The following is a 288,358-nucleotide window of genomic DNA, read 5'->3' as shown; positions in this document are numbered from 1 at the left end:
CAAGTGCGCACGACCAGTCTGCAGCAGCAGTGCTCCGCAGACCGCCTGCCAGGCATCTGGCTTGCTCTGCGTTTATTTCTGGAGGCGCTACTTTTTGCACAATCACCCCCCAACAGGTGGATAAGTCGAGTGGGTGAAAACATCGGTGAAAAAACACCCCGCAGTAAAACTGGGCGCGTTGCTGAACCAACTGTAAACCCTCGGAGGAAACTTCGTCCTCGTTTATTTTCGTCTCCTGGATTTTTAAAGCGCGGCGTGCGCCAGGGACCATGTTCGCCTTCCCAATAGTCCAAATGGAAGTCGTGATGAAGACTAACCGAATATGGATTTACAGTCGGATGACTGTAAAGTCTGCAGAAATGAGAGGGGAGAATGCAGACTAGACTGAAAACCAAGGAAAAAGACGGACTGGCTGAGGAAGGAACTAACACAAACAAGCAGGGTCTTCACACACACACACTCACACTGCAGTCCCACATCTTGGAGGATGCTTCATTCAAGTTGAGGATTTTTTTTTTTTGGAACATCTGTTTTATCGGTCCTCACGTGCCCTCGGGATACCTTCCAAAGAAGGAAGAGTAATCTTCATGTTCCAGTGCCCACCAAACCAAAGGTTAGTTTCTTTGATTGATTGATTGATTTTTTCAATTAATTAATTTGTAAATTATTGTGTTTTGACTCAAAAAGGTTCTCAACGTTAAACAGAAGTAGACTGTAAAGATGAAAAATGTAACTTGGCGCCTCCAGGGTCCCCTCAGCATGGAACTGGAGGACCCCAGTGACGGAGAGGTGTTTTCTCATTTTCACAACCATTTACATTTATTCTGTTTCCTGGAACGTTTCCTGCACACAAACAACGAAATAAAAACGTCAGAATCTCATCTCTAAGTGTTTACAGGCTCCGTTTGAGACAAATGCCACATGCAGACCTGTTGTCGTGAATTAGTTTGGGCTGACAATTTTATGATTGTGTTACTGTCCTTGTAAACACATGGCAGGGTTCTCTAACTGGACTGCACTGTCTGCTGGAGAGCACAGCGATGGTTGGTGCGTATTTGTGCCTTCTATTCAATGAAACTTTGAGAACAAGAAACGTTCTGATCAACATATATTCCATCTGCTGCACCTTTTGTGCACTAAAGCTGCTCAGATTTGACATTACAAAATCATGTAAATTGCTTCCATGATAAAGAAAAACTCTACAGAGGTGATGACAATATGTGTGCACATTTAAAAACAGCACATCAAGCAGAGCATCCACAAACCCTCTGTGCTGCTGTTTCTCAATATTGGTTATCCATACTTTACCATTTGTGTGTTGTGATTGGCCAGATTTCACTTTAAAAAATCAGCAGTGTGTTTTTTTATTTGAAAGTTTCAGTTATAGTAAACCATTAAAAGCTAAGACTAAACACCTAAAATATAATATCACCCGAGCACCACCAGCCTTCAGAAAAGACAAATTAAAAAGAATGTATACAGACCCTTACTAGCTGTGGGAAACATGTTGAGCATACCTCATGCACTGGCACCATGGTCTCCTGTCTGTGTCCTTATGTGTGCACATTTAAAAACAGCACATAGAGCATCCACAAACCCTGTTGTGCTGCTGTTTCTCAATATTGGTTATCCATACTTTATCATTTCTGTATGTTGTGATTGGCCAGATTTCCCTCTCGAAAATCAGCAGTGTTTTTTTATTTGAAAGTTTCAGCTGTAGTGAACCATTAAAGCTAAGACTAAACACCCATAAACCAGAGTTTGAAATATAATATCACCTGAGCACCAGCAGCCTTCAGAAAAGACACATTAAAAAGAACGTATACAGACCATTAGTAGCTGTGGGAAACATGTTGAGCATACCTCAAGCACTGGCACAATGGTGTCCTGTCTGTGTCCTCCTACTGAAGCAGTTATTTCTCTGCTTTTCATCCCCACAGTGACTGCAGGGTACCTGTGTGGCTAGTTCAGAAGTATTTTGTTTCAAAGTGAAACTGTTCCATAAAGGGCAATATCAATATCAAACTAAAGCCTGGGTCTCAAATGAGGTGTGAAAATGTGCTGCCAAAGAAGCCCTCAAGTTGGAAAAGTTCTCACTAGAGCAAATCTCTCTCTCTCCCTTCATGATGGTTTTTGAAGTTATTTTCTTTTATAGAGGGGAAATGAGACTGCATTAGGGAACAGCAAGGGGCAACTTGGCTGTAAGCAGAAATGACAGGTGACATAATGTAACAGCAGCCAACAGTGTCGCCTTCATTCCCCTCCACTTTGTGCTTAACTTGCGATTCAGCCGTCTTAAATCCCTCCTCCTGCAGGACATCAGGCTGTGGGATCATAGAGAGCGTCCAGTTTGAAATCTGGACATATTGATTGCCACCTGCAGCCGCTGTGAGGTTACCAGGCAACCAGTGGTGACTCCGGGATGTCACAGCTCATGCTAAGAAATAACAAAGCACACACAAGCCATGGAATCACACCATGGTGTTCTACTTCTTGTATGAACCAAGCAAATTATCCCAACATGTTGATAACAATTAGAAGTAGGATGTCTGAAAGTGGTAATTTACAGGATAATATTTAAATTTGACTCATTTAAAGGTGAGAAACAGATTTTAACACAGCTAAACATGGAATACCTGAGTTAGCAGGTTAACAATGATCAATTGGTTTTCCTATTGTGACCAGTGACTGGTTTTGGAATGGACAACTTGCCTTCATTTCTGCCTATTGTGAGATGCAAAGCCAAAAACACCTTAATAGGTGCTGACATATTGAGCCGGTGCAGCCAAGGCATGTGCAAGAGTTGCAGGACTGATGTCACACTCTTTCCACTAACCAAAACATGCATTTAACATACAGATAAGATGAAGATCCCTCAGGTGGGTATACAGTCCACAGAAGAACAGAGTATAGTGTTGATTTGAAGGAGACACTTGTTATGAATATTGAAAGTTGGATGATTCTTATGCATTTTCTCTGCAGCGAGAAAGTGAATCGGTGCAGTTTCTAAAATGTTTCCCAAAAGTGAGAAGCCTTTTTGTCCTATTAGTCTTACATAAATGAATCTCTTAAGCCTCTCATTATTCTTTGAGTAGACAAACAAAAAGATCCTGAGAGACGGGGATACACAAGATTTGTTGGAACATCTTACTTTTTCCACTTTGTGTAATGTGCCTGGTGTTGTGCAGCACATTTTTCATGCTTTCTTAGTCCTCCTTGGATTAGGATCTTCAGAGGATCATTAAAAAACAGCAGATCCTTGTGTTTATATTCACTTTTTATGCAAACTTTAATCTTAGAATAAATAAAGAGACCGTTGAATCCTTAAAGGTTGAGTAAGGTTCATATTTAGTTTTACATCCTCTGCTTATTTCTAGTACAAATTGATCCCTGGGTATTTGTAGACCACACCACCAGTAGGCTCTAGAGCAACAAGACATCTTGACCGTCACCTTGTTAGCAGAACATTTCTCACTAATGTCACTGTGTCACTGTGAAGTCTTGTTTCTGTGAGACTGCACATCCAAAGTTGCTGGAAGCGTCAATTTGCTTGCTGTCACTAGGCAACCACCAAGTCAGCTGCTGTCTGTCATTAGCAGACAGCCTTAATGACATTATCTTGAGCTTAAAGTAACTCAAGATTCAAACACCTTCAACTCATTAAGCTGCGACACTTAACACCTGAAGCATTCTCCTGAGCGACCACTGCCAGCTTTTTGTACCTTACTCTGTTCACTTCAGGTATACCTGACAGGAAAACAGCAAACAACACAATGCTGTGAAATGTTCCCTGTTTATCAAGAAGCAGTCACTGCGTGTGAGAAATTTTAGACAGCTGGCAATCAAAAGAAGTGCACCTAATTTCTTAAATCACTGGATAGTGGATACCTCACTGCTGGAGCCAAATTGTGTTTTTCAATCCTGCTCTTATTTAATGGATGAATGAGACGAGGTAACACAGTGTTATGTGTATGAATACAATTCTGACACCTATAACACTGGGTCCCTCCTTGCCTAATGGGATACTTAAAGCCAAGGCTCCAGGTGACTGCAGCCTGGAGGCCACCAAGTTTTTTGACCATGTCACTGCTTAGAGTGTCTCTGAATTTGGTATTTGGTTTGTTGGCTTTATGTTTTATTTTGGATTGGTTTTCTTTCTGGGCGGCAGTAGCTCAGTCCATAGGGAATTGGCTTGGGAACCGAAGGGTCGCAGGTTTGAGTCTGAGTATGGATGAAGTTTGGCAAGTGGACTGGTGGCTGGAGAGGTGCTGGGTCACTTGCCTGGGCACTGCAGAGGTGCCCTTGAGCAAGGCACGAACCCCCAACTGCTCAGGGTGCGCTGGTTGACGGCAGTATCCTCACTCTGACACCTCTCCTAAAGCATGTTCACTGCATGTGTGTGCATTTGTATGTTTATACCAAAATGTGTAGCATGTCCAAAAATAGCATGAGTGAAAAAATTGAATTTCCCCCCTGGGGATCAATAAAGTACCTTTCCTCTTTCTTCTCTCTCTCTTTAGTATTCCATTCACCCAAACTCCAAAAAGAGCCCAAAGAATGTCAGCTAGTAAGGGATAATGTATGGTTAGCAGGTAGTTATGGGATTAGAATCCCAACAAGGTGAGGTGGAGGGGTCTTGTTCACCCTGTAGGAGTTATATTTCCCATAACTACCTGCTAACCATACATTATCCTACTTATTATCAGACTTCCATCTTAAAATACAAACATGTTGTTTAAAAAACCTTGATTAAAAGATTATCTTATTGATTCAAAATGATTTATGTATACAGTTTTAAAAAAAAATAGTCCCAGTGATGAAGTGACGAGTGATTGTGCCTGTTGCGGACGATTTAGGGGGCGTGTCCACTGCCAGCGTTTTTGGCACCAGTTTTCTATTCAAACTCAATGTGATTCAGCTCAAAAGCGCTCTCAGCGTCAGCCGATTTTTGTTGCAGCACTCTGAGTGCTCTCAGTGGAACGTAGTTCAACTTTTGGAACAGCAGCACCCACATCAATGTCACTTCTTGATCACTGACCAATCAGAATCAAGAAGGGGCGGGGCTTCTACAATCATCTTTGTCAACACAATGGCAGAGGTCTGTGCAGAGGGATAAAAGTCATCACATTTGTTTTGTCGAGATATAATTTTCCTGGTTTAGAACTGCTGCTGATGCTCTGACACGATTTCTATCAATGCTTTTACAGTTTCATGTTAAAATGCTGTTGAATGAAAGCATGTATGAAGCATACAGAGCGTTTTAAAACAGATCTAACGGGACGCAGAAGGGACTTTTTCTTAACATTCATTACCTAGTAACAGTAAACGCTGGTGATAATGCTCTGAAACTGAGGTTATAGGCGCTCCCAGTGCAAAAAACGGCGGGAGTGGACACGCCACTTAACATGAAACTGTTGTCATTCAGTTCTCCTTCTTCTCTGAGCTCTGCGGTTCAAACTGCTTTAAAAATAAGAGAGGCCAATGTCACAACTTTGAACCCTGCTGCTATCATCACCACCGCTCATGGTTTGAGTTTCTTTGTAGAGATCGGTAACTAAAAGTTGCTCTCACCTGATCTGTTGCCATTGTTGCTGGACAGGATCCAAGACGAAATTGTCTGTAGCCTGCCGATTTAACATGCTAACAGAAACAAGTGTTTTAGCCACATTGTTGCAATCGGAAGCTAACGGTTTAACCTCACCTTACGGTCTATGGTGTCAACAAGCAGAAGCAAAATGTGCTGGAACTCTTTTCAGCGGATTGATTTGACGTAAAGTGCGATCAACTTGCCTCTTGTGTTGCTCATGTTAGTGAAAGTTAATAACCGTTGTCAAGGGGTTATGACCAATCAGAGTCAAGCATCTTACACAACCAGAAGATCAGTAAGAAAGCCGGGTAATAAAGTTATCTAAGAACGTATTAACAGTAGACATGAGTTTTCAAGGGTCTTGGTTAAAGCAGACTTTCTTCCCACCTATTCTTCTTGAAACAGTGCGTCAAGACTTCACACAGTAGCGCTTGAATAAACACATTTTTGGATGGACAGTGAGTATTGACCTGTTTCCTCTCACCTCTCTCCCCTCTGTCTTCTTTTCTTTTCATCTGTTCTTACTTGTGAAAAATCAATGCCAAGTGTCTTCTTCTTATCACACCTCTGTCCCCTCTAGTGTGAAGTCCCCCAGCCTGGCAGCAGCTGTAGCAGCGTTAGCAGGGTGCTGGTAAGCTGAAGCCTGGGGAGATGTCACAACTGTACTACCGGCGGACTGACAGCTCCTCTTACCGGGACCGCATCCCGCTGAGAATTGTGCGGGCCGAGTCGGAGCTGTCGCCTTTGGAGAAAGCTTACCTTGGAGCTGTGGAGAAGGGGGACTATGCTAGTGTCAAGCAGGCTCTGGAGGTGTGTGTTTGTATTAATGTATGGAATAAATTTCATTGGATAGGGAAATGGATGAGTGAACACAGCTGCTGAATTTTTGAATGGATTATTCAATGGATGGTAAAAGCCGACCTAATTGGACTGATTTGGAAAGATTAGAAGATTTATGAGGAACATCTGCAGCTCTGATTACCCTCTCCTCATTTCCAATAACATCTGCGGCCTTTAGTCACCCTGACAAGTGTCAGGCCTTGAGTAGATACAAAATATTGCAACAGACCAGCTGCTCAATGGTCTAGTACCTGGGATGCCTATTATAAAAACCCCAAACAGAGGGCTTGTCACATTGCAGTGCAGCTTACAAAACAGAGCAGTGAGGAACCACAAATAAACAAACACATAACCTCTAGAAAGGCTTTATCTCAGTTATTTTATCAGTATCAAATCTCTGTTTTTAGTTAATGGCCCATATATCTTTATAATGGTGACAATGTGACAGAGGCATACTGTGTTAGGCACATCTGTTTCAATGAAAACATTGCAAAACAACAAAATTAGTGGACCTGTTAACTAGGCCAGTGCTTAAAAACTGTTAGAGTCCAAATACCAATAAAGTATACAGGCTTTTTTATAACACGTACCTAAATACAGACACTGAGGTCTTAAAAGCAGAATAAATGTCCTCCACAACTGGTGCAGACGCCTGTAGTGCTCCCAGTGCCCCAGCAGAAAGAACACAGCACTCAGTGATAAGCAGCATCTTCTTATTGTCGTTCTTCCTCTCCTCCCTAAGCTGAACTTAAAGCTAACCATTGCCATTTTGAAGCTGTAGCACCACCACCGTCTTTCTCCTTCTCCTAAATGGACCTTGCCACCAGCATTGTGGAGCTGTGTTTGGCTTGCAGATGCTTTTACAAATTTAAGGTAGAGTTCTTAGCAGCTGACAGGCACAGCTTACGTTTCAGCGTCATGATCTTCCAAGAACTATATGCTCACCGCCCTGCCATCCCAATCAAGCACTAGCTGAATTAGCTGGCTAAGCATGAGCACTGACACAACTGTAAATTTATACCGCTGGAACTTAGCTACCTGCTATAAATTGGGAAGGAAACAGAAATAATGTAAATGTTTTGGGATTTTCCGTTTTGTGGTGACAAAAGAAAAAGAAAGCATTTTTTTCATTAATGGATTACTTTAACTGATAACTTAAATACAGAAATGATGTGTTATATTACTTGTTTTGGCAAAAAAGTAATCTGAGTACTGAGTAGATGTAATGGATTACTTTATAATGCGTTACCATCAAGACTGCACCTGAGATATACTGTAACTCAAGCCAACAACTCAATCTGAGATTCAGATATGTTGTGCTAGTCGCGGCTAACAAAGCATCAAGCTGCAAGCCTAACGTAAAGATGAGGAAAAGGCTACAGAGTTTGCATAGTTCACTTTTAAACATGTGATCTTAAGTCATTAATTAAAGCTGTGCAGCTGAATTAGGCTTTCTACAACTTTTAATCATGTCCTTTTGTTTAAGGCAGGCATGTCCAAAGTACAGCCCGGGGGCCAATTGCGACCCAAGGTCCATTTATTTATGGCCCCAAGCTTCCATCTTAAAATGTGTTATTTATAGCAAAGAAATTAATAACCTTCTGAATCATCTGTACATTTGCAGTTTCTTTCAAGCGCACAAACAAAACTAAAGTCAATCCAGAAATGTCTCAAAAAGCTTCATATGGACATAAAAAATGTTCAGAACTCAGGAAAATTATTATTTTGTTCTTAAAATGTTGTCTGCTGGTCAGAAAAGTCTTTAAAACAACATGAAAAAGAAATGTGATGAAATCCAGATCTTGATCCTGCCAAAGGAAAATAATGATACAATATAAGATAAAGTTTTCTAATGTTTCCATGGCTTGTGGAAAACTGAGGACTTCCGAGTTACTTTTTTATTGAGAAAAAAATTTAAATAATTGTTATTAAATAGATATTTCATTACTTTTAGGATTCCAAAGGCTCAGCAGGAGCCACTGGCCCTGAGGTATTCTGACAACATCATATGTGGCCCTCTTTGAAAAAAAGTTTGGACACCCCTGGTTTAAGGGATGTCCTATTTTAATTTGCAGGTCCAGTTCTTGTGAATGTGATATTTCTCTAACACCTTGAAGGAATATCTTCAAATTCACACACAAACATCAACTTGGATTCAAGGGTGTAACTAATCAGACTTTCTTAGTTAAAGGTCAATGATAATGTGATTTATCTTTGAATGTTTTCAACCATAACCATAGATCAAAAATGAATTTGCAAAAGTGATGCACTTAATACGATTTGCACACAATGGTTTCAAAGGACAAAATGTTAATGCGACATGGTAATCACCGGAATATCTTCATGTCTGGCACAAATGTCTGCAGGGACTCCAAAATACAGTTGTGCGCACAAGTTTACACACCCTGAGAGAATCTGTGATTTTTTTTGGCCATTTTTCAGAGAATATGAATGATGACAGAAAAATGTTTTTTTCACTCATGGTTAGTGGTTGGGTGAAGCCATTTATTGTCAAACAACTGTGTTTACTCTTTTTATATCATAATGACAACAGAAACAACCCAAGAAATCATCAATTCTGCAAGGGTATGTAAACTTATGAGCACAACTGTATCTTGACTAATTCACTGGAACTGATGTCTGTCCTATTCTTGAGAATACAAGATTAGATCAGCAACTTCAGGAGAAAATGATCTACTCACAATCTCACAATCACGTACTATGAGAACGAGAACAAGAGAGTGATTGTTGTGTGACCTATCCAGCCTGTTATGTTATTTAAACAGTTCTGTGTTATTAATATTCTTAATGTGTATATGTCTCACCTTTCCCCCTGAACTACTTGACTTGATGGTCGATGAATTCAACCACTGGGTAGTTATTCTGGTGTCACATATAGAGTCGCTCTCCCTTAGAACTGCAGGTAGACTGTCATACATACTTAGTATTCAGTGCAGTTCTCTGTTACCTTCCACAAATATCAGTATGTCTGTCAGATTTGTAAGGTGTTGAAAATATGATTCAGTTTCAAAATTGAATACACATCTGTATTTTCCTTTCGAATCAACATGTTTCTTTCAAATCAAGTCCCACAGTAGCACTTGAGACAAACCTCTGACTCTCAATCACAACCTTATTTTGTCAGGAGGCAGAGATCTACTTCAAGATCAACATCAACTGCATCGACCCCCTCGGCCGCACAGCTCTGTTGATTGCCATCGAGAACGAGAACCTGGAAATCATCGAGCTCTTACTGGGCTTCAACGTCTACGTCGGCGATGCCCTGCTGCACGCCATCCGCAAGGAGGTGGTGGGAGCTGTGGAGCTGCTGCTGAACCACAAGAAGCCGAGTGGAGGAATGCAGGTGAGGAGGGGACTGAGGGGGGGTTGAAGGAGTTTCAGATCATGAGTGCTTTACTGAAGGAGGATACGGTCAGTGCACAGACAGTGAGCAGCTCACCAGGTGACTAAACCAGAAAGTATTATCTTTGATGTTTGCTTTCTCTCAGGATTAAATGCACTTTTAGTTTTTCATGCAACCACATTTCTAACTATGTTCTGATTATGCCAGCTCTTTTTTTAAAGGTGACATATCATGCAAAATCGACTTTTTGATGGTTTTCTAACTGAAATATGTTTCCCTGGCATGTCTACAAATCCCCCAAAAATGAAAAAAATCCATTCTGCCCCTGTTCTGATTTCTCCACCTTTCTGTAAATGTGCTGAAACATGTGTTTCAGTTTACAGTGTTTTTCATACGTCATAACGCCATCCGGTCTGTAAAGGAAGTCAGAGCTCGGAGCTTGTTCAGCCCATAGACTGTATAAAATACAACTCAACTCCTCCTCCATTTTTCATTACCTGCACACATGTGTGCTAACAAGGAGCTTAGGAGGGAGGCATGCTAGTTGTAGGCTGTCTTCATAAACACAAAGGTCGGTTTTACTCCCCACGTCTGCAGATTTGAAGATCTAGTGGATGATTTTAATTTATCATGGATAAGTGCTAGCGCTGGTTAGCATAGCCACATAGCTACATCTTCGTAGCTGTGTACCAAGACACGCGTCAACATACTGACAAATAAAACAACAAGAAACACTAAATCTGACCAATCGTTCAGAAAGGTCCTGCTGCAGGCGCCTCTCCGTGAGGATCATATTCTGGATCAAATTCAGAGGGAGTAACGCGGGTCTGTGAGCAGCCAACATGTAAACATTAGATCAATGTGCTGGAGAGCTGAGGCCACATCCACTTCCTGAGGGGGCGTGGTCAGAGAGCTCATTCTCATTTAAAGGCACAGACACAGAAAACAGCCTTTTCTGAGCAGGGCTGAAAAAGAGGGGTTTACAGGCAGACCAAAATCTGATTTCAAAGTGTTTTTTGAGCAATAAACTTTAAAGACATGTTTTGGGGACCTCTTAGACCAATATGTTTTGATGAAAAAGAGCGTAATATGTTACCTTTAAGAGGTTGAGAAATTGTGCTTTGTTTCATCCACTTTTAGTTCGAGAGTCCTGTGCCTATTTTTCTGTGAAATGCAGTATATCATTTCACCTTGCTCTAATGCACAGCCCAGATCCACATGTATTATATGGCATATCTTATATAACACACATTTTCTATAACAGTCCTCCACATCTCTGCAGTGTTTCAAACCAATGAGAGCAAATCAACCAAAATGAGCCTAAAGGAGATATACAGCAGGGTGGTCCACATGCCAAATTACACGGGGGGATTTCAGATCTTACAGAGTGCTACATTGCAGTGTCAGCTATTTGAATGCTGTTATTCACTGTGTAGCCCCTAAGCTGCATGCAGTTGCCGGGAGGCTTTTATTCCATTTAAAATAATTGACCATGTATTGTTGGCATCTACAAAAAGCTGACACTTCAAAAAGCTGTCTTCATGAGTCTTTTCTCTGTCTTTATGAAAAGAAACAGGACTTATTGAAGGAGATTTACTGAGTAAGCTCTTTGAGGGAGGATGTGTTGTGCATTTTGTCCAGAAATAGAGTATCCATATGTTTTTTTTTTGTTTTTAATCTCAGGGTTTCAGCTAGATTGAGAAGTCTAAACTGCAAACTGCTGTGAAACAAACTTCTACAAGGCGAAGGGAACAGTTTAGAGGTTTAATCACTGTGATTAAACAAACAAATACTGTCTAATTATGTCAGATTGGTGGGTCTGTACACTGATTGCTCTCCACTCAAGGAGTGTTTTCTTGTTCTTGTTCCTGACACACATGGACGGCACTGGAACAAACACAAACATTTGTCACATGCGTTCTTGCCCTTTTAAGGGAGATGTTACTGCTGCTCTTTCAACTTTAGGAGATGGGTGTGGAATAGAGGGGAAAAGGGGGAGTAGAGGAAAGGTAAACAAAAAATACATTAAGGAAGAGACAGGAAAACGGCGAGCGGGCAGAGAGATAGCTTAGGCATGTTAAATGGGTGAAGAGCCACTGAGATAAAGAGGGCGAAGATTTCCTGTCCTATAATCCTTCAGCTGTAGCACCTATCAGCTGCCACATTTCCCCCATATCTTAATGCGTCCTCACATCACATGCATAGGTTGAGAAAACAGACCTCTAAGTTTCTCTAAGAGAAGCTCATTGATTATATTAAAAGGCTGTCTGGGAAAAGAGCATCCTATCTGTTGTCTGTGTCTCCTCTGGGATTTATTAATAAGGAGTTTCATTTGAATGCTTTGCGGGAATCGTCTGCATTTGTCTTCTATTTTGCAGGCTGTCTGAATGATGTGTTTGCAATAATGTGGCATATTTGTTTTCCTGTCGAGGAGTGCATCTCATATCAGGGTTTTAAGCACTGTCATGTATTATCCTCTGAGTGCAGACATGCCTCTGTGGCAAACACAAAAACTGGAGCATGCTGTTTTTTAATTATAAGAGCCTTCGGCGCTGTTGTTTTTTTGTTTTAGCCTGTTCATTATCCATGTTTCAGGCACTGTTTGCCTCAGTGCAGATTGAACTGAGGCACATTTCCCTATTTGAACACAAAGATAGAATCATAAGGGAATTCCTCCTCTGCCTACATGCAACACAATGCATGATGCAAAATGTGCATCACCCTGGAGACTTGAGCTCATTTTCTGCAGTGTCATTCAGAAACCAAAGCTGCTCTGTGTCCCATTTATGCCTGCTTTGTCAAGAGTGTTTGTTGTGATTTGGAGAGACAGATCAAAAATAGAGAGGTGGATCTTAAAAAGGAGCACAGTGAAATAACCAGAGCATACCGTGATAATGTTACATCTTTAACAAATGCGCTGACAGCGGGTGATTCTCTCTTATGTTGGTAACAAATTCATATTACATGGACAAGTGGGCTATAATTTGAATCAATTTTTCCACTATTATCATCGCTTCACATCTACCTGCCTGATCCCTCCAGCTCTATGCTTGGGCACAGGCCGAGCGTGTTTAATATGAATTATTTGATGTCCCTCCTCCTCCCACGTTGAGCATTCAGCTTATTAGATGTCCTCACTCTGTAAAATATGACGACTCTTGGATGTGGATGTGCTGATCTCGCTGCAATCTGACTCCTCTGAGAGTGAAATACACTCATAATTGAATAATGTAATGAGTTTTCAGTGCAGTATGGATGATGCAACATATTCAAAAGATGAAGCAACAATTTACTATACTTCTTTTTACTAGGAGGACAATGAAATAACAAAGTTTCACTGATAATATTTCTGCTTCTATGATAGATTTACAGCACAGCACATCTCTTAAACATGACCTTTGCAGTCACATTTACTGTTATTGTTTGCCATTCTTTGCAGTCAGATTGAATCTACATTTTGAACCATGTGGAATATAATCATTGCTGTAACAAACCAGACACAACCCAACCTAATGGTCATGAAAGATCAGTTTAGATGGCAATGTAATCTACACTGATTGGTTGATCATTTCACCCCTGGGCTGGATTATTTGAATAACTATTGGGTGGATTTCCATGGAATTAGGGGACAAAGTTCATAGTCTTTAGTAGATGAAGCCTAACAACTTTGATTAAAGCTTACCCCTTCTTCTGGGTGAAGTGGTACACGCAGGATGAATCTCATTAGCTCTGTTTATACCCTGACTTTCCCTTTAGTGCAACCATGACATCACAATTCTGATGTTAAATGAAATTCCTCAGCTACTTTTGGATACACTCCAAAAATTGGCCGGAGACAATCATGTAATCCTGGATATTACTTATTATGCTTGGTGATCCTTAAGGTTTTACTGGAGTCAACAATTGATTTATCCAAAAAGTTGGTTGACCAATTCCTCCGGAAGCATGCACACTAACACACTAAGCTAACATGTAGCTCATTATAGGTATGTTAAAAAAGGCTGAACTTATGTAGGCCTACAGCTTCCTGCTAGCAGAGAAATCTATAGATGGAATAGCATATATATTTATGAATTAATTTCAAAGAAGTAACCTATTAGTGGATTACGAAAAACTACTTTAAATCACCTTAGTGATCAAGAAAGCAAAATACACCTTTTTGTATGCCCCTGCTTTGTTTAAGATAAGAACAACAATTCCTTATGTCTTCTTAGTCATAGAACTATGACTTGTGAAAAGCCTCCTGTTGCGAGCACATTGTTTGTACTATCAAATGAGAACATTTGGTTCTGAAAGTTAAATATTAACTTATTTTGACAGTGTTTTTTGCAATTTGTATACCCCCTGAAATAGCCTACAGTATCACATTCAGTTAAAGATTTAGGTCCACACCAACCCTTAGCCTTTGTATCAAGACAATATTTTAATTACATATGTGATTGATTTACTGTATGAGCCTAATGTTGCCCTACAGAGTCAAGTCTTAGTTTGCTAGCTAAGGTAAAATTGCATCCACATAACTGATTCTAAAGACTTAACTGCAGTGTTTTACTTTTGGCTAGCTTAATCAAGCAGGTGAACTAGCCCCAGCTAGCAATAGCTAAACCCAATTAAACCTTTTTTTTCTCTGTATATTGTTTTAGTTGTTTAAATTTTTTAAGGCATTCATTTTGAAGCTTTAACATCTTGGTGATTGCATTTGATATACCACCAAAACAGTGGCTGAATCTCGTGTTGAGGATTAAAAAAGCAGATGAACAGGTAGGCTGCTACTAACCTAGCTTAGCAGGGTTTGATTTTCCATATTGGGATTTAGTGATTTCAACTATGTCCATATGAATTCAGATTATTAATCAATTTTTGCACCCATAGTTGAATAAAGTTCGTAGACATGGAGGCATAAATTAAGGTTTTAACCTTATCTAGTAAGAAACCATCAAAATCTGTTTTAAAGCCCTACTACTCGTTCTAAAGCGGCTTCATATCTTCCCTCTGTCTTCTGTAAGTTTCTAAATAGCTCCTAACTGACCAAATGTTTTTCCTCCAGACATTTTCGGACTATCTCTACTCATTTTACACCAGAATCAGATTACAATCCTTTAGTGGAAAGAAGAGCGAAGAGGCCGGGCTTACTCCATGCAGCCTGCAGCCGAGTATTTCCACTGAATGGTCTGGGAATAGCATGGAGTTGGTGATAAGAGGATGGGTGGAATGAGATTCGTTCTGAGCGTAATGATTCCCTCTGACATGTTTGAAATACTGATGGTTTTTTTTTCTTTTTTAACAACACTGTTGCCTAACCTTGTGCTGAGGGCTTGATATGCATGGATGGGTTGCTGCCTGTTTGAAGAGTTTTCTCTGCAGCTGTCAATAGACATAACGCCTTCTGCTTATCTAGTACAAAAAAAAAGAACAGGACTCCGAGGTTACACAAATACCTTTCAAACTCTTTCAAACCAATGACCTCTCTTGCACATAGAGCCTGTCTGTTTAACTCACAGAAAATAACAGACCATGAGGCTTCATACTTGGTAGATCACGTAACGCCAAAGCCAAATGTGTTGCTTTGAGAGAACTCATAAAAAAAAGATCATATGGTTTAAGTGTCTTTCCTCTCCTTCCCTTTAAAGGTTCCACCTATTCTCCTGGACAAGCAGTTCTCTGACTTCACCCCCGACATCACTCCCATCATCCTTGCTGCACACACCAACAACTATGAAATTATTAAGCTCCTGGTGCAGAAAGGCGTGTCCATGCCACAGCCACATGAGGTTAGTTAATTTGCAGTGTGCACTAGATTTCACTTTTTATCAGAATCACAAAAGGACATTTCTCTGAAATGTCAACAACGAGAGTTAGCTGAAGTCTTTGGTGAAGCTCAGTTCAAGTCTTTCTGACTTATTGTAAGATACAATCAAATAACAGACAGCATTAAGGTCCGTGTACCTTCCGTTCATTCTATCTCCAATTCTGAAACACAAATGGGAAAAGAAAAGAACAGACATTTTCCTTTTTTCAATATACAGTATGTTGCAGATTTTAAAACAAACAAACAAAAGCCGTTTCCATTAAAATACAGCAATAAAATTGGATTTTGTGTTGGTTTCCTATTATGGATTTTTCTATTCCCTGATAAACATGAAGAATCCAACCTATGTTAATCCAAAATCCCAAAATGCAGGGATATCTGTATGATTACATGGTGAAGTTGGGTAAAGTTAGAAAGATATTCACAGATTCGACCTTCTCGGATCAATAACTTGCTTACGAAAGGTGGTAAAAACACAAACTATACCTCTTTCCCATCAGCGTAAGACAGAGAACAAGCTACAATGTAAATTTCATCAATATAGGCCATCTCTGGCGTTGGGAAATAACATTGGTCTCTATGCACTGCTGGTGGTGAGGCGAGTTGGCAGGGACCGTCTACAAGGTGTACTGCTGAAAAGATACGCTACTAAAAAAAAATCAATGACATCACTCCTAAGCAGTGCAGTGTCCTGAAAGTCCCTGCAAACCTTAAACATGTCCTTCTGATTCTGAAAAATACCTGTTCTTTTGTTTTCCGATTTGCGTTTCAGAATTGGAAATAGAATGAACAGAAGGTACACGGACCCATCAAAGACTTAGAATGATGCTGTCAAAGATTTGTTAACATAGGCACTATAATAGGAAATTTTTAATAAGATTGTAGTTAAAAACCAAATGCTTTTATTTTGATTGTAGAATAAAATATCAAATATACTGAAACACACTTATTGTGCTTTTAAAGTCGACCCCGGCATGGCCCTGCATAGGTGTTATACTAGATAGTGTTTGTGTTGCCTGACAGGAACATGATCATTGCTAATGAATCCTCTTTGAAATGTGTCCGCACTTTGTTTGATGCCGCAGGTGCGCTGTAACTGTGTGGAGTGTGTGTCCAGTTCAGATGTGGACAGCCTGCGGCACTCACGCTCACGCCTCAACATCTACAAAGCGCTGTCGAGCCCCTCGCTGATCGCGCTGTCCAGCGAGGACCCCTTCCTCACCGCGTTCAGGCTCAGCTGGGAGCTACAGGAGCTCAGCAAGGTAAGGAAAGAGAACATGGGTGAAGCAGTGAAGCAGAAACATCATATTTATAGAATTTTAAAGAAGTGCAATGTCGGCTGTATGTTGCATTAATTAACCTTTTACATGCCCTTTCTTGATACTGTCATGTTACATTGGATTCCCTGTCGTTTTATTAGCCAAGTGTAAAAATAATTGGTATTGATGACATTTGATAAAAAGTGTGAAATGCTCCAGGGTGAACAATGAAAATTCACAGATATAATAATGAAAACTAAATCCTTGCCTGTTTTAGTTCATGATATTTTCAGATTAACTAGAAGTTGGCTGCCGTGATTCTTTAGTAGAGCTATGAAGAACACTAAAATAAGAGATTGACTCAAATCCCTCTGCACAGATCTCAGCTCGTTTGATGTTAATTGAGAAAAATTGATTGCAGTTTTCAAGCTTTTTCACTCTAATTTAAACATGTGTGAACCGAGTAGTTTAAGTAATTGGATAAAACAAACTCAGAGTGTAAAATAAAAGAAATCAATAAAAACCTCAAAGAGAAAGCGCATCTAGTAAACACCTTCAAACATCTGGAAGAGACAAAGTCCTCAGAGGTAGGGTTTGATTTGGAAATACCACTTTGCAGACTTTCCTTTGAATGTTGTTGACTCAGATCTCTGCTGCAGCAGTCTTTATGTTAACAAGTATCTGTATCCTGTATGCAACGATTTTTCAAGGTGGAGAATGAATTCAAATCAGAGTATGAGGAGCTGTCTCAGCAGTGCAAACAGTTCGCCAAGGACCTCCTGGACCAGACCAGGAGCTCCAGAGAGCTGGAGATGATCCTCAACTACAGAGATGACATCAACTTATTAGAGGAGGACGGCAACAATGAGCTGGCGAGACTCAAACTGGCTATCAAGTACCACCAGAAAGAGGTAAGCAGGCGACATTAAAATCAGTCATAGCTGAGTAAGTGGTTCAGATGGTAGAAACTGTGAAACTGTGAGAGGCAGCGGGAGACAGAGCTTTTGTTATTAATTTGATTCTCAGTCTGTTATTCAGCACAATGGGACACAGTAGTCTTTGTAGGGCAAACACAGAGAAAGAAAGTCTAAGTTTCAGCCTTTTATACTGTCAGAAATCACATCTCCTAGGTTCCATTTTCCCTTTGCTTTCTCCCTTTCGTCTCTCTATTTCCTTCTTGCCAGCTCTGCACCGTGTTAGGTTTCAATCCTAAATGCCCAAGGCAACATTCACTGTGTCTGTTGCTTTGGAGAGGCTGCCAGTCCTTGAGTTTCAGCTGCACTCAGCCAAAGTCTCCTCACAGGTGTTGCTGCCATTCAGGATAAACTGATGTAATGATGTAAGATTAGCCTGAGGTTGTTTTTGATGGTTCCAGATGCTGCTTTGGGCGCGGTTTTATCTGTTCTCCCTCTGGTATCTCTCACAGATGATGATAGGCAAAGCTTAGATTCTGCAACTAAAGCCACATGCAACATGGTGTCATAGAGAACTTAAGTGTATCTGTAGATTTGCAGATCTGGAGGGATGTTTGCTTCCTAAAAGAAGCTTGTACAGCTGCCCAAAAGAGGTTCATTTGATTGGTTGTTGTCTATTTAAAGCAGAGTATGTATATTTATAATTGGGAAACTGTTGATAATTAAGCATTGATTTGTTTGAGCGTCCTGCGAGCAGAAAGTTAATTGGCCTGTTTTTTTCAGCTTCTTAAGGACATGATTTGCATTTTGAACACATTCATGGATAATTAAATGGGAAATGATTTAAACACTTTAACTTTATGGCTATATCTTATTACCCTCAAGTGGTTTCATGCTTTTTTTCTAAGGTGTGATACATGTTTTGTCTCACTGGGAACAGCTGGATACAACTAGTGTATGAAAAGTAAATGGTAAATGGACTTGTACTTATATAGCACTTTTCTAGTCTTTCTGACCACTCAAAGCGCTTTTACACTACTCGTCACATTCACCCATTCATACCCATTCACTCACTGATCGTAGAGGCTGCTATGTAGTGAGGGACCATCAGTTTTAGCCAATCTCATTCGTAAGCATTCACACACCTCTGAACAACAGAGGGAGCAATTTGGGGTTCATTGTCTTGCTCAGGGACACTTCGGCATGTGACTGCCGGAGCTGGGATCGAACCACCAACCTTCCGATTGATAGACGACCCACTCTACCCACTGAGCCACAGCCGCCCTATAAGAAGTCATTTATTGTTCTAATAGTTTTTAAGTTATATTTTTGGGGCTTCTACAACTTTTTTATTAGAGAGGAGAGGACAGTGGAAAGAGTGGGAAACTGGGAGAGAGAGTGGGAGAATGACATGCGGGAGAGTGGCCACAGGCTGGAGTCAAACCTGGGCCGCCTGCTACATGGGCGTGGTATTTAACCATTAGGCTAAAACTCTGCCCAGAAGAAGCTATTTTATGTTGTGTACCATTAAAGAGTTTACAGCTGTACAAAGTGAGTGTAAAAAGACAGAGACTGGGGCGCTGGTGGGCTAGCGGTCTAGGCGCCCCACGTAGAGGCTGTAGTCCTCGTCGCAGAGGTCACTGGCTCGACTCCCGGCCAGTCAGCCATTTACTGCATGTCTTCCCCCAGTCTCTACTCCCCACATTTCCTGTCTCTCTTCAGCTGTCCTGTCAATAATGGCAAAAAAAGCCCAAAAATATAAATAAAAAAAAAAGGGAAAAAAAGGCAGAGACTGTTTTAAAAGCAGCCTGCCACAAACTACCTACAAATGCAGTACGTACTGTATATTGCATAGTGCATACTGGGTCTGAAGGTAGTATGTAGTGTGACTGTTCTGTTGGATCTGTTCTGCAGTATGCTGGGTCAGGCGTAGCTGGATTTCGGTTTCAGAAAGCGGAAGTAAACAACAGCCAAGCTGACAGATAAACTGCTTCTTTAGCATCCACTTCTGATTTAAAAAATTAAGAAATGGTTTATAAATGGAATTTTATCATTTTCACCACACCTAAAAACATAGTGCCCCCCCGTCATATACTGAGGAAAGAAGAAGCAAAACATTAGCACGGTGCATTGTGGGAAACAGTACGCGAGGGAGACCGGTACGCTGCATACTGAGAAATTTTCCTGAATCAGCACGACATCCAGGTAGTTTTGGCATACAGCAGATTTTGCTCTTGCATACTGAATACTGAATTTTGTCAAATAAGCAATTCTAGTATAGTAGGGGGTTTCAAAAAAGCCAAAATCTCTTAACTGTATTCCATTTTTCCTTCTAACTTAGGTAGCACACACATATTAATACTACCCCTTTATGTATAATGTATGAACTGAGAATACTAGCAGTGTTTGAGATAATTCATCCACATACTGGTTCTGTTATTAAATTGCACCTGTAAGCACTTTACTTGCTTTTGCTGGATGTTAAACAGCATGTTAAAAGCTTACTTCTCTTATTGAGTACAACACAGTACCAGAAAAGGATATAACTCATGCATCAGCTTTGTTTGCCTGGCTTTAATGGAGGCTTGGTGTCGATATTGTCTCTAAAATACGGGATGCCTGAAGGCACTCCGAGGCAGCAGAGAGGTTTTATAGATGTTGCTCTGCAGAATTGTTATTTGGAATGTACAGGTGAGGCAGTGAGCTCTAAAGCTATCTCAGCAGGCACACTTCCTGAGCTCTTGTTTCCTCCTTCATTCATCCATTTGTTTAGCAGTCAAGACGCAGATTGGCAGACAAACATGTTGAGCCAAATAAAGGTCAATTGGGAGTCGTGAGTACACTGGTGGACACGATGATGGACTGTCCTCTGCCATCTCTGTCACTGGCAGAACATCTATCATCACATACACTGAAAACAAACATCTCCTCCTGCCGTGTGACCTGACAGCTCTCCCATACATCTCCTCTCCCAGGAGTGTTTTAATTACCTGATGCCGTCCCACTTGTCTTCTCCTGCATATTATCAATGACAGACTTCGATTGCACGGCAGGTTTGATGGAGGACAGAGTCTCATGATGTGGGGGTAACAACCACCCAGCTGCCCTTTTCAGATGATAGATTTCCCAGCTACTTAGAATGGATTGTAGAAATTTCAGTATGAAGTTAACCGGCTGGAAATGCTCATTCTGTGAGTGTGTGCATATGTATGCTTGTATTTGTTGTAAGAGTACAACAGGTCTCTTGGACAGTTTGATGTGGAAAAAAACTTCTCATGAATAACACTTCCTTGAAATGTTTTTGGTACAGTCAGATTTTTCTATGAATATCTCTGTTGCAGCATTTTTAACTCGTATCATCTGAAAGCATATTGCATGCTCTTGGGAAAAAACTGTTCATCTGAATCAACAGTATGATTATCTCAGAATTATATGAGAAGTTTTTATGAAAAAACACAAATTAGCTTCATTCTTCTGAATTAATGAGATACTGGTACTTGTCCAAATCCCAATGGAAGGGTGGTACACAGTCAAAAAATGAAGATATCATATTATCTCCACAAGCTTCAGTCAATATGTATTGAGGTTTCTATCAGAGAAAACCATAGGAGAAAACTCATTCCTTCTCCTCATCATCTGACAGCTCAATACTTTTCACAAAAGCAGTAAAGGGTCCCCATATTTTTTCAAACACGTCACTTTTTCCTTTTTTAATATATGTCACTTTTTCCAAAAGATCGGGGCGGCGTCTGCAGTGATGCGGGCGCTGTACCGGTCTGTCGTGGTGAAGAGAGAGCTGAGCCAGAAGGCGAAGCTCTCAATTTACCGGTCAATCTACGTTCCGACCCTCACCTATGGTCACGAGCTGTGGGTAGTGACTGAAAGAACAAGATCGCGAATACAAGCGGCCGAAATGGGCTTTCTCCGCAGGGTGGCTGGGCTCAGCCTTAGGGATAGGGTCAGGAGCTCAGACATCCGGGAGAGGCTCAAAGTAGAGCCGCTGCTCCTCCGGATCGAGAGGAGCCAGATGAGGTGGTTCGGGCATCTGGTTAGGATGCCTCCCGGGCGTCTCCCTGGGGATGTGTTTCGGGCATGTCCGACTGGGAGGAGGCCACGGGGAAGGCCCAGGACACGCTGGCGAGACTATGTCTCTCAGCTGGCCTGGGAGCGCCTCGGTATCCTCCCGGAAGAGCTGGTGGAAGTGGCCGGGGAGAGGAGTGTCTGGGCTTCCCTGCTGAGACTGCTGCCCCCGCGACCCGGACCCGGATAAGCGGAAGAAGATGGATGGATGGATGGATGGATTTTTCCAAAAGAAGGGTTACGAGCATTTGTCTTACCCAGTATGATATACTTGGTCTGTTTATATTTCTCCAAAACATTGTGATGGATTTTTTGGGGTGCAAAAGACAGATCTATCATTATCTGGTCATTTTTAGTGAACTTGTGATTATTCGGGTAAAGTCCTAAAATAAAAAGCCTGGGATCCATTGGAATATCTTTTTTTTTTTTTAATTCTATAGTCTTTTTTTATCTCTTCCCAGAACATTTTAATCTTAGTACACTGCCAAACACAATGAAACAATGTCCTCTTCTCCTTAGAACAAATACAATAAAAAAGCACACTACTTAAAAAGACTATCTTGTCTTCTTTTCCAGGCTTTTGATACAAAATTATCTAGTTTGAACATGTCAAAATTAAACAACCAATTTAGTTTTTGTACATCAGTCCACCACAATATGAACTGCAGGACTTAGTAGCAGTGCTTCTTCTGGATCAGCTGATCTTACATGGCATGCTTCACAGACATGAGATGATGCATATGAAGCAAATTCAACCCGGCTATGTGGTGACTACAGACTCAATCATGCAATTGTTGAAAAGGAAGTTCAAACGAGGCTCAGGATCTTATTCATTCAGAAAACAGAGCAGATTTAATTTCCCTTATTAGCTTTATCTCATAATTCAGAGATAATTGTGTTTATTCAGAAAAACAAAGAAACTTTTTGTTCTCTGATGAATGCAATATCCTTCTGTTATACCATTATGTGTTTGCAAATTAGTTTCTCTAATATCAAGTTAAATCTCTTTCTTGTGTATGAGGCAATGTGCCTGAATAAGTCTTGTGTCTGATCTAAAAGAATTAGTTCTCTTTTTCAAAAGAGTAACATTAGGAGCTATCTAGTCACCAGTTTTGGTCCTAAATGTAGAGGGAAATGATTTGTTTTGTTGTGTTCGTTTGTTTGTTTTTAGGGTGAATATAATAAATCTTTAAAGCACATAAAGAAAATAAAGTAATTTGGAAAAAATACTTCTTTAAAGGCCCTGTGAGGAGTTTTGAACTGGCTGATAAACAGACTGGAAATGATACTGATGCCTCTTTATGACCTTCAATAGCAAACAAGACCATCAGCGAAAACACTGACACCTTCTCTGTTGTCATTTTTAATGCCTGAAACCGCCCTGAGGGGGTAGGTGTCAGACCAGATGATGGATGTCTCTCTTCAGAAACAGCCTTTATTCGACTGCTTTCATGGAAAATAATCACATAGCCTGATAAAGTTGACTGTTAAAAGACAACAGGGTGAGGTTTTTGTTGAAAACACTACTTTTGCATGAATAGGACAAGAGATAAGAGGTATCACTTTGTCCACAAGGGGGCACCAGAACCGATACAAAACAAAAGTTCCTCACAGCAGCTTTAAGTTTAATCATTTTAATAAATACTAAATTCCAACACTTTTCAACACACGTGTGTTGGTCAGCACACACTGCCACCAACTTTTTGCGATATAACAGGCATTTTCTTGTGAAATGTGCATTGATTTGGAGAGAGGACACTGGAAGCATTGAAGCGTTAAAGCATTAAAGCTTTTGTTTGTTTGTTAGTTTGTTTGTTTTTATCTCAGACTCCCTTCTTGAATGAGAGTAGACATAGAAATTGCTCCGCTCACTGCAGAACTGGCGATAACGGTTCCTGCTGCAGTCTCCTGAGGAGGGAAAATGATATCTGTACAGAGTAAATGCACTAACAGAAAACAGGCACACACTCACAGACAGAGACAGACATGCACACACACAGATGCATTTACTGTGATTGCTTTGTTCCTGTGACAGAAGATCTTTAAGCCAGACAGAGCTTTGCCCCCTGTGAGGCATCGTGGGTTAAGTGGGCCCTCAGTTGGACTGGAAAGGCTTTGACATTATTTTTTACTGGGAGTTGTTATTGTTTCAGAGCATTTCGTCTGCAGTGTGATCACCACTCATCTTCTTTCAGCAATTTATACGACAAACACTCCAGCTCTTATAATTGGCATGACATTAAGCCTGAATGTGTGATTATTTTTCTTTGGATTTCATAGTTCTGGTTGTTGATTAGAGGATGCAGTGAGTCATGACGAGCATGCTTTTGACCTTCAACTCAGCAAACTGAAGGATAGTTCTCCTCTTAACCCTCTGTGTGTAATGTTGTTTGTGCATTTTGTAGTTATCCTTGCATCTGTGTGTGTTTTTCGGCTTTGCTGCTGCTGTGCTCCCAGGGTTTTGAAAGCCAATTTATAATGGTCTGAAGAGAAAACTCCACAGGCCTTCCGTCTGGAGAAAGGAGCAAACAGAGCGAGCTGTGCTTTGATGCAGCAGGGGGCCAAATCAGATAAATATGATCAGTAACACATAGGCATTAAAGAGACGATTATACACTTAACTCCCTGAGGGTTTTCACACCCGATTACACTCATTCGTACAGATATACTCGTGAGTATAGGTGAGTTCATTGAAGATTCACAGTGTGAACTGAAACAGGCTCTTGAATATTGCAAATTCTCACAGGCGCCAGAGGAAAGTTATCAATTTTACCTGCTGTAGTTAGATGTTGCCCCCTGGTGATGTCCCATAAAAACTGCAATTCAGTGTCTCAAAGATGTTTTCTAATGTCTCCATTAAATGGTGGTAAAATAATAACAAGGATAACTGTTTTTACTGAAGGCCCAGTCGTGCTCAGGTGTTGCAGCTGTTCACTGACACAAATACCTTCCTTTACAAGTTGATCTCATGTGTTCAGGTGTTGCTGTTTGTGTCCTATGCAGAGAAAAATCATCATTTGTTGTTACTCAGAGAATGCAGATTAAATAAGATGTTATTTGTAACATGAATGAGTCCAGTCTAGTGCAGTGTTCTCAGAAAGATGTGCTGTTGGCATGTAATTTTATATGTATTGTAGTAGGCCTACTCAGTTTAAGTTAAAAATGTAAACTCATTTACATGCCTGCTTTAGGGGCACCATTGGCCTAGCGGTTTAAGTGTGCACCCCATATTCAGAGGCTGTAGTCCTCGTTGCAGCACTTGTGTTTCGATCCCCCACTCTCTGCTCCCCACGTTTTCTGTCTCTCTTCAGCTGTCCTGTCAAATAAAGGCAAAAATGCTTAAGAATAAAAAAAGAAGGCACACTTTAAGTACCCCTGTAGCAGTATGTGGTTTTTTGGCTGTGTTATGAAAACCCTGCGATCATGAGAAAAGCATTTTTTATTTTCATCTCTCCAAACACAAAAAGGATGGAGAGTTAAGGTCTTTCTCATCATGTCGGGATTCTAATATGCATAATTTGCAGCATTTGCCGTATACTTTTGCATCACCACCCATTCATTATGTGTATAGTGTATGGGTGGATATGCAAATTGAAAATGGCAGCTGAAAAATATGCAGGAAAAAGTTGACTCAGAATATTGATTGAAAGATGATTTTACTGACCTGAAAATGATTTACATATACAGCTAAAAACAAAAAAAGTAGTCCCTCGAATTCAACAGGCTTTGACACCTACTGGCAACAGATTCCACTCAGCCTCCCTTGAGTTATACATTAACAATAAACAGAACATCTCAAATTATGGTCAAGTTTAAACATTAGCCCTCTAATTTGTCATAATTCAAATTAAACTGAACCTTTCCACTGAAGGTAACGTGAGACAAGGCTGAGGTGAAATGTGCCAGAACTTATTCCCGTGGATTGATTTAATGTAATGTGTGTGACCCTGAATGAATCACTGTTCTTTTGACCAATCAGAACCCAGTATTTAACACCTGCCTGGTAATAAGTAAGAAAGCTGGGTGGTAAAATGGACACAGTTTTGTAGTATCTATAGAAGTTGATTTTAAATAAGTTGTTATACTTATGAGTGAAAGGAGGAAGACTGCAAAGAAAAATCCTGACTGTGGCTTTATTCAGTGATTATAAATTGATTCTTCACATAATGAGTTCTCCTTCTTTATATGCAAAACAAGATGATCAAATTATGTAGATCCTCTTTGCATTTTTCATTAAGACACACCGTCAACCACATGTTTGTTCGTCCACACAAAAACACCTGAAACCATCAGAATACGTTCTTCACGCCTACCTTTAACTTTAAATTTACCAATAAAGAGAAGCTAAGAAATAACCAGCTGCAAGTTTTCTGCTTGTCAGTATGAGTCTGTGAGACTTTCAGCAGAGCTTTCATGTCGTTAATGCTGCAGGCGAACCTGTTTTCACTGAGCTGGAAAGCCCCCTCACTTGTCCCCACACACACTGAGAAGCACTTTGTTGGTACTTTTGACAGTTTACTGTGGGGGACGGGGAAAGAAACTTTCACAACCGTAACGTAGACCCGAAGAAATCCTTTTTGAGCTTATGTGAACGAGCCAACTAAAATATGACACCTTACTATGGCTAAGTTTTTGGAAGAGATCGTGACGGAGAGAGGGAGGAGGGAGGGAGGAAATGAGGATGCTGTAACCCAGTTTGACATGTTTGGAGCTTTGTGGCTCAGGAAAAGGATTCTTTATTATATTTCTCCAAACTAAATCAGTGTTAACAGAATACGGGATAGCAATTTTTCATTGTATCTTTATCTTGTTGAATTATCTCCTTGAACGCAGGATGTGATTAGGTTTTAGAGAGTTATTCATTTGAGTGTTACTGTTACAGCTCCTGTTCTAAGACACATATTGGCATGGAAATATCCCCCAATTATAAAGTTAATTAGCTCAATTTGTTACATCATTAGCATCACTGTTGGTGCTCAAAATATCACACTGACTCAGGCAAAACATCAAACAGCTTAGTTTTGTCTTGTTAACTTATTTATTAGGTGTAACAAAATGCCAAAATGACTTTATTTTTATTTATGTATTTATGTATTTATGTATTTATGTATTTATGTATTTATTTATTAATGAAAAGGACCATGCATATTAATGAACACTACTGTAAATTTGCCAGAGTTAGCCAAAAGGCTCATTTACATCTGTAGTCCCTTGCCAGATGTTAAAAAGACCCTAAAAAGATCAAGATTAAACAAAGATAAATAGAGTAAAATCAAATCAAAATAAGAAGGTAGAGGAGAAACCAAAACACGAACAAACAAACAAACAAAAAAGAGAAGAAAAGAAAATTAAAAATGACTAAAAGCTACATAAGGACATGATGTGACCGTGTTTGAGAAAGTGTCCATGGACATGAAATACATGGAGCAAGACAATCAAGCAGCAATGAGGAAATGTTAAAGAAGACACATGCAGACACAACAGGACAGCATTTAACAGTGCTGTACATATTTGCATCAGGCAGTGACTATCAATCATTAAACTAGCTGCATGCAATTCAAATGAGGCAACGTATAGACTGAGCAACAGATGCACACAACGAATAGACAACACAAGTAAGCAACAGTGAGTTAAAAAACACAGGACAATATCACAGAGGGCCGTCACAAGTAACCTGTATGAACGGACCAATTACCTGAAAATGTGCACATTCCCAACAACTCTGTGTATTCATGAAGCATGATTTAAAAGAACAGCTCAATTTTCAAGTTATTATAGTCCATGCAATTCATTGATATACACAGCCTGCACCCATGGGTCTGCTTTAGACTTTGTTTGCAGCTCAATGAGGTTAGCTGTTTCTTTCTATAACGAGGTTCACGCTCAAATGTGCCGTATGAATCAAGGAACTGAAGCAAACAGGCTTTTTGGCTCTCTTTTTCTCATGCCATCACTAGAATATGTTGATGTATTGGTGCCTCAAATGTAAGATGCTGTATCAGTGATTACTAGTTCCATTATCTCTCTCTCTCTCTCTCTCTCTCTCTCTCTCTCTCTCTCTCTCTCTCTCTCTCTCTCTCTCTCTCTCTCTCTCATTCGAAAAAGAGACTTGTTGTTTTTCTCCAATCATCCATGAAACTCATTTCCTCATTTATGCCCTCTCTGTATTTCCTCTCAACTTTTGTGTTGATGCTGTAGTTAAAGAATGGAAATATGAGCCATTTCGACTCCAGACCCGTCACAGATAGGGATCTCTGGTTCCCATGGTAACAAGGCTGCAGAGTTGGTGAATTGGCACCTAACGGCGCTAGTTGACGATGTGACTCTTATAGAGAAGCTCAGCATGGTATATCACCACGTTGTGTTTGTGCTTGTGTGAGTGTGTTGCCGTGTTGGTGTGTGCACATGCTGTGAAACTCATTGATAGGATAATTCAACATGAGTTTGTTTTTTGTTTTTTTTTCGTATCAGGAATGTTTCCCAAACATCTGCAGATCATCTGCAGATGCTGATGAAGCTTCAGTCCATTTGGCCGAGGCAGACTCAAGCACATCTGCAGTTTTGATACAATGCTATTTTGGCTTCACTAATATGAAACCTGTACTCAGTTATGGGAGTATGACATTGTCTGAGTCAAAATTTCCTTTGTCATTCTTTTCACTTTTTAGTTACACGAGGATTTGATCTCACAGAAACACGAAACATAAAGCCAACCAAACGAAAATAAAATAAATGAAAATATGTCCCACATGTTGATTTGTGTTCAAAAGATTTTCATTCATTCCTGTTGGTGCTAGAGACATAAATCACTTGTCTGCTTTACATGGTGCCCAATCAATTCTGACATCTTAGGAAGGAGAACTTGGTTTTTATCTTAAAAAAACAGCTGAAAATGTTTTTCAGTCATTTTCAATTTGGGCTCTAATAACATGATGACTGTGAACTTACATCACTGCAAGTGTATTGTTACGATGAACCTTTCTTTCCTCCCTCTAAACCTTTAAATCATTCATCTTACCTGCAAAGCTTTCAAAGGTTAAGCACTAAAATGTCTCAAAGAGCTCATGATGTCCCCCTACATCTTTTCGCCTGCAGATTGTTGTCACAGAAGTCTTTAAAAGTAGTATGGGAGGCAGGGCCTTCAACTATCAGACCCCTTCCCTTTGAGTGTTCTCAAGCTTTGGTCTAGGGAGCAGATGACCTCTCTGCTTTTAAGAGTAAACTGAAAATGTTCCCTTTTGAAAAAGCAGTCACACCTGCCTCAAGCTTAGACAAACCCCTAGTTTACTGCTATAGGCTCAGTCTGACAGTTCACTTTGATTGTTTGTACAAGATTTCTGCAATTACATTTTGGTGTTGTTCAAAAAGTCTTTAAAATACAAACTTTCTCTTTTAAGAGTAAGCTGAGCTCCATCTGCTCCTCATATAGCCTATAACTAGGCTTAGAGCAGCCCCTAGTTATACTGCTATAGGCTCAGTCTGACAGTTCACTCTGATTGCTTGTACAAGACTTCTACAAGTACTTTTGGTATTGTTCAATAAGTCTTTAAAAAACAAACTTTCGCTTTTCATAAAGCTTAGCTACATCTGCCTATAGCTGGGCTTAGAGCAGCCCCTACTTATACTGCTATAGACTTAGACTGACATTTCACTCCAATTGCTTGTACAAGACTTCTGCAATTACTTTGGTATTGTTCAATAAGTCTTTAAAAATAAACTCTCTCTTCTGATAAAGCTTAGTTACACCTGCCTCAGTCTTAGACAAACCCCTAGTTATACTGCTATAGGCTCAGTCTGCCAGTTCACTCTGATTGCTTGTACAAGACTTCTGCAATTACTTTTGGTATTGTTCAATAAGTCTTTAAAAACAAATTTTCTCTTTAAATAGTAATCTGACTTACATCTGCTCAGCCTGTTGCCTATAACTAGGCTTAGAGCAGCCCCTAGTTATACTGCTATAGACTTAGACTGACAGTTCACTTCAATTGCATGTACAATATTTCTGCAATTATTTTTTGTATTGCTCAATAAGTCTTTAAAAATAAACTCTCTCTTCTAATAAAGCTTATAGTTACATCTGCCTCAGTCTTAGACACACCCCTAGTTATACTGCTATAGGCTCAGACTGACAGTTCACTCTGATTGCTTGTACAAGACTTCTGCAATTACTTTCAGTATTGTTCAATAAGTCTGCATTATGAGCTTCTATTTTTGTTTCAGTTAGTACTCTTTCAGTGTTGTAGTTGAGTCACCAAACCTCAAATCCGAGTTGAGTCTTTAGTCTTTAGTGTTCAAGTCAGGTTTGAGTACAAGTCACCAGAGAAGAATCCGAGTTGACTATCTGAGTCCGTGTTGAGTCCTTATTATTTATATATTTATTCATTATTTAAAGGACTGTTGTTTGACTCCAAACTCTCCACCTGTATGAAGCTAGACTTACTGTGTGGGATCTGTCAGATGTATAGAACACTTTAATATTAGATTCTGATTGATCCTGTCAGAATCTATACAGGTTTAAATTATCGATGAAGTTATAGCACCGTGCTTCTCTTAATGGGGAGACGTGCCAATCCATTCTGCTTTGGTGAAATCGCTGCAGGTATTAAATAATAAGATACCTGCAACCTGACTGTTAATAATTTAGAATTTTAACTAAACAAACATCTCGGACCGAGTGGTTGAAGCTAACATGCAACATGAGACTGGGTCAGCAAGGACCACACAGCCTTCACATGAGCTCTTCTTTACTTTTCTACATACATTAAGCTCAACACAAACATACTTCCAGTTACAGACGCTCAAACTTAAATCTTCTCGGTCCTGTCTTGCTCATTCGGCTCTCTCCCAGGTTCACCATGCTAGTGCAGAGCTGAGGAGAGCAATCAGTCAACAGTTTACACCTGTGTTAATTAACTCCAGCACTGCTCCCACAAACCTCTTCCACATATCTCTCCCCTGCAGCTGAGCGTACACCATGCCCCACCATTTCAATTGTCATTAACTTGCTAACACTGATGTTATTAATAGTCCAAGTAGAAATATTTTAGCATCTCATTTACTTTTCTGGGTGCTTCTTGGATAGATGTCTTTTAAAAGTTTGAGGTTGTCCTCGTTTTCATCTGATTTTCCTTTATTATTAATCTATATTGCTCATGTTGTGCTGCTTAAGCTGATTTTACAGTTAAATCTTGGAAAGAAAAACACCCAGTTTACGGCAGCTCAAGCTGTTGCTGAACAAGACGGATCGTGAACATGCATGCAGGTGACAGCCCTTGCTTGAAACTGAATAAATTACTAGGGCATATTAAATAAAAATGAGCGCTTGAGTCTAAGTCGAGTCTTTGGAAATCAGGACTTGATTGGACTTAAGTCCAAGTTCTAGACTTGAGCACTGCAGCACTTCACCCCTCCCTGTCTGTAGAGGCCAAGCCAAAGCTTCAAGCCACTGATGCGCTGCACCTGGAATACCTAATGGACGCACTGTGATTTACTGTGCTTCTTGAATGAAAATCCAGGCCATATTTGCATGTTGATCTCTCTTTATTTTCGTGATATGAGCTCCAAAGTGTCCAAAACATTTCACAAACGAATATCCACACATAACTCCAAGCAGCACCATGCTCCTTCAGCGGTCTGTTTCACCTTTCTGGGCGGACCACCTGACGACACAACAAAGGTTCCTACCTTGAAAAAGGGAAATGACTGCCAATAACCCCGTACGACCTTAAATACGGACACAGCTCACATACTCATATTGATTCATAATCTGCCTTTACACTGTCAATTAATCTATCTATATATCTCTTTATCTCTTTACATCTCCCTCTTTTAATCTCTAACTCCACCCCACTTTGGTAGCAGATGACTGTTCACCAAGGATTTTTGTTCTCACAGAAGATTTTCCTTACTATGTGCCACATGCATGCCAATGGTTTTTTGGGGGGTCTTTGCAAATAATAAAACAGTCTGATCTATGCTTGCTCTATATGTTGAACAAATAACTAAATAACTTTGTTGAACAACTGATTGAATATGATGAAGTGCTGATGATTACTTACAAGTTTTCAGCCCCCCTAACACCTGCTCTCCAAGGTTTGAATGCTCTGAGCTGGAACTTGCTGCAGGTACAAACTTTGGCATCAACGGTGCCTCTGTGTTCCCTCTGTAAATTCTCCCAATTGCCTCAGGTTGAGATGCTGTGTCCCAGCAGGCTTACATGCACCAATGATTTCTGAAGTTAGTAAAGATATTGTGAGGCCATTTTTATCCCTGTAAATCAAACAGATGAAAAGAGCAATTCTCCATCCTTTGTTCTTTTTTCTCTTAAAGTTTGTCGCTCAGCCAAACTGCCAGCAGCTTTTGGCATCCCGCTGGTACGACGAGTTCCCCGGCTGGAGACGTCGCCACTGGGCTGGAAAGTTCATCACATGTGTCTTCATTGGCCTCCTCTACCCTCTGTTTGCCTTCTGCTACCTCATCGCTCCCAAGAGTCGCTATGGCCTCTTCATTCGCAAACCCTTCATCAAGTTTATCTGCCACACAGCATCCTACCTGACCTTTCTGTTCCTGTTGCTCCTCGCCTCCCAGCACATCGTCACCACAGAGCAGGGTAGGCAGGACAGACAGGGCCCCGCACCCACCACTGTGGAGTGGATGATACTGCCCTGGGTGCTGGGTGAGTAAAATGGATGGGATCTTGAAAAGGTGTTGTTATTCTTGTGATTTTGCAGACTGTTTTTTTTTAAGAACATGGTGACGTATGCAACTGCACTAAAAACTGTGAGTCATTGTTGGCTTCTCTCGCTCTGTTTATTCACACAAGTGATGAGGCTGATGATTAGCCACTTTTTTTAGACTGAAAAATGTCAACAATTCTTATGTTGATTATAAATGTTGAGCGTGAGTGTGAGCTGTGTTTGGTACAGATTTTTTAAATGTGGTTTTACAATGTTTTAGCATGATGTGTTTTCTCCACGAGTCTGTTTGTCTCTAAAGACACTGCCAAGGTATAGCAACACATTTGTAACACCATTAGTTACCCTTGGACAACAGCTATAGCAGTCAGTTACCTTTGAGCTATTGTTTCCAAGAAAATGACTGAAAGCTAACAATTGACCATGCTGTTAAGATTCCTTGCTGACTCAAGTGTTGTTAAAAGAACATAGATGTTAACTCTTAGCTGTTGTCTTAACCCTCCTGTTATGTTTGTTTCTCTGGAACAGCAATAATGTTCCTGGGTCAATTTGACCCAGGGCATATTCAATTATCCAAAAGTGTCAGAACCCCCAAAAAATCCCAATACACATTTATTTAAATCTAATTTTTAACTCCATTACTAACCATTTAAATCAAGACTTAGTTCATTGGTGTTCTTTAATCCTCACAGATCATGGTTCAATGATAACTCACTCGTTGTTCATTGAAATTAATGTTAAAACTTTTTTTAGAGTACATTGGAAAGCCCTAAATATAAATACAATAGTTTTACATGACATACATTTTTGTTCATTTTATTTTAAATTTACATTTTTTTATGAAGTGATGTTGATAAGTTAACACAACACCTGTTCTGTCACATGCTGCCCAGATTTTTTATGCTGCATTTAGCTGGTTTGGAGACATATATTCCCTAAAATAGACTTTAGAAAGGGTCAATTTGACCCGCAACATAACAGGAGGGTTAAAGTAGCGAACAGGCTGTCAAATATGTTGTTTTACCTTGAAATGTGTCACGTTGTCACTGTAGAGTTGCACTCTCTATTAATTTTTAAGTTGTTGATCAATCAACAAGCGGTAAAGTGATCATTTAGTAAATCTTTTTTTTCTTAGGTTTCATCTGGGCAGAGATCAAACAAATGTGGGATGGTGGATTTCAAGACTATGTCCATGATTGGTGGAACCTGATGGACTTTGTCATGAACTCACTTTACCTGGCGACCATCTCCCTGAAGATTGTAGCCTACACAAAGGTAACTAATGATCCATGAACAGCTGTATAACAGACAGCTCAGTCAGGACCACTGTCCCCAAAAGGTTTAATTATTTGCATGCAATACATTACATTTTGCAGTATGGCTCTGTTCTTGGAGCTCCCTGCCCTTCCATGTGCCTAAGTGGAATGCCAATGCCTGAGGTGGGTAGAGCACACTTCCCCTTTCTATTTAAAGTCACTGGGCACCCGCATTTTAGCTGCAAATATTCAACACTCCGTTCAATCGCTAACACCTGCTGCATGACTGTTTACCTTCCCCTCACACGCCCCCCCCTCTTCTTCTCCGCCGCCACCCCAAACCACCTGTCTGCGCGAGAGCTCCCCCTACCCGCCCCCTGTGTCATTACCCCCATCCACAACAACAGTTCATCCTATTCACACCATCACTACAAAAAGGCTTCCCTGCCCAAAAACCGGTATTAAATCCGTAAACAAGCAAAACCTCATCTACATCCAGCCCAGTCACCCCTCACAGTGCCAGATCATTTATAATTTCACATCCCCTAACTCTATCCCATCCATTTGGACAACACGCCGTTCCATTCCCATTTCTGCACCTCATCCCCACATCAAAAAGCACGTCAACACAGCCAACCTCCGCTCTCTCCCTAAGTCCTCCCACCAAATCAGTTCACATCATCTGAAAGTCGCTCTGTTCAACACCCGGTCATTAAATAACAAGAGTCTCATCATTAACGAATTCATCACCGACAATAAACTGGATATCCTCTGTCTCACTGAAACCTGGCAACAACCACTGGACTACTACACCCTGAACCAAGCCACCCCCCCTGGATACTGTTATCTCGCCAAGCCACGCCCTGACAGCCGTGGCGGTGGAATAGCTGCTGTCCTCCGCCAACAATCAAAAACATCCCTCACCACTATCCTTTCTCCTCCATCATTTGAACATCTGTCATTCAAACTCTCTGGTCCAAAACCCCTAACCATTGCAATAATCTACCGCCCTCCCAAACATAACCCATCTTTTCTCTCTGACATCTCTGAATTCCTCACCCAACTCTGCGCCGTCTCACCCTCCATCCTCCTCCTTGGAGACTTCAACCTACACATTGACTCCACCCACTGCAAAACCGCAAGAGAATTTCTGGACATTCTGCAATGTTTTAACTTCACCCAACACATCAACTTCCCCACCCATAACCATGGACACACTTTGGACCTGGTCTGCTCCACTGGCATCACCATCAATCACATCTCCAGCTCCGACCTCAACATCTCTGACCACCTAGCCATCCTCATAGACCTAGCCACCCCCATCGCTCAACCCAAACAGAAGCGCACCATTACCTTCCGCAACATCAAGTCCATCTGTCCCTCTTCCCTGTCAGCCCGCCTCACAATAAAATTATCCACTCACCCTCCCTCAAACCTCTCCCCCTCTGACCTGGTCAACCTCTACAATGATACACTCTCCTCCTGCCTCGATCAGCTTGCCCCTCTGAAAACCCGATCTGTTTCCTTCACCCACTCTGCCCCCTGGTACACCCCCAAACTCCGTCAGATGAAATCAAAGAAACGCCAACTCGAACGCCTCGCCAGACGAACATCCCTCACCATACACACCCTGGCATACAAGGACTTTCTCCACCACTACAATGACGCCCTCCATTCCGCCCGGTCCACTTACTACTCCAACCTCATCCACTCCAGCTCTACCAACCCAAAGCACCTGTTCTCAACAATAAACAAGCTTCTCAAACCCATGGACAATCTCTCCTACTCATTCACAACAGACAAATGCAACTCTTTCCTGTCATTCTTTCAAGAAAAAACCGAAAACATCCACACCGAACTGCTTACTTCTGCCCTCCCCACCCATAGCCACACTCCCATCAGCCCCCCCCAACAACCCAGTCTCTCTCTCAGTTTTGCCAAATCTCCCCCCTGGATCTCAATAAATCACTCTCCGGCATGAAGCCATCAACCTGCATCCTGGACCCCCTCCCCTCCTCACTGACCAAAGCTTGTCTCCCTGCCCTTCAACCCCTTATCCTCTCCATAATCAACTCCTCCCTGTCCACTGGTTCTGTCCCTCCCGCCCTCAAACTCGCCTGTCACACCCATCCTCAAAAAACCCGGACTCGACCAGAACAGCCCCAACAATTTCCGCCCCATCTCCAACCTCCCGTTCCTGTCAAAGATCCTCGAACGCACTGTCGCCACCCAGCTCAAAGCCTATCTTCACTCCAATCAACTGTACGAACCATTTCAATCCGGATTCAGAACTCATCACAGCACAGAAACAGCCCTTCTCAAAATCACCAACGACCTCCTCCTCTCATCCGATAACAACTCCCTCAGCATCCTCCTCCTCCTGGACATTAGTGCAGCTTTCGACACCCTCAATCACTCCATCCTCCTCACCCGCCTTCAATCTTCCTTCGGTATCACTGGCACCGCCCTCTCCTGGTTCAAATCCTACCTCTCTGACCGCCATCAGTTTATCAGCATCAACAACCTCAAGTCACGCACAGCCCCCCTCTCTCATGGTGTCCCCCAGGGTTCGGTGCTTGGTCCCCTCCTCTTCATCATCTACATGCTCCCCCTTGGTCACATCATACGCCGCCACGGCCTCCATTTCCACTGTTATGCCGACGACATCCAGCTTTACATTTCAACCACATCCATCACCGCTGCTTCCCACACCACCCTCACAAACTGCCTCACTGAAATAAACTCCTCGATGCAAACAAACTTTCTCAAACTCAATTGTAATAAATCCGAAATTCTCATCATAGGCCCAAAATCCCTCACTTCCACCTGCCCAGACTTCTCACTCACTATTGATAAATCCACTGTTTCAGCATCCACCCACATCCGTAACCTTGGTATCATTTTTGATCAGTCACTTAACTTTCAACAACACATTAACAATATTTCAAAAACTGCTTTCTTCCACCTCAAAAACATCGCCCGTCTCCGCCCCTCCCTTTCCTTCACAGCAGCTGAAACTCTCATCCACGCCTTCATCACCTCAAGACTCGATTACTGCAATAGCATCCTCTACAGTACACCCAACACCCTCCTCAACAAATTACAATACATACAAAACTCAGCTGCACGCCTCCTCACTCATACCCGCTCCAGAGACCACATCACCCCAGTCCTCCAGAACCTCCATTGGCTTCCCATCCCCTTCAGAATACAGTACAAGATCCTACTCATCACCTATAAAGCCCTCCATAACCTAGCTCCCTCCTACCTCACTGACCTTCTGCAGCCATATAATCCCTCCCGCAACCTCCGCTCCACCAACGCCAACCTCCTCACCCCTCTCACCAAACCCAAGCACCGAACCTGGGAGGACAGGGCCTTCTCTGTCGCTGCCCCCACCCTCTGGAACTCTCTCCCCCAACACCTCAGACTCTCTCCCTCACTCACCAAATTCAAGTCCGGACTCAAAACACACCTATTTAGAAAGGCTTTTAAACTATAATTGATTGATTTTTTTTCTTGTTTTGTTTTATTTTGCTGCCTTGCTTTTCTTTGCTTTTTTGTTTTCCTTTTGCTTTCCTATTGTATAATTGTATTTTCCTGTAAAGCGCTTGGAGAACCTTTTAAAGCGCTTTTATAAATAAAATGTATTATTATTATTATTAATGTGCATACATGAAAAGCCAAGGCAGAGAGAGCAGCAACAAAGACACCCTAGGGCAGGGGTTCCCAAAGTGGGGGTCCGGATCCCCTGGGGGGGTCACAAGACAAAAATGGGGGGGTCTTCCACATTTTTTTTTTTTTAAGTTATCCTAAAATTGGACATTATATTAAAAAATATCTACAAAAATAGTAGCTAAACTTGATATAAAACATTGAAAATATAAAATGTAATGAGTTTTCTGCCTTTCTTTTCACCAGATGACTCCTAAGGGTTAGTGAACAGTTAATTATCAAAAGCATCAGTAGCAGCAGGTTAATTCATAACAGCACAGGAAACACAGCCACATGCTCATATAGGTAGGCTAATTTTCTGCAGACCAGCTAAATGAAGCCACATTAAATCACTTTGAGGGACAGTGGGGGTCGCGGGCTGAAAAGTTCGGTAACCCCTGCCCTAGGTTACAGAACAGAGCTGGCATCAGTGGCAATACATATGACACTAGTAAAATCAGACACAGCGTAAAAGATGGTGCTGGGATGGAGTTGGATTGGAGCTTGACTTTGTGGCCTGCTTGAACTATGCTCAATGTGTGGTGAAACTCCAACATGTTCTCATTCTGTCTGTCACCTTCTTTCCTCCTCTTCAGTACAGCGGTAGTAAACCCAGGAACCAGTGGGAGATGTGGCACCCGACGCTAGTAGCCGAGGCAGTGTTTGCCATCGCCAACATTTTCAGTTCCCTGCGCCTCATCTCGCTCTTCACAGCCAACTCTCACCTGGGGCCGCTGCAGATCTCTCTGGGGAGAATGCTGCTGGACATCCTGAAGTTCCTCTTCATCTACTGTCTGGTAAACACAGAACACTTTGCCTACAGGGATATAAACATGCAAACACTTCAAAGTGAGGCACAATGCAGCGTGAGAAAGAAAAACATGGGTTCACAGAAACAATCTTCCTCTGCCTCAGGTCCTTCTGGCTTTTGCTAATGGACTGAACCAGCTGTACTTTTACTACGAGACGAAGGCTTCAGACGAGAAAGGGAAATGCAAAGGGATCCGCTGTGTGGAGCAGAACAACGCTTTCTCCACGTGAGTCCTAACCTGTTTGCATACTGAAGATGTGTTATTGTTGTTAAAGTGTCAGGAAGAAAGAAAGAGGAATTCTTTGCATGTTGCTGTTACTGGCTGAGAAATGTGCGAAAGCTCTTAAAGCTTTCAGTTGCTCAGAGAAAATGCTGTTAGCTGAATTGTGAATCCTCAACTTGTGAAATGTGTAATATAGTTAAGTTTATTCATTTGTTTTACAGTTAAAAAATAAAAACTCGTGACAGAAAAAATTAAAAAAGGAGTATGGTCTAGTTGAAATGAATAAAAATTGTAGAATTAACATTTAGTTTAACATTTGAAGCATTCAATTATCATTTTTAGTCCACAAGAAAACACCCCCAAAGTTTTAGCGAAATATCCACCTGATTTCTAAAGAAGTTTAACATTTTATACATTTCTACCCTCTTTTTTCTGTCATCTTTTAAGATGAGATAAGATATTACTTCAGTTGTTACAGCAACCCAGACATAAGTACAATCAAGAAGAAGTTTCAATAAGTAAAATAAAATAAAATAAGGTAAGGTAAGTAAAATTTAAAATAGATAAATAAAGCTAGAATACAATTTAGATATATACAATGTTACAAATGGAATTTAGATTAAATAGAAGTAATTACAGGCAGTATTAAAAGTGTTTCAGTAGTGACAGGTTGACACGGTGTGATTATGGTTGGTAATGACAGATTAAGCAATAAATAAAAATAAATATGGGTAGTTAAATTTTTTATTTAACCTTTATTTAACCAGGTGAGTTAATTGAGAACCAATTCTCATTTGCAATAACGACCTGGGCGAGGAGGCAACACAGGTGGCATGACAATAAATAAAAGACAAAACAAGAAACAGAGAGGGCATACATAGAAACCTAGAGACAGAACAATACAATACAAAAATATGACAGCAGTGAACATCTTAAAAGCAATTTAATAGCAAGTGCAGTGATGTTGAGTTATGGGGTCTATTAGTTTTTTGAAAGTGGCGAGTGGAATGAGAGAGGTCAGCTTTAGGGATTGTTGAAGGTGATTCCAGTCATTTGCAGCGGAAAACTGGAAGGAGGTGCGACCAAATGAGGTCCGGGCTTTGGGTGGGATGAGTTTGATAAGGCTACTTGAGCGCAGGCTACGGTTTGTGCTGTGAAGTTTGATTAGTGACTGTAGATATAACAGGGTTTTACCAGTGAGGGATTTGTAAATGAATAGAAACCAGTGTTTTTGTCTGCGAGAGTGGAGTGAAGGCCAGTTCAGCTGAGAGTACAGGTGACAGTGGTGAGTGGTGAATGGGGCTCCAGTGACAAAACGGATAGCAGCGTGGTAAATGACATTCAGTTTGTGACATTTAATATGACATTGAGTTGTAGTAAACAATAATAATGTAATGTAACATAATATAATATGGCAAAGATAATTATATAATATAATATATTATACATTATAATGCCAGCAGCAGCCGAGAGAGTCAGTGCAGGATCAGATGATGGAGTGTGACAGACAATACAGGGATGGTATCTGATGGCGGTGTTGAATATTTCATGTTGACGTTTTCTTTATTTCCAATTTCATCATTAAAAGTTTGGTTATAAACTTTCTTTGTATGAACTGTAAACCTACAAACAGATGAAATTATTTATTAAAATCATGTAAATAAAATAAAAAAAGGAAATAGTTAAAAATATTTATATCCTTCCAACAGAGACAACTTAGAATATTAATCTGAGACCATAAATCTTTTCTTGCAGATTGTTTGAGACCTTGCAGTCCCTCTTCTGGTCAATCTTTGGTCTGATCAGTCTTTACGTCACCAACGTGGACGCGGACCATCAGTTCACCGAATTCGTCGGCGCCACCATGTTCGGCACCTACAACATCATCTCCCTGGTGGTGCTCCTCAACATGCTCATAGCCATGATGAACAACTCCTACCAGCACATTGCTGTGAGCACGCATCAAAGGAGAACACGACGCAGCATCAACCAACGTGTGTGCTGACAGAGCCTCTCATGCATCTCTGGTCTCTGTTTCAGGATCATGCAGACATCGAGTGGAAGTTTGCCAGGACGAAGCTCTGGATGAGTTACTTTGAGGAAGGGGCGACTCTGCCAGCTCCTTTTAACATCGTGCCCAGCCCCAAATCATTCTGGTACCTCGTCTGCTGGTTCAAGAGACAGGTGTGCAAAAGGACGAGATCCAAGCGGCCTGGAAACTTTGGAACTATTGGAGTGAGTCACAAACATTGGTTTTAGAGAAGTTAGAATAAAAAGGGAAGAGCGAACTTTAGAAAGAGTAGACTGGCAAGACTTATCACACAGTACAGACACAGTTTACTGTTTTTCTGAGCTGATTTAGTGCTTAGAATTAATCTATATTACAAGTCAGTGTTGTTGCAGCTCTGAAGACTTGAACATATTTTTTCACTGACCAGAAATCTGATGTAAAAGTATTTTGTCTTGAAACACTCTTAGACCAAACACAGTTACAACCACAGGCATCAGAGTTCAATATGGATTTTTTATTTACTGAAAGGAAAAACTAAATACACTTTCTCTCTGTCCTCTCTGACTCCTTCTCTGCCCCTGACATCGGATGTGTGCAGAGGCGAGCAGCAGAAAACCTGAGGATAAACCACCAGTATCAGGTAAATGTAGCCTTTTATCTAAAGGAAGCTGGAATTGATTTCTGCACCGCAGAGAGTGACAGATCACACTTTCCGCTCTTTCACTGCCTGTCTTCACTTTCCATTTCCATCTGTCAACAGAAAGCTTTTACTTTGTCTCCTACAATAGCTCTAGCTATTAAGCCCAGTGGGATGTTCATCATTTTTCTCTGTGGAGGATTTTCACTTAGTGAACACCCACAGGTGGTGGCTGTTGTATTTTTATGATGGACTTAACTTGAAATGTCTTTTCTTTTGTAAGAACACATTTGTCATTTTGTGCTTGACTGATTGATTGTGATGCGTGTGGAAGTTGAGTGCTCGATCAGTGTCAGAAGACTGTGTTGTGTTCACTTTCACTGACGCAGGAGGTGCTGAGGAACTTGGTGAAACGATACGTGGCTGCCATGATCAGAGACGCCAAAACAGAGGGAGGTCTGACGGAGGAGAACTTCAAGGTAGGAATACTTCCAGAGGATATCATACACCTCAAAGCAGGTATCATAAATATTTCTGTATTTTATATTAGATTGCATAGCTACATGTATTTGAGTCTAGTTGCTAAGAGAAGCCACACAGAGTTTTCTCTTGGATGTTGTAGTTTGAGTTCAAGGGTTAGGTCTTCCAGTTCACAGCTAATTAGGTTCACTCTCCTCCAAATCAAGCATATCATTTGATCTTTAGGAATTAGCTGTTGTTAGTTGAAAAGCTTTCAAAAATCACATAAAGATGTTTGTGTGGACCCCTGAAGTCTCATGAGGTGATCATTTTTATCTTGTTTGCTTGTGCCCAACAGCTATCTCTCTTTTATTTTGATCTTTTTATATATACTTTATTTCATTTTTTTCAGAAACATTGTAAGGATACAAAACAGCTCTGTTACACAATATTGTTATAAGTAAAGGAAAGAAAAGAGTAAAAACTCAAAATAAAACAATTTAAATGAAATCAAATTAAATAAATAAATGTCAAGTAATAGTAATAATTATAATAACAATAACAATAACAAGAAGAAGAAGAAGAATACAAATAATGAATTAAAAGGAAGTAGTTACAGTTGCATGTCATATGTCTACAGATCACAGAGGAACAAAAACAACAACAGTAAGTTATCTTGTGCACCAAAGCAAATAATGTGTGCACAAGATAAATAACTTGTGATCACAGGTTAATAAACCTCTGCACACAAGTTGTTCACCTGTGGAAATGTAGCAGTGATAATGATTCCACTTGCTATTTATACCATCAGTTGTCATTAATGTTATTTTTGTCATTAAACCCTGTGATGTAGCAACACTATCACACAGTTAGCTTATTACTTCTAATCTAAAACATAAAATGCTAGACCAACTCAGTCAAGGCAGATGTGTGTCTAACATGAGTCTGGTTCTGCTCAAGGTTTCTTCCTGTTAAAAGGAAGTTTTTCCTTGCCGCTGTAACTTGCTAAATACTGTGAGGTGCAATGCTTATGGTGGATTAAGATGAGATCAGACTGAGTCCTGTCAGTGAGAGGGGGACTGACATTAGAGCAAAAAGTGCCTGGTTCATCATCACACATGTCAAAAGACACCGTACACAACCGCTCCTGAAACAACTAATTATCTTACAAGCTAATAGCTAGTGTGCACCAGAAAATTATTATCGCACAGGATGATTTTCATAAGTGCACAAGATCATTACTTGTGTGCACCACATGATAATTGTCACCTATGCTGAACTACAGGGGCTCTAAATGGCAAATAGTTGGTAATAGGCATAGCTATTTTTTTCTGATCCAAAATGATAGTTCATGTTGTTATTGCTAGTTTGGATATGGATCTACATGACATTTATTGTATGCTATTTGAGATGAAGAAGGTGGTACATTGTAATTATTTAAAGGATGACTCTTGATTCACTTTGCATCGACTAACTTGAAATGGAATCGATGCTCTCCTGAGTGCTGTGCAGATACTTATGATGGGTATTCTTTGAGGAAAGCATGGTGAGCTCTCATTTTCCTTTCCTCTCCCAGGAGCTGAAACAGGACATCTCCAGTTTCCGTTATGAGGTGATGGGCATGATGAAGACGGGGAAGCCGGCTCTACCGGCTCTACAGGCGGCGATGGCCAGTGGCAGCTCAGCAGAATCCAGTCTCGCTTACCCCAACTCCTCCCTCAAGGTTTCTGTCAGTCCTCAGAGCAGCCAGCCCAAAAGCAAACTCAACCGGTTCAAGATGACCGCATCCATCCTCAAAAACTGCAGCTCTATAGCAGCACCCAGGCCGCCAGAAGCCTCCAACGGCCTGCCGAATGGACTCCTGTCTTTGACCGCTGATGGAGAAAAGTCCGGTCAGAGGAGAAATTTTCCCAAAGATATGGCAGACTTTGGTTTGTTTCAAAAACGCCACAGAGGGGTCAGTGAGGACGCATCCGGTGCAGGAGAGATTTCAAGGAATATGTACTCTTTGTCAGAGGAAGCAGGGGATGCAGAAGCAGAGGTAAAAGAAACAGGTAAGGATGAGAAAGGACTCCTGAAGACAGTCAAGGAGGTAAAAGATGCAGCAGAGGAACCCAAGAATGAAAAGAGTGAAGGTTCAAACAACACCAACAGCTCGGATGTAGGCGAAGAGAAAGAAACAGAGGAAAAGGACAAAGAAAGTTTGCCTAAAAGTGACTCAGCAGCTGATGGATGTTTATCAGAGTCATCCAGAGAATGAAACAACATGATACATGATTCAACTACAGGCCATAATGTTGGACTGAAGACTGACAGACTGACAATCAATGTGAGCTTAAAGTACGGATGTAATGTGTTCCACAAAGAGTCTGACTTTTCCTGTTTATCAAAAGTGATGATCAGCTGTGATCTTTGGAGACTCAGGGAGGACTTTGGTTTAAGTATTTTAGATGCAGTTGCATTAGCAGCGGAGATGCAGCAAAGGTAAACGAAGCTCTGTGTGAGCATTGATTGTATGATAATGTCATCTTATCCCATCCTTTACAGGTGATTTGGAAAGTGATTAAATCTCTCCTTTGTTCTAATCCTACGGTGGCTGACAAGGGTCAAAGCTGCAACCACTGCAGGGATCCATTTGGAGAAAGTAACTAACTAGCTTACAGTGTCTAGACTTAGTAGGAGATCTTCAGCTAAGCTACTGGCAGCTTTTACTCCCTTAAATTTGATCCAGTGTGACCGGGATGTTGCAGTATTTTTGCTCCTGTCAGCCAACAAGCATCCTCTTTCTTACACATTCCCTCCTTTTCCATCGTTTACTCCCCTGTATCATCTTCTCTCTACCTCTTTCCCTTTATCTCTACACTGCTTATCTCTCTGCATCCTTATCTCTCTAGAGCAATAGATGTGTTTAGTTTTAGACCCAACTCTCTGCCTTACTCGGTCTGTTTCTGCACTTTATACACTTTAGCATTCGGTATCTCAAAGATGTGTCGAGCTCTGATCGTGCAGCAACAACTCCGTCTATGTTTTTTCTATGCAAAAAAAAACAACAACTGAGATTGTGGTTCTCGTCATTGTGAGGAGGATCACTGTACTTTTAACAGGCGACTAATTCATGATAAACATTCTAATATGGGAGGTGCAGCGAGCCGACTGTCAGTCAAAGGATCACGAGATACAATATGAAAAACGCAACCCGACAACCTTTAAAAGCAACATATTATTCATGTTTTATCAATCCTACAAAGATTAACTTTTATTTTGAAAAAAAAAAATGCTGTTTTTAACTCGTACCTTTAGATGTAATGTTGGTTTGAATGAATACTGTTATAGAGATTATAAAACATAGATCTAAAATAAAAGAAGTTAAACACATGGTCTTTTTTTTTTTTATTGTGGTCTCAGAATACATTAGCTGCTAGAAGTCAAGGTTTACAGTGTGTTCACCAAGTCCTTTGTCACTCTGATCCACCTTTTGAAGGTGTATTGATTCCAAAGAAAACACAAGGCATTCAAAAGAAATTGATCTTGTTTTCAAATCAAAGACATGTTTATGTTCTCTGAAAAGTACTTTTCTTTTACAGGAATGAAAGCATTTTTACATACAACCACAACCTGATCGCTAGACCAAGACACTGACATGATGCAGTCACACACAGTCATGGTTTTATTGTAACTGAGAAGTAGCTCCCACATTTGTATCTGTTCGGCTAGTAGACAATCAATAAACTAGAGTACCAAAGATTTCATTATTGATTGACTATGGTCTTGATCAATAGAGCTGACATACAAAAAGGTCATATCACCTCAGGGGATAATATTTAAAACCACTAATCATCAAAGTGTGTCTGCAATTTTTCTATAGAATATTGGGTACAAGATGATTATTGATTAAAGTCTCTATGATCACACGGCTCAGTTACGTGACTGTCCATCAAACCAGATATACTATATTTAAAGATATACACCAGTTATTTCCAAACGAGCAATCTGATTGGACAAGAGACATCCGATGAGTGTTAATATAGACCACAGGGTCCCAAACCTCAATATAGGTGCACAAGATTTGCAACCCAACTGTCCCTCAAAGTGAAATAAAGTAAATGTTGCTTCATACTTAATTTCATACTGCAGAAAATGAGTCTACCTACATGCACATGAGGCTGAGTTTCCTGTGCTGCACTGTAAATTAACCCTAACCTTAGGAGTCATCTGGCTATTTGCAAGGATACATTTGAAATTGAACTAGTAATTTTATCCTTATTTTTACTATTATGGGTGTACTATAAAATGCAGTTTTAGATTACTTTTTTTTTTTAATCTGAAAGACATCTCATGACCCCCCAGGTGATCCTGACCCACTGACATAGACCACAATGCCCCTGGGACTTACTGTGTATCACTACCTCTCAGCATACAGCCACATCACAGCAATGCCTCTCTCTCATGTGATATGGCCTCGATATTCAGTGGTCATTTATTAGAATAGATATGATTTGATTCTGCCATCATTGCAAAGTGTCCCCTACACTGACATTAACCTCATCTGGTCTTGAATAAGGTTCTTTTTAAGATGTGTGAACAACAGGGGTGTCAGAGTGTCATGTCCTCAATACATTAGTGAAACATTTGTCCTGAAACAGTTTAAGTCCTATAAAGAGAACGTCTTTATAAACTTAAGTTTAGCACTCTGTGAAGAGTTTTCTTGTTCAGGGAGCAAGTGTTGTAACCTCCAACTACTTGTGTTAATGAGCTGCAGCATTGATGTACTCGGGCTGTTTGAGGGACATCGCACCAGGACACAGAATGTTGTGATTAATGAAGATTTGCCTCAAGTGGCCTTTTGAAGGTAATTATGTAAGTGCTTCAGTTTTCTGTCTCTCATAAGGTGCTTACCAGAAAAATAAGGGTGGGATGTGTTACGTTTTCAGTGGGTAACTCGGAATCAGGGGTCTGGCGGTCCTACCTCAGGAAATTTTGAGCATCTAACACATAATTCCCTGCTTTCTGGTAGAAATATTTCCCCTTCATTTTTTTTCCCTAATGGCCCTAACCCTCATCTGTTCACATTTCAGTGACATTCAATCTGTTCTTTTTCAGAGTGCAATTTAAAACTGAGTAGTTTAATGTCAATCTCTCTGTTTGTACTTTGAAGATAAGTCACGGTTCATTTGAGCGGCATGTGAACTGATCCATCAGATAGCCAAGCCATGTCTGGCTTTCAGCAGAAAGAGCTGATCTTTATCTACTTTAAATGCATGCTGAGCATATAAAGAGGATCATCATACTTCCCTATTGTTTACAGCAGAAGCCATACTGTATGAACAAAGTGATGTGTGACTTCACTTCACTGTTTCCTTTGAACTGATTTCTGTTGCTTTTTTTCTTTCTATCCGTACAGCTCGATGGTCTGTAGTTTCTACCAGCGAACGAGGGACAGAGCCGGCGACAAAGAGCTGAAATATTCAGCAGATGATGAAACTGTGCTCCAAGCAAGATCAAAAGGCCGAGCTTGGATTCTGGTGGGTTTGTGATGGATTTTCCAAATGTGGTGAACCAGACTGTCACAGCTGCAGAGCTAAACCTACATACAGTGCACAAACTAGCATATTCACTGTACACTCATACATACTGTATTTTATATACTCAAACTTATTCAGTGAAAATATATTTGGAAATTATACATAAGTAGGTTTAAAATAAATGAAATACATTGCAATGTCCTGCTAATTATTATTTGGCATATAAGGTCATAAATGTAAATGTATTTTTTAAAGGAATATATATTGAGAACTCTCTTTATGTTTGCTAGAATTAAGTAATTCAATCAAAGATTTCTACTTAAAAACAAGTTTTTATAATTTAAGCATTTCTGTGTTTTGGTCTCAAGAGTCTTGCAACTCATGACCTGAATGACTCCATATAAAGACCTCTGTGACCATAGAAGAAGAACTCAGTGAGCTACTTTTTCTAAAGAGCTTCTGTGTGAGGACCTTGAATCTAAATAAAAACAGTGTCAGTTTTATTCAAGAGTAAAGGACAGAAAAGTGGGCTGCTCGGTTGTGCAGTGGGTAGCGCTGTTGCCTCACAGCGAGAAGGTTCCTGTTTTGAGTCCCCGATTGGGCAGGTGCCTATATGTGTGGAGTTTGCATGTTCTCCCTGTGCATGCGTGGGTTCTCTCCGGGTACTCCAGCTTCCTCCCACAGTCCAAAAACATGCTCACCAGGTTAATTGGTGACTCTAAATTGCCCGTAGGTGTGAGTGTGTGCGTGTCTGTCTTTCCATGTTTGCCCTGTGATAGGTTGGCGACCTGTCCAGGATGTACCCTGCCTTCCGCCCGAAGTCAGCTGGGATTGGCTCCAGCCCCCCGTGACCCCACACGGGATAAGCGGTCAAAATAATGGATGGATGGGTGGATGGATGGACAGAAAAGTGAATGCTATGTGATTGACATGAAAGCTCCAACAGGCCTGACACAAGCCTGCACTGATCAGCCTTCTCCACCAGAGGGAGGTGTTATTTAAAGATTACCTACAATCTCTGCTCACATCTCTGATCCAAAATATCCACCTGTTACCTGGAGAGGACTGCGCTGCCTTCCTGTGGGATGCGACACACAGCTCTCCAGGTGTATGCTTGTGTGCTCGTGTATGTGTGTGCATGAATTAGGATCTTGTGCAAGCTCTAAAGGGGAAAGAGAAAGAGAAAGAGAAAGAAATTGTTTGCTGGTAAGGTTTAGATTACAGTGAATCACTGTCATTTCTGAAGAACTCTGTCCTCAGTCTGTAAAAATGTTTGATTTCCTCTGAAATACTCTGAAAGCTTCAGAGGCAGGAGGTGGTCTCAGAAGGGAGGAGGCCTGTTGGAGATGGTTCAGGCTGCTGCATGCTGCTGTCCCCGCCGGGATCTGAGAGGTCGCACGAGTTCATACAGAGTGAGATAATCCAAGATGTCTGTTTGTACATGTGCCTTCAGTTAAATAAGGTTCTTTCAACTGCTGATATCATACTTTTAATCCATCATTTAAGCAAGAATTATCCCTCTATCTCATCATTACTGGATCATGTGCATTACTTTTTAAAGGAACCAAAGATATAACTGCACCATGGGCCAATCTGAAATAGAGTATATCATGAGATTAATCCCATAACTCAGGGACTTATCATGAAGGGAGTGCAGACTCTGATGTCTAAAGTGTAGAAGCATACCTGCTCACGAGTCAAGACCGTACATGATGACATACAGAGCCTGTTTTCATGATGGATCATTACCTTTGAAGCTCTATCAGATCTGGCTTCAACTCAGAAGACAGAGAGAGCAGTAGACAAAAAAAAAGAGGATAGTTGGGACCGGCGAGGAGTCGAAGTGATGAACGACGAACATGACAGCAGGGATGATGAAGGAGGAAAAGAAGAAGAGCTGGAGTAAAAACAGGAGTTCAGGGGAGGAAAGGCTGGAGGGGATGATGAATCCCTGTCGTAAAGTTAACAAGGAGGAAAGTGGGGATAAAAATACAGTCAGGATTCTGTCAGGAAGAGTGTAAACGGATCATCCACACCGATTCATCACCATTTGTCTCTTTGGGTTTGATTTACAGGCTGATTTTTAAGCCTTTTCACACATGTTGTTGCCAAAAAAACACAGCTGAGTTGGATGTTTATAGCCTGCGTGTGTGTGTTTAGGAGTGGATATGAAATACACAGACAAAGACATGTCCTTAACATGACACTTCATTTTTATATTCAATCCTCATGTATTTTTACTATGTCTGTGTGCCACTGCCTTTAATTGTTCGATTAAGTCTTGTTACTTGTTGAGTTTCTTATATTTATGCACCCAGGGATACCAGGCACTAAAAGAAAGACTAATGAGGACTTTAGTTTTATTCCTTCATGAGGATTTACTTGCTTTTTTGAGCATCTTCCAGCTTTCATGGAATAACAAAGCGCCCCCCACATTCAAGATCATATAATACATTTTGCTGACACTTCATGGTCAGGTGTGAATCTGTCAACAAAGAGCAAAACACAGTGAACTCTGAGTTACTGGGAGTCCTCGGTGCTCTGGGATGGGATGGTGGTAAAGAAACTCATGTGAAAAAACGTGAGGAGAGAGGGAGCAGCCAGAGCTAGAGGGAGGATTTTGGCAAAAGAGAGGGGTGTGTGTGTGAGTGTGTGTGTGTGTGTCTGAATGTGTGTGTGGGTGTCAGAGCAGGACGTAATGGTATGGAAAAGACAGTGAGGGAGAGTGGGTGGGTACGGGTGTGTGTTGGTATAAAAGCTCCTTCTCTCACTCGCACTCCCCATATCTCCTGTGTCATTTTTTTTGTAGGGGGGGTTTGCCATAGTGTGTGTGTATGAGTGTGTGTGTCTGTGTGTGTGTTTAAAAAGACCAGAGGAGTGTGTGTTTTGTGGCCTTACAGGACAGTGGACTGATAAATCTCAGAGGATGCATCGGCTTACAGTGGTGACCTTGGTGCTGGTGGCTCTGTGCTCCGTGGGGAGCGTGGATTCTTCGGCGTACGACAAGATTGTCACCCACAGCCGCATACGAGCCCGGAAGGAAGGGTAAGGAGAGGAGAGGAGGGGGTGGAGGGGATTTTGAGGAATAGAGGGATGTGTGAGGGAAGATAGCTCAAGCATACCTGGAGAACAGACCTACTGTTTTTGACTTAGTTCCTTTTTAACTTTGTGACAATTGCACCAATTTAAACGAATATCTTTGCACTTTTTGAACATTTCAAACATTAATTGCATTATAATTAAAAAGCTGATAGTCATGTAAAGGCCTGCATATGTCAGATTTGATATCTGTGCTATCTTTTAATCCTGTATCTAATTAAAGAGCTGTCTATCGTGATTTTAAAAACAGGTCAGGCACACTGATGAAAATATTGATTTTTAACCATAATGGAAAATTCAATATGTCTGCCACATTCTCCCCTTTTCTGCTGAAATCAATGCCCCAAATTTAACATTTGAAATGATTGGGAATTTAAGCTTTTTGTTCAAGCTGAAGGATGTTCAAGACTTCTTTTATCCAGCACAACTTTGTGGTTCAAAGAATAATCTAAGAGGTAGACTTAGCTGTGCATAAATGATGTTTTTATACACCTGAATGCACCACTCCCCGCATTACTCAACATCCCTCACCTCTTTTTCTGTCACCTAATCTCTCTTTCTTATTCACCTGTCTCCCTCCCTCCCTCCTCTTCCCCCACATTCTACCTCACCTGCCAATCCTACATCTCCTCCTCCTCTTCCTCCTCCTCTTCTCAGGCCCAATGTGTGCGCTCTGCAGCAGGTCCAGGGGTCCAACAAGAAGTACTTCAGCACATGTAGGAACTGGTACAAAGGAGCCATCTGTGGCAAGAAGGCGTAAGTCTTTCCTCAAAAACACTGATTCATTTCATTCTTTCTCCTTGGATTTGATTTGCACGGAAACCAAAGTGCAAACAGCTCCCTGCGTTTGCACACCATGCACAATGACAACACAGAAATTCCTTCAGTTTCACTCTTCATCTTTGAGCCCTTCTGTCGCTATTTATCATGTTCCACACTGCAGCTGTCGCCTCTTTATGACCACAGTTTCAGCCCCCTTGAGCCATCTATGTCTCACCTGAGCTCATAGTTGTCTCACTTTCTCCTCCTACATTTACACTTAAAGTGCACAGTATTCATTGTAATGCGGTTAATGATCAAACATTTAACTTTCACACATTTTCAAGATGATCCTTTGAGTTTTTTGAGGGATTTCATAAGCACATGTAAAGATTAAGGACGCCCAAGCTGCAGCATATAGTCCAAGCTCTTTCACACAACATACAAACATGTGTTAAACATCAACAAATAGATTTCACAATCAGTTTCCTCCACATGAAATCACTGCATATAAAGTATAACTCACTCTTTGTCCTCATCAACCCCCATCCCCCATGCCCCCTTCCTCCTCTCCTGTCTGGGCATGCTGTGCAGCCTGCGGGGCCAGGGGTTCACTCCATTGTGGACCTGTACATGTTGTAAACTCCTCTCAGGACTGATTGATGCTCTGTTTCCTCAGGTGCTCAGGAATAATCCATCCTAAATGCTTTTGGTCTTTGCATTCAGCCTAAACAGAGGATCTGTTGCATCCCTTGTTTCACAGTGATTTGAGTTCTTGGCAGGCAGTGGAGACTTAATTTGTGTGACTGTGTTAAATTAGTTATTCTTTATGTTCAGGCGGGTCATATCTCTTGTGAGCTGTAAAAATCTCACAGTTCTCATAATTCTTAGTGCAGGGTTAAGCAGAGGTTTATGTGGTGCACTATGAAAGTCAGTTCTTCACAGTATAAGACACCAAAATGTTGAGTCTCAACCTGAGCTGAAAGTGCCTGAGCTCTATTAAACGCTCTGACTTCCTTTAAAGTACCAGAGTCGTGCTACTGATGGATTCAAGTTACTTTAGTTTCTTGTGACATACAGCTGCAGATACGTTGATGGAGTGTAAGGCTCGGATGGAGTGTAAGGCTCGGCTGGAGCTGTTTCGCTGTCTGTGTGTGAGGTGTTGCTGGCGATTGAAAAAAAGCATGCACGCTGTATATCAGTTACTCACATGCACATACATAGACACACTTTCACACACACTACTGAAAATTTCCAGCCAGTACCACCTCTGAATTTTGGAATAAAAAGGAAAGTGGTGGATGGATTCAGGATTTAAAAATGAAAGACAATGGCATTTGATCACAGGAGGTTTTTAAGATTCTGTAAGCGCCTTTAGGGTTCCTGACATATTTTGTATTTTATTGAGTGACTTCAGAAAATAACTCACAAACAAATAAATCAGCTGTTAAAAGAACAGAACATGAATTACTCTGCTTTTTACACATTTTTAACTAAACTGACAGTGAATTAAGATCCCTTATGGGACAGTTCTGGTAATCAATTACACCTCAAAGTGAAGAAAAGGCTTCGCACATCTACTTTATAGGACAGGTGCACAGGAGTGAAGTGAGAACAAGCTCACAAAATTGGAGTTGCAAGAATCCTGCATCCCGTATAAGATGACAAAAGATTCGAAAAATAGTGGGACTGGTATGGACTGGACTGGTACTTATATAGCGCTGGGGAGTAAAGCCTTTGGATCTTTTACTTCACTACATTGGGTGATAAGTTATTAAGTTCCTACTTTTTACCCTTTTTTAATTGATAAACTCATGTTTTCGTTTATTCAAATTGTTAAATTTACACTCTTTTGCTTGATTGTTTGTCTTTCTTAGTTGTTATCTTTTCCATTAGTTAAAAGCTCACCCCTTTTTTCCTATTTGGTTGATTTGCCCACACCTGATGCAGTTATACTGATTAGGCACTGACTGGTAGGCACACCCTTTTTAAGTTGTTCTGCCTGTCTTTGCTAAATGTTTGCCTGATGAATGTCTCGTACCAAAACGCTGCCATTCAACTATTTATTTGCAAATTGGACAGTGTGCAGGATTCTTGCAACTCGAATCAATTACACCTAAAATAATTTCTCTTTATTTAAACTTGAAAATCATTGAAAGCAAAGCCCTCATTAACAATGACGTCGAGCATATAAAAGAAACATTAAAATGCATGACAAGCAAATAAAAGATAAAACCTTAGAAGGATTATGATCAATTAAGAACAGACAACAATTAAAAGGTAATGTTAAAACCATTAAAAAGACAAATGCAGTTAAAAAAAGGTACAATCAGAGGTTAAAAAGTTTAAAACTAATGATTTAAAAAGACTGAAAGAAACCTGTGCATTCATTTTTAAAGTTGCATGCACTGAAATCAGCAAATGTGCAGAAAAAATCGTATTCATCGTGTTCAAAGTCTCCACCAGCATGTCGATAAAATTGCATATCAGATAAAGAAGAGTGAGGAAAACTGGGTAAGGCCGTAAAACTCCCAGATCTCCTTGGCTCTCTGCGGTCACAGTCGGGACATTGTTCAGCAGCAGTGAAGGAAATCCAGCCAGCTGTGGTTATGTCTCGGTGGGATTAGGTGTTGATGAGAGATTAGGAAAGGCTGTTTGAGTCTACAGTATTTACATTCAGACTTCAATGTTCACCGCAGGCTGCTTTGCAAACACGCTGGTGTTTAAACATGCTTAGGGTGCAGCAGCAGCTGAAGTCATACCTGGACTCAGTCTCTCAGAGAGCGCTACAACTTGGAGCAAATGATGTTGGTATGAATCCAATCCACATGGTGTTCTTTTAATTATCTACTCTGGAGGTAATTGACTCCTTGGGGATTTTTTTCTTTAATGCCTCTGTTTGCACAAAGACGTCTTGAGTTTAGTCGCTGGAGGTTCAGGTGGAAGTGATTTTCTTCAAAGTGATGTGCTGTCAGTGACGGGCACATCATGCAGCAGAGGACAAGTGCTAAAAAACATTTGTAGTCGAACCAAAGCTTCAGGCATGTTAATTTACACTCCAAACCCATGCATTTAAAAAAAAAAAACATGAAAACTATGTCGCAAAGATGCAACACAGATGTTTGATTGATTGACTCATAACAAGAAAATACTGTAATGTTTCTATCTGACGCCAGAACACCCCACTATTTGTGTGCATATGTCTGCAGTGTTTGCACATGTGCTCATCTGGATGCCACATTGTTCTGTTTCATGCAGTGACAGTTCCAGAGGTCTGGCTGCACTTTGCATTGGTTAGGTCTGTCTCTGGTCCATTCTGCATCCATTATCCTGTCAGAGCTCAGCCGGAGAGCAATGACTTCATACCCTCCTGACAGCGCCTGTGCATGGATATTTATGTGTTTTACATTACAACAATTACTGTCAAATTAAAAAAGATGATGTATAAATGACATGACCGTGTGCACAAAAATAGCAAAAAACATCGCACACGTTTCCATTAATGTTAAAATACAGATTCAAGTGGTTTAGAGGTGTTTGCCAGAGCATGTGAGTCATTAAAGGGAGTAGCAGGGAGAAAGTGAGGGATCTGTGTATGTGTGGAGTTTAATGAGCGCTCTGAAGGGAGTGATTTCTTTCATAATATATCACAACTTCTAACTCTAAAAGGAAAGCAAACAGTATTTTGTTTCGGATGTAAAGCCTGTAGAGGAAACACGAGGTTCATAAAGAAATGCAATAATTTTACGTGAAAACAGAACGCAGGAAATTGTAAAACCTCTCCTCGCCTCCCCTCTATGTGAAAAACCTCCTCAAGCAAACACACCAAAAGTCCAACTGGAAACCATAAAGAGCTCTGGGTTAAACCCCAATTAAACTTCTTTCAGCATCCAAAAACTGTAAGGCTGTTCCTCTGATGGAGCGTCCAATGTTGACTCACTGCTGGTTTGTTTACATCCTGGAGGATTTATACTAGCTTGGGTGAGTCCCATTAAAAAGTCTGCTTTGATTACCATTAAGGGCTCATTCTCAGAAGAAGTCAACACGAAAAACAAAAATGATTCCTCCATTAAACTGTAATTTTACACAACGCTGACTTGTGGCTTGTACTGTCTGTCACAGCGCCGTCTGTCATTTATAACACTGCAATAAAACGCAACTTGATCTGCTTTAAACTGTACGACACGTTTAGAAAATGGATAGACTGTGCAGCTCCCTCATGTGAAAAGTGTTAGCAGTTCCTTTCAGCACACCAGGATGTTTTTTCTCCTTTCAGCTTTTTTTCCCCAAACATTCATGAGTGATTTCCTATATACCAAAATCTGAATATACACATTAAGTCGATTACATATCAAGATTTGTTGTCTTAAACTCTGTAGGGAAGATTAATGACTGAGAGGAATTCAGGACAGTCTGAATTCATAAACTACTTTGCTCTGATTTCCTTCATGATGTTTCAGCCGTGAGTTTCCATAATGTTTCTCAGTATATGCGGTTTGATTCGTATAAAAAGAAGGCGCTTAAAGAAGTCCTGTACATATTTTACTTAACAAAACTTTGAAGACAGAGAACAAAGAACTGAAGACTTCTTTTTTTTTCTCTGTTGCATGAGATATTGGATTAGATGTTGGCTGGCTTTCTTAAAGTGTCTCAGGCTCGTCTTTCTTTCTGAGTCCAGTCCAGATTTGCTCTGTGATTGGCCTGCTGGGAGTTTTTGAATCTCTGCCATTGTTCTTAGGGAAGCGTTGGAGGAACCACTTTCGTGTTAAAGCTGTTTCCTTGTCTTCTATAATTAGCCTTGACTTGATTGCTTTTTAGTGGATGTTTTCTCACATCATTACTTCTTCCGTGTGGACTTTAATGTGTGTTGAGCCAATTTTTTTATTTGAGTAGGAATTTTCCTTCTTTTGGCACCGTTGTTGGTCTCCTGCATCAAATATCTTCATTATTTCCTGTTCAGGTGCTTGTCATTTTATCCCATTACTCCCACAGATGTGTCAGCGCCTAATTTAGTAGTTATCATAAAAAATGGCTAGTCATCATGATGTTTACCACTCTGGTTTCGAAGGTTCTATACCTCAATTTTAAAAATCGATTTTATGGAAAGCTAATCTCTCATTCTCTTCATCTCCCTCTATCCCTCTTTCCAAACCCAACTCAGTTGATACAGATGTGTGTCTAACACGAGTCTGGTCCTGCTGGAGGTTTCTGCCTGTTAAAGGAAGTTTGTCCTCACCGCTGTGACTTGCTAAATGCTGCAAAGTGCTCTGCTCATGGTGGATTAAGATGAGATCAGACTGAGTCCTGTCTGTAAGATTGGACTGGATCGTATCCTGTCTTGATGTTGGGTCTTTGTTGATGATATAACATAGAGTACAGTCTAGATCTGCTCTGTTTGGAAAGAGTCTTCAGATAACATTTGTTGTGATATGGCGCCATATAATATCTGTGCTTTTTTTATAGGAAAGTCCTCTATGAGTGCTGTCCTGGGTACATGAAGCTGGATGGCATGAAAGGATGCCCTGCAGGTACGTGGATCTCTCCACACCACCTGTCTAGTCTAATGATGAGATAATCATCTTATGTTGATTCAAAGTTCCTTTCTATTTCTTTATTGCATTTCTAAACACAATCATCTCTCCTGTTTCCCCCCTTAGTGGCTCCCATTGACCATGTGTACGGTACTCTGGGACTCGTGAAAGCTACGACCACTCAGCAGTACGCTGACATGTCCAAGCTTAGAGAGGAAATTGAAGGCAGAGGCTCCTTCACCATGTTCGCACCCAGCAATGAAGCCTGGGATCAGCTTGCACCTGTGAGTACTGTTGGTTTGCAACTTTCATCATGAGTGAGTGACTGCATCAACCAAGCCAACACTTACCTTAACCTTGATTAATGTTGTGTTTTCTTCTTTCAGGAAATGCGTTCAGCACTGGTGAGCAACGTGAACATCGAGCTGTACAACGCTCTTCACTTCCACATGGTGAACCGCCGATTTTTAACCAAAGACCTGAAGAACGACATGACACTCATCTCCATGTACAACGACCTGGGGCTCTACATCAACCACTACCCAAATGGAGTAAGTTCATGCAGCACGTTCACAAGCACAAGAAAACATAACCAACTTTAAAAAGCAAATGTTGATCCTGGATTGATGTGACACTTCCTCTCTTTGAAGGTTGTGACGGTAAACTGTGCCAGGATCATCCATGGTAACCAGATTGCAACCAACGGTGTGGTGCACGTCATTGATCGGGTTATTGGCTTTGTCAGTAACACCATCAAGGGCGTTCTGGATGTGGACGATGACCTCTCCTCTTTCAGTGTGAGTAAAGAAAGCAATACACTGAGCTGATCCCTGAAAACTGCAAACTCATTTTAAATATTGGTATCTAATGGAAAATCAATTCTTTGTTGTTGTTTTTTTAAGTTGTATTTTTGGGGCATTTTTGCCTTTATGGATAGGACAGCTAAAGAGAGACAGGAAATGTGGGGAGTAGGGAGAGGGGGAGGATATGCAGCAAATGGTCAAGGCTGTAATCGAACCTGCGACCTCTGTGATGAGAACTATAGCCTCTATGTTGGGCGCTTAGACCGCTAGGCCACCAGCACCCCAACATCAGTGCTTCTTAAAACGGTTTGATCCAACACAAAAAGGGCACTTAGTCACACATATTTACAATAATTATTTTCCCTGCCTAAATAAATACACCTTTTCTCCCATTGTTTTTCCTCCAGTTCTTTTTGGAGCCGTATAGAATAGGTCATTTTCTGTAAAAGATAGCAATAGCAATAGCAATTTTATTATAAAGCACAATTCATTACATGTAAGTTCAATGTGCTTTACATTGGGAATTAAAAACATAGACATTTTTCCAAATAGAATAAATAGAAACAGAAAAACAATAGATACACCCAACATACATCAGACACAGCAATCAAACAAACAGCAAGTGTTGCTGCACATGCATCCAGTCACAACACTCATCAAACCATTCATACACTTCAGAAAATAAATTTGTTTTGAGTCTTTTTTTAAAAAGTGGAGACAGTTGTTATGGACCTGAGGTCAACAGGCAGTTTGTTCCAAAAAGATGGACCACAGTAACTAAAGGCCCCTTCACCGGACCTAGATTTCACCCCGGGTACATTTAAAAGACCTCCACCTGCTGACCTAAGGATCCTGGTCGGGTTATACACAGTGAGCATGTAGTTGTTTTACAATATTAATAAAGATACCAGCAGTAGGGCACTTCCTCTGAAGCCAAAGTTTTGTAATGGCCTTTTTATTTGATGCCAGCAAAATCTTTAGGAGGTAGGCATCGCATGTACTCAGTCCGTCAGGGATATGTCCGAGGTAAAGCGAGATGAATGTTGGACTAATCTTGAAAGTTTTTGAAAAAAATGTTTGATCTCGTTTTTGTAAGGTTTCAAAGAATGTTTCATGTGTGGCACTGTTTTTTATAACCAGGCTGCACTGTTGGCATCTGGTATGATGGACAAGCTGGACCAGCCAGGACACTACACTCTGTTTGCCCCGACTGATGAGGCCTTTGCAAAGCTGGCCCCGGGCCACCTGGAGAGAATCATGGGCAACAAGGCTGTTATTGCAGGTAATAAGTGGATCAATTACCATATAAAGATAACCTCAAAAGGAAATTACCCATACAAGCATACCCACAAACCACACCATAACATTTTTTTTTGCTGAGTCACCACCGGCCAGACACATTTGTGAGCATAAGTTTTTGTTTCAGATACATTCTCAGACACTTACCAAACCATATTAGAAAAGCCTCCAAAGAAAAGATGATGTGGAGCCGCGTGCCTTGTTTAAATAAGGCAATGTTTGGGCCAGGGAGTACTTTTGCTCGCAGTAAGACACTGACTGTGTTTGAGTTTGTTTGGGTTTGGAGAGGTTGTCCAGTTTGTTATTGCAGGCCTGTTCTGCATACTGAGTTTGACAGTTGGACTTAGTTGGAGGTGTAACCCCATCTCTTGATGTAGACAGGAGTGGCTAAGTACTTCTCAAAGAGCTGAAGACTTCAAACCTTGGTTTCAGTCTCCGGATTGTCAAAAAATAACAACAATCAACCCTCCAAGTCTGTGAAAGTGAGTCTGTTTCTCTTCCTCCATGACTCTAACATTTTATCAAACCTTCTCAGCCCTGGTGAACTACCACCTGATCAACAGCGTCCAGTGCTCTGAGGCAATCATGAGCGGGTCAATATACGAGACGGCAGAGGGCAGCACCATCGAGATCGGCTGTGATGGTGACAGTCTGACTGTTAATGGCATCAAGATGGTGCTGAAGAAGGACATCGTCACCACCAATGGCGTCATCCATCTCATCGATGACGTGCTCATCCCTGATTCAGGTGACACGCAGCTTTATTTCAAATCCAACACATCCCACACAATGATTGTCCCAGCTCACATCATTGTTTTATTGTCTTTGTCCCCATCTTTTATGTTTCACACCAGCCAAGGAAGTGCAGGAGCTCTTGGGAGAATCTCAGAGCACTTTCGGTGGACTTGTGACTGATTTGGGCTTAGCTTCCGCCTTGGGTGCAAAGACTGAGTACACGCTCCTTGCTCCTCTCAACACTGCATTCACAAGTGAGTTAAAACATAAAGACGGTATTTTTTTAATGTACAGTATGTTCTCTGACTTACATTGAAAAGCACAGTGAAGAAATATCCTGCTTTCATTGTGAAATTCAGAGAAAGAGCCACAGGGAAGGGGAGTGTTGGAGTCAAGAAAAGTGTGCATACGTTTGCGTGTCAGTCTTACTAATCTTATGTAGATCTTTTTACAGTACACTCAAAAGAAAAGGCATGGGTTAAAAATATGGCTAACTGCATGTCTATGGAAAAAATTACATACATACTCAGAGGAAAACTGATATTATATGAAAAGATGTGGGAACCCTTTGTGCATTTTTTGGAATGCAGTGATTTGTGCAATGGGCTTGCTGATTAGCTGTAAATTGAACTTTGACTTTGTCTAAATACATGAAATACCTCTTCTCTTTTTATATATGTGTTTGTATATACGTGCATGTGTGTGTATATATGTATAAATATGTATATATGTGTATATATATATGTATGTATTTGTATATATATATGTATATATGTAGATAGACTTTTCTTACTAATTTATTTTTTTATTTTATTTTATCAAGTCTTCTTTTTAACTATATCATGAAGGTTAGGGGCTGCTTATCCCTTCATAAAATGTTATGCTTTATTTATTGTAAAAAAGATACACAGGAAATATGAAATTTGCAGTTGTATGAACACTGTCTTTTTTGGCCTATCTTTTTTGTTCCTCTATTCTTTTGCCTGTTTTTTATAATAATAATAATAATGCATTTTATTTATAGGTGCCTTTCTTGGCACTCAAGGTCACCTTACAACATTAAAAACAAACAGAGTTTAAATAACAAACAGAGTTTAAAGAACAAACAGTAAATAAAACACAATTTAAAAAGTTTTAAGTGAATGGACAGAGGAGTTGTGGTCAGATGGAGTAAGCCAGTTTAAACAGATGGGTTTTGAGTTTGGATTTAAAATGTGGGAGTGAGGCAGTGTTATGGAGGTCAGGTGGGAGAGAGTTCCAGAGCTGGGGAGCAGAGCCTTGGTAACAAGGCAAGCAGGGGGGACAGTGAGGTGGATGCAAGGGGAGGATCTGAGGGTGCGGACGGGTGTGGCAGTATGGAGGAGGTCGGAGAGATATGGGGGGGCGAGGTTGTGTATGGATTTGAAGGTGAGGAGAAGTATTTTGTAGTTGATCCGGTGTGTGATGGGGAGCCAGTTGAGCTGTTGCAGGATGGGTGTGATGTGGTGGATGGAGGTGGTGCGTGTGATGATACGGGCGGCTGAATTTTGAGCCAGTTGTAGTTTATGCAGGGTTTTGTGTGGGAGACCAAACAGAAGGGAGTTGCAATAGTCCAAACGGGAGGTGACGAGGCTGTGAACAAGAATGGCAGTGGAGTGGGGAGTGAGTGAAGGACGGAGATGGTTAATATTACGGAGGTGAAAGTAGGCAGACCGGGTTACGTGGTTGATATGGGAGGTGAAGGAGACCCAGACTCTTAACCTGAGGGGAGGGGAAGAGGGGTGAGTTGTCGATGGGAATAGAGAAGTTATGGAGTTTGTTTAATGTAGATTTTGTGCCAATTAGAAGAAGTTCAGTTTTATTGCTGTTTAATTTGAGGAAGTTTGAGGTGAACCAAGATTTCATTTCAAGGAGACAATCAGTTAGGGAAGAAGGTGGAAGTGAGGAGTCAGGTTTAGTGGAGAGGTAGAGCTGGGTGTCATCCGCGTAGCAGTGGAAGTGAATATGATGTTTACGGAAGATGTGACCAAGGGGGAGGAGATAGGTGATGAACAGCAGGGGCCCCAGGACAGAGCCCTGGGGCACACCTGTGGTTTTGGGGGGGTTTGGTATTCTTTAACCTTATTTATGTGCGAAGAGATGTAGGTGGTGGGGGGTTAAAGGAAAGTAAAAAGTGGGTTTTTTAGTGAAAGTTTTGCACTCAAAAAGAAAACAAAAAAAATAATACTGAAAAAAATAATAATAATTCACCCTGACTGGCTTCTCGTAATTTTAATCCGTCTTTTTAAATCTGTTATTTTCTCTGTGTTCGTCAGAGGAGATGCTGAAACCAGACCGGCGGCTGATATCTATTTTGGAAAACCACATGCTGAAGCTGAAAGTCACACTGAGTGAGCTCTACAACGGACAGCTGCTGGAAACACTGGCTGGCAAGCTGCTCCGAGTCTTCATTTACCGCACTGTGAGGATTTGATCTTTCTTTTTTTAGTTTTGCACCAGAGAAATGAGAAGTGATAGAGAGACAATGGAGAACACTGGCTTCCATTTTGGAAGTCTGACATCCATTACGAGGTCCTCTCTCCATGTGTTAACATGATTTATCAGTCTTTTGACTGTAAACAAAAGGGATAAAATAGGTAATTAGTTGAGCTCTTGGCAGATGAAGTGTGTTTCTCTTCTGGTGGTTCAGATATCAGAAACAGCTGCTTTTATTACGTCACAGAATCTCATGAATGCTTCTCTTTGACTGATTGAAAAGAACTGGATCAACAACAGTAACGAGGTGTCTTTAGTCTCTTTCTGATTCTGAACCAGGCTCTCTTACTTTGTTTTTTTTTTCATTGACAGGCTGTGTGTGTAGAAAATGCATGTATGACACGTGGTGGGAAAGAAGGAAGTAATGGTGCGCTACATGTGATGAAGTCTATCATCAAACCTGCTGAGAAAACCATGTATGAGCTTCTGGTCGCTGATGGACGCTTCAAGTAAGAATCTTATTTTACTTTATTATGTACTTTGATTTAGTTTCATTATTCTAAATTCTAGTTTACATTTATTTTTTACATGACAAACATAACCACTGATTTATTCCTGTTCTATATATTGTAAAGGATTGGTTCTATGGTGTTCGCTAGGGTTAGTTATTAATTAGTTATGAAGAACGTTACAAAACGTTCTGCTTAAAGATGTTACGGGACGACACTGGTATGACTTGCATGAGCTTTATTGAGAACTTCACTGGCTACTGTGGGCTGTAGCCAACGCAAAACAACAACACTGGAAACTCCAAACCTGTCCCTGCTTCATTCATTCATCAGTTTCCCTCCATCTCTCTCTCTCCTCCCACACACAAACACACACACAGACACACACACACACACACACACACACACACACACACACACACACACACACACAGACACATCTCCTGCCTCTATTCTCCCTCACCCAATCATCACTGGTCAACACATTCACTGACGTTAAGGAAATCTTAGTACTGAACATCAACTAACTAACTAACTAACTAACTACTTCATAACTAACTCTAGCAAACACCATAGAACCAATCCGTTACAATATATTTACTTTCCCATGTTTTAAACAAGGTGTGACATTTGAAAGGTTTAAGAGAGAGACTGTCATGATTTGTGACCTCTTACAACTCATGAGCATTATAACCAAGCTGCAACCTGTGGAAGTGTTAAAAAACTGCAGTTCCTCAAGTGTCCACTTGAGGCTGGCTCCAGAAGTACCAGAAACCACATACACACATATTGAAAAAAGCTGATCTTTGCAGCAGAAATAAACATGTTTACAGCATGTTTAGCTCACTTCCTCAAGACTCGATTACTGCAATAGCATCCTCTACGGTACACCCAACACCCTCCTCAACAAATTACAATACATACAAAACTCAGCTGCACGCCTCCTCACTCATACCCGCTCCAGAGACCACATCACCCCAGTCCTCCAGAACCTCCATTGGTTTCCCATCCCCTTCAGAATACAGTACAAGATCCTACTCATCACCTATAAAGCCCTCCATAACCTAGCTCCCTCCTACCTCACCGACCTTCTGCAGCCATATAATCCCTCCCGCAACCTCCGCTCCACCAACGCCAACCTCCTCACCCCTCTCACCAAACCCAAGCACCGAACCTGGGGGGACAGGGCCTTCTCTGTCGCTGCCCCCACCCTCTGGAACTCTCTCCCCCAACACCTCAGATTCTCTCCCTCACTCACCAAATTCAAATCCGGACTCAAAACACACCTATTTACAAAGGCTTTTAAACTATAATTGATTGATTTTTTTTCTTGTTTTGTTTTATTTTGCTGCCTTGCTTTTCTTTGCTTTTTTTGCACTGTTTTCCTTTTGCTTTCCTATTGTATAATTGTATTTTCCTGTAAAGCGCTTGGAGAATCTTTTAAAGCGCTTTTATAAATAAAATGTATTATTATTATTATTATTTCTCTTTCGGCACACACAATGATCAGGTGATGCGGAAGCTGCACTCACGGCTGTCATTCATTAGTCATGATTCCAAACAATTTTCAACATTGCCTCACGTAGTTTTTTGACTTATTTGTAGTGGCAGATCTCTTGATTCAGTTTGAAATGTCACTTGGTTAGTTGGAGAACTACTTTCTGACGCGTGTCCACCGTCATTCATAAAAGAAAAGGAATCAATTTACTCACAGGTCCGCAGTTCAATCTCAGTTTATTCCTTTAGAGTTTTTCCAATTTCTTCTACTGAAAACTACTCAAACACAGGCTCAAAATAGGTCACGGTCAAAAAACATTACTCGTAACGCTCCAACCAACCCAAACAAAAAGAATGCATACACACACCTGTGCCTTCTGCCTTGTATAATTGCTGGCCCCGCCCATTACCAAAATCCAGCAGGTAAGGTCCCAACCTAAGTAAAAAATGTCTTCTACAGGGGGGAAAAATTTTGTCAAACGCAGCAGTTTGAAAGATATTAAGATTATGAGTTTTCCATTATGAGAGGCACAGCTGACTTGATTCACAGGCGGGAACACTGTAGCTGTTGGCGAGGAGGCCCAAAGTCTGCCGCTTTACCTCTCACTACCTTGACAGAAGTTAGGTTGCGTTCAACATTTCCTATATGGCACCCGCCGATTATTGGCTTCACAACAGAGCTTCAGAAACAGATGGGTGACGTCACAGATACTACGTCCATTTATTACACAGTCTATGATAATGACTCAAGCCAAAGCATGCTGAAGTTTTGAGCTGCATGCTTACTTGATTCGCCATCATTTGCTCGTGTACAACCAGTAACTTCCTTAGCCTATTTAACAACTAATCACACACTATAGAACAAAGACTTAGTAATGACTCTTCTACTTGTCCAGAGGATAGAAACTTCAGTGGTGAGCATACAAAACTCCCTACAGAACCAGTAGGGAATTGATCTGTAATGTAAGAAATACATTAGTGTCCTCAAAATATATCTAACAAACATTAAGGGCAATACCCGACCACAGAAGAGTAATATGTTCTGACTCTATGGCAGCTCTGGCAACAGAGATGCAGATGATTAATAACTGAGGAGGCAGATGTTAGTTTAATAAGACCACACAAGCCCATAAGACTCACACAAATCCCATTCTGAGCCCCATCATTTTTCTTTGCCATAACCATAATCCTCCTGTCTTTAATGAGCAGCACACTGCTGCTTCGCTGTCCAATTGTGACGTAAAGCGAAATCTGGTCTCATAAATAAAAAAAAAAACATTTATTGAGCTCCTAATGTCTGAGTTTTACTTCTCCTGGTGAAGAAAAATAAAGTTATTTAGTCGTAAATGGCAGAGTTTGAGAAGTTTATTGTGATGAAAAACAGAATTTTGGTTGAATAAATGGGGCTGCACCAATTCAAAGACTGGATACACTTTTTGTGTGCAAAGGAGGAAGAGTCTGAACCACTGACTTATTTTAAAGATGGATGACATCGCCTCGCTATATGTATTATGGTCTCTGGCCTAGCATCCAATAACTAATCCAAACTAAACTTCTCAGAAGGATGAAGACTTGGGCATAAATTATCATAATAAAAACTAACTTTTATGATAAAAACATTTCTAAGAAAAATGTGTTTCACTTATATTTTGATATTCTAGTTTAACCCATGTTTCATCTGCTGTAATGTAGGAGGCGGGCTTTAAGACTTAGGGCCAAATTCCACCAGATCAGTGTTTAGTCTGTCTACATCACTGCACTCATCACTGCACTGGAGTTAATATGTTTCTATTCTAGTCAATGTGTTGACTTCCACTGGTTCCACTCCGGATTAGAGACTTCTATATTTGCCGGATGCCAGAGCACGACGCATCAATCTTAGCAGAGCAGATCGAGTGGGACAGGAAGTCAGGCACCAAAACAAAAATAAAGCATCCGGTTAATTTTCAAAATAAAACACTGTGTTATCACCCGATCATATTTCACTTAACTACAACAACAAACCACCATGATGAGCGGAGCCAGGCCTGAAGTCAACAGATCAGAGGTTTTTAGAGGCCGTATGTTGCTAACACAGACAAAACCTGGTCTCCTGACCCCAGTTGTCCAGCGGTCCTGCTCCGTGCTGTGCTTTGTGAATGTTGACGGACGAGAGAGCAGGGAGCAGGACTGTAGTGGATCGGAGACGCACCAGACATGGATCTGGTGAAAGTCCAATGCCAGCCAGTCTGTGGAGGGAACTCTAGATGATTGGCTTCACTTTCAGGGAGCTGTTATTCCGTCCGTCTTATTATTTGGTCTATAGTCTGAACTTATTAAAGTTGCCTCAGAGCCCATTTACAAGATTCTCCTGATCTAAACACCAACATTCACATTCAGGCAATATTTCTATAATTAACATAATCACTCCTATGCAACCACAATTTTTGCAACCAGAATGCTGGTCTGGTTAAATCTTGACTCTCTGTTATCCTCTCTTCTGTTTGATTTGAATGATTGAAGAATTTTCCTGGCACTGATGGAGACAGCAGATCTGACTGATCTGATGAAGCAGGAGGGCTCCTACACCATCTTTGCACCCACTGACGATGCTTTTGACGGCCTCAGCAAAGAAGACATGGCTCTGCTCAAAAGTAAAGATCGCTTTAAAGCTAGACTGTCACAAACTGCATAGATATAATATATGTACTATATACTGTGAAGTGTGTTTTAATGTTTGCCTTGTGTTGTCACTGACAGGTGATCTGAACGCTCTGAGGGTCATTCTGTTGTACCACTTCAGTAACGGCGTCTTTATCAATGGAGGATTGGAGGGAGGAGTCACCAATCTGCTGAAAACCCTGCAGGGCAACAATCTGCAAGTTATGTCAGTACGTACAACCAGAGATTAGAAACAGAGATGCTGAGGGCATGAGGCCACTGATGGTGTTTCGATGTCAGAGCTTTTCTCACCAGCACTTTCTAAGTAGTCCTCCGGCACTTCTGCTTCCCTTAGAAATGACCTTCAAGGTTATTTTAAACTGCTCTGTGTGGTTCATATTTCCTGTTATTCAATGTCACCATACAAAGAAACTGTCAAAAGAATTGATAGAGATTGTTTTTGTAGCATTAGCAGCTCTACACCTAGACGTTGGCCCCTCGAAAAAATGAGAGTAAGTGTCTCCTATCTTGTTCAGTACTGTCTTCAGGCATTACTGTTGACAAAGTTAAAATCAGAATTCCCTCTTCTCCTAGATTTTGATTTGTTGGTGATGAAGAAATTAAATTTACAAATGTGGCAGTGTTCTAAAAGTTGAAACATACTCAACTGAGGATGATGTGAGTGCAGCAACAAATAAGAGCTGACACTTGGGCGCCATTGGCGAGCCGCATATACAGAGGCTGTTTTCGAAACCGCCTGCTATACTAGCAGTACATACTGATTTGGCCAGAATTCAGTAAGTAGTATATGAACAAGAGCAAAATCTGCAGTATGCCAAAACTCCCCGGATGTCTACTGATTCAGGAAAATTTCATAGTATGCATCGGACCAGTCTCCCTCGCGTACTGTGCATTGTCCCACAATGCACAGCGCTCGTTCCACTTTTTCTTTTCTCTTATTTTTTTGACGGGGGGACTCAGTTTTTAGGGGCTGGGAAAATTATTAAATTCCAAATAAACCACTTCCTAACTTTTTAAATCATTAGTGGATGCTAACAAAGCAGTTTCGCTATCAGCTTGGCCGTTGTTTCCTTCCGCTTTCCGAAACCGGAAATCCAGTGACATCTGTTGAACACTTTTTTTGGTTGACTTCACAGAAAACTCAGACAATGTTCTCTGGAGGAGATCTTTATTTCCTGTCTCTCTTCATTGAAGGCTCCTTTTTTTTTTACTGTGGATGCTGAGCACAAGAAATCAATCAATCAATCAATCAATCAATCAATCAATCAATCTTTATTTGTATAGCGCCAAATCACAACAAACGTTACCTCAAGATGCTTTTACAAACATAGGAGGTCTAGACCACTCATGCCAAATTATGAACAGAGACCCAACTTCAAGACAGGATAAGACTCAGTCTTACCCCACCTTAATCCATCATGAGCGTTGCACATCACAGTTTTTAGCTAGTTACAGTGGCGAGGAAAAACTTCCTTTTAACAGGCAGAAACCTCGAGCAGAACCAGACTCATGTTAGACAGCCATCATGCCTCGACCGAGTTGGGTCTTGAAAGAGGGATTGAGGATAGTAAGAGAGAGAGGTGATAGTGATGAGACGAGTAGTAGAGCCCTGAGCTGCACTGGTTTCTTGTGGAAAATAGGCATTGACAGCAAAACAGAAGGCTGTGGAAACAGGCCCTAATGCATCAAAACATACGATATAAAATCCAGAAATGTGCATACAGACTAAGATGTAGCCACAATTAGCCTAAACTTTAAATTTGGCCTAACTTTTGCAAAAATGCGTTCTGTGATACGTGGGAAACTGAGTATAGAGACAGGAGTAGATGAGTCAGTATCCAAGGGTTGATCCTTCCTCTAAAAGAACATTAGTATTGTACCATCAAGTTTTTAACGTCAGCACATGAACCCTGTCTTTCCCCACATTCTCATTTAAACAATAGCATCAAAGAGCCAGCGCTAATCCGTGACATCAAAGCTGGTTATCTCTGGAGAAAGTCCAAAAGTAATAAAGCCAGGCTTCCTCTCATTTCCATCAACGCCCACTAGGCTATTCACCCGCCTGTCTCCACCTCCTCTCCTGACGTCCTCCAATTTGTCTCTGTCTGCCTGGCTCCTTTTTTTATCAGTCTTCAAGTCAGCTTTATCATCATTCCCCCATTACATACACTTTGCCCTCCCTCTCTCTCTCTCTCTCTCTCTCTCTCCCTCTCTCTCTCTCCCTCTCTCTCCATCATGCGCTGTGGCAGATATATCAGGTTATCAGCCAAGGTCCACAATCAGGTCTACCGGACTTCCTTTATGGACACAGAATAGCTTGTTTGAGATATTTTACTGTCAGGAAAGTGGGTGGTTCAAGCCTCGGGCATAAAAGAAAAGGAGAGGGAACGATTTCTTCTTGCCTTTACAGACAAATTGTGGTTGTAGGTTGTAAGCTTTAATCCAGAGGTTGAAACTATCCCATTGTTATTCTGCATGTCCACCTTCAGTTACTCCTCCACAGAGACATCAAATTGCAGGATTTTAATCATGAATTGATTTCCCAGATCTCATCCAGAGCACATTGTCTGAGTTTTCTATTAAGTCAACCACAAGAAGTGTTCATTTATTCTGTGGGAGAATAAAGATTGCAATAAATGTATTGGACCATTTTTTTCTTGAACAATGCGTACATTATTTTTGTTCTGTTTTTCTTAGGTAAACAACTCCATCCACGTCAACTCTGTGGGTGTTCCAGACAGCGACCTGATGGCTACGAATGGTGTGATCCATGTAGTGAAGAATGTTCTCTATCCTGCGGGTGAGAACAGCGTTCCTTATTATACATGCAAGCATTCTGAATCTGTGCTGGGATGCATTAAGTCATCTCCCTTGTTTCTTTTTTCTTGTTTTTTTGGATGATGCATATTACTTACAGACCTTCCTGTGGGCCGCCAGGACATCCTGGTTCTCCTGAAGAAGCTGATTAAGTACATCCAGATTAAGGTGGACTGAGAGAAATACACATACACCTGAATATCTAAAAAATCACTGAAAACTTTTGTATAATTTATCCTTTTTATCATCCATTCTTTTTTGTGTTTGTCTTTAGTTTGTTTCCGGGTATTCTTATTCTGAGATCCCACTCACCTTTATCAGTAAGTATCTTTTGCACAAATGTCAATGCATGTGTTCTAAATAGTTCTGTATCTGCAACAACTTAACTCTACTTGTTCTTCTTCACAGAGAGGACCATCACTACTTATGTGGAAACAGGTAAGACCATTATGACAAATGTCTGCATTTGAAACCACTTCATGTTCTTTGTTCAACCCTCCTGTTATGTTTGTTTCTCTTGAACAGCAATAATGTTCCTGGGTCAATTTGACCCGGGGCATATTCAATTATCCAAAAGTGTCAGAACCCCAAATAAATCCCAATACACATTTTTTTTAATCTAATTTTTAACTCCATTACTAACCAGTTAAATCCAGATTCAGTCCATTGGTGTTCTTTAATTCTCACAGATCATGGTTCAATGAGGATAACTCACTCTTTTTTCATGAAAATTCATGTTAAAACTTTTTTTTAATGTACATTGAAAAGCCCTAAATATAAATACAATTGTTTTACATGACATAGATTTGTATTTATTTTATTTTATATATATATATTTTATGAAGTGATGTTGATAAATTAACACAACACCTCTTCTGTCACATGCTGCCCAGATTTTTATGCTGCATTTAGCTGGTTTGGAGACATATATTGCCTAAAATAGACTTTAAAAAGGGTCAATTTGACCCGCAACATAACAGGAGGGTTAAAATAAGCATCTGTTTTTAATACTAAATCCAACCTGCAGCCACATGCATGTTTCATGCATTTCAACGCTTCATTCATTGTTCTCTTCTTTGTCCCCCTGATTAATTCTGCTTTTCCTTAAGTCCACTTGGACCTGCTGGTATGTTTAATCAGCTCTTTATGGGATAAGGTAATCAGGCTTCCAGAGCATGAAAGGCTTAGAGATGAGGACCTTCAGATTTATTCATTGATTTGGGCTCAGTCCAATGCACTTCCACACAGAGGATTCCTTAAAGTATCAGGTAACATAGGAGCACTAAACTCTGATTCTTCAAAGTAATGAGTCGCATTACATGAAGGTCCAAAGCCCTGCAGGACTGGTGTATGAAGAGTTATACATTTGTGGTGGTGCAAATATTTCACTCAACACAGATTTAATTTATATTTCTGCACATTTTTGGGGCATTGTGTTAGTAGTTCTTTATGCATAGATAATGAAATGGAAAAATCCTTCTTCACTTGATGTAGACTTGACTTTGTGTTCTGAGTTCAAAAGACTTGCCGCCGCATGAGGGACCATTTACAGTTTTAATGAAAGAGGCGCAGGAAAAAGAAGGACTGACAAAGATACAAAGGCCAGCTTCAGTCTTTTCAAACATCATCAATTATTAATATCTTTAAGAAGTTTAGTTTTACAACAAAAGTTACATGTAGCTATGTAAAGAGTTACATGTGTGTGGCTCATCCTTGTTCAGAAAACAAACCTTGTCTTCTGTTGACATACTGAATAGGTAAAAGGTTTCAAACAAATATGGCATTGAAATCTAAAAGTTGTAGTTTTGGTCTCAAAGCTAAAACCTGTAAATGTGTTACAACTAACAGACAAGTGCAAATGCTCACATAATTATTGATTACATCGACATTGTTTGAAAGCAGACATGAATCTGGCTCTTGTAATCGAAGTAGGCCATGTATCAGGGGACCCTCAGGCCTGAGAAGCGCTTTCATACAAACACATGTCAGCTTTCATCTCTTTGTAGCTCATAAAAACACTGTCACATTAAAAATTCATCACCAGGGTTCAGAGAAAATAAAAGACATGAAAGTATGCTGGCTGAGGTTTTCTGTAGCAGCTGGAGGGTTTCACAGATATATGGCCCCTGGTGGGAATTCACCAACTGAAGAAAAATGTGCTAAGGGCTTATGTAACATGTTGCATTTTCTTCTTTGTTTTATTTTCAAATAAGCACACAACATGCTTAGAACACTAAACCATTGACTGCATATAAAGATGGACGACACATCCACTTCCCCCTGTTGGACAGAAGTGAAACCAAAATACCCTTAGGCTGACATGTTGCTGGATTTCTGGAGTCCATGCAGTAAAACCAGCTGGAGCCACAATTTTGATATCTAACTAAAACACACATTTACCTTAACAAAATAACAGCGAAGATTTATTCGGTCGGTAAAGTTTTTATCGTAAAAGCTTCTTGTGTCAGATTGAAGAGAAGTTTCACAGTTATGCAAAGTTCAATGACTCTTGTCTCAGTGTTTGTTATGTTTCCTTTCACCATTTCACCTCTAATCTGCTAATCCAGCGCACAGAACGGCACATTGTCAGCTATCGTGGTAGTTTTTAAAGCATCAAGTAACTTTGGTTATTGTATCTCAACTTCTCAAAAAAAAAACATTCGGACCAAACTAAATACGACAAGGATGAATTGTCATGACTGAAACCATAGTTGAGAAAAGTTTATTTGACATATAGTCAGTCCCAATCAACAGTCCCAGTCCAAATTCAACCAATCAGCACGATTTTGCGCAGCCTTGCAATTTTATATAATCACAACTTTCCCGCAAATTTGACCAATTAACTTAATCTCAGCCCCTGTACGTCATCTCATCAATTTAAAGGTGACATATTACGCTCTTTTTCATCGAAATATATTGGTCTAAGAGGTCCCCAAAACATGTCTTTAAAGTTTATGCTTAAAAAAACACTTTGAAATCAGATTTTGGCATGCCTGAAAAACCCTCTTTTTCAGCCCTGTTCAGAACAGTCTGTTTTCCCTCTGACCACGCCCCCTCAGGAAGTGGATGTGGCCTCGGCTCTCCAGCACGTTGATCTAATGTTTACATGTTGGCTGAATATACACGGCTGCTCACAGACCCACGTTACTTCAACCCTCTGAATCTGATCCAGAATCTGATCCTGACGTAGAGGCGCCTGCAGCAGGACCTTTCTGAAGGATTGGTCACAGATTCTGTGTTTCTTGTTGTTTTATTTGTCAGTATGTCGACGTGTGTCTTGGTACACAGCTACTAACATGTAGCTATGTGGCTATGCTAATTAGCGCTAGCACTTATCCGTGATAAATAAAAATCATCCACTAGATCTTCAAATCTGCAGACGTGGGGAGTAAAACCGACCTTTGTGTTATTAAGACAGCATGCCTCCCTCCTAAGCTCCTTGTTAGCACACATGTGTGCAGGGAATGAAAAACAGAGGAGGAGTTGAGTTGTATTTTATACAGTCTATGGGCTGAACAAGCTCCGAGCTCTGACTTCCGTTACAGACCAGATGGCGTTGTGACGCAACAAAAACAGGGAAATTTGAAACGGCTCGTTTCAGCACACATTTACAAAAAGGTGGAGAAATCAGAACAGGGGCAGAATGGATTTTTTTCATTTTCGGGGAGTTTGTAGACATGCCAGGGAAACATATTTCAGGTAGAGAACCATTAAAAAGTCGATTTTGCATGATATGTCACCTTTAACTTCTTTGGAACATAAACATAAGTCCTCACTTGATCGGCACTTTTCAACAGCAAAACACGCACGGAGAACGGGTGAAGAGCGAGGACAGCAGGCAGGACAAGTGACGATGACAACGTTGTTATTTATACATACTAGAGTTATTATCTGAGGGGCGCAGTGTTCGCTTGATCTCTACCTGCAGCAGGTGTGCTTTATGAACCAGCTCTCCCGCCTCCATGCATCTTTCTCATTGATTTTTTTTACCCTCCAGTGTGCGTTAGTGACAAAGACACAACCGGGGGACGTCTGTTTAATATTTGAGGTTTGACGTTGGTGCCGCCTCTACAGCTTGATTTAATCCAGTTTGGTGATACATCAGACACATTTAGTAAGTTTTGATCCACTCCTCGTTGAAAGATGCAGATGCATTTCAGAGTGCCGGGAACTGACAGTCTGCCCTGCGTGCCTGTTACTGCGAGGTGCATTCAGGGACCGTCGTAAATGTGCAATACAGTCCTTTCATGGCATTTTTCTGTGAATCAAGAGAATCAAAATACAGTCAGAGTGGCCACATCAATAATGTTTTCTAAAAACAACTGTAAATTAGCGTATTTATTTGCCCCTGAGATGTTATTGGGGAAAAAATAAATTAAAAATCACAACTTTCACCGCAATTGTTTTCAAAAAGCTGTCGCAAAATCAGGCTTTTTAGTCCGCAACAATCACAAAAAAAAACCTGCGAAATCCTGGAGGGACTGTATAGTGTGATTTTTTTGTTTGGTCCATGTTCCATCTGTTTACATGGAGGAGGTGGACCTTTACTGAAGCCAGTCAATAGGGGAACTCTGATTGTATTGGCTTCACTTTTGGACAGCTGTTTTGTCATTCATCTTTTTATACAGTCTTTCTTCTTGATTGTTGTATAAAATACATACAACCTCATCTCTATCACTCTGACTCTCTACCTCTCTGTAGTCCCCGATACAGCAAAGGTGGTCAGAGTCATCCCAGGAAAACCATCAACGACCCACAAGGTCACACGAGTGATTGAGACTGAACCAGCAGTGAACAAGGTCGTTGTGACGGGGGATTCGGTGATCACCAAAGTTACAAGAGTGATCGAGACTGAACCAACGGGGACTAAGCTGGTCGTGGATGGAGAACCGGTGGTCACTAAAGTAACCAGGATCGTGGAGGGAGATCCAACCTACACCAAAGTTACCCGGGTCATGACGGGAGATCCGGGCTTCACCAAAGTAACCGGGGCCGTGGAGGGAGACCCGACCTTCACCAAAGTTACCCGGGTCGTGACGGGAGATCCGGGCTTCACCAAAGTTACCCGGGTCGTCGCGGGAGATCCGACCTACACCAAAGTTACCAGGGTCATCGAGGGCGAGGCTTCACAAACTTCAGTTACCAGGGTCATCGAGGGCGAGGCTTCACAAACTTCAGTAACCAGAGTCATTGATGGAAAGCCCTCTATTACTAAAGTTACAAGAGTCATCGATGGTCAGTTACTGTACATATGTCGTAACTTGTGTGAAAAATGACATCATAGATTGCTAAATGTTGACTGATTTGATGAGACCACACATTTTATTCAACACAGGTGGAAGTGGAAATGCAAATGCGGATGGAAAGAGAGGCTCAGGTCAGTTTCATTCACTTCTTCTTGGGGCATGATAGATGTAGATCTGAGATTTTTCATGCATCTTCTAACAGCTCGTTTAACAAACGCACCCAGCGTCCTGTTGACTGACGGTGACATTGAATTGTGTGTGTGCTTGTTGATCTCGAACTAAAACTACAGACATGTCATTCTCATGGTAAGCTATATCTTAGCGTTTATTTAAAGGGATATTGCAGGTTTTTTTAAGTGGGGTCGTATGAGTCACAGTACACTATTGCTCCTGGTAGCCACAATGCTTGCCGGTGAGCTCTTCCCCTTTAATGAGGACCAAAGGGCCGGCCGACAAGCTAGGCTAAAATTCTCTGCGGACGGGGGCCTCCTATTTCGCGTAACTTCGCTAAAGTCGAGAATATGTTTGTCCAGGCACTCATCACGGTGCAAATGCATGAACCAGTAAGAAAAATTGGAGTTATTCAGTTTGCCATCAGAAACCCCCTTTGTTTTGGAACTATTTTCGGACTTTAGCGAAATTACGCGGAATAGGAGGCCCCGTCCACAGAGAATTTTAGCCTAGCTTTTCTGCCGGTCCTCTGGGAATTTTCTCATTAAAGGGGAAGAGCTCACCGGCACGCATTGTTGCTAGCAGGAGCACTAGTGTACTGTAGCTCATATGACCCCACTTCAAAAAAACTGCAATATCCCTTTAAGCCGTTACATTTTGAGTAGATTGTAAAACGTGTTTGGAACTCAAAGCCATGTAGTCCATGTTTATCAGAGATGTCAGTGCTGTTTTGCAAAGTCTTAAATGGTGGCTTGCTTGTTTTGGCTGCCGTTGGTTTGCGGCTATTTCTTTCAAAGAGCGTTCATAAAGCCTGATGGTTTCTGTCCTCCATGCGGTGGCTGGGTGCCAGACTGATTTTCTGTTGCTGCCTGTCCTTTCAATATCTCAACTTCTCAATCAGCTTTTAGTATTGGCTCATTATTTTCACCACAGAGTTATGTGACCTTTTATACAGTGTGAAACATCATGAAGGAAAACAGCTCATTAAGATACCCATTACAGTCCTATATTACATAATGACTCTTCACTGTGAACCTCATAAAATAGGCCAGTTAGGAGAATAACAGTGCTTATCAATGTTAGATATTCTGAGCAGAGACACAGTTTCCTCACTGCTGTAATGTTGTATTAGAATAACAAATTATACATATGACAAAGTCTTACTATAATGGAGCCAGATATGTTCCAACACACGTTTGAACACTTTGTTCCTCTGGATTGTTTTCCATAGTATGACAAGCTTTGGCCTGCCACCATTAAAAACAGTTCATTCTGCTTTACGATGTTTGCATGGGCTAAGCAATGCTGCTGTGATGGAAGGAGGTTTATTTTGACTCGCCATCTCTTGGTTATTCAGACATACAGTATGTAGAGCCAAGTTTTTTTTTACATGCTATTCTTCTACAAATGGTGCGCCATGGTTTGGATGTCTGTCGCTTCACCACTTAACCATCGGGTTTCTTGTCTCTCAGGCAAGAATCCCATTGTTACTCACTCTCTGGCTAATGCAGCTGTGAAGCATAAGTGTGAGCAGTGTGCAAATTAGGATGCAGAACATTGTCCAGTTTGGCCAAAGGAGAGGCTTAAACAAGAAGACAAATTTGCTCTATCTATGCTAAGTGGCACCTGCACACCTATTCTTCACATCCTGTGCAAAAGTGTGTGTTCAAAAATGCTGCACATGTGTGCTTGACGCTGTGTTGGCGGTGGCGGAGGAGGTGTTTCACGGGGTTTAAGTGCCTGTCAGTGTGTCTGTCTGTCAGTCAGTACAGTTGCTAAGTCGTTAAATGACTTTCAACACCCTTCTCCGCTGCCCGTCTGAAGGTGGAACCAGAATCACCGCAGGGAATCAGCCTCAGATCATTGAGGGTAGGGTCCTTTCACACAAACTCTTTATTACAAACAGGAGAAGTTATGCGTTTTGTATATTGAGGCAGATTGTCCCCCTCTTCTGGATCTAACAATTTTGTTTTGAATATTCAGTGCCGGACTTCACAGGGATCACCACCATCCATGGAAACCCAAATCTGATCGAAGAGGAATCAGAGAGAATCAGCAAAATCATTAAAGGTAAATACTCAAAACTGCAGATCTGCACAGATTATGTGTAATGCTAACATGTGCACGTATACAAACTAAGCAATTGACTTTGCCATCACTTCATTTTGCAGAGGGAGGTAAATTTGCTGCTGCCAGGAAAGCTCCAGGTAAGAGCACAGTCACCCAGTTATTAACATCAACATTGTAGGGGGTCAAAGTTGGATTTAAACCATGAAAATTATGCAGAAGTCAACTTCTATCTTCAAAGTGCATGTTTTTCCCTTCATATTTATCTCCCACTCCCTTCATATATGCTTCACCTGTCTCATACCTTCTCTCATTGACTTGTATACTCATGAACTTTGACTCTCCTCTTATTTCACAGCTGGAATGAGAAGGAGAGCAAGGCTGGTCAGGCGCCACCACAGGCCAAGGCAGATTAACCAACAGTGAGAAAACACCTTCGGGCTCACCGCAGAGACTGAATGCAGCTCCAGTGCTCCTGGTCGAGCGCTGGAGGATTGAAAAACTGTGGACTGATAAAAGGCGATCAAATCAATCTGGCTATTTCTCGTTCTGAACCAAACAATAAGACTGTTTACTGTTGCATCTGGAATACGTTGTTTGTGATAGGCATGGTGTGTTATAGTACTGCAATGATATTAGAAAAACTTCATATGTAAGTAACGTAGGTCTGCAAAGGGAAATCTGACATTTTTTCATGGGGCAGATGGTGTGAGATATATTTTACCAACTCTTTTGTAGAATGTGTGCTTTTCTTTGTTAACTGATGGATCTGGAGGGTTTTTGTATGCTTTCTTATGGTGCTCACATTCTGTGTGATGGATGCATTTTCATGATTATGACAAATGATACAGTGTCATTGTTTTGCTACCATCTGATGCTGTACTGAATCTTTGTAAATAATGTCATGGTAATTAAAAAGACAGTGAATTTTTACAAAGTTGTCAGCCATTTCTTTTACAATTTCCTTGACTTATTTGACTCCATAAAACCAAATGTTTTATGCTCTTAGATATGAGTTTGACTTGGGTATGTGAGGGGCATTCAGTTTTGCCACTCTAAGTTTTATGAACCGATCAGCACAGTGCAGGGTCAGGTGTGTGTGCCTGATTGCCCTGATCTGGAGCAGGTGAGGGACGCTTATATAAACTGTACTCCTGAGCTCCAGTTCTCTATGCTGACTCATTAGCTCTCCCTCTGAGGATCTCTCGCATGTTCTCTGCATTGTGTTTGTTGTCAAAGCATCACAAAACCTCTCCAGAATTTTGCCCCTGCTATCTTGTTCTTATAAGGAGTTTGTTCTCATTTACCCCAGTCTTTTTCTTTTTTTTCTAAGGCATCTCTAGCAGCCCTTTTACTTTTGTTTAAAGGTTTTATTTGGTCTCCCTCATTTCCTGGTACCAGTCAGTTGATCTGCAGCGGTAGTTTAGGGTTTAGTTTCTCTATTATCATATTAACACCTTGGTTAGGTTTTGGAGTCTCTTGGCTTCAGCCTTCTTTATTTTGGATTTCCCCTCTCCCTCTGATGGCTTGTGATTTTTAAGGTTATTCCTTTATTGGATTAACTTTAAGAAACCCTGTGGTCTGCACCCCCTTCATCCTGACAGGTATATCTTTTTCCCACAAGGCTTCATGATCAAATATTTGTTTTCAGACAGATGCGTGAATAAATCCACCACTGTCAAAGTCTGAGTGGTGTGGCTTGAAGTTGAGGTAGAGGTTGGGGAATGAAGCTGAGGCACTGGAGGGAAGAGAATAGCAATAGCAATTTTATTAAGAAAGCACATTTCATTACAGGTAAGCACAATGTGCTATACATGGAGGATAAAATCAATAGATACACCCGAAATACATCCGACACAGCAAACGGCAATCAAACCAGTCACATCAGTCATCATGTTTACATGCACACAGTGTAACTATTCATACGCTCTGAAAAAATAAATACTTTTTGAGTTTAGATTTGAATGAAGAGACAGTTGTGATGGACCGCAGTAGCTAAAGGCCCCTACACCCGATTTTGATCTGACTCTGGGAATGGTTTTAAACTCTTCCACCTGATGACCTAAGGGGCTGGGTTGGGTTATAGCTAGTGAGCAAGCCAGAAATATTGAGGAGTGCTTTATGGACTAATAACAGGATTTTCATAATGAACAGGAAGCCAATTAAGTTTTTCGAGAACCGGGGTGAAATGTTCAAATTGTCTTGTGCGTGTCCGGACTCTGGTCTGCCGCGTTCTGGATGAGCTGGAGTAGACAAGCAAATTAGAAAAACAGCATCAAAAATGGCACTAGCAAAAAGTTCTCACAGCAAAGTCACTGGAGTAGCCAACTATACCACGTGAAGAGTGGAGACAATCTGGCAGCATGGGAAGGAAACACATGAGTTCTTGAGCAACTACTAACAAGTGAAAATTAAGAGCAGGTGAGCGAATTAGGAGCTCCAGCACCAGAGGCCACGCTCTGGTGTTACATACTGAGACATGTCTTCAGTGATGAATCAGTGTCCAAGGGTGTATCAGGTCTTCGGCTCTCAACTCCTGACTTGTTCCAAAGTAGAGCAGTCATCCATGGTTCATGGCCTCTCGAATCCACAACCACAGCCTTTTCTGTAGCCTCCAGGGTTTTCTGGTGGATCTTCTAAGTTGCAGTACTTACTGTCCAAAAACTTTAAATGCCCCAGCACCAAACAACCAAACACCAACATTTTGTTGTCTCTTACAAAATCTGCAGAGTGGCCTCTCTCCTCTAGTTGACCTCTTTAATTCATCCCTAGGGATAGTAAGTGTCAGCAATACCACTTGCTTTGAGGACTGGGATGTTAACACAGACCAGAGTGATTGCAATATTTTCAGGGATTTTGAGAAGGGAGGCAGACTTGGGGAAAAGGGTACTGAGTATACAGGGCCCTCGTGTGAGAGGGCCCATAAAGATAAAATAATGAATAGCTGCTGGTGCTGATAGGAACCCATGAAGAAGGCTTTTGTTTGTGGCCAATATTTTTGTGAAATTCCCCTGAACTTGAGCTGCATTCCTTCAATTTGAGTCACAGGCGGCGGTGAGAAGCCCTTCAGAGGAGCTCAACTGCTGCTATGCCTTTTCCCCAGCTTTGGCAAAGGTGATTGGTCAATAGAACCCAGCCATGGCCACAACATTACCACATTTCCCCAAGGGGCCATGAGGAACAGTTAAAGGTATGCTACTTGGTGCCCCGCTTCTTTATAGTCGGCGTGCCTTAGTGTCCAGTGTCCATCCTGTCCCAGATATGCAGATTGGCTTTTCTTGGGAAGATGTCAGAAACTGATTGATTGAGGAGCTTAATAGACAGGGTCAATAATCCAGGTTGATGAGGAACTGGCAATCCACTGTTTGTTAATCTGGCAGGGTAGTCCATTCTGGCAAGGAACTGGCATGGGCTGGACTGCATGCTCCATCTCGAACAGCTCAGACACGTAAAATTAAATTCCTAGCTTTGATGTTATTAACAGTTCCTTGCAGTGGTCGAGGTCTTATTCTCTCATGGTGTCAGTCAGGATGCTACAGGGAAAGAGATTGTTCACCTCTAGTGGCCGAGTAAGATAGCCACCATACTTCTGTTCCCATAGGCTCTTGGTGAAGTCTAAGGAAAGGATAATGGATGCACTACACTGCCAGACCTTCTTCTTACCTTTTATATCTTCAGCTTCTACAAAGCAGTTCATCATTAGAAGGTTTGTATCCAAATCTAAAGATCCCTTTGTTGTCTTGTTTATATATTTACCAACTGTGTTGAATTGTGCTCAAAGTTATGCAGAGACATTCAAAACATTATAGTGTTTAATAAAACCTCTGTATTTATCCACTTATTTGAACTCAGCCCTTCATCTTGTTCTGTTCTGCACTGATTATCTTCCACATAATTTAAACTGAATGTATTCCAAAGAAACACAATGTACTTGTGCTCTAATGAAAGGATAAGAGCTCAACGAAGAAACCCATCCCATTATACCCTCACCCCAACATTTATGTTCTACCCTCTAGCCCCAAATGCCTCCCCAACACTGAAGCATGTTAGGCATAAGAGCCAGCACATCACCAGGGTTATGAAGTGGGCACCAACCTTCAAGTGATGCTATAAAGCAAAGTTTCAAGAGCAGGACTACACCTCAATCACGCCTCTTCCGGCACTCTTTTAAGTTCAAATCTTTCCTTCTCCTCACCTTTTGTTCTCAGATTCCTCACCCTGCCCTCCCACCCCTTTTCTTCCTATTTCTTTCTTTCCTTCTATACATCGGGCTCTTGGGAGTTTGTCATGCCCGGGAGCTATGACGGATCCCCTAATTGGTTTCCCCAAACCAGTAGCAGCAAGAAATCCACAATGAGTATTCCAATTAAATCATTAAATCATTGTCAAATGACATCCTGTTGATGGTGTGGTCCTTGCTGCTGAGCCATGTTTCGTTGAGTCAGGCCCACGGCACCTCAGGAGGCTCAACAGTTAGCTGAAGATCTGTGCACATCTAATTCCCCCTACTCCCCCATTTGCGTTGGAGAAGAGAGACAAAACAGGGAGAGGACTTTGTGAAGAAATTACTAAAGATCTATAAATGATTTCCTCATGAGGATGCATCAAGGAGTAAGAGCTCTCCAAAATCCTTTGCATGAACTTCTGCAACTACTTCATTGCTCCAAAACAGCCACCTGTGAAACTGTCTTAGCTCATCTGTCACATAATAATGTCATCTCAAAACCATTCACGTCATCCCCTGCTGTGCTGCTGTATCTCAAACAGGTGTCTGCATGATGAGAAAACATATATAGATGAATATATGATTGCGTAATAATTACACCATGCACTTTTTACTGCGGCACATGTCGGCCAGCCGCTAAATTACACAATAACTAATATATTGGAATCGTATTTTCCTGCAATATATCATATTTTCCTTCTGAGAAGAAGACGAAGAAGAAAAACATGGGATACTGAATTAGAGATTTTGAAATAGTTCTCCATGTGAAGTGCAGCTCTTTTGCAACATCATTAAAAAAGATCCAGGACAGCTCACCATGGCAGCAGCAGCAGCAGCAGCAGGGAGGGTTAAACTTTCCATAACTGCAGCTGAGTGCTCTCACAGAGTGCTGATAACAAGGTGATGAAAAGAGGTTGTGCTTGAATGTAAGCTCGGTGTTCATATCAGAGAATCTATGAAACTTTGCATTTTTCAATAGTAAATAACAGAGAATGAAAAAGAAGGGGTTTGATATTTAGTTTTGACAAAGATACATCTGTGTGCCTTGTTGTCAGAACAAACATCAAACAATTTAGAAAGCACAGATGTGAGGGATACCACTGTGTCCTGCTTCTCTCTGATCCAAAATCTATTTATTATATAATATGATTTTGATCATGACCTAACATGATCGGATAATCACATGCTTTTGTTTTATATCCTCTCCAGACCTTTTGGCTCGAGCTAAAAGTAATGATCTAGGCTTTTTTCCTCAGAAGTTTATGATTTACTGTAGCAGAACTGAGGTAGGAAAACAGCTTTACCACAGAGGAGCAATCAAAAGCCAATCTCATAACCAATCAACTATGGTCCTACGACAATATAATCTCTGTGTGCGCCAGCAATTAGCGGTAAACACCTGCCAGCCAAGATTTCCTTTGTGTGCGCTGCATTGTTTATAGTCTAATTAACAACCTAAGAGGGGGCCATGTGTTCACATCAAAAGCAAAGTGAAACTCAGCTCTCCAGATAAATCTGCAGAATAAATGCTGTCATGTCTTGGTTCATTACAAACCTCAAAGGAGCACCTGATCAGCATTTTCTAATGAGTCTCAGTTTCACTGTAAAACGTTCTTATACAGAGGCTTCGCTCTGGTTTATGTCTGCTGTATGGATCCAAAAAAGAAACAGCTTTCCTTGTGAATTACTTGCTATCAATGGGTTTTATGGTTTCTGGAATAACAACATCATGATGCAGATTGATGGAATCAGATGGAAATCTGATTGGCTATCACAACACAGGGTCAAACAGGTTTGTTGAGATTTATGCTCCAGAAATGATGGTTAGTGTCAGGGAATTTTCATATTCTTATATATATGTATGTGATAGTGTTTATCTCTTGTATTCTTTCAGTCTTAGTGTCAAGGGCAGAGTAACTTTACCTATTTCAGCTGTGGCTACTGGGTGATAGGCGAGACGGGGTCAGTGTAGTAATCAAGGTCTCTCCCCCTGCTCCTGTCTTTATCTGTGTGTTGTGACCGACTTACTGTCTCCAGACTAGAGCACAGCTCTTCTTCCCAATTGTTTTGTTCCCTATTGTCCAAATATGGGTATCTAACTGTAGTGTCGTCTTTGGGGGAATAAAGGTACATGCCTGAGGGATTGTCTGACAGAACTGACTTGGCATTGCACTGCACTCTCCTGCCTGTGTACTGTTGTGTTATTTCTCCTCGATCAAGTTCTACATAAACTATTTCAACGTAAGCCGTCAGAGTCTCCTGAGTCTTCTGTGTCCAGTGTCCAGGTTGTTGCTGAATTCCATCACACTTAGCTGCACTTTCATGCAGAAAGATAAACAAACTGTCATTCAATATTTTGCTACTTATAATCATTATAATAACTCAAGATCAAATGGTTACCATAAATGTATTTCATGTGTGGGAAACCTCTTTGATATGAAGCAGCGGGCTCGCCAGGTGTCAAACTAGACAATATTTAAGACTTAACAACTGCTGCCATGGGTGACAGAAACAGAATCCTTGGTTGTTTCCTTTGACTGTTTATCTCTTTACCTCTTATTATTATATGTGTGGAGAAATACCAAAAAGGTCATAAGATATAACTGTTTATCTTATGTTTTTAACTATTTTTAGTGCTATTTTTAGTGCTGTCTTTATCTCTAACTCTTTATCTTTACCCTTTTTTTATTTTATTATTTAAACTATTTATATTCCTGTTTTATTTTGATGCTTCAACTTATTTTTTACTCATTGTATCTTATTGTTTTAATCACATATATTCCATTGCTATTGTCTGTCTACTTCAAAATCACATTTTTTTCACAATATCGTCCAGGTTTTGTCATTTTTTATATATTTGTTTTATTTTAATATTTCTCTTTTTTATTTATTCTATTATTTTCTTGTTTTCAACTGCTGTAAAGCATTAATTTAATCTGATTTGTATGAAAGCTGCTTTATAAAGCTTGATTGATTCATTGAAGGTTGGTCCTTTTCTCAGACTCCCCTTACATTTTTCAGTGATATCAACATCACATGAGAAGTGTTCAAATTCTTCCAGCTGAGAGTGAAATGTTGAAATCGTTCCCCCTCTATGGATATCCTGTGAGTTTCACTTAATGACCCGAATGTTTATTTTCCTCACGGGTGAATAAAACTGCTGGATGAATCTCACAAAGACACATTCAATCAGGATAAAATTGACATGACTTAGATCATAGCATCTCTCTCCAGAAACTTCTATCTGCCAAGTATGAACTAACTGTCCTCCACAGCTTTATGCAATAATACAGGAGAAAAATAACTGAGCACAACAGGATGAAAATCAGGACAGAGACGTCTGTTATTATCCAATTATAAATGAGTTCTGATCGCTTCCAGTATGCTGAAACATGTCATTTCAATCTTATACCTTTGCTGTAATACTAAATTTAACCCATATGTTTAAGTAAATTAAACCAAAACTGGCTACATGTGATGTGAATTGTTTGTTTATGTAGCAGTTTCACAAAATTTAATCAGTTTACCACCCAATAAAACATTTTTAGGAAGTGCCTTCATAGCAGAATCTAAAAACTCAGAACATCTGGGCTTGTAAAATTTGTCTTATGTCATCTTAGGGTTAATTCATTCCATTTCTCAATAACTTAGGTGTTGTTGTGTTGATATAAAGAGCCAATTAATAAAAAACAAAATGTTCTTTTTGCTTAGAAGTAATATGATGCGTCAATTTGTCATGCATAAACACTGTCTCGAAAAATATGGTAATCAAGGGTCTTCTGAGGAACTTTGGGTTTGTGTGGATATTTGCTACCCATCAACCTTTTCATGTACCTGCACATGTAATGTTTCTTAACAGTCATACCCTGCTGTCTTTTACAATCAAGTATCTCATGAAATGTAAAAATCTGCTGTGGAAAATGTTAAAATAGGCTGTTTGTTTTAGAGGAAATCAACACATCTTACCTGAGGCAGCAGTTACAGGTGTTACAAATTACTATATGGAAATATCCAGTCTTGTCCCGTTGGTTTGCAAGTTAACATTTTCACAATGTTATGCTACTGTTATTTCAGTATGACAACTCAAGTTCACTTAAGATAAAGTTTATTGCAGCATACGGTATTGTGTTTGGCGTATGGGCTCCGAACCTCATTACTCAGCATACATTATTTAAATGCAGACATTTAGGAGCAATGAGATAGGACTAACCACCCTCGGAGCCCTCAGGTGGATGCCGGGGAGGAGGTGGGTACAAAGTTTGCACACAGCACTGAGCAGGACAGCAGGAGCACTTGCAAAGCAGAGGCAGAGACAGAGACGGGGAAACATGCAGTTTAAATAGACAGCCAAATGAGGATGTTGAGAAAAGCTGATAGGGAAGATGATGACATGTCAGTATGACTGAGCGCAGCTCGAGTTGTCTGCCTGAACTAGCTTGCAGGCGGCGCTCCATTTTATGCATGTGTTAAGAACACAAACAGAAAAACATTTGTGTTCATTTTAACATTTAAGCACGGTAATTTTCAGACTTAAACATGAATGATATGTTTCAGATTACTTTTAGCTGCATAAATAAATCATTTAAAATCAATTAAATCATCTTTAAATCAATATTTTGAGTCAACTTGTTTGCATATTTAGTTGGCAGCTGGATAGTAGGCACAATATTATATAGTGACTATAATCACAATACATTGTCCCTTACTTATACTGATTGTACAATAGTAATTTGGCCAATAGTCATACTCTTGATTGTATGAAGGTAATGAACAACTTGTTCCTGTACTTCTAAAACTACCCCAGATAAAATCACATCTGGACTAATTTTACTGAAGTTTCACTGGATCCCCTCTCTGGGTTTGACCCAGAGGCTTACCACAATCTTCTGCTGCAGGCTCACAGCCAGACAGCCCTGTTGTCTATCCTCCAATTCTAAATCAACAGCAGCTGACCGTAACTACGGACCTGAATTTAACGGAGCTCAAGGGTGTCGTCTGCAGAGACGAGAGTAAAGTGGCATCCAGGATTCACTCCATGATCGATGGACTGTGGCAGAGGGCTTTCAAATGAGTCACTTCTGCTGATGTCAGATTGTGTATAATGCTTTCTTGTGATATATGGCAGAAGGATGTAATGATGTACGATAGTGTTTACAGTTTTATCTGCAGGATATGCTTGGTTTTTGAGAATTGGTCAAACTAGTGTCAGATATAGTTACACATGACAAGACAACGGAGGTAGCCACTTAAAAACACAAGATATACTAGCAGAGGAAGGAAGACGAGGGACAGCAAGATACAGGGAAGGATGTTTCAACACATAAGAAACTGAGTGAAAGAGACGTCCAACACATTGAAGAAAACAAACACACAACAACCACAAAATGACACACGGGATGGGCTTCGGCTGTGTTACAGGACTGGTTAAGTGAGAACAACATGCTGACTGAAAGATACAGGGAAGATGACCTTAGACAGGTGCTGCTGTGATTTTCTGCTGTTTAAAAAAGGCTGTTGTTTTGACTTTACTGTGAATGAAAATGTTAACTTTAATGTTAGTAATCCATATGTCGGCTAATATGAATTACGTTGCCAACTGTGGGAACTGAAGGACTATTTTTGAAAGCCATATAAATAAATCATATATAAAACATTTAAATCATCTTTTGATCAATCAATCAATCAATCAATCTTTATTTGTATAGCGCCAAATCACAACAAATGTTATCTCAAGATGCTTTTACAAACATAGGAGGTCTAGACCACTCTATGTCAAATTATGAACAGAGACCCAACTTCAAAACAGGGTAAGACTCAGTCTGACCCTACCTTAATCCATCATGAGCATTGCAGATCGCAGTATTTAGCTAGTTACAGCGGCAAGGAAAAACTTCTTTTTAACAGGCAGAACCAGACTCATGTTAGACAGCCATCATGCCTCGACCAAGTTGGGTCTTGAAAGAGGGGGAGTAAGAGAGAGAGGTGATAGTGATCAATACTTAAGGCTGATTTATCCTTCTGCATTGAATCGACTGCGTAGCCTACGCCGGAGGTCCGAGTAGCTCCTCTACCTACGCAGAGGCCTACACACGTGGCTGATATGCATTTCCTCCAAAATGTAGCTTCCTGTAGAATCGATGCGGACCGCAAGCCCTGTGATTGGTCCACTCGGCGGCATTGTATATCCCGCATTTACAGCAATTCTGGCATCCCCGCTCGTTGGCCGCACATCGGCCGTGTATTCCACCTCCTCCTCTCTATTCTTCATGTAATCATGTCTGTATGATGAACAGCAACATGTATCAGCTGTAGATTAACATAACACGCTCTGAATCGCTGTGGAAAAGTAAACAGAGATCATAACGGGGCCGGAAACAGGCGACCGGCTATCAGAGAGACCGCACTGCCCTCAAGCGTTTTGGCGGAGAATAGCTGCGAGACACCGACACATCGACGCACAAGTATTTAGTGCTCATGTCCGCGTCAGCCCCTGCAGTGTAGGTGAGACACAGAAGTATATATCAGCCTTTAGTGTGAACCTGTTTTTATGTTTAGTTGGTAGCCAGGTTGTGAGCAGGATAATTTATAGATAGCAGGTAAATAGAATGCCTTCAGGGTTGACAAGACTCCCCCTCCTCACATCAAGGTTTTGTCTCACCCAGTCTGGATTCTATTTGGCACAATCACCTGCTGACTATACATTATTCCTTACTTAGTATTTACACTTTACACTGTCCAAAAATTAAGAGTAGTCTTCAGGCACAAGTTAGGAAATACATTAATATTTAATGAAGTGCTAATGTATTTTGTATTTCATGTATAATTCTGATATGTAGACTGTATACTTGTCAAAGCAAAACATAACAGAGAAGAGTCAAAGGGAATACTGACTGAAAAACAGAGCAATCAGCCACAGTATGTATTATTAAACCTTGTGAATAAATCACACTTAGCCCTTTTTAAATGTAAGCTCTTTTTAACACATATTTTTGAATGAGTGCTTGTATTGTCAATCACCACAGTGCCTGAGGGACCTTCAGATATTTTAAGTCTACATTTTGCACATTTTCTACATGATGCCTTCCTTTGCGTTCACTTTTCAACGCAGTAACAGTCAGTCCTGTGAAATTATTATTATGTTTGATACTACAGTAATAGAAAAAGAAAAGGCATGTCACATAGCTGAAGTATGACGATGACTTCTGAGACACAACAGACGCTACACGTGCAAACACCCACCCAAAGCAGAGCAGATTCTTCTGTGTGGATATCAGGACGTGTTTGTGCTCCTAGCCAGTAGTAACTCCTTAGAGAGACATATTTATGTGAACTATATGTCTGTGGAGAGAATGATGTCATGCCCTGCCAATGCCCGATGGGAGCAGGAGTCTGATAGGTTGTATTTTGTGTGTGTGTGTGTGTGTGTGTGTGTGTGTGTGTGTGCTTTTTGTGACAGTTTGAATTTGTTATGGTGGTGTTATGAGTGATGATAGAGGGGTGAGTGAATACACAAATGATGCAAAGACAAAAACATGCAAGAGTTTAAAAGAAAAGCAAAGGATGAATGCTGCAAAGTGGTAAAGTTTGATATCAGGAAGTAACATCAAAATTACTTAAGTTAGAGGATTTGAAGAGAGTCTGACCTGGACTCTGACACAGGTAATAGCGAAAACATGGTGGGGATGAAGGAGGACTGAAAGAGGTGTCAAGCGTCCTCTTCTCATCATCTTGGGAGACCTCAGCAGGGGTTGTCTAGGATGCCTGAAGCTAGTGAAGTATCTCATAATGTAACTTCTAACACAAAAGAATGTGTTATTTTAAAAGGACTCCAGGAGACTTTGGTTATTTGTAGAATGGCTCCAGGAGGATTCAGGAATTGCTAAAAAGAAGAACACCTTGCTAATAAGCTAATAATTATGATTGACTGTGACAGTTGGCATCTTTGACATGGTCACTTCAAGGTCTTCAGAGATGGAGTCCAATAATAGCTAATGTTCAACTGGGGTTGAAGAGTCCATATGCGTGTGTTTTGAGGACACCTTCATCCTATTTAAGAAGGAGCATGGAAACATTCGACAGGACGCTTCATCTGACCAAGTCGTCCTCCACGAGCATCCGCGGTGCTTGTTTGATACTGATGCTGTTTTGATTGTAATAAACCTAATTACTATCCAAGCAAGTCATTGTCACGAGGTTCCTTCTACATCTGCACATCATGGGCTGTTAAGATACAACCCTAGCGCTAACAGCACAGCTAACATTGCTTTGTAGCCAGCATGCACATGTTCTCAGAGCTTGACCCAGGGTAGAATCTGCTAATTGTACCACTTACTGCGTGTTCTAACTGAAGTCCGTAGCTGGAGGAAACTGCACTCCACAGTGGGGTGAAATTCTTGCCAGGTTTTGCCTGTTTTCTCATTGATTCATCTTCCAGTGCTTTGGTTTTGGCCTCTGCTTTGGTTAAAGTCATTGCATTGGTCTTGGTGATCGCTTGGGTCTTAAGTTGTTGCTTTGCTTTGGTTGTTGCTTTATCATTTGGCACTTGTCTAGCTCTCATTTTGACATCATTGTGTAATATCTTGTAGAAGGTTAGCCATACTTAACTGCAGCAATTAATCATAAGAGGGGATCTGCTTTTCCTGCACTCACAGCCAGGCCTTGACAAGTTTTTAACACAGAACATGCACAGTGACATCATTCAATACCCACCACGATCACAGGAAGGATTTTCCAAGTGAACAGGGTCGGCAATATCAGAGAAGAAAGCTGGCAGGGTGAGAGAGACGAAAAGAGCCAGACCTGAAAACAGATCCAGGGAGGGATGTAAGGACACAAAGGGAGGAATGCCAAGTGCTCAATGTCACAGTTACTGATAGGAGTGACTAGTCAGAGACATGCACAGCACCTGTTTTATGTATGCACTTTTTCAACAGCAGATGTAAAGGTGCCTGACCCTACACATCTGGACTTGTGGAGCCATTCCTCAGGGTACGATATGGTGGAGAAGTACATACAGGAGCTTTTCATTGAGCAAGACCTCAGTTAGACGGATCATAAAGCTTTAAAAGTTGGCTCTATTTCATTCTTGTCATGAAACTCAGACAAATATTCAACAAGACCTGCTCAGGTCTTCAAAGACTAAATCAGTTTGTGTTTGTTTAAAGCTCCAGAGAGGCACTATCTGTTAGTGTTGATTTTGGCGCCCCCTGTGGTCAAAGAGCGACCTCTTACCTCTTTGCTGATTTTGTGCTGTACTTGTGTAAGCAGTGTTTTTTATTAATAATCTTATACTGCTTTCTTTTAAAAGTATAATGTATCAGTCATTCAGAATGTTATCAGTAGGAAATGTGAAGAACAGGCGTTCCATAAATCACCTCGGCTGACACCAACCCCCACAGCCGGGATTTCAGGCATTACTAATTACAAAAAATAAATAAATCTTGTCTGATTGACATGTTTGCTTTAGCAGGTCACAAGAGGCATCAATATCCATTCCAGTCTGTCCCACCACTAGTAAAAAAAAAACTTTTAACAGGAGCTTCAAATAAAACAGACTGATTTCCATTCATTGGTTTGGCTTGTTTCAACGCATCATTAAAATGTGATCAGTACTTCTTCCATTTTATTCCTTCACTCAGAGCACTGTTTTGTGTCCACAGTCCTTTTCAACAGTCTTTACAGCAGGGCTTCATCAATGTGCTTGGTGCTAAAAACTGCAGTTCCTAAAGTGACCACTTGAAGCTGGTTCTAAAAGCTCAAGAGACCCAATTAACACACATATAAAAATATTTGTTTTTACAGCAGTAATTAACATGTTAACAGTCTGCTGCAAACAAGTATTTTTGGTCTGATTAGCTCATTTTTTTAATGTGCACATGCTGACATTTTTTTGTAACTCTGGTTTTAGGGGCACTCTGAGCTTGGTGAGGTAATCATCACAGTGCAGGGTCAGGTGTGTGTGCTTGATTATCCCTGATTTGGAGCAGGTGTGGGAAGCTTTTATCTACTCTTGGGCTCCAGCTCCCTGCACTGACTCATTAGATCACTGTCTGCGGTAGTGAGAGGTTGCTCTAGTGTTCTCAGCATGGTGTGTCTGCATAAGCACCACATTATTCTTCAGTGTGTCTGGCTTGTTATTTCCAGTTTTCTCTAGAAAATAGTTTAATCCCGAGAGACAAGTTAGTGAAGTAAAAATAATATTTTTTTTTTATGAAGTTACGGTGATGTTGAATTTATGAGGTTGCATTAGATGCCAAAATTTGTTCATGATTTATTGTCAGAGTTTCTTTGGCGCTTGAACTCTACAGGGTGATTGAAGGGTGTCTGACCTGAGCGGCAGCAAAACCTATCCCCCTGTGGAGTTCAGACTCTGGTGGTGGATTTGTTGCCCATGAAGATGTCTTAAGTTGCTGACATGAGTTGATGGAAACTGCAAAAACTTGTTGGTAATGGTGAGATGGTTGATGAAGTCATCTAGGGCTGATGATGCTGAAGGACTGGGTCTCACGCATCAAATGAATGAAAGACTGAAGGAAGAGAGAGCCATATTTGAAATGGGCATGAGGGCAATGAGGGTGTGTTGCAGTGCTATTGAAAAGATTTGACCAGGTGAAGAGAACAGCTGATGACCACATATGATCATAATCACACTCTCTCTCTCTCTCTCTCTCTCTCTCTCTCTCTCTCTCTCTCTCTCTCTCTCTCTCTCTCTCTCTCTCTCTCTCTCTCTCTTATTCTCCTATCAATTCAATTCCATTCAATTCAATTCAACTTGCTTTATTGGCATGAACAAAGAGATGTTGTTGCCAAAGCACATAAGATTTATACACATGCATTACATACGTCTGTGAAGGTTCTCAGTCACCCAGGTCATGGTAATCCAAAGCTTGATCAAGAATTTCTACCAGTCCAGTTGCCTTACGGATCAAGCTTTGGAATACATTACATATATATTCATTCCTCTATCCCTCTTTCCAACCCCAACTCAGTCTCAGTAGATGTGTGTCTAACATGAGTCTGGTCCTGCTGGAGGTTTCTGCCTGTTAAAGGAAGTTTGTCCTTGCCACTGTAACTTGCTAAATGCTGCAAAGTGTTCTGCTCATGGTGGATTAAAATGAGATCAGACTGAGTCCTATCAGTATGATGTTGGGTCTTTGTTAATAATATAACAGAGCACGGTCTAGACCTGCTCTGTTTGTAAAAGTGTCTTGAGGTGACGTTTGTTGTGATTTGGCGCTATACAAATAAAGATTGATTCATTGATAATGAATGAACAATGAAAGCACGCAGGGTATAGACTTCCTGACTGATCTTATGCTAGAGCTTAATTTGTTGTCACTTAGCCTCTTTTCAAGCCCCTTTGTGTTATCTTTGATGGTATCCCTGGCCACCTTTATGTTTCGTATAAAGAGTGAGTTTTAGATGGTTAAAGTCCCCTAGCTGGTCGAGAATAGCACTTATAGTCAGATTGGATACATGTTGGTTACAGTGAAATGGAAAGAGAGGAATCAAAATGTCAAACAAAACATCTGCTGATTAATCCACTCCTTCTTTCTATATGCATTATATGTGGCAACCCTATAAGGCAACATCTGACAAAGAGCTACATTTATTTGCAAGAAAAAAAATGGCCCCTGAAAAACTAAAAAAATATGGTATTTAAAAAAAATCTGACCTTAGGTGAATCACACTGTATCTGAGTCAGAGTGAATCTGGATGATCTTATGGAAATAACGTCAAATCTAATATGAAAAACATCACACTGACAGATCATAATGGTTTATCTACGTCATGCCTATTATTTACCTAATACGTGGAATGTGAATTGGTAGAGAAAATAATTACATATCTACACTAAAATGCTACACATGCTCTTTGACTCACACGAGTCCAGGTGTAAGATTTCCTTTTTGGGATAACTAGATGTTGAAATCACAGCTGACTGTAAAAACATACCACACAGGTTTATGCAAACCTACGCACACTCCTACTCTCCCTTGTGTCTTTCTTCATCTGTGTGTTAGTTCAAATGTTTCCTTTCATGTGTTTCCAGGCCTCATAAATCAACTCACCGCCTCAGAACATTTTCACACATTGGCTTCCCACATCAGTAAACTGTGGAGTTTTAAACAATGTGTCTGCAGGGGTAATGAGTGAAATGTGATTCGGCGTGTAGTGGGATTTATCAAGACCTGCACTCTTCTCACCAACCAAAACAGTGTAAGCTTGAGCTTTATCAAAGCGAGTCTCCTGTCCAGCATGTGATTGTTTCAAGGCATCTGTTTTTGGAGAAGGGAACTATTTAGATCCAGTCTGTTTTCTGGAATTACAGGATTTCACACACTGATTTCTGTCATCTCGTTGGCATTGAATTCAGTTCAACAGATGATGTAAGTCATGTTGATTGGTATAAAGACAAAGACTCACAACTGGGACACATCCATCTTCAAGTTCTACATAAAACAGATGGCCTGGAGTTGTAGACCTTTCACATGAGCTACATGTGTTCTTGATATGGAGATTATCTTTTCTGTTTTGCATCCTATCTTCTGCCACGGGCCTGTCACGGAAAACACTGCATTGTCTTTGCAACACACAACAACAGGCTATTTATTGTGCGCAGCTGCATCTGTTTCTCTGAGGGTTTTGATTCTTTTGCCACCACAATTGTATTAATGCTATTAATCTTCATGAATCTAAAATCAGAAACAGCTCTTTAACTAAGAACAGACAAAAAGTAAGAAACTGCAGAAAGATTTGCCCCTCTGGTCCAGTGGAAATTTGGCCTCAGCCTCAGCACAAGCAGCAGCTGTTCTGTCTAGCATATAGTGTGAGCACATTTTACATGTCTTGGATATGGATGGGGACTTCTGCTGGAATGTAGCTGTATGCATCCAAGAAATCTGTTATGGTTACATCCCCCAAAAAAAAAAGTCTGCAGAGAACTGTGGAAAGATGTCAACTTGTACTTTGAGTGAGTAAATTAAGTTATGAAGATCAGTGTCCAACATATGAGTACTACCGTGACACAACAAACAAAATAAATCTTTACCCAAATAAAAGCTTTGCTGTCAGTTATTGTTTGGTCGGGTACGTTCAGTTCTGTTCAGTTTTTGTTTTGGAAACATATTCTGTGTTATTTGCTATATCTGAAAGGCCTCAAACTAAATCACGTATTTGTTTAAACGCTTTGTTTTCTGGTAATTTAAACAATCTTTCTGAAAAACTGCCTGTGACCTCATCCATGCCAGCTCCACACCTCCAATTGGCAAAGAAGCAAGGCAGATAATTCAGAATGTTGATGATCTGGACTTTCAGTTTTGTCACATCCAAGTTGCTTAAGTATGAAAGAGGCTCTATGACTTTCATTTTAGTTAGATAAGAGAATTTAGGACTTGTTATTTTATTTTATGTTATCTCAGCCATTAACAAGTTAATCATGATCCAATTAAGGTTGAACTTTGACCCTTTTCTTTATTGTGTGCAATTTTGTCCCTTTCAGCACACTGTAGATAAGCCACCACAGCGTATTCCTGTCTAATGCTACAGCCATAATTAAAAATAATGACACCACTACACAGTTGAGTGTCATATATCACTTTAAAATTCTCACAGGATGAAAATATCACTGCAGTGCTTTGAGTTTAAGCTTCCAACTCGGATGTAAGTATGCAGGTGCAGCTTAAAGGGCTGATGTTAGTAGCAAACCACGTCTTACAAGCCAACAGAGCTGTATTTAAGAATGAATCACCACAGAGCTGATGAGGTTGTAAATTGTTTTGCATGTACCTCTGCATATTTCTTAATGTGCCACAGTGTTATCTCTTAAAATCAATTATAATACAATAAACATTGTATTTTCGCGATTAAGCACATTGAAGCTGTCTCCAACCTCTCGGTCATGGTTTCGGATCACACTGGTGTAGCAGCTGCTGCTTTTCTTTGAGTAATCAATCTGAAAGTCAAGATCATAAACTAAATTTTATTGCATTTATTTGATTCCCAAATTAAGACACTGGTAAGAATTGCTTTATGATGTTAAAACAGAATTAAAAACTATTGTGAAATGCAAAATAATAATGTATGTTGTACATCGTTGATTTTGATGTATTCTTGAGTCTTTTCCTGGATGCAATGTGTTAGTAGATTTTCCTTTTGATTTCATCTAGATAATTACTTTGGTTTTTTGTTTTTTTTCATTTCATTGTTCACTAATTACATCAAGCCGCACCTGAAATTGTTGTAATGTCATAGTTTCATCTGGACAGATTGTTATTTTTTTGCTGCAGGCTAATAAGCTGTGAGATGATTAACCAGTGTTAATGTTGACAATTTTAACAAATGAGATTTGAATCCCCAGGAAAGAGAACTTTAAACCAAGCAGGCTAACAATCAAACCACACTGAGCAGCCTCCCAATGGACACAGCTGAACTGGGAGTAACAGTTTGATGATAGCAAATACAGCACCAAGGTGTTTTATAACAACTGTGGAAATAACTTACACCATGGATTATATAAGGTATAATAATCACTGTACTTTATTCAAAAAGAACACAAACAAACGATAATAACTCTGGCTGGAGTTGGACTATAATGGCTGGGATCACGCTCTGTGGCCGACCAGTAAAGCTTAAAAGTTTCATAATTCATTAGAAGAAAGTTACAGAATCACGTGTACTGTATAATCAGACAATATCACCGATGATTGCTGGGTATTTAAAATCTATCAAGCAATCAGTTCAATGCCATATTACTCCACAAAAACAAAAAAATAATATGCTTAAGGGAAAACATTTGCTGTGTTTCCATGGACCACTAATAATCGGAACAATCGCTTCATGTAACTCTATTGGAGTAGACTGATCCGAACCTGTCATTAGGAAAGCATTTTTATTCCAATCAGAAAGGAGAGTGTGTGCTGATCTAACTCAAACTCTTGATCCAATCATTTTCTCCTGGTTGTGGTGAATTACTTCTCACCGTGCATATCTGTCCCATGTGACGCAACATGAAGGTTTCTCTGCACTCTCTTGGTATGTACCCACTGCATGCAACCTATTCGCCTATAAACTTGTCTCTTTAGGAGTCGCTTCAATCCAAAAAGCTTCACTGAAGAGTTTTCCGATCAACAGCATACCTCTAAGAGTAAATTACAAAGTTGCTTGGTTGGCATCGATATGTATCCCAGCATGCAAATCAGCTGCTTGCATTACAAAGTGAATTATTGTGAAATACATAGGGATAAAAACCAAAACTATTCTTTTCAGTACATGAAAAAGGTCAATTCTGGACAAATAAAAGGTAGAATAAATATAAAACAGACATCCAAAGTCACAGACTCGAGAGACAAGTAGCATGAAATGTATGAGGTACAGCAAGGGGCGAGTAATATCTGGAAGAGCCAAGAAATAGTGTTCATTAATGACGCATGCTGCAGGAACAGCTTCTTCCTCTTCTGCTAGATTAAACTGGTTTGATAACTCTGCAAAAATCAAAATGGTTTTATTCTGATTAAATGCTTAAAGCACGTCTCAATTGGATAATTTGATATAGCATCCATGTAAACAGAGAAGTGGTATCTCATCAGAGTGATTATAGTTGGGTTAAAGAAACATCCAAATCAGTGTTGTTTGGCTTTAGACTTTCTTCGATGTCTGCAGCACAAGAACCTAAAAACTGCAAACGTAGAGTACAGCAGCACAGCTACTGCAGCCATCAACACAAGCAGCACATCTAAAGAGTGGTATGAGTACCACGGCATCTTATAGGCTTCTGTGCGGAGGTGACGAGCCCCTTTATGGCGCATCACATACTCCACCCAGAACACAGCCTGTTCCATGGGCGCCATTGGCTGGTCTCTGTGCAGATGTGACATCCTCTGAATGTTCTGTCGGTAGCTGTCCTGATGAAGCACTTCATTCAGGGCTAGCTCAAAACTGCGGGCGTTGGCGTAAGCTAGCTCAAGGATCTTCCCCGCTCCCCTGTCCTGCAGACGCAGAAGGTTGTCAAACTGGTCGAAGAACAGCGGTATGCCGAGCACAGGGACGCCGTGGTAGATGGCCTCCTGGACTCCATTGGTGCCTCCGTGAGCTACAAAGGCTTTAATCTGTGGGTGGCCCAGGAGGTCCTTCTGCGGCATCCACTCCACTATGAGGGTGTTATTGCCCAAAGTAGAGGGTCGCTTTCCTTTGTGCTTCCATATCACCTGATCAGAAAATCAAACATTACAGATTTAGTCAGACGCACAATATCATGATGCTGATGCTGCAACATGTGTCCAATTGTAGATTACTGAATAAAGGCATTAACTATGATATCTGTCATATAACTTTCATAAACTGTAGAATAAATGGACGTAGTATCCGTGACGTCACCTATCTGTTTCTGAAGCGCTGTTTTGAAGCCTATCATTGGTGGGTGCCATATTGGAAATGCTGAACTCAACTTAACTTCGTCTGAGCTAGTGTGCAGTAAAGAGGCGGGCTTTGAGCCTCCTTGCTTAAAGTTAGTGTCCCTGCCTGTCAATCAAGTCAGCTGTGCCTCTCATTCTGGAAAACTCTTAATCTTAATATCTTCTAAACTGCTGCAATTGGAAAAATTCACTTCCAGTAAAATGTGTGCCGTTAGAGAAATTAGCTATTCAGACTACACTCATTTTTTGCACCAGGCTGTAAACATTTTTATTTCTGCTATTAAGATCAGCTTTTTTCAATGTGTGTGTATGTGGTTTCCGGTACATCTGGAGCCAGCCTCAAGTGGACACTCGAGGAACTGCAGTTTTTAACACTTCCACATTGCCTTTAATTTTCGCGCCCAGAGGTCGGCGCTTGATAACTTTATACTGGGATTTAAATTATGATATTTGTATGAACACCTGTAATGATCAAAAATGCTTTACATGCATGTAATGAACCCTGAGAAATTACAACAACAGAGAGAAGGACAAAGTTCTAACAAGGTGATTTTTGTCAACTCTGAGTCCTTGATTTACAGCATCCACCCTATTGGTTGTTTACTTCTTCTTAAATTCAGTCGATCGTTCAGACTTCCCGGCAGGTCACCAGTCTGAGAGGTCTGACACACACAATCATCATGCAATCATCTAAATGTCATGGTGGGATGTCAGCTCAAACTGTACAAGTGAACTGTTCATGATGCACAACCAGTTATGTGCTCACGCCTGAGGGGAAGCTCCTCAAAACCTTAATTTGTGGTTTGAATTAGATTGCACAGGTCATCGTGTTATGGCTGATGTGGTGTATATCTAACAGCAGTCCACATGTCGTGTCGCCATGCTGCTTTCTACAATGGCAACATGCCATTTTGTGCAGGCACTATCAGGGAAAATAAAAGCCCTGAAGCTGGGGGATCGACTCTTGGCTCTGCTTCCACTGTGTGAGAGTGTACTGTGAGCACATGCCAGAAATTCATCTGACCTGTAGGAGCAGCTGACCGAGCTGTGATCAACCCTCCTAACCCCCTGTGCACTGCATGGCAAACAATGCAGGATTGAGCACATTTTTGGCGCAAATTCAAAATCAGTTGTGCAATATAATGGGGTCAAAATCAGTCTGAATTAGTACAGTGTATGTCTGGCTCACACAAGGCTAATAATCTTATATTGTTATGTTTTTTTGTGGATCAGTTGACACATTACTATCTCCTCTGAGTCAAACACACAGCACTTAAAACTGCATCACTGATCACATCTTACCTTCTGTGGCATCTTGGCAAACACGCTGGCAAATTCATCTGCAAGGTCTTCGGGCAAAGCATTCACCAAAGTTCCCAGAGTCATGATGATCACTCCGTGCTCCCCGGCACTCTGAACAAAATCCTCCAGGTCTGCTGGCAAAGGCTGTGCTGGTTTGCACTGAAACCCTCCTATGTAGACGACATTGGGCATCGTGGGCCGGGGAAAGTCAAACACGAAATCTGACCTGAAAAGCCAAATGTCTGCTTCCTGAAGAAGCGAGATGATGGTGCATCCACCCTCAATATATTTATCACAGAGGGGATTATATGCTGGCTCTGCCATAGTTCTTATCTGGTACTCAGCGACACTGTGGAAAAGTACGTTCTTGACCCTCTGGATGAAGTCCATTTTGTCCGTTAGACCTGATCCTGGTGCTGGGATATAAGAGAAGGGTGTGGGGGCAATTAAATAGTGGCCTTCCCCTGCAGGGATCCAGCGGACATTGAGGACCAAGGGAAGTTTGAGAAACTTGGCAAGTACGACACCTGATGCAATGGCTGGGTCAGTGAGTACAACATCATATTTGGCATCCAGTAACCTTTTGACCATATTTTCATCATCAAAGATTCGAGCGACAACATCCACCCACATTCTATGGACTTCTGTGACCATCACAAGAAAATCCTTGATGAGCTTGAGGACAGTAAGCGATGAAGCTCCCTCCCTTTGCACCTGTGAAAAAATGTTGAAAAGCAGCAGTGAAAAAAAGGTTCAGTTGGTGAATTAATGACCAAAGATTCAAAATGACTTACCCTTATATTCTCCTTTACAAAGACTTCAAAAAAGTCCTCCATACCCACATCCATCTCAAAGCTGATGGATGTGTAGAGGGGAGACTTTTCTGCAATGTACCAGCTGTTGGCAGCTCTGATCACTGTCAGGTTGTGTCCCTTGGCATGGAGCTCCTCTAACAGGATCTTCATGTTGATCCAGTGGCTCCCATCTACAGGAAACACCAGAATGTTCCCTCCATCGCAAGGTGGAGTGAATGACATCAGACACACGCTGAGGAGTACTACTACTCCACACACGCGCTGAAACGGCATGGCCCCTAAAACAAGAAAAGACAGAAAAATTACTCAAATTTACTCCATTAAATTGCAGAAATGTGCTCTACAAGTGTTTTTAAAGTCACTCACCCATGATCAGGAGTTGCTGCAGCAGCCGTCTAACCCACAGTCTGATGGTTGATCCTAAGATGCCTCATATGTTTGAGGTCAAACTCCGCTGCCAGACGGTCAGTCCCTTCACAGGTAAATGAGTTACCATGTGTCACATAAGCTATGACGCTGCAATTTATGCTCTACAACTAATAAACACTGATTGGTTCCTCTTTATCCTGCAGTTAAAGTCTTGTTAGTGCATTTAGTGATGTTGTTAGCTCACTGGTAGTAAACCTGTGAAGTGGTTTGGTGAATGTGTTTCTCTCCGTCAAGCAGGAACAATGCTCGCCTCAGAAGAACCTGTGACCTCTTTCATAAGATTATTAGAGGGACTTATGCAATAATAACACACGGCTGCTGTTTTGAGATGTCGTGCAGCTTTTCTCCAGGTTTCTGAGCAGGAGGTTTACTTTCTACAAGTTCAGTCAACTATAGCTGCCAGATGAATGTAGGTTGCAGGTCGCAGGCATGAACTCAGTTGATCTGAGGCATGTAGTTCTTATGTCAGCAGACATGAGCTGTCCAGACCATTTGCTGGAACCTACACTAACTGCAGACACTATCATTGCTATACTGTTACATGCTTTCTATTTCTTTCGCATTAATGTACATTTCTAACACTTGTGCATTAAGAAGCATGTGCATGTTATTTTAACACATTAATATGACTGGGTTTTATCAACATGCTCCTCAAACTAGCCGCTTTACATGTCCTTTTAGAACAGTACTAGGAAAAACAGCTTTCTCTTATTCTGAGCCTGACTCCTGGAAAAAGTTCTTGAAGTCAGTGCTCTTTTTGCCTTTTGGACATTTTAGAAAGTTTGTTTTCAAACCTCCAAATTTCTGTTTTTAATAGTTGTCCATTTATATGAAGTATTTTAATCATTAAACCCTGTTAACATTTTCAGTATATTCTAAGCTTTATCTTATTCCCCGGGTTGTATTCTAACTTTGAAATGTTTCTACTTTCACGTCAAGATATATCCCTCGGTTGACAATTTCAATACACTTTTATTTCTGTGATAAAAATTGAAAATTCTTTACTTTAACCCTCCTGTTATGTTCGTTTCTCTGGAACAGCAATAATGTTCCTGGGTCAATTTGACCCGGGGCATATTCAATTATCAAAAAGTGTCAGAACCCCAAAAAATCCCAATACACATTTTTTTTAATCTAATTTTTAGCTCCATTACTAACCATTTAAATCAAGATTTAGTGCATTGGTGTTTTTTAATTCTCACAGATCATGGTTCAATGAGGATAACTCACTCATTTTTCATTAAAATGAATTTTAAAACTTTTCAATGTACATTGGAATCCCTAATTATAAATACAATAGTTTTACATGACATAGATTTTTGTTTATTTTATTTTACATTTGGATTTTGGGGATTTTTTATGAAGTGATGTTGATAAATTAACACGACACCTCTTCTGTCACATGCTGCCCAGATTTTTATGCTGCATTTAGCTGGTTTGGAAGGCATGTATTGCCTAAAATAGTCTTTAAAAAGGGTCAATTTGACCCGCAACATAACAGGAGGTTTAAGTTTTTCTAATTCCTTGTACTTGTGCAGTCTTATACGAATTGTACAATACATCCTGTAAGATTGTGGAAACTTCACAAAGAGAAAAAGCAGTTGATGCAGCATGTGGACAACACACAGTAGTATCCAGGCTACAGTCCTGTTTTGGGAGACCTATAAATACAAGTTACAATAGTCACTCCAGTTTGAGAAACAGAGAATGATAAACAAGTCGCGGATTATTGTGTCAAATAGCTGGCGTTTTTGGAACTTTAAGTTCACAAATGAGAAAGATCAGCTGCGTCCGCATATGTAGGCACATCATTACATTTTTCTTGTGCTAAACAAAGGACAGCACTGAAGTATGTCTGCACCACATTCTTGTGATTAGTTACACAGCATGCATGTATTTATGCAATTCTCGGTGTTGTGATACCATGCTGCTATATACTGTATTTTAGTTCCCACATTACCATGACTCTCTTGTCCTGAGGCCACTTTTGCTTCTTGTGTTTTCACTAGTTTCCTCAAACAGACTGAGGAGGAAAACAATCCCTCTCTTTCCTTAAGGCGGTAAAAACAAAGCACACATTGGGTGGCGTCTCTGCTGGGTCCTAATGCTCGCCCTTTTCTGGGTACCCCTCATTCTTCACGGGATACATAAACCTGAAGGGGTAGAGGAAAAAGATCTCTAATAGCAGGTGCACAGAGACCTATAAAATTGCAGTGTTAGCTATTTTGCAAGGAAGTTAGCCTGAAGGAGGGAACATTCAATAGTTATCTGCTTCACAGACCGTCTGCTTTAAAATCCATCACTCTCTACACGGAACAATCCGAGCAGCAGGCCAGTGTTTAGTCTGTGCTAAATTGGATGATGGAAACCAAATTTTTAACAATATATCATCATATGAGCTGGAGTATGTTTCCATATGGAGATACGATGTGCAGTGTTTCAACCATAAACATTTCTCCCCGACTCACAGGTTTTATTTAACAACCTGCCACCCTTAACATCCACACTTGGGTGGGGAAAGTGTAGGTCACTGCCAAAGTGTCAGGATGGGGATAGTTTAATACGACTTTTCCACATTCATGACTCAACAAGTGAAAAACACAAAGTCACAAAGTTGACAGGAACACAGATGTGAAGTTCCTAACAGTCAGAGACAGAAAAGCAGTTGGTGCATGTGAGATATGGAATAAGCAATTTCCGAGCCTCAATCTAACATACAGTTTTTGGCAAATCATGCAACTGTTTTGTTCCGGTTACATCAGGCTTTTTAAAGCTGCAGCAGAAAATCCATTTCATCATCCGACTGTAAAAAGCTTCTCCCATGTATGATTCAAAGAAGTGGTTGCAAATTGTCTGGAGCAGGAAGAAATCCAGGGACATTTTCTTCCACAACAAAAGTCCATCATCTGTTAGTTTGTCGGAGGTGGAAACAGGGCTCTTAAATCTCCCATCCCACACCCAGTGGTGGTTCTGGGGAGGGGCCAACAGGGGCCAGTGCCCCTGCAAAACTGAACCTGGACCCCCCTGTGGCTCACCCTCCACACCGAACAAATATTATACAATAAAAAAGCTTCGGTATCGCGCCGATGTTACAGGCGGAACACATACGTGGTGCACTTGGTTCCAGTCCCTTAGAGTGCTAAGGGACTCATGTTGAGTGTAAACAGCCAAACAGCTGCTGTCAGTCTGCATTTTGATATAGTACACAGTATTATATATGTCTAGTATAAAGGGATGCACTGATGTTTTGCCAGTTTGTTCTCAGCCGGTCCTCGCCCTTCTCAGTCTCTTTTGTCAGGGTTGAATGTGTCCCTCTGACAACACCCTTGGCCCCAGCCTGCCCCAGTAAAATTGGTCTAGAACTGCCACTGCCCACACAACAAGAGCTAGACTCTATAAGGGTCATTTTCCCCTCCATGAAAACACTTGTTACTTCAGCTGGTGGATGCAGCATTTAGCTTCTGCACTGGATGTTTTAACGCTTAAATGCAAGGCTGTCAACACCTCTTCTATTACAAACGACATGCTTCATAGGACTTTAATATAGCTCATAATCACTTCGTGCAAACTGATGTTTAATTCCCCCCCTGCAGCAAAGAGCAGACACCACAGGAAACTGCTCCCCATCAGCTTTCATAGTGTGCGTGTGCCTTATTTTTCCAGGTGTTTCCTTGATTTAAGCTGTCTATCTTAGACCATCTCAAGGAAGGAAAACACACCCAGTACAGCAGACAATGATATGTCACACAGTAGGTGTTAAACACTCTGTTCATCATCAGCTGTCAAATAATTTATATGAAGTATCTGCTTCAAAATGATTAACAGCCCAGTGTACACAACCATACAGGCATTAAAGCGCAAACCTGCTCAGCCGTGCAAGAGTCTGACGTGTCGTATATCTTCTGTAACAGCCGAAGTCTGAATAAATAAAAGTTGCCATTGCAATATAAAGAGTTATTTTTTTAGATACACTCTGCACAAGCCATTCTCATTTGTCAGCAAGGTTCTGGACAGGATAATGGCCATGTGGAAACCCCGGGATGTCTGACTCATGCATCACAGAGGGGTCTCTGCAGCCCCACACGAGAAGAATGAGACAATGGATGGAAACACGGAGAGCAGAGATCATGAGAGCAGATGGAATCAGAAGAAGTTTCCCACCTCGTGTGTGTGTGTGTTTTCATGTCATTCATTCACTGTCCTGTTTTACTGTATTTCTGCTTTTCCGTTCGAGACTGCATTGGCAAAGCCTTTTGTTATAAAAACAAGTTTTATCGCAGTTAAATCAACATGTTGAGACTTGTTGCTCCAAGACTTTAAAGTAGAATTCACTCTTTGGAAATACTGTATAATCAAACTCATGTAACAGAGTCAGTACCATTACTGATAAAAAAAATACAGAAAACAAAGATGCACAGTTGTGAGCTGCTCAATTTCATGTTCATTGTAAGATTTGTGAAATGGATGGATGGATGGATGGATGGATGGATGGATGGATGGATGGATGGATGGATGGATGGATGGATGGATGGATGGATGGATGGATAAGTTGATGGATGGATGGATGGATGGATGGATGGATGGTTGGTTGGTTGGTTGGTTGGTTGGTTGGTTGGTTGGTTGGGTGGGTGGGTGGATGGTTGGTTGGGTGGAGGGATGGATGGATGGATGGATGGATGGATGGATGGATGGATGGATGGATGGATGGATGGATGGATGGATAAGTGGATGGATAAGTGGATAAGTGGATAAGTGGATGGAAAAGTGGATAGATAAGTGAATAGATAGATCCAATGTATGGATAAGTAGATGGATCCATAAATGAATGGATGAATAAGTGGATGGATGGTTTCAAAGAACTTGTATGATCAAAATATACCTTAACAATAACAAGATGACCTGTAAGGCAGGGTTTTTACTTTACTGAGGTTAAAGTAATTACTGATAGAGATGTTTTATTCAAAGAAGCTTTCATTAAATTGACAAGCCTCAAGTTCTACCTCAATCTGAATAGTTCACAAAGAGCAACCCAAAGAGAGAGCCCTGCCTAAATCATGTTGGAGTGAGTGAATGGAGGGGATGAGGTTTGATGCATTTTAAGAGTTGTTGTTGTGTTTGGCAGGGAATGATAACTTTTTTTTAGAAACCCCACCTGAAAACAACAAAAGTGTCAAGAGGTTCCTCTGATTCCAGAGGCCTGGGAGGGCAGAAACACTCTGGCAACGTCAAGTGGAAAAGATGTGCAACTTTACCAAAAGTTAAGCCAGGATTTTTATCAATTAATTCAAACTGTCTGTTTGACAAATGGCATCGCTAAAGGCAAAAACAAACACAGTAAGTACTCACAGGTCATAAAAGAGTCAGTCTAATCCATAAATATTACTGTTACCTCAGAAAGACGGTATCTGGTTGTGTGCTTTCTGCAGAATTAAACACAATTTGATCAAACAAATTAAGTCAAAAGGAACCGTGTTTCTCTAAGGTCTTTACAAGTTTAAAGCTGCAGCAGAAAAAGGCATTGTAGACGGTAAAAGGTCTTTGGATTAACACTACATTTCTCATCTGATAAGAAGAAAGTGGGTGTATTTCAAAATGTTAGACTTGATTAATCATCACTTGAATCACTGTTGTAGGGTATTTTTAACTGGAATTCACCTAGTTCCTTTGTAAAACACCAAATATGGACACATCAATCTGGCCAGACATGTAGAACCTCAATCAGTGTCACCTCAGTTGAACGATCTCTCACACATTCCTCTGTTCACTTCTTTTCCCATATATCTGATGAATAGAGAGCAGGTATACACTTGCCAAATGACTCGCCCATTACAGTGACATTTGGTGTGTGTGTGCTGAGCTCTTCAAGTTTCCTTGAGGTGGAGACGGTGATGATCTCAGTGTCTTACAGCAGCTGACAGATGAAAACTTTAAAAACAAACACTGCTCCAAGATACACCGGGATGGAGTTTCTCTCTCATGTGCCAACCTGCTCAAAGAAGACGAGTAGAGCAAAGACACCCTTCGTGTTTCACTGATGGATGGTGTGCTTGGAAAAATGTCAAAGTCTCTGCTCATGGAAGACAAAACTTTCTTTAAGAGTGGAGAGTAACCTCGGTGTGACATTGGTGTGGTTACTTATAGATAACACACAAGTTTGTTAATGTGACTTAACAAACATGCAGGCTACAGACCTTTCATTATTCAAGCTTCCTTTTTACCATCAAAATTAAAGGATACATCTCAGTCGCATAATAGAAAGCTGATTACAGCCTCCTTCTTGAAAAAATCTCTTTGATTTTGCCACTTTATGTTTGAGGAAATTGTTTCCAAAACAATCAAACTTGTCTTATAAGTACAACTTTTTTACTCTAAAATCACAAGGGATCATTCAAACTCGCCACAAGAATGAAATCCCATCTGTCACTGTTCACAGAAAATGACAAGACAGAGAGCATATTGCATGAGGTATGAAATGCAGTTTCCCTGTTATTGATTTGCAACCTGTTCAACAGAAAGTAAATAGACTACCAACAGACTATTTCCAAATGTGAAATTGCTGATCTTTAGTTTTATTTTAATCCTGGATAGCTGGGGAACAAAAAAAGGTTCCTTTAGATACATGAACACACTTCAGTCAGCTGGTTTTGTTCACTTCTAATTGAAGTTGATTTTATCAACATTCTCGCTTGCAAAGATGTTATTGTAGGAAGCACAGATTGTTTAAAATCCCTCTTTTAGTTCTCTCTCTCTCTCAACTGTTTCAAAACTCTGACATTTCTTTTGTATTGAAATTAAAGCTACTTTTTGTATGATGTTTCCTTTCAAGTGTTTTCTTCCAAAAACTGACAAAACTGAAAAAAAACACTCAAAATCTATAAAATGTACGTACACGTTTTTTATTTGATTTTAACTTCAGCAAAGTATTGTACTGTAAACTGTACTTGTAGAAAGTTCCATACATTTCTTGCCATAAAACCTTGACACATGGCCTACTTTATGGTAACATTTTATCTCTAACTGATAACATGCCTATAATATGTGGATCCATAAAAGTGGACCGAGGAAACTGCATGTCAAAGCATGACTAATGCAGAAAACAAATGTTACTCGTTACCAGCAGATCTCAAATTTTCTCTCAGCATCTCCTCTTGACAATTGTCACAATATACTTGTAACTTCTCTCACACAGTCATTCATGTCCAACAGCCTGTGGTGCAATCCCCATTAAAGTAATTCCTATAAACAACAGTATGGCCTTTTGGACTGTTTATGTAGAGACCCTACACAGTGCTGGAGCCGGCTGCATCATTTATAAAGCCAATGTTGTGTTGCTTTTGGCTCCCTAACTGACAGGTGCAGAATATTTGATGGTTAAAGAATTAAATCTATTTAAGTCACAAATAAAGGCAGAAGAGAAAAAGTCATCAAGCAGCAGAAGCTAAACTATGCATCACAAACACGTCATTCTCAACATTGGTTTACAGCTCAGGAGTTTACCTCTGCCTTACTCTCTGCAGCATGGAGTCAGTGTATTCATCTGATAAAGATCTGACTACTCAAGATTTGTGATTGCATTCTCCTCTTGCATGTGTGCACATATGCAAAGTAACTTGCACATTTGAACTTGGTAATCATTTTGCCTCCAAGGTTCAATCTGTCAACTCAGGACATGGAAAGCATTCCTGTAACAGCACTGAGAGGGTGTAGATTTCATGTCTTAATATTCAATATTTAATCAACAAATCTCTCTCTGGAGTATACTCCACGTTGTAGTAGATGTTGCGCTCTGCCAGTGATCAAAAGTAGGAAATAGAGAGTTACTACTACTAGAGTTATTCCTCTTTCTCCCCAAAGGTGCTCTATACTCAATCAATCAATCAATCTTTATTTGTATAGCGCCAAATCACAACAAACGTTATCTCAAGACGCTTTTACAAACATAGGAGGTCTAGACCACTCTATGTCAAATTATGAACAGAGACCCAACTTCAAGACAGGGTAAGACTCAGTCTGACACCACTTTAATCCATCATGAGCATTGCACATCGCAATGTTCAGTGTCAAATGTGTCAACTAGAGCCATATTAATACCCAACTAAACTCCCTTTGCTGATGCTAAACACCTGCCACTGAAAATATCCGAAATGGCCCTCACCAGTCAAAAACAGTTCAGACACTCCCAGATTAAGTCCCAGCTAACAGCTTAATAAGTGCTCTATGATTCTATGATTCCTCCACACAGTTAGTTGTGCACCTTTGGGGACAAAAATCAGAGCTTAAGCACACCCTTCATTGCATGCTTATAATCTATTTAGGATCTGAGTTTCCACTGGATTTACAGGTGACTAATGACTCGTTTCCACCAAGCAGTCTGGTATGGATTAGTACAGTTTGGTACGGGTCGGATCGGTAACGCCTGATCCTGTTTGCGTTCCCACAGCCAACCGTGCCCTACTTAGTGGGCAGTGTGTAAGCCGGATGCCGATAGCTGCGTCAGCTACGTTAAAGCGTGACGTCATGGCAGCGCAACACAGTGTACCCCGCTAATAAATGCAACAAAGAAGAAAAACATGAGGAAAGTCTGCACCTCCACGGTCGACCATAGAAAGCTGTTTTTCTTGGCGCCATTTTCCAAACAAAAGAAGTAATCTTCCCAAAGTCCATTGGAGATTTCAACATGGCGGGCTTATGTGATGTTCGTTATTACCGCTGTCACACGGGAAGTGACGATTCTTTCAACCAATCAACGGACTGCAATGTTTCTATCTCCACCTTCTGGGGTCGGATCGGTATGTCTGGCACCCCAAGAGAAGGGTACCAAAAAGTGGGACGGTACAGCTCGGTAATTTGGGGACTTGTCCCGGTTCTAGTCAATGGAAACGCCACAAAATGCATGCTACACCGAGACGAACCGAACTGAACCGCTTGGTGGAAACAGGGCTTTAACCTTTTTTAAAGAGCAGCTTTGTCTGCCTCATTCACATGCACACACACAAAAAAGTGTGTCTGTGTGAAAAATGACCTTTTGTTTTTTTAAATCACCAAGCTGATCAGACAAAAGACCTTCTCAATTCCCACTAAAAGAAAGCATTGTGTGCAGCTGTGCAGGTTGTTATTTGTTCCATAATCTTCACAGACAACACTGGACTCCACAGCCGGTACTCGCTGGCTAACACAGAGCATACAGGGGAAGAGGAAAAGGGCACGTCTGGCATGCATCATCCCACATGGGAATATCTTTTTCTTGTACCGGTAAAAACTCTGTTCTGTTGAAACACTTTAATCACTTAGCTGTGTCCGTTTGGAGCGTACCAGAGCCCACATTTGAAACTCTGCAGCGCTCCAGCTGTCACACCTGATCAAACCATACGTTTCGCATTATGCAATAAAGTTAATGGTGTGGTATATGGCTTCTTATACATTTTCTTCCACTGTATGAGGACAAATGTGATGGTTCAATTGTCCATGACTTGATCTTTAACACACCAGTTTATCCTCAGTGGTCTTTCACGTGCTGTGGGAGCTCTTTGAATACAGTATTTTTTTACTGACATGTCAGACTTTGGTGCTGTTAAGAGTTTGACAGAGTGTGTGTGAGGTCCGGCACTCATATCTTAAGATACCTGATATCCACTTTGTGTTTATGACCTGAAGAAAGACTGATTATATTTGATTTACTGTGTGAAAGTTACTCAGAGAGATTTATAGCCCCATAAACATGCATTAAGGATCCAAACTAAACAATAATGGACTTTGTCTCATGGGAATCTATATGCAACACATCAAATGAACATGTGTGGTCATGTGTGAGCATGTGTTTAGTCACCCAAGGGTCAGTTCGGTTTAAAAAATCCAAAGTTATAGACAGAAGTGCTTTTCATGACATAGGCCTGTGTTTAGAAACGAGGACGTCATGCAGAGAAAAGAATAGTAAAGTCCCTGCGTGTTCAAAGATCTCTTAACGTTTATACTGGTGAGCCTTTTGTAAATACCCATAAACAGTGAGAAGGTTAAGGCCACAGCGTGATGTAAGCAGTGGAGGAATGAACTCATGATGGCTAAACCATCACCACACACCAACAAAACCACCACCACTGCCTCACACAGGACAGCAAAACCACGTCTTTTAAAACGTTACGTTAACAAACATTTTAATCCAATATTTAAAAAGTGACCCAGTGAAAATAAGCAGAAAGTGACCACTTCATGATGACTACAATCTTTCCCTTACTTTAAAACAGTAATTTAAACAGGTACTGGACATAAATAATCCAAAGCTTGATCCGTAAGGCAACTAGACCGGCAACCTCTCCTCCGAAAGGCTTCTTCAGTTCTCACCAGACTGGGGAAGACCTCGAAGATATAAGCCACTAACAGTCGTGGGTGTGTCCAGGAGTCACAAAGGGTCCTAAGTAGGGTCGTTAGTCTAGTTCCTGACAGTCGTTGGGGAGATGGGTCAGCTGTGAGTCGTTAGAGTCACATGGTCTCTGGTGTGAGTATGGTCTTACTTGTTTTGATAGAGAATTCAAAACCGCATTGTATGTAGGAGACAAATGGTGTCTTAGTCCACCACCTCTGGAAAGAGAAGGGTGTTCAAGCTTAACATAGATGGCTTCCTTGACCCCTCTTTCATACCAAAGCTCTTCTCTGTCCAGGATCTGAACCTTGCTGTCCTCAAAGGAGTGTCCCTTGTCCTTGAGGTGCAGCTGTATGGCTGAAGGCTGATTTATACTTCTGCGTTGAATCAACGGCGTACCCTACGCCGGGGGTCCGCATAGCTCCCGTACCAACGCCGAGGCCTACGCACGTAGCTGACGTGCACCTCCTCCAAAATGTAACTCCACGTAGAGCCGACACGGACCGCAAGCCCTGTGATTGGTCCGCTCGGCGGCTTTGTCTTTCCCGCATTTACAGCACTTCCGGGATCCCGGACATCGGCCGCACATCGGGCGTGTATTTCATCTCCTCTCTATTCTTCATGTAAATATGTCTGTATGATAAACAGCAACATGTATCAGCTGTAGATTAACATAACACGCTCTGAATTGCTGTGGAAAAGTAAACAGAGATCGTAGCGGGACCGGAAGCAGGCGGCCGGCTATCAGAGAGACCACACTGCCCTCAGGCGTTTCGGCGGAGAATTGCTGCGCGACACAGACACACCGACGCACAAGTATGTGGGGCTGATGTCCGCGTCAGCCCCTGCTGCGTAGGGGAGACGCAGAAGTATAAATCAGCCTTAACAGTCGTGGGTGTGTCCAAGAGTCACAAAGGGTCCTAAGTAGGGTCGTTAGTCTAGTTCCTGACAGACGTTAGGGTGATGGGTCAGCTGTGAGTCGTTAGAGTCACATGGTCTCTGGTGTGAGTATGGTCTTACTTGTTTTGATAGAGAATTCAAAACAGCATTGTATGTAGGAGACAAATGGTGTATTAGTCCACCACCTACGTTAAGAGAAGGATGTTCAAGCTTAACATAGATGGCTTCCTTGACCCCTCTTTCATACCAACGCTCTTCTCTGTCCGGGATCTGAACCTTCCTGTCCTCAAAGGAGTGTCCCTTGTCCTTGAGGTGCAGATGTACGGCTGAGTCCTGGCCTGAGGAACTGGCTCTTCTGTTTTGGGCCATGCGTCTATGGAGAGGTTGTTTAGTTTCACCAGTGTACCGTTCCCTGCAATCTTCGTAACACTGTATGGCATAAAATACATTACTCCGTTTGGACATGGTACTTTGATGAAACCATCGTTGCTGCTGTTAATATTGACATTTCTTACAAAGCTTATACTGTTTAAAAAGCCATCACACTCCTACTCTCTAATATTTGGAGTCCTCTTTGTAAGGCTAACACTGACATAGAGTTGAAAAGTTTGGGCTTTTTTACCCAATAAAACTTATATCAATATAAATGTGATACCTTTTAGTCTGTATCCCTGACAAACTTCCACCTCTAGTACTTATGCCATCTAATGACAAGATGGAGATAGCATATGTACTGTAGCTGTGTACATTCACTCAACCCTCTAGAACACTAGGCTCCCTAAAGTTTCTATATGTACTATGGGAGGTCGAGCCTTCAGTTATCAGGCATCTCTGCTTTGGAATCATCTACCAGTCAGGATCTGGGAGGCAAACACCCTCTCTACTTTTAAGAGTAGGCTTAAAACTTTCCTTTTAAATGAAGCTTATATCTAGGGCTGACTCAGGCTTGGACCCGCTCATAGTTATGCTGCTATAGGCTTAGACTGTCTGAGGAACTGACACACCGGGACCCCCTCTCTCCCTTGCATAAAACCACTTTTTGTTCTCCCACTTTGAAACGGTAGTGTAATAAAGTGGTAATAACGTCTAAAATAGCCAGTCAGCCATAGCCTACGATAATGTATAAGTCTCCTCTTATATTTAATATGTAATAACACATGATTGTGTCCACATGTAATGAAATCTTACTTTATCAAATTTAGTTAATACAGCTCTCAGAGTCAAAACATAAAGATCTCCTTTAAACCTTTAAAGCCACTTGTATGTGAACCACTACGCCCTCAAAAAAAAGCCTCAAATGAGAAGAGGGAGCAGAGGGATTGTGCATTTCTCACTACATTGACATTCCACAAAAACTGTGAACTAAGCTGCGATATGGAATTACATCAGTCCATATCAGCCCAGGGAGGTATGAGCACCACAGAGGGCGCCAGGAGCACTGCCTCCGTGCTGATAACCATGATAACCAGTCGGGCTGTGAAGACAGAGCACAGTGATCATTTCAGCGCCTTATATTTTCTCCATTTGCCATGAGCAATTAAAGAAAGGGAATCCACTGTCACCATGTCCCTGCGGTGTACCCTCTCCCCAATTAATCTCATTACCTGCAGCGACCTCACAGCTGCTGAAACAGGTGTGAGTCTCAGCTTGTGCAATTACACAGGAAGCACATGGAGCAGTCATCACCCAGATGAACCCGGAGCTCCGTCACAGTCTAACAATATTTATTTCAGAAGCTAAAAGTCTAATTCTGTAATCTCTGGAGAGTGTCCTGTCAAGTTTATAGCTTTCAGTTTTGCTGCTAAACTGTGCCATTTTTATGCACATGCAGTACTGAGGCTTTTTTTATGTTGAAGTTCTACATTTTATATTAAGCCTATTTACAGCAAAGCCTCTCTAAACACTAATGACATGAGCTGCTGAGTAGTTTAACACAGCACCAGTTTGAGAAACATAAACTGCACTGTGCTTTGTACACACCCACCTTGAAATCCCACTCAGGAGAAGTTACTACATCCCCAGGCCCCAGACTCAGAGCTGTGCCTCCCACCCCCAGTGTCTGATGTACTGTATCATGGCCTGGACCCCGGTCAAACACCTTATAACTTTCCAGCAAAAGACCAGAGCCAAATATGTGTCTCCCACTCGAAAGGAGTCTGAACTCCTTCCTCACTGCTTTGGAACACTCCCGTAATCACAGACCAAATACATCAAATGCAATTTTCTAACAGATATCGATGTTCTTGAATTATTTTCCAGACAGCAAAAACAGCCTCCTACACCGGCCTACACATTCACAAAAAAGAACCAGTGTACTCTTTATTCCTCTTTTAGACATGTTTAGGTGAGGGTGGGTGGGTTAGTAGGTTTTCTTTATTTCTTGGCCACTCAGTCAGTCTGAACTTCTGCTTTCATCTTTGTTATCTAACAAAGAGTCTTCATTGTTTTCTATGAATTAAAAGTTTTTTTAGTCTTTCTAGGAAAAACTGGTCGGTTTAAAAGGCGCAGGACAATTTGCTACATGAAAGCTTCAGTGAATGCTGGTCTGCCTCTCAAATAAACAAATGGTTTCTGCCCTGAAGACAAAAAGAGGTCAAACCGCTGCTGTTGTTCTGGGATCTTTGAAATGGAAAAGAACTGTAAGAACCTTTCTACCTTTCTTTATGTTTGTGTAAGAACTGGTGCATTCATTCATGCCATTGTTTTTCTGAAGCACACATGGTTCAATGTGTGACCGTTGTTTTGCTGAAGGTCAGCGGACGGAGACGTGACTGAGAAAAGAAAACAAGTTATATTACGAAACTAGATCAGAAGTTAACAGGGTTTATGACATAAACTAGAGACTTATGACTACAAGAAACAGTCTAATTCAGCTGCTCCAATGCTTGTTCAAACACATGTGGACTGACCAATCATCATGTTAGGCCTAAAATTGTGCGAGCCCCACTCTCATCAGTTCATGGCCAAAACCTGACCTAACCAGATGTGGACTCCTCTAAAGGTGAGCTGTGGTTTGGCACCAAGACGTCACCAACAGATCCATTTGTGATGCTGTATAGCAAAGCTACAGGAGCAGGATAGAAGAATAGAAACTGTATTTGTCAACTGTGTGGAAAATTGTCTTCGGCTTCACACAGACAAACAAACAATACAACATTCATAAACGGGAACCAAGAGAGCGCTTGGGGTTCTTCCTATCATTACGGTCATGGCCAGAAGGATTCACCAGGACCACACCTCAACCACGCCTCTTCCTGAACTCTTATAAGTTCAAACCTATCCCTCTCCTCCTTTCGCTCTGAGATTCCACACCCTGTCCACCCTCCCCTTTTCTTCCTATTTCTTTCTTTCCTACTATACATAAGGCTCTTGAGGGGGGGGGGGTCATCATGCCTGGAAATACAGCAGATCACCTAATAAGCTTCCCCAAACCAGTAACAGCAAGAAGTTCAACGTCAAATTCAGAATCACTATTCCAATTAAAGCGATAATTCACTGTCAAATTATACCCTATTGACGGTGTGTTCCTTGCCCGTGAAAGTCCATTGATTGAACTTGTTTGTCCAGCACACCCCACAAAGTCTCATGTGGGTTGAGGTCAAGTCAACTCCTTTAAGTCCTTTAAGGACTCCTTACAAGTCAGGAATGATGGGATCTTCATGTTGGCCTTCTTTATGGCCGTCCTGTTCAACTGGATCGGGTTCTGCTTGTCCTTCTGTCTGACCAACACCATCACCGGACGATAAGGAGCCATCTGCGGCTTCAGCCTTTCCCTCATCAAGTGGATCCTTATCGTCAGGTTCTGGGACTACCTAACCGGCTACTTCACCGGCTACTTCAACGGTCAATACGGGCTCTCCTTGGATGGCAGTCTGCTTGGGTGTTGTACTTCCTTGGGCCACTTTTGTTAGGCAAGCACTACAGGTTGGTCAGGGTTAGGCATGAGATCCGTAGCTTTGGAGACATCCTGGCCCATTTGTCTGACCATCACATTTGACCCTTTATTAAAGTCGCTCACATCCTTACAATCTGCCATATTTCCCAGTTTCAGCTCATCAACTTTGAGGAAAAAATATTAACTTGCTGCCTAACAAATCCCACCCCCTGACAGGTGCCATTGTAAAGCGTTAATCACTTCCCCTGTGAGTGCTCATGATGAAATGGCTGATCATATACGTGTATATGCTCATAATGCAACACTAGCATTGTTTGTAATTTAATTTTGAAATCTTTTTATTGGAATTTTTTCCTTTTTTTTTCATACATTAATTCACACATCACAACATGTATCAACCCAAAAAAAAAGACATTAACAAACAGCAAAAACAACTTAACAAGGCAAACAAACAAACATAGAAAAAAATATATACAGAGTACAACAACATAAGTATTTTAGGCAGGACAAAACAAAACAAGACAGCAGATGAAGAAGGGAATGACAAAAAGAGAAAATAAACTCTGAGTTTAGGGGGAGGAGGTTACAATGTTCACTGTTTAGAGGTTAAATTTTGTTCAAAGTAAGAGAGGAATTGTGTGTAATAACCACGTGATTTTAGGTTCAAACAACTCACTGAGTCTCACAGACAAAGACGTTTGCTGACTCTATTTTCACAAGTGCTTTTTTAGGACCAGACTTCTTCCTTGACAGAGACCAGAGGAACTGTCCGCTTATCTTATCCACACTCAGTTTAACCTCTCTTACACAACTTAAAAACAAGTTGCAACAACATAACTAATAAGGAAGCAGAGATTTTCCTCTTCTGGAAACACTAATCTCTCTTTGTTTCCAATAAGTGTTCCTTCTGTACAAACAAGTTAACAAGTCTCTGAGTGGAAACACACACTCTAAACAATATCTCCAAGGCTGCTATAACCTCTCATCAACAACTTTTACTTTATTCTCACTTTTTCTATTGAATGGCAGCCAGGAAGTAGACAGGCCCATTGTTCAAACACATTGGCATCCAAGAGAACATGATCCCAAATTTCCAAGACAGGTTTATGTGGTTGATCAGGCTGAACTTGTAGCCAACAGACTGCAACTTGTATGAATGTTTCTGGATTATTATTCCATCTGCAGACAGCACAATCAGACATAGACTCTCCATTCGAACAGACATCCCCCAGTGATGTCACTGAACAGATGCGCACACGCGATTATGGACAACCCTCCTTTTGTTCTCTCTCTTGTGTGACTTATCCTCGCTCTCAGTTTTTCCAGCACCCGGTGTACCTGACAGTTCTGCTGAGTGGTATAAAGGTAAGGAATTCACCATTAATCCCCCTCATCAGTGCAGGAGAGTTGGATTGACAGCTCCTCAGGTTTCTCCAGAGGGCTGTTTTGAAACATCTGAAGCATGCTGAACGTCCAAATCACTCCCAAAAAAAATCTGGAGAGCAGAATCAGTGTACAACCACACCCACACTCATGCCGTCCTCTGAGATAATCCAAAAAGCAACAAGAGCGTGTGTCGCTCTCAACGTATCCATATCCATTTGACAGTTGTGCATTTTCCTTCCTTTTTTTTTCACTACACCGTCAAACTGTCACTCTACCTCTGGTAAGGTGCCAGCTGGCTACTATCCAACACACAGCACATCCCCTGCTCCTGCTGCTGTGCTGACAGACACATTAGTGCTCATCACAGGACTGTGTTTGAAGAGACACTGACAGATCCTTCTTTTTTTTTTACTGTTCCTGTGGATGGTGGATGACATTGATGTTGCATGAATCAAAACAATTGTTGCAGACATGGAGCACATCCAGAAACAGATCTATGCAGGGTTTTTATTATCTTTTCAATCACTGACACTTTACCAATGTTTGTACTGACCGGAGAGTGAGAATCTTAAGGTTTCATTCCTTGTGTATAAGGTACATTACATCACTCAACAATGATGCGATCCACAAGCTCTGTCTCTTTCTGTACACTGTCAGCGGGGTCAGGTCAGTGACCACAATAATGAAACACGTATAAACCTCACGCACCTTGGCAAATGTTTTGATGTGTTTCAATACTGGACTCAATCTCTTAAAAGAAACTTCAACAGGTGGTACATGAATTGAGATCATAAATCTTCGGTGTTATATCTTTAGGGCACCATGGAGTTCTGTTTGGGGGTTTGTATTGTAGTGTTGTAGTACTCGAGACCGGTCTTGGCCTCGAGACCGGCTTATTTCAGGTCTCTGTCTTGTCTCGGAATCGGAAGCACTTTTACTCGGTCTTGTCTCGGTCTCGGTCTCGGTCTCGGACTGGGTGGACTCCGTATTTTATATCAAGACCAGTCGGGACCACCACTGATGCACTCTGTGTCCCTGAAAAATAAACTTAAGGAGTCAAAAGAAAGGCAACAAAGACAAAACCAAACCTTGTTTGTTGCTGTCAATTGTACTCAAAGGAAACTTAAATAAAACAAACAGAAGTCTTTTATTTTGATAACTCTCTTGATGAGTTTTCATTGATATATATGGTCTTGGTCTTGTCTCAGTCTTGCCCTGCCTTGGTCTTGGTCTTGGTCTTGACTTGGTCTTGGTGCACTCTGGTCTCAGTTAATGTGGTCTTGACTACAACTCTACTGGATTGATAATAGAAGGTGGAAATGTCAGTTTCTTATGGTATCAAATATTCATTATATACATTGAATATGAAAAATTAAGTTATTCATTGTCATACATTTCTCTCTTCACATGTTACACTCATTTACAGTTAGCACACACAGTAAGGGATGAAAATAATTGTGTGTCTCAATGTATTTTAATAGGAGTTGCAAAATCTGTGTTGACAGAGAGAATGAGAGATGACGTCCATCTCTCCAGAAAAGACTATAAAAAACACATTTTATATTCAGGATTGAGTCATGGATTCCATCAGACAGGCCACATGATTTTATTTCAGTTTTGGGTATACAGCTGTGTGTCTGTCTTTAAAACAAGTGCATTTAAAAAAAAAAGAAAATGTGTTTTCTCCTATATTTCTTACAAAGATTGTAAAAACTGACGATATTTAAAGGACTCATTCCCTTTTTACTCTTTAGGGATGTGTAAGAAGTGCCTTTCATTTCATCACACATCACACAGAAAAGTAGGTCTACATGAAACATTTATAAAATAACATTTCATTCTATTAGCTCTCAATGATTCGCGTGAAAACTCAACCCTAAACCTTTTGACCCGAAAAGATCCGTATTCACATCTGTGCTCAGACTGACTGCACCAAACACAGAATTAAAGACTCCTCCCTTACAGCACATGTTGTATTGCACTAAATAACTCAGTTTGATTAGTAACTTAGGTCTGTTGCAGTTGTCCAAAATATCTGATAACCCTTGTGATTCTTAAAATTGCATCCACACTGTTTAGTTCCTGGTGGTCTTCAAGTTTTAACATCACACTTGAGTGAGTTTGCACACTGAGCCAAACTGGTTCTGATCCAGGGACCCCAACTTTGTATCCAGGGTTGAATGACTGATGTGGAATCATGACATGGAACAATCTATCTATCTATCATACTGATTTAAATCTGCAGGTTCTTACCTCATTAACTGATAGATTTGTTCCACATATAGCCAGATTGTCTTCTCTGTTTCTCAGTTTGGCCTTAAACTGCTCAGCTCCCCTCATAAAACCCTAAACCAGAATGTTTAGCCAGGTTTTTTTGGGGGGGTGGAGGAATTGAATCCCCTGCCCCTATGGATATCGTCCGAAGTGAACTCAGCTCATCGACAAGATGGATAGACGTGCACATTAATCTGGGATTTCAGGCAAGCACAGAGAGACTTTCCACTTGGCAGATGAATGTTGAAACAGTCTTGGAGTGTGAAGCTCATACATCATTCTATATAATGAAGATCAACTTGAAGTAACAATAAGCAATACATCAACATTTCACCTCTTCTCTCTGCTAATTACCCCCCTGAAATGAGCATAGGATCCCGGCATCAAGTTTTACTCTACATGAAGAAACACTCCATTGTGGTGGCTTCTCTTACACACTGTTGTGCAACTTTATATTGCCTTCCACATGCCATTTCTTGTTTCCAGTGACAATGGGACTACAGCCTGCTGGTTGTTTGAAGCTCACATTGGATGCAGTTGTGAGTGGTTATATAAAGCAGAAGAAGGGGGGGGGCAGAACAGACTGGCTAAGACCAGACTTCAATTGTTGGGCCCGCTCAGCATCATTACTCAGACTCTGGATGAAGGAGCAGAATGGGGAACCATATAAGACTTCATCTGGACAACAACCAGAGCCTGCAGCCAGATCTGATGTTATATTCTCAGTGTTCACGTTACTGATTTGAGTGTGCAGTTTAAAAGGGTGGTTACACAGAGTGGTCCTGGTGGTAAGAATACCCATGTTAAATTACTTCTGTGGAGAAAGTGACAGATGGCTTTTAAATGACTCACATCATGAGCTTTACAATATGAGGGATTTGGTGAAAGCTTCTGTTTCTCAGTGTTAAGACTTGAGGAGGCACATTCTAGAAAAACACCAGCTGAGATGACTTCATTAAAGAGAACTTAATCAATCAAGCATTAAATCAACTTTCATCTTTTATCGCATAGTGCCATATCATCAAAAAGGCATCCCGTGGCATTTCACGCATTGGGCAGGACAAGACCATCCTTTTTTTTATGACGCCCTCAAAGGCCTACCGTTCATCCAAGACAAGCAAGCACTTGGCAACGATGGCAAGAAAAACATCGTTTTATCAGGGAGAAACTTTTATCTGTAAGCTTGATCAAAAACAGAGTGAAAGAGACAGGAGCTCCACGTATCAAGTCCCCCGCCATTTAAAGCCTATAGCAACATAGAGGCTGTTCCAAGGTCAAATGAGCCAGCTCTTACTGTAAGCTTCATCAAAAAGAAAGTTTGAAGCAGACTCTTGATGTAGAGAGGAAGTTTGCTTCCAAGATTCAATCTGTAAGATGATCCACAAGAGAGGGGCCCGATCATTGTATGCCCTGCCTTCCATACTACTTTTGGAGAGGTTACTGAAAACTGTCCCAAACATCTTAGACTAAACATGCTGAATAAAGTGAGATCAATGGGTTATTTTACAATTGCACAAAGAAAACAGTGTTTTAAAACTGAGCCCAGCTTTTAACGCTTTATCTGTTAAAGACAGACTGTGTGACGTCACCCATCTGTTCCTGAAGCGCTGTTTTGAAGCCAATCGTTAGTGGATGCCATATTGGAAATGCTGAAGACAACCAAACTTCATCTGAGCTAATGTGAGGTAATTCACCCCAGTACAGTGTGTGCCGATAGAGAAATGAGCTACTCAGACCTAAACTGTTTTTTGAACCAGGCTGTAAACATGTTTATTTCTGCTGCAAAAATCGTCTTTTTTGAATGTGTGTTTGTGGTTTCCGGTGTTTCTGCAGCCAGCCTCAAGCAGACGCTCGATGAACTGCAGTTTGTAACACTGCCACAGGCTTCATATTTCAAGACTGGAGGTTGCTGCTTGGTTAAAGATTAGTCAATTTCTCCTGCAACTCAATAAACAGAGGTTTAAGGAAGTCTGTCTTTTGGGAGCTCAAAACATCAAGAAACTACCCCCCAATCCTAGAAACAATGACCCAGTTGTGACAGAGGTCAAGACCTGGCTGTAGACATACAGTATTTATTGGAACTACTCTCTACCCCTGTCAATACCAAGGTCTGGATAGTGTCTAAACTAATGACGATGCTATTGGTGGAAAATGTTGCTGTTTTCTTACGCCAAACAACCGTTTAAAGTGCAGGCTAAGATAAACACCATTAGAAGTACGAGTTAGTCTTACCCATACTGATTAGGTGACTGAGGTTTTACAATCCTAGTAAAAACAAAAAATATATTGGTGAACCACAACTCTTTCAGTATGTTATTCCCCTTTAACATCTCATAACTTTGAACCAGTTCAATACAAAGTTATATAATCCCAGTCTAAGCTATTTCATCATACTACCACTCACCAATCACTGAGTCTATTTATGAACTTTACAAGGTAATACGCACATGCATGAAGCCTTACTCCATCCATGTCACATTAGCTTTTGTTTCAGGTTGTGTTGCTCCTGTTATATGGCATGTTTGGCCAGTGAGGTCATGTGACAGCAGAGGTGAAGTAAATATGAGGGGTACAAGGTTTGTTTACTATGCAAACAGGGCTTTCTCATTACTCTGGCATGGTTTGATGTTGCAAGCCCTGCACCACACATAAAGTAAACATGTGAGTCACACACACACACACACACACACACACACACACACACACACACACACACACATCTCTGTTTTTGCTTTCTCAATCACTGTACTGTATTTATTGCTTTGCTTAGTACTTTATTTTGTTATTGTTTGGTTGTTAATTGCTTGAGGCTGATTCTTTTCCTGTCTTCTCTATGCCCATCAACTATTTCCTTTAATCAAAACTGCAACTCTGTTATGAAAGTTGTTATGTAACTAATGTGTTATAATATGTCCACTTTGTGTACAGCTATAGCCGAGGTCCTTTCACCAGCCAACCAAAGCAACCCAGGCGTGACTTTAAAACAGAGGGATCGGCTCTCTGCCGTAAACCTGAACGCTCACTCAGACGCCTGCAGGTTACGTTCATGTCTGAGCCAGCCCACCTCTCAAAACACAAAGCTGGGAGGATTTATGCCTGGCGAAGTAAGTGAGAGACAGAACTGGAATGCTAATGGAGTGTCACAGAGTTCAAATGACAAAGTGCAAGAAGTGAAAGACAGTAATGGGAACCTGAGAGTTTCCATCATCTCCGAGACAGTCGGTACTTTCCCCCATCCCAGTGTTTGAATATTTGGGTGTCTGCTTGAGCTATATGTTATAGTTTTCCCACACGTTTCACATTTTCAGGCTGTAGCTAAGCATTTGTGTAGCAATCAGCAGCACTATGATAAGCATCATCATCACTCCTTTTAATTAAGTTTAGCACCCAACAAAATCAACATCTGGCGCTTCAAGTCGTGTGCTACTGACTGCGCTGTGTAATATGCCAAATTGTGTGTAATCTATCAAGCACTACAAACCAGATGACGAACTATAAAGCATTAAACTGTGAAGAAGCAGGGTGAGGTGTTAAGTATGCCGCCCTGAAAAGCTGACTTTTACTTATCGCTATCTTGTGAAGCTGCTTTCCAAAAGCTCTGGAGAAAATTACTCATGATGCATGAGTGCATACAGTATTTAAACCAGAAACTGTTTTTGAGATAGATTATCATCATTTTTACATAGTTCACATAGGGATAAGTCATATGCTTGTGGTTTTCTAAAATGCACAGTGTCTGGACTGAAACCAACCATGCTGCCAAACTGCCTTTAAATAAGAAAGATGCTGTTTTCAGCAGTGTTCTGTGTATGATCTTCATCTCTATGGAAGGAGCGACTAAAAGGATAAATCTCTTTTTCTGGAAGGATTAGTGGAACAAAAATGGAGCTTACGCAACAAACAGATCTGAAGCATCCTGTTTTACAATTTAAATAAGACACTTTTTTTTATCATTTGTTTCTCTTTCTCCAGGGGGCCCTGAGTTCTTGCATCCCTGCTGCCGCTTGTTTCCCCCCTATGGCTTTTCTCCCACTGGATCCAACTGTACAAGATTATAAAACTCATGAGAGCGATATAAACATGTCATCCTGTGAGAACCAGGCCAGGGCAGAGGAGGCCAAATGAGCTCTTTTGAGTCTTCTTGGAGAGAAACATGAAGTGAAAGGGAACCATAAGTCATTCCTGTGTCATCTTGTGTGCAAGGCCACAATCACGATGATGTAACCTACCAATGTGTTTTCAGTTCCATTTAGAAAGTCAGTTTCCCTCTGGTCATATCTACTCAGTCACGTATTGGTGATTCATTTTTTAGAGGTATGGACACATGTTTCTTCAGTTGTATTTTTCAAGTCTTCATGAAGGTACAGATTATACAGATGGGACAAAGAGAGAACTGGTATTAGATTAGCCCTCTGAATCCAGAATCGACCCCTGGTATCAGAACCTGTACAGGGAGAAAAATATTTTGAACTGTCTCCCTGCTCTCCACTTTTTCTCTCTATTGACTTTCACTCTATCAGCAATTCAAGGCTTTCCTTGCTGTTTATGTGTTACAAAAATACAATCTTTAGACTTCTGCAAGCTACAGCCCAGTGAGTGAATCCATCCATCTTTTGCAGACCATTTAATGTGCAGGCCTGTAGTATTTTGCGCCAGAGTTTCACAACCTGGCTATCAGCTTAAGTGTGATTAGCTGCAGTTTTAGACTACAATAGTGTAACCTCCTCCCACAGCTCCACAGTAATCATATCCATAGGAAAATAAATGTAGAGAGGAGATCTCAAAAGTGTTTCATTTCTGTCTCCTAGACAACAATGAGACTATAGCTTATGTCTCCTGTTTCTCATTCTTGCCTCCAGAAAAAAAAGTTGTAAAAAGTCTCAGCTTAGTCTCCCTTTCAGTTCAAAAGGAGATCTGGTCCAAATCTGAAATGATTCTCAGGTATTTCTCAAGTGTTGTGACTCCTTTTGAGCTCAGGTGGAGAATTCGGGGAGCTCTCTCAATTGTCTCAATCTAACCTCATCCATTTGTTTTTGTCAGACTCATTTTTCGTGTCTCAAGTTGAGCTCAGATGGAGCAAAGAAAGAGCCTGAGCTCATCTTTTCATGAACATTTATAGTGCCCTGCAAAATTAAGATTTCAATGTACTTGTCCACAAACTTACAATTCTCATTAAAACATTTGAACCACTTGAAAGATCAGCTATTTAGATGTGAAATGATCTCTTCTTTGGCTTCACAGTATGGTCCTTCCTTTACAAGTCTGCTTGGAACAAAACAACTTCACAAAGATTTAGTGGATTTGAGAGAAATTGCAAAAGATAGAGATTTCATACCAGGTATGACAGACCATTTATTTAAAATATGGGCCGCAAAAGGGCTGACCAGATTTATCCAGATTATTACAATTAAAGGGGGGGATTCTTTTGGGTGCTGGTGGCCTAGCGGTCTAAGCACCCCACATACAGAGGCTACAGTCCTCATCACAGGGGTCGCCGGCTCGATTCCTGGCCGGTCGACCATTTCCTGCATGTCCTCCCTCGCTCACTACTCCCCACATTTCCTGTCTCTCTTCAGCTGTCCTGTCAAATAAAGGCAAAAAGGCAAAAAATAGATTTTAAAAAAGAGAAGAAAATGAGCCATTAATGACATCTCTCATTTAAGTCTCAAATAAGACTCATGTCATGGTCTCAACTATTTCTCCTAGTGAATTTTAGGAGAAACTAATGAGAACAATTTGAAACTTGAATGAGGCTGAAGTGAGAATCTCAATTTTGTCTCCAGAGACTCAGAAGAGAAAGTCTTGAGCAGTTAAATGTTCCAATGGGTATCTTTCATATACTCTTCTTTCTGTCCAGTGTATCTCAGTAAACAGGTAACAGGTCTAGATACTTTCATTGCATGTATTACAGGGAAATGGTATCAACATATTTACACATTTTTAACTCGCTATAAGTTCCTCTGCTGCTTCATCACTCTGTCTGGTGTCTCCTTTGTCCATGCTGTCACTTCTGTGTAATGTTTATGCTGCCTAGAAAAAAGTAGCAAAAATCTAACGCAACCAAACAATACAATATAAAAGTACTAGTTTAAGAATTTTTCAATTAAACTATATGATCTACTTCACTGTTGTATCAGTCTTTCTTGAGTTTGAAGTTTTTTTGAAGTTTGAAGTTTTTATTTTATTATTGTGTCACATATATAATCATGTGTCCAGCCCACATGGGCTTACAAGACATCATGAATTCACACAGTCAAGGGTCAGAGTGCACAGCATGATCATTCATTGTAGGACACTGAGGAAGAAAGTTTGAACTGAATAGAATGAAAATAAAAATAAAAATGTGCAACTATCTTGTCTTCTTTTCCATGATTTTGAGACAAAATTACCTAGCTTAAATACATCAAATTTAAACAACCATCCTAGTTTTTGCTCATCTGTGCACCACAATATTCAGCCTTTTTCATGGGTAATTTCATGAAAAAATAACTCTCTAAGGTCATCATAATTTGTACAGTACAAAAGAAAACCAGACTCAGTGTGATGAGTTGATCTTTAGTTGTGTTTTTCCTTGTGGTTCATGCCTTGGTTCCTCCCTCTGTTTATTCTGTTATAAGTTATCCTTTGTCTTCCTTGTGATTGGTGATCCATGTCTTGTGTTGTAGTCCTTTGAGTATTTTCTTGCATTTCTTAGTTTCGTCTTGTTTCCAGTTTTAGTTTTTTAGTTTGTGATCCCTGTGTTTCCATTTTAGTTTTACTTCCTGCCCTTGTGTTTTTCCCTCCTTTTTTGATTACCCTAATTAGTTTCACCTGTGTTCCACACCTGTGTTAATTACTCTGTGTATTTAGTTGCTGTGTTTCCCTTTTCCTGTGTTGGAACTTTTCATTTTGAAATATGCACTTGGGTCCTCCTTCAGTCTTTTCCCCAACTTGACACTCAGTTTCCACTTTGTTCAAATCACACAACTCACAAAGTCTGTTTTCTTCTGGGATATTTTTTAATCTGACCAACCTCAACGGCCAGAGGAAGAATACCAGATCTTATGCTAGATAAACGAGAAGTAGCATAATGAGTTTATCGTGTTTTTTAAATGGAAAAAAAGCTATTTCACATGTTTGTCCAATCCAATCCAATCCATTTTATTTATATAGCACATTTTAAAAACAACAAGGTCACCAAAGTGCTGCACAACAAATACAAACAGTAGAAATAAATAATAGTAAAATTGAAGATACAGTGAATTAAAAGACAAACAGAGACCAACAAGAACTCTCATGCTGTATTAAAAGCCAAGGAGTAAAAATGAGTTTTAAGACGTGATGTTTAAATGTTTGTATTCTATGGAGAGTAAATGTACATCTCCCTCTAAAGCACGAGAGAATCAAAGATACCCAACCAACAAGTTAATGGAACAATCATACTGTTACAGCACTTGATCACTTGTAGAAGTTACTTCAAAACTTGCATAGATTTGCGTAGATACACTACACCATGCAGGAAACTTTTGAAAAAAAAATTGAGATGGGCGTCGTTCTTCTCATCATTTCTGGACACTGTCAATGATTGATAAAGTGCCTCTTGACAAAAGCACATCTTAGAGTCATTCAATCTAATTATCAATCTTATGTGTACACTGTTGTCATATAATGCTCTAACTGTCTCATCTACCCTCACTCATAATCAAAGAGATCTCACTGTAAGCTCTTTCCATTTGTCATTTTCTCCATTTCCAACATGTGATTAAAGCTAATTCATTGTCCACTCCAGAAAAATCCCTCAATATCCAAACAACACAGCACTCTTTCCATACAGGGTGGCAGTCAATCAATAACTCTGCCAGTGAGTTGAATCAGGGCATTTGTTCATGCATGAATGTATCCAATCATTTTAACACATTTCTCTGAGGGGGAATTCACACGTAATGAAAGGAGATATAGGGAAATCTAAAATGTGATGCCAAGGACTTTTAAATCCCACTCCAGCGGTTTGGCTGCTATGTTGCCATCACCTTGTGTCGAGCAAAGCACAGCAGAGCCAAAACTACCAGAGAAGAAAATAACATCAAACTATGAGACAGAGAGAAGGTGTCATTGATTTGCGTAAACGTAAGACTTGGCCTTGTCTGCTTTGGACATTGAGGTTTGCTGCTCTTACAAATATAAACTTGCATGATATTTCTGGTGTGATTTTGGCCTAGTATTGATTAGTGGTGTTAGGGTAAGCGTTTGTATAAGACAGTAGAAGCCAACAGCATATACAAAGATGAAAATAAGGATTCTCATCTCTATTTTTTAAAAGAAATTCTTCCCTTGAATACTGACTGATTATGCTTGGCTTGACTCTAACTGCTAAAAGTGTGTTTTTCTTCAAACCAGATCTGTTATATTTGGTAACAAGAGAGCATAATAGCTGTAATTCAAAATACTCCATCACAGAGCCGTAAATCATCAGCTTGGCAGGGATCTTGGACATGACATTAAAGCAACACATTTCACTGTAGGGTCAAAACAATGATTTAACACAAAAGGGAGTTTTGAAGTTTGGACAGGAGAAAAGACGGGTTTTCCTGCACCCATAGGCGGCTGTAGATCAGTCATACAACTAGATATTATCAAGATGTCAGAGGCCGACAGACAGAAGAGGAAACGCTAAAACTGGCTGCCTGGATGTTTGACAGGAATTTAGGTTCCAGCTGTATGATTATCCTCATGTAACCTTCAGCCTTAAACTGGTTCAAAAACGCTATGTCAAGAGTTCTGCTGATATGACATTTAAGTTTCATTGGCCACTGTTTCTAAATCATTACCTCTGGATTGGCAGAGTGATGTAAAGTACGTACTGTAAATGGTCACCGTTCGACCAGGATGAATTAAACCCTCCCACAGACTGAAGCTGTTAAGTGTTTTTCAATGTTTTCCTTCATGGGGCATGAATATGTCAGAGTCTTTATTTTTATGTTTTCATGTTAAAGCCTGAGTTATTTAGTCTCTGTGAATACGTCTGTGAAACTCATCAAGGCAGAAAAAGCTAAGTTGGTGAATATTTGGTCCATAAAAACAAGCTGTGGACGTCTGTGGATCTGTAGAGAATTCATCACCAGTTATTTAAAGTCAATACAGCAAATTCATTATCTAGCAGTTTCTAATTTAAAGACTGAGCAGATAGGGACTCACAGTGTCAGCAGGTTCTATCAGAAGGCTGATAGTGGCCAATTTTTAAAAGTCACTTTTTTTTAATCACATTTAGGGCAATATTTGTGATCTTCTTCACATTTAATTTTGTTGTGAAAAATATATTTAAGTTACAATCAATGTTAAATCCAAATGCTAAATATAAATATAAATGTTGAATGTTAAATATAAATTTCAAATATAAATGTTAAATGCTCAATATAATTGTTGATTGTTAAATATAAATGTTAAATCTAAATGTTATGTTGCTCTGCGATCCTAAATATTTAGCTTATATGCAAATGCACACTGCTGCCTATCTGAAATATCAAAATAAAAGCTAAAGCGATACAGACTTAGCAATAGCAACTCAGCTTGTACATTCCATAGAGTGGGCTGTTTTTGAAACCGCCTACTATACTAGCAGTATGTACTGATTTGGCCAAAATTCAGTATGTAGTATGTGAACAAGAGCAAAATCTGCAGTTTGCCATGACTCCCCTGATGTCGTAGTGATTCAGGAAAATGTCACAGTATGCATCGGACCAGTCTCCCTCGCATACTGTTTCCCATAATGCACAGCGCTCGTTCCACTTTTTCTTTTTTCTTTTTTGATTAAGGTGGGCACTGAGTTTCTAGGTTCTGTGAAAACTACTAAATTCCATATAAACCACTTCTTAACTTTTTAAATTATAAGTGGATGCTAAAGAAGCAGTTTCTCTAACAGCTTGGCCGTTGTTTACTTCTGCTTTCCAAAGTCTGGCCCAGCGTACTGCAGAACAGATCCAACAGAATAGTCATACTACATACTAAATTCAAACAAAGTAGGCCTATGTAGTACTTCCTACTACATTTCTAGGTAGTATGTAGCAGGCCGTTTTGTAAACAGCCACAGTCAGTTCTGTCTCTGACCATTGTAAAATCTCTGTATGGCCTCCAAAACTGCTTTCAAACATTTTTATGGTGGGCAGTCTGGCTAGCAACCTGTAGGAGTCAGTACTGACAGACTATGGTTGGGATATCTCTATTGCTTTATGAAGCTTTTATTTTGGTACTTCTGCTAGGCGGCAGTGTTAAATTGTATGGGGTGCCATTTGTAAGTGAGCTAAATGTGGAGAATTGTTGCTGTTATTTTATAGTGTGCACAACTTTACAAATGGCACCCCATATATGACAAATATAAGTCCAATATGCACTTTCTCTGAGCTCTGTTCTCAATTTCTGACAAGTAAAACGTCTCAATCTTTCAATGTTGCGTCCGTAGCTACTAGTTTATCACTAACTAGCTGCAAACTCTGTCTGTTTTTTGTGTGGTGCTCAGCAGCAAGGCTACTTTAGTGAGTTTTACATCTTTTTGGCTTGAAAATTGTGCCTCTTGCAACTGAAAATAACACTTTGACACCTGTGAGAGTGACTTTAAACTATATAGCTGTTGGCCCTGCAGTTGAACCATGATCTCAAAGTTTACAAGGCCCCATAAAGCCAAAATGCTCCAGAGTGGGGTGAAGTTTCAGTTCAGGCAGTGACAGAGATCAATACAAGGAACATCTGTCACATTGTTTTCTTATAATGATGTCATGGGACTTGATTGGGTTTTGTCATAGACACATTAAATGGTATCAACGTCCAATCACTAGTTTACTATTTAAACAGCTCACCAATATAAAAGCTGCATCTAAAGCAGTTTGTGTTTTTGGTTTTTGGTTTGTTTGGTGTTTTTTATTAACTAACTGCTACATGAAGGAAGTGTAGAGGAAAGTCCCATGAAGAATAACTTCAGTTCTCACTTTATAAGCACCAACGGAGTTCTGGATCTGTTTCTCTTTTTCCATTTCTGATTTTGTGGGGTAGAAAAGTTGGAGAAGAAAGTTCAAAGCAAGTTTCAATTTGGTATTCAACATGCTGAAACAGGATATTAAAAGCTGATGTCATTGTGAGTCACTCACTGTAATACTCTGTCAACATCTTTTGTTCAAACAATAGAAATGTGCACATTCAGAGCAGGGTATTTAAACCAGTAAGGTCAGGTGAGGTGCAGATTGTATGTCAGGAGGATCAGGGGCATTTCCTGGTGGCCTGAGGGTCTATGGCCTGTTGTGAGCAGCAAGAATGAGGGAATAGTCCTCTCCTAATGCAGGCATCATCATCTGTGAGCGCAAATCTCATGGTTGGCTTATTGTGCCAAGCCAGTTACCTTTAGTGTCCCTTCTGTGAGATGACATCATGGCTTCCCTTGCGACGCATATACCAACTGTCTACTTGCTACTTCTCATCTGACAAAAAACGGCAGTACCGCAAGGTGAACTGGAAAGGAAGATATGGAAAGGTGGAGCAGAGAGGGAGAGAATTAGTAGAGGAAGTCCCTTTCTGCAGACACAGCGAAAAGCAACAAAATAATGGTTCGTTTCCACCAAGCGGTCTGGTGGGGATCAGTACAGTTTGGTACGGGTCAGATCGGTAACGCCTGATCCTGTTTTCGTTTCCACAGCCAACCGTGCCCTACTCTGTGGGCGGCGTGTAAGCAGGATGCCGATAGCCGCGTCAGCTATGTAATAGCATGACGTCATGGCAGCGCAACACAGTGTACCCCGCTGATAAATGCAACAAAGAATAAAAACATGAGGAAAGTCTGCATGGACCATGGAACGCTGTTTCTTGACGGCATTTTCCAAACAAAAAAAGTTATCTTCTTGAAGTCCACTGGAGATTTAAAAATGGCTGGGTTATGTGTTGTTCTTTATTACCGCTGTTGCACAGGAAGTGACGATTATTTCGACCAATCAATGGACTGCAGTGTTTCTAGGGGTCTGATCGGTATGTCTGGCGCCCCAACAGAAGGGTACCAAAAAGTGGGATGATACGGCTCGGTAATTTGGGGACCTGTCCCGGTTTTAGTCAATGGAAACGCCACAAAATGCGTGCCGTACCAAGATGAACCGAACTGAACCGCTTGGTGGAAACGGGGTTTTAGTGACATGTTCGTTACGAAGGAACCAGGTTAGTCTACATATACCCAGCATGGCTAGGCAAGTCGCCATTCTAGTGGTGTGTTCCATTTACCTTGGTGGTCCAAGTCGAGAATGACCTCATATCGAAGTTGACAGTATTCCAGTAGGATAGTTGTTTAGCCTTTATGGTGCGTTCCATTCAATCTTGGAACTTGCAAATTCCAGGATGCCAGCCGAATACGTCCCCCAGAACGTCCCCTGAAATCAGTATTCCAGGTCAAAAACTCGGAGGGAGTTCAGTAAAACATGCTCAAATTCAAAGATGGCTGTTTCGAGTAAGAACAGTGGGAAAGTTATACTATTTTTTTTTTTTTTAAGTTATATTTTTGGGGCAATTTTGCCTTTATGGATAAGACAGCTGAAGAGAGACAGGACATGTGGGGAGCAGAGAGAGGGGGAGGACATGCAGTAAATGGTCAAGACTGGAATCGAACCTGTGACCGCTGTGACGAGGACTACAGCCTCTATGTGGGGCGCTTAGACCAGTAGGCCACCAGCGCCCCAAGATGTACTTCTTAAAAGTTTTAGTAAGTATTAGCAACTTGTTTGTGTAGTCAAATCAAACATGTCTGTATTGCAAAAGTTTGATTTATGGAGTTGCTTCCAGGCGCAAAACTAATATATTTGTATATTAAAACATATATACTAATGAAGAACTTATGTGAATCTACTACAACTGTGGTAGTTAGGCCCAATGTGATGTCTTCCCATGGGGTCCAGCATTCCTTGCCAGTAGGAAATTAATTGTGAGACTCTTAGAAGAACCTAACCTAAAAATGTGTGTCATGACATAGTAATGTAAAAATTAAAGTCCATGTTGCACTTGAGGATCCAGTATATGGCCAAGCTAAGTTGCTTTATATCATCAATGAATATTTGGGTTCAAAAAGTGAAAAATTAAACATTAGACTCCAGAGCTGTCATGAGCTGCTCTGAAAGTGATTTTTACCCGCCTTTAAAGATACTAATGATAATCTGTGTTTTATAAATACAAGACCTTGTCTGAGTTTAAAAGTCCAGCAACTCATTGCCAGTTTAGTAACATGCGAGCTCTCCATCCTATGAATTTGCCATAGTTGTTTCCTGAACATCCAGCTAATTGATTTTGACAATCGTAGCAGGGTAGCAGGCAGAGCGGTAATGGAGTAAAACTGTCACTCTGTTGGAAAACAGAGGACATGTGCTCACTCGCTGGCTCGCTCTCTGTTTCCCTTGGCCAGGACCTCATGCTGTGTCGTCCCATCAGGCCATTCCTGTCTGAATTTATTTCTGGCTCTCTCTCTGCCCCTCTCCCTCTCTCTCTCAGTCTTACACACACGCCGCGTTGCTCTGCTTCCAGCGTCAGCATGTGCATGAAATGTTTCAATTTGTTGACACACTAAGTCAAAGGGTTTACCCACAGAGAGATAGAGTCAGTTATGGGGAATAATCAATTAAAGCTATCACCCATAGATAAAGGTTTACAATGAAGCGATGAAGCGCTTTATGAAATGTTGACCTGAGGGAAACTAAGAAAAACGCTGAGTCATCTCTGACTCACTGACAACTTGCCTAGCTGGGCATAACCAGATGTATGTATTTCAGCTCCTAAGTTTGCACACCTGTTTAACTGCAATCCATCATAAAACTCAAGTTACCACTGGCTGAACCCTTAAAGACCTGTTTCAAACTGAAGTATTAAAGATTACTGGATTAATTTTCTCTCCTGAGGCGAACTACGTCATAGTTTGCCCAGACTTGAACCTCTAGCTTTTATCTGTCTTCTGCAGCAGAGTGTCATTTGTTGTTTAAATGACTGCAGGATACATTTATGAGGAGAATCTTATCAGAGCACAGCTGCTTTGTTTTCCATAGTGTTAATCATTTAATTGTATAACACCCAAAGTCACTGTTGGTTGTTGACACTTGATAAAGCTGAAAGCATTAATAATAGGGATTCATTGTAATCAAATTTGTTTTCTATGGGGAAGCCAGTGGCCTAGTGGGTTAAGCGTTCCCCATATACAGAGACTATAGTCCTCGTCGCAGAAGTTGCTGGTTTGACTCCCGGCCTTGAACATTTGCTGCATGTCTTCCCCCACTCTCTACTCCCCACATTTTCTGTCTCTCTTGAGCTGTCCTATTAATAAAGGCAAAAATATAAAAAAAACACAACTTAAACTGTTTCTATGATTGCCAAAATAAAATTCTCATCCTCCTTTAACACCAAAGTAACTAAGAATCTTAAGCCCTTTTGCTCGCAATACAATTTCAGAGACACTCTTCTCGCACCATATGCTTACAGGTTGCATTACATACAGTATCTCACAAGCGTGAGTACACCCCTCACATTTCTTCTAAAGCTGATGCACAAGAAAGTCAGCAAACAATTTGCTAAAGACAAGCAGACTAAGGACATGGATTACTGGACCCATGTCTTTCGGTCTGATGAGACCAAGATAAACTTATTTGGTTCAGGTGGTGTCAAGCGTGTGTGGGGGCAACCAGGTGAGGAGTACAAAGACAAGTGTGTCTTGCCTCAGTCAAGCATTGTGGTGGTAGTGTCATGGTCTGGGGCTGCATGAGTGCTGCCGGCACTGGGGAGCTACAGCTCATTGAGGGAACCATGAATGCCAACATGTACTGTGACATACTGAAGCAGAGCATGATCCCCTCCCTTCAAAAACTGGGCCACAGGGCAGTACTCCAACATGATAACGACCCCAAACACATCTCCAAGATGGCCACTGCCTTGCTAAAGAAGCTGAGGGTGAAGGTGATGGAGTGGCCAAGCATGTCTCCAGACCTAAACCCTATTGAGCATCTGTGGGGCATCCTCAAACGGAAGGTGGAGGAGCGCAAGGTCTCTAACATCCATCAGCTCCGTGATGTCGACATGGAGGAGTGGAAGAGGACTCCAGTGGCAACCTGTGAAGCTCTGGTGAACTCCATGCCCAAGAGGGTTAAGGCAGTGCTGGAAAATAATGGTGGCCACACAAAATATTGACACTTTGGGCCCAATTTGGACATTTTCACTTAGGGGTGTACTCACTTTTGTTGCCGGTGGTTTAGACATTAATGACTGTGTGTTGAGTTATTTTGAGGGGACAGTAAATTTACACTGTTATACAAGCTGTACACTGACTACTTTACATTTTATCAAAGTGTCATTTCTTCAGGGTTGTCCCATGAAAAGATATAATTAAATATGTGCAGAAATGTGAGGGGTGTACTCACTTTTGTGAGATACTGTAGATCTCATCACCCCTTCCCGCCACCTGAATATCTCCTGCTGTGTTCCCACATCCGCTCCCCTTGAGTCAACACTTGTGGAAACTTCCCTGGGGATGCCAGGTAAACACACAAAAAAAAACCCAGATAAACCCTGAATCTTTTGGGACATTTTCAGGAGTCTGTGAGTTTGAGTAATTCCCCATGGAGTGCTTCATCAGGCTCATTTTCCGATGTCTTTCATAGAAGTCATCTAAAAAAATATTTGGATGGGTAATTGTTTTCGCTCATCTCTTGCAGACTCAACACTTCCATTCTATTAATTTATTGCACTTGCTGTGTTATTCATGTGTCCATGACACTCAGACAAATACTTTGCTTCTAATAACTCACACATACAGACAAAACATCAGCGTCTGTGTTATTATTTCTTTATGGTAACCAGGAGGGAAAGAAGCATCAAAGCTGTTTCTATTAGCATGCACATCTGGTTTTGCTTGTTTGGTTGTGTGTTATGTTCAGAAGGTCGTGCTATTTCGATTTTCTCCTAACGGAAAGATAACAGAATCAAATTTCAGATTAATTTCCCAAGTAATATTCTCCAAAACAGCAACACAACAAAAGATAGAATGCACCTGACTGCTCACTGTCTTAGCTTTGTATGAATGAAATCTGCAGTTTTGTGTAGGGCATTTTTCAACATGTTAGTTACATGCCATCCACTCCTCAACATGCATCTTTTTTTATCAGGGGTTAACATTATTACAGTCCTTGCTTTTTGCTTGATTTAAGCATAACTGTGAACCTTGGCCCAGTCTTGGGTTAACATTGTGCTGCTAGAGAGGTCAGAGGTGAGCTCATCTTTGTCCTAGACCAAGCACCAGGCCAGCTGTTTATCTGAAAAAGCTGTGGTTATGCATGTGTGTGTGTTTGTGGGTGTGTTGTCTGCCCTTTAGTCTCTTTGAGTTTCAGCTGGAGCCAAAAAATAAATGAGTGGAAGGAAGTAATAAATGTGCGTGCTGCATGTGCATGCATTAACACGTCAGTGTGTCCGCTGACAGTGTGTCTTCTGTTACAGCCGAGTTAGCCCTCTCATGAGGAGGTGGTTTGCAGCTGTTAACTTTAAATTACTGAAAACTCACATATCCACCGCTGACAAAGATAACTAATGCCTGAGTTCTGTGTTAGCAGTAAAAGGAGAAGAAGAAAAATGTTTCCTGCAAATCTCTTCACGGGCAGCTAATTCTCTCTGGTGGTTTTCTCACTTCTCACTGGGCTCATGTTCAACCTGAGGAAGAGGAGCAGCGTACTCAACACAGAGCAATTTCAACCCGCTGATGTGATAATTGGATAACTGGAAGACGCACTTAGGTAGAAGTGTAGGATGAGAAGCCAGGTTGGAAGTTTGAAGCCATGTGTTTCCTGTTCTTCCTCTCTGTATTAAGCATCATGTGTGTGAACATTCAGAATTGTTAATGCTTTCTGGCCCTCCAACTCTGTTGAATCTCTTTAGTCACAGATTAGGAAGTCAATAAACTCTGTAAGAATTTAAACCCGTCAGGATGATGAATGGTGCCGTAAGAGGATAGTGTATTCTTTTTATTGCAATGACAGTAAAATAAACAAGTAAATGTTTGCTCCTTCAGCCAGTGAGAAGCTCCATGCATTTATCTTTAGCAGACTAGACTACTGTAACGGGGTCTTTACAGGACTCCCTAAAAAGTCCATTAGACGGCTGCAGCTCATACAGAATGCTGCTGCTCGAGTCCTAACAAGGACCAAAAAAGTAGACCACATCACTCCAGTTCTTAGATCCCTACACTGGCTTCCTGTCTGTCAGAGAATAGACTTTAAAATCCTGCTGATGGTTTATAAAGCACTGAATGGTTTAGGCCCAAAATACATTGCTGATCTGCTACTACTTTATGAACCATCTCGACCTCTGAGGTTCATCAGGTACTGGTCTGCTTTCAGTACCTAGAGTCAGAACGAAACATGGTGAAACAGCGTTTAGTCATTATGCACCACATATCTGGAACACACTCCCTGAAAGCTGTAGGTCCGCTCCAACTCTCACCTCTTTTAAATCAAAGATTAAGACTTTTTTATTTGCCACTGCCTTCCTATCTTAGCTCATTTTAACCCACTTTAAATTAAATTTTTAATGTAATTTTTAATATATTTCTAATTTTCCTTTTCTTTTCTGTTTTATCATATTTGTCATTTTAATTGTGTTCTTTTATGCTTGTCTGAATGTCTCCAATGCTTTTAATGTTTTAATGTAAAGCACATTGAGTTGCCCTCGTGTATGAAATGCGCTATACAAATAAAGCTGCCTTGCCTTGCCTTGCTCATTAGGCAATATATCAATCAAGTCTGATGTTAACTAGTTCTCCACAGGGGAGATACGTCCAACATTAATAACCACGCTATGCTAACCAGCTGAAATGTAACAGTTCTTGTTGGTTTGGACAGCATCCCCTACTTACCCTGTACTCCTCCATCCCTCCCTCCCTACACCTCCCCCGGACCCTCCTGCCATTTCAGGGTAGTGTCCAACAGTGACGTTCGCTCTCAATCCTCCAGCATTTGTGTCCATTCTCTGTGAGTGAACTACCCCGTCTTGGCACAGAAACAACTGAACTCTGGAATCTAAAGCTGCATTCAGAGCAGGGAGTGCAAAAGAGTCACAGAAGGTCGAATTATTAAAATGTAGACGCACAGTCTGTTACAAAGTCATTAGCAGTAAAGAGGAGCGGCGGGAGCCAGAGCTTCAGGTCAAACATTTAAATGAATGTTTTTTCTTCTCGTTCTGCTTTTCATTTCTCTGAGAAACTTAATGTTCTTATCGTTTCCAGAAATCAGGTTGGAAGCCCCGAGCTCCTGCTGCACAGAACCAAAAACACTACAGCCAAACAAAAACACAAGATTACAGTAACATAACTGCATGAGAGGATAATCCACTCTCCAGTTCAACTTGAGGCTTACTTCAGTAGTTTTTGCCCGTGTTTCTATGGGTTCAGAAAACACTGAAGTCACCACAATAAAATGAGATCACAGCACACAGTAATATTTCTACAACCAAGTCCAACGAGGCAGGAAAAATGAATGATCAGAAGCATGCACAAGCCAACTCTTCAATCAACTTATTTCAAATCCTTCTCATCACAGTTTGTTGGATACCCACACTTTGTCACACCCTGCATGTGTCATACAGACACGCAAGGTTGCTCTGTTGGTCTGCTCTGTGTCATACCAACACACATGATGCTGTCTCTTTTTTTCCAGTCCAAAACGTGTCTCGCAGGCTGAGGCCCTGTGAGGTTTGGCCCAATTTTTGCCCCTAAACCTCAAGAAAACTCTCCCCTCTTTCTTCTAAGTCACTAGGAGTAGTCTCAATGCATCCACTGTGATGTTAGCCAATAGGTTTGCATTAAAGCTCCTGTAAGGAGTTTTTTCACTGGTTACAAAACAACCTGAAATCAATACTGATGCATCTTTACCACCTGCAAAAGCAGTGAAAATGCATCAGAAGCATAAATTTCCCCTTTTTCATGGTTTTTGCCTTGGGAGCAACATTTTCACTTTATTATAGTTTTTCACAATGGAAGCAAAAATTTACTTTTTTTCTATTTTTTTCACTCTGAAGGTCTAATTTTCTCTTTGTCCATGTTTTTTCACCTCAGAAGTAACATTTTCACTTTTTCCTTTTGTTTGGCATTATAGTCATGATTTCCACTTTTAATATGATGTTGCACCTCAGAAGCAAAATTTTCCCTTTTTACGTTTTTTATTAAAAAGCAAAATGTACACTATTTTCAGTTTTGTTTTGCTCCAGATGTAAAAATGTCTCTTTCAAGTTATTTTTTACATAAGAAGCGACTTTTAGGCTTTTTTCCTTTTTTTTTCTTTGCTTCCTAATCCAGATTTCTACTTTTTATATGATATTTCATCTCAGAAGCAAAATTTCTACTATTTGAATGTTTTTGCATCAGAAACACCATTTCCACTTTTTCCTATATTTTTTTGCCTGATGATCAAAATTTCCACTTTTTATATGCAATTTCACCCAAGAAGCAGAATTTTCACTTGGTTCATCTTAAATGGGAAAAGTTATCTCATTACATGTAACTTGATTACTCATTGGAAAGTACTCTAATTACACGTAATCTGAATGCTTTTGGGATAACATGGAGTTATGACAGTGACAAAGCATAATGTTTTTACTTCTTAGGAATGAGAACAGAGAGATCATTTTGGGGTACAGACAAAGTTACCTTTAGCATTTTGCTTGTATTTGAAATGTCAGTAGTAACCCTCATGAAAACCCCATTTGTTTCAGGTATTGTGGGTCAAAATTGTTTGGGTCTATTCCCTTGTGAGACCATATTTTGCAGTGTTGTGGCTACCAAAACTTAGCAATGAGTGGGTTACAATATTTCAAATATGATGTATGCAAGACACCCCTAAAATCTCCTGTTGAAGTACATTTAACAAAGCCCCCTTGTGGCTGTTGAAGTTGTGTCACTTGTAGGATCAGTAGGAATAAGAGAAAGGTGCGATGGTGTCACAAAACATGGTTGTGATAATTGGTGCAATCCTGTTCACGTAAACTTTTTACAAGTGTGCATGGATAAAAGCAGGGGAAATTGAGTTCACACAGGTCCAGCTGTGATCTCAGCTGGAGTAAAAACTAACTGTGACCAGGTGTCTCCTCTGAAATCTGCAAATCTCACCCTGAGCAAAAGATGTAATAAGATAAAATGAGATACTTATGAGCCTCTTGGAAAGTGCCGGACTGAACTTCTGGAAATTACCAGATGATTTATTTCTCTGAACTTGTGTCTTTATGTCTCGCTCTCTCCACAGTCTCCTGTGTGGGATGAATGAGGTCAGTTTGGACCTCACAGAAAGGAAGACCACTGCTGCTGCTGCTGCTGCTGCTTTGAACTGAGGATCAGCTGTATAGTTGATGAGGGTCTTAAGAAATCTGACTCATTCTCCCCCTTTGTTTCCGCACATGGTACATAATTATATCTTATCTTAAGACAAATCAACAACTCCGTGGGTAAAGAGGGCCAAAAAGAGAAAATACTGAATTTAAAATGAAGAAACTCAATGAACTTGAACGCTAAAGCTGTTGTCTCATGTGTCCAAGCATCAATAAATGATTTAATCCAGGTTTTATCAACATGAAGAGAAAGCCATTTGTCTCACTGCAGCTACCGGCCAACTCTCTGTGGGTCTTTCGCTCCTATCCCATGTGAAATCAGGAGATTTTTCTTCTGCACTGTAATCCCATACAAAACAACAGAACAGCTCATTGTTTGGAATAAGAGTAAGTCACAGGCTCAGAGCTTGCAGAGTCTAGATATGCTGTTATAATCCCCTCAGGAGCACAACTGGACCCTATAAAACCAGTGAGCAGCAGCCATCAGCTACACAAAGTGGTGTGCTTTTCCCACATGTGTCATGTGAATATGATGCTTAGTTTTGTTATGATTTGTCTTCTCTTCACATATGGTCGGGCTTTTGACCAAATCTCTCTCTTTGGAGTCAGAGTGAGAATTTGATATGATGATACATGGATTTGATGGTTGATATACAATGAATAAAGGCCTTTTGGACTGATGGGGGACAAACTGCCAGTATTATCATTTTTGGGGATATAAATAGTAAAACAATTCTAAACAAAAATAATCCATTTTCAACAAAGATGTTAAACAACTTTTTCCAGAGAACACTTTAAAGTGTCATTATTAATTAATGTCAGGACTACCTCTTTGTTCATGCAGTAAATGATCCGATGTTCAGAAGGAGCACAAAATTCATGGAAAATAACATATTAAAGCTCCTGTGAGGAGAATTTAGCTTGTAGTGAAATGGGCTGAAATTCATTCTGATGCCTCTTTATGACCTAAATGTTTACAAGAACAAATGGACAGGACTGATTGTTTAATATATTTAGTTTTAAGTGTCTGAAACTACAGGGTAAGTGTCAGACAAACTGGTAAGAAACAGCCTTGTTTTTATTCAAGATTCACAGTGAATGATATATTACCCGGGACTTCCACCAGATCCGTGTCCGGTCTGTCTCTGATACCCTGCGGTCTGGCTCTGTGCTCTCTCTGTCTTCAACACCCAGCCATTGCGTTTTTAGCATGGAGCACGGAGCAGGACCGCCGGACAGCTGGACAGCTGGAGTCATGTGACCAAGGTTTTCCCAGGGCAATTACTGCATTAACGAATATCCTCCTCCTCTCCTCATCCATGTTGTCTTTCTGGTCCTCTAAAAACCTCTGACCTGTTGACTCCAGGCCTGGCTCCGCTCATCATGACGGTTTGTTGTTGTAGTTAAGTGAAATACGATCTGGTGATAACACAGAGTCTTTTATTCTGAGAAGTAACCTGATGTTTTTATTTTGTTTTGCTGCTCTGTTGAGATTGATGCGTCGTCCTGCGGCATCTGGCAAAAGTAGAAGTCCTGCATATCAGATACGCAGCCAGAATGCAATGGAGTAGATCCAGTGGAAGTTAACAGATTGACTAGAATAGAAACCTATAAAATCCTGTGCCATGGCAGATCGGGGACTCACCGGACACTGATCCAGTGGAATTTGGCCATTAGACTGTTAAGCCTGGTTTACACTTCTGCATTGACTCTATGGGGTAGTGGCCGACACCATCATGAGCACAACATAAGTGTCCTCATTGCCCTACTAAACTCTGCCTAAAAGTGTGGAGGCAGTGTGATTTCTATGCTAGTCAGATCACCTGTTTCAGATCACGTTATGTTATCTGCCTGTTTGAGCAAAAAAAAACAACAGCGAGTCCAAGCATATTATGTGAAGTTGGAACTGATAAATGACCAATCACAGGGCCTGTGGTCTGTTTCATCCTTCTAAGTAAGAACAGCATTATGTGGACTTACAGCTTAGGCTACAGGCTATGGTGTCTATTCAACAGAAGCATAAGAAGAAGCACCAACCAGGCTTTAAAAGAAAGTAGGATGAAATTAGTTGTAAAAATGACACAAAACAATCACATAAGTACAGGACAAAATTAACAAAGAGATAAGAGTATCAACTTTGTCCACAGGGGGGGCGCTAATGTAATCACAATCCTCACATGAGCTTTAAAATCAATTTGCATTATCCAACATTTATGAAATAGCAACTTTTGTTATTCCCACAGTGAGTTACACAATCTGTGTACATTTGCAGCTCCTTTACTTGTGCACAGTATACTTACAATTATCAATATCTCCAGAGAATTATTATATCTGACATTCTGCTTATGAGCATTCTGGACTTGGAAAAGCCTGACATTCCCTCAGTTTGGACTGAGATTTGGGCTGTAAAGTCCCACACAGCTGCAGCCCTCATCCCTCGCTCATGAGAGAAAAGACTGACTTTAGTGGAAAAGTCTCTCCCACAGTTTCCAGGTCCCACGTCCATCAAGGTGAGAGTGAGGGATGCAAACACTGGGCCTGTTATATTTCATAACTCACCTTCACTTCCTAGTGTCTTGTGTATGTCAGCTATCATCTCCCCTTTTTTCCCGGTGTGTGTGCAAAACTCCAGGAGTGGAAAACCATGACTAGAGCTCATGAGTCATGGCAAAGCAAAATAATGACTGCATCTGGACAAAGCTCTTCATCCTTCTAATAAACAACACAATATGAATGTCATTATCAAAGGCTTCTTTAATGGTGAGTAACGTCTCACACTTCTATACTTCTATTAAAACTTGAATCATTCTTTCTTAAAAATGTCTTTTTATAACTGATCCACAATATAGTTCACCTTAATGTAGTATTTTATCCTTTGTCATCAGTAGAAGCAGAAGATAAGGGTCATTTTAGTTACCAGAACAGTGATAACGGTGGTCACTGTTATCCATTTAAGCACTGAAATTGATTGAAAGTGATTGTGATTATTTTATGAAAACAGTTATAGAAAAATAAGTAGCTGCATAAAGCTCTGGTTTTCATTAAAACGTCTAACTTTGTAAGGCTCTGCAGCACTCAATGGTAAAATGTATTCATGGTAAAGGAATTTTAAAGCCCTATTTGTTATTTTTACAATATTCTACTTAGATAACCTCACTGTCAAGCACACTTACAGCTTCCACTGCAGCTCAAAGCAGAGACAGCAACACATGGTTCTATTTCAAAAACAGTTAAAAACATTTTATGATTTTATAATTTTCCACAGATTTAATAAGACATGTTGCCCAAAAATATGGAGACATTAATTGAACCAACGCCGCACAAACTCATTGTATTCTCTATCTTCTATCCATCATAACTAAAATAGACAATTTCTGCTCCCCTAAGGTCTTCCTTCTTGATGCACTTTGAAAAACAAAGAGCCGTTTACATTGTAATCAAATCCTGTTTACATAGATGTCCCAGACAGCAAGTCATCAGCGCTGGCCTCGTGCCGCTTCTACCTTTCCACAGTGCAGCTCGGGAGAGCTGAATAATTGGTTGCAGGTCCTATAATCTGGAGAAAAGCTTACCTAAAATCTGCCAATCTTTGTAAATAATCAACTGTCATTTTTGATTGGTCAGCAGGGCATCAGTATGAAAAAAAATGCTTTGGTCTGATTGTAGCTCTTTGATTGTTCTTTGTTACAGCACACCTAAGGCACTATAAGAGGAAGTACTCAAAGTATTATTTGCCTTCTGTTGCCCTAAGTTGTATCTATTTTTGTTGCTTGGCTGCTTGCATCAAACAGTGTCTTTACTTAAAAGAAAAGGGAAATTATTAAAAAAGGCTGCAATGCCATATTGCCGTTGTCCAAAGTCCTGCCTATAATTATAACTATACCCTTTCATCCAGATGGCGATGAGCTACCAAGCCCCTGAGCTTGAGGTGCAATCTGTGCTTCTGTTTCTTTCTTAAGGACTCTTTATGTAAGGGACACATACTGGAGATCATTGCTCCTCGTTGCTCACCTGCAGGCCTGTCAAATCTTCCCCTTCTGCAGCTCATTAGGCTTCAGAGTCATCATCATCATCATAAAGGACTCCTCCACACTTGTTAATCCTTCATAATGAATGTTCCCACAGTACCCCTGCTGTGTTTTTTTGATTCAGTTTGTTGTAAAATCACTGAAGCTTGAAGATAATCAGATGGTTTGAAGTCACTAGAGGAGACTCATGGTTTTCAGATACACTGCCATGGTCTGAGCTCCACATATTCTCCTGTCATCTCTCCATCAAGGTTTTCTTTGACCCTGTGTCAATACTCCAGCTGTTCAGTATTATGAGCTTCTTTCAAGTTCCTATGGAGGACAGTTTTCATGATGAGGAGCCAAAGGATGAAGTATTGTGAGGATGTCAGATCAATACGACTGTCTGATTTGTTTCCTGGTTGGGGATTGATGAGCACAAAGAGGGAGAGACAAATCTTTAACTTTGCTCTTTTACATCATTTTCAGACCCACGTGTTCTGATCTGATTTATTTATTATTTTGAACCCTTCTAACTTGTGCTGTTGCTATGATCAGAGCTGATTAGAACCACTGATCCCTCATCTCTGGTAATTTAGTCACTTAATAAAACAAACTGTGGGATTTGAGTCAGAGGAGAAGCTTGCAATACTGAAGCACCGTTTTAATAAAGAGCACATGTGGATTCAAGCTAAAACTGAAACCTTGTTCTTTGTGGACTGATGAAAAGCTCTTTCCAGCTAACACGCTGAAATATGACTGACCCAGCACAAGTCCTGTCATGTACGTGGGCTTTAAGATGTTGTAAGAAAAAAGGCTGTGTGTGTGTGTGTGTGTGTGTGTGTGTAGCAGGTAAGGACTGGTGTTCACTGAGCCCCTCCCTGCCCCCTCATAAAGGATCTATTTCAATGTTGAAAGAACACTTCTTAGGCCGACATCATGAAGAAAAGCTATGCTGCTTGAAGATGCTTAAACCAATATTTATGTAACTTAGTCCATGAAATCTGTACCTTTGATGTATCTTCTGCTTTTGTTCTAACACTTTTTTTTGCATTTGCCTTAGCTGACTTATCCAGGGTACCTTATTTTGATATTCCAGATTCAGCAATATGGTCCAAAATATTTGTGTTTGGTGCCTTAAACAGGTAGAAAGGGACCTAGCACTTCAAAGGTCAAAGGTCAAATTTGTTAACAGTTTAAAGTGGGCTGTAAATGCTTCTTAGTGTCCTCTGTAAAGAAGAGTACAGAGCAAACGTGTTTAGAAAGGTAGCTCATCCTTAATGTCATCTTAATGTATGAGTGCACTCTGGACGTTATCTACATATTTCAATGGAAAGAATTGAGGTGATGTCATCAAAACCTGTCATTCATATCTGTAAACTAAGAGGCATAAATTGTTCTCATGTCTTTTTTTGTCATTTTAACGTTACAATTCTTACTAATTGAATACTGTGCCTGTGTGATGCTGCTGTTTCACTGCTCCTCTTTGGCATTCAGTCCATACAATCTGCTATCCTGCTCCTCCCCCTACTGTACAATCATGGGACTTCAACCTATCAATGTGTGCATATTCATTTTGCTCCAGATGTGGGATTGAATGACTATTTTGATAAGCTGTTGTCATCTCCTTGTGCATCTGCCTCAACCTAAATAATACAAGTTTTAAACTTAAATTATCTTTATAATAGTCCTAATTTTTCATATCTCAATGCAGAAAAATAACATTAGAAAAAGATTGTAATCACTCCTCTCTCCTCAGTCAAGGGTTTTCTAGAACTAACCTTTCTTTTATCACTTTCATCCTGATATTTTGTCCCTTAAATTTGCAATTTAAAGCTACCATGAGGAGCTTGCAACCTATGAGCAATTCATCACATCATATACATGCATCAAACATGCTGCTCACTGTGAACCTTTGCAGCGAAAAATCTTTACAAATACTTTTTTGGAAAGGTCCTGGTGTAACCGGTTGGAATCTGCGTTGTGTTTGTTAAAGATGACTGACGACCAACACCAGGACCTCGTTTGTTCTGCGTTTATTCTGTTAATCACAGACAAGAACTTCTGAGTTTATAAAGTATGCAGCCCGCCTCCGCTCCTGCACAGATGAAAGCACATTTCGACTAGCTTAAACCTTCAATGCACGTAAACCAGCACGTGCATGTTCAGTTAGTCTGCTTAAACATGACTTTAAAAAGGAATAAAAGTAAACTCTGTTTAATATACACATAGGAACACTATACAGGACAAAAGCACACATAGAATAAGTAAATATATGGAAACAGAAAAGTTAAGTGACGGACACCTACCTCTCCCCAAGGGATAACATACAAAAGGGGAGAGGGAAGGGGGCAAATCAAATATAAAGGTCAAGATACCAACGAAGAAGAAAATGACGAGGCTGCACCTTAAAATACTTTTAGAAAAAGAAATATACAAGAGGCTCTACACACACACACACACACACACACACACACACACACACACACACACACACACACACACACACAGGTATAATTTGTGTAATTATAAAGAAATAATAATTAATATTGCATTTTAACCCTGTTACACTGGCTGAGGCTCATCCAACACCAACCCAATGACTCTGAAAATAACTGCATGATAGAAATAATCTAATAATTTTTTGCTGATGGTTACAAAATAATGACTCAATCTTTTGATATGCACACATGGTGGGAATGAAGCACAAATGAACACCAGAGTGGTTCAAACAAATATGCACTGGATTATTAAAACGACACATTAAAATAGTTGTGCTCTGCCTTGACCATGCTTCCAGGTTTTCTGTACGATTTTGTGAAGGTAAAAGACATTTTAACTTGTTAAATGGAATTAAAATTGTGATTATCATATGTTGTTGTTGTTGTTTTGTTGAAAAACTACACGTCTCTAGATTTTCTGGGCACCAGCTTTTGTAAAGATCCTACAATATGAAAATATGTGCAAAACTTTAAACATACGGATTTGGCCCCAGGGTTAAAGATGGAGTGGATCTCACTTTTTTCTTAAATATGAGACAAATTGTGCTTATTTGGTGCATATTGCCAGTGTTGTAATCCTTGACTAACCTGCTGGCTACAACTTGTGGGCTATAGTACAAGTAGGAATGTAAGGAGGTTGAAGCAAAATCAGAGATGTGAGCATTTGTAACTCTTCTATAATGATTTATCTATAGTAGTTTGTTGTAATTGTACGTAATCATCATGTAAATCACCCTCTGATCTTCTTTTATTTTTTCCACAATTCTTATTGTATGCATGCAATCTCGATATCTTTCTATCTTCCATATCTTCCTCAATCTTACTAAAAGCCTAACGAGGGACAAGAGTCAGAAACTAGCAATAGCTATAATCTCTATATGCATAGCATCAGTTACTACAGCTGTTTTTAACAGGCAGATGTTGTACTATTTAATCTGCTGTGTCCCTATCAAATAAACTATATCATATTTTAATGAGGAAACACTGGAGGTAAAATAAGATGTTAAAACTCAAAATAGGAAATTAAAACCACCAAAATAAAATACATTTCTAAGATAATAAAACATTAAAACATTAAACCATTAAAAGAAAATAAGATACTATACTTAAAATAAATAAAATACATAAGAACAAAAATCAATAAAATAGAATAACGTTGACTACAATTTGAACTAGATAATAAATAAATAAATAAATAAATAAATGAATACAAAATAACGGAAGAGGATTAGGGCCCCTGGAAAAAAAATGAAGGTCAAATTTTTTATTTTATTATTATTATTATTATGAGATTAAAATCAGAATTCTGACTTTTTTCTCAGGATAATAATAATAAAAACAATTTTGACCTTACTTTTTTATTTTTCCAGTGGCCCTAATCCTGTTCCGTAATAAATAGTTTATAATATGAGAAAGAGACCAACTCATTTCTTGTTTTGATGGATGGAAAGTTCTCTCATCTTTGGGCATCTCTAGTAAAGTAGGCAGTGACGCTGGCTCCGCCCACCCGCTGCCTAAACCGGAAGTTTAGCTGTTGTTGTCACACTGGAAGAAAATGGCTGCTGCTCCGACTTTTTTTCAATGAAGACCCTGATATTTCAATTTCATTTCGTTTTCTCGCATCGGAGCTCTCGTCGACCGCTATGCAACCTTGAAGGCAAGTCCCCCCTGTTGGTTGAGTGTGAGGTCGCTCTGTCGGTTTGTGTCTCAGACGATGAAACATCATTAGCGTGGCTGGTTAACTTACAGCCTGCCCACTGGGGAACGGGCTAGCATGCTACCGTTAGCCTACCGTGTTAGCCTCAACGGTCAGGCAACAGCGAGCTTGTTGCTACTGAGCCTCTCTCTCTCTGGACTCCAGGCATCACACTGAAGTCACCTTAGCTACACTCTTTTATCCACCAAGGAGCAGATTCTGAATTCATTTGTTTGCTTTTCCATTTTAAATATCAGGAGATTGTTGAAAACTTAAACAGATTATGAGAGATCCAGGATGTTTCTGTTAAACATGAGAATGAGGACCACTCAGGCTCTTTGAAATCACTCCTGTTTTTTCCACAAAGAGTGCATCTTTGTTGATTTTTCTGTGTGTGTGTGTGCAGGGTGTGAATGGTCACTCCAGGAAGGTGACAGCGTGGGGCAGTAAGGACAGCATCGTCTACCTTGCAGCTGGCGGTGGACCACAATGGTAAGCTCCATGTCTTTCAGATCATATCCCCTTATATACTCCATTGAAACCCACAGTCATGTGTTTACTGTTTAAAGCATCTAATCAGAGCCTTATCTGTGCATGCACTGTTCCTTTATTCTGCAAAGGTTTGAGAAATCTCAACTAATATGTCACATTTTGCTCCTTATCCTCTTATAGCAACAAGTTTTGGAATATGCATTGGATCGAGCCGAGGTAAGAGCTGCTTTTTCACTCCTGTGTGCCTTTAGAGAGAGAATGAACAGCCTGTCCTCACAAGAAAGTCTGTACTGCCTTTGATTAACACACTGTTGTGTTTTCTAGTACATTGTTGAAAGTGCTCGACAACGACCAGCCAAACGGAGACTTTCATCTGGTGGGAGGAAGAGTCTTTATCAGAAGCTCTATGAGCTGTACATGGAGGAATGCGAGAAAGAGCCAGAGTTAAAGGTTTGTGTTGCACATCTGAATGCACAGTTATGACTGGGTTATTATGAGCATGCATGCAAACTTTGTTCATTCCAATCTGATGGGAATAACTGGAGAAAATGTACATTTTGCAAATATCAACTGTGTTCATAATGAATTTTAAGAATGCATGTTTAATGTATCGATCAACCGCATGGAACGTTTAAAGTGCAGGCAACTGAAGCAAAATGTAACATGACAATTTTCAGAATCAGAAATACTTTATTTATCCTGGGGGTAAATTCAGTTATTACAGAATGCTCTTATACACAGTATGAAAGAAAGTCAAAATATTAATAGAAAGAAGGAATAAAATAAGATAAAATAAAATTGAATAACAATAAAGTATACACAGAATGGCAGAATAGTTAGTTAGCTATGAACAAAACCGCTGTGAATGAAGATATTATATTCAAGGATGTTAAAGTGTTTACAGCATTGCATGCATATAGGAAGTTTCTCCAATTCAAGTAAGCTCCTGTTGTGTTTTCAGCTGATTTTTTTTTTTAAAAGTCAGCTGTACATATTGAAGATATCATGCCAGATCGGTTGTCAAAATTATGTTTATACAAGGTGGATTATTTTCAGTCGTATTTCAAATGGCATATGCCTCCATTAGGAAGTATATCTACCTCTGTTTTACTCACACGTCTTTCTTTTCTTCTTCATCTGCCTTGACTCACTTTGTTTGAAGATTGTTTTCTAAATTAAGATAAAGAAAAAACTAACAATACATTTCCAAGCACTCAAGGTCACCGCACAGGGCAGAGTTTAAAAAAGAACGATATCAAAATTAGGCTGGTAAAATCAACAAGACATGATACATTATAAATAATAAATGAAAATAAAATGAACAGGATAAGATACAGTGCAGTGAAGAAATGTAGTCACAGTGAATATGTCAGTTTAAAAAGATGTGTTGTGAGATGGGCAGAGCGACTGAAGGCTCTGGACCCCATGGTGGTTAAGCTGGCGGGTGGTGTAGTGAGGGGAATGGCAGAAGAAGACCTGAGAGTGTGGGTGGGTGTTATGATGGGGAGATGTCCAGAGACGTATAAGTACAGGAACAAAGTCTTTAGTATTGTACATGAGTTATCATTTCTGCTGTTTGGTTATTTCAGTATGATTCATTCTGAAAAACAATACTATGGTGGAGTATTAGGGTCACATTAAGGAGGAAAATGCAACTTTGAGAATAAAGTCATAATATCATGAGAATTAAGTTGTATGTATTTGATAGGAAAGAGTGATAACTTCTGGAAAATTCACCGCTAATTAATTTTAAATTCAACTCAGAGTAAATGTTGGTGGAAAACAGCAGCACACTTTTGAGTCAGAGGGTTGTCTTGGTTAGAACAATGTGAAATCTCACTTTCATTTCTTTCTTTATTTTTCTTCTGTTGGTTGTCCGTGTGAAGAATTTAAGAAGAAATGTGAATCTACTGGAGAAGCTGGTGTCTCAGGAGTCCGTCTCGTGTCTTGTGGTCAACCTGTACCCCGGGAATGAAGGCTACTCTCTAATGCTCAGGGGCAAAAATGGATCTGGTAAGAAAGGTCAATCTAGCCGACATCATTCATTGTGTTCATCATATCTGGGTACCACACTTGTCTTGTCATGTTTAACGTTTCTGTTTTGTGTTGCTTTTATAGATTCAGAAACCATCCGGCTGCCATATGAAGAAGGAGAGCTGCTGGAGTACCTAGATGCTGAGGAGCTGCCTCCTATTCTGGTGGATCTGTTGGAGAAATCACAGGTGTGCACACTAAATGGAAATGCTCATGTGCATGGATCAGTGTAGGTTTTTAAATGTTTTCCCTTGAACTGGCTGTAAATTTAACTTAAATGATCTGAATGTGAAGTTATAGTGATGCAGCTAATTGAGCTTTCTCAGAGGCTTCAGACATGTTTCATGTTTATCCTTTTAATGCACAAAGAAGCACTGCAGGGTTTTACTCCTAGTCTGTTTCTCTTTTTTTGGTAATCTCACTTTTTTTTGTTTTACTATAACCCATCATCACATGTGTTTTAGGTGAACATCTTCCACTGTGGCTGTGTGGTAGTAGAAGTGAGAGACTACAGGCAGTCTGTTAATACAAAGATGCCCACCTATCAGAGCAGACACATCCTGCTGCGGCCAACCATGCAGGTATGTGAACCAATAAAAACAACAAACTATTCCAGAACTGTGAGCTGGTATGACTTCGACATAGAAACATATACACTACCATTTAAAAGTTTGGACACACCCTCTCATTCAATGTTTTTTATTTATTTTAATTATTTGAAACACTGTAGATTAAAACCAAAGACATCAAAACTAAGAACAGATATGGAATTGCCTTCATGACAGCTTTGCACACTCTTGGTATTCTCTCAGTCTGCTTCATGAAGTGGTCCCCTGGAATGGTTTCTAATTAACATGAGCCTTGGCAAGAGTTAATTTGTAGAATGACTTGCCTTCTTAATGTGTTTGAGACCATCAGTTGTGTTGTTCAGAGGTAGGGTTAGTACTCAATGGATAGCCCTATTTGACTACTGTTGTAATCCAGATTATGGTCAAACCAGATTATTTCATACTTTTGATGTCTTCAGTATTAATCTACAATGTGGAAAGTAAATAGATACCATTGAATGAGAAGGTGTGTCCAAACTTGTAACTGGTAGTGTACACTTGGAACACAATTCATTGTTTATATCTTTGTGTTTGTCCTGCAGACTCTAATCTGTGATGTCCATGCCATGACCAGTGACCACCACAAGTGGACACAGGTACGAGAAACAAAAGACTGAACCCTGACTCCATGTCAGCTTATTTTATTAACTTTACCTTCAACTAAGCAAATAAGTTGATAAACAACCCGTCCTAGATATCAGCATCTTTTCCTTTTCTTTTCTAAGGACGACAAACTGCAGCTGGAGAGTCAGTTGATATTGGCCACAGCTGAACCTCTGTGCCTGGACCCCTCCATTTCTGTCACCTGCACAGCCAACCGTCTGCTCTACAACAAACAGAAGATGAACACTCGCTCCATGAAACGGTACGCAATACACTCACACACTCTGTAGCGGTCTGAAGTTGTCTTGTTTTGTAATCAGACAAAATCTAATCCATGAATGATTTGAGGGCGTGATCAAATGATGAGCTCTCACGGGTGTTGTGGTGTCAATAATGCCTGTGTGTTGGGTTATGTAACTTAACAGTAGGACTTAAGATAAGGGAATAATTGGATGGTTTTTTTTTAACTGAATGCTTTTCATGAGTAAATCTTAATGTTTATTATAGGAGATGAAACGTCAGGGTGACACATACTTGTTTATTTTACAGCTGTTTCAAGAGGCACTCTCGAGCTGCTCTGAACCGGCAGCAGGAGCTCTCCCATCTGCCTATGCCGCCACAGCTTCAACTCTACGACTACCTACAGAGGAGAAAGGAGAGGAAAACTGCTCCTGTAATAGACCTGAAGATCTCCAAGATTGGAAACGTAAGTATTTAAAAATGAGTCTGTATACACTGTACAAATAAGATTAGAATATAGTGATGGTGATGAAGGCTTTTTACTGCTTCTAGATATAGTATTCACTCACTTTAATTAAAAATATGTTGCTTACCTAGTTATTTCTCTACTAGCAAATGTCCATGCATTCTGTAATAGTGCTCCTCCACTTACTTATCCTTGTTTCTCTCTTTCCCTCTTTTTTGCTGCTTTAACACTCGCAGTGTGTCGACATGTGGAAACAAAGCAACTGCCAGTTAACTGTACCGAAAGAAATTGATGTAAGTAGCTTAATGTATTTCTACAACACTGACTTAAACACTTGAACCCAAAACACTTAAGAACCACTTGACTCATAGTCTGGCTGTTACAATGCCGAGCAACAAACAAACCAGATGGATGTATTTGTTTGTTTGTTGCTCTAGGTGGAGAAATACGCTGTGGTTGAGAAATCTCTGCAGTTGGAGGACTCTCAGCCCACCACTGTGATCTGGCCTGCTGAGGTAAGTGTGACAGCAGCAATAAAACTCTCTGTGGGTACCAATCGATGATGGCTGTTAGCTGTTAATATGAAGCAGGGAGCTGTTGCGTGTCGAGGGTAATCCTTTATGAGAAAATAATAAAATCTGCTTACATTGTGCAGGATTATAATACTGGCCCCCGGCTTTGTGCTGCTTTTGTTTTGTGTCATCAATAATCAAATATGAAAAGTCAGAAACAGTGGAGAGATTCAAAACAGATTCCTTGTTGTTGATTCAAAAACTGCAAACTATTTTAAATATGAAACATATATATAAACCATTGATAAAGTAAAAAAAAAAAAATAGTACAATGAAAACAACATCAGCAATATTTCTCCTGCATCTTTGACGTGTTTCTCTCTCATCCCAGAAAAACTCTAGTTCACAATACAACAATGCAACATGAATTATTAAAACTACACCACATTGGTGAATAAAATAAATATATAACAATAATAATAATAATAATCGATTGGACTTATATAGCCTCTAAGTACTCCAAGTCACTACATGAAATGAAGTGTTGCGTTAGTTCATGCAGGACACAGAAGTCATATGCCTCAGCTGCTGTCAGCTGTCAGGCTGACAGTTTGAATCATTGTTTCCTATCCACACAACCAATCACAGCCATAGTCTGTATAAATAATGGATGTAATGTCGGTGACCCATCTGTTTCTGAAGCATTGTTTTGAGGCCAATCCTCAACAGGAGCCATATTGCTGCTGTCGAGCGATTGTGAGGTAAAGAGGAGGGCTTTGAGCCGCCTAGCCAACAGCTAAGGTGTTCCCGCCTGTCAATCAAGTCAGCTGTGCCTCTCATTGGAAGACTTGTAATCTCAATATCTTTGAAATGACTGCGTTATGAAAAAATTCACCCCCCCTACCTACAGTGTGTGCCGACCGAGAAATGAGCTATCCAGACTACACTCGTTTTTTGTACCAGGCTGTAAACATGTTTATTTCTGCTGTAAAGATCGGCTTTTTTGATCCTCGTGTTAAACTTTGCCCCCTCCTTAGTCAAAATGTGGGTTTTTTGCAATGCACTCCCTGGAAAGCCTAAGCAGGCTGCTTGGCTAACCCAGGGGGTGCTAAAGCAGAGCTTATAGCTCCAACATAACTGGATTTCCATTTGGCAGTAAATGGTTAAATCGATGACGAGCGTGTTCCTGACTGAAGTGCGAAAAATATAAATAGCACACCAAATAAACAGAGGTGGTGAGGGAGTAGATGTCATGTGTTGTAGTCTTTTTGTTTGTTTTTGAAGAGGTATGTTTTGAGTGGGTTTTTAAACGAGAGATGAGCGGTGATGGGGGACAGGAGATTAGCGTCTGATGATCTGAGGCAGCGAGATGGGGAGTGGTGTATGAGATCGGTCAGTTATCAGGGGTGATTAAAAAAATTCCCTCTCAGTTTGACATTTGATGGTGACAAAAATAGGACTTTTTCATTGCACATCTTCTCGACCTGTTTACCTCCCTCTCTGTTTAACATTTTAGCAAATGCAAAACACCTCTAATCTTTATCCTGCACATCATAAAAACACATTCTAATTCTGTTATCTCCACCTTGTCAACACAGGAAGTTGTAGATGACTACACCTTTGAGTGTGAGGTGGGGGGCCAAGCACAGAGGACCAAGGTGTCTATCTTCCAGTCGATGGGAGACCCACGGGTGTACGGAAAGATCTACTGCGCTAAAGAAACAAAAGTAGAGGAGGACAGCAACGACCTGAAGCTCATACATCCTCCGTAAGGACAAACTGAGAAACATCTAGTGCACATGATTGTATCTGAGAAACCTCTCTGAACTTCTCTTTCTGTCCCTTGTTTACAGTTTTCTCATAGGCTCAAAGATAGATGCAGATCGGTGAGTCGCCATGTTTGCCTTTATTAAAGCTGGTACTGTCAAACACAGAGTTACTGGGGATCTGCTGTAGGAGAGTGTTGGATAAGTCTTGTGTTATGTCTGTTTCACAGGTTTCTTAATCAGTATAAAGGAGTTTATGAGAGGGATGTAAAGTGTCAGGTGAAGATGTCACATAACTCAGGCACCTCAGGGCAGGGGCCGCCCTCGCCCAGCAAAGATGAGGTAAGAAAGAGTTCAAGGATGCTCCGGGTTTGTGGGATACTTTTATTTTTAGAGAGACAAAGAAGAAAGTTTGACATTGATTTTTTAGGGGAAAGCATTCATCTGATTTGAAATTGGCATTGTTGAAAATATTCCGATGTGGCTAACAAACTGTTTTTGATGTCCTCTGCAGGGTGACGGTATTTCTCCACTGGTCCAGACGTCTGTTTTGGGAAAAGGTGTGAAGCACCGACCCCCTCCCATCAAACTGCCTTCTAGCAGCAGCTCCTCAGGTACGTCTGCTCCCTCTAACACAAAGACAGCTGCAAACACGTGGTAGCCATGTACGCTTCTCTTTCTGTCTTTTTACTTTAAGACGTCTGGTATTTGTAAAAAGTCCCAAACCGAAGTAGAACAGACAGGTCAGTGGAAAATGAGTGCAACCAAGCCTTAAATGGCAACTTCTGGACTCTGTCAAAATTATGTAGTTTTATTAACTCTAACAGAAGAGAAGTATCAGGGTTTTTCCTTTTCATGGAGAGCATTAAGACCGTCTGGTTTTACAGAGGTCAGGTGTTCCAAGGGTAGAATTGATCCTTCAAAACACCTGGTCCAGGCCAGGGTCAAGCCTCAGGGCAGACCACGGACCACCTAATCCAGCTTTTGCTAAACGAAAGAATGCTGTGGCCCCATTTGAAAACTGAAAAATGTTCTCATTCCTCATTCAAACATTGAATCACTCAACACTTTTCAGCATGTGAAACTGAAATGACATATTTCCCAGTTTGTTTTGATTTAATAAACAAGAACATTCTGTGCAAAAGTGGACCCACAGTAATGGACAGCAAATAAATAATCCTCCTCATACGAGCAACATTTTGCATTTCAGTAATGCAAAAAAAAAAAAAAAACAGGACCTATCAGTAATCTGTTATATTGAAAAATGAAAAAGTAATATATAAGGGTCCACCTGCAGTACCGTGCACGCCTGATAGGGGGCCACAGTCCACACTTTCAGCTGATCTGATGAACAGAATGCATAAATAATGAGTGAAATAAGACCATAACATGTGGATTCATTCAGCTATGAGGTCATAAAATGATCATCTATCCTATATGAATTTCCGTGAAAATTTGCAGTATAACTAGATTAGCCACAGAGTGCTGTACATTCCTCATCCCCTCTTGTTGTGTCTTAGGTAATCCATATAGTTCCAACACCAGTGGTCTTCTGAAGTGCCCTACGCCCCCTCCAGCCAAAAGCCAATCTCTGAACAGGAAACACTCCATGGAGCTGGGCCAGGTGGGCCTCCTGTCGCCTGCCTCCCTCTCCCCCATGGGCACCACACAGAGTGAGTACAGCTGAGTCTGAGTAACAGCTGGCCTTCTTGCTTTCATCAGACACAGTCGTGAGAGGGAGCCGTAGCGAAGCGCCTTACATCAGCTCTTCCCAGGCCTCTGAAGTTTTCCATCGTTGGAATGTATTTTTGATTGTTTATGAAAATGAATTTGACATGGTTTTAAAAAAATAACAACTACAGGGACACATTTAATACATGACATGCAAATGGAACATTGTTTTAATACAAGCTCATTTCCCTGTTGTATTACGCTGTTATGATGAAAAGGAGAAAACCATCAGAGGAGGTGCCAGGTTTTCATATTTTTATTTATCCTATTAACTGTGATTCAGGATGATAGGCCTCCATCTGGTGTAAGCAGCAAAACTGAACTAGCAAAAGCTTTAGTGGTCACATTCTTCACTCAAGTAGAAGTACAAATGTGTGAAAAATACTGAGGTTAAAGCAGAAGCACAGATTCAATCAACCTTTTACAATGATAACGAGTCAATTACAGAGACTTTTAAAACAAACATCAAGGCTATCAAAGTGATCAAATGGGATAATCTGTGATATGATGTGAAAAATAACTAAAAGATACATAAATGAAAATTAAAGAGATGTATGGGATTGACTATAAAATGCACTGACATAGGAAGGAACTATAGATTAATATGATACAATAAATATACACAGGTACACTTAGCTGAAACAGTTACAATAAGTGGAAAAAAATCAAGTTTCTAAATGGTCCAAGGCGTAAAAGTGCATCTAGTTCAAGGAACTGCTGCAGCTTGTTCCAGAAGTCAGGAGCAGATTAACAAAAGGAGTCTTTCCCAGTTCTGACCAAACTTGAGGAATATGCAAAAGCAGCTGGTTTGAGGTGCGAGTCTGATCAAAACAGTCAGTGTTCAGTGAGGTATGGTGGTAATTTTCTTTTGAGAGCTTTATTTATAAGAAGATGCCGAAGAATATTTAATCTCTCTTGGAGCGAGGACCAGCCGACCTTATTGTAAAGAATGCACAGATGAATGTTATAAGATAAGATAAGATAAGATATACTTTATTGGTCCCCCATTGGGGGAAATTCTTTTGTGACAGCAGCTTACAACACAGGACAGGGGAAAACAACAATGTACTAACATAGTTAAAAAATATAGGGGTCATCTGTAACAGATCTTAATCAATCAATCTTTATTTGTATAGCACCAAATCACAACAAAGGTTATCTCAGGACACTTTTACAAACATAGGAGGTCTAGACCACTCTATGTCAAATTATGAACAGAGACCCAACTTCAAGACAGGGTAAGACTCAGTCTGACCCCACCTTAATCCATCATGAGCATTGCACATCCCAGTATTTAGCTAGTTACAGTGGCGAGGAAAAACTTCCTTTTAACAGGCAGAAACCTCAGGCAGAACCAGACTCATGTTAGACAGCCATCATGCCTCGAGTTGGGTCTGCAAAGACAGATAGAGGGGAGTAAGAGAGAGAGGTGATAGTGATGAGACGAGTAGTAGAAGCTGTTGCCGCTGACGTCCAGTACGTCCGTATCAGCTGGAGTGTTAATGCAGAGTTATAAATGGGGTCAAGGCGTTTGAGGGTTGAGGAAGTAGCTTGTCTATAGATTATGTCCCCATAGTCCAAGACAGACATGAAAACAGCCTCCACAACTCTCTTCCTACAAGACTTCAGTTTCTCTACTGAATTCAAAGTGAAAACAGGGGCATCAGTGGCCTAGCGGTCTAAGCACGCCCCATATACAGAGGCCACAGTCTTGGTTAGAGAGGTCTCTGGTTCAACTCCCAGCCACGGCAATTTGCTGCAATTTTCTCTTCAGCTGTTCTTTCAATAAAGGCAAAAATGCCCCTAAAAATATAATTATTAAAAAAACGTGCATGCTCTGAAAGTATATAAGTAAAGGGAGTCTTTAGTTAGCAGGGTTGGTTGATCAAAATATAAATGTTTGATCATTTTCCCTCAAATGGAAAAATTTAAGAAGGAAAAAAAGGAGTACTAATAATGGTGTTATAATTTAGAGGTTATAAGTTCTCAGAGATATAAATACTTAACTCAACTTTTTTCCCCTCCAGGATCGGGGACCCCAAAGCCATCCACCCCCACCCCCACCAACACGCCATGCTCGACGCCTCACCCTGCCGACTCCCTCTCTGCTCCTCTCTCGTTGACCCCCACGCCTTCAGACCTTCCAATGGTTCAGAGCCAGACACAGCCCACCCTCCTCACGCCCTTTGCCCAGCAGCAACTCGCTCTGAGCCAGCCTCTCCCCGTCATGACCATCCCTCTGCCCACCATGGGAACATCCATCACCACGGGGACCACGTCATCGCAGGTCATGCCCAACCCGGCGGGGCTCAATTTCATCAACGTGGTCAGCTCTGTCTGGTAAGAGAATAGTTCCTAATGCAGCACAGCCATCTGGTCGTCAGTGTCACCTTTCAATGATGATCCTGCTCTGTCTGTTTTGTGCAGCAGTCCTCAGACCCTGATGAGCGGCTCCAATCCCATGCTGGGTCCAGGTCTTAACCTGAGTGGAATCCTGCCACCTGGAGGGTTGATGCCCACCATGCAGTCAGCAGCACAGACTGGTGAGACATTACTATGCTGATCATTTATGGGAAATAAGTCTGAGTTGAGGATGCACTGACTCAATCCTAGTATCAGGTATCAGCCAGACACTGACTCAGAAAGCTAGATCAGGTGTCGTGACAAAGAGCCAGTCTATGGGGAAGGTCTATTTTACTCAGTTCAATTCTATTCTGTGTTTATGGCAAGTCATCTGTCCAGTTTGATGGAGGCAGACTGAGTGTGTGTTTATTCTGTTCTGTCTGTAAAAGTAAATCCACTCTGTGTTGCAGGGAGTCCGTTTGGCCTTAACAGCAGTGCTGGGTTGAGACCGCTGAATCTACTGCAGGTATTTAATGTTGTTCTGTTTCACTGTTAGAGGCATGCACTCTGTATTTGTCCTGATCCTGCACCTGTGTTATCAAACCTGGAATACTAATGAGCTGTGTATGACTCAGCTGCACAGCTCACTGTATGTGTAGAGAGCACTCTTCACCCGCTCACCCTTTTATCTGATGTTCAGATAGTGGTAGTCACCCTGTGTTGTTTCATTGCTTGTTAATTCTCCTGTTTCCCTCTCTCCTCATCCCTCCATTCCTCTCCCTGCTGCCTGTCCTCTTTCCTTTATCCCCTTCTCCTGGTCGGTTATATCCCCCCCCTTACCCCCCTTTTGTTTTGGTGGTGTGTGTTTTGTGTGTTCCTGTTTTACCCTCCAGATCCCCACTGGTCCTCTCATCTTTAACTCTCTGCAGCAGCAGCAGCTTTCTCAGTTCTCGCCACAGCAGAGTCAGTCAGCCACCTCCAGCCCTCAACAGCAGGGGGAATCGGTGAGAGACACTGTTAGCACACGCACTACAAAAAGTGTTATTATGATGATGTCATCTTTCATAGCAACAGGTGAAATAGCAGACTACAGCTGGAGTTATAACATTTGAGTTCAATTTAATTGTAGTGATCATGTTTGTTCAAATCTAAACTGGGATCCAGGCGTCAGTCAAGACGCCAAGATATAACATTACCTTGAAGTGTCAAAAGGAAAACATCTTGTTCCCAGGGACCACAGATGTAAATTAGTTCTTAAGCTAACTCTGGCTCAGTAGTTGTGTTGTGCATGGTGCCTGTCAAATAAACAAATGAACTAAACTAAACTGAACATATCATCCCTTTTTAAGTATCAGGAGTTCACAAAGCCAAGAGCAAGCAATGTAGCTTGGGTTACGAAGGTGATAAATGAGCAGTAACACACTGTGACTGAACTTCAGTCCTTCAAAAATCATTACAGATTTCACTAAGCTGCTATATTTGGCCAGAAGTCAAGAGGGAAACCTTTCTAAAAAAGATTAGACAAGGTCCAACAGAAGAGCCAGGACTCTCACCAACGAGTGCCAACAAATGTAACACCAAATCTGTGGAAACCTAATGCAACTTTTGAGATGCCCTGTATTGTACAAGAGAAGTTTGAACAGACTGCATAATGCGAGATAAATTTTGACATCTCTATTTCAACTCTCAACTCATTTTTATTTATATAGCACCTTTCATACATATAAGCATGCAGCCGAAAGAGCTTCACAAAAGAACAGAGACAGAAAACAACACAAAATGGGTAGAATAACAAGACGTTGTAAAAAATACTTACAAATAAAATAAAATCAATACAGTGAAATTGATAAAATAAGTAAGAGTAGAGGGGCAAAATTAAAACATAGTTAAAGTGAAAAAGAAAAGTGAATATATATTAAAATAAAAATAATAACTATAACTATAATAATGATGATGATGATGATAATAATAATGAAAATGATGGGAAAAAAAGAAATAAAATAATAATAATAATAATAATGATGATGATGATGATGATGATGATGCAGTCAAGGGCTCAGAATAAGTTACTCTAAAATAAAAGAGTAGATTATAAAGGTATGAACTTTTAAAAGAGAAGCATTCGAGGACCTCTGCCCAACTCTTTGCAGCTTGAAAGTTGTGTTATTTGAGTTAAAGTATTTCTGCCATAATCTTGCACCCCTTTATAACCTTTTTCTTCCTCTACAGGGTGAACAGGGCTCAGATCAAAGTTTAGGAAACCAGCAAACAGCGGTTATCAACCTAGGAGTCGGAGGCTTCATGTCTCCACAGGCAGCAGGTACGACCAACACACACTCACACACACACACACACACACTGATAAACATTTAACACTCATCAATTCCTCTAAAATACTCACCTCCATAACCTCATTCAAACATTTGACACCATATCACTTCTGAGTACTAATCACATGAGATGTACTAATGTGTTCACTGTGGTAGTCTCTGTTCATCACACTGTAACTAAATGATGGTTTATCTGAAATGAGCCGCTGTTCCTCTCCGTGGAGCAAATGACAACTGACAGGAGAGACTCAACCTCCCCTTCTTCTTCTCTGCTACATTCTCTCTTTTATTTTTCCTCTCTTGTTTTTCCCCCCACCCTTATTTCTTTCCTCCCTGCTCTGTCCATTTTCTTCATCTCTGCCTGCTGTTTCATTCACACCTCTTTCCTGCTAACTCCATTCATCCTGTCTGACCCCTAAACTCTGTCCATGCACTCGTGCACAATCTCTGCCATGTCCTCTCATTTGGTCTACTCTCTCTTTCATTTCATTTTCTCTTCTTTTATGTGGCAATGCATCACCCAACCTCCTCCCTCAAACTCCTCACCGCCTTCCTCCTCCTCCTCCTCTCTTTTTTGCCTTTCTGTGCACTTCTTTCTCCTCATACTTTGCTCTCCCTCTTCCTTCCTCTTTCTGCTCTGCTCCATCTTTCCATCACATCCCTCCCTCTGGGGCTCCCTGTCTCCCTCCTCCTCCCCCCCTCCCCCATAGTGCTGTCCCAGTTGGGCTGTGGGCTGGACGGGCCTGGGCCCCCACTGCCTTCTCCAAGGCTTCAGCAGCAGCACCAGCCACAGATCCAAGTAATACAGCAACTTTAACTTCTACACACACACATATACACACTCACTAGATACACACCAGGTCCACCAGCTGACCTGGAGTGCCTTGAGGTAGCAGGCAGGTGGGTTTGATGCTGATTGGGAAAGGCATTGTGAGGAACTTTCATGTGGTGTTGACTCTGGTAACCCCTTGGGATTAAATTGATAGTGCTTTTCCAAGTTTAAGACTGCATTTCCCATGAGCACCACCACTGTGTGGTATTCCACTTATTTGTTTTCACTACAAAAGCATCCTTTGGCAAGAGCAACTAAAAATGTGGAATGCATTTGTAGTGGAAACAAATGAGTGGAATACAGCTCTTCTTTTTAACACCACTTTTCTTTGTTCAAGACAACTTTTACAGGATGCAGGGTGATGAAATAATGTACTAATTTATAACTACATGAAAATATTAACTGTAACATAACACCAACAAAACTTAATAAACTCTAATTTATTACTGTTACACTTATCTTACAAAAAGTGATCAGACGTACTGGTTACCCGTCACAGCCCTGGGGTCATGATATGTGCTCCAGAGGCCCAATAGATGTTTAAAAAACATAGATATGCACACAGTTTAACTCCTTATTCCTCAAATAGCAGCAAAGTATCAACATGCTGGCATAAATATTAAATCCTATTCAAAGCTATGTTGCTTTTTTTTTTCCAGCAAAGCCCTACTGTTAGAGTTTCTCCATCTAAAACAAAACTTCAACAAAAAATGTATGTTCTTTGTTTTTACTAATCATGCTCCAAAATAAGCCAAAAGATCAAAACATCATCTACAGTACCAGTCAAAAGTTTGGACACACCTTCTCATTCAATGTTTTTTATTTATTTTAATTATTTTCAACATGTAGATTAATACTGAAGACATCAAAACTATGAAATAATCTGGTTTTGTCATAATCTGAATTACAACAGAAGTCAAATAGGGCTATCCATTGTGTACTAACCCTACCTCTGAACAACACAACTGATGGTCTCAAACACATTAAGAAGGCAAGTCATTCTACAAATGAACTCTTGACAAGGCTCATGTTAATTAGAAACCATTCCAGGAGACCACTTCATGAAGCAGACTGAGAGAATACCAAGAGTGTGCAAAGCTGTCATGAAGGAAAAAGGGGGCTACTTTACAGGAACCTAAAATATAAAACATATTCTGCTTTGTTTAACTATTTTTTGTTAATTAAATAATTCCATATATTCTTATATAGTTTTGATGTCTTCAGTATTAATCTACAGTGTTTCAAATAATTGAAATAAACACAAACCCTTGAATGAGAAGGTGTTTCCAAATGATTCCCGGCCATTTGCTGCACGTCTTCTCCCTCTCTATACTCCCCACATTTTTGTCTCTCTCCATCTTTCCTCTCTAGTAAAGACAAAAATACCCCAAATATAACTTTTAAAAAATAACAAAATCCAAACTTTAAAAGCAGAGTTCTAAATCAGAGCCACTTCAGAGTAATCGCCCAAGATTAACTTGTCTTCTTTCACGGAAATCTCCGGTGCTAAAATTCAGTTTAAAGAAATAACCAATCACGTCACTGGTAATCTCATTTTACAGTATCGGTCATGAAGACGCATAAGAGTGTATAAAAATGAGGCAACTTCAAAATCAGTTAAAACTCCTCACAGTGCCTTTAAACAGACTGAGAACTAGCAAAAAAAAAATAGTGTTTTGTTCATTACATATTTTGTGTTTTCATCAGACCTGGGTCAAATTTAGAGGAATCTTAAAAAAGGTTTAATTTTAAGAGCTTTAAATATGTGATGACATTTGGTATAACCTCCCTATAGGCTCATGAAAAAATTAAAAATAGCCTTAAAATAACACAAGTATACTTATGTAATTTCCTTCTCATGACTAGCATAACTTTTATTCGACAGCATCACCCCAGGTCTGATTTTCATCCAAGGATTTAGATTTTTATGTGTTGTGTATCCACACCATCTTGTGTTGTTTGTTTTGTTGAAATCTTGTCTGAAGCAGCAGTCCCAGTCCTCCTAGCAAACCTTCACACACACACACAAAAACAAAGCTTCTGGCACTTCCAATGGCAGCGACTAACAGCGTGTTGAACTGGGAGGCATGCTCTCCTAAAAAGCATTCAGCGACAGGACCTGAAGTCTTGTCATGGGGAACACACTGTTGTAATGATGCATCACAGCAGGTTAAAGGTGACAGGCTGAAAGCATGTAACATCAGGGGGCGGGGTTTGTTTTTGTTTTATTGCCCAGTTGAAGTTGCTGACTTACTCTGAGCAGGTTGCTGAGCTGCATGCCTGTTGCTGCCGGGATCACAGCCGATTCTATGTCTCCAGATCGCCACTGGTGCTGCTTGACTATCCTGCCTCACTCCCCAACACACACCCCTCAAAACCTGTCCCCCACAATCTCTCTCTTCCTCCTTCGCCCTCCCTCTCTGCAACCCATTAACCACTCTTCTGTGTTTCTTCACACACTCCTCCTGTATGTTGAACCAGGCTTTAGTTCAGCTTCACTAACACATGCCACTGTCAGACTGAAAGGCACAAAGCATTCTGCTGGTTTTTAACTTGCTGCAGTTGCTCCTCACATATTAGATCCAGTCCATCATGCATAATGTTGGTAGTAATGACTCTTTTTTTCTCATCTTTCTTCTGCATTGGACAGTTGCAATTCTTGCAGCACCAAATGCAGCAGCAGCAGCAAATGGCTATGGGAGCAGCAGCTCCTCAGGGGGGAACACCACGGCAACATACCGCCAGCCAACCAAGAAGTAAGAGGAAGAGGAGTCTGCCACAGCCGCTCCCGAAGTCATGACAGACTTCAAATCACACTAAAAGCTACACCAGGACGTGAATGATCCATACTGTGCTCTTTGTCTGCCTCACTGTGGAGTCTGCAGACAAAAGAAAAAAACTTTTTGTCATTTCTGTGTCTTTTTCTAGCTGACAAATTTGTATGTAATGGTTGCCAGAGGGTTTTGGACAACCAAAACTGTGTTCACCTTTGAGTAAGGGGGATTTTTAGAACAGGGAGACCTACGCCTAAAGAACCACGGTGATATTTTTTTGTGATGAGACAGAAAAAGATGGTTCTCGTAGGTAGCAGGCATTCATAATTACAAACCGCCCCTTCAGGAAGACGTCGCTCTACGGGGGGATCCTGTGGACTGAGAGGATCATGAATGCACAGTCTCAAAGGAGTCCTCGTGAGGCTGCTCGATCTTCCTGCTTCTGCTCGGTTGAACTCGATAGAAACTGCCCTTTAAGAACGGATCCCAGCTGAGCTCATCAACACCAAATCCTCCACACGAAGCATCACATGTGAGAATGCTACATCTGATCTGGAGCAGGGCCTGGGAGCAGCTCTCTACCTCTCAGTCTGTTGGAAGTATTTCTTCTGTTAGCCATCTCGGCACAGGGCTCAACCTGAGGAGGGGGGGGGTTACTCAAGGTCAACATGCAAGACGGTGTTCCTGCTTTTGTACAGCACATTTTGAAAAAGGCATTTCCTTTTAACGAGTTCAGGAGCCATGAGAGTATTCTTACGAGACATCTAATGAGTGTGTATGTGAGACATTTCTGGACACTGAGAAATAATTTTTTAAGGATTCTTTGTCAGCAGTTTTATTGTTATTAAAAAAAAGAATATATATTGACAGTGAAAAATACAGCTTTTAGATAAACAGCGTGGTCTGAGGCTCTTTATTGTCCTGTCTTTACGCTGTGGATGACTTTGTGGATGAGTTTCTGGATCTCTCTCTGACGCGTCGCCGCTCTGCTGATGCACTCCTGCAGCTTCTCTCCTGACAGCGACGTCCCTCCTGAATCAGAGGGGAAGATTGTTAGCAGGGATGTAAGGTTATATTTAAACCAGACTTTTTTTTTAAGTGTGTCAGTTTGTTTTGATACAAAGTGGAAATAACTAAATCAAATTCAGAAACTAAGTGCACATGTTTCAAAAAAGCAGGGAAACTAAATCGAACATCATCCTGTTAGTTATTTGTTTACTGGTTTAATGCAACACACAAATGTCCTTAACCTTTGACCTGAAGAGGTAGTTAAAGGGATAACACTTGAAAGTTTTTCAGACCTTAATTTAAAGGTACAGTGTGTAATATTTAGCAGAACAGACTTGGTAAAAGTGGAATATATTCTACGTTTGTTCAAATGAGCGTAATCGCCTAAATATAAAAAACACTAGTTTTTGTTAACTAAGAATGAGACTTCTTTTACTACATAAGGAGCGGGTCCCCTTCCAAGGAGGCCGCCATCTTGCACCGCCATGTTTCTACTAGGGAAGGGATGTTAACAATGAATGGATTGTTAAGAACTTAAGCGGACAGGTTTTTTGGTTTCCAATTTTCTATAATGTGGAACAAACATTATGTGGTCTCATATTACATTCAGCGATCAGTAAGGTGTCATACTTTTTTTCTTAAGTTTAAACAGCGGAGACGCTCAGCTGGGGGATGCGGCTGAATGACAGGTCTCCACGAGCGCCTCAACTGGACGCTGAGAGTCTGAAATGTTTCTGTTCAGTTCTCTTGTTGCAGTAAATCCACATGTTGTAGTCTGAGCCTTCACTTTATACGATTGTATGTCCGCAGAGATTATTTTTTGAGCCTGCCCTGCTCCACACGTTGATATTCAGCATGTTTAACATTTTAAACACTTCAATATGATCCACAGATATTTAATACCGTCAGTTATACCCATTGTGTCGCTAAGGAAAATTGGATTAGGGGAAAAAACGCATTTGGCATTGTTTTTGATATGGAAAACGTCTGTTTTTAAAAATTATTAATCAATGATCGATCACGGAGAATTCTTAAAATGAACCTCCCTAGTTTCTACAGAAACACAAATTGGACAAACTAGTTGCGGCCAAATGCGTTTTGCTACTGACCAAGTGGCTGCCTGAAATATCAGGGTTAGAAGAAAAAGATGTTATGAGAAAAATAATTTGTGTTCATAAGAGTCTATGATAGTAAAACCTTGACAAATGGAGGATCATAATTCTAATACACCACAAGAGCTTTTTGTCCTTGAAGGCCACCGTCACCTCTAGCGCTTCAACAACAGGAGGGTGAGTAAGGGAGCATTTTGATCTAGAGTCTGACTGCTTCACACTGTACCTTTCAACTGTCACTAATTACTCAATGTGTAGATTAAATTAAGAACCGTACTAATTGGATTAACCCTTAATGGTGGGGATTTAACCTCTGATTTAAAGGTTTTCTTATATGTGTCTGACCTGGTTTGTGTACAGCGCAGAGTCGATCCTCCTCGTCCGTCACTACAGTGAGCTGAGCCGTGGACAGACTCTCCTCCTCAGACGTCGGGTCTACGATCAGGATGGAGCTGCACACAGAGCAGGTCAGGATTACAACAGATCCACTAGACTTCAGAAAGTGAAGATAGATAAACTGAAAATCTTTCACTTACTCGTCAAAGATGCAAAAAGAGGAACCGACTGGATGTTTGTGAACGTGCAGTCCTCGTCTCTTTTCTAAATTCACCTCTGGTGCACTCGTCTCTGAGTTGATGGTGACCTCTGGGAGTTGTGCTGAAGAGGAGCAGGGGAATTCATTTAAGTATATTAACAAGAAACACAGACATCTTTATTATAGGCTTTAATTTATATTCACAACGAAGGAGAGAACAAGGTTAGATTCACTGGTTACAATAAAACAGAAAATGTGTTTTACAGCACTTACTGTTTTTTAAAGCAGCCAGCATAGCGATGATACAAGCATCCAACACGTTTCCATCATAGTCCAGACACATCAGGTCACAGTAGAGCACCCAGCAGAGCTAGAACCAGAACCAGTAGGGTGAGGACCAAAAACACAACATGCATAAACAACAGCAGCAGTGTTTTCTGTTGTTATTTACCTTTCCTCTGTCGATACACAAGTCCTCCGTCTGTATCACTTCGGAGCTGTGAAACCAACAAAAGCAATGGGTAAATAAAAGCAGGGGAGGAGTAGACAGGTGCATCTCTGTTATCAAAGCCCAGGTCACACTGTCTGTATTTTAGGGTCCTGTGGTTCTTGAAATATCCCACATAGTATCTATGAAGCTGAGGTCAAGCCAGTTGGCTTCAAACATTTTAGTTTACATGTAATGAGTCTAGAACTTATTGAATGTTAAATAAAAGATGGAAAATATTCAACCTTTTCACAATATTCTAATTTATGAGATGCACCTGAAGTCTTTTGAATATCAGCAGACTTTGAAAAGAAAGCTTAAAGTTTTAGTTTTTTTTAAGTGAGTCTCACCTTTCAATGACATCAGCGATAAACTGGCTGGCAGCCTGGGCTTGTTCTCCTGGAGGACCCGGTCGAAAACGAGAGGAACACAGAGGCGGCAGGTCCACGTTTGGTACTAACAAGAACAAGACAGAGCAGAGAGGTTGTGTGTTTTGTTACATCATTACTGGGTCCATAAATAGAAAAGGAGAGACAAGATAACACAACATGCAAGTTTTTAAGACATAGGCCAAACATAAGTATATGGTAAATAAGTAATGCTTATAGATTCACTGTTGTTAAATTCAATCATATTATTTGAGAAGTGACAAAACATTTATTTTTTATTGTTCTTGATTAGATAATGTGATCTGTTTCAACATGAATCAACTTAAATCAAGACACACATGATGAAAATGCAGGATTTTTTTACATTTTGAAAACTATGATATATCCATTAAATTGCATAAAGTAGCAGATGTTTTATATTCTATTTTTTTAGCAGTATAAATGCAAATTTATGACAGAAAGAAAGAAATAAAGGATAACTAAATAAGCAGTATTGGTATTTAATGTTCTGCAACATCAGGGACAAGAACAAGGTGCCTTCCTTTGAATCAAGACTTGACACCTGTGTATTGTACTCACCTATGTAACCTTTACCAGGTGCATCAACTGTAGGATTCGCCAATTCCTGCACATGAAGAAACACGAAGTCAGTCCAAATTAAATTCTCTTTTCTATTCACCATCTGATTTCTGTGTTTATGTTCATTTACCGCTTTGATCCCACAGATGACTGTTGTGTTTCCAACTTTCACCAAGGCCGAGCCATCTGCTGTGGATATGGACCCTGAACACAGCAGACAGAGAGAGGAAGTTTGTTGGACATTTGAAAGTTGGATTGGAGAACACAAAGCAAAGGTTCTTTTATAAACTGCAGATAAGACTCAGTGTTGTTTCTCACCTATGTTCAGTGTTGTTGTTCTGAATTCTGACAGCTCCCGTCCATCAGGTCGACAGTTCTCTTTCTGAAATTGTGATGACATTGACATGAGTAATAAATCAAACCAAAATCAATCACAGTGCAGAATGTGTTTATGTGAACTATGGGATGAGTTTATAAATGTACCAGGAAGCTTCTGTGGTACTCCAGAGGTTCAGCAGTCCTGACAGAGTGCAGGTTTCGGAGAGAGAGAGACAGAGGAAAAGAAGAGAGGCATGTTTACGAAGAAATTTTAAATTTTCACAAATACACAGAAAAATAAAGTTCACGTTCTCCTTAACTTTCAGTAATCCTGAGTTCGTCATGTGACGTTTAATACAAATCATCAGATTAAAGTTAAATTTGATTTAAAACTCATTTTAAATTCCGCAAGTGATAAATTGAATCAATAAACCAAGATACGACATAAAAAAGAAGTATTTGGGATATATTAGCTGCAATCTAATCACTCTTACTTGAAACCAGCCGCCATGATGTTTTGATTGACCACGTGGGTTCGGTGTACGCACTACGGCAGCCGATAGGAGGAAAAAAGCGAAGGACAAACGCGGCTTTGATGTGCCGGTAAATGAACCCTCACCTCATTACAAATCATTGACTTTAAATAAAATACAGTCTATGATTAATATAGAGAGGCTGTTTTATGCATTTTTTCTTTGTCTAAGTGAAATTGAGAAATATGTTTAAAAAAATAAATAATGATAATAATAATAATAATAATAATAATAATAATAATAATAATAATAATAATAATAATAATAATAAATAAATACAATAAAAAACGTTTGTTGAACACTTTTAACATTTTTTGTTTGAAACTTGGCATTTTTATTTTTTGGACTGTAAATTCAAAAAGAAACTCATGAATCTTGACAGACATAAAGGGGTAATGTAGACCACATTGACTTATAAAACCGGATTTTCACAGCATAGCTCAACTTATCCGTATTTTTCTTTGTATGTTAATTTATTTTCCAAATAGTTGACTCTTCATGTTTGGATGGTTTTGTGTATGATGTTTTTAAGAAGAAGAAAATTTGTAGTAAAATAAGTTTTTAAGAAAAACTAAACACAAGTTAAAACGCTTAAAATAATGTCAAGTTAGTTTAGAATTGAAGGTAAATAGGTTCGTAAATTAACCATAAATTAAAGTGTTTGATGTATAGGTTGAAAATAATGTTTGCAGTTTTTCACTATCATAATTTTGCAATCTAATCTGAAATGTATTTATATTTTTGTACCATTGGGTACTTAAAAGTTGTCTTGGTTGTCTGTTCCATGATCTGTGCTTCATAGTTCTCCTTTATTTAAATAAAGACAACTCCTACTTACACCTTTTTCTTTTTTTTATGAAAGGCGTTGAATAACAATATATATTACAGGAAACTTGCATCCGTATAATAATCAATTTTATACAGTCTATGATAATAATACATATTGAACTGCATTTAAAGAGAATATAATAAATTACAGATCTTTATCAGACATGACATTATAGTTCTTGATTAGATAATATGATACGTGAAAATAGATATAAATATATGACTGATAAACATTCAAATAAGAAACATATTTAATACTTATATCTTCTTTATCAATTTAGAGATAAGTTGTTGCAGTCACTTATTTACTACCACTCCCGTCCACCAGGGGGCGCTGTCTGTGTCGCTGTGGACTGTCACAGGTCGGCCCGGTGTTCCCTTGTCAAACTGATGATGTGTCGAGAAAAACATTGTCACTTCCGCGTCTCCGTTGTGTTCAGCTGTGATTGGAAGTGGAGTCACCTGAACTGCCCATAGAGTTATGGAACTATAAGGGCTCAAATTTAGTTAATTCTACTTTAAACTATCTCACGAGCTTGTATTTTCAAGAGAGGTTAGAGTGTTAGCTACAACATACGAGGCAAAGGCAGGAAAAGTCAGCTAGCATTTTAGCTAGCCTCCTGGACTGGTGGTCTGTCAGTGGCTGCAGACTCACCCATGGAAGATGGATCTCCTTTGTGATATAGTGCAAGCTTTGGTTGCATTGGCAGCTCTAGGTCTGATTGTGGTAAGTACCTTCAATATTGTGTCAGCAGAGATCTGTTGTAGCCTGTTCTGTCAGGGTTTAGTGTCAGTAACGTGTAGGAAAAGCTGTCAAAATACATTGAGGGACATTAATGCTGTTGGACAACAACTAAGTTAGTTATTACAGTGAATTGTGGAATATATTTTCTATGCAAGAGGTCCATAAGCAATGTTGCATTATTGTTGCATATTATTGTTTCCCTGCAATATTACAAACTTGTTGAATGTTCTGACAATTGCAAATGTATTTATACAGTGAAGTCCATCATTGGTAAGATAAGATATATTTATTGATCCTACATTTGGGGTAATTATTCTGTTACCAGCTTACAACGACTGACAGGAATTGACAATGCACTTACAGAGTTGGAATATAATTTTATTAAAGGTACAAATAAAGTATTAAATAAAACAAATATGTATACATTATAAAAACGTTCTACTTCTGCATATAGAGTGAGGTTATTGCACAGAGAAAATGGCAGTGATAGTGTAGCAACAAGAAAAAAGACAACTGTACGGCATTATTGCACAGAAATTATTAACATATAAGGTGTCAGGTAAGCTCAATGTGCTGTGTTGTTAATGATAAGGCAAGGCATGTTTATTTACAAAGCACCATTAATACAAAGAGCAATTCAAAGTGCTTTACAGAGTTAAAAACCAAACCAAACCTGAACAGTAACAATCAACAAAAACATACAGCAAACACTGAAAACATTCATATTTTATATGCAACCAGTTATGTTTGATCTACTCTCTCTCTCTTTGTACTTATGTAACTTAACGTACAAAGTAAATAGTGTTGGGTCTTATTTTTTATTTAAATTAGGAGGGATAATTCTAAATAATCAGCCCCCTTTGCTGTTTGAAGTCCATAACTTGCAGAGTCTTACTGTCCCGCCGGACACAGAATCACAACTGATCTTGTCTTAACCGAAATGAATCCTTTAATCATTCGATAAACAATTACTTTTACTTGCATAACAGAAATCAGATTGATGGATCATGCATTCCACATGCATAAGACACGCCTCATTGAAATAAAACACCCAAAAGCATAAAGATAAAAAAACAGGAACTAGAACAATTAACACATAAAAACATCAACTGAAGCGATTAGATTGACACCCACTCACAGATTTAATCTTCATATGCTTAAGAGAATAAGTAAGTTTGAGTTTGATTTTAAAATTAGAGACAGCTGGGATTGTCTCATCTTTGCATTAAGTCAAGTTAACTGTATTTATATAGCACAATTAAAACAACCAGTGTTGGCCAAAGTGCTTTACAAGGTAAAAAGTAAAAAGTACATGAAGACAACAATAAACAACACAACATATTTATATAAAAAAGTAAGATCAGTCAAATCGGTCAGGATATTCATGTTCTCATCTGGAGGAGAAGGCCAAAGAGAAGAGATGTGTCTCAACAAAATCATCCACACTGCTTTAGATGAATCACCTTTAAAACAGTGACCCCACCCCTCCCAAAAAAAGTACCTTACAGCGAGAGTAACAAGAGTACCATTCTCACATTTCTGTCTTTTCAGCTCCTCGTTGTAGCCCACGTAACTGCAAAGATGGTGAACCTGACACGCCACGAGAAAGAGAAGTATTTCCCTACAGCCACGGGAGAGAAGGAGATTTTCCCAAGTCTGCATGATCCCCAGTCCAGGGAGCTGTCAGTGGTGATACCGGCCTACAATGAGGAGCTCCGAAGTGAGTGCTGGGGGGCACACTGGGGTCTCTATCAGGACTGTTTCTAGCATTGTTTGAATTTAGGAACAGCTGCTTGTAAAATGTCTTGTCTATCTGGTTAAGAATTAGTACATTCACCTCATAAATACTATATACATGAAGAACAGGGTGGATTTAAAGTGTGTGTTTGAAGACCAAATATGTTGCTGCTTCAAAATTCCCAAACTGCTGTGTTTCATACATGTTGATGCAGATTAAGCCTCACAATCATGTTATCTGTGGCTTCATTTGACTATGCACCTGCAGAGGGTTACAGGTGCTGATATGTGTGTGTGACTGTGTGTCTTTGTAGTGCCTGTGATGCTGGATGAAGCTATGGAGTACCTGGAAAACAGACAGGTTAGAAATAATCTCATTAAATGTGAATTTAGTACAAAAATGATAAATCATTAACTACAAAGAGAAGGAGTTTTATCCTTCTTTTGAAAGGGGAAACAAAATATGTTTGATTCTTTACAAAATCACAAAATCTCCAGTAGGTGGCAGCATTCATCTTACCTGCTGTGAAACAAGTTCCTCATGTTTTCTTCTCACTGCAGAAAGAGCATCCCTCTTTTACCTATGAGGTCATCGTGGTTGATGATGGCAGCAAAGACAAAACCACAGAGGTAATCATTTAAAATCTTTATTTTAGACTTGTGATAAAAAAATATTATTATTTTGTTATTTATTTATTTATTTTTCTTTAAAGTTTACTGTATTTATTTATATTATTATTTAAAACATTATTTTGATTTATTAATTTAAGTTATTTATTTATTTTGTGTGTATGTATATTTTTATTTTACTTTTTTTTCTTTAAAGTTTACTGTGTGTATTTCTATTATTATTCCAATTATTATTTAAAAAATATTTTGATTTATTAATTTAACTTTTTAAATGTATTTTGTATTTATATATTTATTCATTTTAAATTTTGTATTTTATTTTATTTATTTATTTTTACTTTCAGACTATGGACTAGGTGTTTTCAAAACACTCTTTTATTTTTATGGAAAAACTAGCATTTGTTTTTTGTGTTGTGTTGGCTGAGCAATAAAAACATTCAAAAAATAATAATATCTATATTTTAGTGATAAGTTACAGAGTTTTAATCATGCTCTGCTTTGTTGTGATGGAAATGTCAAAGTGATACTGATATTAATTTGTTGTGATGTTCTTCCAGGTTGCTTTGAGGTACACCAGGAAGTACGGCGCAGATAAAGTGCGAGTCCTGACGCTGGTGAAGAACAGGGGGAAAGGAGGCGCTGTGAGGATGGTGAGATAAAGATGTCATATTACAGTATGTGATTGTGAACTGAACGTCTGAATGCAGCACTAAAACAACAGTACTGAATTGACTTTGTGTTTTCTCTCTCTGTCTCTCTCTGTCTTAAGGGGACTATGAGCTCCAGAGGGAAAGTCATTCTGATGGCAGATGCTGATGGAGCCACAAAGTTTTCTGACCTGGACAAAGTAGAGGCGGGACTTAATGAGCTCAGCCCTAAACCGGTGCAAACACGTTCTTTTTTCCATACTTTTTTTTAAAAGGTTTTGTGTGATCCCTTTTTTAACAATGCCTTCTGTCCATTCAGGAGAACATGGGCATTTCCTGTGGGTCCAGAGCTCACCTGGAGCAAGAGTCAGTAGCTCAGGTAATCCTCCTCTTGGAAACCACGGTATCGTACTCTTTGTCAGTCTAACTTTGAGATAACCGCCTCTGTTGCGTCTCTCCCCTCAGAGATCCACGTTTCGTACCTTCCTGATGTACGGCTTTCACTTCCTGGTGTGGTTCTTTTGTGTGCGGGGGATCAAGGACACACAGTGTGGGTTCAAGCTTTTCACACGAGAGGCTGCGCTCAAGACCTTCTCGTCTCTCCACGTAGAGCGATGGTAATCACTTATGTATTCATGTGCATTGTTTTAAAAGCAACCAGGCTGAGGGATTATTATGCTATCAAAAAAAGTGATGATTTCAGATACTTTCTGCATCAAACAAGGGTAGAAAACAGAAAATATTCATGTTCCAGCCATCTCTTACAGATGTTTTCAACAGATGTGGCTGGTTAGACTTAATGTAAGGATGAAGCTTATAGAAAGTGAAAGAAGATGTCCATCAATCCAATCCAGGAAGCTCTCACTGATACCTAATCCAGCAATATTGGCTGGGGGGAAAAACACGTGTGGATGGACAAAAGGTTTATAGGGGCTTTGAATTTTCGTATAAAGATACTTATTGCTAAAAAAGACTTGATAAGTTGTTTAGTATAAGAAGGGTACCCTAGGTTCTAATCAGAAAAGACGATTATTATATACCAAATACCTTTCTTTCCTACATTTTTATACACAACAGATGCAAAACTTCACACATAAGTTATATTTTCTGAACACAAGCAGCTGCAAAAGATGTCAAAATAGATTAATCTAATGATATTGTAGAGGCCAAACCAAAGGTTTAAGCCACTGAGGCGCTGCACCTGGATTACCTATTTGACGCTCTGCGAATTACCGTGCTTGATGAATGAAAGTCCAAGTCATTCATGCATGTTGAACTCTCGGTCCGTTTGTTTTCGATGAGATGATCTCCAGAAGTGTGCAATACACAACATTTCAATGAACGAACAGCTACACATAACTCCAGCAGCACCATGCTGCTTCAGCGGACAAAAACTTTAACTTTTAACCACACAACAAAGAAATAACCGCTAATAACCCCGTACAACCTTTCATACTGACACATGAACCACATAAACAAGCTCTTTCATAATCTGCCTCTACAGATATAATATGCTGTAGAATTTTCAGATTACCCTGAGAAGCCAGTGGATCAAAAGCTAATCACACAATACTATAAATCTGTCCAGATATTTGATGCTAGTTTTCAGTTTGTGACAGAGCTCCACACTTGGTGTTGTGGAAACATTTACATCAGCACCACAAATCTACTGATGTTCCCTCCCCAGCCCTAATAACCAGATCACTGTGTTATTTATCAGCTGTAATAAAACATGAATGTTAATGCAACTTATGAACATCTGTTGTGTGTGTTTATCCTTCATATCACAGGGCCTTTGATGTGGAGCTCCTGTATATCGCCCAGTGCTTTAAAATCCCCATAGCAGAGGTGGCCGTCAACTGGACTGAAATAGAAGGTTGGTTTTTCATAGAATGTGTGGATGTGTGTCCTCGCACTCTGCAGCCTTTCTTGAGTGCCATAAATATTTCTATTGGGTGTGTTCACATGTCTGGCACTGGCTGATTTTCAACCCTTACCTTATTTTCACTGTAATATTTTGTGAATGAACTCATGTTGAAGGCATTTAAAAGGGGTTGTGGGTTGTGTTCCTGTCGATGATAACACTGTTTCCTGCTCAAGTTATTACACGGCCAATCAGCTGTTAGTGTCAGCAGACATTCATGTTTATTATTATTCAATTATCACAAGAGTATAAAAATCTTCTGCACATCCTCTTCCAGGGTCTAAGCTGATCCCGTTTTGGAGCTGGCTGCAGATGGGATCAGACCTCATTTTCATTCGCCTGCGCTACATCACCGGAGCCTGGAAGCTGCAGTCATCGCTAAAGACTGACTAGCCAATCAGACGAGCCCCATGTGTCATAGCAGCAGCCAATGACAGGGCAGTCAAGCCTTTTTATATGAGGTGGGATTAACAACTGTGTCCATCAAGTCACTGTAATCAAGAGAAAATTGCACTTCTTTCTCCTCTTCGAATGTCCTCGGATGTGAAGTAATGACACAGTTGTGAGTTGTTTCGCCGTCCTGCCTTTGAAAAAAAAAAACTGATCCGGGCTTGTGATGGCGGATGTTACGTGCACATTTCTGTTTCAACGGTTACAGAATGTGTGTAAAGGGGAACCTTGTGCTAAGTTACTCAATGTTTATTTTGTGGCCAATCAGCTGTAAGTGAAAACATGTATATAGAAATGTGAAAGATATGAGAATCAGTTTCAATGATTCTTACAGGTAGGATGGAGATCTGAAAAGGGAGGGGTTATATATCTGAGAAAACATGGCTTGGGTCACTTCAACCAAAATAAAACAATGTCAATGATTTATGATTTCAGTATACTGTAACTCATTTACTAAGTTAGTCTTATAGCTCCTCTGAAACTTCGATGGAGGATTTCCACCTTCATCTGTGAAGGGCCTGTCTCTTTAAATCACTGCAACAGACTCTGAGCGTCTGCTTCTGCATAAAGACTTATTTAAAATGTAAGTCCTTGAAAAGAAAAAACATCAGATCTAAATCAGTGATTCAGTGGAGCTCAGATTTTCATCACATTATCAGTCTTTTTTATATATATATATATATATATATATATATATATATATATATATATGTTTTTATTTGTAACTTTTTAAATATATCAACAAGACAAAATAAATACAATCAATCAGGGGCTCAGACATGTGAAATGAAATAAAACTGATAATATTAAGAATAGAATAAACAGATAAATAAATTAATAGAAAACACATGAAGAAAATTTTTGTTTAAAAATAATTTTAAAATGACAAAATTAATGAAGAGAAGTAATAAAATAAATAAATAAAAATACATATATATGCATACAAACACATATGCATACGTATCAAGCGTGCCGGATACGGCCCTGGTGGTGAGGCTTTCAGCAGTGTGACTGCCCCCTGGTGGCTGGCTGGCTGCAGTATAGGTCAAAAAATCCGTCTCCCCCATTCATTTGAATGGGGGAGCAGTCAAACTTTAAAAAATAAATACACGTCTTACGAATGTTTCTCACATCCGTATGCTGTGGTGATATGTAGTTAGTATTTGACTGTTTTGTGTCCAAGGCCTCTTTTTTCTGAAAAGTTTCTTTTTCGTTAGTTATTAGAGGTTAAAAAACGGGGTTTTACTTCCGGGTTTCCTTTGATTCACAGCCGCCGTAGAACGAAACTTCAAAGGGCACACAGCGTCTTGTGACGTTACGCTGTAGGGCGGAGCTTGTTACAGTGGCTTCACAGGCTCTGGCTGCACAATGGCTGCGCCCAGGAGGGGGATTTTTTGGCTTCAGAACTGTACAACGGGAAGAGGCGGAGCAACGCTGTCCATTTTTATTTACAGTCTATGATACGTATGCATACACATACATACACATAAATAATGTAGAGAGAGAGCAGAGAGAGAAAAAAAAACATAAAGACAATAGAAAGCTGCCAATTAAATTGTGTACTCTGGAGTGCTATGCGTCAAGTCTGCAGGATATACAGTTGTGCTCATAAGTTTACATACCCTGGAAGAATTTATGATTTCTTGGGTAGTTTCTGTTGTCTTTATGACATAAAAAGAGTAAACACAGTTTGATAAAAAATTTGCTTCACCCAACCACTAACCATGAGTGAAAATAATTATTTTCTTGTATCATTTATATTCACTGAAAAATGGCCAAAACAATCACAAATTCTGCCAGGGTAAGGCAAGGCAAGGCAGCTTTATTTGTATAGTGCATTTCATACACGAGGGCAACTCAATGTGCTTTACATTAAAACATTAAAAGCATTGGAGACATTCAGACAAGCATAAAAGATTACAATTAAAATGACAAATATAATAAAACAGAAAAGAAAAGGAAAATTAGAAATATATTAAAAATTACATTAAAATTTTTTATTTAAAGTGGGTTCAAATGAGCTAAGATAGGAAGACAGTGGCAAATAAAAAAGTCTTAATCTTTGATTTAAAAGAGGTGAGAGTTGGAGCAGACCTGCAGCTTTCAGGGAGTGTGTTCCAGATATGTGGTGCATAATGACTAAACGCTGCTTCACCATGTTTCGTTCTGGTTCTAGGGACTGAAAGCAGACCAGTACCTGATGACCTCAGAGGTCGAGATGGTTCATAAAGTAGTAGCAGATCAGCAATGTATTTTGGGCCTAAACCATTCAGTGCTTTATAAACCATCAGCAGGATTTTAAAGTCTATTCTCTGATAGACAGGAAGCCAGTGTAGGGATCTAAGAACTGGAGTGATGTGATCTACTGTTTTGGTCCTTGTTAGGACTCGAGCAGCAGCATTCTGTATGAGCTGCAGCCGTCTCATGGACTTTTTAGGGAGTCCTGTAAAGACCCTGTTACAGTAGTCTAGTCTGCTAAAGATAAATGCATGGACAAGTTTTTCTGCATCTTTACAGGGTATGTAAACTTCTGAGCACAACTGTATAAAGAAATACTCCACTTTCATCACACGTCAGCCTCATCCAAGAAGGCAAGGTAGGCCTCCAGATGGCTGAGAATGTCTTCAAAGAGTTAGATTGCAGGAACCAGAGTCTCACCATTTGTATGACTGACATCATGTTAGAGGACGGGGACTTACATTCCTTCAGAATAAGTCTCTTTGCAAATCACATTATCAGTCTTGAGCATAAGAAGAGTTTTTACACTTTTTGCATGTTAAATGAATCTTCAGTGAGAGGCAGGGGCGATTCTATAGGACTGGATGTTTAGGGGTGCTGAGCCGGGCAAGATAAATTTAATTGTTTGGACATTTTAACCTAATTTCATTCCCACATTTGTGAAAGAAAAGTGTAACACTTTTTGGGAAAGTCTGTGACTAAACCCTCAAATCTGATAAAGGTTATTAAAATGCTGAGCCACAGCAGAAGAGGAATGGATTGGAATCATAAAAGAAACATATGGTAAGCCTAATTTCTGGGGAAAGAAGGCTAATTTTGATACAGCAGCTCCTCAACATATACATAAACAGTATGTGTGTTTCTGGAGTAAACCAGCCCCCTATAGTGAGTACCAAAAATAACAAAAATTGACATTGGAGTTCTTTTTTAGACTTTCATTTGAAATGCAATGCACAACATGTAAAACGTGGTGGAGCTGCTGTATTTTTGTTGTTAAAATATCACATTTCAACCAAGTACTTTATGGTTTTTAAACTTTTTTTAGCTTGTTAAAAAGAACATACAGTTAAAAAAAAACTCAAAAATCTCTCAAATTCTCTGCTCACCATTAGCTCTCTCTCTGTAGTTCCACTCAAACCTTTCACAGAAGTGCTTGATCTCTTACTGTAAATTATAACATGCACTCTCTAAACACAATGTCTGCACAGTGTAATTGTGCTTTTATACTTCTGAGCAGCAAAACCTGGAATTACTTTTGAGCATTATTGCTACATCATGACATTGCCTGGACACTGCTTTTTAATGTGCCGTGCCAGTCCTTTTATTATTTTTTTTATTAAGGAAGGAATGAGGGGGTCCTTTCATCTGAGGACAAAATGAGCTTCTTCATACAAGTGTTTTCTTATGCAAGCCTGAGGTCTGGGGCGCTGATGCGGATGTCTCTGCGGCCTCTCGGAGCCCCGGGGAGCGCATCCTGTTTGTGCGCCCTGCCAGAGACAAAGCGTCGGTGAATCATGATGTGGTTTTTTTTTCGTTTCCTGACCTTAATGCATCTATTCAATCAGGAATCAATGCGTAGGTATTGAATTTATGTCCTATTGATTCACTGCAGCAGTGCTTTAGTAGGGACGTTTATTTGATGCCCCAATGTTATGCAGACTCATAGATTAACTCTCTGTATGAGCACTTTAGATGCTATCTATATTCTAATGGGGCTGGTTTCTTCTCGTGCTGATTTCCAAAGCTTTGAAGTGTCCCTCATATCATCCTCCACGCGGCTCCCAGTGGGCTCCCGTCTCTAACTCTGATAATAGACCCCCACCTATATGAGGATTTGAGGCGCACCGACAATTGATCCTCGTGGTGCGTTTTTGCTGATGCACCTTGAGGTGGAACTGAAACTAAATGATGAGCCTTCTTTACAGGATCCTCAGAGTGGTTTCACTTGGTGGTTGGAGTATTGTTACGCTCCGCAGCAGTAAACTGAAAATGTCAAACTTGTAGACACACTGTCGCCAGCCGGGTTTGCGTCATTAACTGGACCAGTCAAGGCACTCCCGATGAAGAATGGTGTCCATCCGCAATGAGAAAGAACTCCCTTTCTCTCCCCCTGTGTTGCTCCTCATAAGAGATGATGAAACAACATCAGTTTCAAAAGGAAGAGAAACAAAGTAGACTACCGCTTTTAGGAGGACTGATTGTCTCTGTTCCATGTTTAGCCTACAGGTGCAGACAGTGGCAGAGCCAGGGGGTGGCCAGGGCCACCTCTGAAAACTAATTGGCCACCCTGAAATTCTTAAACATGATTGGCTATTTGCCATGTCAGAGGCATTACTTATATTGAAATCAGCTATTGTGTTGTTGTGTTTCAACAAGCTGCAGAGTCCTTAAATTTTGAGTCCTTAAAGAGTTCAGCAGATTTAAATGTTGATACTCTGTACCGTTACATTTTTAATGTCAACGTTAGACATCTACAAAAATGTAATATTTTTAAAATTATTTTATAAAAGAAGTTAAAGTAGATGTGATTATTGGAAGTAACCCTCTTAGGTTTGGGGTAAGCTCTTAAGTTTGTTTTCCACGCCTGGCCACCCCTTCAACAGTCAGTGCCCCAGTTTGGCCACCCAAGTCAAAACTGTCTGGCTCCGCCCCTGGGTGCAGAGCGCGCACATGCATATGAGAAATAACAGCTTAACAATTGTTTAATTTCACCAAGTTCCTGATAAATCTGCTATTAAGATTTCTCTGTAACTTTGAGGCAAAAATGTAAAATATGAACAGCAGTACAAGAATGATGAAGACGGTTCCAAGATGGCAAGAAGATACAAATTACACATACAAACAGTGGACAAGCATTACCCTTATTTATACAGTCTATGGCCTTATAATAAGATAAGATAAGATATACTTTATTTGTCCCCCGTTGGAGCAAATTCTTTTGTTACAGCAGCTTACAACACGGGACAGGGAAATACAACAATGTACTATCATAGTTAAAAAATATAATAACAATAACAATTACACTGACAAAGGTAAATTAGAATAGAATATAATAAAATAAAGTATAATAAAACAAAATAAAAGTAAAAATAAAATAAAATATGGCAACTATTACAGATATATACACACTATGTACACTTCTATCTGATAAATAGATAAGGAAAGTTATTGCATGATAAAAATTGCATCAGGTTATTTTAACAAACATACACAGTATGAAGAACAGTGCGATTCAGATAAATCAGATAATACCATGCGGAGGGATAACCTGTCAGACTTCTAACTTTCAGGTTGATGCAGTATATGTTTTAAGAGCATAATAGGAATGTACAATATTTGTCATGTAGGAATATCTGTCCATTCATGAGGGGAATAAACGAACAGGTGTGAATGTTTCCCTCTTAGCCGTCGTCAGATAGATCCACTTCTTCGTGTCTGATTGGCTGATCAGACATGGCCCAGGTGGGACCGACGCGCCCACACGCACACGCACACACGCATGCCTGCATCTGCGGGGCCTGACTGTGAAATCCCTGAAATCCTGCTGAAGTTCCAGGAGAGGGAGGCGGAGGGATCTCACATGCAGGCGCTGCGGTTCCAGCCAGGCTGACGCCGCCGAGGCTGTGTGGCGCTCGGCTGGAGGAGCGGAGGCTCCGGGGCACTTCAGACCTGCGTGAAGTCAGCTGAACTCTGCTGAGACTGGACCGGATGGAATCATAACCGGGCCTTCACAATAAAAGCGGTTCAATTAAAATAGTTCACAGTATTTCTCAATTGCTACAAAACATTTCTTGACATCCACCACGCCTTTCTCAACACTATAAGCACAAAACCTAATTTTCAAACTACATTCACCAAACCTCTGACTCTTCCTGCAAAACCAAACAATGTTGTCAGATCATACCCCAAGTCAATCCAAATTAAAAACAATACTGAGCAGTCATTACACACTACATAGAAACATAGAAAACACAATGCTCATGACATGAAGCTGTAGAAATAATGTTTATTGTTCACTGTAGGCGAAATAAATATTGCAACAACAACAAAAAATCTTCTTTGAATTTTGCACCTGCATGCAGTAAAAATAAAGTAAACACAAATATAAACAAGAAGCACATTACAGTGTAATCCACATAATCAAACTGAAGTGCTCACAGTATCTACAATCATTCAGCCACAGCATCATGTCTATGTGCTGGGTCAGGCCACAGGACTTCATCCACATCACAGGCCACATTCTCCATGGCCAGGCAACGGGGGAAAAAACCCTGGCGTGTCAGATCCAGGCTTATATTGGTTTCCTCACGTCATTAGCCACAAGTGTGATCAGTTTTGAGTGGTTGTGTTTAAGCTGTGACACCTGTGCTTCAAACATGTTTAACTTTTGCTACCTGTGCTTACCTTTATGCAACACAAGTGCATCACAGTGCAACATGTGCTTTAGTTAGTGAGAATGTGTTTGCAAGTTGTGTCTAACAGGTGAAAAGTGCTTATGGTTTTGCCAAAAGAGTGACTGATTCAATACCTGGGTTCAGGCAGCTAAGAATTTGGTTCAGACAACAGGGTTTAGTGTTTTAGCGATTGAGAAATACTGCAATGGGATGCAGGAATCCTCATCATTAAAGTGTATTGGATTGAGCTCTTACAAAGAAGGCCTAATTACTTTAAAAAGCAAAACAAAAATGTAGGCTAGGAGATTTTTGCATGTAGGGCCAATTAAATCAAAATAAAATGTAATCTATTAACTTTTAACAACAATACCCACCCATTATGCCGATAACAAACACAGTATATAATATAAAGTAGACTACAACAACAATGAATTTCTGATTTCATTGCAAAGTTATCAAGTGATTGTACGATACGATGTCCTTTATTGTCCCCGTAGGGAAATCTGTCTTTGACATCAGTGCTGCACGTTACCTGCTCTTTAAAAAAAATCACCACAATGACACAAGAACACATAAATAAAACAGAAAAAATACAATAAATAGTACACATTCATACAACACACACCATACTCTTAAAGAGAGAGAGAGCACCAGAACACTGTCCCAACCATAACAGGCTATTTACTATTTAAAATTCTAAAAGAGATTGGCAGAAAGGAATTTTTAAAACAATTCAATTCACACTTGGGGACTCTGTACCTTCTTCCAGATTGTAAAAGTTCATACTCAGAGTAAAGTTTGTGCAATGGATCTACAAGTAATCTCTGAGCCTACCCAAGAACAGACTGCTCATAAATAGCCTGTAGGGATTGTCCCATGTGTCTTTGCCACATTCAAGATTCAAGATTCAAGATTCAAGAAAGCTTTATTGCCCAAGTAAGCTCGCACACACAAGGAATTTGACGTGGTGAATGGAACACTGGTACTTAACAACAAGACAATAAGGATACAACAAGACAGTAAGGGTAAAAAAATAGATAAACCTAAACACAAATCCAAATTTCTAAATAAAAAATAAAAATACTATCTGTACAAAGAAAGGTAAATAAGTACTTTTAACCTACCCTAAGCCAGAGTGCACATTTAGTTAGATAAATATAATAATAAAATATGTTATCAGAATCAGAATCAGAATCAGCTTTATTGGCCAGGTATGCTTGAACACACAAGGAATTTGACTTGGTAAGCTGTGCTCTCTTTGTACAAGGCATAAGAAAAAGATATACAAATAAAAATAAAAATGTAATAACAGTAATATCAGCTATAAATACAAAAGAACAACAAATAGGCATGACTAATATATACAGGCTAAAATAATATGATAAAAGTGCAGTGGTGAGTAGCAGAGGTAGTTTTTACATTTAAAAAATAGTAGTTAAATAATAAAATAAATAGAAATATTGAATTCTGCTTGGAGAATTGTTGCATTGTATATTTACATGTATATTTATAAATTACAATATTGCACATGATTATGAGGTATTGCACCAGAAACAAAGTATTGCACATGTATGTGATCATCACAAAAGTGAAATTGAATTCCTTTTTGCAGAATTTTAAATGTAATATTTTGTCCTTCATGCATTTATTTTGAAGCTCACCACTAGATGCATTCTCTGTTGACTCTGACTTGACACTTCAGCGCCAACACACACTCGCAGACACAACTCACACGCATGCAGAAACACACCTTCGCTGCTCCAGAGTGCTTCAATCTCCACAGACAGCGAGGCAGCGACACGCACGAGACTGTCTGCGATGCACTTGTTATGGAAAGAGAGGTGAGAAAATGAGCTTTGTTTACTTCCAGAAATTTCTTATGAGCTTTTATTGTGTCTCGTGCTTTTGTGGAATTGTTGATTTATTGAATATTACAGGATGTTTTTGTTACATTATGGCAACTTTAAACAAAATGTGCTTCTTTGCAACTTTTTTATTCCTAGTAAATGTCATATTATTATAAAATATTGTAAAGTCTGGTTTTATATTACTATAATGATATAACCACCTTGTAGAGAACAGCTTTATAAATCAATATTCTATGAGTTTAGAATAATCAGTTAAAAAAAAGTAAAATAGCTTTATTAAATGTTTTTATTAGACTTTTTTCACTCAAGCTTACTTTAAAACATCCTGAAATATTTCTACAAATAATTTAAATTCCAAACTTTTGTTAAACACTGCTTCCGTAGTTTGTGTTTACAGGTTAGAGAGCACACAGCCGGGGTTTCGCTCTGTCTTCTCAATGAGTCGTTGTTGTAGTAGTAGAAGGAAGCTGGCGTGTTTACTTTTTTGGGCAGGGGTGTCCTGGTGATAAAGCATTAGGTAATTAGCCTATCTGAGCCTGCAGACTGAGTGACGCCAGCCACCATAATAAAGCAGCAGCGGTGGACTGATGCCGCATTGAGCTCGTGCGCTTTTGCTGTCATTGTAAACCCCAGCTGTCTGCTTGTGTGCGGGGAAACTGAGCTCGCTCGCTTGGGACATAATGCAGGCATGCTGAGTCACACTACTTTTGACCTGTGTGTGGTGTTTGGACATCTGACTTGCCCAAAAGTTAAAAAAAAAAAAATCAAGTTGATTTATTTACTGCAGAATTAAAGGATAAAACCACATACTTTGGCACTTTTTCTACAAATAACAGACCAAATATGATTCTCCTTTGTTTTGCATCATGTTGCTTTCTTCCACTTGAGTTAAAGAAAGGTACATCACTAAAAACTTTAATGTCTGACTTACTTTACTGAGTAAAATCTGACTAATTTAACCTACACACTCTTCTGGTTGGATTGCTATTTATAAAACATCCCCTAATTATGACCAGGACTCTTGTGATGTAGTCATTTTACATATTCTTTTTATAGCACCTTGTTTTAAGAATAGCAGAATAAGAAAACCGCAGAAAACGGCAGAGCTCTCTCCCTCTGTCTGCCTCCCTCCCTCCCTCCTTCCCTCCCTCTCCCCCTCCTGTCCTGTGATGTGTTCTGGCCAGACAGTATGGCTCCTGGGCGTCAGTGGCATGATCATAGAAACAGAGGCCAGGGAGGACATTCCTCATTGTTGGTGAATCTAGAAATGAGCTTTGGCCATCTTGCTCTGCTCTTTCTGAGACACTTGTGATACTGGTTTTTATTTTCACCACAGAAAAAGAATAACCTTGTAGATGAAAGTATCAGTATCCCTCTGACTTTGTTATGGTGGAAAACCCACTTCTGATGCCCAGATTGTTCAATATGAGTTGGTTTTGTTTCACTCCACATCATCTTATTACCCCTTCTCACCCAGCTTGACTCTGACCAGATTCCCTTTAAAATGAAATCCTTGAAATCTCATTTGTACCCAAACTCTGAAATCTTTCCCTCTCCTGATCCAGCTAAATTAGCAGCTAATGCTATCTCTCACTTCTCCTGCCAGATGATTGAAACTTGACCTGGATATCTGACTGTGCGAGGAATAACCTTCCCAGCAGGAGGCTTTGAATCCGGAGCTGCTGTTTCCCGCCTGTGCCAAACACAGAGAGGATAGATTTAAAGTTCTACCCCACCAGCGCTACTCAGAAGTACCAGAGGAATACAAAAACACAAACAGTTTACACTGACTTGTCCCGCTGCGTCTTTTATCCTCTACCTCTGCCCTGGCCGCTCATTATTGGCCTCCACGCTCCGGCCCTCCAGGGAACTTTTATCCCTTTTAACAGCAGCATCCATCAGCTCAACCCGCCACCCATTCATCCGTCTCATAATGAACTCGTCTGCATCCATTACGTCCCTCTTCTCCTTCACCAGCCCGGCCGTGAAGCGCCTGCTGGGCTGGAAACAAGGGGACGAGGAGGAGAAGTGGGCAGAAAAGGCGGTGGACTCTCTGGTGAAGAAATTAAAGAAGAAGAAAGGGGCGATGGAGGAGCTGGAGAGGGCCCTCAGCTGCCCTGGACAACCTAGTGAGTATGATGGTGTCAAAGGTTAAGTGCTAGCACAGTCCAGTTCCATTCGAGTGGTGGCAGGACTACAGTGAGAGGTCTTTTTGGTGGATCTCAGTCCTTGTCAATGATCTGTATTAAGGACTGTCTGTTTGATTATTCCCCGTCAGGTAAGTGCGTGACGATTCCCCGCTCGCTGGATGGCAGGCTGCAAGTGTCGCACAGAAAGGGTCTGCCTCACGTCATCTACTGCAGGGTGTGGCGCTGGCCTGACCTGCAGTCTCACCACGAGCTGAAGGCTCTGGAGTGCTGCGAGTTCGCCTTCGGCTCCAAGCAGAAAGACATCTGTGTGAACCCGTACCACTACAGGCGCGTGGAGACTCCAGGTACAAATGTAATCAGGGAACATCTTCTGAATTAGCTGTAAAAAATGAGGTTATCTTTGGAGTTTAATATTATAAAGTGAAGCTTTTGTGCACTGCTGCAGGACATCTGATCTGATACAGTGTTCCTGATCCAAAAGGATTGTGTGTAATGTGATCTTTTATAACAGCATTTGGCTCTGCCCCTCTCTCTTTGTCCACCTTTTATCTGCTCTTTTTCTCCTCCACTCTCAGTCCTGCCACCTGTTCTGGTCCCCCGTCACAGTGAGTTCAACCCTCAACACAGTCTACTGGCCAAGTTCAGAAATGCCTCCCTGCACAGCGAGCCCCTCATGCCCCAGAACGCCACCTACCCGGACTCCTTCCCTCAGCTGCCCTGTGCTTCCTTCACCTCCTCCCCTTCCTCCTCCCTTGCTCAGTCTCCAACCTCGCAGAGTTACCCCAACTCCCCCAACAGCTCTGCTGAGCCCGGTAGTCCTTATCACATCACAGGTAAGGATCAAAGTAAAGCCGGCTGAGACTTCTGTTATTGTTGGAGTATGCTGTGAGGGGAAATACAAAAAATCTTATGGTCGTCACAGAAAGGAGAGCATCGTGTCATATTCAGGTTTTAGTGAACTGTCCAGAAACACTAAGACAAAAACAGTGCATATGATGAGGCACTTCTGGAACAGCTTTAATGTTTAAACTGTTTCCTGCTAGATTTATAACATGGCCTCCAGCTGATATGATCAGATTGTATTTTCTGTCCCGGTACTTTTTTACTTGAGCAAACTAATTTTGTGCTTTTGCTCTGCCTAAGTGTATCAAATCCATACGATACATTTCAAAATGATGTGATTTACTCTACTGTCCTTTCAGAAATTTGTTTCATACAATTCTTGCTTGAATAATCAAATCTGTTGCATTTGCTCTGCCAAGGTGATTACATCAATAATCTTTGATGCAAGGCGATGCAACACGATACACTAAGATAAGATACAATAAGATAAGAGAAGATAAGATAAGATATGATAATATACCATGCGATAGAATAAGATAAAATACATTACGATACAATATGATAAAATAAGATAAGATAAAAATATAATATGATACGATACATAAAATACTTTATGATTCTATAAAATAGGATACGATGAGATACGACAGGATACTATAAAATACGATAAAATATGACAAGACATGATATGATACAATTAAATACGATGAGATGAGACAATACGACACAATACGATAAAATATGATACGATAAAATACAATAAGATACAAATTCTATACGATAAAATATGATACAATACGATACAATTAAATACTGTATTATTCTATAAAATAGGATACAATGAGACACAACAGGATACCATAAAATACGATAAGATGAAATATGACACGACATGATACGATACAATTAAATACGATATGATGACATGAGACAATACGACACAATACGATACAATATGATACAATATGATATGATAAAATACAATAAGATAAAAATTCTATAAAATAAAATACGATACGAAAAAATACAATATCCATCCATCCATCCATTTTCTTCCGCTTATCCGGGGTCGGGTCGCGGGGGTAGCAGTCCAAGCAAATTGACCCAGACGTCCCTCTCCCCGGCGACACTTTCCAGCTCCTCCTGGGGAATCCCGAGGCGTTCCCAGACCAGGCGGGAGATATAATCCCTTCACCGCGTTCTGGGTCTACCCCGGGGCCTTCTCCCAGTTGGACGTGCCCGGAACACCTCTAAAGGGAGGCGTCCGGGAGGCATCCTTATCAGATGCCCGAACCACCTCAGCTGACTCCTTTCGACGCGGAGGAGCAGCGGCTCTACTCCGAGCTCCCTCCGGATGTCCGAGCTCCTGACCCTATCTCTAAGGCCGAGCCCAGACACCCTTCGCAGGAAACTCATTTCAGCCGCTTGTATCCCCGATCTTATCCTTTCGGTCATGACCCACAGCTCATGACCATAGGTGAGGGTTGGAACGTAGACCGACTGGTAAATCGAAAGCTTTACCTTCCGGCTCAGCTCCCTCTTCACCACAAAAATACAATATGATTCTACAAAATAGGATACGATGAGATACGACACAATTCCATAAACTATGATACGGTAAAATAAGATAAGATAAAAATACAATATGATACGATACATAAAATACTTTATGATTCTATAAAATAGGATACGATGAGATACGACACAATACCATAAAATATGATACGATAAAATACGATAAGATAAAATACGACACGACATGATAGGATACAATTACGATACAATTAAATAGGATACGATGAGATAAGACCAAGCGGCAACCTCCGGTCTAAAAATATGAGTCCAATGCGGAAGTGTTAGAAGCTGCAGTTCATCGAGGATCCGCTTGAGGCTGGCTCCGGAAGTACCGGAAGTCACATACACATGAATGGGGAAAAGACGATCTTTGCAGCATTAATAAACATGTTTACAGCCTGGTACAAAAGATGAGTGTAGTCTGAATAGCTAATTTCTCGATGTCCTCTCACTGTGAGGGGGGTGAATTTTTTTCTAATTCGGTAATTTAGAAGATATTGAGATTACTAGTCTTCCAATGAGAGGCACAGCTGCCTGCAGGAACACTGCAGCTGTTGGCTAGGAGGCTCAAAGCCCGCCTCTTTACGTCACACTGGCTCGACAGAAGCAATATGGCTGCCGCAGCCGATTAGTCTCAAAACAGCTCTTCAGAAACAGATGGGTGACGTCACGGATCCTACGTCCATATTTTTTACAGTCTATGGATAAGACACAGTACGATAAAATATGATACAATACAACACGACACGATACAATACAATACATTACGATACGGTTTGTTTCAAATTGATAGGATGAGCTTCATTGTCCCCTTAAGATAATTTGTCATAACATTCTCACTTGAATATTATGAAGTGTTTGCTCTGGCAAGCTGATACAATACAAAATGATACAATAGCCTTTGTTATAGGCTATATGTCTTAGACTCGTGCTATACATCGGATCATTAACAAGTAGAAGAAATATAAAAGTAAAACTAATCCACGTGTTTACAGAGAAGCACACACCAATGAAAACCAGAAACAACATGAAATGCATATCACCCGATTATTTTATCCATTATCTGATCTGATGTTCTTTTTCCAGCTGATACTCCCCCTCCTCCGTACAGCATGATGGAGACGAGCCCACAGGAGGACGTGAAGCCCAGCAACACAACGGAAAACCTCAAACTCACGTTTTCTGCCCCGCACAGAGGTGACTTCAGTTCAGACCTCCTGATATGAAATATATATTAACCTAGTTTAATGGAAGTCTAGGCAAGGCAAGGCATGGCAGCTTTATTTGTATAGCGCATTTCATACACGAGGGCAACTCAGTGTGCTTTACTTTAAAACATTAAAAGCATTGGAGACATTCAGACAGGCATAGGAGAAGTGCCATTTTCTTGAATTAAAGTGATGTACAGGTTCGAACATACCTTAGAACATTTTAGGAAACATATTATGCATAACTGATAGTGTTAAAAAGAAGTGAATCCTGCAAAAGAAAATAATTGATACAAAGTACCACAGAAGAAGAAGAAATTAGGAAGGTGGGGCACTTAACTACAACACCTGTAAAATGTGGAGTTTAGTAGATTTGGGTGATTTTAAAGGTCCATAAGACTCAGTTTCATGCTTTTAATGAATCCTTTTCCTGCATATCTGTTTAGATTTACGGCCGGTATGTTACGAGGAACCGGAGCACTGGTGTTCCATAGCTTACTACGAGCTCAACAACCGAGTGGGTGAGACTTTCCACGCGTCATCCCGCAGCGTCTTGGTGGACGGTTTCACAGATCCGTCGAACAACAAGAACCGCTTCTGCCTCGGCCTGCTATCCAACGTGAACCGCAACTCCACCATCGAACACACACGCAGGCACATAGGCAAAGGTAGGTTGGATGGCTATTCAAACACACTGTTTGCATAATTTTTTGATTAAATGAAATGCTTTTATGCAACGAGGGAAAGTTATAAATCTGTTGTTTTATTCACTAAAGCATTCAATTGTTTTTAAAAGATGCCAAATGTGTGCCGATGTAATACTTCAGGCTTCACACAGCTGATCTTGGTGTGATAAAAACCTCACACATTTTTTTTCTCATGATACTACATTTAAAAATGCCAGCCTTTGTTAGTTAGACTTGCAGTTTTTGAATAAAAGAAGCTCACCTTCATTGACCAAGGAGTCAAAGAAAGTTTGTTCGAAACTCCCAGACAGAGCTGAAACCATTCAGACATTCAGCAAAGATGCTTCTGTGGTTTTTATCTCTGGCAGATTATGAGAAGACGCTTGTTTTCACACACAAAGCAGCCATTGAATTTAGTTTTGATTACAAGGTTGCAGTTTGTGTTTTCATGGGTGGATAAGCTCCTTCTGTCTTCCTGTAGCGTGTTGTGATCTCAGGCTCTGAAATGTCTAAAACTAAAAAGGATATTCACATCAGTTTGTTCATCTTACATCTGTTTGTGTGATGTAAAATTAAAAGAAATGCTTATTCTGTTCATGTGCATGCATCAAGCTAAAGTGACACGTGCTTTGAAAGTATAAGAAGTAAAAGGAGCAGATATTTGCTCTAAAATTCAAAGGGTAGAAGTAAAAAATGGTCAAAAAAATACTCAAGTAATGTACAGATGCGTATATAAGAATTTGCACAATGTGACTTAAAACATTTAAGTTGTTTGTTTCCCTATTTTTGACCCCTCGAACTCTCCACTCCTCCCAGGTTTACACCTGTACTATGTCGGCGGCGAGGTGTACGCAGAGTGTCTGAGCGACAGCAGTATCTTCGTCCAGAGCCGAAACTGTAACTTCCAGCACGGCTTCCACGCCACCACCGTGTGTAAGATCCCCAGCGGCTGCAGCCTCAAAATCTTTAACAACCAGCTGTTCGCTCAGCTCCTGGCACAGTCTGTCAACCACGGCTTCGAGGTCGTCTACGAGCTCACCAAGATGTGCACCATCCGCATGAGCTTTGTTAAGGTAAGGAGCTTTTTTTGTGAATCAAGAAATGTACGGTACATGACATGTAGCACAGTCTTCTTGACATATACACCCAAAGGTTGTAACTTCACAGGCTGTTATTCAAAGCTTGTATGTTTTCCCTTAGTATCTATTGCTGACATTTTTCTCAGCTGCCATGTTAGTCATGTGGAGATCATATAGTCTTAAAAATCTGTTCTTCTTTCATCAGCAACTAAAAACACATTGAGCAGTGAAAATATTGTGGGACCATTGACTGTGTACAAAATGTCTTTTGGAGACGACTTTTTCAGTACCTCATGAGGGACTAAGTATTTTGTTTGAAGCTCAGTGCCACAAGAGTGTGGGTCTGATGTGTGAATATAGTGTAAAAGCAATACAAAACCTAAGTTATATCAATAATAGCGGCGCTGATGGCCTAGCGGTTTAAGCGCCCCATGTATAGAGACCACAATCCTCGACGCAGGGGTCGCCGGCTCGATTCCTGGCTGGTCGACCATTTCCTGCATGTCTTCCCCCCACTCTCTGCTCCCCACGTTTCCTGTCTCTCTTCAGCTGTCCTGTAAAATTAAGGCAAAAAGGCCAAAAAAGTATACTTTAAAATAATCTTCTGGGTTTTTTGTCCAAAGGGACCCCTTAACTGTCAAATCATACCACAGACCTTCATCTCAGAATAATTCTAGATATTCTAATAACAGAAAATGAATGAAACAATGACCAAAAGTATCATATTCTGTCATTCTGTCACTTAAAGATAAAAATATTATAGTGGAAATAAAGTATTCAACCTTTAACTTGAGACCTTTCTAACCTCCTTATCGACCTCCAGCAGTCTCTGGACCCCACTTTGATGAACACCCTAATGAACCCTAAGCAAGTTCACTCTTCCATGGATGTTTCTACCTGCTCTTGACAGCTTCAAGCAGCCTTTGTAGAAAAAGAAAATGCACCATTTTTGCTCGCGACTTTTTCTACTGTGGCTATCTTGTGCTTCTCTTTAGTAGTACACTCCTCTGTAGGCATGAAGTGCAGGAGGTTTTTGTTGAGATGCTCTTAGTTCAGCATCTTCATTGCTTCCAATTGCTGGATGTATCTGTAGGTATATCTGATGCACATGGAAACAAAAAACATCAGGAACAGGATAGATCAGCCTTAAGATGCTAAACAAAACTTTTGAGTGAGGGAGAACTCTTTATTGATCTATTTATCATAGGTGTTGATCAAGCCAGCAACCTCCGGTCTCAAAATATGAAGCCCATGCAGAAGAGTTATAAACTGCAATTCATCGAGAATCCACTTGAAGCCGGCTGCAGAAACACCGGAAACCACATCGACAACAATTCAAAAAAGACGATCTTTGCAGCATTATTTAACATGTTTACAGCCTGGTTCAAAAAACGGCTTGGCTCTACATAGCTAATCTCTCTATCAGCACACACTGTACAGGGGGTGAATTTTTTTCTAAGGCGACGGTACAGAAGATATTAAGATTACAAGTTTTCGCCCAAATTAGGACATGACTTACTTGACTACCGGACGGGAACACACAGCTGTTGGCTAGGAGGCTCAAACCCCGCCTCTTTAAGTCACACTATGCCTTGTTGAGTTCTGCATTTCCAATATGGCTGCCGCCGATTGGCTTCAAAACAGCTCTCAGGAACAGATGGGTGACGTCACGGATACTATGTCCATCATTTATACAGTCTATGGTGTTGATCTAGATAAACTTGAGGTATAGTTTTATCACAGCTGATGGAAACGATAGCCAAAGCTACAAAAATACCATCAAAGTATTCTAAACTTGATGAAGTATGGCTGATTGGATGGCAGGTGTCCCTTGATGGATCAGTGAAGCGTCATTGAGTGATTGCAGAGAAGTAACGTCAATATATAGGACAAGGGTTGTCCTCCTCAAATCGATGATCTCTAAAAATAGGATGTCCCTGCTAATAAGGGACATTTAGCAACCCTACCAGAGGCTGAACAGTAGGGATCTGGCTGGTGGAGCTGCAGTACTGATGTCATGCCTCCTTCAGAAACCAAAACAGACTAGTGGATAAAACGACAAAGCCCTCAGGTCAGTGAAGTCTACAGCAGAACAGATTTTTGTTTTGATTTGAAGCACACATTAGAAAGTGGTATGACTCTGCTATCAGTGTTGATTACATTTCCTCTTTTTGTTCTTCCTCTTTTCTGTAGCACAGAGCACTGCAGGAGACCATTTGTCAACAGAGCTGTCAATTATAGCGTTAGATTCATTTTATTGCATCAAATAACTAAAAACAAGACTCGCCTGAAAAATAAATATGGGGGAATAAATCCTTACAATAAGAACAGACTGTAACAACAGAAACCATGTTTGTATAATGATTTATTGGGGTTTATTCTACATTCAAAGTTGGACCCATGTCCCATCTGTTAGCATGAAGTTGCCAATTAAGTACACTACAGCCAGTCGGTGAGAGGGTGCATTTTACTTTTGCTTCACTTTTTGGAGGCTGTCATGCCTGCCATTTTTTTATGACTGTGTATGAATTCAGTCATATTTCATGCTTAGAAAAACATACTTCACTACTACAACTACTGTCAGCATGCATCTTAAGGTATTTACTGTTGTATCAAATGATAGAGGTTAAGAAGTGGCATGTAAAGTAGAACCTGTAACACAGTAATAAAATATTGTGGAGCTTCTCACGCTTTGTTATCTTCCAAGGTAAATGTCCACTTGTTATTTTTGATGCTTACATTGTGTCTTCTCCTCAGGGCTGGGGTGCTGAATACCACCGTCAAGATGTCACTAGCACCCCCTGCTGGATTGAAGTGCACCTGCACGGGCCCCTGCAGTGGCTAGACAAGGTGCTAACACAGATGGGCTCCCCACACAACCCGATTTCTTCCGTGTCGTAACATGAACTGAATATTTGAGTGTGTATTTTAGGTTCTGCTACGTCCAGGTTTTCTGTCCTATGGTCCCTTTTTTGGTCCCTTCAGCTAAATTAAGAAAATCACGTACCATCCCCTTTGTCATGTACTCAAAACATGATAGACTGAATTTTATTCAGCTCATATAAGTGAAATGATCAGGCGTTACTTAGTCCAGTAAGGCGATGATAAAGCATCTCTCTGTTCTTGTAATTGGGACGTTATCTGCACTCCAGAATGTCAAAAATTGGGATATTTTCGGCGGTACCCAAAAAATGTTTCACTATGTGCTGTAAATGTTAACACAATGGAATGTACTGTATTTACATGTGTTGACTTGTTGTACTGGGATATTTTCATAGGTACCCAAAGGTTGTTTTACTGTGTTGTAAATGTTAATAAGATGTACTGTATTTACATGTGCTGACTTGTTGTACTGGTTGCTTTTATTTGTTTGATTAAAGTTGTTTTTACGTAACGACTCTTTCTTCCCCTTACATTAAAGAACAAAGCATCAAGCTGAAATATACAACAATCAGACATTGTCAGTGTTAGCATCATGATTTTACTCACATTCACAGTGGGGGAATATACACTTCAACTCATAAACACACAACACACAGTACACTACTTTTCCCTGCCACTTCACTACACAAAAACATGATCTTAATCCATCTCAACAAACTTGATTTGTTACTTTTTTAGTCACATCTTCTGTTTGTGCAACAGTTTCAACTCCAAAAACCCCACTCTACTGAAGAGAGGCTACAGCCATGCACAGCACGATTGTCATACATAAGACACTCAAAGAGAAAACATAACAGAGCGCACAGAGGGGAAATGATTTGTTCAGAGAGAACAAGCTTGAAAGTATGATCTAAGCAGTGCTTACACAAACAACAACAGAGAGAAAGGGTTCAGATGAGCAACTACAGTAAATTCATGATAGTAAAAGAAAGGTTGGCTTGTATGAAAAATGTTTTTAAAAAACAGCACTAGCCATAGTTTGATATCATGGTCAGTCTTCTACTTCAGAATTCCCCATCTGTTGAGGGATTTGGTTCACTCCACTTCACTTCAGTCCACTAGACTCACCACACCTTTAAGATGTCAACTATGAAGTTCTTCTTGGTAACATTGTTATCTATGTATACAAAGTGTTTCATGCTTCTTCAGTGTAAGTAACACTGACTGGCCGGCGTCAGCAGCCCGGAAACTGCTGCTGTGATTGGTTGCGGCTCTGTGCGGCTAGGAGCTGCTGCTGCTGCTGCAGGAAGCTGATCACCTCAGGACTCCTGAGCAGAGACTGAAAGACACACACATTTACATTTTGTTAATTCAAAGTCAAAATGAATTCATACTTATGCATTTTTAGCCTTAATAAGAGTGTGACACCCTCTGCCAAAGTTGATTAAAGCTACTTAATCTCTGCCTTGGAGAAAATAACATGAACATTGTTAGGGTAAGGCTTGTAATTAGGGTTAGGGTTGTAATTAGGGTTAGGGTTGGAATTAGGGTTAGGGTTGGAATTAGGGTTAGGGTTAGGGTTGGAATTAGGGGTAGGGTTGGAATTAAGGGTTAGGGTTAGGGTTGGAAGTAGGGTTAGGGTTGGAATTAGGGTTAGGGTTAGGGTTGAAATTAGGGTTAGGGTTGGAATAAGGGTTAGGGTTAGGGTTGGAAGTAGGGTTAGGGTTAGGGTTGGAATTAGGGTTAGGGTTAGGTTTGGAATTAGGGTTGGGGTTAGGGTTGAAATTAGGGTTAGGGTTGGAATTAGGGTTAGGGTTAGGGTTGGAAGTAGGGTTAGGGTTAGGGTTGGAATTAGGGTTAGGGTTAGGTTTGGAATTAGGGTTAGGGTTAGGGTTGGAATTAGGGGTAGGGTTGGAATTAGGGTTAGGGTTGGAATTAGGGTTAGGGTTGGAATTAGGGGTAGGGTTGGAATTAGGGTTAGGGTTGGAATTTGGGGTAGGGTTGGAATTAGGGTTAGGGTTGGAATTAGGGGTAGGGTTGGAATTAAGGGTAGGGTTGGAATTAGGGTTAAGGTTGGAATTAGGGTTAGGGTTGGAATTAGGGTTAGGGTTGGAATTAGGGGTAGGGTTGGAATTAAGGGTAGGGTTGGAATTAGGGTTAGGGTTGAAATTAGGGTTAGGGTTGGAATAAGGGTTAGGGTTAGGGTTGGAAGTAGGGTTAGGGTTAGGGTTAGGGTTGGAATTAGGGTTAGGGTTAGGTTTGGAATTAGGGTTAGGGTTAGGGTTGAAATTAGGGGTAGGGTTGGAATTAGGGTTAGGGTTAGGGTTGGAATTAGGGGTAGGGTTGGAATTAGGGTTAGGGTTGGAATTAGGGGTAGGGTTGGAATTAGGGTTAGGGTTGGAATTAGGGTTAGGGTTAGGTTTGGAATTAGGGTTAGGGTTGGAATTAGGGTTAGGGTTAGGTTTGGAATTAGGGTTAGGGTTGGAATTAGGGTTAGGGTTAGGGTTGGAATTAGGGTTAGGGTTAGGGTTTGGGTTGGATTTAGGGTTAAGGTTAGGGTTATGGTTGGAATTAGGGTTAGGGTTGAAATTAGGGTTAGGGTTGAAATTAGGGTTAGGGTTGGAATTAGGGTTAAGGTTGGAATTAAGGTTAGGGTTGGAATTAGGGTTAGGGTTAGGGTTGGAATTAGGGTTAGGGTTGGAATTAGGGTTGGGGTTAGGGTTATGGTTGGAATTAGGGGTAGGGTTGGAATTAGGGTTAGGGTTGAAATTAGGGTTAGGGTTGAAATTAGGGTTAGGGTTGGAATTAGGATTAGGGTTGGATTTAGGGTTAGGGTTGGAATTAGGGTTAGGGTTTGAATTAGGGTTAGGGTTTGGGGTAGGGTTGGAATTAGGGTTGGAATTAGGGTTGGAATTAGGGTTAGGGTTGGAATTAGGGTTAGGGTTGGAATTAGGGTTAGGGTTGGAATTGGGGTTAGGGTCAGGGTTGGAATTAGGGTTAGGGTTAGGGTTGGAATTAGGGTTAGGGTTGGAATTAGGGTTAGGGTTAGGGTTTGAATTAGGGTTAGGGTTAGGGTTTGAATTAGGGTTAGGGTTGAAATTAGGGTTAGGGTTGGAATTAGGGTTAGGGTTGAAATTAGGGTTAGGGTTGGAATTAGGGTTAGGGTTGGAATTAGGGTTAGGGTTAGGGTTAGGGTTTGAATTAGGGTTAGGGTTAGGGTTTGAATTAGGGTTAGGGTTAGAATTAGGGTTAGGGTTGAAATTAGGGTTAGGGTTAGGGTTGGAATTAGGGTTAGGGTTAGGGTTGGAATTAGGGTTAGGGTTGAAATTAGGGTTAGGGTTAGGGTTGGAATTAGGGTAAGGGTTGGAATTAGGGTTAGGGTTGGAATTAGGGTTAGGGTAGGAATTAGGGTTAGGGTTAGGGTTTGAATTAGGGTTAGGGTTGAAATTAGGGTTGGAATTAGGGTTTGGGTGGGAATTAGGGTTAGGGTTTGAATTAGGATTAAGAGTGGAATTAGGGTTAGGGCTGGAATTAGTGTTAGGGTTAGGGTTGGAATTAGTGTTAGGGTTGAAATTAGGGTTAGGGTTGGAATTAGGGTTAGGGTTAGGGTTGGAATTAGGGTTAGGGTTGGAATTAGGGTTAGGGTTAGGATTGGAATTAGGGTTTGGGGTAGGCTTGGAATTAGGGTTGGAATTAGGGTTAGGGTTGAAATTAGGGTTGGAATTAGGGTTAGGGTGGGAATTAGGGTTAGGGTTTGAATTAGGATTAAGAGTGGAATTAGGGTTAGGGCTGGAATTAGGGTTAGGGTTGGAATTAGGGTTAGGGTTGGAATTAGGGTTAGGGTTAGGGTTGGAATTAGGGTTAGGGTTGAAATTAGGGCTAGGGTTAGGGTTGGAATCAGGCTTAGGGTTGGAATTAGGGTTAGGGTAAGGGTTGGAATTAGGGTTTGGGGTAGGGTTGGAATTAGGGTTAGGGTTGGAATTAGGGTTAGGGTCAGGGTTGGAATTAGGGTTAGGGTTGGAATTAGGGTTAGGGTTGGAATTAGGGATAGGGTTAGGTTTGGAATTTGGGTTAGGGTTGGAATTAAGGTTAGGGTTGGGGTTAGGTTTGGAATTAGGGTTAGGGTTAGGGTTGGAATTAGGGTTAGGGTTGGGGTTGGAATTAGGGTTAGGGTTGGGGTTAGGGTAGGGGTTAGGGTTGGAATTAGGGTTAGGATTGGAATTAAGGTTAGGGTGGAAATTAGGGATGGGGTTGGAATTAGGGTTAGTGTTGAAATTAGGGTTAGGTTTGGAATTAGGGTTATGGTTAGGGTTGGAATTAGGGTTAGGGTTGGGGTTAGGGTTGGAATTAGGGTTAAGGTTGGAATTAGGGTTAGGGCTGGAATTAGGGTTAGGTTTGGAATTAGGGTTAGGGTTGGGGTTAGGGTTAGGGTTAGGGTTGAAGTTAGGGTTAGAATTATGGTTAGAGTTATCTGTATGATTACTCCACATAAGTGCAGATGAATATGTATGTCATCTTCCTGTTTGTCACTCACCAGTCTTTTCTGATTAAGGACCTGCTCTATCAGAGATGGTCTGGCTGGCCGGTCCCCCATGGCACCCAGACGCTGTTTGTTCACTGACACAGGACGCTCCTCTGAGTTCTCCTGAAGAAAAAAATCCACATACAACAAATGAACAGTGGAATTTATTTGTTTCAGTGTTCATTTATGTCTGAATTTCATCTATCTATAGAAAGTAGTGTGAGGAGTTAAATGGCTTACATTACTGTCTCCTGATTTGAAAGTAGAAATGACACTTAGTCTTACATCAAGTTTCCCACTGGACATAGCCTGATCGCTCTTCTTCTTCTTGTACTTGTCTTTGTACATCTTATTGCGGTGTTTCTTGCACATCCACGGTTTCCTCTGCTTCGCCACCTGAGTCGTGGTCTCCGTGCATCCTTCATAGGTGCACTGTTTGGGGGCGTTGTCTCCCTCTGAGGCGTCCTCGTCGTTCAGCTCCTCCGGGCTCGCAGCGCTGTCTCTGGGGTCCGAGGTGTCCAGGACGTCGCTCTCCTCGTCCGGATCATCCAGGTCGTAGGAGGAGGCGTTGTTGTCCGGCTCGTGTGGTGTGGTCACATTTCTGCTGTCCACGACCCCACTCTTGTTCACGTAGTACCTCTGCCCGTCTTTAGTGAGCAGGAGAGTGGCGTCTTTGTCTTTACTTGCTGATGCTGAATTGTCATCTTCACTCATGATTAATTAAAGTAAACAAATGTAGTAAAACAACAACAAGCTGGTTAGCTGCTTAGCTAACAAACATCCCTTTACAGGCAGCTCACGTCAGCCGGCGTGGCTAGCTAAAACAGATATTCCTCGACATGTGCACGCCGCGTTCCTCATGAAAAGGGAGGTTTATAATCAACAGAACATACTGTGTAAATATATTTATGTTTTAAAATAGACTGAGGTTACACTGAAGGGTTTAGACTCCCTGATCCTGTGGCATATCGATAACAAGGGTTCTTCTTCGTTGCATCCTTCTTCTTGAGTTGATTGGCAGTTTGGAAAGAGCATTACCGCCACCTATCGGCCTGGAGGATGGAGCCATAGATTGGCAGAGAACTAAAACTTAAACAGAAGTTAAAAGTAAAAATTATAACTACATCACAATAAATATGTAAATCAGGGGTGTCAAACTCATTTCAGTTCAGGGGCCACATACAGTCCAATTTGATCTGAAGTGTGCCAGACCAGTAAAATCATAACATAATCTATAAATGACAAAAACTCCAAATTGTTCCCTTTGTTTTAATGCAAAAAATTCCAATACCCTAATTAGGGTTAGTGTTGGGTTTAGGGTTTAGGGTTTGGGTTGGAATTAGGGTTAGGATTAGGGTTAAGGTTGGAATTAGGGTTAGGGTCAGAGTTAGGGTTAGGATTAGGGTAAGGGTTGGGGATAGGGTTAGGGTTAGGGTTGGGGTTAGGGTTGGAAATAGGGTTAGGGTCAGGGTTAGGGTTAGGATTAGGGTAAGGGTTGGGGATAGGGTTAGGGTTAGGGTTGGGGTTAGGGTTAGGGTTGGAATTAGGGTTAGGTTTAGGGTTGGAAATAGGGTTAGGGTTAGGGTTAGGGTTGGGGTTATGATTGGAATTAGGGTTAGGGCTGGAATTAGGGTTAGGGTTAGGGTTGGAATTAGGGTTAAAAAAAGTACATTCTGAAAATGTTCACATTACATGAACTATCTTTTTAGAGAAACAGCTGTTGTATTTTTCGCCATAATGAGTCTCAAAGTGTGGCTAGGTATGATATTCTTTAAGCCCTGAAAACTGCTGCGAACACACCGAGCACACAGGGTTCCCAGTCACGTCACACACAGAGAGTTATGTTAAGAACAGATAGATTATAATAACGAAGAAGGTAAACTTGACTATTATGGACTCCTCAGCTCCAGCATGAACAGTTTGCTTGCTGGACATGCTGTTCTATGCAGGGGTCCAAAAAGTCACAAATTTCCACCAGATTATGCAAACTGCAAATATTCTTTTTCCTCACTTTGAGAAAAAAAGTCCAGGAGCGCTATTCAGGTGCCCCCTGTCAGCTGTTTGATTGTAGGACAAATTTGAAACAGCAGGTATATTTATTAAAAAATTGCAGGTAATGTCTTCTCTGTATTTTTTTCACTTTGCAGAGTCATCCCGTGGGCCGGATTGGAACCTCTGGCGGGCCGGGTTTGACCCCTGATGTAAATAAATTAATAACCCTGCATCCTTTAAGAACTATGTCAGATGCTTATGAAATCCCTGATACCTCTCCCCGAGTAGATTAACAATATTGAAGCTTAGCTCTATGTAGCATCGATTTGAGCTCCCTCTTTATCCCTACATTCAAACAGCACATGATGAAGAGACTCAGAATCTTCCACTTAGATGTATTCAAATTCTGTTGAGAGACTGATTTAACCCTTTGTGTCCTATCCTCAGTCTGGCAAGGATCTTCTTTTCGATTTCTGCCCAGCTTCCCCCGTACACCCACATGTTTCTCTATGTTATATAAATGTCTGCCTGTATTATGTATCCAAATATTCTCACCATAGTTTCCCCATTTGTCTTTTAATGATTGGTTTTCTGTCACATTTACTCAGTGGAATCACCATACTTACTGTTTGTGATCCACAACCTCATTCTTTTCAACTCCAACGTGGGCAAGAACCCAAAAAAGCCAAACCCTCAGACCCACTACTATAAAATGAGTATATAAGATGGCAACTTTCAAAAAGCAGATCTTTTCTACATGCTTGAACTATATTACTTGGATTTTATTCATCAGCCCATTGTAAGACTATTAAAATAGCTGGTGGTCTGATGTTCTCTTCTTTATTGCAAACTGTAGCTCTGGGATGAATACTGCAGCTCCTGTTCTACCAGTCTAAAGGTTTTTTGAGTCATCTGTAAATACAATAAGTTTATCACTGTAATTCTTAGTGCAATCTTCCCATTAGTTGTCTGTTTGGCTTTTTTTCAGTTGTATTTAAATGTAATGATGGCCTCACAAATAACCAGGGTGGGATAACTGAAGCTGGAACTGTTGGACAGAGATGTAAACTACAGAGACCAACCAAAGCTTTTAACTATCACTGCGCTTCCAACATGTAGGACTGCCATGGTCAGGTGTGAACCACTTTGTCCCTGCAGGTTTCCCTAGTATGCCAGCATGAGTTTCATCCTCCTCATATGCAACAGCATCTTGTGTTAGAAGGCCCCCTAGTGGTAAGAATAACACATGCATGCTCCTCTGATTTTTGACCACTGGTTGAACAATGAAAACAATCTGAAGACATCACCTTGGCCAGACCTAAAAACTGATGTTCCTGCAGGTTAGAATAGCAACAACAAAAAATTGGTCCAGGTCTTAGGATATTTCTGTGATCAAAGTGAAAGCACAGACATCCTTCTGAGAGTCAGTGCTTGCCCTGAATAAAAGGGAAACTGTATAATAGAGAAAAAGAGTTCTTTGTGTCCTTTTTTTTTAAACTTAGAAGCTGTCCTCTGGAAGAAATATGGGACATAGGGGGGATTCATTAGCGTTTGTTCTTGGCTATTTATAACGCCTCCTTGCAATAACCTGACAATACTTGTAAGACTTTGTTGCAACTGAGGTAAAGCCAATGCAATTTTCCATCTCAGTATAAAACTGTTGATTTTATGGAGTGAAGATTTTAATATAATGCTGATTTAAAGCTCTGGTGTGGAACTATTAGTGTGGGTTGATTAGGTGCCCCTTGTATACGTGTAAGTAGTGCCATTTTTAACAAATCATATTATCCATCCATCGATTATCTTGACCACTTATCCCGTTTGGGGTCACGGGGGGCTGGAGCCAATCCCAGCTGACTTCAGGCGGAAGGCAGAGTACACCCTGGACAGGTCGCCAACCCATCACAGGGCGAACATGGAGAGACAGACAACCATTCACACACACACTCACACCTACGTGCAATTTAGAGTGACCAATTAACGTGGTGAGCATGTTTTTGGACTGTGGGAGGAAGCCGGAGTACACAGAGAGAACCCACACATGCACGGGGAGAACATGCAAACTCCACACAGGAGGGTGCTACCCACTGCACCACTGTGCAGCCCCAAATCATATCATTCTGCTTCATTTTAGTGAGAAGATGTGTCACATGTTTAGGAACTCTTGCATGGAATCTGTTAACAAACAGGCTGTTTTTGCAGCATGCTGGTAATTTCCTTGTCCACATCAGCACCAGAGGTTTCAGGCATTCATAATACCAAAATATAAATATTAAATCTAGTCACCGCCTGCTCAATTTGCTTTAAGAGGTCATAAAGAGGCATCAGTATTAATGTCAGCCTGTAGAAGCCTTCCTCATGAGAGCCTTAACTTCACAAAAAGTGCTTTAAAACACACAAAATGACAATGTATTTTTGAAACATATTTTAATTATTACTATTAGTATTGATAGACCATTGTAGAACAGAGGTACAGGTATTGATATTGCAACAAATTGAAATACTGTGGTGCAGCTGTGAAAGCACTTTGGTAAAACCCATGTGCCCGTGTGCTGGAGCGAGAGTGGATGTCAACAGCACAACAAATTCATACTGATCAGGTCAACATGGCGGCACATCACTGAATGTCTGTGATGATGAGAATAGATACAGAAAGATACAGACACTTGAGACGACTGCAGGGAAATCATCTGTAAAAAAACAAATAGCAATCACTCCTGGAGCGTCACTTCTGGTCTTTGTCTCACATCAGTTACTGGAAATCCTTTTACTGGTTGCTTTTGCAAAAGAAGTGACATCATTCCCAGTGTCCAATAAGAAGCAAAGATTGCAGTCTTTATAGAGTCATCCAGTTCAGGTCAGAGTCGTCCACTTCAACGCAACCGAGTCATTTCATTTCAACCTGATGATCTCTTCTTCACTGTATTTTCCTTGCCGCCTGACTCACTCACATGTGACTGTTGTTTTTTTTTTCTACTGTTCTCAAAGACTTACTAGTAAAGAAATATACTGTATTGTGAACTATCAAAATAAATAAAGTTATGTTATTTACATAACATATAAACAACACTTCATCACGAAACGTTTTTTTTTTTTAATAAGAATAGGCTACTGTAAGTCTGTCATGCTTTCATCTGAGTAAATGAAGCCATGAATGAGGTTGTACAGAGCTGAAATAAATATTCTTCCACCCTTTTTAATCTTTACTGCTTTCCAAGAGTGCTGCTGGTTCTCTGACGTCTTTGTCTTAGACCTGTTTGACTGCAACTGCAGTACTTTGTGCAAAAAGGCAGCCCTCATAATCTGTTCATTGTGTACGTTTACCACCAAAAAAAACATGGTGACATGTATGCCTTTCTCCACTGCTGGAATATATGCATGAAATATGCTTTTAGTGTTGGAAAAATGTAAACAAGGCTTAAAATGTGGGAATGAGTATCAAAAAATGTCAAGATTAATATGAAATCAGTACTGAATGAGAGAATGTTGAAATGTGTGCCATGAGGAGAGAATGATTCAATTGTTGAGTTTGCTACACATGCACCGAGATGCTGCTGTATTTTTTTTCTATGAAGATGTGAATGAATAAGCAGTTGACAAAATAATACGGAGGAATTGAATGCACCATTATTATCTTAATAGCAGTCTGTGTAAAATGTAAACTGTAATACTGCAATCCAACATTACAGGAAGGCAACGCCAATACTGTGTGGAGCACAGAATTATAGCACAAGTGCTGACTTTGATCTCACATTTATCTTTTTTTTTCAATGAACACTATTTTTTTAAAACATATTTGTAAGAAAAACAGATTTCTCCTCAAATCTACTGCGACCTACTACAAAACATGAGCTCTACTTCTACACATGTTCCCTTTCTTTCTTTTCCCCCAAGCTGTAAGGACAAGTCAACAAAAAAGTCCTTCTTGAAAAAGGGATATACATATCAAAAAATGTAGTGAATAAAGAATGAGTAAATAAGGTTCAATAAAACATGAACATTGGTCCATATTCTCATATTGCCTCGTGGAGCTGCTCCACCTTAAGGAAGTTCCCATGTTGAGCTCGGATCATTACTGAAAGGGGGGAACAATAATGCCCCCCTTTCTGGCTCCTTGAGCTCTGCAACATGTGCTCAGATGAGAGAACGTTTAAAAGAAATAAAAAGTTTTTCACATCATTTCTTCTTTCTCCATCTTCCTCTTGGTTCTGCTGCCTCTTTAGTCTTCCTCCCGTAATCTCTACCCCCTTTTTGTCCTCCACCCATCCTTTGGTCGATCTCTCCACCAGACTTGGAAAGACAGATTCAGGGGAGCTTTAAGTTCAAGTATTTTTTTTTTTTTAGTTTTCCCCCTTCCATCCAGATATTTTTTTTTAGAGACTGTAGGGTGATCTGATATCTCCTCTTCCTCCTCCTCCTTCACATGGAGGGAGGAGCTGGATAAGGACTTTCCCTCCTTCTCTCACCTTCTCCTCCCCCTCTTCCTCCCTTCCACCTCCTCTCTAGAAGGGCGAGGTGGGGGAGTAGGCGTTACTGGCAGAGCTGATGGAGATGTCATCAGAGTCAGATGGGAGGCTGGGGTTTGGGGAAAGGTCAGAGATAGTGTCAGGGGTCAGAGGGGGCAGGTTGGGGAGACAAGTAGGATGCTCCGCCCGGAGTGTGATTGTTGTTGATGTTGTTGTGACTGTTGTCACTGTTGGCATCATCTGCAGAGGCAGTGGCTTCACATCCGGGTAGCGTCCTCGTCTGAGAATCTGCCCCTCCTTATCAAAAGGGGTGGCCTGAAGGAAGAAGAACATTATGGTCAAATCCTCTGATGTAGAGATCAGATTTCATTCAGCGTGGAGGACCAAGAGACTCTCTTATATGATCAGCAAGTTATTAAAACTTCTTTATTGGACATTGAGAGGAAGGCTTTACAGCAGAATTTGCATTTTTATAATAATAATTCTGCACATTGGTATTCACTGTTCATTGTTTTACTTTGACATTTCTGTTCCAATTAATAATTTACACAGAAGCCATCTTCTTCTTCTTCAGGATGGAAAGGCTCAAATGCTGCCGTAATGTTGAATTGCTGTGTTTAAGTTTTTCAGTCATCCTAATGTGAAATATTTGAGTCATTATTTTTTAATAATTGATCATAAACCTACACCTGGAGGTGCAGTTGAGTCATATTTCAATACTAAAACAGTAGTTGTAGTACCTCACTGGCTACCTTAGCTGTAACAGCTAATGTCAGCATTCAGCCACCTCTTAGCTAACATTACAAGAAAGTTATATTTTTCCTAATGTATCATGTAACACTACCAAAGTAACTTTAGCATTCAGCCCCTTCCTAGCTAACAGTTCCATAAGCTGTGACTGGATACTAATGTTAGTTAGTTGTTTTGCACATCTAGAAGCCTACCAGTAATGTTGTTTTTAACAACCTATCTTAAAGCTCCTGGGAGGAACACTGGTCCATGTGAATTTTGGTGCCCCTAGTGGCCAAAATAAGTACGTGATTTTGTCCTTTACATGTGAAGTAAGGTTTGTTTTAGCAACAGATCACTCTCTGTTGTCTTTTAACAGTCAAGACCTCACTCATTGTGAGTATTTGCAGTGGGAAATGTCATAACAAGTTGACACCTACCCCCCTGAAGCCTTTTCTGACATTCAAAATAACTACACATAGTTAGCCAGTCTCTTTCCTGGTGGTCTTGTTTGCTTCCATATGTCATGATGAGGCATTAGTGTAAGTTTTGGATGGTATCATAACCAGTTAGAAACTCCTCACAGGAGCTTTAAGCAAATCTTGGTTAGCATTCAACCACCCACTTTGGAGCTAACATGAAGTTGGCATGAAATATACACCTTTCTTAGTGTGTATAACTCCTAAAGTAATATTTTCAGCCACTTCCCTGCTAAAATTAACATTAGCTAGTCGTTGGCTGGATGCTGATATTAGCTGTTGTCTGACACCGTTAACTAATGTATGTTGTTTTCATTTGAAATATTTAATATCTTTAGCTCATTTAAGGTAATCTTAATCCTGTTAGCCATCTTTAGACAGAAATAGTAAGTTTCAGTGTATTATATTTTGCCTTTTTGTTAATTGAAATCCATCTTTAGTACTAGATAACATTACATTTTTGACTTTATTAATATAATCATGTGTTACGAATAAATTATAGTCTGTTATTAACCTCTCTTGTCATTGTCCACTTGCTTTAAAAATCATCCAGTGAATTCCTAGATAAGAGATCATGATTCTCTTGGTCCTCCATAAATCAGTACTGGATTACATCACATAACAGCAGTTTGGCAGTTGCAGGTGAAAAGCAGCCATGCTATTAGTAGAGGCAGCAAGGCAGGGTGCATGACATCAATCAAAAACACTGAAACAAGCTGGGGAACAGGGTTATTCCTGAAGGCAGGTTTCATGGTGAAATAGTGTAAACAAACAACGACTGTAACTCACTGGAAATCTCAGCAACATGGGTTTGTTTACCATGTATCAAAATGTTTTTCTGTTTAAATATTAAACAGAAGCATTTGGGGGGAAATGAACAGTCAAAGGAATATGTTTGAGGGCAACTTGGCTTCCTCATTCATATCCAGAGAAATCCAGACGACAGTGATACGTGGCGATACAACAAAGAGGACAAGGCTTAACAAAATACAGACGACAACAATGCGTGGAATATGCATTTCAAGTGACGGGGATACAAATCAAAAAAGCCAAGCACAAAGACCACAGAGCAGAGACGACATGAGGCCGTGAAAGCAGCAGCACAGCAGCAGCCATTGAGCAGGGCTGCACACAGGGCGGGAGAGAGACACTACTTTGCTGATTTTTGACCAACTAACTGGCCGTGTCTCTATGGAAACCTGGCGTACCTTATCCAGTACATGCCCGGGTGCTGGTAGAAATCCAACGACCCAGATCTCTGCATAGAAAAGCTGTCATCCAGCTGAACACAAAGAGAAACCAGTACAATCAATCTAAGCACCGGCGTATTAAACAGAAATACCACAAGACACAAACTTCACTTAGAAAGCTGTATCTGACTAAAAAGTAGAACAAGAGAACAATCAACTTGAATAAAGTTGAATAAAACCATTAACAGTCTGTACATAACTGTCAGATCAGAATTATGGGTATTGTAGTTTACAGCAGTATAGTGACTTACAGAGATGACTGACACTCCTGCAGTGGTGTCGTTGACTTTTGGGCTGGTATTGAAGTGCTTCTTTATCTTCCCTGCTACTGACAACTGATGATCATTCTCACATAGACCCTCATCCTGTTAGAGAAGAGATAAAACATGAGTCTATGCGTCCCAGAGAAGACATGTGAGAGATCCAATCAGCTCAATAAAACTCTACTTACAGTGACCCAAGGGTGCTCTAACACCTGGAGAGCAGAGTATCTCTGGTCCACCTCCACTTCCAACATGGATCTGATCAGCTCCTGCAGCAGCAAAGAATAAGATTTATGTTAAGAGACCTCCTTTAGACGTGTGAATCTAACACAAACAGAGGATGTTCTCACAGTTATGGATGTTTACCATTGCTGTTTCTGACACATTGTCCCAGTAAGGTAGAGGAAATTCAAGCTGTCCCATTAGGATCTGGTCGAAGAGCACTTCTTGATCGTCATTGCTCCTGTAAAAAGAAACATTTCCACATGAAGGTGTTGTTGTTGCACAAAGAAAATGCTGCAATGATTAACACATTGCTTGGCTCTGAAAAGATCAGTGTGTAAAAAGCAGCGAACGTACCCTCTGAAAGGTGGGAAACCACACAGCAGGATGTAGGTGATGACTCCAGCTGCCCAGATGTCAACCTTAAGGCCATACCTGCACAAAGACGAAGAAGTTTTATAACTTCAAGGCATGGCTAGATCAAAAGATAGGGTAAAAGTGACCATGCAAGGTAGCATTGAGCCTTTTAGAACTAGATTTCTCTGCGAGAAGAAAATATTTTCTTTCTGTAACCTTCAGCCAAACTGAAGTCTGTTGATAATATGTCAACTACTGTTTCTCTTACCCTGTTTCTGCGATGATTTCAGGTGCTACATATGTCGGGGTTCCACAGACAGTGTAGAGGGGTCCGTCTACCACAGTCGCCAAGCCAAAGTCCCCTAGTTTCAGGCTTTTGCTGCCGTCTGCATGCTCATAGACCTAAACACAAAGAAAACAACAGAGGCTCTTAAAGCAGGTCCTGGAGTGACTTTAATGCTACCACTGTGATCATGATTGTGAAGCACAAACTCTGCTTTTTTTGTTGGCATACAAATTTTGAATTCTATCCCTTCTACAGAGGAGATGTGTATTATCTGAATCTGTAGCAGGAGTTTTAGAGACATCTAAGCATCTGTTGAATTATTCTGATTTTGTTAGCCTTGATGGAGTCTCAAACCTTCATTCACAGTGTCCCTGAGTCAAATCTTTGTGCCAATTTGGGAAGTAGTTATACAATGCTGTCTGCTACACTGTCTTTTTTAATACTACCACCTGGGGGCGCCACAGCCTGGAAATACCCCATTGCTGCACATGTTGGGTTGAAACAATTACCACTTCAGACTTCAGCAACAGCACTAGTTTGGAGGTTGCAGATTGTACTTAAATGGACAAACTTGCATGTTGTAGAATAACCCTAAGGGAAATCTGTGGATCACCTCTGATTTATGGAGCATTTTAGGTTCTTTCGGCTCATGTTTTGGTTGAATGGCAGTTGCACCAAACTTTACAGTACTTCAGCATCCTCACAGTGTCTATTCACAGGCTAAAAGCTAAAAACCCATCACCAAACAACAAGAAAGGGGTAACGGTTTTCTAACATTGAAGCAATTAGCATATAAAGAGGCAGATATTTCAATCAGGAGTTGGTAGTGACCAAAAACAGAGATAAAAGTAGAGTGATATTTGCCCTTACGATCACCAGGTGGCTATAAAGACGCCTATAAATAAATGTCAGTGTTGTTTTTGTGTCTGCTGGATATGTAAATGGACTTTGCTGGGAGAATAAAACACTTCGGAAGCATGTCTTTGCTGCTTATTATGCTGCCCAGGAGCGGCTAAAAATCCCTTAATGCAGGTTTGAAATTGACCTAGAAATGTAATAATTCATTTCCTGACATTTAAAGTAAACTCTAGAAATTCCACAGGAGCTTTATCCAACATTTCAGATATTGTTAGCCTATCTTTTCTTTTTTTGTTATCCTGCTACACACATGATTAAACTCAAAATCATGACCTTCAAGACTTAAGGGAAGTGACACCCTGAAGAGGAAAAAGTACAGAGCCAGCATCCAGTGGGTTGACTTTTTCTGTTCTCATCAGCACTTCTTATATAATTGTAACAGCAGGAGAGCAAAGGGGAGACACTGCAGAGGAACCACTGAACCCTGCTCAGGTCATTAAGTTTGAATGTGACAACTGAAGCTGCTCCGCTCGCTGTGGACTGGAACATTTCTGATGAGTCTGAGCCTAGTCTGACCATCACTGAGGAAGACGAGGAGAAGTTAACTTAGAGGTTGGCAGAAGGGAGGTGCCGGAGAAGGAGTGTGCGGGTGGAGAGAGGGCAGCAGGTATGAGTCATCGTCTCCTCTATGAGCGTCCAGAGTGAGTGATATCACTTCACAGTTCATTCAGAAAGGAGGGAGAAAGAGGAGGGGGGGGGCTATACTGCGGCATGTTACATGACTGTGTTTACAGTATAGTCCCTCGCTGTAGCAACTCACCAGCAGGTTTTCTGGTTTGATGTCTCTGTGCACAATGTTGAGGCTGTGGAGGTATTTGATGGCGTTGGCTAAGTTGTAGAGCATGCCGCTGGCGTCTCTCTCCGTGTATCTGTTGGCAGAGGTGATGGCGTCGAACAGATCTCCTCCCTGTTGGAAAAAAAAGTCAAAATAGATGAATGTATTTTCAGCACGAGGAACATTGTGAAACAGAACCTGACAGATCCAAAGTTTTAAAAGTTGTTCTTCTTTTCTGCTGAAAAGAGTTTTTTCGTGTTCAAAGTTGATTTTAGCAGCGATGATGAGTTCCCATTGCTCAGCAGCTGGAGGGGTAAACTGTGTCCTCATTCTCCACCTTGGTTCAAACATCTCCTCCCTATGTCTTTAATATTTCCCTTTCATTTTAACTGTTCCCCTTAAATCTCTCTTTCCTCTCCGGCTTCTCTTTCTCTGTTTGTCTAAGTTTCTCACATTTTTTATGCTCCATGAGTTTCTCCCTCTCTCTCTTTCTCTCTCTCTCTCTCACATCCTCTCTGTGCCTCTCTCCCTGAGTGGACTAAGTAGAGCAAGGCTTAAAATAGGGCTGAATCTTTCTAGCTCTACCTCCACAAACTGTGAGAGTCTGACCTGCAAAGCAACAGTTAGGTATTTAAACTTGAGAGTTGTTAAATTCTGCTGCCCAATGCCTAACCTGTTAAGTTTTCACTTCCTCATCTCCACTACAGTGTGCAGCCAAAAGTGTGTGGACACCCCGACATCACACCTATAACTAGTGTTGTGTAATTACAGACTACATCTAATTAAACTAATCGACTACAATCATCTCTGCTTAGCAATCAGGTGTTCTGTTAGCTCTCTCTTTTTTTGCCAGTTTTGTGAAATTAACTACTAGAAATATTACAACACTACACACACTGTATTCATTATTGACTCATATAAACACTTTTTTCAGAGAAGTTGTTGAATGGCATGCTATTTTAGAAGTAACTTTGCTAAACTGAGGTTTCCTGCTTGCGTAACAACCCCGTCTGGACTCCATGGTTTTAGGCAGGGAGGCAGGTGTATGAGTAACAGACAACTTATGTAAAACCAAAGTTGCCCTGAGTCATGGGGTCTAACTTTTAGCAATGAATTTAACTGAGTGGCAACTTATGGTTCCCAAAAAAAAATTATTATTTGCATTATTTGCTTTAAATTTGATACCACATGGAGATTCTCTGTTTGATCCCTTTGAAACGTAGTGGTTTTAACTATTTTTAAAGTATCAATAGTAATCCAGTGGAATAAAGAATAGTTTCTCTGTGGACAAACTTTTCCCAAAACATTGCTTTATGTTGTTGGACTTCTTTTTCCAAAACGTGAACCTAAATGTCTCTGATAATGTGTTTTGTTCTTGTACTTTCCACTAGATTTTGGGAGCTGGCACAGGGAATTTGTCCCATTAAAGCAATAATGAGGATGGCTTCTGATGTTTTAAAAAAAGTCACTGTATTCACTTAGTAACCTTTTTCTTCTGATATTGCACTCAAGGTTGGGAGCTCTTTATTCTGTTCAATGTATTAAATCCAAGTTCAAAATCTTATTGCTTAGAAATCTGTTAAAAAGAAAAACCGAAAAGACGATGGATACTTGAGGGACATTGGGTCATATGGTGCGTTCAATTTGATCTTAGAAGTTGGAAAGTCAGAGATGCCAGTTGAATATGTCGAAATTCAGACTCAGAAACTAGAAGGAACCTCAGTAACCCTGAGCTCAAAATCCAAGATGGCTGCTCCAGGTGTTTTTTTATTATTTGTAATTATTTTGTGTCTTTGTAAAGCACTTTGGGGCTTTTTTTCTGTGCTAAAGGCTATATAAATCAATATTTTAAGCAAATTACCAGAAATCCTTTTTTTATAATTAAATCAAACATATCACTTGGTACAAGCCAACAATGCTAACAACAACAGGAGCCAATGACTAAACAACTTGTGTTTACAGCGGGAACATGGTAAATGGAACGCACCAATATTGAAGGTGAAACTACACATTTGATGACCGCTTATTCACAACAGCTAATGTTTGAATTAAAAACTTTTGAGCTAGCATAAAAGTTGGCTAGTTACTACAACGTTTAAGTAGCTGATGTTTTCTTAAGCTAGTTTAGCCCTTTCCTATTGTGTCATTTAAATATGAAGCTGTAATGTTAGCTAAGAAGTAGTTGGATGCTGTTTTTAGATGATAGATGGTGCAATGTCCCAATTTTTCCCAATCCATTGTCTTCTAGTTCCTAATCAATCATTAAAAGCCAAAAACACATATTGAACTACAAGAATCATATTTGAGCTTCCCACCTTGAATGTGATGTCAGAGGAAAATGGCTGCCGTGTGAAAATGGTAAATACAGGAGTACAAATGAATTTGGTTGAAGCTGCTTTGCAAGCTCTTCTCAGCAGCTCCATGCACCTCTGTCTTAATGACCATTGTCACATGCCTCACAGATTTACCTTCATTAAAACTTGGGAACTTAGAGTCAGGCAAAAACCTGTGTACCATACTCTCCACCATATTTTCCCCTCATCGCTCTTCCGCCCTTGCTGCTCTTATCCTTCGCCTCCCCTTTTAAAGCCTCCATCTGTTCCTCTGCAGCTCTTAGTCCCTGTCATTCTCACAGCAGCTCTTTCCACCTCATTCATCCCCAGCCTCCACTCGATCCTCCTACTTTGGACACACTCGCACATCTCTTCCACAGATTGCCTCTCATCTATATTCTGTAGTACTCCACACCGCAACGCGAACAGATGGATCACATTCCTGGCTCCTGAATTATGCACAAACATTTCTTGACTCAGAGAGCCAGAGAGAATAAAGAATGTGAACACACGAGCGCTCGCGGCCACAGACCGGTTGTCTCTGTCCCACTCTGAGTGACTAGTTGGAATTCATCATTTGCTTCGCCGGTTCAATGTTGCTTCTCTGTGTCTGTCAATGTTTCTGCTTCCCTGCTCCTCTCAGGTTAGAGATAATTACCACCAACAAAGTTTGTGGGGGATATCTTCAAGGCAATACACTAGTTTGGTGTAATATCCCAGCTTGGTCATAACCAGAGTACATAATCCACAAAAACACAACAAACTCTGAATCATGGATTAAAATGGTCACGCACCTTGACTAGCTCCATGACCAGATAGAGCTCATTGTAAGTATCCACCTCCTCGATGAGCAGAACGATGTTAGGATGTTTGACTCTGCGTAGGATTGCCACTTCATTCTGGATCATGTGCTCCTGGAATAAGAATAGAAATAGATTTTTTATTAACAAGGCAAAGTTAATTAAAAAATGAAACTTAACACCTCCACAGGGTGCTGGTTTAGCTCAGCTGGTAGAGCAGGCACCCCATCAGGAGAGGTTATAGTCCTTGTCACTCTGGTCCACATTTCCTGTCTCTGTAAAGCTGTTCTATCAAATAAGGGATACAAGCACCAGGCTGAAAAGCAGAGTCTTGCAGTCCCTTCTGGTTGAAATTTTTCATATTCCTCACATGTCAGTACCTATGATGGGCCACACCCATCCACGGTGATGTCAGGATGTACTGCCACACCCTTGGGGTACTTTCTTACATCACTACAGCAAAACTGGCAGTGAATTATTATGATGGTGCTGATTCTTATATGGTATTAATTAATAGACAGGATAAGTGACACAAGGTACTGTGACACTAACTTAAAGGTATTTTTTTAATCTTTATTTTTGACAATTTTTGCCTTCGATGGATAGGACAGTTGAAGACAGACAGGAAATGTGGGGAGCAGAAAGTGGGGGTAGACATGCAGAAATGATTGAGGCCAGGAGTCGAACCTTCAACCTCTGCAACAAGGACTACAGCCTCTGTATATGGGGGACGTGCTTAGACCGCTAGGCCAACAGACCCCACCTAAAGGTATTTTTGAAGGAGTTTCTACAATGTCTCTATCATATTTCAAAGTTTTGGTACTGATGAAATAAAAACAGCCATTACTAAATATGCTTCCATTTTCATTGAAATATCAATATTTTAATATTAATGAATAATATATATTTTTATGTGCAAGCTCTCTGTACAGTTTTCTAAGATAGATCTGAATATTAAATACTTCATGTAGACTTGTTTTTTTTGCTCTGAAATTCACATCTCCAAATTTAGCAATATCATCAATTTAGGATGAAATTAAGGATTACGCTCTCTTTGATGTAAGAATGTTTTCCATACACTGATAAAACTGTACTTCATTCTGCAAAACATGTCGTGTACAGAGCCTGAAACTGGACTTTTTCCCTTGTTTTCTTGACATTAAAAAGGATGACTTCCATGCACTTTAAAATCTTGTTCTTAAGCTGATTTTAAAGAAAAATAACTGTCTCTGTTTTACATGTTTCGGCATGCAATTTCAAAGCCACATCCAGCCCTCTAATGAGGACTCATACTTTGTTGTTTACCTTGCCTCTACATTTTCCCTTGTTGATAATCTTCAGAGCGTACTCCCGTCCTGTGGAGTGCTCCACGCACTCCCGAACAACTGCAAAGTTCCCATCACCCAACGTGCGTCCCACCTTGTAGCGGTCTGATATGTAGGACGGCACAGCTGGAACCTCATCGATAACGACCTCAGCTGGAGGGAGGAAGAGCAAAGTTTAAAGCACCTATAAGACTCAAGGAAGTGACTCAGTAAATAAAACAGAGACGTTGTAAAAGGCTGTGATGAGATTGTAGCTTTTATGCATGTTATGAAATCAAAGTTTGCAAACCTTCTTCAAAATGTAACCACACATACTTGTTGTAGTGTAACCGTGCAGTGCAAAACAGAGATGTAAAGAAAGACCTCATTGGTGGTGATGAAAACAGACAGTACTAATCAAAGAAAGAACATGCAGACAGTGGAGGTGGGCGAGAGAGAGAGAGTGATGCATCAAAAGGTCACAGACATGACTCATACATGCATGATATTCGCAAGTACACCGCCCTGGCACACTGATAGACAGATGGGGCGTTCTTGTAACACACATTTTTTCTCACCTTCATTCACAATTCCATCCCCGTCTTCCACTGAGCTGGAAACTTTAGTGGAAGACAGAGAGGTGGAAGAGCCCTGGGATCCCTGCAGAGAGAAAATTAAAAGACATTTATTTAATCCTGAAAAAAAAAGAGTTTGCAATCAACTCAACACTGAACAAAGAAACAGTCCCTTCTGTGACAATTCCTATGCAAGGAATGCAAGATTCTGCAACTCCCCTCATCCTCAGACCCTCCTTAAGTCTGTATTTGTGTTTACATGTCCGTCTGCTGTGTTGTTCTACCCCGTGCAATGTGTACACTGAGCTCACACAGAGAGCCAGAGCACATTTGCTTAAGGTGCTGAGCTGAATATAAACCGCCTACTTATTCAGCAAAGCACCTGTGTGTGTCCACATTGAACAGACGATTGCATCCAAATAAGCTCCTTTTCCATTCACAGAAGCTTAAGTAATGTCTGTATAATTACACCTACTCACTTCTGCGTTTAATAAAACATAAAAACACAGGTTTGGGTGTCTAATGAAGGCGGATGAGCACCTCCTTTCATCCGTTTTGTAAGTATACGAGGTCATTAAGGTAAAAAAAAGGAGCGTCTGTGATGCGGCGTCTGCATCTATCTATAAAGACAAAAACTCATTACGCCCTCCACCTCTTAACTTTCTATCTGGTTGTCATGGAAGCAGCGAGGGTGGGGAGCGAGGATCTAGTAGGGACTGTAAATGAGATTCCTCCACTCCTGGCTTTCCTCCACTCCTGTCCATCTTTCTCTCCTCGAGAACCAATTTGGCTCTGGATTATTTTTGCTACATTTTACAGAACAGTTAGTCCCTTCATTTGCAAGATGAATATCTATCTTTTCTCACTTCCCTTGGAATCTTCCAGGGGAAAAAAAATCTTCACAGTCTGGGGGGGTTTCCAGCCCTGGAATAAATCCCACAGGTGCAGCTGCAGCCTGACCACTGATGAAAGTGGACTCCAGCATAATTTGGCTCAAATATAAACGGAGCCCCCCTCCCCCCCTGGCCAGTGTGAATTATTAACAAGAGCAGTTTGAGCTGTAAATGGTCTGCGCTACGTGTGTGATGCATGAGCCAGTCTTTATTTGCGACTTGTCAGAAATGTAGCACCCAGATAGAGCGGAGAATCGGCAGTGTGACAGTGGCTTTTTCCTCTGACTAATACTGTCTGGCTGATGATGATACACTCTTTTCTTTGGTCTGTCGTTTCAGTGGCAGGTGTAGTTTTTGAATGCTCTCTTATGAGGAATTCATAACACATCGTATGACTCACCCGTCATACTCTCCTGGCTCCTTAGACGAGATAAGGTCTTTAAAGTGTTGCTGAATTAATGGATGTGAGCCTTGTTGTCAACATAATCAAGCAAGCTTTTGTAACAGCGTGATGAGTGCAACAAGGACGATTTTAGCAATACATTATTATGGCTTATTACCATAGACTGTATTAAAGCTTATCACCTGGCTTTCTTACTGATCTTAGGATTACGCACACATCACTGTATCTTGTATGAAAAGGTAGGCTTGTCCTCCTTACACAACAGAAGGATGGAGCATTGGTATGTCTTTCTTTATAAGGCCGTACTACAGTAGCTGCCATCTTATTTATACTCCTTATTGACTCCTAAAGTTGTCAGTGGCTGTAATCTTCGGCCCCATGGACAAATTCTCTTTGTCATTCCTCTGACTCGCTCTGTCTTTGGTAAAAGTGCTTTTAATGTCTTTGCTCCCTCATCTTGGTCTGAGCTTCAAGGTCACCTAAAAATGGATCGGTTTATCAGATTGGAGGATTTTAAAACTAGGATAAAGGATCATCTGATCAGCTTGTGCACGTTTTAGAGCTTTACACTGCTAATTTATAAATTGATGTAATAGTTACTTGTTACTATATGTTTTGTCTTGTTCTCAATGTGAAACTTTTTATGTTGCTGTCTTGGCCAGGACTCCCTTGTAAAAGAGACTTTGTATCTCAGTGGGACTATTCCTGGTAAAATAAAGGTAAAATAAAAAACCTTCTGGCTGGGTAAGATGCTTGATTCTGATTGGTCAAAACCCCTTGACAACAGTTATTAACTTTCATGAACATAAGCAACTCCTGAGACAAACTGATCACATGTCATATCGAATCAATCCGCAGAAAAGAGTTCCAACACATTTTGCTTCTGCTTGTTTAAGACCATCGACCCTGAGGTGAGGCAAAAACTTTAGTGACCGTCAGCATCATATTGATAAACAATGTGGCTAAAAGATTAGTTAGATACTTTAATATTTGATCCCGTCTAGCAGTGCTAGCAACAAGCGGAGCAGGTGAAAGACACTTTAGTTAATTGTGGCATTTGCCTCGTTTATTTTTAAAGCAGAGCTCAGAGAAGAAGGAGAGCTGAATGAGGACAGTTTCATGTTAAATCGACCGCAACAGGCAGATAAGAAACCATCGCCATGGAATGCTGACTGCTGTCGAATCACTGACACTATTTTTTGTATACATAAATCATTTTGGATTAATAAAATAATCTTCTAATCAATGTTTTTCACTAGCGTGTTTGTATTTTAAGTTAGTTGCTGGCTTTTCATATTTCCAGGGGCATGTCCAGACTTCTATGACTGGGGTCGCCCAACAAGGTCACACTCACTTCTGCAGAGGGGGCATGAAGTAAGTGCATTTCAAAAACTAAGAATAGCAGTGGAGAAAAGAAGGCTAAATAAATGCCATTTGCTTGTATGTGTGAGAGCACACATACTGCATGCGAACCCTGCTGAAGACTGAGCCTCAGTACGGTCACTCCAGTCTAAAAATTCTAGACACATCCCTGGATGTCCTGTTTCTTTATCCCTGAAATCTCTACAGAGAGGATATAATTTTATCTGTATAGATTATATTAAGGCTAAGAGTTATTTATAATTAGAAATAATTAGGAGCGTGGCTAATTGGTAGCTGTTTGCCAGGTTGCAAGATGATGACCTCAACTCCACCTCTTTGACAGTGGTTTGAGTATCTGGAGGTTAGTTGGAGTCAGCATTTTCAATATGCTGACTGCCATTGTTCAGCTTAATAAATCTGCTATCATGTGATGCATGTAATCAAATTTTAACTTCTTCTAGTACATGTAAAAAAAAAAAGAAAGAAAAATATCTGGGAAAAGAAAATGTGTGCACAAGACAGGGTGCAGAAATTAAACTTAAGTATAAAGCTATAAAGTACCTGATTTAAACCTCTTATTTCTGTGATGTTCAGTCAAACCATGATATAGCCTAAAGAGCTGGCTGTCATGGCTGAGAGAGGAAAATTCAACCCATCGTAATTACTTAGATGACTGAAAACTATTTACAGAGCTGGGCTGCCCTACATCTCTGCCAAAGTAGCTGTCAGCTCTTTTTTTCCTCATCCCTGCTGCTGTGACCAGGTGAATGTAGCTCTGAGTCAGCCTGAATTTGGTTTATGTAATGCTGCTTTCATAGGGCACTCATCCAAGAACAAGTACCCCCCCCCCCCAACCAACTTAATGCGTCTAAAGCCGATGACCCTCCTGCACTTTATCTCCCAAACTTCCTCTCTTGCACTCCTCTGTTGTCTCATCCAGACTCGTTTATTAACCTCCCTTGTGGCCTTATCTCTGGTCCAGCCCTGTCCTCTACTCTTGCTTTTCTCATTTTGAACTCCTATCTCCTCTCCCTTCCTGCTGCCACCGAGGGAAACAAAATACTGTTGCTATGGAAACTGCTCACAGAGAGGAGAGAGAGAGAAAGAAAGAGGATGCTTATGAGACTTCCAGTGTGGAGACAGACGCCTATATATGGCCAGTTCCTGTCTGCAGGCAACCTTCTATGAACATAGTGTCTTCTCTTTCCTGTGTGAGAAAGTAAGAGACAGATGGAGCGACAGAGTACGAGAGAAAATTAGATGATGAGGAATAAAACATGCATGGATTTCTGCACTACTTGTTATTGATCATTAGATTTGGCAGGAGCTGTCTTGTCCACAATACAAAATATTCCTATAGCTCCACATTGTTACACTCGTGCTCTCGCTATGACTCACAGCACACCGACAGACCTTTTACATCACAGCTGCAGACACTGCTCTTCAAACCGGCGAGGGCAACACTCAGCGACTGAATACTGATCAGTGCATAAATGTCAACCAAACAGGATGTCCATGATTTAGCTCACAGCGGAGCATCATCTGCGTAGAGGTTGACTTAATTTATTCTGTGTCTGAATGGGAAGTCTTTTTTATCGTTACAAAATTCTCCAGATTTCGTTTGAATTTTTTATTATGACACATCCTAAAGTCTTCTTTTACTCTCTGTCCTCCAGGCTGAGCCAAAAGCTCTCCTCCGGCAGGATTTTCTTGTCACTTTTGCTGTCACGCAGAATCCAGCAAGCCCAGGATTTATTGGTGTTTGCTTCTGTGAAGACGTTTCATAAGATTGGATGAAAACAGGGTACTTTGTTTGGTCCCAAGTTCCTCCTCTGCTTTTCATAAAGGACACAAGGTACTTGAGATAGTATTTCTTGGCTCTTATTTTTGGAGTCTAGACAGACAGGAAACATAATCTACTTGACTGTCATCTGAAAGGATCAACACTCTATGGGGGGTTAAGAGAGGTTTCTGCTCTGCCAGTTGGACATGAAGAGTTTTCTAATCATGATCCGAAGGACTTCAATCTTAGAGAATCAAGGGAACCTGATTAAATGCTTCTGGGAGAATTAAGAAAAAGACGAGGACTAAGTTTGGAGAAAAAAAAGTAGTGAGACGAAGGAGATGAAAACACCTCTGGGATCACGTGTGTTGTAATCTCGCCTCTGCTGCACTAAACACTCTAAAGCAGTGTTTCTAAACTGGTTGGTCGTGGACTCGTTTTGAGTGGGGACCCACTTTTGGCTGGGGAAAAATAATGTAAATAAAAATTGTGACACCATGCTTTTACAGTGTAGAAGACAATCAAAGTCATTTTTTTGCTTATGGGAAATAAGCATGGATAAATGCAAATAATACAGCGACTACATTAAATATGGACTATAATATATTGATAAAAAAGGATGACAAAAACCTCAGTGTGTTGTGTGCACCGAGGTGTTGGCAAGTGAAAGTATGAAGCCGTCAAAATTAAAGCGGCATTTGGAAACAAAACAGTCTTCTCTCTTTTAATAGCATCATTTTTTTTTGTTAGAACATGTTATGTTGTGCAAAAACTACATATTTTTGAATCTCTTTGAAACTAGTTCTCACTAGTTAGACTTATTTGTTTCATGTTTGTGCATAACTTATTCTATTGTATGTATTTATTCATTCATTTATTTAATTTGTATTTATCTACTCAGTTTTATTGATATTTTTAGCCTTAGTTTTATTTTTCAACTCTTATCCTTACCCTTTCTTTAAAATCTATTTATTTAAATAATTTTTTATTCTTAATTTTGATGCTTTAACTTATTTTAATTACACATATTTTATTTTGGTGTGCATTGGTCTCTATTTTATTTTATTTTATTTTATGCTGTTCCTATTTTTAATTTGTATTATTACTATTTTTCTCATTATTATTATTGTCCCCTAATATGTCTTGCCATTGTTTCATTTATGCTTCTTTCTCGTTTTTCAATCGCTGTAAAGCACTTTGGGTTGCATTTGATTTGTATGAAAGGTGCTATATAAATAAAGCTTGATTGATTGATAACATTCTTGAAACCTTGTGTCCCTAATATGCACTTTTTGATTTACATTAAAATGCAGTTAAAAGAGTGTGAAAGGGCATATTTCTTCTTCTAGCATCACCACTTGCTGGTCGTTTTGAGTTTACCAGTACACTTGTTTATGTTATGTGTTGGCATAATCTGATATTCTGTATCTCAGGTTCAATCTGCACTATCTTTATATCAAATCAATTTGATAAATTGAAAAATGTTCCTTGATTTGGGTCGCGGCTTATCGCTAAGGGGTGATGGTGGGTCCTGAAAGCCAGACCAGTTGAGAACCACTGCTCTAAAGTTTAACACAGTAGAACGGGTGATTAATGTGTTTATGAAGACAGTCATTAGCATCATCCATTTACTAAAAATATAAGTGTTTGTTGTGATGAACAAATGACCGAAATGAGGAGCAGGAGAAACAGAAAAAAAGGAGCACGAAATGAAAATGAAATGACAATGAGTTTAATGATGACATCAACAAATGGAAATTAATACATCAAGCAAAGAAAATACAAACAGAAACACATGAGCCGGAAAGAGCGGGCTGCCTCACATGGTAAAATTAGTAAATGTAGATAATGGACCAGGTTATGAAATATAATGTGCCTTTAAGCAAAGAACACACATAATTAGCATATCTTATGCATATGTAAATTGCAGTGCAAAAAATAGTACCCTGTTACGTTGTGCAAAATAACGATGTTCCTGGTTTTTAGATGCATTCAAGATATGTAAATATAAGCAGGTTTTGAATGATTGGTGAGCGTTTGAAGTAAAAGAAACAATATTTAAGATTTAAAATCATTTCACAGTTTTCTCATGTGAGGCAGCCGGTCTTTCTGGGAACAAAAACCAGACAAACTATGTACTGACATCAACACAACATGAAATAAGAAATATAACACAGCCCCAAAAAAACAAATACAATCTTTAGTAACGACATTCATATGGATGAGATGAGACAATAATTAACAAGTTCATGGTACAAACATTCATTTCAGTCTCACACACACACACTCACATGCATAATTTAATTTGTGAATCACCCAACACACAATATGGACGACAATAATGAGAGATGGAGCATGCAATTCAGTGGATTACGGACACGGATGAATCAATGGTGAGAGGAGGATGAAGGTGACACACTACACTTGACAATCAGCGCTCCCTGTCTCTCGCACACTGCTACCTGACTGCATCACAGCTGTCGTATCAGCAACACAGACCTTCTGTTTGTCTCTCCTTCAGTCTGTTGCTCATTACCCTCTATGCGTTATCATTTTGAATGATTTATCTCCCTGTCTGATTTTTTGATGGAGCATAAAGGTAGGGAGGAGGATTCTGTCTGTGCTGTATGAGTGGATATCGACTGAAAACAAAATTCAAAATGTGTTGTGCATCGATGCATGTGTCCGTAGCTGTCCTGTAAAATATTAAATCAATATAAATACGTGGAATTAGGCTGCCCCTAGCGTGCAAGAGAGCTTGAAATAAGCACAAAGGGGAAGAGGATGATAAATGGCCTCTTGAATGTGGACCAATCCTTCATGCTTCTGTTGTTGATTCATAAAAAATGGGTCACACTAGCATGCACTGAATGTATAAAACATAACATGTGCGAGCATGCGTCAGACGGATTACTGCACAAATAGCTCGTCTATATAAGTGCTTTTTTCTGACGTATACATGACCGTCTAAGTGATGCGTGTGCAGTTCCCATGAAGATGTGTGCACGCCTGCGTGAGCATGCAGCCTTGTAATGTAAGTGTGAGCCACAATGCATTGCTACGTGTGTACATTCAGCCTGGGGAAATAGGTTCTGATAGTCTGAGCTGTGCAAGCAACCTACATCAGGCAGCAAAGTGCCTGTAAGTGTTTAAATGCAGGGTCCAGCGAGGTGAACTATTTAAATGCAGCGCTCGTCGTAGTAGGTCACAGAGGCTCAGCAGCTGCAAAGAAAATGGATTTATTGTAGCTTTAGCAGCTGAAACTAGAAGTATTACTTTCTTTCTTGAGCCAAAGACGTTCTCCTAATATCGTAGATATTTAAATTGCAGTCTCTGGGTAATTTTCTGAGTCATGAGTTGGATAAATTTAGCGATCCATTTTATGCGTCAGGGTGAGAAATGTACTTTCCTGCCATTGTTAGCATAACAGTAAAAGGATTTGTGTGCGTGTCCTCCTTATTTATGATTATTCATGCACATTTCCACAGAGGACGTATTAAAAAAGGAGAGAAAATGTGCAAACACAGTGTCAGAAACTTGGCGCCTACTTCTCAGAGAAGCTTAGAACTCATCTACAAGGGAAATGATGGAATATAATTTACTCCCTGTGAAGTTAATACCCTTTCATACGGGGAGGAGAGAGAGTGCGTGATGGGGTGTGGGGGGAGCTGGCGAATGTTGGGAGACGGACTGAAAGAGAAATTAGAAACTGTCAGGGAGGGAAAAGGACAGAGGCAGAATGGCTTACAGGGTGGATAGCAAGAGGAAGAAGAGGAGCAGAGAATTACACTGTTGTGTGAAGCTGCAGAGTGAGGAGGGGAGATAATGGGCTGTAAAGGCTTCCTCGCTCCCTCGCTCTCTTCCAGACAAGCCGTTGCAGGCTGAGTGTCAGAGTATCAGAGGGTATAAATAACATAATAATCTGTTGTTGTGGAATTCACACTGCAATTTGAAGCTGTGTAACACTAGAATTGAACCCTGGGGGTCACTGAGGTTAGAAGTGTGCGACAAAGTTAATGTGAGGAGGCTGATGTTTGATGGAAATGTGAGGCAATGAGAGAGGGTGTTTGGTCTAAGGTTGAGATGATGGTGCAGCTTGTTTTCCCTTTTTAGTCATAGCCTTTTGATTTGCTCTCTTCTTTCACCTCTCCAAACCCTGACTTTTACAGGAGAAATGATTTGAAGAAAAGAGCAGAAAGAGCAGCAGAATGCGAGCGCTGTTTTCTGTCTGCATCAACCAGCCTGGATGTGTTTATTCAGACACAAGTAGGCAGGAAGAAAAAGAGACTTGAGAAAAAAGCTGTACTCTTGCCAACCTCCTTCTCTTTCAACACTGAAATCTGTGCTGACCCACTTCTATTTACACACACACACACACACACACACACACACACACACTCTCACACACGACTGTTGAACCTCCAGCGCACCTTGTTCTCCTCTCAGCACCCACAGCCCAAATCTGAAAATCAGATCTGTTCCTCTTGCTCTCACTGACCTCCATATCACATCGATATAAAACTTCATCTCGGATGTATTCAGACGCCTAAGGGACCATATTCTCCACCATCCATTTATTCTCCCTGGCATGTCAAATCTAGCACGCGATTGAAGCCACCAGGCCCAAGACATGCATTCTTAATGCTATTCTAATTTTAGCGTATACAGTCGCTCATATATGCCGCCATACACACTTGTTCATGAAGAAGGATGAGTTGTTATCCTCTCTTTTTTTTTTTGGTGCCCTACAATGTGTTGAAGGGAGCAACACTTCGCCCTTGAACAAAGCTTTGCACCTGCACTGGAAAAATAACTGAACAATTACAGGATTAATCACAGCTGCACTCCTTTTGTGAAAGTGGAGCGAGTGTGAGTCAGTAGCAACATGAGAAACGTGCAGTTTGGATACGGGTCCATACATACTGCTGTGTGTGTGTGTGTGTGTGTGTGTGTGTGAGGGTGTTAAAGGATGAAGTGAAGGGAGTTGGAGCGTGTATGTTTGATTAAGGAGGAACTAAATCAGCAGCAGGCTTAGTGCTCCTGCAAATTAAAAAGAGCTGCTGTGAGAAAACAGCGTCTGATTAGGATTGGGGGCTGATATTAAAAGCTCACCATCATCACTGTCAAGGAGTGGATTAACAAATACTTTGATCTTGACTGCACGTGAACTCTCTTGTGTCGAGTTTCCATCTGAGTTGCATGCTCCTCTCTCCGTACAGAAGTATCTTCTCTACAGTATGACCAGTTTTACAGGATACACGGTGCGTTTACATGTCACATCCTCTGTTTTTAAACGTTAGCTACGGAAAACAGATCACGATTCTTCGTTGTGAAACCCCGGGACAAGATCACATTTTAAAATGAGAACACACAAATGCTGAATTATCTGATGTTACTAGTATAAAATATCTCTTCTGAAGTGTTTTCATAAAAGGACATTTACAAAATGACATGATAAAAAAATAACCCCACATCAGTATTCTGCTTGGTGGCTAACAGAGGATGCTAAGCAACTTTTGCAGACTGAAAACACACTCGGTTTCATCTTTCCATCAGGATTTTGCACAAATCACCGACTGAAAGATGTCCAACAGTCAGTGAAAGCATCATTCGTTGTTTAGTTTGTTCTCCATGTCAGAGTGAGACGAAAACAGCATCAAAACAAGGAACTTCCCTTGAAATCTATTAACACTGGATAAAAGTTGTAACATTAAATGACCCTAAAATGAGCCTGCCGTTCTGGATATCCCAGAGCAGCATTGCTGTGAGGTCAAAGGTCAATGCCCCACCCCTTTTCTGAGACCCTAAAGATGCCGGGGTGTTGTGGTTTCTTCATATTCTAGTGACTCTAAGATGTAGTCGGCCTATTCTCATTGACGTCCTTTTCCTGAGAACATAAAAGGGATGTGTTATAGATTCTGTGTCACTAAATGCTATAGCTGACTCTTTTGTGTGTGTGTATATGTGTGTGTGTGTGTGTTTTCTGGTCTTACCCGACGTTGGCTGAGGCTGCCAGGGCTGGTTGGGGAGGGGCTGGGAGATTTTCCCGAGTGAGGAGTGGAGAGCTGGCTGGCCGGCGTCCCGTTCACTGATGGGGAGGAGAAACCAAAGAGAAATAGGAGCAGGTTGAGTGAGACGGGTAAGACGAGATAGAGATAAAAATATAGAAATGCATCATCCTAGAAATGTGAATGCATGCTTTCTAGATCCGTTATATTTCGGAGTGTCTAGCAACCAGCCCACACTTCCGCCCTCAGCATCCATCCATTCACATGAATGAGGCAGAGGAGGAGGAGAACAAGAGGGGGAGGCAGAGAGAGAGAGAGAGAGAGTGAGGAGGAGGGCACTTCAAGTCCACACTGCTATGTTTTTTTTAAACTTCAGCCAAAATTCATATCCTGTTGCTCCAAATCTGCGTGAAACAAGCAAAGCCATATTGAGCCTTGAGACAAATGTGCAGTGAATAATTACAGCATGTTCCAGGTTTTCAAGTGCATGGCTGGGAGTCAAAGTACACCACCAGGCTTGTCCTCATTCTCCACCACCAGATCTCCCGTTCTGTTCTGTGTGCACCCGTGACCTCAGCTCGGTCTACTTTTCCAGCTGCAGCACAGCAAAACCCAGCGGCATCACCTCATTAGACAACAACATTAGATTAATCAACGCTGCACCGACTCCCGAGTGCGGTCAAGCAAGAGACAGATTTGTTAAAAAGCCTCACGGTGTTGTTAACCTGCAGCATGGAAACATGGGCTTTGTGTGCAGATAACAAGGGTTGTCTGTGGGCAATGAGACACCTCCAATCAAGTCAAGTTTTAACTGACAGGTCTCTGAATGTGCAGTAATTGGAGGAAGCAGCAGCCAAAACATAGCTAATGCATGAACAAAGACTGGGTCTAAATGGAGGTATATGTCTGGTTACAGGTGTTAGAATTATGTAAAATATAGCCTCATTTTCTTTTGCTTTTTTAATGCTATTCCAACATTCCTCTCCTTTCTGAGGTTCTTTTTTTTTTTTAGTTCTGCTGCATGTAAACATTTCCCCTACAGGCTTCACCTTACATAATAACATTTCACACACTATCGCTCTTATATCAGCAGAGAAAGTGAAACCTGAGGGAGGAAAGTGGTCCAACCTTCATTGTGTAATGTTTATTCCCCTGCTGAGATCAAAGAACTTTCTGAATTATTCAAGACAAAGGAATATCAAGCCAACAGAGGACGGAAATAGCAACTGTCAACGTTGGATTTCTCAAGCCCTGAACGCACCATGACACATTTTCACACAAAATAAAAGGAGCTATTGTGTTTGGATATTTTGGACATGTTCATTGATGAATTCAGCATCAGCGTTACGCACACATACGCACACTCCTCCTGGTTACACAACGAGAAGCATCAATATTTACAGACTGTCTTTCTTTGGATTAAAGGTATAAAATCACAATATGTCACACCTTTTTTATAAACTGACACAGACCACATAGATCCGTGAAGTATTTCTATATTTAAGTTTACACCGTCGATGACAATGAAAGTCGCCGGTGAGGCAATATTCGAGTAAATTGTGTCTCTAGCTTCCTACCTTCCTCTTCCAGCATGACGAAAAAAAACACAGTGATAATCCACAGCCGCGTCAAAGACAAGAAGAACAGCACCTGTGCACGCGCTCCGCCCGGCTCTAATAGTAAACTGTGGTGAATGGAGAGACGGAGCAGAGCTGTACTACACCGAGGGGGCGGAGACCAGGCATGCGCAAACTATGACGCGCACCGGGGAAGAGAGATGGAGAGGGAGAGAGAGAGAGGGAGAGAGTGTGAGAGAGAGAGGGAGAGAGAGAGAGGAAGAGAGACAGAGAGAGAGAGAGAAACAGAGTGAGAGAGACAAAGAGAGACAGATAGAGAGACAAGACAGAGAGGAGAGAGCAAGACAAAGAGAGATGGAGACGGAGAGAGAGAGAGAGAGATGGAGATGGAGAGAGAGAAAGAGGGGGGAGAGAGAGAGAGATAGATAGAAGGAAACAGAGAGATGGAGAGAGAGAGATGGAGAGAGACGGAGAGAGAGGAAGACAGAGAGAGAGAGAGAGAGAGAGAGAGAGAGAGAGAGAGAGAGAGAGAAGGAAACAGAGAGAGAGACAAAGAGAGACAGATAGAGAGACAAGACAGAGAGGAGAGAGCAAGACAAAGACAGAGATGGAGATGGAGAGAGATGGAGAGAGAGAGAGAGAGAGAGAGAGAGAGAGAGAGAGAGAGAGAGAGAGAGAGAGAGATGGATAGATATAGATAGAAGGAAACAGAGAGAGAGAGACAAGACAGAGAGGAGAGAGCAAGACAAAGAGAGAGATGGAGACGCAGAGAGAAAAATAGACAAAGACAGAGACTGAGAGGAGTTTAAAAACAACATCTATTCTGTAATGCTAATATTTAGGCTGTCATACTGTACATGGATTCTGACGGCTCTATTGTTCCACGTCCAAACATCCTCAAGAAGGAGATGCAGCTATTTTGATTATAAATGTCAACTGCAGTAACAGCTACAGAAGGAACAGACTCTGTTTGCGTCAGTTGGTCTTCTTCCTCTAATTTAGTGATTGCAGGATGCAGGATTTTGGACTCAGGAATTGGAGCTAAAAGGTTCCTTCTGCCTGTCATCATCATCTTTGCTCTCACCTCTTTTAAATCAAAGATTAAGACTTTTTTTATTTGACACTGCCGTCCTATCTAAGCTTATTTTAACTCGCTTTAAATGCAAATTTTAATTTTACTTTCAATATATCTCTAATCATCCTTTTCTTTTCTGTTTTTGAGTTGCCCTCATGTTTGAAATGCGCTATACAAATAAAGTTGCCTTGCCTTGCCTTGCTAAGAGGGATTAAGCCGTTTTAAGGGACTGAGCTTAATTTTGGATTTCTGTGCCTTCATTTCCCAGGTTCCATTAAAGTGAACAATGCACGATAAAACACACACAAACCTGCAAGTTCAAACCGACAGATTTCTAACGGACCAATCAGGAATGGTAATTGCTGCAAGCAGCACCCAAAAGCACTCTGTGAGAGTACTGCCCCTGAGCAGTGACTTTTATTGAATCAAATTGAATTAAATACTTTCCCCAAACTTAATTTAGAAGCAGGTCCGTGAAGTGGAACTGCACTGAGTTCTGACAAAAGCTCTTTGTGTGTTGTGATTCCTGAACAGTGCTGTAAAGAAGCTCTGTGGTCGTTTGTACTTTTGTTGTCCAGCATGATATAAATCAACATGATATAAATTCTAGTACACTTTAGAGATTTTCTGGCCCAGTTGTTGGTTGCACAAATGTTATTAAATGGTACAAGAGGTTGCACAGCACCCCTGTTCCGCCTCTGTTACTACTTTCAATTCAAGCTCTTGTGCAGGGGAGCATTACACTTCGGTGACATCAACATTGAAGGTCAGACGTTACAGGGGTGTGAAAATCTGGCTAGAAGCAGCGCTGTAAAAGTGGCCAAAGGTTTCCAGTCCCTGGAGAAAGTTCCCATAGTAATTATTTTGGAAAAGATCAATCAATAACAGTTTGAAGCAGATTCAATGGAGCCATAAAGAAATACATTGAAGAGCAAGATACCAATTTGAACAGAACACCAAAGATGTCCTGTTTCAGCTTTTGTCACACCTCATGTGTATCCCCCTGTGGCTGAACAAGGATGCTGTGTTAGCAATGAATTTGTAAAAGCACCTCCTGTGTGTCTGCCTGTCTCCAGATTTGATGGATGATACATGAGCTACATATTGAGATATGCAAAACAAAACAGAACCACAACCTCAGTAACTGTGATATATATTTAGTACATATGCAGCCAAACTGAGACCTCCAGGAGTTGTTGTTATATCCTCAAGTTAGCTTTTAAATGTAGTTTAAGTAACAAATGATGAAATAATGTCTGTGACTCAGCGTAAAAATGTGCTTTAGTAGGCTAAGCTGTGCTGAGTAAGGGATAACGTTTGTTTAGCAGGTAGTTATTGGAAACATGGTGGCAAAAAACATTGATTAAAAGATTATTTTTATTGATTTAAAATGATTTAGTGACTCCACGGCAGTTAGCGTTCCATGGCGATGGTTTCTTATCTGCCTGTTGCGGTCGATTTAACATGAAACTGTCCTCATTCAGCTCTCCTTCTTCTCTGAGCTCTGTGGTTCACACACCTTCAAAAATAAATGAAGCAAATGTCACAACTTTGAACCCTGCTGCTATCATCACCACCGCTCATGATTAAAGTTTCTTTGTAGTGACCGGTAACTAAAGGTTGCACTCACAGGCTCCGCTGACGTTCCTAATATTGCTTGGCAGTAACCAATATGAAAATATCTGTGGCCTGCTGATTAAGCGTGCAAACTGAAACTACCATTTTAGCCACATTGTTGTGATACTAAGGGAAGCTAACTGTTTCCCCTCACAATACTGTCTATGGTGTGAACAAACAGAAGCAAATAATCAGTTTGCCTCTGGTGAAACTCATGTAAGTGAAAGTTAATAACCATTGTCAGTATGGAATGGTACTTACAAAAAAAAATGATTCTAAAAGTTTGGAACAAGGAGGGACCGCCCTGCTTTGAGGCCTGGCTTACAGAATTCTCCAGTACCCTATATATGAAGAGAATTAGATATGAGCTGTTGGGCAAAACAACCAGATTCGAACAGATATGGCAGCCCTTCCTTGACTACATCACGGCTCTTAGAGGACCCACATGACACCTCAATGCCTTTGCCTTTTAATCATACAATATAATTGCACAAAAGGATGTCCATAGAAATATGTAATTTAGAGTGCTACACAGATGATGATGAGTGTGCTCTTTGCTTTTGATTGTTTGTTTGCTTTTTTGTTTTGTTTGTTTCATCTTGTTTTTGTTTTTGTTTGTAGAATGTATGTCCTTCTTTGCTAACCTTCTGAATGTTCTATGTCTTCTGAAAAAGCTATAAATAAAGTATTGTTACATTTTTTTTAAAAATAACCATTGTCAAGCATCTTACACAACCGAAAGATCAGTAAGAGAGTCAGGTAATAATTAGCACTGATATGAAATTTCATCTAAAGAACATTCTTTGTTTTACAGACATTCAGTGATAAACTAAAGTAATGAACACATGAACGCTGGCCTGGATGTTAAGTTAAGGCATCCAAGTTATTAGAATTGACCAAACCAGATGGATTCAATACATTTTGCAATGCGTGAGACTTGAGAAAATCAGATTCTTCCTGAAGAGTTCCCTACAGACCTTCCATAAAATCTGGCAACCTTTTTTTACTTCATATAGATACCTTACATATTGAAGCTGAAAACCAATGAACTACTGAGTTGTTGATTCTGTTTTTGTTTTGTTTTTTCCTCTCCTCTGTTATTTCTCCATTTGTTAATACTTTTTGACAATTGATTGTATTTTGTCTCTTGTGGTGTGAATGAGTGTGATTGAATGAGTTGTTTAAGTTGGGTAGTTGTTTATTGTTGTGCATCTAAAATGTCCTTTTCCTTTTTCTCATAAATGGAAAAATTCAATAAAAAATATGGACAAAAAAAGAATTGACCAAACCACCATAAGGACTCTCGATGCTCCAAAAAGTTGTCACGGCAATCCATGTTATAGTTGTCAAGGTATTTCAGCGTGGATCCAAGTGGCAGACCAAATAACAGACAAACATTGCGTTCCCTAGTTATACAATCGAGGCCATTCAACACTGGAATAATAAAACAATGCTCAAACAGAGCCAAGACAATGATTTTATGTGGGAGAGCAACACTTTCAACACTTAAGCTGTGAACAAAAATAAAAGCTAACACTATTCCGAGGAATATGGGTCAACAGATGTATCCAGGAAGTATTGCTTAATAATGTGAGAATTACTGACAGAATGTGGAGCCCTCAGGGAGAAGCAAAAACAGTGTGAGGTGTTTTTATGCTTCTCCATCCATGGGGAGACCTCATACATGATGGACAGACCACACCCTATCACACCACCCACACCATACTAATGTTTCAGACTCAAAAGGAACCATTTCATGAGGTTATCCACATAACCTCATGATGCTATGTGGATATTTCTGTGAATGTTGTCAAAAAAAAAGCTTGTGGGATATTTCAGCACAAAATAAATCAGAGTTTAGCAAATCTATGCACCGTAATACATGTTTTTAGACTTCTATTATGTACTAATACAAAGCTGTTTCACAAACACAAGCTGCTACAAGGCGTATAATTATCTTGCCTGTAGTGAAAATATCAATACAGCCTTGGCCATGAATTTGTTTTCCTCCCAGCCGCTGCTATTCGATGTGGTTATTCGTTCCACTCCCCTGTGCTTATCCACTTTTTTCTTTTCTTTTTTTCTGAAAGCACATTTGTACCCTTCATGGAGCACGAAAAGTGTTGAAGGCTGCAGACAGAGTGTCACAGCCAGGAGCTCATCCTCTGCAGACATACTGGATTTAAAGTCTCTCCCCCCACCACCTCTTCACGCAGAGTTGATGATGACAGAGAGAGAAAGGTGACGCCCTGACGTGTCAGAAGTGATTCGAACTCTCACCATCTGCAGCTTTCTGTTAATTTTAGCTGACGTGAGGAGAGCAGAGGCGCAGATGGCCAGACAGGCAGAGAAACTATGTATGAGTGCAAATTGTTTTCTCACGTTATTTCTGGTGTGTATGTGTGTGTGTGTGTGTGTGTATAGGTGCTCAGCTGGGGCTGTGAGATCACGACATAGTGAAGCTTCCGTGACGACAATGTCAGGCTGACACACAACAACACACAGACACACAAACTGAGGAGGTATAAAGATTGGATTTTCCTGTTATATCTTAAATTGCAAAGTGACTGAAACTGTGTCTGCAATGTGACTAGTTGTTATATTTTCATATTCATTATGTTTAGTCAAGTTCAGGTTACGTAATGATGACCTGTGATTCATGGACTTCATTAGACGGAGACCTTCAGTGTGATGAGCAGGCTGATAAGTTGGTTGTTATGACCATGCTTTTAAATGAATTCAGCATATTTCTCAGAGGCCTCGTGTTCCAGACGAGACATGCATATCCAGTCATCCAGTCTGAAAAAGCGATCTTGAAGATGAAACAGAAACTTTTCAGAGTTCATCGTCTGACCGTTCCTGAGTGTTTGCACAATTTACAATCCATATGTTGTCTTTAATTTGACCGTCCTCCTCTCAAACAGGAGATGATGGATCAAGTTTTTGTAGATTAACAGATGAAAACACTTCCCCGAAACATCTCCTCAAGTAGTTGGTGGACTACTTCTTCTAACACATTATGTATGACTGAAAACACACATGGCCATGCTTTAGAATGCCATACTATGACTTGTTGGACAGTGCCTGCAACAAGAGACACCACCAGACAAACACAGCATGGTTTGATTTAGCAAGTATTACAGTTTGGGTTAAATCAGGTCAACAAGTTACATCAGCTAGGCTACATACATAAATTATGTACGTGACAGATTTGAGTATGCAACACTAAAACCCATCCTCTGAGTCATCCATCAGTCAACAGAGAACTTCCTCCTAGACAGACTTTCTTTCTATTTCAACAGACGAGCTCCTTCGCTTTTATTTGAGTGGCTGTCTGACAATAAATGTATTGTTATGGGCTTCCTGCATAAGCTATGAATACAACCATATTGCTTAATCCAGTTATTTATATAATTTTGAGTTTTGCCAAATCCAAATCTTGCATGGCTTTTTAAAAAATTATGTAAGTGAGCTTATTGCTGTCCTTAAAATGGTAGTGTTAATCCAACATGAGAAGCTATCAGGTAATCATTAAGCTGATAGTAACTACATTTAAAAAGAAAGCACTTACACTTAAAGATATCACAGCTCCACAACCATGACCTCTTAAAACAACTGGCTGCACTAATGATTACTTTGGTTAGTTATACTCAGGACTGGGTCTAGAGGATTTGGTTGCCCCTTCCTAATATCAACAAAACCCCAAACCGTAGAGTTAAGTTACAACATAAATCAAACTAACACATTATCTTTCTTATCACTTACTTTAAATCTCCCTCTCCCATTAAAGTTACTAACCATCAACCTTTCTGGAGTCCCTGAGCTCCCTTGTCTCGTAGGTCGCTGCCATAGACTTCCTGCTGCTGTGGACATGCCAGACCCCAGCTGCGACTACTACTATCTGTCTCATAAGATAAGATAAAGATATACTTTATTTGTACCCCGTTGGGGGAAATTTCTTTTGTCAAATCATCCCTCTCTCTTCATCTCCTCTATCCCTCTTCCCAACCCCAACTCGGTCTCAGCAGATGTCTGTCTAACATGAGTCTGGTCCTGCTCGAGGTTTCTGCCTGTTAAAGGAAGTTTGTCCTTCACTGCAAAAACTCATAAGTAAGCAATTGTTATCGCCGGATTCCTAGAACAAAATGTCTCATTGGACTTAATACAAGCCACATTCACACACCGAGTCCAGATAAATGTCTTATGTCAACATAGTATGACACAAAAACAAGACCTGATGAGTAAAAACAAATCTGGGGTAGGAAAAATATATCTGTTAAGTTTCTTTAATCAAGACATTATTCTTTTTCCTAGAAAATCAACTCTTATTCATGTTCCTTACCCCATTGGCAGATTTTTTCACTCACAACAAGCAAATCAGGTCTTGCTTTTTGCAGTAATATCATGAAAATGTATGTGTATCAGGACTTGTTGGGCAAATGTAGCTTACATTTAGTCTCACAGGATATTTTGCATTGGAAATGAGAACTGTAACTTGCTAAATGCTGCAAAGTGCTCTGCTCATGGTGGTTTAAGATGAGATCAGACTGAGTCCTGTCTGTAAGATGGGACTGGATCTTATCCTGTCTTGATGTTGGGTCTTTGTTAATAACATAACAGAGTACAGTCTAGACCGGCTCTGTTTGTAAAGAGTATTGAGATATCATTTGTTGGGAGTTGGCGCTCTATAAATAGAGACCGAGACACACAAAGGTGTTGAAAGTTACAGAATGAATAAGGAGAACCTGGAACACTTTAAGGTACTGAATGTGTTGTGGTTGAGCATTTAATTTACAGTGTAAGATCATCTGTTTAGTGATTGTCTGTTTGCACGTCCCACAAACACACACTCCCTCCCCTCTGTGGTCTAAGCTGCACACAGGGGGCATCAGGTGGTGTGTGACGGCACATGTATATTGTTCTCTCTCTCTCTTCCTCCCTGTCTCTTTCCCTCTTCTTCTCTCGCTACCTCAGACATAATTCCCTGTGCACATCTTCTCTGTGCAGCGTCTTCAGTCCAGATCATTCAGTGTGATAAAGAATGTTATTAATGCCTTGTTGGCTGACGGGTAAATGAATATGAGACTTAAAGGATGCTTTCAGAACACCTGGGGACCGGCAGCAGGGTTTCAAGACTAATGGCTTTCTTTACAGTGCACTCTCCAGGAGCGAATGAGAAAAAGTGAATCACGCCTGGTTTATAAATATAAATTGAAAGACTATCAGGTGTCCTTGCTCTTCATTTCATCAGCAGCATCTCAGATTAAAAGGTTTTAAAGTTGCGGTGGGTGCAGACGCAGTGAAATGGATCAACCTGTGCTTAAAATATCGTCAGGAAACTCACACTGCACGGTTTTAGCTGGAGAATAGATTTAAGGGTGATTAACAAAAAGCACCAATCTTCATTTCTGTCGCACTGTATGTGTCTTTTATAAATAGTCTGTAATTAAAAGGTGAATTCATCAGCATTGAGATTACAGATTAAATACATCTCATGTTTCTTTGAAAGTAATTTAAGACTTCATATGAGAAAGCTTTGCCTACTCAACTATGACTCAGCAACTCGGGCTGAAAACTCGGGACCAGCAGGCAAGCAACCCCTTCAGATATGAGATGGAATCCCATCTTTTTGGAATAACAGCTTTCTGTTTGTGTTTTGTCTTAGTAGATGACTCAATTTATCACTTATTTACCAGAACACAGGCTGCCATGTTGCTGTTTCTTCCATCAAACAACCCAAAACATGATTCATTTACCATCGTAACAACAGAGAAGAGTAGAAACCACCAGTTTTGCACTTTGTCAAGAAAATAACAGATAAATCTTGTTGTTGTTTTTTCTTTACAGAACTGCACCTGCCGACCTGATCTGAGCTAGACTCTTCTCCTCTGTGGTCCCTCAGTGGTGGATCTGTGGAGTCCTATCCAACGTTAAAGAAAGAGCTAAATACCCACTTTGTTATGAACGCCTCTGCGCTAAATGATCTTGGGTGATGTCGAGGACGTTGATCAAGATAATCACGATGACGATACTAATATTGTAAATGTTGATGATAATATAAAAAGTATCTCCTAGACACCCTGTGTGCCTCTGTCAGCATCTGTGTCAGATCGGACTTGAACCTGTTTTGTGGTATCTACTCATGTTGCTCCCTCGTGTCTTGAGCTTTACTTGTGTTAGAGGGGAGGCATCTCATCTTGGCTCCGCCTCCCCTGTCTTCTTCTAATATCTACCTGCAGACTCTTCTTGTTATGTGTTGGGTGCTGTTAGGTGCTAGGTGCTAGAGTAGGTAGTATCAGTGTTGTCACTACCTGGAGCTTGCATGTACGGAGCCTGGGTCCTTTGAACGTGGCAGAACTGTATTGGTTCTTGGTTGGGTTATTAAATTGGGGTGTTCTGCTCGTGGATATGATTGACAGTGGGGGTCGCTCTGGGATGCCAGAGTTAAGTGTTTAGCCTCTCCGAGATGTAGTGGGTCTAACTAAGCGAACTATCAGTGAAGGGAGGAACCCACTTGATAACCCCAGTGATGTGCTGGCTCTCGCTGCCCATCTGTCCTTTCTATCTCAGGCTTTGGGGGACATCAGGAGCCATGTTGTAGGCTACTAACTTTATCAGTAGAGGGCATAGTGGGATGGGTTTCTTCACTGAGCACTCATCCTTTCTTTCAGCACAAGTACCTCGCTTTGACAAAAGTGTCTGATAAATGAAATTGGCGTTTACAAATTAAAGAAGAGTGAAAAAGTAGCTGTAAAATAGCAGAATGGTGAATCGTTTCCTGTAAGTGATGTTGATTAACCGATTGGTCATCTAAACATTCATCCTTGCAGCCGAGGTGAGGGGCGACTGTTGGTAGTCAAAAGTTTTGATTATTCAGCGCTGAATCATAGAGTCACAGTGATGGATAACATTTGTTCATGGTCACACTCTACAGCAACATATAAATTGGTAATTTCATCGTATTGTGAGCATGAGAGATATTCCTCTTTTATGTCCTTCTTCAGTACAGAGACTTGACCCTGCAGGGCCTTCATGTGAACACGTGGAACAGCAACTAAACAGGCACCATGTGGCAAAGCACACAGTGTCAGCTGTTGATGACTGATGCTGTAATTCTTTGACATGTTGTCCTCGGGGGGGACGGGGTCATAAATTACTTTTAATGTGAAGAAAACAACTCTGAGGAAATATTGACTGTGGACATTAACGGTGTCAGTCAGGTTCAAACAGCCGAGCGCTGCATTATTTTCATCACCCTGGCCGGTGGCACCGCCGCTCTAAACCCTCCTCTGGTACAAATTGATGATGTTTTGGGGAATAAACGCCCGAGCAGTAAACAACAACATTCCAGGAACATTTGATGATGTTGAGCAGCGGAAGCAGCACCAGAGGGGAAACATTTCTCAGAAGTGAAAAAAACAAACAAAAAAAAATGTCGGGACCGTCTGACTCAGGGTTTCAGCGAGGGGCTGAGCGTCAGTCAGCTCCACTGCAGGCCATAAAACAGGAAGTCATTGCCTTATATGGCCGTCACAAGCTATTGTGTCTGTAGCTACATGCTCTGCCTGTGCTATGTCTCCATGGCAACCAAGACGAGTCAGTCTTATTCTGCCCTATCTGTCTCAGACTCTTGCTTTCTCTCGCACTCACTCACACACACACACACACACACACACACACACACACACACACACACGAGTATACACCTTCATACCAGACAGAGATCAGATAGCATATGACTCACTCTTATAACCTTTTTCCAAAAAGTTTGCACGCCATCAGCATCCAGAACTTTCTCTGTTCATCCACACACACACACACACACCACACACCACACACCACACACACACCCTGCTCTTCTCTCCCCTCTGCCTCACCCTTTCTTTCACAGATACATAACTTTAACATCTGTTGTGTTTTATTCTGCAATGCTTCACAGCCGAGAGCTTGAAAAATACATCACAACCCCCTCCAAAAATATCTATGCATGCTTTTATTCTCCAGCAGCAGGTGAACCTACTTCTGTCTTAAGAGTTTCTGTATGTTGCATCAGCAATGATCGGACCATTCCCTCAACTGAACAGGTCTCTCTGTACACCTAACTCAAGTGTGCTGTTGCATGAATACAGTTGTTTTACACACAGCTCAAACTCAAGCTGTGCAACCAGATAAATAATGACGTGATGTTTGTTAAAGCTGCAAACTAAACACTAAGACTTCAGCAGCCATGAGCCAGACTGAGTGTGTCTGCCACACCAAACACACACACACACACACGGACACAGACACACCTGGTGCAGCAATGGAAGCCGTATCCACTTGATAGAATTAAAACTCTTTTATATTTTGTGCTTTTCGGTCGCCTCATAACAGGTTTTTGTTTTGTGCCGGTCATAAAAGCATCATTATCAGACACAAACAATGCAGCAGGTACCTGCACAAGCTCCATTACGTTTCATTAGTATGTCAGGTGAAGAACGGCTTGTGGGGAGCTGCAGGATTGAGTCACCAACCGTCTTCTTGTTTTCTTCACATCTTCACTCCCTCTCTCTCTCTCTTTCTCTCTCTCTCTCTTTTTTTTACCTCTCTCATCTCTGTTTGCCTTTTTATCAACTCCCTTATGAAATCATCCTCATTTGAATTCATATTCTGTGTGCAACAAGACACACACACACACACAGTCACACACAGAGTAAACACTGCCAGACATTCTGCAGAGCTCAGATTGCATGCAGCGTGTATTCATACTGTTTCCATTCGCTGCGACACTGATTAAGTAATGAGCGAGAAAAATACTAAGCAATCACAGGAAGCATCAGGACACAAACAACCTCTCAACTTTGTCTGTCGGGTTCTTTTCATGCACAAAGAAGACACACTCAGGCATCTCTAAAGGACAATGACACCACGTCAGGTTGCATTCAAAGAAAAGAACGACATAAAATCTGATTTGTCTGTCTTACCAGATGCAGGTGACTTGCTGCGTCCTGATTGGATGACAGTCCGGGGGGAGCTTCGGCTCAGGGAGCCAGACATCTTTCCGTAATTTACTGACCGCACCGTACGGCACTCTGCAAGCACAAAGATAACGTAGAGCCATATTCAAGAACTATGTACAAGGAGAAGAGTCCTCAAGAGTCTCGTACAACTTAGTGGCTTCTGAAGATGCTCCCATGCTGATACCATTTCCAGTACTCAGACATAAGTAAGGCCTTTACCTATTAGCCTTCAATACCAGTGGGATTTTTAAAAAGTATTGCATGTGGATTAGAGCTGATTGCAGACACTGAACTAGCTTTGACAAACATTTCAACCAGTTGATTTTGTTGGGGGCTAGTTTATATAACCTTTGCATTGACCGACACACTTACAGATACTGTATTTTAGGCAGTATCGCAGGCTGACACAAGTAGGGGAGAACAGGGTTGGTTGTCACACGGGTTGGTTGGCACACTCGTTATATCTCGCCACCAGGGGGCACTGTCTCTCAAATTGGGATATGGACATTTCCAGAATTAGGATCGGAGCTCACCTACATAGTCTTCTCTGGAGTTAGACAGCTGAACTTGAGGTGAGAGGACTTTTTGTGTTTTTCATGTCAAATTGTAAATATTCAGCTCCTCAGTATTTTTCTTCTAGGCTTTTAAACGATGGGTTTATAACAACACAAGTGTTACCATTACAAAGTGTGAGGGGAAAGCTATAGTTTAGATTTCTATTAGCTAGCTAAGTAGTTGTTAGATGGTTGTTAGCCTTGATGCTAGCAAAAAATTCCAGTTGGGGTTGGTCGTCACATTCTCTTTGGGGTTGGTTGTCACTTGTAACAACCAACCCCTATGTTGGCAAAATCATGCATGGTGAAATGAGTTTGAGTGTGCAGACCCTACATTTGCCATCACTGTAACTCAGACAGTGACTGCATGTAGCCTAATTGAGTCGGCCGTTATTGTTCGGCCTATTTGTTTTGTTCTGTATGTTGTTATATAGGCTGGCCTAAAGATGGGTTTCCTGTTCATGTTCCTTGCTCATTTTATGTTAAAATGCATTAAGATATGTAGGCCTATCCATGTCAGTGCAATTAAACTTTCAAATGTAGTTCTGCCTTCTTGCCTTTTTAAAAATATTTTTCCCATTGAAATACCATTGTGACAACCAACCCCATAGTGTGTGACAACCAACCCCATAGTGTGTGACAACCAACCCCATAGTGTGTGACATCAAACCCCATAGTGTGTGACAACCAACCCCATAGTGTGTGACATCAAACCCCATAGTGTGTGACAACCAACCCCATAGTGTGTGACATCAAACCCCATAGTGTGTGGCAACCAACCCCAGAGTGTGTGACAACCAACCCCATAGTGTGTGACAACCAACCCCAGAGTGTGTGACATCAAACCCCATAGTGTGTGACATCAAACCCCATAGTGTGTGACATCAAACCCCATAGTGTGTGACAACCAACCCCATAGTGTGTGACAACCAACCCCATAGTGTGTGACAACCAACCCCATAGTGTGTGACATCAAACCCCATAGTGTGTGACAACCAACCCCATAGTGTGTGACAACCAACCCCATAGTGTGTGACAACCAACCCCATAGTGTGTGACATCAAACCCCATAGTGTGTGACAACCAACCCTGTGATGGGGTTGGTTGTCACAATGTGTCAGAGTGTCTTTGATAGTTAATTGCCTCTTTGTTACAATGAGTTGGAAAATGAGAGGGATACACATTTCAAGCCAACACCTTAAGCTTCAATTTAATGTAGGAATGACAATTGAAAGATGTTTTGATGATGGGCAATCATCAAAACAGTAAAAAGTGTGACAACCAACCCCATTCTCCCTTACTGATACTGATATTGATACCGTTACTGGTACCCATACTGATACACACACCGACATAATTAAAAAATAAAATGATATTCAACTATTCATGCACTTCTCTGCAGATTTTTCTTTGTAATTTGATTGATTCTGACCTTCAGTCTTTGCAGGAAACCACCACAGCGCTTATGTAAGAACACAACTGTAATTGGTTTTACATTCAGGTCCTCTGCAAAAATACGAGTTCTGACCTTCACAGCCTGCTTTCCAAACGCAATTATTGCAGTGTTTCAGGAATGACAGCTATGACTCACGGAGGTCTGGTCTTTCACACATACACACACAGTCCTGGTAAATGAGCCATGTGATGGTGCTCTCACACACACACACACACACACACACACACACACACACACACTCCTTGCCTCATTCTTCCCAAAAACTTTGCTCCTCTTCTGTTCATTAACCCAACCCCATTAAAGCTCATTACCATTATAGACCAGCAGGAGAAGGAAATTACACCCGGGCTGCCATGTGTGGGTGCCGTTGCCTGCAAATGTGAGTGTTTGAGAGTGTGTGTGTGTGTGTGTGTGTGTGTTCTCTGCTTGTGTGGTAGGCGTTGTGGCCCGGTGATTAATGTACAGAGTAGAGTGTTAACATGATGACAGTATGTCACAGTGAGGCAGAGGCGTTAATTATAGTGATGCTAAGGGGAGGCTAAGTTGTCTGCAGCTCAGACCGTCTCTCTGCCTCATTGTTTGTCTGTTTGGTTTGTCGCTCTGCTCGGCCATCTGTCCATCTCTGCCTTTTGCCCTCTGACTTCTGCACTCTGTCTCTCAGGGCTCAGAGAAGTGTCAAACTGTGATCTCCGTCTTTGTGTTTGGACTTAGTGACTAAATGTGGGGAGAAAAGTCAGTGCACACATCATTAGGGAACAATGGAAGTTCCCACAAAGCTAAGTGGGAGAAAGACTTGAGAAAGACTGAGTTGGTTTGCCTTTCTTTTGGGGACAAGAGGAATGTCAACGTAGTGAATAAACATGTAGATTAAGTAAACTTAAATATCTCATCTGTTACCATTGTATCTGCCTAGGTCAAACAAATACTCCCATGATGCCACACAACTTCATTACAATATGAAACCAGGTCTTTTTGCATTGTTTTGTCTGAGAGACCCTGAGCAGCAGTTACTATTGTGTGCTCAATCCATAGGTTTTAGGCTGGGCTTAATAAAGCAGGGTCTGGGATTAACAGGTAGAACTAATGTTAAGGGAAGCTGAAAGTTCACACACTCTCCTCAAACAAAACTAAGAGTTAATTCAAGACATACAAATAAGGATAGGTGGTATCAGACAAACATGGAGACAAGCCAGAGCTGATTGTCCAATACAATGATTGTGGTCAAAATGCGATTGCTGCATCAGTCATTTTCAGATGGTAATATCAATTGCACTCCAAGAAGTATTGACCAATCACATCACTCTGTAGGGACAGCAAGAACCGTCAATCTGCTCTAATAACATCCCCATTCCCATTGGTGGTAATCTGACTATTCATTTGTGTAAACAGATATCTGCATGCTAGTGCAGCAAATTCCAACTTGAACAGTGAATCTGCTGAAAGCATTGAGCCAATGAGCACTTCTTGAAATGTCTGGAATAAATCAGAAATGATTGATCTAACTTCTCTTAAAAAAATAAGCATTTTAAAAGATGTTTTCTTCTCTTAATGAGGACAGATGCTTGATGAAGCATGAACTTGCACCATTAAGTTATTTCAGCTAACTGAAGACCAGTTAATTGCAAGTAAATCACAAATTAATAACAAAATAAATCACTTTCTTTTTCGGGTTCATTCCACTAAAGTTTGAAAGCCTCTGTTTCACTATTTACAGTGAAACTGAGACTCCCCAGAAACAGATGAACAGGCTCTATCAAGGGAATGTACTGAAGTCTTCCCCAAGTTGGCAGCTGGAATGTATGTGTGGACTGTAAAAACAATGTAGCACACGGAAAAGGAAGCTATGGGTATAAGTTGCTTAGCGCTAACTGCTGTCTACTCTGGAAATACAGAAAAGTTGGCAACTCTTCAAAGAGACATAAGATATTACCAGACAACTAATTTGCTGATGCCGAGTAGCAAAAGCATTGAGCAAATGAATGTTTACATTCTCAAATTTCTGGAATTAATCAGAAATGATTGATCTCACATCTTTTAAAAACGGCATTTTAAAAGATGTTTTCTTCTGTTAATGAGGACAGATGCTTAATGACACATGAACATGCACTATTGAGTTCTTTCAGCGAACTGAAGACCAGTTAATTGCAAGTAAATCACAAATTAATCACAAAAGAAAGCCCTTTCTTTTTCAGGTTCATACCACTTCGGGTAAGCCAAAGAGGAGCTTCTGTTTCACCATTTACAGTGAAACTGAGACTCACCAGAAACGGCGCTATCCAAGGGAATGTACTGAACTCTTTTCCAAGTTGCCAGCTGGATTGTATATGTAGCACATAGAAAGGGAAGCTAAGGGTGTAAGTTGCTAGCTGCTAACTACTAACCGCTGACTACTCTGGAAATACAGAAAAGTTAGCAGCTGTTCCCAGCGTCGTGAGTTATTACCAGACAACAGCTGATGAGAAATGATCAGATGGAATCTTACTCTATTGTGAAAGTTCTGCAGTTTTAAAAGCTCATTTCACCAAAAGTACACTCTGTTTTATTAAAACAGCATTCTCCACAGCGCATTGTTATAATCTTTGATATTTTGTGTTCTGAAATAAGTTGAGCGGGTTCATATCTGATGTCTCCAGCTGTATTACACCGCCTCACTACTCCAGACATCTCTGTTTTTCATCAAAATCTCAGTCTAAATCAAACACTGACAAACATCTGTGCTCGACTGATAATAAAGTTTATGTAACACACAGCCGGGGACCGAATAAGTTGAGCTTACAGAAACTTTGATGTGCTCCTCTTCTTACCTTTAGCTGGCTATATCATGACAAACAACTCACAGAGACAACTGTCAGTAAGTAATGAAAATGCAGATGCCCTGTAAACAACATCGGCACATGCCTTGAAGGATGTAGGACGTGTCTTTGTGGTTTTTAGGTTACCACAAAGAAAGTGTCTTATGAAAGCTGTCTGTTAGATTTTGAAAATGAAAGGAACCAGTGGGGGGAAGAGAAGGAGGAAAGACGCATGGAGGGATAAAAGGAGGTTGAGCTCAGGTGGGATGGGTATTATTTAATGGATAATGGGATACAGGGGATACAGGAGGGGACAAATAAATGAAATAAACAGTTGAACAAAGAGCCAGTGCACACTCATCATGTACTTGCGGGAGACAGGAAGGGAGATGAGAGCGCGAGAATACAAATGAGCACTAAATGGCAGAAGTGCTCAGACAGAGACACAGAAGGGGGAGCGAAACACAGACGGGTGACTCGAGGACACGGTGTATCCTCGACAGACCGCAGTGGAGAGACAGGCGGAGAAGAGAAGGAGGAACAATGGTACAGCAGGTTAGAGGATGGCTTAAGTGCAGCGGACGCTTTTTAATCCAAAAGGATCAGAGGAGTGGCAGCAGACAATGGAGCGTAATGAACCGAACAGCCCACATAGTCCTCTGCCACCTGAACCACAGAGATGTGTCATACAGGCAGGAGACGGGCTGTGTGAGTGAAAAAGGCATGATGTAATGAGGGGAAGGCAAAGAAAAATACATAACGCAGGGAACACAACATTGATTTTTTACTACTCCACAAAAAGAATATGGAAGACAACACATACTGTACTGCACTGTGATACAGTCATATCCCTTTTTATACACGCATCCCTTAGTCATATATAAATAAATAACAGAAGCTTTAATCACAATTGTTTATGTTTTGTATCTTAAATACCTGACTTTTTTATTATTATGTATAAATATAAGCTGTGTCAAAAGGTGAATAGCTACCCAAAAGTGAAGCCAAAATATATGAACTGGCTTCAGAATATGCTACAAACCCCGCTTCCTCCATATCAACAGATGGGACATGGGTCCATCTATAAAATCAGATGATACGTCACATAGGTCTCTCTCAAACACGTTTTTTTTCATCATACTTTTTTCTTATCGTGTCAAATCATATCTTAATAATAATTTCTCAGAGAAATTTAGTTTCATTTTATTATTTGATGCTTTAAAAAGGAGGAGAAACACCATGCTAATGGATTTACATCTTGTAGTGCCTCAAGACTCAACAAACACTACCAGAGGCAATGGATCTTCCCTAAACATGAGTGCCCACCTCAAACTGACTCACTGACTCAAACCAACCTGAAGGGTCTTAGTGGTTCAAGCAGGAATTTAAATGTATGTTTTGGCAAGCAGAAAGGGTGCAAGGTCAATTCTGTCGCCACGCCAGCCGTTCCCTACTGCACAGACTCCAAAATGTCACCAGCACAAGGTGTCAGTGCTGGTCCCAGGAGTATTTTGCTTCACTTTTTCACAACAAGAGAATGAGGACAAGCGTCTTTGTTCTTTTATATACAGTCAGTCATATGGATCAATCAGTGTTAACGAGTAAGCTGATTATGTGAAAGTCAATGGGATCAAGTAGAAGCTTCCCAGAGAGGAGTTTGAGTTGATGTGGGTTGAAAATGGAGTATTTGAAGACAAGTATTCTTACAAACACATTCAATTCACGACACATAGTGGAAAAATTAAACAAAATTCGATCTTGTATGATTCTGTCAATGACAAGGTGTGTGAAAGATTGAATCATTCTCAGGAGGAAATCTCTGTCTGGTAAACATAGACATTGAAGGCATTCAATACACTTAAATGCACGGCAACTAACATCTAGTCCTTCTCTATTCTAACAGCAGAATAACATATCAGAAACCCCATTTCATGTGGTTGCAATACATAGAAGTATTCCTCAATCATAGTAGAGAACTCACAAAAAAAGAGCTTTCAGACAATCAGAAAAAATGTAGCTAGGGGCAGAAAGTGAGGAAAGTAAGGAAAAGAAGAACAAGGGAAGGGATCAGTGAACAGTCAAATGTGAAATGTCAGCATTGAAATGTCAGAGGAAGAGTTATTGGCCTCACCACTCTCATCTAACATCAAGTCATCCTGGTAGCGGAACTTCTCTGGTCCACATGCCACGAAAATGTCTTCATCGCCAAAGAAGTCCTGCAGACATGAAACCTGGAAAGACAGGGAGAAGAAGTCGGTCATTAATTCCTCTTTATTTCATATAACTCAAGAGAAAAAAAGAACCATTACTCTTACTCTTTTTTAGGCTTGCTTAATACTTACACAGATTGCAGCTGCCAAGAGCGATGGCAGGTTTTAACTATGAGGAGCTAATTCCCTTGTTCAAGGTCACCTCAGCTCTTTGTAAAGGCGAAAGAGAAAGGGCCTAACTGCAGCTATTACCCAGCTGCTTTACAGATTTTCATACGACAACTGTCTCATCAGCCTCTGATTCCTCATATGCATAAAAACTTGATCAAATCGACTCCCTAGCTGTGCTTAAGCAAAAAAAAAAAAGCACTTGTACTGAGGACCTAGAGGCATATAAAAGATGCCGTGCGTGCTTGTGTTTTGTTTCCATGCGTATACCTTGTCTTGTCCCTGAGCCGCAGAGCTGCGTTGTTCTGCACTTAATCAGTCTTTCGGTAACTATTATGAGACCTTGCCAACTCACGAATTTGCTGACGCAATGCAGCACGTGCATCGGACATCAAGAGGATTGAGTGGGGGGTCTGTTCCCTGAAGCATCTAATGAATGGTAATGAGCAACTAACTCAAGTAAGAAGCTAAGAAAACAGAGGGAGAGGGAGTTTATGAGCTACAGAGTGATTCAGAAAGTGCTGCGAGATAGAGATGTAGAAATTTTGAGTCTCTACAGAATGTAGATTGTTTTGTCTTAATTAGCAGTCCTAATTAAAACATGGTTCACAATCTTAAACCTAAGCTGCTAACATGTTCATTTTGTCTGCAACAAGACAGATGTTATTTGGTTTTTCAATCTGTGTACTTTCGCTGCCGGGAAAATATCTCTACAATGGGGTGCTTATTATGACAACCAGGCAAAGAAACAAACTGCTGTTCATTATTTTCTACTTGAGTCAGTCGACAGCTCTTATCATATCAGATCTAAACTCTGCGTGATTTACTCAAACAACTTTAATTACACCCCACAGGCCAACCATCACATTTCAATCCCAAGCCATCAATATTCCAAATTATATTTCCCGATAGGCAACGCTACAGTCACAAAGGCAGTTTACGGGAAGACTGCAGTTCATTCATCTGCTATGACAAATCTCACACCAAAAACCTATTAGGAGCCATTAAAATTTAGGCGGCTTGTGTATCTGGCACCGCCTGCAGTTAACACATAAATATAAAGCTACCCTTATTGCATTTTCATGGCAATTAACATCCAAGAATCCATTTAGATTCCTATTAGCTGACGATCAACGCCCCAAAAAGAAAGTTACAGCTGATGTAACAGCATTATGAACAGAATACCCAACAAACAGCAAAGAGGCCATTCGTTCCATGTATGTCTGTGTCTATGTCCTCTTTACCCCCCACAGACCCTGAAGGAACCCACAGGGAGACACAAAACAAGTTTAATCTAAGACACAATCTCTCCACGGACTGTGGATCGCTTTCATTTAACTTTTCATTTTAAGGCTCAGTGTGCGTCTGTGCGTCTGTGCGAGTGTGTGTCTGCCACACATCACATGAAAACACACATCTCCGTGTTCATGGATCATTGTCAGTGTGTCTGCGAGGAAGCAATATTATTAAGGTTTCATAACAGAGTGCATATTGCTCTGTTCCCTGATCTCCCCTGATAGTGTGTTGGTGATTATTTCAGGGCCAAGCAGCTCTGCTTCCTAACAAGACGGCTGTGGTACAGATGCGGGTGTTGTTAACATTTCCCCAGTGTGCCCGCGCTGATGGAAAGCTTTGGCCACTTCTACGTCTAGTTAGTGCGTTTTTTTTTCTCCTGAATTTAAGTTTATTTCCATCTTTATATCAGTTTTGTTTTCCTTGTTGTTTCATTGTTACATAAGCTATTGTGTCTGCTGAGGGCTTTAACTTTACTCCTGAGGGGCTGCTAGCTTGTGATTAAAATGGTTATTAGCTGCTTTTGGCTGTGCTGTAATCTCCTGCCACACAGTCACAGATAGAATCTCTTGTAGTACCCTAAGCATATCATAAAGTCACATTGGGCTCTATAAATAGGTTATAATTACCTTGTTCATAAGAAAACTGAATTAAAACATCAATGGATTATCATTATGTGCATTAGCTGTAATGAATTGTGCTGATAAACTAGTTGCTTTGTTGTTTCAGCATGAGGGCAATCACAGGCTAGCTTGTTTGATACTAGCTAGCCGGTATGATAGCTGATACTATGCAACCTTGCTAAGCCAGGAGTATAAAAGCTGTTACATACTACAGAAAGTAGTCCTACTTCTACTTAACTTAAGTGAAGTACATGGCATATTAAAACTAACTTTATCCAAGCTTCTGTGAATTTTTTTTACAAAACAGTCACATTATCTTTGCTGACTCATCACAACTCGGGTTGCCAACTGTCCCTATTAGCCAGGACACCCTGTATATTAGGCTAAATTGGACCTCAATTGTCCCGTATATTGACTATTAACTCTTGTAAATACAGCAGACTGCACTCTACAGATACTAAAACAGATAAAACGGCAGTGGCAGATCATGTGCCAATCACACCGCCTGTCATCCAATCACAGGCCCCCTCACACACATCAGTTGTATACAGTGCAAATGCGCCAAGTCCTGCAAAAACTCTGGCTGTGCAAAAGGACAAAAAACTGCTTGAGTCAGTCAAGAGCAGCAAAAAGTATCCATGGAAAAAGTACATTTGGTGAGTCATACTCCTCTTTTGCATTTAATTTTTCTTTTGCCTGTTTTTTTATGTAAAAAAGCCAAATTGTGGTTTCTTCAAGGTTTATTTATATGAGGTTACATAATGATACAGTAAGGATTAAAGGGAATATACACACTTTCTGCATTTCCAGTTGAATCAGAATATGAATATACGCTGAATTCACACATCATGCTCACACCACCATGGCACCTGTCCCTTATTCAGTAGTGAGAAAGTTGGCAACCCTAATCACAGCAGAGACATCATGATGAGGAATCATGAGACTTTCTAACTTTAGCTGTTTTTACGCATTCAAAAAGAGGGTTTTGGGTAACTGCTATTCTCTCTCTTTTTTCTTTTAAGTTTTGAATTTTAGATTAATTTCTTAAAAGGTTCTGAAAGCTCTACCCCACAACTTTGAATACTAGCCTACACTGCTTGACTAAACTCTTGTCACATAAGGATATAGTGGAAAAAGGGCAGAAGGTTGGTTTTTCTGATGAATCATCGCCTGAACTGCATCCTGATCACCGCAAATACTGCAGAAGACCTGTTTGAACCTGGACCATGGACCCAAGATTCACCCTGAAAACAGTCAAGTTTGGTGGAGGAAAAATCATGGTTTGGGGCTACATCCAGTATGGGGGTGTGTGAGAGATCTGCAGAGTGGATGGCAACATCAACAGCCTGAAATATCAAGAAATGATTGCTGCACATTACATTCCAAACCACAAGAGAGGGCAAATTCTGCAGCAGGATGGTGCTCCTTCTCATACTTCAGCCTCTACATCGAAGTTCCTGAAAGCGAAGAAGGTCAAGGTGCTCCAGGATTGATCTGCATAGTCACCAGACATGAACATTATTGAGCACGTCTGGGGTAAGATGAAGGAGGAGGTTTGAAGATGAAATCTAAGAATCTTGATGAACTCTGGGAGTCCTCCAAGAATGCTTTCTTTGCTATTCCAGAGGACTTTGTTGATATTGCAAAGACAGATGGATGCAGTCCTCCAAGCTCATGGGAGTCATACAAGATTATTTTTTCCAAGGCACCATGACTTTATGTTCTGATGTTATTGGAGCATGTTTGTGTATTCAAAGTAAAGTATATGTTTAATTTCTACATTATTTTTCTATGCAACAAGACTTTTGTCCAAGCAAAATCTGACCTTTCTGTTATAATTAAATGAAAAAACTCAATGAATGATAAAAAAAACAACTTTATTTTGGTATAATAAAAATAATTTAGTGTGCTTTGACTTTCATATGAGCCATTTCTGATTCCAATTAATCAACTACAAGTAAAGTTGTTATTTGTTGTTCCTACAGCTTGGATAAGTGGCAAGACTTATATCAGGGACTGTATTTGCGATTCACTCTATCATTAGCCATCCATTTTCCTCTGACATCATTCTGAGGTTGGAAAGCTAAGTTAACGTGGTGCTATCATGTTGTTTGTTAGTCCTATTGAGTATGAAACAAACCAGATGGGCACTGAAACATATTTGATTATCATCAAGCAACTGCTAATGTTAGCATCAGACTACTTCCAGCCTAGTATGTCCATAAGCTAAGAGTTCATAATTCTCCTATCGTATTACAGTGAAACAATAGCATTAGTATTCAGCTTCATACTCTGTAAACAGAAGAATCAGCAAGGACGAAGCTGTTTTCTAACATTAGCTCACGTCTGATTTGTTACTTGAAACATTTCCCAACGGCACAGAATATGGATATTCACTGTCAACTATCTTTAAGTAGCTGAATAATCTTGAAGCAGATTGAAGATAATGATGCATCAGGTTTCTTATATTCATGATTTATTTTTTGCACAATTACGAATTCCACCAGGAACAAAACAGTACGACATTATAACAGCGTTTGAGCCTCCCACACTGAGCGTGAAATCTAGAAGGCAATACCACAGTGTTATATGGTTTGATATTACTATTGCCACAATACATCTATTATTCCTGTTGTTTATGTGTGTTGTACTTTTTCTTTGTTTTGTTCTATACTCTTACTGAGCTCAATTTAATGCAACAATGAATCTTTCAGACAATCTCCATTTCAGTTTGATTGCCTGTCATTATAAAAAAAACACATACATACATATTGTCTTGAGTTCTTTTCTTTATAATAAACACTTCTTTGATCCAGTTTTACTTAGAAAATAGCAACCTATCATTTTTTTTCCCAAACTACCGCCTCTGTTTAAATGCCAGGAAACATTGAAAATGCCTATTAGACCTTTGAGCCCTGAGTGATGGTATTTAATGCCCTATTTTTTTTTAACTACAGTGTGACATACAAAGATTTTCCTTTCTATGGTATAAAAGTGAACAAAATTAATATTCCCTTACTTGAGGATGAGGAACTGGCAACATTTTCCTTTAAAACCTGATAGTTTACCCACATGATTCATTATTGATCAAGTTTGTTGCTCAAAAATGTTCAGTTGATAGACAAGCACAATTAATCTTGTTGGCATTCCTGCTTTACTGAAATAAAAATAACCTTAAAGAAAGGTTTTTTATTTCAGGATACATTTTTTCCCCCTTCCTTTATTTAAGCTCTTTCGAAAAGGCCAAAAAACACTCATCCTGTTGAAAGCTTTGTTCCTGTCAGAGAGGATTTTTGTTAGGTTTCTGAGTCAGTCTGACCGCGTCCCCTGGGCAAGAACTGCTGCTGCTACTGGAGTCAACCAAGAGGCAGCTTGTGAAAGGAAGTCTTTTGAAGCTCCTGATATAAAAAAAAAAAAAAAACTGTAGCACATCAGAAATGTCCGGTGAAAAGCCAACAAACAGCGACACTGAGACATACAGAATAAAAAACATCATTATGAACAGAGAAATGAGAGGAAACAGGGTCAGTCTTAATGTAGGGCATATTTAAACTGAATATGGAGCATCACACAAACACACTGTATACTGAGCGGGGTGTGAAAAAGTATGGTTGCCATAGTGATGTGCCCTCCAGGCATGAGTGCATGGCTGGTGCGTGCCACTGACTGCATGATGTGCACAGTGTGATAGAGAGATCCATCATTCATATTTTATCTACTATGGGCACGATACTCTACAGAACTGTGTCATCGCACAAAAACCACACACAAACACACGCACCCACACAGAGGCACACGGCCTGGTTAACACTGGAGGTACTTATGCAATGGCTCCTATCTTAAAAAAAGATGATGTTCAGAGAGAGAGAAGTGTAGTGATGATGACTGACAGAGAGGAGACATGCTGGGTAAGTTTTAAAACGATGAAAGATTTGAACAAAAAAAAAAAAAAGGTAAAGATGAAATCAAATCCCCTGAGTTGGCACAGATGCAAACAGACAGACAGAGTGGGAAAAAAACACAAAACAAGCAATACAGGAGGAGGAGATCTATTCCTGACTGCTGCTCTGAGCTCTTCTCCGAGCCCGATGACAAAACAAGCTGCTTTGATGTCTCTGGTTGCTCAGCTCGCACAGGGAAGCAGCGCAGTTACACAACATCCAGCGCTGCTAAAAACAAGGACAGGAGGAAACAAACAAAGCAACGGTGGAGAGGAGAGGAGAGGAGAGGAAGAGGAGAGGCACTAAAATAAGCGAGGAGAAAAGAGCAGAGGAGTGTGGAAATTGGCAATTTCATAACCCTGTCATCAACTCTCACACATCTTTATTAAAGTGGATCATGGGTGATAAGGATGGGTCACGATGATCAAAAGCACTTACTGGCTCTCCAAAAAGGGTTTTGAGATTATGCAATCGCTTCATTAAAGTTCATTGTTTTGTTTGGAACAAAACTTAATCAAGTCTGCAGGTTTAAAAGATAGAGATCCAAGACTAATTATCCCCTCAGTGGACAATAAAAAGTATCTTATTTGATCTTAATAGACATGATTGACAGGTTTAAGTATTTAATCTTACACCAAACATGCCTTAATAACTCTCACCTCTTTCAGTATTGTCCATTCTTACCATAACAGGAAAACATGTCATCTAATGTGTTGGAGTTAAGCACATTACAAAAACGAACAAGGGCATGTGTTTGATATGAACACACAGACAAACAGGAAGAATTACATAAATCTACAAAACATATCTCCTCCTTAAATTGTTACATAACTAATTCTACTTCACTGTGAATTCTCCACTGTGAAGCCATTCATGTTCATATTGTACCACCTAGTGGAGAATCAGAAAACAACAACCAGAGTGCCTGATTTTTTTTCTCCCATTGTTTGTTCATCTTTTCTATCTTTATGTCTTTGAAATTAAAAATAAAAAAGGCTGGTTTTAGTCTTTTTTGGTGCTTTACATCATATTGTTTGCACCACACTACTACCAAAAAGGTGGGTAGTGAATTGGCAAAGAGAAGTCACTTTCACCACAAGGGGGCACTGTTTAATAACGCCATGATATAGAGGAATTTAGCAGCTATTCAAACATCCAAATAGAAATCCTTAGGGGTTAATAAAGTACATTCTACATTCTATTAAAGTAAGATGGAACAGGTATCAGGTGATGTGGCTCAAATATCCACCTGGACTTTAACTGGACAGAGTAAAAGATCAATGAGAAGATTTATTCAGAGGAAACTAGTTGTAAAGGTTACAACTTCTGGGTTGAATATTTCATCACAGAGCTCAAATATCAACTTGTGAATCACACTGAGACTCAAACCACATGTGGGTTTTCAGTAAGCCAGCAGCAGCAGCAGCAGCAGCAGGGCATGGATTAAAAAATACTTTAAATGTGGGACTCTGTTTGGTATATGTCTTGAGGGATGACTGTGGAGCATCTGTGCAGAATTTTAGTCTATGTTCTCAGCGACACGAGGGAAATGTGTGAGCAACAGCTGCACACAGACACACTGAACTTAAAATGAACACTATTTCTTTTTAGTTCTGTGTGAAAATGCAAACACATGGGCATATGCGCAAATAAGAACTTGGTTGTTTTTGTTGAAGACTAAAAAAAGCAACATTCACATGCAGCAGTTGTGTGAATTCTCAGTGTCTTGTGTCTTCAGTCTTGGGATGTTCCCTTCAGCAGCTCCTCTGAATAAGCTGCTGGAAACAAATGATCCGTGACAGCAGGGCTCGCTCTGCTCATTTAGATCGGCTATTTCTGTCTGCCTGCCAGATTTCAGGTCTACTTGAGGACTTGTCTGTCAGCTCCTCGCTTTTTTGGAGGGACTTTCTGACAGGCATCAGGGGCAGCTGAAGTGTAAATGGGCAAGGACACATGCAAGCACATTTGCCTCAGGGAGATGAGCAGAGCAGAGTTGAGAGTGGTGTTGGAGTAGGAGTGGAAACAGGTTGTTGATTTGATGATTGTGGGGAAATGTTTCCTCAAAATTTCAAACTATTCCATTCTTTTTTAAATGTGAAGATTTGCCTCTTTTTCCATTTTATAAAACAGATTGAACATCTTTTGGGTTTTAAGTGTTAGTTGGATACAACAAATGTTACTATTGGCTTTGTCATGAACTGGCAGATGTCTGTGATGAATTCCAACAAACTGGCTTTTAATTTTAAGTACTGTTTTGAGCCTTGTGTGAGCTTTTATTGTTGTTAATGCAATAGCTTTTTCCCTTGTCTTATTTGACTTGTTATTGTTCTTATTTATTGATAATGAACATTTATGATGTTTGTACCGATTAAAGGTTTTGGTCATATTTTGGACATCTTTCTTTCTTGAAAAAATGTCTGCTTTGTCTCTTTAAATTGGGCCACATGTTTGTTAACAAGGTGCTAAACATGTAGATAAAGTTAAGAGGAGCTTTAACAGATAGGTCTGAAATGTTATGTTCATATTCCCATATAACAAACAAAACCCTTTTTAAAAGCAAACTCAAGACCTACCTTTATAGTCTTGCTTTTAGCTTAGTTTTATTCTTATAACAGTTTTATTTCACCTTAATTTATTTATTTATTATCTATTTCAAATTTTAGAAACTTTTTGTTCCATTTTATTTATTTATTTAATATATTTTTTTAAGTAAAGCATCTAATTTTCTTTTAATGGTTTAATAATTAAAAGGTTTTTATTATCTGCAAAAATGTTTTTATTTTGGTAAGTTTAATTTCCTGTGTTGAGTTTTAACACATTATTTTACCTCCAGTGTTTCCTCATCAAGATATTATGAGAGCGTTTCCACAGTTCATTCAGCAACTTCTTTTTTATTTTTCATTTATTTATTTTATATATATATATTGTTATTATTATAATTGTTGCATATATTGTGTTCTTAACCTTAGGATTGTGAGGTGGGTTTGGGGTCGGGGCTAGGGTTGGGATGAGGATGGGGGGTCTTATTATTTTCATTTCTATAAAGATCTCTTTTTTTAATTTATTCTATTTAAAGTTGTTCTTATGTACAGCACTTTGTGTTCCAATGTCATTGTATGAAAAGCGCTTTATAAATCAAGTCTGATCATTGATTGATCGATTGATTGACTGATTGACTGATATTGATAGATCATGAAAAAGGTCATCTTCTGCTGTAGTTTCAATACACATTAAAAGCTCTGTGAGGATTTCTATGTAAAAAGGATTTGTGTTGGTTTTTCTTTTGTCCTTGGTCCAGCTCTGATAAGAAACAGAGGGATTTCTCAGAGACTAAGACAGACGGCTAGAGAAAAAAACCAAACCAAAGAAGAGATTGAGGACTCAGCCACTAATCTCCTGCGCCACAATAGACTCACAGTGGTCACGCCGAGGACACGCTGAGGTCAACATTATCCTGCCAAAAGAGGGAGCACATTTTGGAGGGCCGAGCTGTCTCTGCGTTCTGCCCAGAGCGGCTTAGAAGGGTGGAGCTGTCCGTGGTGCTGAATCTACTGCAGCTGGGAGACAGGACATGTGGGGCTGCTCTGAAACATTTACCACCGCAGGACTGGAGACGTGGGCGGACTGATGGGTGGATGGACAGACAGATGGATGTTGAAAGACAGGAAGACTGAAGGAGGAACAGATGGATGTGTTGTTACAAGATAGAGAGAGACAGAAACAGAAAGAGCATTTGTGTCGAACAGAAAGAGCATGAGAGGTAAAAGAGATTTGAATAGAGGAATGGGAAAGAGAGATATTGAGACAGCTCTGTGTTGGTGCTATATTAGTGTTTTGGAGTTCCATGCAGTATGTGGCCTAAGGATGTGTTCACAATCAATACACCAAAAACTAGGTTTGACTTTCTCTTGCAGAGGACAGGGCCGTCTATATTGAGCTGAAACTTTACTATTTGCTCTCTCAGTAAAATGTTTAAAACAGATCCTTAAACTCCATCGTATAAAAACGACAGTATTCAAGCTCTGTATGGGTTACAATCGCTGAAAGCACAAACAAACTCCTAGCAGCTGATAGGAATACAAAGCACCCAAAAAAAATAATCCCGTTCTCAATCACAAAGTGACACAGCAAAAAATGTCATCCTCATATAATCCTCTGTAAAGCTGAAGGGAGACACAGATACAAACGGAGAAAAGAGCGACACTGTCTGATAAAAGGGAGAGAGAAAGGTAGACAGAAATCGATCCGAAAGAGTTAAGGGGGAAGGAAAAAACATCCAAGCCCACAGGGAGAATTCACACCCTGCATGACCTCCTGCTGCCTCAATCAGCAGACTGCGCATGGCCCCGTTTCATCAGACACTGACAGGGGATGAGTGTGACAGAAAGGTCTGGGAAACAAAGATATAAGAAACAAACAGAGGAAGAGAGCCCTGCAGAGATGTGAGGCTAATTAACTGAGCAGAGGCCTGAGTTGGCACCGGTTCTTCTTTAACCTCAAACCAGCACAGCAGACCGCCGGGCTGCTGGATGGCTGCTGGCTGCTGTGTTGTTACATAACAACTTATGTAACAGCTTCTGCTCTCCATAGGGGGATGGCAAACTTTGTTTTGGAACTACGTTTCTCTCTGAGTGTGGATGCTTTTTTGCTGTCTTTCATGTGTCTATGGGGAGCCAAATTTTGAGCAATCAGGAAATGAATAAAAAATAAGAAATCTGGCTCTGCTGTTTCTTAAAAAAAACACAACATGGCATCAGTCTGGGTTTTCATTCCATCTTTCAAGACTTTTTCTGGGGTTGCCATTTATAACTCATCTCTCTTCTCACACTTGAATCTGACTTGTCAAGTTAGATCATACTGATTTGTTTCCATCCAACTTTTTCTCTTTCTTTCCCCCAAAACCAAAATTCTTGATCTCCCTCCTCCTCTTAGTTTGCATGCTTTAATCCCTTTTCAGAGTTAGTGTGAGTGGGAGTCTAAATTAAGGATTTGAATGTGTTGGAACACGAGTTACTAGAAAGCATGGCAAAAAGAGGATGCATGTAATATTATGTAAGGAGACTGCAGAGGGAGTTTGAGTAGGTGAGTTTGTGTTTCTCTTAAGTAACTTCAATAATCCAAATTCATGCCAAGCATTAAATAACTCTCCTCTCCATTATCTGCTTTGTTCGACCATCAGATGCTTTATTTAATGACAAACACTCAAAAAATATATATATATATTATTCACATTTAACCAACATAAATTAGGGATTGTTTTTTATGTAATATTGCTTAGAAAAATGTATCAATTATATATATAGCTTTTTAATAGTTGAGGATAAGTATATCAGTGATTGGCTGATAAATAAAAGCACTAATTATTTCTGATTTCATAAGACTACAACAAAGTTTAGCTCTGAAATATGGCAAGAATTGAACTCCCAGTACATTAGACAGATGCAATTATATATATGCACTGCTCATAGCCAAGTTTAACTGCAATAACCAAAGGGGGGGGGCAATAATTGTAAATAAAAAAAATCATGTAGAGCATTGCTGAACATTCAAAACTGGAAAGTAGAAAAATAATGATGAAACGTCATCCCCCTCGCTTGTCAGTATTAGAATAACTAGCCGGTTAAAGTAAATATTAACATCTATATCATTGTAGGCCCGAAATGCCAGTCATACTGTGTCTAAGCTATAGCACAGCTAACCGCCACTGATGCTATAATGCTCTACTACCTTGATGCAAACAATTACAGATGACAGATGGGGTCTTAAAGAAGGTCAGGCTGTATTAGATCCAGAAAATGGAGACAAAGTTGTATGAAAGTAAAGCTGTGTCTGGTTGAACTGGCTTAACACCACTCGAATGGAGCACAGGCATGTGGACATTAACCTGCTAGAAGGACTGAAAGCTGGTGGTGCTAGCTCTGCTAATGTTAGGTCCAATTCAACATTGTTTCCTGCACACTCTGTGATCCTGTGTTCAGCCGTGTTAAATTACCTGTGCTTAATTTTGATAGTTTTCTGATTGCTTTTCTACCTTCATAGAAAAGCTAGATTAAGCTCATTTGAAAAAAGCCGACATAAACTCAGTTAACCTTCAATGTTTGATATTCAAAGACAGGCAGCGACAGGGAGGAGCTTCTCATGTCTTCATGCAATTTAAATTTGAAGATGGTGCAACATCTTGGTTAGTGAAGTACAACCCTTCTGCCTTGAAACTGGCTCTGAGAGGCATCGTTACCTCTCATGTTGACAACCTGGCTTCATGATTCAGACATGATCAAGCAAAACTTTGGACATCTCAGATCCATCAGCTACTAAAAGCACCAAGCTGGGATGCAATCTTTCAAATCCAGATTGAGTTAAGAGAGGGATAAGAGTGTGTGAGTGAGTAAGGTATAGTGCATGACTCAGACAGTCTGTGTGTATGAGGAGGTAGCCTTGTTGTGTGACTGGGTTCTCCACAGTGTGCCAGTGCTGGAAACGTCTGCCATCGATCCTAATTTGGCAGCAGATTCTCTGGCTACAGAGAGCCCTCTATTCTGACACAAACACTCTCTGCAGGAAAACAAAGGCACCAAAACTATGTAACAGTCTGCAACACAGACACAGACAGACAGATGGAAAGACAGGCAGACAATCAGTCAGACAGACAGAAATCCAATCCGACATGGCACTGCCTTTATAAGCAGTCCAAAAACAAACCCTCAGAAAAATCATCTGCTGAGGGATTTCTCCACAACCCATTTATCATCCAAGTCATTTCTTTCAAAAACACTGTACAAGAGCCAATTCACAGCAAACTAGGTGCATGACACACATTCACACCCCCCTACACACACACACACCACAGTGCTGTGCTGAGTAGCTGTGACTCAGCAGATCAGCTGGAGCAGACAGACTTTGCTTCCCACAATCCTCCTATGCAGGGGAAAGTGACACATTAAAAAAAGCATCAAATAAAGTTCAGAAAACAGCTAAAAGCTTTGCACAGAAAGCAGGTCATTATCCTTGCCCTACTTAATAAACAATATTTTGAAGTGATGTCAGTAAGTGAGTCCCTGCAGAGCTGTAGGAGAGGAAAAAGGAGACTCGAAAGGGACAAAAAAGTGAGATGCAATCCAAAAGAAGGGATGAAGAATGAAGGTGGGATGACATGGCAAAGAGAGGGGGGGAGAGAGAGCGGGCCGCCATATGTTGCAGCTCTTAGATTTAGGCGAGCGTGCAGTGTGCTAATTAAAAGAGGACTAAACAGCCATAAAAATGATGGCAGGATGACAACAAGGTACAGATTAAACAGAGAAAGAAAAAGAAGGAAAAAAGATCAGATGAAGTATTGACAACTGATGGATGATGGACATGGAGAGAGTCAATTCTTTTGATAGGAGGACTAAAGATTATGTAACCGAGGATGGGCAGAGAAATAGAAACAGTGATGGGTGGGTGAAATATGAAAAGAAAATGGGAGGCAGAGAGAAGAAGGAGGCTTCAAAAAGGAAAGAAAGGAGAAGAGGAAGATAAAAGGATATGAAAAGCTCTTCAGCCTTGCCAACGAGGAGAATAACAGGACAGCAATGCGGTTTGAGAAGTGAGAGCTGCACTGCAGATAGTGAACAAGTGGTTTGTCAACACTCTTCTCCTACATCTAACCTCTATGTGTGTCGTTTAATTAGTGCGAGAACATTGCAAAGTAGTGGGAGTGAGAAATATATAAGGGATAGACCAATATTATATACATACTGTATATAGAACATGTTTGAAAGAAAAGCATGAACTCTGATTTCACTATTTCTGTTGCTACATGAATGTTGCCACAGAGACTGCAAGCTGCATCACACTTCATGGGAATTAGCATTAACAATGAATGTTTCTGAAAGCAACATGGAACAACAAGCTGCTCCAACAAAGGGATGTGTTAAGAAGGGACGTTTCAAACTGCTGCCACCTTCCCCCATATGCAGATGATATGCCTTGTTAGCCGCTATATGAGGACAAAGTTTGAACAGCAGTGATTAGAGCTAAATGCAACCAACATGCTAAGATGAATTATAACACGCTAGCAGGACATTTAGCTTAATGTCAGATGTCATTTTAAAAATGTTTTTTCTATTACTTTTTTTTTTTTATCAGTGCCTGGTTGTAATGTGGTTCTGTTGCGCTAGCTGTAGCATCTAAAGCTATTGATAAACCATTATTGTTAACCATGATTAAATCACAAAAGAAGACAGAAGCTCTGGTTGGAAAAACAACAAAAACTAATTTTCCCAGCTGGCTTAACTAGCAAGCACATACACGTGTGCTAGCAATCTCTGTGCCATCACATGGAGTATTTTCTGCCTTCACCTTGACCATGATGACATGCTCATTTTTCAAAACAAGAACATAAAACAGTTTGAGAAATACTGTATTACATTCCATTCTCCCCCATTTGGTAGTGCTTTGCACAAGATTTGTTGAGTTTTGTAAGGTCTAAAAAGTCAGGATTAAGTTGCCTTACAGTTGCTGTGAGGAACTGTCAGCTTGTGTCGGTTTTGGCACCCCCTGTGGTCAAAACTGTGCATGTCATTACCTTGCCGATCTTATCCTGTACATGTCAAGGTATTATTTTCTCACAAAAAACAAAAACAAATTCTGCTCTCTCTGCGTCTCTCATAATAAACATTAGTTGTTGAAAATGTAAAGAGAGGCTGTCCCCAAAGTGTGCCGTCAATCACCTAGTCACACCCTACTACTTTTCCAGGTATTTAGAATTACAATGTAGAAACTGTCAAGCTTATTGCTGATGGTCTGGTTTACTTTTGTAGGTCATGACGTGACATTAGTATCAAATTCAATCTGTTTTCAAAACCAGTCAAAGACTCCACACATGGGTGCAGATTTGGCCTAATGGTTAAGTTACCTGCCCTTATAGAGGGCTACCCAGGTTTGATTCAAGCCTGCAGCCCCCTTCCCGCATCCCGTTCCCTGACTCTCTCTCCCAGTTTCCTGCTCTATTCACTGTCCTATCCTCTCTAAATAAAGGTGTAAAGGCTCCAAAAATATAACTTTAAAAACTGCACACACGCAGGTTAGAATCAAACCTGGAGCACCCACTTCAGGGACTACAGCCTCTGTACATAGAGCATACTTTTCAGGGGCTTAGCCAAACCATTGCCCCTTTTATAGGGTGTTTTTTTTGCAGCACACACACTGATAACAATAAAACTGGTAGAGTTGGAGGGGGTGGGGCAGTTGAACAAATGTCAATCAGCCCACATTGACTACCCAATAGTATTTGTGCTGGCGATGCCCATCCCTAGTATAATGTTAGGGATGTATGAAAACTTGGTTTTAGGCTATGTGTTAGCATGCTTACATTAGTTTAATGGCACTTGAAGGCAGCTGGAGCTGATGGGAATGATGGTGCAGTATCCATGCAAGTTTTTGGTCCCAAACAAAGTAAAGTTTAATCTAAAAAATGTTGTAATACTACATAAAAAACAAAATTTAACTTGCTGGTCACATTTTGAATGCAAATGTTTAGTTTGTCAAATAGTATGAACTAACTTACAGTAGGCTATTTCAGTCCGTCAGTGGCAGACCAACCATCTGACAGAATGACATTACCATCATATCTGCACAGATATGAAAATAAATATTTTTTCATGTAGGCCCTGTCCTGTATATTTTCAGCACTAGCAGTCAATGTGGGATTTCTTCTTGTTCACACTAAACCCACTGAGATACATACTAAGGAGCTCATTAATAGGATTCTGAAAAGCAGAATACAAACAACCACCGAGATGAATAAATGGCACGGCTTGATGCACTGGCTGATAATTTCCTGCTGTTAATACCTAGTGGTGCATGAGCACAAATCTAGATTGGTCCATTAGAACAAGTCTGTGTCATTATTCGTGCCTAAATATGCGTGAGCCTTGAAATGCTGGCAGCTGTGGTCCTACGATATTGTACGTGTGTGCGTGCATGTTTGTGTGTGTGTGTAAACAGAGATTAGTTGTATTAATAGGCCAGCCATGTCCGTGTCCTAAGCCACTTACAAGTCGTCTATCTGCTTGATCAGACCAATCCAGCCACACCATTTCACTGAGGTACTGTATGACGTCACGGCGGGTCTTCCACTTGGTTCCTAGGCAACTAGATAAAAATCATCATAGAAACTGGCAAAGGTGGAGAGCATGTTGAAAAATATGAGGTTGTGGTAACCCCAGAGGAGAGGGGGGTAGAGCTAAAAATAACTCCCTGATGATACAATGAGGCCTGGAGCAGAGACGGAATCAATATGGCTGTGGTGGTGGAACTCGATACATGCTTTCTCACACACTTTTCTTGTATTACAATCAGAAATCTGATAGCCAAAACTATTACAATAGAGTAAGCACCCAGTGGGCTAAGTGGCTAGAATATATGGCACATATCAGATACTCAGAGGCTTGTTCACAAACCATCACATGCTGTTTTATATCGATCCCCATTTCCCCAAATGAATCAATCAACTGGTCAATAAATGGTTGTCTATACAGCACAGAATCAAAACTAGATGTATCACACAGTACTTTCCATACAGAGATGACCCAGAATGTACGCTGCAATGTTATTTCAAACATTTATCCACCAATGAGAAAGCATTTGGCTACATCCGACAGAAAAAAAGCTTCCATTTAACGGGTAGAAACCTTGAGCAGACCCAGACTTGTTGGTGAACAGCGGTCTGCTGTGATCGTGTCCCAGATCTTAAAACAACAAGCTAACCACGGCACATTTTGGCAGTATTATGGTCTTAAAAAGTGCATAGCTAGCACAAATAGGTGGACATTAATCTGCAAGGAGGACCAGGTGCTGGCAGGGTCAGCTTTACAGATGTTAGCCATGCTTGGAACACAGTTGTGAGGCTCAAGTCAATACATTTCCCTCAACTTTGACCGTTTACTAAGATTTTTTCTTATCATAGAGTTGCCTGTTAAAGTCAGAATATATATTTCTATCTAAAGGACTAGGAAATGTGTTGCTTCATAATATACCTATATGTAAAAACATGAGAAATAGCAGTAGACTGTGGCTGAAAATGAACTCTTTTAAACTCCTCAGATGACAGAAACAATCAATTATTAATTTTAGCTGCAAAACTTTAACAGAACTGAACTCCTGACTCCTGATTTTTTTTTTAAATAAATCTTAAGTAGTTATGTGAGCGAGAGAAAAAAAAATGAGAAGAGGGGCTTTTGGGATATACATCTTGCCCGACCGTCTATGGCCTCATTAAAGGGGTTAATGAGGGCAAAGAGCCTGAGTCTCTCTCTCTCTCTAGGCTCTAAGACTCTGCTGGGACTCAGTTACTGACATCAAGGCCCAGAAACCTACTTCTGCTGTGGGCTCAATGACTGACATGGCTCAGCTGACGACAGCAGCTCACATACGGCAAAACACACGTACTTACTTATGCAAGGACTTGTAGGCACTCAGATACACACACATACTCTGCTTAACCCCTGAAGTAACCTGATCCTGGAGCACACTCAGGTAATTAACTTTAGCACTCAGCTGAGATCAAGAATGTATAGTTGAGTGTCGTCAGCGTACAGTTTGACCATCACTACTCTCTACCTTCACACAGTCACATGTAACTGTGTTGTATTGTAATGAGGGATGCCAGGATACACTCAACCCACGATTCGATTCGAGTTTTTGGTTCACGATACAATTCACTCACAATTCTCTAATGATTTTTAAGAAAACTGGATTATACTCATAATTTAAAAAACTTTTATTTTATTTAAATTCTCAGATATGAACAGTTGTGATAAATATTTTCTCTCTTATATTTCTTTGTAAACAAAGTAATCCTTTTTCGTTTTCAAGTTGGGTTGTAACTCAAATAAAACCACTGCACTTTTTTTCAGCACCTTGTAAAAAACTAAAAATGACCTTAAAAAAATACCCTGTTGGAAAATTTCAGTATAATTATAAAGAAATGGAATGTGAACGATTCCCAAATCAAAGAATTGAATATTAGATATCAGCAAGGTCTTCCACAAACAAGTGAAGGGAAATACAAATAGCGCCCACTACTGTTTAAAAATTATGTTGCAATGCAAATTTAGTTGAATTGATTTTAATCCACACTTATTTGTACCGATTTTCTACAGTCTTACGATATATCTTTACATCCCTAATTGTAATTGTTTAGTATTTAATTTGCAGAGTTTTTTTGCAGTAACAACTTTATTACAAACTTATCAAACGTTACTTAAGACCTACTGCCTGCTCAAAAGTGGTTGCTAGACAGAAGTCCTCAAAGATTTCCTCATTCAGAAAACACACAAGGACTTTGTCCATTTAAAAAAAAAAGTAAACTCAAGACGTACCTTTTTAATCTAGCTTTTAATTTGGAGTAGTTTATTTTAGCCCTGGACTGCATTATTATTATTATTATTTGAATTATTTTTATTATTTGTATTATTATTTTCATCATTATTATTTAAATCATTGTTTTAACATTTATTTATCTTATTTATAAAAATAAGTATTTATTTATCTATTTATTTTTTGTGTTCATCTGATCTTGTTAACGCTACCTTATTTTTAACTTTTCTCAAGATAAGATAAGATATTACTTTATTGATCCCCCGGGGGGGAAATTCAGTTGTTACAGCAACCCAGACATAAGTACAATCAAGAAAGAAGTTTCAATAAGTACAAAATAAGTACAATAAGTACAAAATAAGATTAAAAAAATAAGTACAAAATAAAAATAAAAAATAAAACAAAAAATAAAACAAAATAACATAAAATAAATAAAAAATAAAAAATAAAAAATAAAAAAAGTAAAATAAAATAGATAAATAAAGCTAGAATACAATTTAGATATATACAATGTTACAAATGGAATTTAAATTAAATAGCAGTAATTACAGGCAGTAATTAGATAAGAGCTTTCCACTCTTACTTATTTTATTAATTCTATTGTGTTGATTTTCTTTTATTTTTAAGTATTTTATTTATAATAACACCATTTATAATTTTACCATTGCTGTTGTTTTCTGTCTCTGTTATTCTGTGAAGCACTTTGGGCTACATGTTTTCATGTATGAAAGGTGCTGTATAAATAAAGTTGAGTTGAGTTGTCAAACTTATGTAAGAGCCCCAATCCAGGCTAAAAAGAACCCACCCTGATTTAGCATCAATGTTTCTCCATTGTGCTGTTCTCCTAATATTATCATCACTAACTCAAACTCTCCCACAAGCACTAACTCACACATGTACACATAATCACACAAAAATAAGACAGCGTTGTTTCTGCACTCAGCCAAGCCCAGCCCATTTGGCAGCGAGTGTGTTACCATGCCTACAGGCCCAATCAATACTGCGCCTAAAAATAGCACAACCATACTAGTCTTACTTCCAATCTCAGAAGGGGTGAACTGGCCGAGAGCAGCAACTGTTGTATAATCTCCCAGATAACTGTAACACATGGCAACCACAGTGTTAGTGGGCATTGTGCAAAAGCGCAAGTTTAATCCCCAACAGGAGGTTTGTCAAGGAAAAAAAAAACCTGATCCTGGGATTTTATTGGCTGGTGCACGGATCAAACAGGAGGTTAGGACAGGAAATCTGGAAAGACTTCCTGCTTGTTCACCAGTGGATCACTGAATAAACTGTGAGGCTTCATGACAACATACCCGAGCCAAATCATGGAGACAGATCTTCAGAAGTGGGATAAATGGTAACACAGAGAACTAGAGTGGCAATTAAGAATAAAAAGCCCCACAGGGCTAAAAGCATGTTCATGAGAATGAGTCACAAATGAGGCATTTAGAAGATGATTACTGCTGTACGACACAGAATGGCACAACGCCCTTTACGTCAAGCGCAATCTGTTTCAACATAATGGTTTCATTTTGAGGCTTTTGCCAAGGGAGAAGTGTTTCCGAGTTGCTACGTTTGATCATTTGGAGCTACGGAGAGGCAGAGAGAGAGGGGAGCAGACAGACACATGTAGAATCAATGAGGATAGGGAGTCGTGCCTGAGATAGAGGGGTGAAATGAGGACAAGCAGGAAGACACCACAGAGCTGGAGCTTGTCACGAGCATAACCTGAAACCCTGAGATACAAGAAGTGACGGCAGTGTTATCTATCTACCTTGACAAATACACACACACAAGCTAAACATGAGCACGCCGGGAGAAAGTGTTTTCAATCTCATTCATCTGCAGCACAAGCCAGCTCTTCTCCCACATCCACTTCCCTTCAGTGCTGTACTGGAGCATGTGTGCACAGGTCTATGCATGCACTGCGTATGAGCGTGTGTACAGTACTGCTCTAAATCCCGTTCTTTTTATAACGTCTCCCTCCACAGCTGAGAGAGGGAGCCGAACGGGTGGGTGGACTATCAAGGGACCCTGATTCATTTCTGTGATGGGAGCTCTGGCGCAGCGTGGGCTCCATTCATAGACTCCTTGCATCTTTACCTCCTCTCGACCTCTTTCTGCGTGTGTGTGTGTGTGTGTGTGTGTGTGTGTGTGTGTGTGTGTGTGTGTGTGTGTGTGTGTGTGTGTGTGTGTGTGTGTGTGTGTGTCACTGTTACTCGCTACACCTCTGGCTGTGAACGGGGGACGCTTCATTCATAAAAGACACATGAAAGAGAAATGAGAGAGTGGTCATGAAATATTTAGGCAGTGTGATGCTTCTGTCAGCCTGTTGATACATCCACTTTACTGGACTAGAGGTGCCTAAAACTTTGTACTGGATATCAAAACCACATCTAAAGACACTTTGATCTCTGCATCTGTTGAGAACCACTTCTGATGTTTGACACTTGCAACAAAACATCAGAATAAAGTACAACTTGTGATGGCAGTCCTCAAAAACACTGAGAAATACTGCTACCTTAGATACAGGCTGCTTATCTGCATTGCCAGCCATTATAAAACCAAAGTCAAAGACCACAAATATGCTTGGCTTTGCCTCCAGGAGCTCTAAGAAAGCTATCAAAATCCGCTGCTGATCCTCTACAACCCCAAAAAACAAAGATTTCTCACCATTTTGCCTTCCAGTGTGTAAATCTTCTTCACCACCCCAGAGTCGAGCTTGATGGCATCAGTGATGTCAGTCAGGACTTGCTCGTAGGAATGGGCCGTTTTCTTGTTCAGCAGGATCCTCACAGCTTTGCGGGGCTTCACGCCGCTCCGCACCACAGTCACAAGCTTTGGGCGGATGAAGTCCTTGATTTCACGGCTCTCCAGGGCACCGGCCATGGTGCTGCCGAGGGAGGGAGGCCCCCGGGCGGCTGTCGCAGAGGCCTTGACGTTCACCGACCAGTTGGGGTTGACATTTTTTGCGTAATCCAACTTTTTGTAAGCTTCGATGGAGCTGCACACATAGCTGTCACCTGTTGGAATAGAGGAGGGAAAGGTTCAGCAAGGAGATATGCATTACAAAACATTAAATGAAACAACATGAGCTCAAAAAACTGGATATATTCTGACCAAAAATGTGGAAAATATGCAGTTTCATAGTGGGAAGCAGTAGCATGGGGTAGCTATTTGTGCAATATCTCATAGCTAAGCAAGAATTTAATCATTCCAGCTGCAGGGGACATAATCAATAGCGAAGCAGATTAAAATGTATTAACATCCTGATATCTTCCATTTCCCTCCAGTTAGTTTCTTAATTATTTCTCAATCCCATCACAGACAAAATGACGCCAAAAATAAAAGCTCTTCACATTTTAGAGAGTTACAAGCTAGAGGCACAGCTAATCTGAGCCCAAACATATGCTTGTATGACCGCATGGCCATGAAATGAGTGCCATAATCCTAATAGTTACAAGTTCCCTGTGCTTAATTGGATTAACTGGTTTTATAGAGGATTTCTACATAATATTGAGTTGACATTTAGTCCTCTGTTAGGTTTATGTTGAGAGATGTCAACAAAACAGGTGTTTTATTAGGTAAGGTTAGAACATGGTTTTACATGGAGCCATGAGTCCAGGTGCAAAAGAAGAGTCCAGCAAAACACTGTGACCACATGCATTAACTATGCATGAGCAGTGGTGGACAAAGTACACATATTCATTACTTAAGTCAAAGTGTAGATCCTCCTGGTCAAATGTTACTCCAATACAAGTGAAAGTTGGTCAGTCAGATTATTACTTCAGTTAAAGTCCTGGAGTACATGCTTTTAAAAATACTTAAGTATTCAAACTACTTTTTAAAATATGTCCAAAAAGCAAGAGTGCAGTCAAGTTCTGCCATGTTATGTTTATCTACAACATATTATTTAATATCTAAAAAGCATACCATGAAATAGAAACAGTGACTAAGTTACTAAAGCACAGAGGAGTTTAAAATGTTCATCTGGAATAAAACACAAGTGTTAGCTACAGACCTCCACATGCTTTCTCAGGTTAGATGATGTTTTGTAGGCTGTGATGAAGTTTGTGTGGTAAACAGATCTGCGATTTACAACAATATGAATCATTCTGTATTTCAAAAACCTCAAATGTGGGTTTAAAATATGGCCGTGGTGCTCAGGTAGAGAATCATCATCCTTCTCAGTCATAGCCATCATCACCACGACTAAATGAACGGACTGATCTACGCTCAACCGAGGTACGGCTACACCATTGAGACAAACCAAACACAAGTACACGAACAGTTTACTTTCTTTGGGATCTGATTTCAGAAAAGAAAACTCATTAGCTGACTTCAAAGCAAAAGTAGTGAGTAACTAGAGAAGTGATAGAAATGTAGTGGAGTCAAAAGTATGATACTTGTCTTTCAAATGGAGTAAAAGCAAAAAGTTCCCCCCAAAAATAACACTCAAGTAAAGAACAGATACTCAAAATGTACTTAAGTACTCAAGTAAATGTACTTTGTTACTGTCCACCACTGTGCATTAACTATGCATGAGTGCTGAAATGCTGTATACCCACCCTCTACCAGCTGCTCTACAGTAGAGATCTTCTTGGAGCCATCCAGGGAGTAGATGGTCCTGACTCCCTGGGGGAGGTTGACATTGTCGGACAGGGAGCGGGTCAGGTCCTCCAGCAGGGCGTCAAAGGTCCGGAACCTGTCTGAGGAGATGGCATACACTATCCCATTGAAGTACCGGTCCCCATTGCGGTAGAAGCGGACCTTCTTGGCTCTTTTCTCCGTTGTCAGAGTCTTCAGGGTTCGGGTCCGGTACAGGCTGCAGTGTGCGCTGTGCGTAGGACTTGGCACCCCGTTCATCCTCGCGCTGGACCGGCCGTGTCTCTGACCCTTGTCGACGTCGAAATGCTCCATCTCCATCTCGCTGCCGAGGCTCACAAGTACGGCTCTGCTGTCTGTGGAGACGGGGGGGGAGAGACACACAGAAGCACGAGGGGGGGAAAGTTTTCACTCACGAGAAGTAAACAAAAACAAAAGGGGGACGCAGAGGAGGAAGGAGCTGGACGCCGGGGCTGAGGCGAGGACGGAGCTGCTAAAGTAGCCAGCCGGTATCCTTCGACTGGGAGTCCTTGTCTGAAAATAACCCCCTAATGACAGATTAAGTGCTGTTAAGCCGAGAGGTGGACAGCATGCTTCATGACGACTGTCTGTCAGAGTGCGCAGAGGTATTGGAGAGGGAGACAGCGACAGTCACGAGCTGATATTAATGCGTAAATTCAATTCTATGAATATTCAGAAACCTGCACGTGCACCTGGTGGAACAACAGCCCTTTAACAAGAGTGTTAACAATGAAACTGGATTACAGATAGGGTCCCTTCCGAGGTACAATGGCAGAGAGTTATACTTGAATATGTCCCACCCTTCCTTGTATATATTGGGCTAAATGTTTCCACTATTCTTACAAGAGGCTTTGTGCTATAGACACAACTTTTTAATATCATCACTATTATTATCATTATTTTTTATTCTATGTATTCCCTTATTTTCTTCTTTTCCTCTATCTTTGCACCACTGCAATGCACATTGTGAATTAACTTAACATAATTGCTAACCATGATATATGTGAGCCAAGTGCATATGTTTTGTTTGTTTAAAAAATCCAATAAATATAATTATAAAAAAAAAACAACAACAATGAAACTGCGACTAAAACAGAAACAGTCCTACTCCAACAACCATTAAAACATCACACACACACACATTTGAGTTTCTAGTCTTGGGAAAGACATTCTGAACACAATGCAGAAGACAAACAGCAGAGTTAATCTCCAGATATTAAAGAGCACATTGACAGGCTTACCCACGCGAGCGATTAACGCTTCTTTGACGGTCACCTCCAGTCTGACTGACGCTTTATTTCCGAGCAGAACAAGAAAAAGAGTTGAGTAAAGCTTGTCGCTGGCACTGGATGCTGTAATCCTGTCCTGGCTGCAGTGAGCCCCCCTTCTGCGTGGACCCTTTGTTGTCCGGGTTGATGTGCCTCCACAACCAGTAGAGACTCGTGCGTCCGAGCGTGTGTGTGTTGGTGTGTGTGTGCACAGAGTCTGGATTGGAAGTGAAGAAGGTAGCAGCTGCTTCCCCTCCCATTCTCTTTTTCACCCACCTCCTCTTCCTCCTCCTCCTCCACGTCACTCTGTCGTGATGTTCATTCAGCGCCCCCACCCCTCATTAGGATGCAAACCCACGTTTCCCACCCGTGCTGGGGATGCTGCTGGTCCAGCACAGGCTCCAACCCACCCCCCAAGCCAGACCCCCAAAACACGAGCTGTCTGTGGGGGGATTGATCTGTCTTCTTTAATGGAAATTAAAACGCCTTTCAAGTACAGCTGCATCATTTTGATGCCAAAGTAGTTCATCAATCATACGTTCATTTTATTTCATTTAACATTTTTAATAGATGTCAGAATTTTAAAAGCCTATTATGTCATTAAAACAGTAAATATAAGGTTTAATATTAACGTACAGGCACTTTAGGCAAAGCATATACCAGCTTTGTGTCAAACCTCTGAGAATGTGTGCATGTGAGTTGTTATGTAACTTACTTACTCTTCTGGATGCAGAGGGGAGGGGGGATCTGTTGGGTAGTTTAAACCTAAAACATGGCATTCAAACTATGCAGAGCAGCTTTCAAAATGACCCAAACACAGCATGAAAAGTATAATTTGTACCCACTTTTTGACTTGTATGAAGATTCATAAGGGATTGCATGTCTAAATGTGTTGAAACCTACTATGTTGTGCAACTCAGGACCCCAAAAAGCAATATAAAGGTAGGGAACTGAGGGCTGGGGAGGATGCTGCCTTCCAGTGGTGTACTCAGGGGGGCCTGGGGGGGCGATTGAAATATATAGAACATAGAAAAAGTGCCATATGGATACCCATGTAGTTCATTATGTTATCTTTTGTTAATTATGTACTATAATCAATAATATATTAATTATTTTGTGTTTTCCTTTTTCCTAATTCAACTTCCAGCACAAATGGTCACATGAATATTCACCAGAATGGAGGGAATTAAGTGTTAGCTGCTCAAATACATGCTGCCTCAATACATTTAAATTCACCCTAAACTGTGAGTACCAGGGGTTTCATGTACAAAGGGTGCGTGCGTACAAAAACATGGCATACGTTCTTTTTCACAGCAAAGTTCAGATGTATCAAGAGTGAAATGACCGTGGAAATGTCCAGTGCCTCACGCCAACTTCTTGGCTGGCATACACACGTTTCTACAGCTGTTGATCCTTGCGCACAGATTCAGATATTTTTGTGCGTGTGGCGTTTTCTGGATTTGAGCACACGCCATGTTTCAGTAGGAAATACACGCAAGTCTTTGTACATGAGCCCCAGGTGTTTGAAAGGAGGTGCCCCCTTTTTTTGTTTTAGCCTGAGTATGCTACTGCTGCCATAATCATAAGACTGTTTTTCCTATAACCTCTGAAGTTTGTTTGTTTGTGGAGGACAGGAAATAGTCTCTGAGCTATGACAGAGATAAAGACCATTGACCTACATCCTGGTCTCCAGAGACTATTGAATTATGCCCCATCAACCCTCCCATATAAAGCATACGCGTGTGTTTATTGCCAAACAGTTTAATGTGCCAGACATGATGCCGTTGTAGGATGATACTTCATTGAGCTTTATTATGTTAAATGTTTAGTCCCTGTTCATTCCATGAGTCCAATGCCTCTTTTGAAACATCAAACATCACAACACAAACTATTCCCTATTCCCTCAATGCATTAGACACCTCAAAGGTCATTCACAGGGTGGGATTTTTCTTGGCTTCTTGGACCGAACATGAATGTATCATAGGAGATCACAGAAGGTGTGACAGTGACAGTGAGAAATAAAATCACTCCCCACCAAACTGATGTTTTCTATTTTGGGGAGAGAGGCACACAAACATCCAGAGTGCGTCACAAGCTCAAGGCTGAAAAGGTGCTCAAATGAGTCCCGAGGAGGCACGGCACAAGTGGGGCTGAATGCGTCCTGAACCAGTGAAAGAAAGATGGAGGATAAGATGAAGGACATAAAAACAGCACCATGTCACTTTGAATGCCACAGGTTTTGAAAGTTAAATCTGATGTGCAGCGGTGTTCAAACATCTGTGGAAAATGTATACAGGATGCAGTACTGCTGTGAATAAATAAATTTAAAGGGTTAGACATTTCAGAGCAGCCTTTAAATCCAGCCTTCAGCACAGAGCAGGTTATTTGCAGTCTTATTTCCAATTGTCAAACTGGCTAAATGTGGCTACAATATCATCAGAATTATTGGCTCGGTATAGGAAACTAAATTGTTGCAATTCTTCATAGAGGTCATTTTCTAGAAGCATGACTCTGCAATTTCCTGAGATGTAATTTACTTCCATATAAAGAGATGGAGAATTTTGGCATTTGTAAATTGGGCCATCAATTTGTTTGCAGATACGTTTTATGTGATTTGTAAATCAAGCTACACACAGCACATTTAATGTGTAGTATCGGCAGTTTTATTGTCTGCTTTTAAACAAGGAGATTTTTTATACTGAGGTTTTCTCTGATCGTCTTTCAATCGCAGTTTGACTCAAGGAAATGTTTCAGATACAGAAATAGAAATACAAGTTAAAGCACAATTTAGCTGATTTCTACTCACACATGACATGAAACATAGTTTGAGATGATTAAGATGTAGAAATACCATTTGGAATTATTCTTATATTTACATGTCTTTATTTCACCGCACAGGAGAGAACTTTCAAAAGCCAATTAGACTTTTGGAAGAAGCTACATACAAAGACAGTTGTTGTTTTACAGCATTATGGAGATTGCTGTGTAAGTCTTTAACTCAGTATTTTTTTAAGGTTGATTCTTGCATCTACACTTGGTTGTTTGCAGCAGATTCACGGCGAGTACAGACAGGAGAGCTAACAGAGTTTGCACGAGCAGGCAGCAGCGGGTGTGATTCATGGTGTTTTGACAGATGCTGTAGTGATTTGTCACCGTGTTGCACCTGTCAGCTCAAGACATCTGGTTGGTTGCTCTATGGCTGTGTGGGCAGGATGCTGTGAGTTGAACTAAAAACAAGCATGTGCATGGAAAATAGTGAAAAAGAGATGGAGGGGAAAGGTAGGAGAACGAGTGAGAGGAGTGTGGTACACTGCAAAATGTGCTCACTCTTTCATAAGGCAAAATGAAGTGGCTATCTTTAAATGAAGTCATTAATCTAAGACAAATAACCTGTCGCTGCAGAACATTTAGGGGTGTGCACTGTGACAGGAGGGTATATCAGAAATATGAGTGGCAATTTAAAAGGGAGAATACACTCTAAAACAGAATTCATATTCTATGTTCTACACAAGCAGCAATCTCTGGTCGCGATAATTGAAGCCAATGTGGAAGTGTTAAAAAAACTGCAGTTCCTCGAGTGTCCACTTGAGGCTGGCTCAGGAAGTACCAGAAACTACATACACACAAGTTCAAAGAAGACAATCTTTGCAGCAGATATAAACATGTTTACAGCCTGGTACAAAAGACGAGTGTAGTCTGGATAGCTCATTTCTCAATCGGCACACACTGTACGAAGGGTGAATTTTTTTCTAACGCTGCAATTCGAAGATATTAAGATTGCAAGTTTTGCCCAAATAAGGGCGTGGCTGACTTCATTGACACGCGGGAACACTGTAGCTGTTGGCTAGGAGGCTCAAAGCCCGCCTCTTTACCTCACTTCAGCTCAACAGAAGTTAGGCTGAATTCAGCATTTCAATATGGCTCCCGCCGACGATCGGCTTCAAAATAGCGCTTCAGAAACAGATGGGTGACGTCACAGATATTACGTCCATTATTTATCGAGTCTATGGCTGTACATGGTGAGTCAATGGTAGAAAACAGGAACAAATGCCTCCTTCAGCTGGAAATTAGAGGACTGACATGATGTTCTTGGGTGTTTTATTGGATGAAAGCTGGGATACAGTTGTGTAACTTTAAGATCATGGATGCATCCCTGTAATCTTAAGTTTGGCCTACAAAGACCTTTCCCATTTGGTGGAATACACTATCATCGCTATCTCTCTCTTATTCTCCTCTATCCCTCTTTCCAACCCCAACTTGGTTGAGGCAGATGTGTGTCTAACATGAGTCTGGTCCTGCTCAAGGTTTCTGCCTGTTAAAGGGAAGTTTGTCCTTGCCGCTGTAACTTGCTAAATGCTGCGAGGTGCAATGCTTATGGTGGATTAAGATGAGATAAGACTGAGTCTTATCCTGTCTTGATGTTTGGTCTTTGTCAATAATATATAACAGAGTACAGTCTAGACCAGCTCTGTTTGTAAAAGCGTCTTGAGATAAAGTTTGTTGTGATTTGGCGCTATACAAATAAAGATTGATTGATTGATGATTGAATATAGCAAACTATTTCCACCCCAGACATCACAAAAACTACATTTCCATCAGCTATTGGACAAATGGAACTGTAAAGTCTGTAAAAGTGTACCGACTGTAGGTGGTAGAGCATGCAGTGCCACGCTTGAGGATAGTTCTCTTGATTTGATGCGTGCCGACACCAGGTCTTGATCTTTGCCCTTCTTATTAAAAGGCCAGTTCCCCTGTCAGGACAACACACTGCCCTGACAGTCATGGGCGTAAAGTTGTAGAGTAGGTGTTGCATATTTCCCATTCATTTATACTTCTTTGACTGTGACCTCTTTGTCTCAAAACCCAATTATAGGTCAGAATCCCTGAGCTCATTAATATGACATCACACAGAGAAAAAGAAAGATAAAGCTTCGGGGGAAAAGAGTGAAGTATGAAAACCTGCTGGGTCTGCCTGTATGACTATTCCAAATGCTCTGAGATATTGTTCCAAGCACAGCACCCCGTCCTCCACACTTCTCCACAAGCACACAACCGCTCCTGGCTATTTTCCTATTCACTACTCTATCCCGAACGGCTCCTCTTTTTTTCTCACACCTACATTTGTAAAGGCGGTCAGTGGGTGGGATAGGGGGTGACTGGTTGTTGCGTAGGTGAACTTCATACGGAGAGAGTGGTGGATATGGTGCTGCTTACGTCAAATAAGTCGTAGGAGGCGCTTTGGAAAAAGAAAATTGCAATGACACCAGAAATGTCAGACTCAGCAGGGTTCTGGCGTGCTGCGAGGTGACCCAGCTCACTCAAAGCCTGTAATATTCATCCATCTTTAACATGTCCTCTTATAGCCACTCTTCCTCCTTAATGCCAGGTGTTATTACAAATGTAACATGTTCATGAGACAGTGTGATAATGTCTTGCGAGCAATTGTGAAATTAATTATGACATATGACACTAGACATTTGGTAAATGACCCACATTTTTTCACAAAAACACTTAGTGGAAATTGTAAATGTCAATCTTTTAACCATCAACCAACCTCTTTTAAAATCCCCATTTTTTCTGCTTCTAGCTAGGGGTTGTGTTTCAGGTACTTCACTGTTGGTAACCTGCTCCCTTTTTGAAACTTCTTCTCCCTTCTCTCATCCACTGCTGCTCCACTACCACCGCCTCCTTTCACAGGCATGCCTCCTCCATCTTCTTCTCTCTCCTTTCCTTTCTTAGAATCGGCCTCTGCTTTCCTGCTGGCATGCCTCCCTCTATGAAATCATAAAACATACTGGAGTTAGTAAAGCAGAGCAAAGCCGTGGATGCGAAATGTTTTCAAACTCAAGTGTTACAAAGACCTGAAACAACACAATAAAAGTCTAAGAGGATCAATCTTACAATTTATTAATTTATAAATCTGAGTTAATCTGTGCAGCACAAGTATTTTATTAGTTACAAATCAGTGCAGAGGTCTGATCACCAAAACAACCAGGTTTACAGACATGTACAGATTTGATTTAAAGTTTGTCACAAAGTAACGTGAGTTAAAAGTTAATCCATCTTGTGCATAAACTTTTTGTTTAGTCCTCTACTGTGCCATTTTGTCTCCCTTTATTTTGACATCTTAAAGCTGGGGTTGGTAGTCAGATTTAGATACACTTTTTGTTGTACTTGTTAAAATGATCTTTATGTCCCGATGGCAATCAATACATAATGTGTTCTTAAAAAACAGTGAAAAAAAGCTGCTATCTACAGCCGGAGTAAACCTGGGAAAACAGTAAAGGCTGATTTATACTTCTGCGTCTCCCCTACGCAGCAGGGGCTGACGCGGACAGCCCCACATACTTGTGCGTCGGTGTGTCTGTGTCGCGCAGCTTTTCTCCGCCGAAACGCCTGAGGGCAGTGCGGTCTCTCTGATAGCGGGCCGCCTGCTTCCGGTCCCGCTACGATCTCTGTTTACTTTTCCACAGAGATTCAGAGCGTGTTATGTTAATCTACAGCTGATACATGTTGCTGTTTATCATACAGACATGATTACATGAAGAATAGAGAGGAGGAGATGAAATACACGGCCGATGTGCGGCCGATGTCCGGGATCCCGGAAGTGTTGTAAATGCGGGAAAGACAAAGCCGCCGAGCGGACCAATCACAGAGCTTGCAGTCCGCGTCGGCTCTACGGGGAGTTACATTTTGGAGGAGGTGCACGTCAGCTACGTGCGTAGGCCTCGGCGTAGGTACGGGAGCTACACGGACCCCCGGCGTAGGGTACGCCGTTGATTCAACGCAGAAGTATAAATCAGCCTTAACACCAACCAATCCCTGCCATCAGGACCCCAAATATGAAACCAATCAAATCCCGTTCTGCCTTTCTGCCCGCCTCCTGCGCGTACATTTCATGTTTGTTTGTGTTTTTAACTTTCACTATGATAATGTTTTGGTGTTTTCTTACCGCTGAGTGAGACATGAGTTGACGTAGTGCAAAACACAAACAATATGCTGAGGACCGGTTTTTGAATCGGTCATGATCATATTGTCGCGAATCAGCGGCGCTCGTGCATGTGAGCGGGGGCGTTGTTTTGGAGGAGCTCCGAGGGGGGGGGTTAGACAGAGCCCTGAGAAAATGCTACATTCTAATTCATGCTATTTTTCCGTGGCTACCAACCCTAGCTTTAACATCATGTATACATGTTATGTAATTCTGCATATCATAATGATGAATCCTGTACCTTGTTTCAGTCCTGAAAGCCATTCATGGGTATAATTCATTGTGATCTGACTACATCACTACATGTGGGAATTAGCTCTCTGCGAAGTACCTCAAAGGCAGCATTTGAGTTGCATCTGATACTGCACACTTTGATAAATACATCAAAGAGTAGACTTTTTAAAAAGCTCATGAAACAAGTGTACTGACATACCCTTAAAGATGTTGCATTTGTGAATCTTTAGATGTATTGTTTAGTTTCGAACCCTACAGGCCATAGTTTGTTCATTGTACTGTTCATTTCACCTTTAAAGTGTTATATCAGTGTTTTTGAAGTGGGGTTGTAAGAGTTTTAAATCACTAGTAATTGTACCAGTCACAACGGATGCTGCTCAGATTGGTCCCTGTAATGAGAAACTCCAGGGAGCAACAGCACACAAGCTATGCTACAGATTTCTGCAGATGCCATGTAATTGAGCTAATTTTGAAAGACTCTGACCCAAGCACTAATCTCGGTTTAAGTGTACACTCTTCTGGGATTTTCTTTCAGCACTTTACTTTGCCACCAGAAAGGCTGTTCATTTTTGCACTATTTGCAGACACAACACAGTCGTGCTCTCCCTTTAAGGCACCCTCACCTCCTCTGTGTGCTCTCTGGCGCCCTCTGTGGCTGGTTGGAGTACTGTCGTCTCTGTCCTTCAAGTGTGGAGGACAACTGTGAAAGTGCACAAGTAATCACACAAAAAAAGCCCTTGAGACAATAAGTTTGCTTGTATGCACGAGTATAGACCTTTTCAGACATGCACAAAGTTTATAAAAACTTCTGGAAATTATCTTCTAGCTGAGAATATTTCCTTTCCAGCCTTCTGGTATAAATAATATATGTATTGTTGTGTACAGAGCACGCCTGTGGCTCTCAAACTTACATATATAGAAAATGTTTTTAAATCATGATGGACAAATCTAGACGTTTGCTGCCAGCTGCATTTCCTTCAGCCCTGCCTGAACCAGTTGAGCTGCAGCAAAAAGCAGAACGTCCTTGACTCAGCTATTATATAAGAAAGAGCAGCATTAGAGGATGAATGAGAATTCATAACTAGGCCTGAAAGAGAGGAGCTACACAAGTCTGCTCTCCTCACTGTACCCTGATTTTGTTGCACTTAGACATGACAGCTCCTCCTCAGTGCGGCTTCTATTTAATATTCAGTGAGTTGTAGTGAGTAGATTTGGTGTTAGAGCTACTGGTTTCACTTGCCCGTAGCACTTATGTTGACACGGATGAAAGGGAACGCTTACCTTCGCAATTTCTGAAAGGTACGCCCGCCTCTCATCGTTGGTTTTATGAAATGCCTGAAAGGATAAATGAAACAGAGAGCTATAGAGTCACATTTTTCTTTCCTTAGGCTACGCTTTATCTGCTATAAGTAATCTCTCTACTCATGGCTGCATTGCTTGTTATGTGCTTGCTGCCTGAGCATATTTCTAGAAGTCTTCAGTGTTAATGAGCGACAGATTAAATCAAGGATTACTGGCTCTGCATGCTGCGTGCTAAACCTTTTTTATATAATATCTGGCTGTTTGTTGAGGAGAACAATAAACAAAGAACCATGGGGCTACACTAAGAGCACACTGGCCTATTTAAAGGTTCAATTATGCATCAAAGGTTGCTCAAAATAATCAGACAAATCCCTTTTTAACTATATTTGATCAAGCTGGGAAAATTAGAAACACTTATAGGGAATAATTCAAACTGGAACACCTTTCCCTCCTGTTCAATTTGAAGATGGCAGTCCATCAGCTGAGTCTGGAGGTCAGACTTCTCCTCAGTCAGGATCTTCAGACGCTGTCTCAGTGTCTCCTGCCGAAAAGTGTTTCAATTAATTAGCAACATCCATAACAAAGCAGCCGCTGAGCGTGAAGGTGTTGTACTGCTGCTGTCTAATTACAAATCTATTAGTTTTACAATTACACCGCTCCATCTACAAGGATCAAACAATAGCAGAGTACTTATTGAAGAAGACATGGGCAAAAAAAAAAATGCATTAGGCTCATGCATAATTCAATAAGCGGATAAACACATTAGAGCTGAGACATGGAGAAAAAAAAGTGTATGAGAATTCTGGCACGATGCAAAGCGGCGAGACTTCTATACTGGGCTGGAGCAGATTCTTTCTTCCCCATGCATGCCAAAGAAACTACAGATTATTAGATACAGCATTATACATGCATAATACAGTATGCATTAAAAATGAAGAATCTCACGACCACATTTCAAACTGTGTGACAAACTGCTGTTATTGGCTAGAAAATGCATTTTGATAAAATGGATTAAAGATAAACCGCCAACTGGTATCAAGAGTTATTCAGGGCCCTTCCTCACGAAAGGATCAGCGCGGTTCTGAGGGGTAATGAGAGGCACTTCATTGACATGTGGTCTCCTGTGTTCAGTTATTTACCTAAAGAACTGACTCAGCTTCTGATGAGGGGACAAAACTACATCAAATGGCCAAACCTGCAGAAAGCTAATCAATAAGCATCCTCCTTTTTTTCTCTTTTTTTTTTTTTATTGAGTCTTTAATGTCGGTATAGCTTAGCTAGCTTTGCCTTTTGTTATCAGGTATTATATTTCCTTGTAGGGGAGAACGGGGTTGGTTGGCACACTCGTTATATCTCGCCACCAGAGGGGGCGCTGTCTCTCAAATTTGGGTATGGACATTTCCAGAATTAGGATCAGAGCTCACCTACATAGTCTTCTCTGGAGTAAGACAGCTGAACAGGCTTTTAAACGATGGGTTTATAACAAAACAAGTGTTACCCTTACAAAGTGTGAGGGGAAAGCTATAGTTTAGATTTCTATTAGCTAGCTAAGTAGTTGTTAGATGGTTGTTAGCCTTGATGCTAGCAAAAAAATTCCAGTTGGGGTTGGTCGTCACATTCTCATGGGGTTGGTTGTCACATGTAACGCCTAGTTGAGTCGGCCATTATTGTTGGGCCTATTTGTGTTGTTCTTTATGTTGTTATATATGCTGGCCTAAAGATGTGTTTCCTGTTCATGTTCCTTGCTCATTTTATGTTAAAATGCATTAATTTATGTATCACTTGTCAGTGCAATTAAACTTTCAAATTTAGTTCTGCCTTCTTGCCTTTTTCAAAAGAGTTTTTCCCATTGAAATACCATTGTGACAACCAACCCCATAGTGTGTGACAACCAACCCCATAGTGTGTGACAACCAACCCCATAGTGTGTGACATCCAACCCCATAGTGTGTGACAACCAACCCCATAGTGTGTGACAACCAACCCCATAGTGTGTGACATCCAACCCCATAGTGTGTGACAACCAACCCCATAGTGAGTGACAACCAACCCCATAGTGAGTGACAACCAACCCCATAGTGTGTGACAACCAACCCCATAGTGTGTGACAACCAACCCCATAGTGTGTGACAACCAACCCCATAGTGAGTGACAACCAACCCCATAGTGAGTGACAACCAACCCCATAGTGTGTGACAACCAACCCCATAGTGTGTGACATCCAACCCCATAGTGTGTGACAACCAACCCCATTGTGTGTGACAACCAACCCCATAGTGTGTGACAACCATCCCCATAGTGTGTGACAACCAACCCCATAGTGTGTGACATCCAACCCCATAGTGTGTGACAACCAACCCCATAGTGTGTGACATCCAACCCCATAGTGTGTGACAACCAACCCCATAGTGTGTGACAACCAACCCCATAGTGAGTGACAACCAACCCCATAGTGAGTGACAACCAACCCCATAGTGTGTGACAACCAACCCCATAGTGTGTGACAACCAACCCCATAGTGTGTGACAACCAACCCCATAGTGAGTGACAACCAACCCCATAGTGAGTGACAACCAACCCCATAGTGAGTGACAACCAACCCCATAGTGTGTGACATCCAACCCCATAGTGTGTGACATCCAACCCCATAGTGTGTGACAACCCACCCCATAGTGTGTGACAACCAACCCCATAGTGTGTGACATCCAACCCCATAGTGTGTGACAACCAACCCCATAGTGAGTGACAACCAACCCCATAGTGTGTGACAACCAACCCCATAGTGTGTGACAACCAACCCCATAGTGTGTGACAACCAACCCCATAGTGTGTGACAACCAACCCCATAGTGAGTGACAACCAACCCCATAGTGTGTGACAACCAACCCCATAGTGTGTGACAACCAACCCCATAGTGTGTGACATCCAACCCCCTTGGTGTGTGACAACCAACCCCATAGTGTGTGACAACCAACCCCATAGTGTGTGACAACCATCCCCATAGTGTGTGACATCCAACCCCCTTGGTGTGTGACAACCAACCCCATAGTGTGTGACAACCAACCCCATAGTGTGTGACAACCAACCCCATAGTGTGTGACATCCAACCCCCTTGGTGTGTGACAACCAACCCCATAGTGTGTGACATCCAACCCCCTTGGTGTGTGACAACCAACCCCATAGTGTGTGACAACCAACCCCATAGTGTGTGACAACCAACCCCATAGTGTGTGACATCCAACCCCCTTGGTGTGTGACAACCAACCCCATAGTGTGTGACAACCATCCCCATAGTGTGTGACAACCAACCCCATAGTGTGTGACATCCAACCCCATAGTGTGTGACAACCAACCCCATAGTGTGTGACATCCAACCCCATAGTGTGTGACATCAAACCCCATAGTGTGTGACAACCAACCCCATAGTGTGTGACAACCAACCCCATAGTGTGTGACAACCATCCCCGTGATGGGGTTGGTTGTCACAGTGTGTCAGAGTGTCTTTGATAGTTAATTGCCTCTTTGTTACAATGAGTTGGAAAATGAGAGGGATACAGATTTCAATCCAACACCTTAAGCTTCAATTTAATGTAGGAATGACTTTTGAAAGATGTTTTGATGATGAGCAATCATCAAAACAGTAAAAAGTCTGACAACCAACCCCGTTCTCCCCAACTTGGTATGTGAAAAAGTATTATAATGGCAATATGCATGACATCGGCCTGTGGGGGGAAGTGGTATGGCGGCTGGGTTTTCCTTGTTTGGAATGTACGGTATGATATGGTGGCAGTATGTTATTTTGTTTTATTTATTTATGTTGGTTTTTTTTTTTTCTCTTCTTCCTTCTCTTCTCTTTCTAATGTAAATGTCTTTATATAATCCACTCTTAATATTTTATTTTAAATGTGTAATGTGGTTTGAAGGCAAGATGTATGATTTGATTTAATTCTCTTCTGTTTGTGGAAAAACAAAAAACAATAAAACTGTTTAAAAAAAAAAAAGAAGAAGAATCTGTCTGATGCTTGAGCGTTAAATATAAAAGATTATGTGGATTTGAATGCGGCCAAATGCATTATTTAAAGCATTAAATGTGTTTTTTAATTCATCACAGCTGAGTATATATAGTTACCCAAAAGGCATGTCAAACAGTTCAAAGCATCAGTTCTGTTATCTAATAGCTGAAGTAGAGAGAGCCTGAACTAGCACCAAAACTTTTAGAGATTATTTTTCTTTGTTTCTTTGCAGCTATGATAATCTATATTCTTCTGCCATCCTTTCTTCATGCTCCCATATTTTCAACAGATCTCCAGTCCACAATCTTGCTGATACTAACGAGCATCTGCTAGTTCTGCCTCGAGGCATGCAGGCACACTTCTACTCAGACTGTGTTTGTGCAACAGTGTGTGGATGTGCATTCATGTGTGTGTTTGTGCTAAAGCATTGTAATTTGTGTGCATTACTCTCCCATGGTTTTTAATCCTGTGATTACAGTGCGGTGATTAAACTTGGGTTTGTTCAGCCCGCAAGAGAAGAACTGAGGGCAGCTGGCATTGCAATCCCCTCTACCCTGCCTGCCTGCCTTCTCTCCTCAGGCTGTGTTTCTGGCTCTCTCTGCTGGTGTATGCTTCTGTTTTACTGCAGATATACTTAATGCTCTTAGTGGGACTTACATTTGTTCATCTACACATAGGACAACTTGTTATAAATGTCATGCTTCTTCTTGTTTTACTCTTGCTCATTATTATCTAGCTTTTAGCAGAGCTACTTTAGCACAATGTCCAAAATACTCTCGAAATGTTTCCCTCCATGTTGCTATATTTGGATGTCCTGAACACTACCATCGATACACCTCAAAGCAGTTAGATGTTATAGCTTTCACTTCCTTATTGGCGAGATGCTGTCTTCTTTTTCACTGGAAGTCCACCAAAGCACATTCCAGCACAAGTGACTCAAGGATGTCATGTCTCTTCTAAAACTAGAGAAGATTAGGGACTCACTAAGAGGCAACTCTGGGAAGTTTTACCATAGGTGGCAATCTTTTCTATCCTTCTCCAACACTCTGAAGTTTTTTGTCACCTTTTTATCTTTTTATTTATTTACTATTTCTTTATCAATTAATGTTATTGTATTTTCTTTCATTTATAAATATATTATTATAACTTTTATTACAAATATTATTATTATATATAGATCTTTTTTTTCTATGTTCTACTGTATAATTAAAAAGGAAATGACGGCTTGTTTATTTTATTTTATTTTTTTACTCTACTACTTGGGACGCACAATATTTTGTAATTGTCACTCACTATACATGTCTTTGCTTTTGCGGTTCTCAATCTTGATCTGTCAATGTACATTTGCCATATTTCACAATAAAAATATTAATTAAAAAAAGAGAAAAACTTGTTTTAACCTACAAAGCCCTTAAAAACCAGGCACCCTCATATCTTAAAGAGCTCATAGTGCCCTATTACCCCTCTAGAACTCTACGCTCCCAACATGCAGGCTTGCTAGTTGTACCTAAAATCTCTAAAAGTAGTATGGGAGGTAGAACCTTCAGTTATCAGGCCCCTCTCCTTTGGAATCATCTACCAGTCAGGGTCCGGGAGGTAGACACCCTCTCTACTTTTAAGAGTAGGCTTAAAACTTTCCTTTTTGATAAAGCTTATAGTTAGAGCTGGATCAGGCTTGGACCAGCTTTTGTCATGCTGCTATAGGCCTAGGCTGCCGGGGGGACTGGCACACTGACACACTGGGATCCTAGCTCACCCTCTTCCCCCCAACCCCTTCATCACTTACTTTAACTCTGCCTGTCCCATTAAAGTTACTAACCATAGACCTTTCTGGAGTCCCTGAGCTCCATTGTCTCGTAGATTCCTCTGAGCTGCCGTAGACGTCCTCCTGCTGCGGACGATCTGGACTCCAGCTGATACGGACGTGCTGGACTCCAGCGGCAACAGCTTCTACGACTCGTCTCATCACTATCACTTCTCTCTCTTACTCCCCTCTATCTGTCTTTCCAGACCCAACTCGGTGGAGGCATGATGGCTGTCTAACATGAGTCTGGTTCTGCCTGAGGTTTCTGCCTGTTAAAAGGAAGTTTTTCCTCACCACTGTAACTAGCTAAATACTGCGATGTGCAATGCTCATGATGGATTAAGGTGGGGTCAGACTGAGTCTTACCCTGTCTTGAAGTTGGGTCTCTGTTCATAATTTGACATAGAGTGGTCTAGACCTCCTATGTTTGTAAAAGCGTCTTGAGATAACGTTTGTTGTGATTTGGCGCTATACAAATAAAGATTGATTGATTGATTGATTAATTAAATAGCACAAATACAACAAAATAGAAATAAAATTAAAAAAACCTTTAAAAAATCAACATGTCTGTACTCACTATTGGCATGTCGTCATAAAGTCTGATGGAGGCCAATCGATCTGTTGAAAATGAGATTCTGTGATTGGGTATACATGTGGAAAAAATACTTTTGACTCTACTGAAAAGCCTAAGGAGGACCTAAAATGACATGATTAAATACATTTTATTTTCTAAGTTTTATTTTTTCAGATAAGATAAGATAACCTGTATTTATCTTGCAGGTCGAAGATCAAAAACACAAGAAACGGGCTTCGTTCTCTGGATAAAACCAGAAAAATGATCTCATTATGATGAGAAAAATAAGTCGAGATAACAAGCTTTGTTTCCTCGAGACAACTGCAAAATTAACTTGTTATCTTGAGAAAACTGTATTTAATGTCCTTTAAGGGCTTCCATACTCTCCTGATCAAAAATCTGATTCATTCAATTTTGTAATTTATGGGACTTTCTTGGCTGTATACTGAAGCCCTAAACGGACATGATTAAATACATTTTATTTTCTCAGTTTTCTCAAGATAACAAGCTTTGTTTTCTCGAGAGACAACGAGAAATATAATTTGAGATCTCCAGAAAACGTGTTAATCATGTCCTTTTAGGGCTTCCGTACTAAACATAAAAGGAGCACAGAATACATATGATAACCAAGTAACTTCAGGTAATTGGAAAGGCCTCTTATCAGTTTGTTTAATTGTTGTTGGTTTTTTTCACAAACATTGTTCAGAAAATGTTGCCTTAGTAAAGAATAAGAAGACATTTTCTTACAAGACATTTATCTTACAGGTTGAAGATGAAAAACACAAAAATCAAGCGTCATTCTCTGGATAAAACAAGATAAATTATCCCATTATCACGAGAAAAATAAGTTGAGATCTCAAGATAACGACAAAATCAACTTGTTATCTTGAGAAAACTGGGAAAATTATATGTAGGCAACTTAATCATGTCCTTTCAGAGCTCCCATAAAATCATTTTTTTTATAATAAAAAACTTTTAAAAAAAAGGTTTCTCTTCAAAATGTTTCAATAGCCTGAGGACTTACCTATGGGGTTTCCACGCAGGTCCTCCAGTCTCTCATGAATCAGTGACATCTGTCTTTCCAGCTGTCCATTTAGTTCTATCTGTGTCTCATACCTGGTCTTCCACTCATTCCCTGGTACACCAGTAAAAACAAAGTCTTACTTAGTTTGCAACAATTTAGAGAAAGCTTCTTAAAACCAGGTCAGACTTCGAGAGGTGTCAAAAAGATTAGTCAGACCAGTTAGCTTGAGCAAAATAAATTGTGCAAACTCTAATAAACACATTACCTTCTCCATCAACACTGTGCAGTCTCTCTTGCAGTTCACACATTGTACTGCGCAGGTCCGACACAGACTCCTCGAGCATCTCTCTACAACAGAGCCGGACCACCTTTATTTTATTCTTCACTGCGCATGACTCTTCACTTTTATTAAAGAAACTTTTTAATAAATTCACTTCAAACAATCTTACCTCATCTCCCTCTCTTGCTCAAGTTCTGCACGCAGGCGCGTCAGGTCATACTTGCTGTAGTCGCTTTCTCCTGTCATCATGTTTTTTCAAGAGAAAGTTTGTGTGCGAGCGTTTCCATAGTGACCGCTGTTTCCGGTTTGCTCATGGGATTTTGGACAAACCGGTGCATTTCAAGAGTACCCTACTGCAGGCAAGATGGCGCCGCCACAACATCCACACCGGAAGTCCATACCGGAAGTCCATACCGGAAGTTACAAAGCTAAAAACGTTGCAATAACACCCACACCGGAAGTCCATACCGAAAGTTACAAAAATAAAAGCCTTGAAAAACAGGAACGTGAACGCAAAATAAAAGCCTTCAAAAACACGTAGGTTTACGCGTAATTCTATGAACTTTTTTGCACTTACATTTTAATCGTATCAGTATTATTGACTAGTTGATTGACTCCAAAAGTGTATAGGCTGTTGAGAATTTACTGTTTTGAGAAGTTACTTAGAAGCCTGCACGAATCACTAAGTTATAGTGTTAACGTCTCAGCCATGCACAGCCTTTTGTTCCGAGTGTGTGTTGAAATACTTAAAGCTGATTATGATGCTGCCGTGATGACATCTGCATATGCCTCTCTTGTTTTGTCTGGGTCATATGCTATTTTATGTTGTGTTAGCCTGACTGTACCTCAGTACAGTTTGCTGTAGTGTTTGTTCCAAATTACCTTGCATGCTGTCTGCCTATGTGATCACATGTAT

The 288,358-nt window shown here is 40.5% G+C and overlaps 10 protein-coding genes across 18 annotated transcripts in view; 5 read left to right on the top strand and 5 right to left on the bottom strand.

Moving 5' to 3' along the window:
- LOC117812198 (short transient receptor potential channel 4-like) overlaps positions 1–45,033 on the top strand; it is a 45,167-nt gene extending 134 nt beyond the window's left edge. Inside the window, exons 1-16 of one of the 2 annotated variants that reach the window (XM_034682827.1) lie at positions 1–613; positions 6,168–6,397; positions 9,573–9,791; positions 15,422–15,562; positions 16,686–16,862; positions 17,570–17,770; positions 32,183–32,528; positions 33,683–33,822; positions 33,924–33,986; positions 38,114–38,314; positions 38,433–38,554; positions 40,307–40,502; positions 40,592–40,786; positions 41,161–41,202; positions 41,589–41,678; positions 43,235–45,033. The exon at positions 1–613 is cut by the window's left edge and continues 134 nt beyond it. In XM_034682827.1, coding sequence (XP_034538718.1) covers positions 6,239–6,397; positions 9,573–9,791; positions 15,422–15,562; positions 16,686–16,862; positions 17,570–17,770; positions 32,183–32,528; positions 33,683–33,822; positions 33,924–33,986; positions 38,114–38,314; positions 38,433–38,554; positions 40,307–40,502; positions 40,592–40,786; positions 41,161–41,202; positions 41,589–41,678; positions 43,235–43,918 — 2,976 coding nt within the window. In that variant the 5' untranslated portion in view covers positions 1–613; positions 6,168–6,238 and the 3' untranslated portion in view covers positions 43,919–45,033. The remainder of the gene's footprint in view (positions 614–6,167; positions 6,398–9,572; positions 9,792–15,421; positions 15,563–16,685; positions 16,863–17,569; positions 17,771–32,182; positions 32,529–33,682; positions 33,823–33,923; positions 33,987–38,113; positions 38,315–38,432; positions 38,555–40,306; positions 40,503–40,591; positions 40,787–41,160; positions 41,203–41,588; positions 41,679–43,234) is intronic. The other variant, XM_034682828.1, reaches the window with a different exon arrangement.
- Positions 45,034–50,007: 4,974 nt separating this feature from the next.
- On the top strand, positions 50,008–77,761 carry postna (periostin, osteoblast specific factor a). Its single transcript, XM_034682903.1, has 23 exons — positions 50,008–50,225; positions 50,937–51,035; positions 56,502–56,566; positions 56,696–56,853; positions 56,956–57,120; positions 57,220–57,366; positions 58,513–58,654; positions 59,207–59,419; positions 59,526–59,660; positions 61,701–61,846; positions 62,233–62,369; positions 66,369–66,499; positions 66,606–66,736; positions 69,225–69,327; positions 69,445–69,512; positions 69,619–69,664; positions 69,753–69,782; positions 74,046–74,579; positions 74,680–74,721; positions 76,586–76,630; positions 76,745–76,831; positions 76,933–76,968; positions 77,187–77,761. Exons 1-23 carry the CDS (start codon positions 50,107–50,109, stop codon positions 77,252–77,254), a joined length of 2,847 nt encoding a protein of 948 aa, XP_034538794.1. The 5' UTR covers positions 50,008–50,106; the 3' UTR covers positions 77,255–77,761.
- A 17,807-nt stretch (positions 77,762–95,568) lies between these two features.
- ugt5d1 (UDP glucuronosyltransferase 5 family, polypeptide D1) lies at positions 95,569–102,036 on the bottom strand. Its single transcript, XM_034683003.1, has 5 exons — positions 101,972–102,036; positions 99,949–100,054; positions 99,562–99,860; positions 98,768–99,481; positions 95,569–97,258 (listed from the first exon to the last, which is right to left on the bottom strand). Exons 2-5 carry the CDS (start codon positions 99,950–99,952, stop codon positions 96,674–96,676), a joined length of 1,602 nt encoding a protein of 533 aa, XP_034538894.1. The 5' UTR covers positions 99,953–100,054; positions 101,972–102,036; the 3' UTR covers positions 95,569–96,673.
- Positions 102,037–147,185: 45,149 nt separating this feature from the next.
- supt20 (SPT20 homolog, SAGA complex component) lies at positions 147,186–164,992 on the top strand. 6 transcript variants are annotated; one of them, XM_034683353.1, is made up of 24 exons: positions 147,186–147,328; positions 147,774–147,859; positions 148,040–148,075; positions 148,184–148,309; positions 149,746–149,872; positions 149,978–150,081; positions 150,358–150,474; positions 151,044–151,097; positions 151,227–151,366; positions 151,654–151,810; positions 152,047–152,103; positions 152,248–152,325; positions 153,921–154,090; positions 154,176–154,208; positions 154,319–154,430; positions 154,603–154,702; positions 155,609–155,761; positions 157,847–158,159; positions 158,247–158,362; positions 158,633–158,688; positions 159,056–159,166; positions 160,392–160,482; positions 161,203–161,291; positions 163,975–164,992. In XM_034683353.1, the coding sequence occupies exons 2-24, from the start codon at positions 147,857–147,859 to the stop codon at positions 164,122–164,124; spliced, it is 2,493 nt and encodes an 830-aa protein (XP_034539244.1). In that variant the 5' UTR covers positions 147,186–147,328; positions 147,774–147,856; the 3' UTR covers positions 164,125–164,992. The 6 variants fall into 6 exon arrangements, with proteins under 6 accessions (XP_034539244.1, XP_034539243.1, XP_034539242.1 ...); XM_034683352.1 differs by having other exon boundaries at positions 149,746–149,881; positions 158,250–158,362; XM_034683351.1 differs by having other exon boundaries at positions 149,746–149,881.
- On the bottom strand, positions 164,904–169,125 carry exosc8 (exosome component 8). The gene is made up of 11 exons (XM_034683358.1): positions 169,021–169,125; positions 168,692–168,728; positions 168,527–168,590; positions 168,339–168,412; positions 168,209–168,254; positions 167,591–167,696; positions 167,205–167,250; positions 167,027–167,123; positions 166,755–166,875; positions 166,564–166,670; positions 164,904–165,130 (listed from the first exon to the last, which is right to left on the bottom strand). Exons 1-11 carry the CDS (start codon positions 169,035–169,037, stop codon positions 165,012–165,014), a joined length of 834 nt encoding a protein of 277 aa, XP_034539249.1. The 5' UTR covers positions 169,038–169,125; the 3' UTR covers positions 164,904–165,011.
- A 1,147-nt stretch (positions 169,126–170,272) lies between these two features.
- alg5 (ALG5 dolichyl-phosphate beta-glucosyltransferase) lies at positions 170,273–176,449 on the top strand. Its single transcript, XM_034684433.1, has 10 exons — positions 170,273–170,614; positions 172,184–172,352; positions 172,684–172,730; positions 172,931–172,999; positions 173,557–173,649; positions 173,769–173,882; positions 173,966–174,025; positions 174,112–174,263; positions 175,437–175,522; positions 175,848–176,449. Exons 1-10 carry the CDS (start codon positions 170,552–170,554, stop codon positions 175,961–175,963), a joined length of 969 nt encoding a protein of 322 aa, XP_034540324.1. The 5' UTR covers positions 170,273–170,551; the 3' UTR covers positions 175,964–176,449.
- A 7,914-nt stretch (positions 176,450–184,363) lies between these two features.
- smad9 (SMAD family member 9) lies at positions 184,364–195,455 on the top strand. Its single transcript, XM_034684032.1, has 8 exons — positions 184,364–184,493; positions 186,127–186,649; positions 186,799–187,014; positions 187,246–187,503; positions 190,175–190,285; positions 190,743–190,964; positions 191,799–192,055; positions 194,819–195,455. Exons 2-8 carry the CDS (start codon positions 186,454–186,456, stop codon positions 194,960–194,962), a joined length of 1,404 nt encoding a protein of 467 aa, XP_034539923.1. The 5' UTR covers positions 184,364–184,493; positions 186,127–186,453; the 3' UTR covers positions 194,963–195,455.
- Positions 195,456–195,522: 67 nt separating this feature from the next.
- On the bottom strand, positions 195,523–200,501 carry rfxap (regulatory factor X-associated protein). Of its 2 annotated transcripts, none has more exons than XM_034684033.1 (3): positions 199,707–200,501; positions 199,479–199,589; positions 195,523–196,283 (listed from the first exon to the last, which is right to left on the bottom strand). In XM_034684033.1, exons 1-3 carry the CDS (start codon positions 200,178–200,180, stop codon positions 196,179–196,181), a joined length of 690 nt encoding a protein of 229 aa, XP_034539924.1. In that variant the 5' UTR covers positions 200,181–200,501; the 3' UTR covers positions 195,523–196,178. The 2 variants fall into 2 exon arrangements, with proteins under 2 accessions (XP_034539924.1, XP_034539925.1); XM_034684034.1 differs by having other exon boundaries at positions 199,752–200,496.
- A 4,694-nt stretch (positions 200,502–205,195) lies between these two features.
- Positions 205,196–271,470, bottom strand: dclk1a (doublecortin-like kinase 1a). Of its 2 annotated transcripts, XM_034683833.1 has the most exons (17): positions 271,197–271,470; positions 269,898–270,290; positions 268,003–268,352; positions 246,866–246,965; positions 239,897–240,004; positions 226,650–226,744; positions 216,219–216,300; positions 215,642–215,814; positions 214,331–214,450; positions 211,189–211,335; positions 209,493–209,626; positions 209,225–209,302; positions 209,012–209,108; positions 208,834–208,914; positions 208,634–208,747; positions 208,341–208,414; positions 205,196–206,239 (listed from the first exon to the last, which is right to left on the bottom strand). In XM_034683833.1, exons 2-17 carry the CDS (start codon positions 270,253–270,255, stop codon positions 206,182–206,184), a joined length of 2,169 nt encoding a protein of 722 aa, XP_034539724.1. In that variant the 5' UTR covers positions 270,256–270,290; positions 271,197–271,470; the 3' UTR covers positions 205,196–206,181. The 2 variants fall into 2 exon arrangements, with proteins under 2 accessions (XP_034539724.1, XP_034539723.1); XM_034683832.1 differs by lacking the exon at positions 208,341–208,414.
- A 1,545-nt stretch (positions 271,471–273,015) lies between these two features.
- ccdc169 (coiled-coil domain containing 169) lies at positions 273,016–287,725 on the bottom strand. Its single transcript, XM_034683030.1, has 9 exons — positions 287,612–287,725; positions 287,428–287,510; positions 287,163–287,273; positions 286,142–286,182; positions 280,190–280,288; positions 279,727–279,780; positions 279,069–279,145; positions 276,778–276,997; positions 273,016–273,384 (listed from the first exon to the last, which is right to left on the bottom strand). The coding sequence occupies exons 1-8, from the start codon at positions 287,689–287,691 to the stop codon at positions 276,811–276,813; spliced, it is 732 nt and encodes a 243-aa protein (XP_034538921.1). The 5' UTR covers positions 287,692–287,725; the 3' UTR covers positions 273,016–273,384; positions 276,778–276,810.
- Between the last annotated feature and the right edge of the window lie 633 nt (positions 287,726–288,358).

The sequence above is a fragment of the Notolabrus celidotus genome, chromosome 5, assembly GCF_009762535.1.
Source record: "Notolabrus celidotus isolate fNotCel1 chromosome 5, fNotCel1.pri, whole genome shotgun sequence".
Taxonomy (NCBI): Eukaryota; Metazoa; Chordata; class Actinopteri; order Labriformes; family Labridae; genus Notolabrus; species Notolabrus celidotus.
The sequence above is the reverse complement of the archived record's forward strand: the minus strand, read 5'-3'. Positions and strand labels throughout refer to the sequence as shown.

What these genes read in the sequence shown, in the direction of transcription:
- postna (XM_034682903.1), top strand. Translation starts at nt 50,107, where the DNA reads ATGCATCGGCTTACAGTGGTGACCTTGGTGCTGGTGGCTCTGTGCTCC. An exon ending in CAACAAGGCTGTTATTGCAG is followed by an intron (nt 58,655 to 59,206) that starts GTAATAAGTGGA and finishes AAACCTTCTCAG; the next exon opens with CCCTGGTGAACTACCACCTG. An exon ending in GTCGCTGATGGACGCTTCAA is followed by an intron (nt 62,370 to 66,368) that starts GTAAGAATCTTA and finishes GAATGATTGAAG; the next exon opens with AATTTTCCTGGCACTGATGG.
- ugt5d1 (XM_034683003.1), bottom strand. An exon ending in TTGTAAAGGAGAATATAAGG is followed by an intron (nt 99,482 to 99,561) that starts GTAAGTCATTTT and finishes ATTTTTTCACAG; the next exon opens with GTGCAAAGGGAGGGAGCTTC. An exon ending in TTGCCAAGATGCCACAGAAG is followed by an intron (nt 97,259 to 98,767) that starts GTAAGATGTGAT and finishes TTTTCTGATCAG; the next exon opens with GTGATATGGAAGCACAAAGG.
- supt20 (XM_034683351.1), top strand. An exon ending in ATCTGTTGGAGAAATCACAG is followed by an intron (nt 150,082 to 150,357) that starts GTGTGCACACTA and finishes CATGTGTTTTAG; the next exon opens with GTGAACATCTTCCACTGTGG. An exon ending in TTCTAGCAGCAGCTCCTCAG is followed by an intron (nt 154,703 to 155,608) that starts GTACGTCTGCTC and finishes GTTGTGTCTTAG; the next exon opens with GTAATCCATATAGTTCCAAC.
- exosc8 (XM_034683358.1), bottom strand. An exon ending in AGTACCACAGAAGCTTCCTG is followed by an intron (nt 168,591 to 168,691) that starts GTACATTTATAA and finishes TCACAATTTCAG; the next exon opens with AAAGAGAACTGTCGACCTGA. An exon ending in AACAACAACACTGAACATAG is followed by an intron (nt 168,413 to 168,526) that starts GTGAGAAACAAC and finishes TGCTGTGTTCAG; the next exon opens with GGTCCATATCCACAGCAGAT.
- alg5 (XM_034684433.1), top strand. Translation starts at nt 170,552, where the DNA reads ATGGATCTCCTTTGTGATATAGTGCAAGCTTTGGTTGCATTGGCAGCT. An exon ending in AGCAAGAGTCAGTAGCTCAG is followed by an intron (nt 174,026 to 174,111) that starts GTAATCCTCCTC and finishes CTCTCCCCTCAG; the next exon opens with AGATCCACGTTTCGTACCTT. An exon ending in TCTCTCCACGTAGAGCGATG is followed by an intron (nt 174,264 to 175,436) that starts GTAATCACTTAT and finishes TTCATATCACAG; the next exon opens with GGCCTTTGATGTGGAGCTCC.
- smad9 (XM_034684032.1), top strand. Translation starts at nt 186,454, where the DNA reads ATGAACTCGTCTGCATCCATTACGTCCCTCTTCTCCTTCACCAGCCCG. An exon ending in TAGTCCTTATCACATCACAG is followed by an intron (nt 187,504 to 190,174) that starts GTAAGGATCAAA and finishes TTCTTTTTCCAG; the next exon opens with CTGATACTCCCCCTCCTCCG. An exon ending in TCCGCATGAGCTTTGTTAAG is followed by an intron (nt 192,056 to 194,818) that starts GTAAGGAGCTTT and finishes TCTTCTCCTCAG; the next exon opens with GGCTGGGGTGCTGAATACCA.
- rfxap (XM_034684033.1), bottom strand. Translation starts at nt 200,180, where the DNA reads ATGAGTGAAGATGACAATTCAGCATCAGCAAGTAAAGACAAAGACGCC. An exon ending in TCAAATCAGGAGACAGTAAT is followed by an intron (nt 199,590 to 199,706) that starts GTAAGCCATTTA and finishes TTTTTTCTTCAG; the next exon opens with GAGAACTCAGAGGAGCGTCC. An exon ending in TCCTTAATCAGAAAAGACTG is followed by an intron (nt 196,284 to 199,478) that starts GTGAGTGACAAA and finishes TGTGTCTTTCAG; the next exon opens with TCTCTGCTCAGGAGTCCTGA.
- dclk1a (XM_034683832.1), bottom strand. Translation starts at nt 270,255, where the DNA reads ATGGAGATGGAGCATTTCGACGTCGACAAGGGTCAGAGACACGGCCGG. An exon ending in CAGCAAGTCACCTGCATCTG is followed by an intron (nt 226,745 to 239,896) that starts GTAAGACAGACA and finishes CCTCCCCATCAG; the next exon opens with TGAACGGGACGCCGGCCAGC. An exon ending in GGATGGAATTGTGAATGAAG is followed by an intron (nt 215,815 to 216,218) that starts GTGAGAAAAAAT and finishes TCCTCCCTCCAG; the next exon opens with CTGAGGTCGTTATCGATGAG.
- ccdc169 (XM_034683030.1), bottom strand. Translation starts at nt 287,691, where the DNA reads ATGATGACAGGAGAAAGCGACTACAGCAAGTATGACCTGACGCGCCTG. An exon ending in TTTATGACGACATGCCAATA is followed by an intron (nt 280,289 to 286,141) that starts GTGAGTACAGAC and finishes ACTTTTCGGCAG; the next exon opens with GAGACACTGAGACAGCGTCT. An exon ending in ACCTTTCAGAAATTGCGAAG is followed by an intron (nt 279,146 to 279,726) that starts GTAAGCGTTCCC and finishes GCACTTTCACAG; the next exon opens with TTGTCCTCCACACTTGAAGG.